Below are 251,459 nucleotides of genomic sequence, written 5' to 3'. Positions count from 1 at the left end.
GAATGGCATTTTCAGCCCCTTGTTAAATGAAAGCTCACTGCTTCATGATCTTCGACTAGTTAAGCCGGTGTTTTCATCATGTCCCGACGGAGTTCCCGGCTGTGTACTCAGGTACTGTGCCGACGCCCTGTGTGGACCCCTTAAACTATTCACCCTATCCATTAACTCTTCATGCTTCCCCCCATCTGGAAGGAATCTTTTATTATTCCGCTCCATAGGAAAGGTACCAAGTCTGATGAAAATAATTTTTGGAGGCATATCTAAGTTATCCGCTATTCCTAAAATGTTTGAAAAAATTTTAACTCCGCATTTGCGGAGCAAATCACTTATATCTCCGTCTCAGCAAGGATTTTTAAGGCGACGATCAACAACCACAAATTTATAAGAGTTTACCTCTGTCATTTACTTTGATTTCAGTAAAGCATTCGATTCTGTAAACCATTCCCTTTTAGCACAAAAACTTGACCTTTTAGGGTTTCCGCCTAATCTTTAGAGATGGATTTCTAGCTACCTTCGTTCTAGGTCTCAAATAGTCCTCTTCAAAAACTCCCTCTCTTCACCTGTTATGGTTACTTCTGGAGTACCACAGGGCAGCCATCTAGGCCCCCTACTATTCACACTCTTAATTAATGACCTGCCTTCAGTATTAACAAACTCCCGAGTACTCATGTATGCGGATGATGTAACACTCTGTACCCAGTATAAGGATATTTAATTTCACTTGGTGAATGATCTTGGTGTTAAACTAGACCCCAGTTAAAGTTTTCTGAATACATTTCTACCATGGTAAATAAGGCGATGGGCGTGCTTTGGTTTATAAAAAGGTGGTCAAAGGAGTTTGACGATCCCTACATAACGAATACTCTCTATATCTCGCTAGTTCGTCCGATGTTAGAATACGGCACTTGTGTATAGGAAAAGTTCAGAAAAACTTTTTACTCTTTACTCTGCGTGGCCTTAACTGGGATGCGAGTGTGAGACTGCCATCTTACCCTCGTAGATTGCTTTTAATAAACCTTCCAGCCTTAGTTAGTCGTAGAAAAATGCTTGGTGTGATTTTTATGCACAACCTGATGAAGGGTGACGTAGATAGCCCTGTTGAGCCGCGTAAACTTTACGATTCCTATTAGATCTACTAGAAACATTTATCCATTGTTACTTCCACTTTGTAGATCAAATTATTCCTTGCACGAACAATTAAAGGTCCTATGCTCGGGCTTCTTAAATCACTAAGTCTTACATACCTTTCCCGTAATTATTACTATTTCTTAGCTATCTTTGCATGTTTAGCTCATTCAGTTGTGTTTAGCTCTAATTTTCCTCGAATTTTAGTCTAACACCTATCTTTCCTGCATGCTCGCGATTGGTTCGGTAACACGCGTCGCGCGTCATGCGGCATTGCCCCTCGGTCGTTTGGGTGAGAAGAGGGGCTGCGTTTCTGCCTGGGTTCCGCGCGTAACAGTCTTCGTTTTGGTGTCGCATGGGCCACTTGATGGTGCAGTCATAACATATCAACGTCCAGACAACAAATATGAATTAGAAATACAAAATGAAATATTTGTTACGATTAAATTAAATTTTAAGCGAAATTTTTTCCAGTTAATTGAACACTTTGTATGTGTACTGGGAGTCATTTAATTTAATCATGTTTTTCTGTATTATATCTTTATTATATTAGAAGTCTTCGGGGATTTTTCCCGAATTCTTCTAGAACGTCTCATTGAAACTCAGAATTTTTCTCCTTGACCAGGTGTCTGTGTGCGCTGAGTATACGCAATCCTACGAAGAACAAATTGAATATTATAACAATAATTAATTTAGAATATTTGACTTACCATTCAGGCGTGATTCAGTCATCTTAACTCGTAACCAAGTCTTTCTTCTTTTTAAAGTACTGAATGACCGTTTTACAGTAACTGTGGTACAGAGCTAGCATAATATCTATGCTCGGATAGAATTCCCACTCTTTGTACACACAAACCAAATGGGTAAACGTTCGTTATTGGCATAGTGTGAACCACACATCTTTTTCATGTTCAATTCCGTGCAAATTGTAAAAATCACTGGCTTTTGCCTGGATGAAATTTAAATTTTCTATATTACTGGGACCAGTTAAAAAAATGCTGGACTATTTTTTTTGCAAATCTTTGCTTCCCCGAACATATAAGTTAGTCGATATATGGCAAATATATTGCTCTATGGTAAGAAATAGGTACCGATGTAATTTGAGGATTTGCTCTATTTGCTTTCTTGTTTATAATTCTTGGCGTAGTTATTTCAATCGCAACGTTTTTTGCAACTTAAGTGAATTCCAAATATATTGCATCAGCTGTAGATCTATGCGTCTCAACTATGTCCAACACGTTCTGCATATGCTCAGAGCACTTAATAATGTCCATACAAAAGTATTGTAATATGTTTGTAACAAGTTCAAGCAAAGAGCATAGTATTTTGAAATAATACAAAGGCATACTATATAAACACTTTTGCAGGCAGAGCTTAATAATTGAAATGATGTTTAAATTTTCAAAGGCAACAATTGTTTAAAAAAAACTTTGTAAGTCTCGACTGCTACCAATGTGTTTCACATATTGGGACATATTTCCTTCGAACATTCGAAAATTAATTTATGCCAAAGAACTTTGCCTAAATCTGCAAATAAAAAGCAATTTTCGAAGCTTCCGTGGTTGCCCCACACACCGTTTAAGACGGCGCGAAGAAATTTTTCATATAACCAAATTTATTCATATAAACCTGGCTTTTGCCTAATGGCTGCCCGGAAAATTTTATAAAACGGCATCTGGAGTAGCGGCTGGACTTTGGGAACCATGGCTGGCATGGGAAAGACCAGGATGGCCACGGAGAAGGCGACAGGCGCTAGGATACTGATCGAAACTAGGAAGAGAAAGGAGGGAGAGTCCAGACCGGTGATTGCGGCAGGCCTGAAAGCAGTGGGAAAAACGACAGCGAAACTTCAGCCGGTGACGAGCAAGAAACCGAACATGTCTACAAACACGTCTACGAACACGACTACGAAAAAAGTGAAAGAGATGACTGCTACAGCAACCACTGTAAGCAATTTACCACAGACGAGTGGGAAAGAGACGACGGACGTGGATGGCGTGGTCTTCGAGAACGCGACAAACGGTAAACTAAATCAGAACACAAACAAATATTATGAGGGTCACAAAGGCCCATACATTGTATACATTGATAAAGAGAGTGATATCAATACCAGAAAGGCTATTAACCAGTTTGAGCTATCCGATCTGTTGCTGAGATTGGGCATTGGCGATATCGAGGAGGTTGCCAGAGTAGGCTATGGCAGGTGCAAGATTGTGTGCAGGTCGGCTGATAGTGCAAATGGGGTAATGGAGAACAGTGGATTTTCCGCTCAAGGGTACTCAACCCGCATACTAAGGCACTTTGTTCAAAAAGCAGGATTAATTTTTGGGATCCCTGGGCACTACTCGGAGGAACGGCTTTCGGAGCTTATAACTTCGGACGTTCCAATTCAGGAGATTGTACGTATTACTAAAAGAGACAGTACAACAGGGGAACGGGTTCCCAAAGGGAGGGTAAAAATCTGGTTTTTAGGGGAGCAGCCAAAACAAATCAAATTTCTATACGCCAAAGTAGAGGTGAAACCGTTTGTGCAGTTCAGCCAATGTTTCAGGTGTTTTAGGTTCGGTCATATGGCGCAACACTGCAAGAGCGGGGCGAAATGCTACAAATGTGGCCAAGAACACAACAGCGGCACACTCTGCACGGGTCTAACCTGTTCAAATTGCAAGGGGGAACATGCTGCAACTCACCCGCAGTGCGAGGCCAGGAAGAAGGCGTATGCCATACAAAAGAGCATGACTTTAGAAAACTTATCAAGGGCGTAGGTCAAGACTAGGTATCCGACACGGTTTAATAGATCTTCACCCAACTTAAGGGACCAAGGGGAATTTCCTAGTCCAATTTGGAAAAATAGTAGTCCGAATGAACTCCCCAGGAAAAGCTGAACGCATTGGGAGCCAAACTAACAGCATTCCTGGTGGAGCCAAGCAATGTACAGAAAGTGGACCCGGTAGTCACGAAGTTTATTCACGAAATTAGGGAATTTGTTAATGCCTCCAATGCAGAGCTAGACCGTCTGCAAATCTCACAAGGGATGGAAGACTTAACATATAACAATGAAGATTCTTCAACTAAACATTCAAAGTCTGACGTATAATAACAATAAACAGCTCCTAAACATGTTCCTACTGAACAACGATATCGATATTGCCATCCTCTCGGAGATTTGGGTCGTTAACAACGCGGACTGCAGTATTCTAGATTATAACTTTTTCTGCAAGCCCAGAGAGGACGGTTACGGCGGAGTAGGCATCTATACTAGAAAAAGCATACGTTTTAGCATCCTTAAAATAGACAACAATTTAGAAGTCGTAGGAATTAAGACCCTGAACCTTAAAAACAACTTTAACATTCTCAGCGCATATGCTGCGCCGTCAATGACATTCCCACAATTTAAATCAGGCATAAAAAAGTGTTCGAGTTTGCGGCATCCCTTGACAACCCATCAGTCGTGGGAGGGGATTTTAACGCCAAGTCTTCTATTTGGTTAAACAGTTCCTGTGACCGCAAGGGTCGCAGCGTCGAGAACGCTACCCGAGAGGCGGGATTCATCTGTCTTAACGACGGCTCTCCAACCTTCTCTAGGAACCCATCCCAATTCTCAGTTCTTGACCTTTCCTTTTCCAATCACAGAAATGGCAATATTTCCTGGCAAGTCCTTCAATCCAAAATAACGAACAGCAACCACTTCCCAATAGTTATAACAGTCGAAGGTCTAGATGCTACCCCTCAAGAAAAGAAAGTGCTACACAATAGAATAAATCGTATTCTTGGAGCAAGCAACTTTTCAAACCTGCAGGAACTTAATGAGAAGGTTAGATCCCTGAATATCAAAAACACAGTCATCATTCCCAGCAACAAAAAGTATGTTGCCAAGAAATGGTGGAACGAGGAAACAGAGAAACTTTTTCGCGTAAGAAACGCTTGTAGACAAAAATTCAAAAAAAAATTGGAAGATGGCAGAGCTATCCTAGAAGCCGACCACAACCTTCAATTGCAGATCAAAAATCGCAGAAAAGTAAACTTCTCCAAATTCATCGAAGAGGATGATACCTCTTCGATGAATTTGGAGAATCGCCCTCCATGTGGAGCCGGGTGAAGAATCTTAAGAAGTACGGTCAAGTCAAAAATGTAGGGAATACATGGACAGAAGAGGACGACAAAAGCTTTTTGAAAATGGTTAAAGAAACCCCATCCACTGCCAACAGTAGATTCCCAGACAACAATTTCCCCCTCCTGATTGGTCCAGGTGACCCTGAACCCTTGGTCCTGGAGGAATTTCTGTCTTTTTTGAAGTCCAGGAATCCAAATTCGGCGAGAGGCCCTGATGGCATCTCGTTTAGGATGCTTCAGCAGCTTCCAGTGGGAAAAAAACAGGTTATTTTTGAAATTATAAACAGGATATGACTCAGTGGCGTCATCCCAGAAATCTGGCGTAAGATAAAGGTGGTACCCATTCCTAAAAAGACCTCTGACCTTACCTCCTTCCAGAACTACAGGCCCATTTGTCTTATTAACACTCTGTTCAAGTCCATAGAGGGGTTGGTAAAGTTAAAACTGGATCCTATGCCTTCAGGAGGAACAGGTCCACTGCGCTTTGCATCAACGACCTGATCAATAAGGTCCTAGCACTAAAGGCGAGAGGATACCAGATTGTAGCGGCCTGTCTTGACCTGCAAAAGGCTTTCGACTGTGTAAGAGTGGATACTCTTGAGCAGAGGATGAGTGTCATGCAGTTTGACCCAAATCTCACTGCTTGGATCACAAGTTTTCTCAACAGGCGTATACTCATCAAGGGCAAAAGCGAAGTAGTGGTTAATAGGGGGGTTAGCCAGGGTAGCTGTCTTAGCCCTACCCTGTTCAACCTTTACACCGCAGAGCTGCATGAGATCATCGACAATAACTGCTTACTCTTCCAGTATGCGGACGACTTCTTCATTGTTTGCTTACACAAAGAGATTTCCACTGCTAAACGCATGCTCGTAGGCAGCATAGATAATTTTGAGGCTAAATGCAACAGGCTTAACCTGGCCTTTAACCCGGCCAAATCTAAAGTGATTCACTTCAACAACCGTAGAACCGAGCTGAACATCTCTCATCAAGGCGTCGAAATCAGACAAGTAGATCAGATAAAATACCTAGGCAGAATAATATCAGCGAACAACTCAGCCGCAGTGCACATTGAGCAGGCCATATCGGAATCAAACAGAAACTGTGCATTCTTAAGACTACTCAGTGGGTGCCACTACGGTATCAGCCCAAAGAGGGGCTCATATTACACAAAGCCTTCGTCAGAAATAGACTAGAGTACGCTTGCTCGTCTTTCAGCAACCTGTCAAAATCCGCTTTGGCCAAAATCAAAACACATTGTAACCACCACCTAGGAAGTCACTAGGCTTGATCATTTGCACTCCCATTCCGATCATTTACCACATGGCGGGAGAACTTCCTCCAGAATACAGAATGAGATTCCTGGGATTTAAATACGGGCTACGCAAAGGCATTTCGGGAGTTTGGCGGCATCTAAGAGAGAATTGAGGTTTTTGAAAGCACAACAACTCACTGTACCAAAATTAGGTCGGACGTAGACTTCTTCAAGGGGGCCGCTGCTAATAAGCACACCATAGACCAAGCGGGTATATTAGCTCTACACAGGGAAAAGAGGGCACACCTGGCTAAGGGAGGCTTTGAGATGTACTACACTGATGGCTCAGTAGGTAACAGACGTTCCAGCGCCGCTTTCCTGCACGACAGCTCGGGTTTTATAGACAGCTTTTACACACATAAAACCCTATCCTCTCTGTCGGCCGAGTTGCTGGCAATCGAGAAGGCCTTGGATCATGCTACCTCGAACAGCTTCCCTCGAGTCGCGGTCCTAACGGACAGCAGAAACGGGGCCCTTATACTGGCAAGGAGCATTCAGGATAATTTTATTGCCTACAAAATCAGAGAAAAGATCAATCACAACCATTATCTAAAGTCGGTAGAAGTTCACTACATACCCGGCCACTCCAACATCCCTCAAAACACGTTAGTAGACACAGCAGCCAAAGAAGCCCATAGACTGGGAAAATACACGGTTGTAAAATGGAACCTCAAAGATGCCATCTGTGAAATACACAGGATATTAAAAGAAGAATGAAAGAGAGAATACGCCGAGTTTGCCAGCGCCAAGCACAGAGGATACTGCTCGCTTTTCCCTTCTACCTCATACAAACCATGGTTCCTAGACAAGACTAATCTGAAAGCCATTGACGCTTGCCAAAATGCATGTTGTTCCAAGTAACATTTGTGATACATGCGATACTATCGATAACGCCTCGCACATAATTTTTAATTGTACCATGTACAACCACTAACCATACAGTATATAGATGTGCCAGTTCATACATCGAAAGGGGCGCAAGCTGAGTGTTCTGTCCCGGCTCCCAGCGCTTCGGCTCTGTGAGGCTGAGACACTCGGGTCGGGAGCCAGGCCATTCGGGTCGGGAGCTGGGCCGTTCGGCATGTATGACTCATGTCGGGAAGCGAAAGCAAGCTGAGAATTGCAAATGTATGTGTGTAAACAGACACGACAAAATTTTGTATCAATTCTTATTTTCCGAAACCGTTTTGAGTTTGTTTTGAGTTTCGTTTCCAGGTTACGTAAATGTGTGTGTGCCATGTATTCACACATACTGTGCTTGTGTGTGGGCTCTACAATTGTTGGCCGCTTGAATTGGTTTTTCGTTTTGTTTTGAGGGCTGATGTGATGTAGCGACCTATTCAGGGCCGTACATAAGCTTGATAAGTACATAAGCGGGTATAAAAGTAGAGTCGCATCCCCAGAAGCGACTCACACGGTCCTTCTCCTTTTTTAATAATTTAATTTAATAATGCCTATAGTTACATTTTATTTATATTTTTGTTTTTGATGATTTTTAGGGTAAAACGAGAAGGAACGTGCGAGTCGCTTCTGGGGACGCGACTCTACTTATACCCGTACTAAGTCAGCATATACATTTTGGAGCATATGATTTTTTAAAATTTTAAATTAAAAAAAAAAAATTTTACATTTTACATTTTTTTGCTATATCTGTTATCTACATCTACATATATTATGTATATTCTACATCTAACATGTAGATTATACATGTACCATTTAGATTCTACATCTCCTCCGCTAGAGGGCGCTCGCATACAAAACGAGGCAGAGTGTGCGAGCGAGAAGGAAAATGAGTTGCGATGTCGTCGGCAGGAGGGGGCAGGGGAAGCAACTGAAAATTAATTGCTTCATTCTGGCTATAATTATGATCCGATCTGATTCAGATTCGGCAGTCTGGTAGATATGGACATTCTCTACGATAAAGCGTTTTAAGTTTTATCGTATCTTTAAAAATGTGCCTGCCACAGATTTTCGTCTTTTGTGTGGGCGGAAGGGGGCGAGGCGAAATTTTGAAATACACTTGTAGCAGTGGGATATCGCATGAGTTAATTACGCACCATAGATGCATACTTTAATTTGTAGTTAAAAATTGTTTTGAAGTATTGAAAACGAGCCACTGTGCGTCGGTGCTAGGGAGAAAATGTAAGATTGTTGGTCGACTAGAGCCCGTTTGTTTTGAAATATCGTTTTAGTTTTCCGAGATGTCCAATCCGTTGGTATATTATATTGTGCGACCTGAGGGCTTAGGAAACACCCAGCCCTGGGATGACTGGCTAACCGGCCTTTCCCCAGCACCAAATGGTTCGCACAGCAACAAAACAAAACACATATTGTTAAATTATAGAAATAAAGTCAATACCTTTATGTACAATATTCATTGTATCCAAGTTGAATTCAAACAACTTTCTTACAGTGCAGTATGGTCCAGAAGCCCGGTTTTTTGTCATAAAGTCTAAATTTTGATGTGAATGTACAGTAATTTTGCTTTTAAATTTTTTATGTATATCAATCATACATATTGAAAACTAAAAAAGTTTTTAAAGCTTCACTGAAGCTTTTTGTGAGCTTTCAAAAGTACAAATTTGTTGAGCTGATTACATAACTATCTTATATCCGGTAGAATTTGCAGTTCTGAAAAGCTGACAAATGCAGCTATGAATCCCACCCAGACACTTTGTATCTGTAGCTTAACGCCTGGAAGATATTAAGCTTTCCAATTCAAATTTTATAATTTTTTGCGGATATTTTTCCCCGAAATTTTGACTTTAGTTTTTAGATAGACGCATTAATTAGGCGTCGTTTAAGGTATTGTTCATTAAAATCTATGGATAAACGGTCAACTTGCAGCTTTTCAGAACTGCAAAGTTCTATGTAAGCAGATATAAGATACTTAAGTTATGTGAAAAATAGAAGCACTACCTCTGAAAAAAACCATAAAAAAAATTCCAGATTTAAAAATTTTTATAAATAAAATTAAACCGTAAAAAAAATAAAGTTCTACAAAAATTTTGAAATCCCTAAATCTATCAGAAAAAGTCATTTTGGTCCACAGCGCAAAGAAAATGTTCAATTTTGTTGTGTAGTGCTATCAGAAAAAAATTGGCGCCAAATTATTTGTTTACATTTTTATTTGAGACTCGGCTAAATTTGTGCAAATAAATCTACGGAAATATGGAAAATAGCTTTTTATGCGTAGTTCTAAGATTTAAGTGTCGGATAATGTCCAATTTTTGTGTAGATTTGCAGAAAACTAACTTTCGTCCTCGGTGTTTCGTGGACAATAACTAACGACCTGTGGCGTCCTTAAAAAAACTAATTACATCGGTTTGTACTTATATTTATCGTAATTGATCGTAAAGCAATGACTTGTCCCCGTTTGTCCCCCTTTTGGAGAAAATTGGTCTTTAGTCACACATAAGTTCGTCATAGAGCCTAGTAGTATCTTAGTATCTCTAGTATCCTACGTCTGGCTGTAAAGAACTTTGCCATTTTGAAAAGATAATTAAAACAGCTAGAAGATAATTCCAAACATTTTGTGAGTTCAGCTTACCGTCTGGGCAATATAAAGCATTGATATGGGAAAATTATGATTTTTGTGCCTTATTTTTTACGAAATTTTGACTTTAAAAACTCAGGAAAAGTCGAAAAAAAATTATATCCTATTTTATCTATTTTTGTGTGTGTATAAGTGCATTAATTAGGCGTCGTTTAAGGTATTGCTCATTAAAGTCTATGGAGAAACTTTGGAGCTAAAATTCGTTAACCAAACCTAACAAATTAAGAAAATGAACAAAAAATACCTTTTGGAAGGTTGCTGGCCCAACTGCCAATTGAACCCTTGTACAACCATTACATTTGGTTCGCGTTCCTTTGGTATGAAATGTTGTCAGTTACTTTTTTCGTTATACCCAATCCGAGGTAGGATACCTTTTCAGGTAAAATGTTTCCTTTATATTCTCTGATGATTATGTTAATATTATCCAAGAGCTAATTAAGAATTATAAAAAAATTTCCTGCATTCCCATTTGGACTTAAATTAAATCAACCGTCAACGACTACAGACGTATTTTTTAATCGCTCCGCGGTGAAAATTCAATAAAGTCAATTAATCGCGATTAATCATAAATTAAATTCGCGAAAAAAGCGCTCGGGGTAGGCATGGGTACTAGCGATCGTGCTGCCCATGAATACCATCCAATCGAGTAATAAAGACTAATAGAAATAATAGAAAAGAACAAGTGTCAACGTTTAAGAGCACCAGCTCGGTAAGGAACACAAGCACTGTAAGCAAAGCCAAAATGAGCCAAGCCCGGCAACAACAACAAGACGAGCGTCGGCTCTCGCAAGCAAAAAGCAACGCGTACTTCTCTATACGCGCGCCAAAGGCAGCAGTACCAACAAAAACTGCATCATTGCAAGTGAACGAGGAGAGAGCACGCTCTCTCCCCCTGCATTGCAAAGTGGGTCATGGAGTGCTCAGTGCCCATCCCCCGACTCGTACTGCCTAACCAGCGATTTGCTAATATCGACAACAACTAGTACAATGCCCTCGCTCAAAACTGTGTCTTCGACCACAACAACGACAACAACCACAACAACAACCACTGCAATTGCCCAGCGCCCGATACTGTCGACCCACTGCGACAAGCCCCAACTCTCCCAACCAATAAGTTCAAAAAATGCTAACGGAGCGTTAATTCAGACTGGGCTCGATCGCTATGTGCAAATCAAAAGAAAATTGAGCCCACAAAATGTGAAGAACAACAATGCAGCCAAAATAACTAAAATAACCGAGAACACTGTGCCACATAAGGCACTAGCAAACAATAGATTTGCGATACTAAGTGTCCCAAACGAAGATGAGATCACCCAAACACCCAAGGCCAAAAAATTAAGACCGCCACCTATTTATGTTCGACAGGCAAATTGTGCTGAACTGGTCAAAAAAATAACTGATACAATTGGCGCAAACACATTCCATGTCACGTACATAAAAAGGGGTAATATAAATGAAACAAAAATACAAGTCAATGACGAACAAAACTATCGATCAGTTGCGAAATATCTCGAAAATGAAAAAATGAATTACTACACCTACCAACTTAAAAGTAGCAAAGGATTACAAGTGGTTATCAAAGGAATCGAACCAACAGTCCCAATCAATGAGATAATAGATGGACTTAACGATAAGGGCTTCGAAGTCAAAATGGCAATGAACATAATAAATAGAAACAAAATTCCTCAGCCAATGTTCAAAGTAGAACTGACACCTGAAAGTATGCATATAAGGAAAAATGAAGTTCACCCAATATACAAGCTTCAATACCTACTGCACCGTAGGATCACCGTTGAGGAACCACACAAACGAAATGGACCGGTCCAATGCACAAATTGCCAGGAATATGGACACACGAAAACCTATTGCACTCTACGGGCAGTCTGCGTTGCCTGTGGTGATGTTCATCTCACTGAGGCCTGCCCCGTAAATAAGGAGGACCCATCTGCCAAAAAATGTAGCAACTGTGGGGGAAACCATACTGCCAACTATAGAGGTTGTCCTGTCTATAAAGAATTGAAAAATCGCCTAAACCAACAAATAACTGCAGCTCGTAACCCGGTCGTCAGACAAAACTTAACATATATACCATCAACTACGACTCCAGGAGTTTCTTTTGCTCAGGCGTTAAGTTACAACAACGGGTCGTACGCCTCAGTCTCTAAGCCGACACTTCAACCAACCACAGCTGGAATAATGCAGAATCAGGCATCAAATCAGATCCCAGAAATCTCTGCCCAACATACCCCTGCTAATCCATCCCAATTGCCTAGTGGAATTGAGTCAATGCTGGTAACTATAACAAATACAATGGTAGCAATACAACAAACGATGCAGGAGCTTATGCGCAACCAAAATCTCCTCCTGGAGCTCCTAATCAAACAGAAATCTGTTTAAATGTCCTGTCTAAATATATGTTTCTGGAATGCAAATGGCATTTCTCAGCACAAATGCGAGCTCTTACAGTTCCTCGCTCAACACGACATTGACGCCATGCTCATATCAGAGACTCACCTAACAAATAAAAACTATTTTCACCTCAATGGCTATAACTTCTATGCGACAAATCATCCCGATGGTAAGGCACATGGAGGTACTGGCGTTCTGATCAAGAATCGCATTAGGCATTATCCATTGCCTTCATTTGCTACACCTTATCTACAGGCAACAGCAATTCATATTGAAATTCAGAGCGGCTACCTAAACCTAGCCGCAGTATACTGCCCACCACGTTTCTGCATTTCCGAAACAGAATTTGTAACATTCTTCGACCTACTAGGTTACCGATTTATAGCAGCTGGTGACTACAATGCCAAGCACACCCATTGGGGATCTAGACTTACCAACCCGAAAGGAAGACAACTATATAACGCTATAATAACCCCACGAAACAAGCTAGACTTTATCTCTCCGGGCAAGCCCACATATTGGCCCACAGATCCAAACAAGCAACCCGACTTGATTGATTTTGCAGTTACACGAAGGGTGCTGCAAGCTCAGATTAATGTAGATCACTTAACAGATCTATCATCGGATCACTCGCCCATTCTACTTCACCTTTACGACCATCCACAGCATTCGGAACGCCCACACTTTCTAACTTCTAGCAAAACAGATTGGCTCAAATACAGGAAGTATATAACCTCTCATATTGATAGCTGCCCAAACATTAATTGTAAAGATGACATTGATAGGTCAGTCGAAGCATTGGTTTCCTCAATGTCACTGGCGGCAAAACACTCAACACCAATATTAGCATCTAATAAATATTTCAACAGCAGTCGTATTTCTAGGCACATTGAAGTGCTGCTACGCGATAAAAGAAGGCTTCGCCGAGAGTGGCAAGCACACAGATCACCTGCATCGAAAGAGCGGCTAAAAATAGCCAACCACCTACTACGCAGAGCCCTAGAAGATGAAAAAAACCGAGCTCAAATATCCTATATGGAGCAACTCTCCCCAACTAGCAAACGATTCCCACTGTGGAAAGCAAAATCAGGCGTATGCCCACCAATCGAGAGTGAATCACCTTTGCGTACACAAACAGGAGAGTGGGCTCGCAGCAACAAAGAGAAGGCAAATACATTTGCCGTCCATCTAGAAAACGTCTTCAAACCGCACCCAGCAACGAATAGCTTAGTGCTCCCACCAACCAACAATCCCGAAGCTACTCCGCCTATCATATTCCAAACAGGAGAAGTCACAAGGGTCATTAAAGACCAAATCTCAAAGCAAAAGAAAGCTCCGGGCCACGATTTCATCTCTCCTAAAATGATCATAGAATTGCCGAGCTGTGCAGTGTATTTTCTTACTATGATATTCAACAGCATGATGAAATGGGGCTATTATCCTCAAGAATGGAGGAAATCAGTCATCACAATGATCCATAAAGCCGGAAAAGACAAGTCCAAGCCATCATCATATAGACCTATCAGCCTACTGCCTTGCCTATCAAAGATATTTGAAAAGCTGCTCCTGAATCGTATCAAACAACACCTACACATCAACGGTGCCATCCCGACTCACCAATTTGGATTTCGCGAAAAACACGGAACCATTGAACAAGTAAACCGTATAACCTCTGAGATACGAAATGCATTTGAAAGACGGGAGTATTGCTCCGCTGTTTTTCTGGATGTCGCACAGGCTTTCGACCGCGTTTGGTTAGATGGCTTAATCCACAAAATCAAAATATTACTTCCACAGAACATCCATGGAATAATGGAGTCATACCTACAGCAAAGAAGTTTCGCAGTACGATGCAAAGATTTCCTCTCTGAATATCATCCAATTGAAGCTGGTGTACCGCAAGGCAGCGTGCTTGGACCGACACTGTATATCATATTCACAGCAGATCTACCGACAAACAGCCTAACAACAACTTCGACATTTGCTGATGATACTGCCATATTAAGTCGCTCCAAGTGCCCAAGAAGGGCCACGGATCACTTATCATCTCATCTCGTGGCCTTAGAAAAATGGCTAGCAGACTGGCGGATACATGTAAACGAGCAAAAGTGCAAGCATGTCACCTTCACGTTAAACAGACAAACTTGCCCTCCATTATGTCTGAACAATATCAACATTCCACAAACCACCGAAGTAACATACCTTGGTGTTCATCTGGATAGAAGGCTTACTTGGCGTAAGCACATCGAAGCGAAGAGAAATCTACTTAAATTTAAAGCTAGTAATCTACATTGGCTAATAAACACCCGTTCACCACTAAAACTGGAGTACAAAGTACTTTTGTACAATGCAGTTCTCAAACCTATCTGGACATACGGCTCCGAGCTATGGGGAAATGCTTGCGTTAGTAATTTAGAAATAATCCAGAGAGCTCAATCGAAGATACTAAGAACTATTACTGGGGCACCATGGTACATACGGAATGAAAATATCCATAAAGACTTAAATGTAGGATCAGTTAAAGATGAAATTGCCAAAGTGAAAGCAAAGTACCAGGCCAAGCTTCAAGCCCATCCTAATAGACTTGCGCAGTCTTTAACTTGGCACACTAGCCATACACGACTCCGGCGAAGAGACCTTCCCACCCAGCAATAATACTTAGCTAGGGACGTACTCTAAGTAATTAAGTGTAAATAATTAAATAAATATATTAGGCTAAGATTTGTATACTTGTCGTAAGTCTCTAATAGGGAAGATTCGATAAATAAAATCCCGTAATAATAAAAAAAAAAAAAAAAAAAAAAATTTGGACTTTTTTCCGACAAACCTAGGGTACTCTAGTGATGAACACGGAGAGAGATTTTACCAACAATTAAAAGCTATGGAACGACGGTATCAAGGTTTTTGGAATGAGAATATGTTGAGCGACTATGCGTGGACTCTAAATCTGATTCGAATGACAAAGGAAGACAGCCAGAAACCATAAATTATTTTAAGAACAGTAACAAGCAGTAGAAAACCAAATTTATCACATACGTTTACAAACTTGTAGCAACATAACAACAAATAAAAAATTTGTATATCCTTAAAATGTACTGAAAAGACTAAAAGTTACTGATTGTTATATGGATAAGGGAATGAAATTCTATATATGAGGTATTTCTACTTTAATTGTATTGAAATATGAATAGATAGAAGCGACAAATGTCTCAAAAGAAACATTTGACATGAACATGTATCCTACCTCAGATAAGGAAAAAAGTAACTCTCAACAACATTTCATGTCAAAGGAACGCGATCAGGTACCAAATGTACAACCCTTTTTCGTTTGCTTTGTTCCCAATTGGCAGTTGGGCCCGCAACCTTCCAAAAGGTATTTTTTCTTCATTTTTTATATATTTTTAGGTTTGGTTAACGAATTTTGGCTCCAAAGTTTCTCCATAGATTTTAATGAGAAATACCTTAAACGACGCCCAAAATAGAGGTCACAGGATTTTTCAATTTTTCCAGATTTTTTAAAGTCAAAATGTCGTAAAAAATACTGCATAAAAATCATAATTTTTGCATTTCAATGCTTTATATTTCTCAGAAGGTAAGCTGAAATCACAAAGTGTTTGAGCTTGACTTCTAGCTGCTTTAATTATCTTTTCAAAATAGTTTTTTACAACCAGACGTAAGATATTAGAGTTATGTGAAAAAAGAAGTGCTACTTCTGACAAAAGCTTTAAAAAAATACCAGAATTCAAAAACTCTTTAAAAAAAAGTTCTGCCATAGAAAAAAAAAATATCATCAAACCATTTCTAAGCCCCAAATCTTTAAGAAAAAGTTGTTCCTTGAGGAAAACTTATGTCGAGTAGTGTTATTAAAGACAAACAAATCAAAGGAACATTAGGTCACACTTCCGTTGTTATATTTAGAGATTTTTTAGTCTAAGCAAAATTAGTATGGCATTATAATTTTTGGACAATCAGCTATTCATATTCAGTTGTGGTTTGAATATTTTAAGATCCATTTTTTGATTTTTGGTCTATGGCAGCACCCACTGTGCGACCCCTTGAATTGATGTTTCGCGTGCTCCAAAATCTGTTGAGTGGGACGGCGTGCGAAAGCTCGGATTGAAATCGAACATGTCAACAACGTGGAGTAACCGCACCCTCACGAGAATCGTCATGCAACGAAGGACGTCCACGATTAACCTAAACATTCGTCTTTTAAAAATCCACATACCATGACACGGAAATTTTCGTGTGCTAATTTCTGAGGCGAATTTTTGCTATCGCTATCGTACAAGAAAATTTACAAGCAGGATTTGCAAAAAAATAACATGTTAAATTAGAGTGTCAATTTGCACTTGATCATACTAAAAATAGAACGGCTAAGAATATAAAATAATCAAATAGCAGCAGTAATGAAGATAACAGAAATTATTGAATTATATATGTATTTATTTCCTTATAGGCCTGACTACGTCTTTATGATGGCTGGTATAGAGAATAGACATGAGTGGTGTTGCCTGTACCGCCGTCGAACAGTGGGGCCTCAGCTGAGAAGAGGTGGCAAGTCTTTTTCTGAGTGAGCGCTATGTGCCAGTTCATACAAGGAAACTATCGCAGTGGAGTTTGCTTAAAAAACAAACGCTAGTTACATGCTACACTCTTCCCGAGATGTCTCCAGCCAATACCTTCTAAGCTAATGTCCAACGAGGACACTATAAGAAGACCCCACTGTAAAGTTGTTGGCTAGAGTTGCCTAAACAATTGACTAGAGTTGCCTAAACAATAGACATACATAAAGCCAAAACGGAGACACCGATGACATAAGAAGGAATGGAGAAAAGGAGAGAGAGAAGAAGAAAAAGGAAGAAGTCCAGGTGTTCAACTTCTGACATTCATTCGATTGTCGACAGCAGAACGGACCAGAGACTAATAAAAGAGTCTCCACGAAAAAAAAGTCAAAAATTTAAAAATTAAAAAAAAAAACCAAGTTACAAATTGTTGCTGTTTCTTTGAAAAAACCATCCAATTACATAACTGGCGCAGCCGAAAAGGCTCGAATCTTGCTCCTAACTCGGTACCACATATATTCTAGAATTTAGATACATATATATGTACATATGTGAAACAAAGAACCAAAAGGAATCAAAAGTTGCGTAAGTGGAACAAAAACTATATAATTTTATTAGTGGATGTGAAATATACCATAATTTAAACTAAAAACTAAAAAACTAACTAAATTGAGAAGAATGCTTAGAAAATTGTGTGCAAGCTTATATGTGTGAGTATTTCCGTCTCTTTCGGTCTCACACGCTAACCATATTGCTGGTTCGAAAAGTGCGGTACGGTCTCGAATTTAGAACTTCGTAGACTGCGTGTCGTCACTATCTGTCTCCCTCACACATGCACGCCTTCGATTTGGTACGCCGTGAACTAGGTGACGTCATTTTTTTTGTCTCACTCACAAAGAAGGAAAAATGGTAAAATTAAAGAAGAAAGGAAAAGAGAAAAAGAAGAATTCAAAGAAAAAGTACAATTGATTCGTTCAGTTCAGTGCGAACGGCGTATTAAGTACAAATTTCAACAAATATTACACAAAATAAAACAATTTATAAAAAACAAAAGATATGGATATAGTACGAAATTCGTAAAAATATACACAAAAAAACAAAAAAAAAAAAAATGCTGTGAGTGTAGTCCAATCCAACATGTTCAGGGCGAACATTGGACGACGGCAACACTCTGGCAAGAACAACCGACGGTTCAGACAGACACACTGGACGCGAGCAAACAAGTTTGCTCGAACCGGTCACTGAGGTGTGTCTGTCCAGCCACAATAAAATCGGTTAATAATTAACGTATATTAATATACAAAAAAAAAAAAAAAAAAAAAAATAAAAAATTTTGAATATAATTATTACATAAATTGAGAAACTAATGTTAAATTTATAATATTGTAATATTAGGTAAAACTACTCGAAATCCATTCCGACCAGTAGATGCGGTCAAACCAGGTTGGCTGCAAGTTGCGTGTTGAAGCTGAGTAGCTATACCGTTCCGACTGTGGCTGGCTCAATTCATTTACATGCGAGGTGGTTCCAGCACAACTAGACGCCGTCCAAACAAGTTGGCTCGAACTGCAAGTTGCGTGTTGAAACTGGGTAGCTATACGGTTCCGACTGTGGCTGGCTCAATTCATTTACATGCGAGGTGGTTCCAGCACAACTAGACTGCAAACCTGATATAACTACAAAGCTCAAATTTCACATCCACAAAAGAAAAGAGAATATCAACACATCACACATACATGCATAAGTATCACTTAATAGAATTAATTATATGTAACAATACAAAACACCAATTAAACAACACCAAATGAACATTAACACTAGAAGTAGAACTAAGCTAAATAACAGTTCGCCAACCATAAGGGAACCAAATCAACTAATTGTACGACCACAAGCAAACTATTCCACCATGGATTTCTCAAACTCTGTGCCAAATAATCCAGCAGATGTATGTTCAGCCTTACGTATTCCGGACGCAATTAGATTCCTACCCGAATATGACGGTGACGCCAAAAAACTTAATGAATTTTTGGAAAATGTCGAAGAAATCGTGTCGCTCATCACGGGTACTGAAAATAAGCCGTACGGGAAATTTTTGTTAAGATCAATTAGAAATAAGATAGTGGGAAAAGCTAATGACGCCCTTACGGCATCAGAAGCTGGACTCAATTGGAATGAGATCAAGGAAGCCTTGATCATACACTGCTCTGACAAAAGAGATGAACAAACACTTTTGATTGAACTACACGGACTAGTCCAAAAGCAATTGTCAGTACAAAAACTATTCGACCAAATTACAGAAATTAAGTCAACCTTATTTAAATACACGGACGCTAAAGAGACTGACCCTGACATTATTAAGACAAAGAAATCCATATTCGCAGGAAGCTGCTTAAAGACTTTTTTATCAGGCATGAGGGGACAGCTGGGTGGAACAATTCGAGCTATAAAGCCTACTAATCTACAAGAAGCCTATGAATGGGCTATTCAAGAAAGAAATATATTTCTGCAGGGCAATAACATTAGACAGGAGAATAACATGACGCGACGCGTAAACAATTTTCGTCCAAACGAAAGATATTCAAGATATTCCAATGGAGAATACGAACAGGATAGATATTATCGAGGAAATTCGCAAAGAAAATATGTAGACTACAACCACAAGAACTATGACAACCGTTACTCACCTCACAACTACAATAGATATAGTACAAACCTACAAGAAAATATAAATAGACCAACAATTATGCCCAATCAAGGAGTTGCACCACAGGGAAGTAACCCTAACAATAGATTTAGGTATAATATAAATAATATTCAAACTTTAGGACATGCACAGCAAGCAACTGAACACCTTCACAATATAGATGATGGCGCAAATTTTCGAGAAAAAGCCTCACATCCCAGACAGGATACATAAACAAAAATGATCATGGCCCTAATCTACCATATATTTTAATAAAACTTTGCCAATCCAAAGAACCACTTCGATTTTTAATAGATACTGGCGCATCTATTTCATTTATTGACCCATCATTAATACCGAACCATGATCATATAGAACTCAATATTCCAGTAACCATAAAAACAATTCTCAATACACATTATATACGTAAGAAAACTTACATTCCACTTTTTAACGAATTTAATGACAGACAACAATTCCAATTAATGCTATTCCACTTTCATGAATATTTTCATGGATTAATCGGAATGGATATTTTAAAACAAGTGGGAGCCATCGTTAACATTCCAAAACAAACTTTACGAACAAAAAATTTCGAAATCACTTTACATCAACAATTTAATTCAGCTACTGAACTACATATAATCGATGAAGAATCAAAGACTCTTGTTCGATTGTCAGTTAGTATTCCTAATGGTGTGTTTATCTGCGACAGCATAAAAATTAGCGAAAATTTAATCATCAACGGAGGGTTATATAGAGCAGAGAATGGACATAGTCTAATGGAAGTAGTGAACTATTCAGAACAGAAGCAAAAATTATTTCTAGATTCACAATTAAAAGTAGACGAATTCCTTGAATCTGATTACTTGGAATCAAATCCCCTACCAAATATAATAGCACCAAACAATGGTGACAAAAATGATAACTTTAAACTGTTAAGGACAGAACACCTTAATGACGAAGAAAGATCAACCTTAAAAAATCTTTGCAAACAATTCCCAAATTTGTTTTATGAAGAAAACGATCATCTCTCATTCACAAATCTAGTCAAACATAAGATTAAATTCCAATATATACAAAACCTTTTAGATATAGTCGAATTGAATCCCAAGAAATAAAAAATCATATAAATAAACTGTTAGACCAAAATATTATCAAACATAGTCACAGTCCCTGGAGCGCTCCCGTGTTTCTAGTATCAAAAAAGATGGATGCATCAAACAAAAAGAAGTGGAGATTAGTGGTAGATTACAGAAAATTAAACGAAAAAACTGTTAAAGACAAATACCCAATGCCTAACATTAATGAAGTTTTAGATAAGATCGGTAGAGCAAAATATTTTACGGCACTAGATCTAGCTAGCGGGTACCATCAAGTGGAAATGGAACCTACAGATACGATAAAAACCGCTTTCTCAGCAGAAGGCGGACATTTCGAATTCATTCGTATGCCATTCGGCTTGACTAACGCCCCAGCCACGTTCCAAAGAGTAATGGATAATGTCCTAGCAGATCTAAATGGAAAATGCTGTCTGGTTTATCTAGACGATATAATAGTTTTTTCACCTTCGTTACAGGAACATAATACACACTTAGGGCAGATATTCGAAAAATTATCCAAAGCCGGGTTTAAACTCCAACCAAATAAGTCCGAGTTCTTTAAAAAAGATATAGAATATCTGGGACACATTGTTTCGAATGAAGGTGTTAAACCCAACCCAAAAAAAATCGAAACCATAAAAGCATTTCCAATGCCAAAAACAAGAAAGGAAATAAAGTCATTTCTTGGCCTACTGGGTTATTACAGAAAATTTATTCAGGACTTTGCGAAGATAACAAAACCACTGACCCAAAAATTAAAAGGAAAAGCAGCAGTAAAAATCGATGAGGAATATGAAAGAGCTTTCAAAAAATGTAAGACCTTGCTATGCAATGACCCAATCCTGCGTTACCCAGATTTCACTAAACCATTTATATTGACTACGGATGCTAGTAACGTAGCCATTGGTGCCGTATTGTCACAGGGTGGCATAGGATCAGATAGACCGGTGTCTTTTGCTAGCAGGACCTTGTCAGATACTGAATTAAATTATTCCACGGTAGAAAAGGAAATGCTAGCTATAATATGGGCTACTAAATACTTCAGACCATATCTTTTCGGCCAAAAGTTAACTATAAGGACGGATCATAGACCATTAACATGGTTAATGAATTTTAAAGAACCAAACTCGAAATTAGTTCGTTGGAAACTAAAACTTCTAGAATACGATTATGAAATAGAATATACGAAAGGGTCACAAAACACAGTCGCCGACGCATTAAGTCGTGTATCAATAGACATTAATATGCATAGATCAGATACAGATAAAAAATTAAACGAAATAAAAGTATCTGATAGCCCATTGAACGAGTTCAACATCCAAATAATTTTTAAGACTGATCAAAATTCAAAAGTAGAATTTGTGACACCTTTTAAAAACAAAATACGAAGAATATTTACAGAACAAAATTATACCATAGAAAAATTTGTAAAGATATTAAAAGACATTTTAAAAGCTAACAGAATTTACGCAATATTAGTTTCTGATATGGAATTTGAGTTAATTAAAGAAGCATATACAAAATATTTCGCAAGTACAGATTTGTATAAATTAGTTCGATGTAAATATATGCTGAAAGATATAAGTTCAACTGAGGAACAAGAATTAGAAATAAAGAAATATCACACAAATTCTAATCACAGAGGCATTGAAGAAACATATAATCATATTAAAAGAACAATTTATTTCCCGCAAATGAAACAAAAAATCTCACAAATAATTAATAATTGTGAGCTTTGTCAAACACTCAAATACGACAGAAGACCTCAAAAAATCAAATATCAGGAAACTGAATCGCCTCCATACCCGTTAGCAATAGTTCACATTGACCTTTATTTTATTAACGGAAAAATTATTTTAACAGTAATAGATAAATTTTCAAAGTTTGCTACTGGATACACTATACCTGCCAGGGACTGTCCAAATGTAACAAGAGCACTTAGGAATTTTCTTACTACACACGGAATTCCAGAAAAACTTGTCTGTGACCAAGGTGCAGAATTTTCTGGAAAAATCTTTAGGGATTTCTGTGACCAATATAATATACAGCTTCATGTTACTTCATTTCAACAATCATCGAGTAATTCTCCAGTAGAGAGACTACATTCCTCATTAACAGAAATTTATAGGATTATTTTAGCCAACAAGAAAAACAAGAAGCTAACTATAGATCATGAAGATATACTTAATGAAACGTTTATTACCTATAATAATGCGATTCACTCAGCAACAAAAATGACACCATACGAATTATTTACCGGACGGACACATACATTCAACAGGGAAATTAAATTCAATAACGAACACGAATTCCTTAGCGAACTAAATGAATTTAGGGAAAAACTTTACAATAAGGTCCAGCAGGATAATCAGACAAAAAAAAATAATAGAACACAGAAACTAAATAATGAAAGGAATGAACCGATACCGACACAAGAAAATGACATAATTTTCAGGAAAGAAAACCGAAGAAACAAATTGACTCCCAGATTTACCAAACACTTAGTATTAGAAGACAAAGGACCGACATTAATAACGAATAAAAAACAAAAATTACACAAATCAAAAGTTAAACGATTGAACAAAAAAAAAAATAATACATAATCATATAAACATACAAAACATATACAGAATTATTACACAGAAGATCGATGTAAACATACACTTACTAACCCATATCATATTAGGTTCCCTGAACATTAATGAATTCTTACATTTAAACATTAAACTAACCAAATAAATATTATTAATTAAAAATATATATTTATCTATTTATATATTCATATTGGTCTCGACACTATCACATTGGGAGAATCGCTAATCATAATCTTCAAAAGAAACAACATCGTATTGAAACTAAAGGAAAGTTCAAGTTTTCGTTCCGACCATTCGTTCCCTCTGGCCGTCTCTTCAATCCAGGGGGGGAGGAGTTACATGCTACACTCTTCCCGAGATGTCTCCAGCCAATACCTTCTAAGCTAATGTCCAACGAGGACACTATAAGAAGACCCCACTGTAAAGTTGTTGGCTAGAGTTGCCTAAACAATTGACTAGAGTTGCCTAAACAATAGACATACATAAAGCCAAAACGGAGACACCGATGACATAAGAAGGAATGGAGAAAAGGAGAGAGAGAAGAAGAAAAAGGAAGAAGTCCAGGTGTTCAACTTCTGACATTCATTCGATTGTCGACAGCAGAACGGACCAGAGACTAATAAAAGAGTCTCCACGAAAAAAAAGTCAAAAATTTAAAAATTAAAAAAAAAAACCAAGTTACAAATTGTTGCTGTTTCTTTGAAAAAACCATCCAATTACATAACTCGCTCGCCAGCAGCGCAAATGTATCTGTTCTCGTATAACACACTTCGAATTGTTTTTAATTGTCATATTTTGTATACTCTATTAATATTGATCTAAAAAAGCTTAGGCACTATATAAAAGATTTAATTTATTTTACACTTCCTGAGCCGTATCGAATTTCACGTTCAAATTGCTCTGCCTTCAGTGTACCATCTATACTCTCAAAATTCTTGTTAAAAACACTGTATGCGCTAATCTCGTTTTGTTTTTTTGGTCCCGTTCTCGTATTAAAGTAAATACCAAACAGGGCAGAAAACATAAGATAAACCAATCCAAACTTCAGTTCAATGGCTATTACATAGAGAGTTATCCAAAAAAGAAGATATACAGTCCAAAGAGTGTACTTGAGTACGTTTCCGTCTGTATGGTCATGGGTTTCGGGAACAATGTTGCTTTCTTCCACCAATTCATCCGCACTGGAGGACAGAGAGTCATCGTGCGACTTTTCAAGGAACAATTCTTGGTTGTTGCTTGAAGGCTACAACAAAAAATGTGTGAAATTAACAGAATCTCCGATTTATATGCATATGTGGAAACATACATACGTATGCACTTATATACGTGTACGTACCTGTTGCAAGTCGATTTTAGTTTCATTACTAGACCCTGTGCCGAACATCCAAAATCTGTGAAATTTGTCTTTTAAGTTTTCAAGCGTTTTTTTCCTTCGCTTCTGAAGGCGATATTGTTTTAGCTGTTCTTGAAAATCAGCCATATATGTAAATTAAATATATATTTACAATTATATGAAATTTCTCCCTTTGATAATGAAATGCCCAATTCGATTTTTCCAAATTTCGGTCAAACGGTATGGGGTTTTTCCCAATTGCGGACAAACGGTATGGATTTTTCCCAATTGTATTGGGAATTGGAATTATAAAAATCCAATTGGAGCTCACTTTGTAACGCAAAAATGGGTAAATAAATTGTTGTTGGAATTATAATAGCACATATCGATACATCGAAACTCACATGACGCGATTAATGGAGTAACCGATAGAACACACAATATCGTAAATCGATATTTTAGTTTACGAAATATTAATGGCATTCACCGTGTCATTTATATTAGATATTTATAGTTATAGTTGGTATTATTATTTATATAAATAGTATGGTGTACCAATATTATTAAGGTGTAGCACAAGCTTCAAAAATTCGTTTGGGTATTCAGAAAGAAAACTTTTTTTTTGGGAACGGTTGGAATTTGATATAATAATGGGAAACACAGATACACTGATCCGAACAATGACATAAATCCCTTGGTATTAAGACTACTGTTCAAATCAGTAATATTTTCCCTTATGAAAAGTGCCAGTTACTTACATATATGCTCACTAAGATGTGTTTTTTTTGCTTAAAAATTGAATTATAACATTATTTTATTGGCAATGATTGGAATACCCTTGCGAATGCCGGCGACCATCATAATGGACATGGACATGGAAAGTAACTTAAAAAACAATCAATAAAAAATATACAGCCATGCTTCGGTTATCGCAAATCGCAAAAAGTTACGATATGACATTCAAATCGCAAAAAAGACGTGCACCGGTTTTCGTAAATCTCAAGATTTTTACGATTTGAATTGAGCTCGTGATTTCAAAACAAATTGCACTAAGAACCTAAATAAAAACCTGTATGATGTTTTAAGTTTATATTTATATAATAAAAATTAATTTTCGTATATCTAAATATATTTAATAAATTTATTTCTAAAGGCCTCCAATATAAAGCAAACATTTTGATCCTCTGCCAAAGCAATAACTGCCAGTCCCACGTGGTACAAATTCAAATTCCGCTCTGCTTCGGTTTTTGAACATTTTTGAAATTATATGCGCTCCGTTTTTCGTGACTTTTCCTATCGATAGTGCTTCATTCCCAAATTGTATTGCGATATTTGTCTTTAAAAAAACGTTTGTTTGGTTTGGAAATGAATATATTTTAGTTAAATATGCCATCGTTTTGGTAATCGGATTATATTATACCCAAAAGTAAAAAAATATCGGTGAGTTAAGAACAGATGACATTTTTTCCCTGGCCGATATTGATATCGATATCGGTCAAATGGGAATTAGCTTTTTTTGTTCTTTTTTTTTTTGTTTATTTGAAGTTTGATTAGAAATAAATTTATTAAATAAATAAATATACATACATATATGAAAAAAAATTTCTAATAAAATACAAATTAACTTAACTCAGAAAAAATCAGAATACAAGAAATGATGATATCTGATCGGTTCTATACTAATATCATACCACATTAAACATTATCAGTGATTGAACATAAGCTATATGTTTTATTATTCTGCTTATTAAAATTTCATAGGTCGAAGCAGTAGTTAACAAAAAAATTGTCTGATCACTACACTTGCAGTACTAGTAGACAAAAAAAAAACGAAATGTGATAAAGCGGCAGCAGCGTGGCTCTGGGGCTTCTCCCCAAATCCCACAATCGGCCCTCCTGACGTTAAGTTCGACCCGAACTCCATCATAACTTTCGCTATCGTAGAGGTCTTAACAGGGCCTTCTCCTTCACCCACTCGCTCTTCCTTATAACGGCCATGCTTGCGAAGCTTGTCCACTTTGTAGGGACCTAAAAACTTTCCCTTCAACTTCAAACCTACACCATCTTGGGTCCGACCGATCTCCTTTAAGTCACTGAGCTTGTTCTCCTTTTCATCCTTTATCTTTTTATATCTTTTCTCCCCAATCTCCATTAACCCGACGTGGCCTATGTTATAAATCCCTAAAGGTTCACCCTTGTCAATGGGAGTCAAATACCTTTCCTGCCTACCCGCTTTGGTATTAGCTAAGATACTCTTCCCGCAACTGCCCACCACGCTTGGTACTTTATCTTTCAACTCCTGTGTTTTCTTCACCTCCCTTATTTGGCCTCTCTGCAAATATGGAGAATGCAGCTCATCAACCTCTATGGCTTCACTCCGCTCTAAGCTCACCTTACCCGAACTACGAAATTCAGTTGGCAGCGCCGTGCACGAATTAACATCGACCTTTTCATCTCCATGCTGTTGTACCCACTTTGTCTCCTGATCTAAGCCTTAGTGCTATTCCTTCCCTTGTCACCATCATATCCACGCTGTCCAGAAGAGTTCTACCCAATATAGCATCAAATGCCATGTCTTTGTCCGCAATTACATGAAACTATACTGTTATGTCAATGCCATCAATCTGCACAGGTATGGTGATACTGCCCAAAGTCTTAATTTGGTTAGCACTAATTCCCCGATAGCCATGTTTCGTGTCCTGCCAGTTTTTCTCTACCAACTTTAAAAAAACCCTGTATCGACCAATCCTTTAAAGTTTAAACGCTTATTTTCCGTACGTTATCGATTTCAACTCCAGTCTTGAAGAAATTAACGTATTTGATGGATTTCCACTTTTCTCCATAACTAGATTGATTGCCTTTCCTGTTTAATTGTCATCTCGACTTCGCATTGAGCAGCTCTATGTCCTAGCTGGTTGAATCTAAAAGAATCTGGAATTCCGTTAACAAAGTATTCGATTAAGCTTTCGTCCTCCATATCGATCGGCTTTGTCAACACCGTATAGATAGTCTTGCAACGTTTCGTTCTGCCGCTTCCCTAGGCTACGATGTACCTCCGCTGATGACACCCTCACACCAAATTCGTTGATCAATGCACTCTTCAAAGCATTCCAATCACGAATATTGCGCTGAGCAATTGTTTTGCATAAATGAACACCTGCAATTAGTTCCATTCCACCGTCAGCGCACACTCTTCTAGTTCTTCTATCCACTGACGAGCTTACACCTGAAAACTGCAACCTAACACTATGTTAAATGCCTCTGTTAAACAACACGATTGCCAAATGCAATCTGTTACTCTCCCAATACAACAACAAAATTTGTATCTGTCTGCTTCTCCAAGTTGTTCGTCGATTCCTCTTTGACAGCCGAAATTCGGGAACAGACTTGTCTCGCAGAAATTATGCTCCCTGACTTTTTCCAACGCCACGCACTTGCGGTCTGCCAGCTACTTTCTCTGATCCACGCTTTCTGCTTTGTCCAGATGTCCACCGCCAACGATCCTGCCTACTGCACGTTGCTGACCATCCACAAACTCTTGCGTTTCCTGCTCTCTGTCTGTTACGGGCTCTGTTAGCTTAACAGACTCTGCTCTTTTTGTGGCTCCTCACCAAATACCACATATATAGGCTAGTATTTAACTTTATTATTTGGCCAAATATGTATTATATTTATGTTTAAGGTGTTTTAGATGTATCTAAATTAAATAAATAAATAAATGAAACAGTTCAATTTTGAAAACAAATCAAATTACCATTTTAATAGTAATTATATAGGTAGCAATTCACAAAAAAAAGACGGAAATCAAACGTAAGGGTTTGAAAAGATATGTCAAAATATAACCTCAATTAATCAGCATCAAAAGACGAGTTGATTATAGTCATATTTGTCTGTCTTTCCGTCTTTATAACCGCTCAAAAAATGTGCCATCCACACATATGTTCACATTTACGAGAAAACTATAAGCGCATTATATTAAAAAATTATATTATCCGCTGATTCTCCCACGCTCACGCTCTGTATTGCTGCGAATGAGAATCACGATCATTTTGTATAAATTACATAAACAATAAGATATTTGCATACATAAAATGCTCATATATCCCTATTTATGTTATGTTATTTTATGTAAATAAATATGTATCTAAAAAAATCTAGTACACCCCTGTACTCTTTGAGTACTTGCCATAAAAATAACTGCTGTATCGTACTAAAATAATACTTCTCGTCCGCAAAGCGAATGATCGTTGTGAACAACACAAAATTTAGTAAGCTTGATTCAACAAAATTGACAAAAACTTGAACTTGGGCATTGGAAAAGTATGTATACTTGATTTGGTTACTCTAGCTCATAACGTAAAGTTTCTGAAAGCAGACACCAATCAGCCAGCTAGCTGTACCGATTACACTAGTCAACACGACATTAACGCTGTGGCCCAAAATGAATTTTTCTTATAGATTTAGAGGTCTCAAAATTTTTAACGAATTATGGTTTTTTATTATGGTTAATTTTTTTGTTAAGAATTTTAAAAAATCTGGAAATTTTTTAATGTTTTTTTCAGAGGTAGTGCTTCTATTTTTCACATAACTTAAGTATCTTATATTATATGAAAAACTGACAAATGTAGCTATAAATCCGACCCAGACACTTTGTAGCTGCAGCTTAACGCCTGGAAGATATTAAGCTTTCAAATTCAAGATCAAGAATAAAAGATTTAAAAAATTCTTGAAAAAAAAAATTAAACCATAAAAAAACAAAGTACTACAAAACTTTTTAAATCCCGAAATCTATCAGAAAAATTATTTTGTTCCACAGCAGAAATAAAAAGTTCAATTTTGTTGAGTAGTGTTATTAGCTAACTTAGAATATATATTGTGGGATCCGCTTTCTGTATAAACATTGGTTGAATGTGTTTATATTAAAATATTTTAATTTGTATTTCCAAACGGGTTTGCCTTACTCAAGTTGCTCTTGACATTAGACTACAATGCATAAAAGAAGGTGAAGCAATTGCGCAATGCTCAGTCAACAAGTGATTGCTAGGTATGCCACGATGCAAAACTCGTTTCAGAGTAATACCCAGGCTTTACATTTGTGGGACTATGACTTGATATTAGAGAAGATCGGTAAAGTATTCAATTACGATTTGTGACGATTTAACTGGACTAAATTGTTGACTCCGTTACCAGGTTATGGCAAAACTCAATGGTTACTTTTAATCATTAGTGGTTTACTGACGATTACGTCTGTGGCTGCTCAACAATCCATGAGTATTATAGCAATCACATCGCAATGTGAATTTGGATCAAGTCAAGCTGAAAAAGGTCTGATGATGGCTGCGTGTGTTGCTGGTGAGTCAAAAGTAAATTATAATTTACACACCAAAAGAAAAATTTTTATAAATTTACAGGACTGTTTTTCTCTACATATATATGGGGATACATCAGCGACGACATTGGGCGTCGGAAAGTTTTACTTTGCGGTGTTTTCGCCAGCAATATATTACAATTCGTTCTTATGTTTGTTACAAACATTTGGATATTTAACATAATTAACTTATTTGTTGGTATCAGGTAAGTGCGAATTTCAAACAGGTAGAAACTATTGTCGATTCTCCGACAATAAAATACCTATGGCACTACCCGATACGATTTTTCCTCAAGAAACCAAATCAACATTTTCTGAAAGATTTTGGGCTTAGAAATTGTTTGATGATACTTTTTTTTCCATGCATAATTTTTTTTTAATAACAACTCAAGTATCTTACATTTGGTTGTAATGAACTTTGCCATTCTGAAAAGCTAATTTATGCAGCTATAAATAAGCTTTCAAATACAAAAATGAAGATTTTTGTGAGGTATTTTTTTACGAAATTTTAAATTAATAAACTCAATAAAAATAGAAAAAATATATCCTTTATCCCTTTTTTTCTGTATAGGTGCATTAATTCGGCGTCGTTCAAAGCATTGCTCATTAAAATCAATAGAGAGACTGCGAATCTAAAATTGGTTGACCAACTCTTTGAAAATCACATTTTACCGCTTGAAAAGTTGTTGCCCAGTTGTTGTTGTTCAAAGTTAAATTTTTTGTTTTTTTTTTTTTAAGTATGAAGAAAACCGTTCTTATAAGGCAAAGGTTAATGCATTTTTCTTAAAAAGTACTCAGGCTAGGCAAATTTTTTTTTTCATAATTTAATGAACAAATTAAAAAAAAAAATTGAAAAAAAGGCCATATTTGGCCAAGCATTGGACTGCACGAAAAAATAGTTGCGATATTCAGCAAACAAACAAAAGAAAAAACCATTACCACAATTGCACCTTTTAGGAGATATAAGATATTTTTTATCCCAACCCATGCTAACTAAACGGCCATTAGAGATCGTTGCAGAGATGTTGCTCAATATACTCTTTTTTTCAAATTCTAACTAGCTAACAATTAACAAACACATTCATAAGGTATAAATACGTAAATTTTAGATTAGCCAAGCCCCTTGCTATACACATACATATATGCATATGCATTTAACTAAATATTTTCATATTTAACGAAGCAATTTTCCCTTTTTTCAAATGGGTCAACCATTTCAGAGGAATATACTAGTTTTATGTCCGGAACGGCTTTCATCCGGGAAGCTTACAGCAAGTTGAACAAATTTCATTTTGTAGCTTTTCTTATGAACTGGTGTTAGCCATTTGCTGGGAAGGCTTTTCTTGCACAGTTTTTAAAAACGCTTCGATTGCATCTCTATTTAATGATGCAAAAACTTAAACAAATCGATAGCATGTCAGTTCAATTAGTTTACGTTTAATTGTTCATTCAATAAACAATTGTTTTTTCAATAATTTCAATACCAATTTATAAAAAATTAAGATTTGTAGTAAAAAAATCAATTTGCATATTTTTCTATTTTATTTATATTTTGTATGATGGTTTTTAGGGTAAAAAAATTAAAGTTTGAGTTTGACCGTTAATTTTTCTTTTTTAAATATGTTAGGTTCAACTTAGGTTCAACCTAGGTTCAATTCGATTTGGACTCCTTTTTTTTTGAGCGCTAAAACCACTTCTGTTTTTGTCCCTGGAAAATGCCTTGTCGAAAATCAACATTAGCACCAATTATAGTGCTAGAGTTGTAAGTTGAGTAAATAGTCAAAATAAAAACCCTTTTTATACTCGAAGAGTTAAGGGAAATATTATATTTGTGCTCGAAGTGGATGTGTGCAACGCAGAGAAGAACACGTTTCCGACCCCATAAGGTATATATATTCTTGATCATCATCAATAGCGGAGTCGATATATCCATCCATATCTGTCTTGATGAGCGCCTAGATCTCAGAGACTGTAAGAGCTAGAGCAAACAAATTTTGTTTCCAGACTCATGTGGTATCCCACTGCTACAAGTGTATTTCAAAATTTTCCCCCCGCCCTTTCCGCCATCAAAAAGAACGAAAATCTGTCATTATTAAAGCCATAACAAATAAATTAATTTTCAGTTGCTTCCCCCACCTCTTGCAGCAAGAGACCAGCTACTCATTCTCTTTCTCATTTGCACCTCTGCCTCGTTCAGTGCGCGAGGGCCGCTAGCGGAGAAGATGTAGAATATAAATGGTATATGTAAAATGTACATGTTAGATGTAGCTGTAAATAACAGATGCAGCAAAAAAATGTAAAATCTAAAATTTTTTAAAACATACAAATTTATATACTGAACTGAGTACGGGTATAAAAAAAGAGTCGCGTCCCCAGAAGCGACTCCCACGTTCCTTCTGTTTTTTTTTTTAAATACTCAGTAGATGAAAACTATAGTATATTGTAATAGATGAATTCACTCAGTTCAAATATATAATTATCTGGAGGCAACCAATAAAAAAGGCAAGAGAGGCTGTTTATGGGATTTGCATTTTGCTTGCGGCTCTTTCGTGGTTCACTTATCCAGTAATTCACAGTAAAAGCTGTTAATGTTTCTGAAGACTTACATTATCTTTAGTCTTTAAGGACTTTTTATATGAATCATTAAGAGAATTACATACTAACATCAACGCTAAGAAAATAAAAATTTTCTGATGAGCTGTCCCCGCATACTTTGGTCTATAGACTAAGCTAAGCACTACAGTTAATTAGCAAAATTTAATATAAAATTATTTTGTTTAATGTCTTTTACACACATATAGCATTGGTGGTGTCTCAGCTGCAATATATGCATATTTAAGTGAATTCAATACACCCAAACATCGAGCAGTTGCTATAAATTATTCGACAATGTTCGTCAGTGTGACTGCAATATATGTTCCAGGTAAGAACAAGGATAAAGAAAGGCTTGCTGATACTCTTGCAGACATTACGTTTATTTATCTTAAATATAAATACATATGTATGTACGTTCCGCTGAATATAGTACCGTCTACAGCAAAGAGATAAGCATAATTATCAACTTAGTGGAAAACTTCCGTCTGGTCTAAGGGTGTAAGTTATCTTTGGTGTACAAAATAATACTTTTTTCTGAAAGGATATAGAAATGTATGGCAAATGTAAATGCCAACTGTTTTAACTACGAGTATTTTCTCTAATTTTCTTGAACTTTAGTGACTGCTTGGATGGTACTGTCGTCTAACTGGTCGCTCAGCTTAGGCGATTTTGTTTTTCGGCCATGGCGTTTAATTATGCTGATAAGTCTTCTACCTGGATTAATGGGGGGCTTGCTATTATTACGCTATCCAGAAAGCCCGAAGCTTTTATTATCGCAAAATAAAACCAACGAGGCAATACAAGCTGTTTCTTGGATTTGTAAATTTAATCGAGGCACACCTATACAGGATTTGCTAAATTGTGACGTATTTCTGCTCAAATCGGAAGTTGAATCTGACGAGAATTCGATAGATAATATCCCCAGATGTATTTTATCAAAAATTGCACGTGCAACCGCTCCCCTATTTCATAAGCCCCATGGATTATACTTTATAATAAGCAACATCGCTGTATTTGGGATGTTTTTCAGGTAAAGTGAAATCAAATATTTCAGATATAAACTAACCATCCTTTCATTCGGAGTTATTATTACGTATAGTATTTTATTGCAGCTCAAATGGTATGCAGTTTTGGTTTCCAGAAATCGTAAACCGGTCATCTGAGGCCTTCAATGACTCATCTACTGTTTGCGAAATATTAAGCGAGTACAATACAAAAGCAGAAAATTTTACACTGGTACATACCAATTTTTACCCCAGAAAAATATGGATACATTCTTAAACTTGGTCTTTATTTTATCATTTTAGGCCTGCTCAGATCACATATCAAACAAAACTTACATAGACAACATAATTGTTGGAGTCGCCTTTTTAATTGGATTTTCCATTCAAGGGACTCTAATTAACCCGTTAGGCCGTAAGAACGTACTGCTAGCTGCGCTCATAATTGCAACGTTTTCTGGCATTTGTCTTCATTTTTTTGGGAACCGCACGGCAGTACTTGTACTATTTTGCCTTTACATACTTTTGCCGGGACTTTCGATTTCCATCATGCTCGGTGCAATTGTTGATCTGGTCCCAACTAATCTACGGTAACCACTTGTTTTTATACAAATAGATACATATGTATGTATGTACATGTCAGTGAAACCTAACATAATCTAGTGATAGGCTATAGAATAATATAGTATTTCAGAACTTTTAGAAATTCAAATCTACACAAGTATTGTATTGTATTGTATTTTAAAAATTATAGTGGAAAAGCTGTTAGCTTTTGCATGTCCTTGGGACGACTTGGAATCATCGCAGCTACAAACTTAATGGGATTTATGTTACAGCCATACTGTAATATAACCTTTGCAATTTGTAATTTTATTCTGTTTGGTAATTTACTTAAAAGTGAATATGATAAAAATATTAACAATGTTTTTATTTCAGTGTGTGTCGTTCTCGTTAATATCATACCAATCCAGAGGTCTACATAGTTGGGACAGTACCATTATATCACGTTATATCTACAGAACAATAAGCTACAGTGTGCGCGAGGCCTAATAGGTCAAATTTTCCCCGAGGATTATTCAAACATATGTATTCTTGTAAATACATATCTAGTAACCGGATCGGTTATACGTATACAGCGCTCATCGGTCGGTTGGGAATCGACGCGTAACAGCTTCAGTTTGAATTTTTTAGCTATCTCATAAGGACCTTTTCTTTAAAATTTTGTATACTTTTGATATTAAAAACAAGTTTTTAAAACTGTTATGTTGCAAGAAGAAGACCACGCGTGTTGGGGACATTTTTATGCTATTCAAACGTTCTTACATACATACATACCATCGCATGTATCCGGCCTTAAATCGCTAGCTGATTCCATGCCATCCCATCTTAATTCATTAAAAATAAACAAGGAAACATTTGTTGCTATTTTTTGTTTGAACTTCGCAACATTGTACCACAAATAAAACTGCGTACTCAGAATTTCGAATTGCTTTTCTAATTTTAAAAAATATGATGGTTATATAATTTATTATTATTATTTATTTTGAATTTATTTAAGCTTTAATATACAATATTTCTTTTTCTGCAGCATTTCAGAAATGTAGACTATAAAAGCTTATGAAAACAGTGGAACGTCACAATCTCTTTTCACAGGAAAAATATACGAATTCGACAATAAAACTCTGTCATCAAACGCTTACTTACTGAAAAACTAATTATTAAAAACATTTTTACATATTTAAAAAATCAGGAAAAGTCAGAACAATGAAGTTTTTTTTAATTTTTTTAATATGAATTGCTCGTTCGTCTCAAAGGGATGTCCTCCAACGCCCTGTATTGGATTCGGTTCGATCGTTGGAGCTCTCCAGTGCCAATTATCGTATGGCTCTGGACATACTTAGCAAACGTTTTAATAATAAACGACTTGTTTTCCAGGCACATATCAAGGAGATTCTTGGGCTCAAGAGGGAAGATTCGCCTTCTGCTAAAGAGTTCGGGAGTTTTCGGACGCAGTCAACTTGCATACGCGTGCCCTGCAGACATTAGGAAGTGCTGAGGAGATATCGGGATGCATAATAATCCACATGCTTCTGCAAAAACTAGATGCGAAGACCCAAACCAAATGGGAATAGACTGCGTCATCGGACAGGATACCCAAAGCTGGGGAGTTCTATGATTTGCTGGAGAAGCGATGCCAGAAGATGGAGAACGTGCTATACGCTATAGCGACACACGCTGGTAGCGCTCAGGTGGGAAAAAGCCAGTCTAAACATCTAAAGAAAACCTTTGTTGCCTCTAACTCTTCCGCCGACTCGTCTAGATGCCCTTTCTGTCATTCAGCGGGCCACGGAATATACTCGTGCAGAATCTTCCGAAGTATATCTCCGTTTCTGCGCCTCAAGGAAGTGAAGAAGCTGTCACTTTGTTTTAACTGCTTAAAATCGGGTCATCGGACTCGTGCATGTACAGGTGGCCAGTGTAGAGTTTGCGGAAGGAGGCATCATACCTTATTGCACTTCGACTCATCCATAGCGCAAAGCTTCCCAGCTGTTTCTCCTCCAGAACGAGCAGTACAACCAGGAGCTATTACGCCGGATCAGGATTCTGCTAGCAGTGTGCCGTCTCATGCGGCTACCTCTCTTGCTGCCCAAGGTCTCCACTCCGATGTTGTGCTGTAGGCTACAGCTGTTGTTTTTGTGAAAAATCGATCTGGCGCTTTGGTTTCCTGTCGCGCCATTCTAGATTCAGGATCCCAGCTTCATCTCGTTATATCCAGGGTCGCTCAGCAGCTTCAGCTTAGGAGAACTCAATCGTCTGCCCTTGTTTCTGGTCTGGGCGATACTAGCGTGTCCACTGAGGGATCCACCGTCAGCATTTGCATGCAGTCTCGCACTTCGGACTATTCGAACACACTCACTGCTCTCATCGCACCCACAATCACAGATAGCCAACCAAGTCTGGCAGTTAATGTAGCCGATTGGAATATTCCCTCCAATATTCAGCTTGCCGATCCTGCATTCTTTAATCCTCAGCGAGTAGATCTCATTGGCGCGAGCATATTCTATGACCTTCTCTGAGTATGGCAAATCAAGCTCATAGATGGATTGACTCCTCTGCAGAAGACCCGGCTTGGGTGGATCATATCTGGTGGTGGACAGAGGGTATCAAGCTTGTCGCTTTTCGGCAACGCTAAATTCTCCGGATTCGAAGGCTAGAGTGAATGCAAGGTTGGATCGAACTCTTCGTATGTTTTGGGAAGTCGAGAATTGTGTGGAGACTAATTTGAGTACAAAGTAAGAAGTAGATTGTGAGGTGCATTTCGTAAGCCACTTTTCCCGTTTGCCATCAGAGGAGTACTCCGTGATGCTGATCGCTTGGGAGAGTCTTATACTCAGGCGTGTCGACGATTTCTCAGTTTGGAGCGAAAACTGGATCGTAGTCCCACGCTCAAGAAGCGTTACTCAGCTATTATGAAAGAGTATACTGACTTAAAGCATATGTCCGAAGTCCATCCTGACTCACGTAGCCTCTGCAAGTATTTTCTGCCTCATCACTGCGTTTTAAAGGAGGATAGTACCACGAAAAAACTCCGTGTCGTTTTCGATGGCTCTGCAGCTACATCAACTGGATGCTCTTTAAATGATGTGATGATGACAGGTCCTGTTATTCAGCCTGAATTGTTTAACATATTGATCCGGCTCCGCACATATCCCGTCGCTCTCACTGTGACATTTGTAAAATGTACCGCTACGTAAAGATATCTCCACCTGACAATTTTCTACAGTGTATCCTATGGCTACATTCCATCCAGTCCGAGGTTCAGGTCTACACATTAGACACCGTCACATACGGTACGAGGGCTGCATCGTTTTTAGCTGTCCGCGCAATGCACCAGCTGGCCATCGATTCGGGTAATCCCTACCCTCTTGGCTCAGCTGCTCTGCAACAGGAGTTCTATATTGATGATCTCATCTCTGGCGGCAACTCGGTCGCAGAGGTCATGGAAAAGATGCGCCAAACTTCAAGTCTACTGTCTTCCGGTAACTTCAAGCTTAGAAAATGGTGCTCGAGTACTGCTTGATGGAATTCCAGAAGACGACGTGGAGAAATTTAGCTTGGGACCCTGCGTCGGATCAGCTGCTGTTTGCCCTGTCCGCGCTGGACACGAATTCAAGGCCCTCCAAGCGGTCTGTTTTATCAACTATTGCGCGTTTCTACGACCCTCTTAGATTTTTAAATCCTGTTATTGTTAGGTGCAAGATCTTTCTTCAGCAGCTTTGGAGAGAACATTTGGACTGGGATGAAAGCCTACCAACAGCGCTGCACTCAACTTGGATTTCATTTTCTCGCGTTGTCCATCATTCCAGCACAACTGTAGAGGTTCATGGATTTTGTGATGCCAGCATGGGAGCATATGGTGCTCACATATATGTCGTGTCCAGGCAAGGGGAGTGGTCTAGCAATGTTTAGTGCTCAAAGTCTCGAGTGGCGCCACTAAAATCATTTTCGATTCCAAAGCTGGAATTGAGTGGAGCCCATTTGGTTGCGAAGGTTATGCGCAACTTAAAGGAGACGGGAATCTTCCCAGGTCAGTTTTACTGCTGGTCGGATTCGTCTACGGGGTTATCTTGGATTCGGGATGAGCCAGCCAAATTTCAGGTTTTCGTGGCAAATCGAGTGGCAACAATTCAGGAGTTGACGCAAGGCATGGAATGGCGCTATGTTCCCACATCGTTGAATCCCGCTGATATCCTCTCCAGAATCTGGCTTCCCAGCCACCTCATCCAATCAGAGCTGGTTTCACGGCCCCTCGTTTTTGTTAGGTTCTAAGGATGAGTCGCCTGTATCTCCCGTTTCTGAAACTCCGACCATTGAACTTCTCAAACGTGTATTGCTGATCGCGTCTCCACATGCCGATCTCACGTCTGGATGCAAATTTGCAAACTCTTTCTTTGGCATGCAGCGCACATTCGCCTACATGCATAAATTCGTTCATCGTCTTAGGCATCCTGGACTCACGGTTTCTGACATTCAGCAAGGAACGCTTCTTCTTGTTCGTCACGTTCAGCTGGCAAGTTTGTGGTCGGACATAAAGGACGCAATGGGCAAGTCACGAAGTCTAGCTCCATCAGTTCGCTATCTCCGTTCATCGATCCGTCTGGTTTACTTCGAGTTGAAGGTCGTCTCGGCAACTCATCGCTCACATTTATTTCTCAGCACCCGCTTATTTTCCCCAAGGGACATCCCGTAACGTCTGCAATAAGCTATTATCATCAACGAACCTCCATGCCGGACCTCGCGCCTTGCTTGCTAAAATTCGATTAGAATATTGGCCTATTGGAGGAAGCAAAGCCGTCTCGAAAGTGGTTAGCAAGTGTGTGAAATGCTTCAGGACGAGGCCGCGCATGGTTGAGCACATTATGGGAGACTTGCCTAAGGAGCGTCTAGAAGGATCGCGGGCCTTCGAAGTAACTGGAGTGAACTATTGTGGACCCTTTTTCTACCGATCAGAAATCCGCACGAGGCCTCCGATCAAGTGCTAAGCGTGTTTATTTGCTTCACATCTATGGCCATACACATGGAGCTTGTTAGGGATCTGACTACCGCGTCGCTCCTAGGCGCATTGAAACGTTTCACGTCCACTCGAGGAAGGCCAAGTCAAATTTGGTCGGACAATGCGACAAATTTCGTTGGCGCTAAGAATGAGCTTCTGGAGCTGAAGAAGCTTTACCTGAGCGACTCGCACATGAAGGAAGTCCATGAATCCTGTTTGGCTGACACGCTCAGGTGTGTTGACGCCTGCTCATCTGCATCTGGGAGGCCCGCATGAGACAATTCTCGAGCCTGACCTAACGAAGCTCAATTACAATCGTCTGCGGCTCTTTCCAAAATGTTTTTCGGGGGGCGCCAACAAGTCGGCTCAGACGATCGTCGCTCGAGTTCAGCGATCCGTGAATTTTTACAAAAACGATGCCACAGAAATTTGGCGTAAAAGAGACCGCAAAAATACTTCGAAGGCGCGATCTCGAGATTGCAACAACACATCATGTGTCTTGGGCTACGCACATGAAAATCAGAGCAACAACAAAGTGTATTCACTTTGCTCGCCCATTCTGTCTAGCTCATAACTGCGAAGCGTCGCGACGGGGGTTGTTTTTTTTTTGTTTTTTACGTCTGGCTCTTTCCGTTAGATTTCGTGCCCATCACTGGTCTGGATGGTTGGCAGCGGGTCACTCAACTGCAGCAGACATTCTGGAGGCGTTGGCGCGAAGAGTATCTGACTCTTTTGCAAGAGCGCTCGAAGTGGCGTACGCCTGCGCAAAACCTCTGGGTCAACGATGTCGCCCTGGTGAAGGTCGAGAATCTTCCTCCAATGCGTTGGCGACTAGCTAGAGTGGTCGATGTCGTCAAAGGCAAGTATGGAGTATGCCGCGTGGCTGATTTGAAGACGGCTTCAGGAACCATCAGGACCATGGCTAGAAAAAACTGGAGGCTGGTCGCCCCGATGATAGAGTGAGTGGTGTCGACCCTTACACTTAGAGCAAAGCAATTCAAACAGAGCCTCTGCTTGTGTTGTTTAACCGCTCATTCACGGTCATATTGAGGAACAAGAGGCAGACCCGCACAGGATGATGTCCGTTGCTTGCCAGGTAGGATTTGTTTCTGTATCGTCTTTGGCAACTTAGAAGAAATCAAATAGACCAGCACGCCGTCAGCAAAGCAGCTGTCTGTGGAGACCTCGGAGTATTTGAGGGTCGTGAGGCATTTGTGTACGGACCTCTGGAGCTCTTTTAAAGCAGCTTCAGTTCGGATTGGGACTTATGTTTTGAAAAGGCTCAGATGTAATCGAAACCATAATTTGTAAGCGTAGCCTGTGCCACGATGTCGCTGGCTTCACCGCTAGTTTTTTGGTTGAGGTGGAACACTCTTTCCCCAGGGGCCAACATTTCGCCATTAATGTAAATGGCTGTGAACAGGTCCCCGAAAGTGAGTCACTGCTAGTAGTCTCCACTGAAAACTTCCTTGTCACACAGAGGAAGGTGACAACCGCTCGACATAGACGCCTGGACGGCCGGTTATGCCGTTGGAGTTACAGTCGGGGGCTGTAGCTGGACATTTAGTTCAGGCACACATTACGCGTAAACCAAGTAGCAGGCGTCGAACATCTCTTGCAGTTCAGCTTGGCCATCCGCTTCCGCCATCACGGCGGAACAGCCCAGATACTCCACCCACCCACATGCCTCGGATTTGTTCTCGTTGGAATTGAGGAAGCTAGAAGCGAATCTGGAGCGTTGAGTTTCTCGTTAAAGTGAGTCAGCCGGCCTTCAGCCAAGGCAAACTTAGACCATGTGGAACTGGCGGCAGATTGGGCCGTTCTCCCTGGTACCGTGTGGAAGGCTGGCTAGAGAAGCCACAAGGCATTGAATATAGACTGGTTAGCCTTGGACGTGTTCGGACCTCGCGAATCTTGGTCGGAAAGGAAGAGGTGGGCGTAGGGACTGCTGCAGAAGAGCTGGGGGGCTATGTTCCACTCTGGGAGCTCACAAGCTTAAGTTTTTTGCTGGCTTTCCTTTCACAAGTAGGCATACTCTGCTGGTAGATAGTTACGGATAGTTTCTTGAACTAGAGGAGAGCGAAATGCGCAGGCGGAAACATAACTCGAAGTAGTACTTGTCGGGTGTTTCTACTATTAAGAAATAATTTATGAATCTTTCACCCCCAAAACTTTGCTGGTCTCTTTGAATTAATCGAAATACAACACAACGCAAGCAATTCAGAACGCATTACATTTTTTGTATCTATTTTATATATTCGGGATCAACACGGATTTTAGAATTTGTTGGTGTTCCGGAATAGTCACCGCCTTACGTTTGTATGTTAAACGATCTCCACGTATTGGAGTACGTGGTTAGATTTAATGTTATGTATATGTGTATCTGATGACACATTGAGCTTTGAGGTGGCTCAAAGGGGGTCCAGCTGAGGCCAGCGGACGAGTCGCAGTTTGTAAATAGAAAACGGCTAACCTCGGCTAGTAGGTCAGCTGCGAATAAGAGGGCATCTCAAAGAAATTCCACGAAGTTGTTTCTGAGGGTGAGTACCGAAAATAAGCAGTCCCGGACAGTCATTACATTTTTTTGCTACATATGTTATCTACATTTACATATACAATGTATATTCTACATCTAACATGTAGATTCTACATATACCATTTAGATTCTACATCTTCTCCGCTAGCGGGCACTCGCGCACTGAGAGAGTAGCTGGTCTCTTGCTGGAGGAGGTGGGGGAAGCAACTGAAAATTAATTTCTTCGTTCTCGCTATAATTATGATCCGATCTGATTCATTCTCTACGATACTGCGTTTTTAGTCGTATCTTTAAAATTGTGCCTTCCACATTTTCTTCCTTTGTGGAGGCGGAAGGGGACGGGGCGAAATTTTGAAATACACTTATAGCGCTTGATATAACATAAGTCTGGAAACCAAATTTGTTTGCTCTAGGTCTTACAGTCTCTGAGATCTAGGCGCTCATCAAGACGGACGGACGGTCAGACAGACATGAATATATCGACTCGGCTATTGATGGTGATCAAGAATATATAAATGAAAGGGGTCGGAAACGTTTCCTGCTCTGTCGCACACATCCACTTTTACCATAAATACAATATACCCCTCTAACTCTTTTTGAGTACGGGTATAAAAAAACAAATAAAAATGTCAGTGGCAGGGAGCATTCCCAACCAGTGGAAGGCAGCGGCCCGATCAACTGCAGGTAGTCGTAGTCAAAACTGATATGGGGTGCCAGCTAATCAACACTGCGGCTGCCCGCGGCCAAACAGACCCAGAGAGACTACATCCCACCCGCCCAAGCGTAATAGGCCAGACGCTATTATAATTGCCACTACAGGAGACCTGTCTTACAGCGACATTCTCAGGATGGTGACCAGGAGGGATGACGGCAAGCTGAAGGAAGTCTGCAACAATGTCGACAGAGTCCGACGGACAGCACAGGGAGAGCTCTTGCCAGAGCTGAATGGTGCGCTAAAGGAGAACACAGCCCAGCTAACGGAGGATATAAGCCAGGTGCTTGGCACTCAGGCAGGCATCCGGGCGGTGGTAAGCGAAGCGTTTGTCGAGATCCGCGACATCGACGACCTAGCCACGAAGGAAGAGATCGCCGAGGCAATGTCTGCCCAATTGGAGCATCCGGTGGGTGTAGGAAGCATCAGGGCCCTGCGCCCGGGATACGGAAGTTCGCAGGTGGCTGTCGTTGGACTCGCGTACCCATTGGCGAAGCGTCTCACTGAGGTGGGCAAAATAAAGATTGGCTGGACGAGATGCAGGATCGTAGAACGATCAGGCCAGAGGCGCTGCTTTAAATGCCTAGAGTTCGGGCACATTGCAGCTAGGTGTACGAGCAACATCGACCGCAGCAACTGCTGCTACAAGTGTGGAAAGAGTGGCCACAAAGTAGCCGGATGCACGGACGAGCCAAGGTGCTTTCTCTGTGCAGAAAAGCATCCTGCAGCGACTGACCACATGGCTGGCAGCAAGAGATGCCCGGGTAGACGAGCAGAGACTAAGAAACGGATAGCAAAGTGAGGTTTCTGCAGCTAAACCTGAACCACTGCGAAGCTGCGCAGAATCTACTCTGCCAGCTAGTCAGAGAAACTACAGTGGATGTGGCAGTTCTCTCCGAACCATACCGCAGAACCAGCAACACCAACTTCATTCTTGATAGCACGAAAACGGCAGCGATATGGGTATGCGGGCACTCCACCCCCCAAGCTGAGTCTGTTCGCAGGGGAAACGGCTACGTAAGAGCCAAGGTTGGCCAGTTTTGGCTGTACAGCTGCTACCTGGCACCACGCCTATCTATCCAGGAGTTCGGAGCCATTCTCGATGAGATAGCAGACGACGCTAGGGGACGGCCAAACATCATCATGGCCGGCGACTTTAACTCTTGGTCAGAGGAATGGGGATCGAGGTCCACCAACGCTAGAGGTCGCACTCTCATGGAAGCCTTTGCCACTCTAGAGCTACAACTTCTCAACACCGGATCAGAGCACACCTTCTCCCGAGCTGGGTTGGGATCTATCATCGACCTTACCTTCTGCAGCACCGCTCTCTTTGGGAGAACAGCGTGGGGACTCAGCAGCGCATACACGGCTAGTGACCACAACGCTATCATCTGCAGCATCGAGGCCCACCCACAAGGGACAGCTCTCCAACCAAGGACGACCTTCAATGCCAGAACCCTCAGGCCGGATATCTTCTTGTCAGAGCGGAGCATTCCCGAGGCCCCGGGAACCGCAGAGGACTGCGCAACGAACCTCATCGGCGCATTGACAACGGCATGTAGGGCAAGCACAAGTCAGCAAAGAAGCCACTCTCGTCTTTTGGTGGAGCATGGAGATTTCCGAGGCTCGCACCGAATGCATTCGTGCTAGAAGACGCCAAACTCGCGCGAGGGGATCCCAAGTCTTCCCATTGATGTCCCAGTAGTACGCAGCGAAACGCCGTGCTCTTAAAAGGCTTATCAGAGGAAGCAAGAGGAATTGCTTCCTTGAGCTGTGTGACTCAGCGGAGAACGACCCCTGGGGCCTCGCCTACAAGGTGATAGTCAAGAAGCTTAACGCGGTGAAGACCCTTACCACGGCTGACCCCGTTAAAATGAAAACCATCGTCGAAAGCCTCTTCCCTACCGTCGACCCAGCTGTCAGCCCGTCGCGAACTCCTTATCGCCACATCGGATGGAGCGACATAACGGCGAGCGAAATCCTGGAAATCGCTGGAGCAACCCCAACCGGCAAGGCGCCAGGCCCGGATGGCATCCCTGACACCGCAGTCAAGCTGGCAATGACCGCGCACCCGTCGGATTTCGCGCAGGCTTTCAACATGTGCCTCCGTGAAGAAGTCTTCCCAACGCCTTGGAAGCTCCAGAAGCTAGTCCTGCTGCCGAAACCTCAAAAGCCTCCCGAGGACCCCTCGTCGTACAGGCCCATCTGCCTAATCGACAACGTGGGCAAAGCACTGGAGCGCTGCATTTGCAGGAAGCTCCAAGCCGAAATTGCGCAGGCAGGTGACCTGTCCCCCATGCAGTTCGGTTTCAGGAAGGCAAGATCGACAACTGACGCGATCCGCATAGTGACGGACATCGCGGCAAAAGCCATAGAGGGCACCAGGTGGCTTGGAGGGCGGAAGCAGTACTGCCTCGTTGTCACATTGGATGTCAAAAACGCATTCAATTCGGCGAGGTGGGACGTCATCCTCAGGTCCCTCAAGCGGCTGGTAATCCCAGACTACCTGGTGGCCATTATCGAGGACTACTTTCGAAGCCGGAGGCTGCTGTACGACACCGACTGCGGCACCGTGGAGTACCAGGTCACATGCAGCGTTCCCCAAGGCTCTGTCCTCGGCTCGACCCTCTGGAACGTAATGTACGATGCTATCTTCAAGCTACACCTCCCTGCCGATACTCGGACAATAGGCTTTGCAGACGACGTCGCGTTGGTAGTGGTTGCCAAGCACCTCGGAGAAGTGGAGGCCAGGTGCAACCAAGCGGTGGCCGTGATCCAAGAGTGGCTGACATCAGTAGGCCTAAGGCTGGCTGATCACAAGACGGAAGCGGTGTTGATTTCCAGCCGCAAGAAAGTGGAGGTTGCGACGGTGCGAGTCGGCTCCGTCGACTCGCATCCTCGCGAGCAATCCGCTACCTTGGGGTACTGCTGGACACTCGCCTCTCCTTCCGCGAGCACCTCGAAGCAGCCAGCAAGAAGGCAGCAGTCCTAGGCAGGGCCCTGTCACGCATGATGCTGAACACGAGGGGACCCAAACAAGGCCGCAGACTCCTGCTTCAGTCAGTCCGAAAGGCGGTCATGATGTACGCAGCCCCAATCTGGGCTAAGGCGGCGAGGATCAAGTCCTACAGGAAGGGGCTAGATGCGACGCACCGGTTGGGAGCCCTGCGAGTTTGCTGCGGCTTTCGAACCATCTCGGAAGATGCGGCCCTAGTCATCGCCGGAATGCTCCCAGTGGTGGACCTAGCCGAGGAAGCTAGGGAAATCTCGTTGGAGCTCGACGTTCCCGCTCAACATCGTTCCCCGGCAGATAGGAGACGTATAAAGACGGCAGCGAGGGAAAGAAGCCTAGCTAGGTGGCAGAACCGCTGGGCCACATCACAAAAGGGAAGATGGACTCATACCCTAATTCCGGACATCAGGAGGTGGGTCAACAGGAGGCATGGAGAAGTCAACTTTTGGCTAACACAACTCCTAAGCGGGCACGGCTGCTTTAGAAGCTACCTCCATAGATTCGGGCACGACGACGACGCAAACTGCCCAAGGTTCGCAGAGCAGCGGTTGAACATAGGTGGAGACTCGCTTAGCGCGGGTGCCCTCACGAGCGAGATGCTTCGCAGCGAAGACTACTGGTCCCGAGTATCTGAGTAAGCATCAGAGGTCATGCGGAAGCTGAGAGAGCTGGAGCGGCTGCGCAACGGCAACGAAGGAGGGGTCTAAATCGACCCGCCAGTCCCCTGCGAAGCTAAGCTTCGCGGCAGTCCCGCAGGTTTCTGGCACCACCCCCCTTTTTCCACCCTTAGTTATAATCTACTGTTACCCTACTGTTACCCAATAATAAATTATATAAAAAAAAAAAAAAAAAAGTCTGCAAGGATATGGGATGTTTCCAGGGCAATGTAAGATTGATCGCATGCAAAGACGAGCGCGGTATCGCAGATCGCTGCAGTGGACAGGGCAAGGTGCCCAGCAGACCTAGGGCTCTGCTATGGGTGCCAGCTCTATCAAGGAGCCGAAGCGCATTCTCAAAAGGTTGCAAAGATGAAACCCTCAATTACCAACCAATGACTAGAAGGCAGTCAAAGTTAAGGCGACAACGGGACCGATCCTCCAGTGATCTCGCTCGCAAGATAGCCAGCAACAGCGAGAGGTTGAACAAAGGCCTAATAATAGGATGCAAGGCCAACGTTCACCACACCCAATGGTCGAACACGGACACAAATGCAAGGGGTGAATCACTTTTTGGCTTCATCCTTAACTCAATATACTCGAACTCGGGATATTCATGCGGACGACGGACGGAGTCGCGGAATGGAAAAGATTTTGAGCTGAATGGAGTTCAAGAAAGATCCCGCGTTGCAAGCTAGGTCCAGCAAATCGTAGGGTAGTAGCTTGATAATGATCTGGTTCGAAGGAACAAAAGTTTTGGTGGACAGGCCTTTTCTTCTCCGTGGAAGCGTGCTTAAAAACCAAGGTGTCTGCCGGTCGCCCGAAATAAAACATCAACAACTTATTTAGATAGAGATCTTCCATAACGACTGGAGGATATTAAATTTAAAACAAATTAATATGTTTTTCATGTTTATTAAAATAGTTTTCGAAATTAAAATGACAGAAATGTAATTATTCAAAAACTATTCTTCTTCTTCATATTCGTCATCATAGCTGTCGCCGCCTGTCGGACCGACAGTCTCATCAACAGTAGCGTTCAATTCTATGGTTGGTTCCTGATCTTCTATTGGTGTGGTTGGTTCTTCAATAAGTGGTTCATTGATTTCTCCTTCAACTTTTTGAATTGCCTGAAGCTCCAGAGCTGCAATTTCAGCTTCTTGGCGACCTATCTCAGCCAGTTCTGCGGCCTGCCGTGCGAGATCACCCTCGCTTTCCTCTTCAGCTTGCCTTTCAATTTCTGCTAACCGGTTGAGTTCATGCTCTCGTGAACGCTGCTCTTCTTCCAAAAGCGCTTCTTTAGCTAACCGCTCATCCTCTGCCTTACGTGCAGCTTCTTCAATCAAACGAGATTCTTCAGCAGCCTTTTGTGCAGCTTCTTCTGCAGCCTTCTCTTCTGCCAAAAGCGCTTCTTTGGCTAGCCGTTCATCCTCTGCCTTACGTGCAGCTTCTTCAATCAAACGAGATTCTTCAGCAGCCTTTTGTGCAGCTTCTTCTGCAGCCTTCTCTTCTGCCAAAAGCGCTTCTTTGGCTAGCCGTTCATCCTCTGCCTTACGTGCAGCTTCTTCAATCAAACGAGATTCTTCAGCAGCCTTTTGGGCAGCTTCTTCTGCAGCCTTCTCTTCTGCCAAAAGCGCTTCTTTGGCTAACCGCTCATCCTCTGCCTTACGTGCAGCTTCTTCAATCAAACGAGATTCTTCTGCGGCCTGCTGCGCGGCAGCTAAACGTTTCTTTTCCTCCTTAACAGCTCTAAGGTGCGAAATATAATATATTTATTGATGAAAATTATTCAAATTACCACTTCTCACTTCTCTTCACGACGTTTCTCTTCGCTTGCATTTTGAGCCCGCTTTTTCTCAACTTCCACTTCATCCAAGGCTTCTTCGTTTACTGTTAGCAATCGCTCTTGACGCAGACGCTGCTTCTCTTTCGACTCCAGATCGACCGGATCCTCTAAGGGCCTAGGAGCAGAAAATTTTCTAGTTGGACGATTGGGATCCAAATCGGCATCTGCAAGTAAACTTGTCATCAATATTTTGCACAAAATAATTGGATAATTTATATTAAAATGAATATATTGATTAAATATATGTTTGAGCAGCCTTGTGGATTACTCAATAATTTACATATTAGTTTACACTAATACTTACTATTCCGAATTATTTGTATTGTTGCCCATAGACGGGGCACGGTAAAATTGCAGATAAAGTAGACGCCAATTATTTTAGGGTAATCGTATGGCATTAATGAGAATCAAAAAAATCAGGATGTGTACAATTTAACCAAAATGGGATTAATGTGTTAAGCAAAAATTTATATGGGCATATGCATGTATATACATCTCAAAATACAAAATATTATAGACTTCAAGGCGGGCTCTGTAATTCCCATTTATTCAGGACTTACATATGTATGTATGTATGAAATCAAACATAATATAAGGTAAAGGTTAAGAAAAACAGCGTTAGGAAACGCAAGTTTAACCAAATGCATTTTTCCATGAAAAATCATACATTTTACATAATTTCTCAATTATTTGTTTTACTGAGGTAATTTGAATCCTTGGTTGAAAATATTCTGCGAAGACTAAATCTTGATTGTGGAACACAAATTGTATATTAATGTTCTTACTACTCGTATGTAAAGCAACACAGCACGAATTGTAAAATTAAAATTTTTGACAATAGCATTGGTAAATTCAATGTACATATTCCACATTAATTCCTACCTCATTTATTAGTTCCTCACAGCTAAACTTGTATTATGTATTTTTTTCATTTTTGTGTGCTCGTATTTTTTTGGAAAAATTAATCCTTTAAATAATTTAGTTTTCTTTTGATTTTATTGTATATAGATTTAAACTATTTATTTTGTATGTTTTATTTGTTGTTTAATGTATATAAATATTTTTTATTGTATGTATATGTTTTAGAAATTTGTTTAAATAGGTATGTAAGTTTTTACCTTTATTTGTATGCATTTTTGTTTTAACAATTTAAATGAAAAATAAAAATAGGTAACATTCAAATAGATCGAATGAAATGTTAGTATCACAAATGATGCGATGACGTTGTTTATTATGTTTGAATATTATTTTAATCTTCTCTAATCTGGCTTGTATAAATTAGTATGAGTAGTGAAAGCGCCAGGGTTTGCCAAGATCATTTGCTCATCTTGTACGACATTGGCTGATTTTCTACCACGCAAAAGAAAGTCTTTTACATTTTTTTTATTTAAATAATAGAAGTGTATGTCCATACAAAAAATCAGGCATGTTATCATTTAGGCCTCAACTTCAACAGCTTCAACTGGAAAGAGTCAATCAATCATAAAACATATAAAGTTAGTGAAGTACAATGAACGTAACAAATCAAAATGCAGCAATCAAATGTATTTGTTAGTTACAAGTGAGCAATATAGATCTCCTATTTGATTTGTTTACCATTATAAGGTATATTTCGCTTTTAAACAGTACTTGCAATGTACTGAAAAAGTATCTAGAACCCTATAAAATATATTCTATATTATTATACGAAATGTACAGCTAAGTCAATAGAGTCATGTCATGTCTGCCTGCCTTTTTAATATCCAATTTGGACATTTCGAAAATATCACTTCATAACACTCTTTTCATTACACTACCCGACACCATTTTTCCGCTTCGAACCAAACCAACGTTTTTTTATAGTTTTTGTAACCTTGCTTAGTAATATTTATTTTTTGTGTCGGAACTTTTTTTTTTAAATAAAAAAAAATGGTATTTTTATTATGCTTCTATGTATAAGAGGTAGCACTTCTCGACTAACTCGACTTGTAGACCTATGTTGTGATGGTTCAAAATTAAGGTAACATAAAACTGAATATATGTACTTCATTTGAAACTAAGATAAGCTTAAAGAGACAGCATATGCATATTTTTAAATAGATTTAGACGCAACTTGGGTAGATAATGATGAATTATTTAAAAAAATATTTGTGACTTCGCATAAATTAATGAAACCATTCATCATTAATTTATGCGAAGTAATAAAATGGTATTTTTATTATGCTTCTATGTATAAGAGGTAGCACTTCTTTTTTCACATAACTTACATCTGGTTGTTATGCATTTTTCCATTCTAAATGCAAAATTTATGTGCAGTATTTTTTTTTTAATGTTTACTTTAAAAACTCAGGAAAAGTAAAAAAAAAAAAGATATCTAAATTAGACGTCGTTTAAACTATTGTTCATCAAAATCTATGGAGAAACGGCTGAGCTGAAAATTGGTTGAGCAACCCTCAAAAAATCACCTTTTAACGCTTGGAGCGTTAGGAATTCTGCTTTTGACATTTTGGAATTTTACATGTAGCAAACTTGGAATTAATTACCAAGTAAAGTAGCATATCTTTGTGTTATTTAAAATTGGGTACACATACTAAAAAAATCGTACTGTTTGCATTCTTTAAAAATTTTTATCTTATTTTGTTAAGAATAGATGCCGCTAAAAAGTTCATGTCTAAAAACAAAACCATACCCTCGAAAATTTTTTTTACATGGCCAAAGTTTCGGAAACTGTAAAAATTATAGAAAATCTTTACGTTGATTCACTATATCTTAAGGTATTCTATCACCACGAATCAAAAATCCTGTGAAAGGTGGTACAATTTACTTGTCAAAATTATATTTTCTGATGACCTATGAACTTTAGATTTTGAGTAAAAATTATGAAAGGGCCCATAGCGTTGGGTCAGCATCGTTTTGAAGGGTTGTCAAACGATTTTAGATCCTTAAAAAACGCCTAATGAATGCACCTATACATAAAAAATATCAGGACACAGGATATAATTTATGTTTGACTATTTCTGAGTTTTTAAAGAAAATTTTGAAAAAAATAACGCACAAAAATCATAAATTTTGCATTTGAAACCTTAATATTCCCAGACGGAAAAGTGTTCAGGTCTACTTTATAGATTCATCTATTAGCTTTTTAGAATGGCAAAGTCCATTACAACCAGATGTAAGATACGTAAGTTATGTGGAAAAAAGAAGCGATACCTCTTAAAAGCTTCCAATCTATCAGAAAAAGTCGGTTTGTCAGTTAAATTTTGTCGAGTAGTGTTATCTAATATATATAAGAACCATATTATAACCTACAGACATAACTTTTGGGTTTAATAACAGCAAGAAAATGAAACGTCATTTAAGTAAAAAATAGTTTCCAACTAATATTTATTAAATTAATTTTTAATTAATAACTAATTTAATGGCAATAATTGTGTTTTTGGAATTTTGTGAAGACAAGATTTATTTTTACACAGAGAAAAGGTGTACAGCTCCTATAAAACGACAGAAAAACTAAACACATGCGGATTTTAATTGTTAATTTGATCAAAATGGGAATATGATTAGTGTACTGCTTTTCTACCACATAAATTATTCACGTCTCTTCTGGTAAAGTAACTCTGTTCAATGCCCTGACTATGGACTGCTAATCTTCGAATAAATTCACCCTATTAATAGAAAATTCTGACAGCTGAGAAAAAATGACTTTGGTCTAGTGCTGTATGTACTAAATAATGATTTCCTAAATTGATTTTTGCGGCGCTAAATATCTTTTTACGAGAATGTATTTAATTTGTAGAACAATGATCTTTTGCAGCAACATCGAATACATATGTATGTATATGTATAAGCAAGGTTGCTTTATGTACAGTTGTTATATACAAGCGGCATGTATTAGGATTTATCAGTACTTACCTTCCTTCTGAGAAGCAAGAGATTGCTTATCATTCTTCCAGGTCGGATGTCTAAGGTACCAGGACAAGAGGTTAATATCATTTCGAACTTTGTCTGAATCGTACATTGGCCTTCTAACATTATAGGCCTTGTCACCACAAATCCTTACTGATGCAAGATGACTTTGACCTTTTTTTTTTAATTTTTTAAATAATAAATAATAATACAATATCTAACCAACATTTTGCAATGTACATATACAGTATAAAGTACATAAGTATCATAGGCAACAAAAACTTACCAACGTATTTTACCGCAGGCCTCGGATAGTGCGATATATTGTGCACTTCTTTTGCAATATGGCGAACAGGGTTTGTTACACGGGCTACATACGCATCTAGGGCCAATTGGGATGTCGGTTCATACGTGTAGCTACATACAAAATAAAATGAAATATTAATAAAAACTGTCTTATTTATACGACACCGAAAAAGTTGTTGTGGGGTAAAAATTGTTTTTTATAAAGATGATCTAACCAAACATTCTCATGGGCTATACGTAACTCGCCTCGAATATAGTAATATATTTATGTACTCTAAAAGTGACGGGGAAATAACCGTGGGTTGTACGTTTTGCTTACCCAGTTACTGGAAATGGTGTACAACTACGTGCCCGACGCACCACAGGAGTATGCAAGTCACGCATCAGAGATTGTGCGCGATTGCGAATCCGGCTTGTTTCCTCAGAAAAAGTCTAGAATTTGGATGGATTATTTTCAATTATTAAAACTAAAATAAGGCCAGCAAAGCACTGAACTAAAATCAATCACTTTAATTGGGGATGCGATGTGTAAAAACTTACGGTAAAGGGTTCAGTATTGAGGTAGTTAGTTAGGGCCCGTGCACCATATCCAGGAGGTAGCCTCTTCAAATACGAAGGTACTGGTCGAACGGAAGATGAAGTTATCCTCACCGGTGAAACCGAGCGGGCGTACACACGAGTAATTGTTGTAGGATTGTAGTGATACGATGGTGTGTACGTTGTGTACGTTGTTGGGATATATCTCGAAGTGTAAGATGATAGAAGGGATGGGCTGTGGTAGGTCGTTGGCGTGGTATATGAATACGTGGTTCTCTCCGGAGATGAAATAACACGAGTTGTTGTGCGGACAACACGAACAGGCGATGGAGATTGTATAATGCGGGACACCACCCTTGTGGGGGAGGTGACAACTCGGATTGGCGATGTAACCAGACGGGATCCAGTAACGATACGCCTAGGTATTGAGTAACTCGAGTAGATGGGGTAACTCGACTTGTAGACCTATGTTGTGATGGTTCAAAATTAAGGTAACATAAAACTGAATATACGTACTTCATTTGAAACTAAGATAAGCTTAATGAGACAGCATATGCATATTTTTAAATAGATTTAGACGCAACTTGGGTAGATAATGATGAATTATTTAAAAAAATATTTGTGACTTCGCATAAATTAATGAAACCATTCATCATTAATTTATGCGAAGTAATAAATAGTATATTTGATCGAGCTCCACAGAGTAAATTTAAAATGAGTCTGTTTTAATATGGATGAGTTTTAACATGGATTCTATGAGGGGCTACACCCGTAGAGGGACTATTTTCATTTGATCTTCAAGGGAATTTGAATTCGTTAGCAGTGCCAGCATCACTTTCCCTAACGTTCTTTTACGGATTTGATTCTTTCCATAATCCAAAGGTGTATCCTCATGCTATTTACTTATCCAGTCACGGTATCATTTAGTTTCACTCCATAAAGAGGGAACTAACATCATTTCTGAAACTTTATTATTGATTTGGATACTACAGTACTAAATATCGGGTTTGACTTGCATCAATTCAATATTCAATTTTATACAATATAACGACCGTTTTAAATCGCTTCTTAAATTCGATATTCTGCTTTCTTCTTGCATCGTGTATATAGTATTCTAAGAAAAAAAAAGACGACTTCCGTTGGAGGTATGAAAAACAAGTTAAAAGTAGAGAAGTAACATACAATACATGATTATGTACATATGTATATCTTAGTAACTGAAATCTTACTTAAACGAGACGGCGTCCAGTGACGATGACGTGATAGAGGTGATTAAGCAGTGTGATAAAAGTCAAATTAAATGAAAAGTAAAACTATAGAAACATGAATAAGACGCGGTTTATGCAAACATTTTTTAAAGCACATACTTACACGAGTTACTTTCTGAATGGACGGATACTGCAAAAAATATATAACACCATTTTGTTTATTGCAGTTATTTTAAATAAAAGTCTTCTAGTTAACTTTTGAACTTAACGGTACAGTCTTGCTAGTAAAAACCTTCTATGTAATACAATCAATAATAGCCTAACACAATGGCGGTTAGCGTTTACGCAGTACTAACTCACAAGATCCTTGTCAGTTTTGTTCTAACCTTACACGTTGAGATAAACCTCTTTTTCACCATTGTCCATGTCTACAACAGTATGAATATCGTATCAAACATTTTAAAAGTAAAATAATGCTGTTTTTTTAACGAAGGGCATGTTTTTTTATTGTATCACAAATATGTTTTAGTTATAAGTGTTTAAGATGGGAAAATACATAAACAATTGTTGATCATTAGTAATAGTTAGTCCGAGTCAATAATTACATAAATGTACATCAAATCGAAAACAAGCACCAAAAAATATCATTAACAGAGAAAGGTACATACATACATAGTTAGACGGTTATTCTGATTATTTAGAGATTTGAATTTTAGATGTGTTAGTGTGTTTGCAGCTGTGAAGAACTTGTCCATTATTGTAACATCAGCAGCTTAGACATGATAAGAGAAGTGGCGGTACTTGGTGCCACCTGGTAAGTTTCCAGAAGTGGTGGAGGAATAGCTGTAACCGCCGGGCCCAGCACCAGTCGTACTAGTCCGCTCTGTGCTATAGTTGTATGAGCCACCAGGTCCGCTACGCGATGTATTCTCCACTGTAGACGAATAGGTTGAGCGCTCCGGCCTGGAGTATGGGTTGCTCGAGTCGTAACTGCTATTTTGAACAGTTGATTTCGCATTGTACGAGTAGTCCGATGAGGCGCGGCTGCGGTGCGAACCAGGTCTGTCCGTGCACAGGTCTAAGCGAGGAGTCTATAAATTCCGATTTGTATATTTAAAAATAAAAAAATATTGGCAACACAAGCAATCATTATAAAAATGTTAATATTCATTTCGTTTCAGAAACTTCTAATGTTTATTGTTTCCATATGCATGATATCAGAGATTATTTATGCTATAATTTTATAACTGCATATTAACATGGGCAGAAGGCCTAAGTGGATGTTGACTCACTACGCTTAGTTAGATAAGTTGTGTTGTACCCTTTAAGATACACTTTTAAGATATGTCCACTTAAACGAAATTGAAACATGTTCGAGCTGAATAGACTTAATTGAATTCTCTAGTTACATACAAGTAGAAATAACCATCATTGCATAAGTGCTTGTGATGTACAATAGTAAAACTATAAAAGTTTGGATACATGTCAATGTACATTTCGAAACAAAATAATCTTTTAAAAATGTTTAGTTGGTTAATATAAGGACAAGTTCACATTAGACTATTCTACAAGTCCTATTGGTATTTTATGAAAATGATCTATGTATGTATTTTTTTAGTAGTCTTTGATGTGGTTCAGGACATTTTTTTTTGTTCATTAGAAATAGTACTTTGTGCACATTGCGCCCGACTTTTCATTTCGATACGTTTCCCTTCGCACCGGAATACTTTCCGAGGCAGCTCTGTGCAATCGTGGCAGCTGACTGTCCAGACTATCGCGGGAGGTGCGTGCAGCCGTATTTCCACCGGCTTCAACGGTGTCGATATGTTGTCGCACCAAGCTTAAAATCCGAGTACGATTCTTATCGCGGGCAGACACATACGGCTCAATGGGCTCATATGCAATTTTATAATTCGGCTTTATTGCCGCTTTATTAATTGGGTCAAGTATGAATCTCTTTCGCTGCTCATGTTCTGCCCTTCGAACTCCGAAAGCTGTCACCGGATCGGAGATGAGTGAAGGCCGAGGCACAAATGGAACTTTCTCCCAGTCAATTGGTGTTCTGTTTGTTCTCTGTAATGCCCAAAATTCCACAAATCGTTTATATTTTTCTAAGACAGCCAAGCCAAGGTTAGAGCATTGTGCATTGAATATTTGACGGTATTCAGCAGGTAATGACAAAAACATCTTATCAGTAAGGCTCATACATATGTGCGAGTTACATGCCTGTTGTGGGTGATATTAATATATGTACAAGTGGGCGTATGCATTTTCAGTAAAGTAGAGTATCCACAATTGAAACACTACGTACATACATAGCATAATAGATTGTGTCTTGATACGATATAAAATGGTAGTAAATAATAGGATCCAATAGGATGTATTCGTTAAGTTTTCGGCGCAGTGTTTAAATGGGTAAGATAACAAACATACATTTACGAGTATATATTTAAATAGGACATACCTACAAAAAATTCATTTTCGTCTGCCCCTATCTATGTGCATACAAAAATATGCAAGTGTGTATATCAATATGTACATGATATTGCTTAAATATGTCTTTAAAAATCAAGGATGTCATATCCTAATGAGTAATGCAATTTATAAACTCGTACATATGTACATACATACATAAATATGTACATAACCGTATGACTAATGTGTGGCTATATGCAGACATGTAAATTATGAAAAGTTTATTGCTACTGTTTGATTTCTAGCTCCTCCAATGGTTTTGGCTTATATGTATGTATATTGTGGAAATCAGAAAGATATTTTTAGGTCTAACGAAAATCGAAATGCGCGCGCATCTAGTATTACACATACAAATAGCAAAAAAATAAGGCGGCAGCGTACCAAAACAATCGAGAGAATTTTGTTTGTACATATATGTAGATTCATCAAATATTTGAGTGTGTTTGGAATTCCACTCGCCTATTTTCTGCACATTAACAGGCACAATAATAAAATCTTGGCCTCCAAATTCTTAAAATGTGTTTGATCGTTAAATTTAAAACATGAGTAAGGGACGGATCACGAAAAAAGGCATACATAGATACATATGTACATCTGTAGATACATATTTTCATACACATTTCTTCTTGATTAATGATTAATATATACAGAGTATTCTTAATTCATTATAGAAATGTTGTAGAATGTACCTAGGAAAATATTTTATAAACTCTAGAAATCGAATTTTAGGCGAAATACTAGATTTTTTTTTTAAAGTAAATATAAGTTTGCATATAGTAAATATTTACAAGCCACCTTGTCGTTAAATAGTGGTAGTATGTACATTTTTCAGAAATTAAGACAAGGTAAAAAATTAGTAAAACTGGAATAGGATTGTTCCATAAGTAAATTTGTAGATACGATATTCATATTTTTGCGACACTTTAAAGTGGCGACTGAATTTATATTCAAACGTGTTTCAATTTCTTAAGTAAAAAAGCTTCTCAATATGAAAACATAGACTACAATAAGTGGGACACAAGCGTTTAAAAAATTATTTTTTCAGATACATATTCGGTTGTGTAGCTGAATGTATTAAAACTAGCCAAATTTATCCGCAGCGTTTTCTAAATATTTTTTGGAAAATCTAACAAATATGGTCATACAAATTGAGTTTAAAATCTTACGCACAGAATATTTTACAGCTTTTATTGAATAGAACTACACAACCGAATGTTAAGTAATCTTTTTCTTTGTTTAAATCGAATGGCTTACCGTAACGGCGTAAGAAGTTGTCACCGGTCTCGAGGAGTAAGTTCTGCGCGTTGTAAATCCACTTTCGTAAACCATTTTGTTTTTTTTAATGAAATTTTATTGTAAAAATTGTTCGTTGATTTTAGTTCGAATTTATCGTAGTTTCGTCTTGTTCACTTGACGCCCGCTCGAGTTGCTCTGACCGAAAATTTCATGAATCAGTTGCTTATAATTTTTCGTTTTCGTAAATCTTTATAGCCTTCAATATTTTTCTCAGTCTATATCTCTTTTTCTATTTATCTCACGAAAAATTATTTTTGGCATTTAAAAAAATCTCTGGCCGCAAAGAGCGCGCAGTCTAAACAATTAACCATGTGTTAGTGTACTCGAACACATACATGTACATGCTTGTACATGTCTATGTTTTTTCAGGGATTACACTCCACTCGAAATAGGCTTAACAACATTTAGTTAAATTAATCAATAATAAATTTAACTAAATGTCCTGACTAATTCCTCTTTTATCAATTATCTGCTTACCTACTTGTTAAAATATTCAATACACAAAATGTAATGACATTGGTTTCTTATGTTAGTGGCTTTCTACGAATCGAAAATAGCATACATATGGATGTGTAGTACACATTTACAAGAGCTTACCGCATATGCATATACTCATATGTCTATTATATTCAATGCTTTTCTTTAATTATTCAGTATTACGATCATGGCTGTTAAATAAACTCAGATAACATTTTCAATATATGTACATAAATTTCAAGGAAAATTCGCTTGTTATAGCGCTAGTTTTTTTTTACTAGCTTACATTTTTGCTATATTTTGTTCCTAGCGTTGATAAATATTACAACTCTGTGAAACCACCCACCCATACCATAGTCACTAAGAACTAGATAAATCATATTATCATGAATTGATTACACTACCCGACACCATTTTTCCGCTTCAAACCAAACCATTGTTTTTATAGATTTGGGGTTTTAAATATACTTAATGATAATCTATTTTTTCTATGACAGAACTTTTTTTTAAGAATTTTAATACATTGGAATTTTTTGTTTATGCTTTTTTCAGAGGAGAAAAAGGAGCTTTTTTAACATAGATTATACCTATCTTACATCTGGTTTTAATACATTTTGCCATTCTTAAAAGCTGATAAATGCAGCTAAAAACTGGACCTGAACACTTTTTACGGTCTCAGAAATATTAAGCTTTCAAATGCAAAAATGATTCAATAACTCAAAAGAAGTATGAGTTTTCAAACTCAGAAGTCGAAACAAATTAATTCCCTTATAATTATATTTTTTGTGTATAGGTGCAATAATTAGGCGTCGTTTAAAGCATTGTTTATTAAAATCGATGGAGAAACGGCTGAGCTAAAATTGGTTAACCAACACTCCGATAATCACATTTTATCGTTTGGAACGTTTCACAGCCTTCGGTCACTTCAGCCTGCTAAATTAATAACTTCTGAGAGAATCAAGATATCTTCCTATAAAAACTGCATTTAAAAGAAAAATCATCAAAAATGTGTGCTGCAAGATAAAATGGTGCTACAATATTAATAAAAAATTAATACACCTAGTAAAAGATACCAAAAACAGAATCATACCTCACAGAAATTACTTTTTATTCTACCTGAAAATTGCAGTTGTCAATAAAAGTTATATACATTTTTCACACGGAAATAATTTTCAATTTTTGTATGCTCATATCTTCTATACAAAAAATAGTATTTTCTTAAAATTTTTGATTTTTAAAACCTCTGGAAATTTTTCTGTCGAATTCGTGTATTCATTTTATCCAAAGCGTTCAACAAATTCATTGACTTTTGCCACTTTGCAGCTGATGTTATTTGAAAAAAGAAACGCTACCTGTTAAAAAAAGCATAAGCAAAAAAAAAAGAATTTTAATAATATTTATTAAAAAAAAGTTTTGCCACAAAAAACTATCATTAAGCATGCTTAAAGCTCCAAATGTATAAAAAAAAAAGTTGGTTTGGTTCGAAGGGGAAAAAAGAGACTTTACCTTTCTGTATCTTTAAGTTACAAACAGATACAAAATATGACCTTTATTTTAGAGTTAATAGCCCTGGATATACAATAGCAACAGTATCAACAAAATATTCTGGTTCGAAATTCCCTGGCTGCCATTACTATAGAAGTATATTCTTGATTAGCCTTAATCGAGTCTGTTTGGCCCATTTAATTTGGTGTCTGTCTAAGAGTCACCTGGATCTTTATACTCGTAAGTGCTAGAGCAATCAAATTGTGTGAGTAAGCATTTGTGAATCCGACACAGAATACACACAGATGCTTTTGAATCTCTCTCAAACTATTATTTTTCTCATGGAAAGCTGCCATATCTTTTATAAAATACACAGGCAAATGCATGTACAAATATGTACGTACGAATATGTGCATATGTATATATGTATGCATACGAAATTTGTACAAAAATAAATGCCTTCAAAATTTCTGTTTTGCTTTGTACATATGTACATGAACTTAAACTTTTTTTACAAAAATATATGTACATGAACTTAGTACAGATCCTCGAAAAAGCTAGACTTTTTTGTGGCTATTTACTTCCTAAATGATAGTGATATTTATATCTTTTATCGTAAATAAAATGGTAAACGACCGTGTAAGTAACAAGTATTTTTTAGTTTTTAATTTTAATTGGATGGTGCCCTAAATGTTACTGAATATAATTTTAAACAGTTTTCTAATGTTTTATTTTTGGGCAGTATTTAAAAAACTTAGTTAATAATTACTAGAAGCACTTGCTTCTCAACTTTTCGAACTTTACGACAGATTGCTTGGTCTTGGTTCCATAGAAGAATTCTAATGGATTACGGTCAATATTATTTCGATTCTGCTGATCAGCTGATAAAGACTATAAATAATTTGTTGTGTGTATTCCAAAAATCAGGTTAAAATCATAGGGCACCTCAGGGCATAAACTGCAAATTTGCTACCAATATGTACATATGTATGTATACCTGCTAACTAATTATTTAAAAAATACACATATGTATGTTTGTATTTGCATATGTACATGCCTGAAAATGGGATAAAAATACATTTTGTTTTCCAACAAAATTGAGCAAATTTTTACTCATACACACTAATAATAAAATGACATGTATTTGTGAATAAACAATATGTATACTCACAAAATTCAATGGCATGTGTGGGTGTTTCAGGCATTTCAATACAAAAATCCACGGGAAAACTAAAAAGCAGAAAATTCTTTATGACATTAACCTTAAAAAGAGCCAATGAATGACTCGTAATGCAAGGTTACAAAAATAATGCTAATTTAGCCACTGAAAGCAGAATAGATGCTTTTCAGACCTTATCAGATCATGTGCTTATGTGTAGTGTAGGGTCTCAAAACATTCTATTTTGCTTTCAATGTTTTTTTTTGTATCTTTTCTTAAGCCCTTTTCACGAAATTTTATTTTGAAACGATAATTTTTATGGGTTAAATAGTTTTATTTTCTAACCTACATATGTTAATTATATGTGCACTGATTGCACCGCAATTAAAGGTTGTGGGCAAAAATTTATTGACTAGGTTTCATTATAGAGTTTTAATGCAAGCGTCCGTCGAAAAATAGGTACATAGTAGAAAGGAATTTAGAAACTTCACATAAGTAGACTGGTAAATGAGTAATGCGCCTAGTATATGCATATGCATTTTAAAACAAATGTTTTGGTAACTCAATAATTTTAAATATTTATTCTCATTTTAGCATTAAAGTATACATGTATATATTATGTTCCAAAATTTCCGCAACAAGGTGTGCCAGTCACAGCATTGAGACAACATGGAGAGCACATCCTACAGTTGTTTCGTGGACAGCAATGAAAGCTATAAAGAAAAGCACATATAATACAAAATTTTCTTTAAATTGACCTGCATATATACAATCTGGAAAGATCTCGTTGCTCCAGTTGGGTACGAAGGATATCACACGGCCGAACTTCATCGCAGCGACTAGGCCTGAGAAAACTCTGCATGTATAACTCAGATCTACTTGAGGGCCCGTCCATCTGAATGTTTTTCGACCCCTTGATACCAAACCGTACCCCGGACTTGCTTTCAACCTTTGTACTAAAGGCACTTTGTCTGGAAGAGCGCCTTTTCTTCTTTTTATGAAAATTGCTGATATTAGGAGTGGATCCTCCATGTTTCTTTCTGTCACTACCTACACCCTTTCTTTTTAAAACTGACTCTCTCCCTGCACTTGATTCATTTAGTCCATCTGATTTACTCTTATTTAATTTTTTTGCATCATCTCCGCTATAAGAGCCGTCTTTTTTCTTAGAGCCACCTTTGTCAACTATGCTATTAATTACATTTTTGTCGATAGATTTTTCTTCGATATCCTCAGAGGTGTCCTTTTTAGATTTCGAATCTTCAGCCCCTTTTCCAAGGGGTTTCCCTTTAGATTTTTCATTTTTCATTTTCTTGCCGCCAGTCTCATTATTATCAACTTCGTCATCGAGCTTGTACTCCCCCTTCTTTGACTTCGATTTTACGTCCTTGCTGTAACTGCTCCGATCTTTCTCACCTTGGTCTTTCTTTGAGTTACTAGCAGACTGATTATTATCGTCGTCGTTAATATGAGCTTTTCCCTTTTTAGAATCTTTATCTTTTCTGGACTTTCTCGATTCAGTGCTATCGTCATTATCTTTATTACCTATCCTGTTGTCTTTATCGGATTTCCTGGATTCATTTTTACCTGTTTGTTTCCGGGATATTTTGGCCTCATCTCCATCTATATTACCACTTTCCTTATCGTCATCTTTACCCCGCTTATCTTTCCGGGATTTTCCAGATTCAGTTATATCTGTATCTTTATTGTCAGTGTCGCCTTTATCTTTTGCACCTCGGCTCTTATTGTTCTGAGATTTCGTTTTTCCATTTGTACGCTTATCTTTGTTGCCTTTAATGTGTTCGCCCTCATTTTCTTCTTTCACAGATTTTTTGGAGTCATCTTTATCGGTATTGCCATTTTCCTTATCTTTTCGGCCTTTCTCTTTTCGTGATTTTTTGGATATAATACTTGCATCTGTATCTTGACTGGGCTTGTCACTATTTTCGGTTCGATCTTCACTTTTCCCTTTGGCAGATAGCTGTTTTTTTTTATTCGATCCTTTCTTTGAAATCTTTAGGGCCCTAAATTCCTCTTCATTAATACCCTTATCTCTTAATGATTTATTTAAGGGGCCTAAATCAATGGTGGGTTTTAATTTCCTCTCATCAGTTCCTTCTCGCCGACAATCCTTCCTAATTTTTCCTTCGCTACGTCTCTTCTGCCAACCCAAATCCTTCAACGAACCTAAATTGCAAAAATTGAACAGGAAATAATATTAAAAAAAAATGTTTGAAGCTAACCTCGCTGATCGATGCGTGCTCGTAGATTTGTACTATTACCTCCATCAAAGACTGAATAATTTTCCCGACACTGTTGACGGCTATGGCTTTTTATTATCTTATGGCAGATCCTTTTCAACAAAGAATAGGTATGATCATTCAAAAATGAAGACGTGCAACAGCGATAACAGCGGCAAGGGCTACATCGATTTTTTATGTTGCAGAATATATTGGTTGAACTTGATGAACTATGACCAAAATAAAATTGAGTAGCTTTAACACAAACAATATTCCTTCTTACTTACCTAGATGCTGCATCACGGCAGATGTGCTCTAGGTCCATAACCATTTTCTTATGTACATCTTTAATAAATCTTAAATTTTGAATCTAAAATTATTGGCAAATTTTTTTTAAATTAGACATTAAACTCATACGCTTTTGAATATCAGATTTTCGGTTTTCTTTAGTAGTAGTTTTTTTTGACACATATTATTTTTACGACATCATCTTAATTCGCATTAATAGGAGAGTCGATCTATTGATTTTCGTCTGTCCTTTTTGACAAACTATTCTCTCATGTTCTCTCTTGCCATAAGCAAGTCCTTGTTGGGTGATTCTATAAAATTTAGTAAAAACTAGCAACGGTTAAGGGAATAACAGGTAAAGACTGTATGAATATTTGGGAAAAGACGTGCAATCACGTCAGTGACTTAATACCAGAAATCATTTGGTCGGGTGCCTCTAATAATGGCTGACAAGCTTTTCAGGTGCACACACTTCCATATGTCTCTGACCCCAAACTCCGATTGCGACACAAAGCAAAATTTTATTTTAAATGCATGGGTGCTCAACTTATCCGCCCACATAGCATGGCTGTTAGTAAGTGTTTTTGTCGCTTCTGTGGCTGTGATAATTTTGTTAAATAATTGAGTATGCAATATACAGTCGCATTTAACTTACAGATACTTAATACATACAAACAAACTTCGTACTGTGATGTGCCGGCCCAGAGATATATGTCCATATGTAGGTACCACCATAAATATTTGAACACTATGTTCATATGAAAGTAACTGTATGGGGCCTATATAAGTACATTCATATGTATGTACTGTGTTCATTCGTTGTGGTAGAATGATTTTCTTTCCTCACTTTTCATAAGTACGTAAATAATATGCACATCATAGCGCTTGCTTGACAAATTGTAAAATGAACAAATTGCATGATTTCTTTAGCAGAGTATATAAATAGTAGAGATCGTCTCTCTGGAAACATTAGTTTGAAGCAGAGCTTACAACAGATTGTAACCACCGACGAAACGAGAAATCACTAAAGGATACCCTTCAAGAGCATTATGAATGTAAACTGCGTTATAATTCTTCAGATCCTGTGCATGATGGTTATACTTAGTAATACGAACGCCATACCCAAGTATGATGAAGGTCAAAAGTAAGTTAAATTCTTTGTGTAAATTGATTTATCATAATAGTGTGTCCTTCGAGCCCAAAGATAAACATTTTCATACTCTTCTAGATTCCATTCTGAAAAGGTTCTGCGAAATCGATCATACTACAACGATAACAAGACACAGCTAAATGAGCCGCAGACAGCCTCAACCAAAGATAGGCTTGAACGGTTGGGATACACGACAGGCTACGGCTCTTTAAATGTATGTAGACAATTATCACACCATCATAAAATATAGTATCGAAGCTTAGAAGCTTAGTAAGTTTTCAAAAATAATAGTCTCATACCAAACCACAGCTGGTATAGTTTTATTTTCGGCTACCTGGCTATTCATGGTAATTATTGGATAGAAGTCAGATCTATATAACTAAATCAAGTTTCTGTTTTTAGAATAGAAAGTAATCGGAAAAGCTTGTGTACATATATAATACCTATTTATACACGTTTATGTACCTTCTGAACCGGTATAAAACTTTAAATTCTGCATATATAACAGTCATCTTAATTTTATAAAGGGATACCCTGGTGGTACAGGACTGTCTGCGTATAATCCCATCAAACTGGATCTGGGCGGCGTAGTTCTGGGCACGCTTGTCGGAATCGGTGCTATTATACTAATTCCAAAAATTCTGTCGGCTTTTCATGGTGGTTACGGAGGATATGGGCGAAGTAAGTGGAAAATTTGTTGTCTCCAAAGCAAGATTAAGTTTGAAGTTCATTCTCGTTTTTTTTACAGGTGAGGATAATGATCTTAATTCTATCAGCACAATGATAAACAAAATTGACGATGTACTGAGTCAGAACAATATTGACTCTACCAGCTGCATGCAGCGCACAGTTTGCGGATATGTTCGGTCAACTGAATATAACATGAAGGGTGGATCCTCGGACCAGATGGACGAATTTATTCATATGCTCTCAGAGTAAGTAATAGCTTAGGTGCTAAGCTAAGGTCAGAAAAGTATTACATTTAATTCGACTCGGAGTAGTTAATAATAACACAACAAAATCAGCATATTGGAAATATTCTAATTTTTAGAAATGTATTGGTGGACTACCTTTTGGATGGGACGGCTATAAAAGAGGCATTGGAAATTGGAAAGCGCGAAAACGATAAGCCATGCGAAGAAGTGTACTCCAATTGCCCTTTGGACAGTAAATCCGCATCAAATATTCTTTTGAAACTTCTTCCAAAAAAAAACACACAAGGAAAGAGGGCATCGACTGCGATTTTCGGAGAAAAGAAAGCTTAGCCAATTTCATTGGATGTCAATAAGTTTTTTATTTGTAGCGTGTTACAGGATTCATTACAATATATTATTCCATAAATAAAATAAACATATTATTTTGGTTTTTATTTAATTTTTGTCATGAAGAATTCGAAATATTTTATATTCTTACCGGTCTCTTTCAGAACAATTTAGGCAAGAGGTAAAACTAAAGGAAAGGTGGTTTTCGGATGGTTGGTCAACCAATTTTAGTTCATCCGTTTCTCCTTAGATTTGAATGAACAATACTTTAAGCGACGTGTAATTATTGCATCTATACACAAAAAATATAAAATTTTTTGTCGAACTTTCCTCTATTTTCTTTAAAAAAAAGTTTTGCAGTAGAAAAAAAAATTTATTACACTACTCGACAAAATTGAACTTTTTATTTAGACTGTGAACCAAAATGACTTTTTCTGATAGATTTCGGGATTTAAAAATTGTTGTAGTACTTTATTTTTTTTTATGGTATCATTTTTTTTTAAGAATTTTTTAAAATCTGGTCCTTTTTTTTTTCATAGGTAGTGCTTCTTTTTTTCACATAACTTAAGTATTTTATATATGGTTGCATAGAACTTTGCAGTTCTGAAAAGCTGACAAACGCAGCTATCCGACCTAGACTTTTTGTATCTGCAGCTTAACGCCTGGAAGATATTAAGCTTTCAAATTCAAATTTCATCATTTTTTGGGGTTTTTTTTCTCGCAATTTTGATTTTAAAAACTCGGGAAAAGTAAAAAAAAATAATTCTAGGCCAACATTTTTGTTTTAGATAGACGCATTAATTGGGCGTCGTTTACGCTATTGCTCATCAGAATCTATGGATAAACGGTCGATTTGGAGCCGTTTGACCAAAACAACTCAAAAATAATTTTACCTGAAATGAATGCTTTTTTTTCACATAACTTAAGTATCTTACATCTGGTTGCATAGAACTTTACAGTTCTGTAAAGCTGCCCAATGCAACTCATACCCAGACACTTTCAAATTCAAATTTCATCATTTTTTTGCGGTATTTTTCCCAAATTGTTGACTGAAAACTCGGGAAAAGTCGAAAAAAAGTGAAAAAATAGATAAAAAATACTTTTTGGAATGTTGGTGGCCCAACTGCCAATTGGAAACAAAGCAAACGAAAAGGGGTTGAATTTTTGGTAAAAAGTATTTTTTGTCTATTTTTTCACTTTTGAGGTTTGGCTAACGAATTTTAGCTCCACCGTTTATCCATAGATTTTAATGAGCAATACCTTAAACGACGCTTAGCTAATGCGTCTATCTAAAACTAAAAATGCATGCCAAGAATTATTTTTCTCTCAACTTTTCTCGAGTTTTCAAAGTCAAAATTTCAAAAAATAATACCGCAATAATAGGATGAAAATTGAATTTGAAAGCTGAATATCTTCCAGGCGTTAAGCTGCAGATACAAAGTGTCTGGGTATGATTTATAGTTGCATTGGGCAGCTTTTTAGAACTGCAAAGTTCTATGCAACCAGATGTAAGATACTTAAGTTATGTGAAAAAAAAGCATTCATTTCAGGTAAAATTATTTTTGAGTTGTTTTGGTCAAACGGCTCCAAATCGACCGTTTATCCATAGATTCTGATGAGCAATAGCGTAAACGACGCCCAATTAATGCGTCTATCTAAAACAAAAATGTTGGCCTAGAATTATTTTTTTTTTTTACTTTTTCCGAGTTTTTAAAATCCAAATTGCGAGAAAAAAACCCCAAAAAATGATGAAATTTTAATTTGAAAGCTTCCATGCGTTAAGCTGCAGATACAAAAAGTCCAGGTCGGATAGCTGCGTTTGTCAGCTTTTCAGAACTGCAAAGTTCTATGCAACCAGATATAAAATACTTAAGTTATGTGAAAAATAGAAGCACTACCTCTGAAAAAAAAAACAAACAAAAAATACCACATTTAAAAAAATTCTTTTAAAAAAAACTACACCATAAAAAAAGCCATAATTCGTTAAAAAAAATTTTACCCCGAAATATACATATAAGAATCTAAATTTTGGGCCACAGCCGAATTCTAGTGTTGACTAGTGTTATCAAACAATTTTAAAGCCCCACATCTATCAGAAAAGGTGGGTTGGTTCTATGAGGAAAAATGGTGTTGGGAAGTGTTACATAGAAATTAAACAAAACAATAATTACCTTTAAAAGAAATTGTTTTTACTGAGATTTTTTTTTCAACATTTTTAATTAAAAATCTGTTTAAAATGTTTTGTGTAACGGCCCTTAGCTTTTATCACACTATATACTTTCGGGCATACTTTCGACTAAATCTGATATGTGTTTAGCAGATATCATGCGCCACTTAGTCTGCACGGACCCAAAGCATATCCAATGCAGACTCTTTTCCAATCGTTTTTTAAGCAGAGTCCATTGATTTTCAATATGATTTGCATCTGGGCTTTGGGCAGACCCTGCATTAAGGGAAAAGTCCCATTATTGAGCCAGTTTATTACGATTTTAGACATGTCTTGCTGAAAAGTGATCTTCGATAAGGCGCAAGCACATTTACATTTTTTTTTTTAATTTAAAAATTGGCAAATTGGTCTTCAAAATATGAAACTAATATTGTTTATTCATCATTCTATCGATTGAATAGGATCCGCCTGTTGCGTCGCGTCTTTAATTTTTCAATCGGCACAAGAAATATAGCATGGAAGATTGGAAGATGGTAATTTGGTCAGCTTAGACCAAAATAATTCGTTTTCAGGCTGATGACAAGGAATATTACTGCGAACCCCCCAAAAAAGGCTGAAAAAGCAATAGGTCAAGTAAAAAACGATTAATGGTGGAGAGATTCTGATGGCTTGGGGTTACTTCCCTTGGTAGAAATAGAACAATCAAAGAATATATGAAAAACGAGAAGGAACGTGCGAGTCGCTTCTGGGGAAAATTACAAAATTACATTACATGTTACATTTTACATTTTTTTGCTACATCTGTTATCTACATATATTATGTATATTCTACATCTAACATGTAGATTATACATGTACCATTTAGATTCTACATCTCCTCCGCTAGGGGTTGCTCGCGCACTGAACGCGTCAGAGTGTGCGAGCGAGAAGGAAAATGAGTTGCCTTGTCGTTGGCAGGAGGGGGCAGGGGAAGCGACTGAAAATTAATTTCTTCATTCTGGCTATAATTATGATCCGATCTGATTCAGATTCGGCAGTCTGGTAGATATGGGCATTCTCTACGATAATGCGTTTTTAGTTTTATCGTATCTTGAAAAATGTGCCTGCCACAGATTTTCGTTCTTTGTGGGGTCGGAAATGGGCGGGGCGAAATTTTGAAATACACTTGTAGCAGTGGAGCCCTAGCTCTTATAGTCTCTGAGATATAGGCGCTCATCGGGACGGACAGACAGACGGACAGACAGACAGACGGACAGACAGACATGGCTATATCGACTCGGCTATTGATGCTGATCAAGAATATATATACTTTATGGGGTCGGAAACGTTGCCTTCTCTGCGTTATACACATCCACTTTTACCACAAATCTAATATACCCCTTAACTCTTTTTTGAGTACGGGTATAAAAAAAACTCCAAGCATTGACTAATTTTGTAAGACTTTACATGGCGTCGCCACTGGCTATTTTAAAAAAAGAAGAATGTATATCGATAGAAGAGCCATAGATAGAGGAAAAGATATGAGGAAGTCGATACCGGAGGCACCAAGAAACGTCGGCGTTGAAGGTCATCTATGGTTCTAATAAATCTACGAATTGTAAGATCGTCAACATATATCAATAACTCAGAATATTTAATACTGAAATACACAGAAAGAAAAGTACTAAGAGCATTCCCCTGCATTCCATCCCTTTCCCTCTGGTAAGCAAAGGTTAAAGGTATATTCTTGACCAACATCAATATTCGAATGGATATGACGATGTATTTCGGTCCGTCCATATCATCACACCTTGGTTTGGCTGGGCACGTATCGACAGAAAACAGTCGAACTGCGATTACTGTGCATCCAGGGATCAATTAATCAGGGAATCAAATGTGTGTGTGTGAGTTAGAGAAAGAAGAAGAAAGAGGCACAGAAAATAAAATATCGGGTGGCAACTGAAACAAACCAAAAAACTTTTTATTTAATAGAGAATTACGTCCCTGCTTTACTAATAACGACTTCTAATAACATTACAAGGATGACAGTATCAATGGGAATGGTATCAACTTGTTTGTTGCCTGAGCAATTCGTATTCGTAGCATCCATTTCAGTATCAATGCAAAGGGGCGCTGTGCCCAGGGGGCTTATATCTCTCTATTATATAAAATAATAGGTGTTTTTTGGATCACCGCCCGATATTTTATTTTTTGTGGTAGAATGGGTGTGTTAGAGAATGAGGAAGAAGAAAAGGCACATAAAATAAAATATCGAGCGGAATGTCACTGCTGTACTAAGGCGCAGTGATTAGAATAATGGTTTTGTTTGCGAGCGAAGAGAGCGAGCCGGAGGTTGGCGTTCGAGCGAAGCGGGTGCGCAGGGGGCTTGCCCCCTAGTATAAATATATGTTCTTAATGGTTGGCTAACTAGTAAAAATCGACCAAAAATATTCCTCATTCAGGAGTAACATAACTAGATTCAGGCGTGCTCAAAATGAGTTTTAATTGCTTCTCTTGTTGGTCAATGATTGGCAACCAATGCTCAGAGGGGGGCTTGAAATTGCTAGACTTGAATTTTGTAATTTGACAAAAATTAGTCAAACGCGTAGCTTGATGCAAACTATTGCCCAGCATTATCTGTTCAAGTTTATCTACTAATTGGTTTGACTCATTTATTAAGTCATCAATGGACTGCAGCAATGCATACCAATCAATTTTCATGCTTCCAATAACTGAATTGCCCCTCAAGTGAAAAGGAACAGGTGCGAAACTGCGCCACGGATGGTAAGACTCTATAGTATAAGGTATAAAATGTCGGTCAGATTCCATTTCAGCTGGATCATCATCGAAATTCCACGAGTCTAGCGTAGGTGTTAGGTTTAGACCGATGCGGCCTGTGCCTACCGCATGTCTTTGTAATTGTGACTCGTCGTCAAAATACAACTTTCGTATTCTCGAAATTGTATCATCGAGACCCGTCTCCAAATTTGAAATAATGCCATTTTCATTTTCATCACATTTTGGTAAGTATCTGTTTATGACGTCCTTATTATATGCTTTGGGGAGAAGCGTTTGTGTATAACGAGAAACTGTAGCAACGCTTTCGGTCATTTGTGACATGGAATAGGTCAAAACATCTGAAAAGGTTTCGATAAAATGATTCAAGTGCAGTTCTACAAAGTAAATTTTCTTACACTGCTGATAGCCATCCTTCTTCCTACAATATTGTCCATCGGTAAGTATCCCAATATCTTTGTGCAAAATTAAATCCTTTTGTACATCCACGCTCGCTTCTTTCATAAGCTTAGTCGGCACGAAGTCCGTTTGTAGACCTACATTTGCTTTTCCAGCTCTTAATCGTCTAAAGGGGCAAGAACCATTGCGTAATTTTTTAATTTATAGAGTAATATGATTCATATTAATTACCTTGATGCATCAAGTAATTTAGCCCGAAGCAATGCACTCTTGTCAGGCTTTGTAAGGGTTGAAACGCTAACTGCGCGCCATGGTGGTCGTTTAGATTCATTTTCCTTTTCTGCAGCCAGTTCCTTCATACGTTTCCAACTATTCTTGGCTCTACTTAATGAGAAGCTTAATGTAAACTTATACACATATTGAAAATCATTTTAAAAACAATGACCGCGCACCTTACCTACTCAATGATAAACTACGATTGTTAGATAGTAAAACTGTTTGATGGTCTTCTACACTTTGAGTCTCGCTAGTCTCCGAAGATGTGCCACTGTTATTGGCGCTATTATTTGACTTCAGCTTGTTCATGATACCGAATTTTGACTTTTTTCAATTTTAAATGTGTATAGGTGTAAGAACTTGGCCAAGTGCTTTTATTAGCAGTCAATACATCGATGCATAAACAAATTAGTGCATCACTGTTGCTATGGTATCACCATCGAATAAAGAAGTTAGAACTACGTACATACAGATGTATGTATGTATGTATGGACATTAGGCTGGACCCAAATTTAATGAAAAAGCGGACACCCCCTTATTCTGTTTTTTGTTAGTAAATAAAATTATACAATTTTTTTCCAAATTATTAGTTTGGGGGGAAAATACACTTTTTTGGTTAAATATACATTAAAGCAAAATTGAATTCGTCGGTTTTTTAAATAATATTGATAATAAGGTATTTTTAATTGTTTTTTAGGTACAGTTAAAAAATTAACGTTTGGTGAAAATCAGGAAGTTCAGCTGAGGTTGATTTATTTAGTTAACTTGTTCGCAAAAACTTGTGCACGATTTTTACTGCCAATAACTGACTAATGACGATATTAATAGTATCAATATACATACATACATATATGCAATAGATCTCACCGCATTATCCAATTCACTCAATAAAAAAAAATGCTTTTAATTTGCTTGCTAACAACTTTTTGTAAAATTCGGTAGCAAACTCAATACAAACTAATAAAACTAAATACTATAATATATACAAGCCCAACATAACAAAATTAGGGGTGTCCCGTTTAAATCAAAAAATTTTTTGGCACAACCTAATGTACATGCATATGTGTGTACATATATATTTACACTGAAATTATAAACTCTGCGACTACTGTCATTGCAATATAACTTGCGCGTAGTTCGCTTCAAAAGGTTACTTTTGGTTTTTCCGAATTTTAATTTTTTTTTTTTTTGGCTTTGTATTAACACGAACACAGCAACAACAAAATAACTAGTACTGACAAAGAACCGGAAACTAAAATGTCATAACATATGTACTAGAATAATCGAATCAGGCATCGCTCAGAGTTTCATCCAAATAAATTCTTAAACACTTGTTAAACTAATTATCTCTCATTTCAATACGTCAGTAAGAACATAACAGTTCGGAAGACATTCATGCACTGAAGTTAAGGGTTAAAGGTTAAAAAGAAATTTACAAAATCAAGTTGAATGGATCAAGCAAGAAGTAATTGATCAGAAATAATTATGTCTTCCAACAACAGAAAGTGTACAATGGGTTTTATCTGTCATGACCGATTTTTTTATTAGCTTAATGCCGCCTGTATGAATAATACCGACAACAATTAAGCATATAGTCATTATGGAAGGGAAAAATGGGTTTGTGTTTAAAACTTTATTTTAATTAGTTTAGGAGCTACAATAAAATGCATTAAGTATGCGGAAGATTTCTCCATTGTAATTTTCTAAGTGCGGCCTCCCTGCTTCGTAACCGCATTTGGAAAAAAGTTCGTAACTATCCCTATGGAACCAAAAGTTTTTTAAAGTGTTCTTTGAACTAATATCAAGAGTATTCAGCTGGAGCACACCAAAGTGAAATGTCCTGCCGTCGGTCTGAACACTTTGTACAACGATGGGTTTCGAAAGATCTCCTCCGGAGGCGCCATGCAAATGCTTGGCCCGTGCTGCAGCGACTACAAACGCTTTCAACATTGTTCGCGCATGAAATTGAGAAATTGTGACCTCGGATCCGTGAGTGTTTACCAAATTTGTATCAAAGAAAGAAAAAACAGTGTGGGGATGAGAGCAGCTAGCCTCTGTCCGAAACGCTGAAAATATGATTTCTTTAAATTTGAATTCTTTATAATTCTAATTACTTACGATAGAAGTTGCCATTATTAAGAACATGCTTTTTTGGTATTGAAATTGTACATTTCATTGGGTAAAGATCAGGCAAATCTCCGTTAAACTTTAATTTAACACCATCAATCGCACGATGAGAGCAAACTAATTTATTTGCATTGATCGCAAATCCGATCTGATCACTGTCTTTACACAACGTGGCTCTGAATAAAGCATTATCAAACAGCTTTCGGCGTACTGTGAGCGAACGACCAGCCAATTTTTCAATTTCATGCAATATTCTGTTGACTAGCAGTCGACTAAAAATAAATTCATATTATTATTCTGTGTACCATCAATTGAGCTGTTTGTGACTGTTACTTGATTCTTTCGTGGGAAATTCCATAATTGCGAGGCAAGTTAAAGGCAGGTCGCTCAATTAACTTAACCTTAGGCAATTTAACTTGTTCAGCATCAAGCACGTGTGCAGATAATATAGCGTTTCGAATATTTCTATCAATACCGTTTGGCAACTTCTGGTTAGCAATAGCTTCTTCGATTTTGGGAGGAAACGTTTTAACCTCTATTGTATTTGTCAATACTTGGGCTTGGGGTAATCCACCGATTAGCAGACTGTTATCATCATACGAATGGCAAGCAGTAGAAGCCGACTTTAGATGCCCATTGTCCTCGGAAATCGGTATTTGACCTGTTCCAATGAAGTCTAACCTATTTTTTAATGAATCATAAAAATATATGCATATGTATTTATAAACGTTCGTACTCACATACGTCTCTCTCCTTTCGGATTTAATAAGTCATTAGGAGTCCTGACCTGAACTGCCAGCCTTAACAACTCAGCGGCAGCGCCAGTTTCACGCGGCACACGCTTGCCCTGAATTAACCAATGCTTCTTAAAATGCCACCCAATATGCTGAGCGCATAACTGATTAGTAAGCCGCATTTAAAATAAGTTATAACAGTCTCTTTTCGTAAAGAAAATTTAACAAACAGGCAGTGTTATGAAATATTGCCGACAGCGTGACCGTGACGATAAATTCGGCCAACAAGTAAATACCATTAAATACCATTTCAGTTTCGAGAAATACCTTTTAAATGCCATAAATTTAAAACATTAATTTCAAGTGTTTTGTATATTCTATAATTTTGATATTCAGTTTAATATTACTAGCTATTTGTCCCTCTCAGCCCTAAACAAATAATTTTATCCAATTCCAATTATAATCTATGGATTTATCGATCGAATATTCCGTCTGACCCCCATAAATATACCGAAATATACCTTCTCGTTTCTTTAAATATACCGAAAATATACCGAGGAAATAAAACAAAATTTTTGGTCGACCGAATCACGCATTAAAAATGTAAGGACGCACGCTGGCTAGAAAAGTGCAACAATGAAGACAAATTTAATCAAATTAAGGCAGTCGAATGAATACCGATTAATGGATATTATAAGGAGATAAAAAGGTTGTTGATTGCATTTCTGTCCATCAAGATCGGAAATATCCAATATTGCGGTGTGCATTGTCGTCTTCCAGCTCCACAGCGCCCATATATAATTCATTTAAACTTGCTTTTATACAACATTTAAAATTTTAACAGATTTCTGTTTGTAAAGCCTAGTACTCAGATCCAAAAACTGTTTGCTAGCAAACAAATGTCATATATTCTTCTTGTTTAAAGTTAATAAAATGCACTTCTTCGGCTGGGGTCGCTCTTCCCCAGGCATATCCTGGGCTCCCCAATATTTTATTGGAAAGGTAATGTGTCTGACTATCAGCAGGAGCAGATGGCGACGCCTCCCGTGCCTACCACCATGAAGACAAACTGTTTTGAAAGCAATATTTGTTTTATATTTAAATATCCATATAATTATCATTCATATAATACTGCATTAATTAGATTCTATTTGTCTTCATTATTAAAATATTTCATTTGGTTTTTTGTTCTCATATTGCAATTTTTCCTTCGTGTTTGCTGGCAAAATATATGAAATTGATATAAATTTCGAGGGGGTTGAAAGATACCAGCAATATCAGCAAATACATTCAGATACTTTTCTAGTATATAATTACCTTTTTTTTTTGTTGATCTGAGTACTGCCTTCCGTACAGAGCCTAGAAAACAGTTTTTGTCGAAAAAAATATCGTATTGGTTTCATTCGAATATCAACGCTGATTCTATTTGCGAGGTGTTTTTTCGGATCTGAGTACTAGGCTTTAAAGAAACACATAACAGTGTAACCGTAGAGCATACAGCTTGACCAATTTGGTCACACTGGGCGCCGAGCGAAATATATAGCACTTTCAGTCGACGGAAAATTTAGCGCGTCTGAGAACTTAAAGCCGAACGTTCGATTGTCATAATTTTTTGGTGAATATAGAGAAAACCGAGAAGGAACGTGTTGGTTTTGTGAACGCGACTCTACTTTTATACTCGTACTAAGTCAGTATATACATTTTTTAGCTTATGATTTATGAAGAATTTTAAAAACTGTTACACTTTACATTTTTTTTGCTACATCTGTTACCAACATCTACTATGTCGATTAAATATCTAAAATGTAGTGCACAGGTTAGAGTGTGTGCGAGCGAAAAAGAGAACGTCTCGCACTGGAGGAGGTGGGGGAAGCGAGGGAAAATTAATTTCTTTATTCTGGTTATAAAGTACGCAAGGAAGCGAAGGATGTAGGGCCTCCAATGTTCAACAAGAGCAAGCAATGATATAAGCATTCGTCTTGGCGTGGATGCACTGTGTATATTCATCCGAGGGCATTAGTCGAAAGGACATCAGCGAAGCCAGCAACAGCGTCACCTCTCTTCCGGCGTTAAAACTTCTTTGATGCAGCGTTTATGTGTAATAGCGTGACATTTCCTAATAGAGTAAACTCCTTGCAAACAGATCGCGCTCACATGTCGAAAATAAATTTTTTAATGTAGTCGATGGTGATCGTTCTGCTCTTTGCGCTGCATTTGCGTCCGTAAACTACACACGCTCTCCGTTCTCCAAGTGAACTGCCAAATGCACGACAGTCGGGTGACGTTCATAGTTTGGGAATGAAAACAGCAGCCAGATTGCTTCGTTACAACTCACATAACGTCCAAGATGAAATTTCGTCACCTCGTCGTTTGCATTTGGACCGGCAATGCCAAACACCGCCATGTCCTCCCTTTGTCGACATATTTGCAAACGTATTTGATGGATTTGATGGAGTTGCAGTACTCAACATTGCAGTGGTTTGAGAACGTTTTCAACAAAAGCGGACAGTATAGACATCCTTTCCTTTCGGACCATTTCGGATTGCAAGTTAACGTGATGAATAAATCCGGACGTCCGTAATTCCGCATCTGGAGCGTACTAATGCATGTGGCGCGGGCTTCCAACATACGTAGATGGGAGAATGATCAAACAGCCTCTGTTGGCGCCGTTTCCGTCAGTAGCGATGGCGTCACGCAAGTGGATGTACTCTTCTGATCGTAACTTCGACAAATTAAAACGACTTAAATTGAACCGCTTCGTTTCGACCTTTACGTACAATTCGACGCAGTACTGTTGAAACAACCGGCGATATCTCAACAGATAATTGTCAACCGCTTGGCAAATCATCAATCGATACGCCTACAAATACTTTGCACTGACCTTCATATTCGTATCTTCTCCTGAAATATGAATTTATCCAACTTAGTTGCAGAATGAAAAAAAGAAGTATTTACTTTTAAACAAACCTGTCGTTGCATTGACCATCTTTATTTTCAAGTGATATCCATCCTCTCCAGAACATCAATGGGTATTGAATCATATGAGTGAACCAATGAGTCTCGTATACGGTGCAATTGGATTGGATGTTTTGATTGGATAGAGAGAGAAACGAATACAATGGCTCTGGCGGATGAGTCAAAACGGGCAATTTTACCTTTCCACCAGCGCAGCATATGCCGGGGGTTTCCGATTGAAACTTGAATGCATTGCAATGCTGGTATACGACAGACAATGAACCGATATAAACGCAGCGACGATATTGGTAGGCTATTGCGCTATTGCAAAAGTAGCGCGATTCAAGTCTACTGGTCGAATTTGAGGTGGTAATTGTGCAGCGCGAACCTCCATTCATTTACTTTTGCACGTTCCTCTTGCGTTAGATTAATAGAGACATTCCGATTACTTATTTAACGACGTGTACGTCGTAAAAGGTTTGATCGTCTAAAAGCAGGCTTATTATAACTCAATTGATGAATAATATCTCGAGGTTAGAATCTTCGACAATTGGCTCTTCGCCTACTTATCAGACATTAGCCAAGCAAATACCTCAATTGATGAATAATGAACTAAACTTCAACTGTGACAAGTTCCATAGAAGAAATAAATACAAAATCACCTTTTTCGCGATCGAGGGTTAGTTTCTCCAAAATTTTCTTTCGTAGCAACATTATCTTGGTAAAAAAGAACAACTAAACAAAATTTGAGCCAAATCTGCCCAGCCGTTCTAAAGATTAATTTTTTTTGCGATAGATGATTTTTCTTACCTAGAAACATTTTTCTTGCAAATACGATCGACTGAATACAAATTCAAACCAAATCTGCTCAGCCGTTCTCACATGATGATGCACTATACATTTTAATCTCTCCATTTTTATATATCAAGATTTTGTTTCGAAATTTGAATATTTCATTAATTTTCTTAACACATATTCGTACGAATGTAACTTAACGCCAGAATGAGGTTCCCATATATATACTATATACATACTATATACTGACTGAGTACCAGGTGTAAAAGTAAAAGTGCAGGCTCGTTACCTTTTGGAGTTATAATTCGGTTTGTTGTATAAAACGCCGTTTCATTTCTATGAGAAAAATGGTTCCGCTTCGAAAACGGGAGCACACACTTTTTTTCTTTTTCAGAGGTAAATCGGAAAATTTTTTCGAAAGTGAAAACCGTTGCCTTCCCTTATACTTGCCTTTGCTAGTACTCAGAAAAGATACGAATTTCACTAGGAGTAGAGTGTTAGCTGTGTTGTGCTTACTATTTTATTCTTTTGAACAGTAAAATTAAAAGGAATATAAGTGTAACTATGTGAAAATAAGAATGGTCGAGGACTGTCCTAATTATGGGATTGCTTATATTATGGCGCTGAAAAATCTGGATAAACCAATCTGCGCGAAAACGACAAATAAACATTCCCTCTGTGAGGTTTATACTGTACATACGTTTATACGAATTGTACATACGTTTTAAAAAGGTCGATTTTTTTCTTCCTTAAAAACAACCGGAATTTTTTCAAACGTAGTTTCCATTCCACTACTATTTTTTAGCAGGCACCTGCCCAAAAATAAAGTATCGAATGTAGGCTTAAAAAATGTTTTTACCGTTGCTCTATCCTAGGACTAACAACAACAAAATTCTAGCCATAGATAGGATATTGAGTAATGTTGATGGTAAGGCGCAAGGCACACTTTTATTTTTTAAGTCCGTAGAATCAGTTTCGAGTTTTTGACAACCAAAATTAAAAGATGCATTTAATAAGCTATACGATAAAAAATAAAATATAAAATATAAAAAATAAAAAATACTAAGCATTTTAATAGTTTTGACAAGTAAGACCTGGTAGCACTTTAAACAATTAAATTTGGCATCGCAATAAGATATTAAGTATTTTCCTAATGTTGGAATTTACAATTGCAAGGTTAACTGGGAGTGAAGACATGTAAATGTGGGACTTACTTTTTCAATTCGTTGTACTATTACAATAATCGACAAAATTGAAAATTTTCTTCCCGCTGTCGACCAAAATTACTTTTTCTGATAGATTTCGGGATTTTAAAATTTGTATAGTATTATGTTTTTTTTTATGATTTAGTTTTTTTTTTAATTTTTGAAATTTGGTAATTTTTCCATGTTTTTCAGAGGTAGTGCTTCCATTTTTCACATAACTTAAATATCTTATATCTGGTTGCAAAGAACTTTGCAGTTTTGAAAAGCTGACAAATGCAGCTATAAATCCGACCCAGATTTGAAGCTGCAGCTTAACGTCTGGAAGATATTAAGCTTTCAAATTCAAATTTGATAATTTTGTTGCGTTATTTTTTACCGAAATTTTGACTTTACAAACTCAGGAAAAGTCGACAAAAAATATTTCTTGGCATGAATTTTTGGTTTTAGATAGACGCATTAATGAGGCGTCGTTTGTAAGAATCGGTGGAGAAATGGCCAAGTTGCAGCCGTTTGACCAAAACGACTCAAAACTCATTTCACCTAAAAAAAACCGTCCGGTACGTTGCTGGTCCAACTTCCCATAAGTAGCTGAGATATAGGATTTCATGCTTTAACCCATACAACCATCAGTAATTTTCAGTCTTTTCAGTAAGTTTTATTATAATAAAGAATTTTTTATTTAAGTGTTTTGTTACTACAATATTTTTAAGATTAGTGATGAATTGGGTTTGTTACTGCTTTTTACTAGTTCTAAAATGGTAACTTGGCTGTCTTCCTTTGTCATTAGAATCAGATTCCCTTATGAGAGTCCTCACATAGTCGTCCAACATATTCTCACTCCAAACACCTAGATACCGTCGTTCCATAGCTTTTAATTGTTGAAATCTCTCTCCATGTTCATTACTAACTTCCCCTAGGTTTTTTTGAAAAATGTCTAAGTGGGAGTGCAGGAAATGGATTCAATTTTTTTCATAATTCTCAATTCGGTTGAACGATATTAATGTAATCATCAACCAGTCGGAATGAGTTCCAGGCTTCTTTTTTATTCGTAGATAAACTATTTACAAATCCATCATCTTTTAGTAGTTTTCGTATTTGGGGTACATTAAATACGCCTTCTTTAACTTTTGCCAGCGACAGACGTGGAAAATCAGTTTTTAGGTAACTCGTTGATTCACCTTCCTGATCCAGTGCTTTAACAAAATTTTTCATTAGTCCCAGACTAATGTGTAATGGTGGTAATTTTGTATGTTGTGTCTTTCCAATGTATTTTCCTCCCGTTTTGGCCAGAGTTTTCTTGATTAATGCTCAGTTCTAGCTCTACTATCCAATAGACACAGGAAGTAGCAGCATTTTGTGTAACCACCTTGCAATCCCGTTAAAATGGCTACGACTTTTAAGTCACACGCGGTGTTCTTTATATTTTGTGATTTCAAACAATTTAGCCATTGTTTGATATGTTTTCTTCATATTAACAGCATGGGCGATGGGAACAGACGGCTTTTGTAGCATTATGTGGCAAAACAGCCTTTAAACTTTCCTTGCTGTTGTCAACAAATAACCTCCAATTTGTTGGGGCGTAAGCTTCACCCAGTTCCTTGAATAAACCATAATGTCGTGGCAAACGCACGTCATATAAATTTGTGCGTGAACCAAATGACGCGTCCGAAAATTAGTTACTTTGACCTCTTCCTTCAATAAAAGGGCATCCTTTAAAAAAGATCCAAGAAGCTCGGTTCTACTTTTAGGAAGATCCAGGATCCTCGCCAAATCGTTCAATTGTTCCTGTGAAAGAGGCTTGCAATATTTATATTCTCCTGATTGGTCAATACTTGAAACCGTAAAAATAAAATTGTAAGAAAAAAGTAATGTTCAGTATTTTTTGTACACTTAATAGCTTGTGATTTATGGTAACTTACTTTTCGTCTTTATTAAATGCTGTTAAGTTCAATTTACACAATTAGCATATACAGCTTGGAGCCCACTCTTCGCCAATACTTTTGGCCCTGATTTTAAAGTTTTCTTCACACTGTTCTTGCAACTTTTCGGTAAAAACGAATTTTTCTTCCTTGCTGGTCATATAATTTCCACCTATGTAGCAAAATGAGTCTGCTTTCCATCCATTTCAATTGCTTTCACTTAGAAACAAGTAGTATTTCTTAACACACGATCGTATTCTGATGGAAGTCAGAACTACACTGAGGCAGGGATACTATAGGTACGGAGTTATATATCATTTTCTATGAATAGCTAGAAGGGAAAAAGGTATAATTTGTGCGGGACCAGCATCTGTGAAGGAAAAAAGGTCAACATTTGACCATAACACAGGTTGTTTGAGATGCCAAGCTTTTTTGGCACCTATATCTATCCAAAATCAGCTAAAAGACTTTCGATTTACAGCGTTATAATGTTTATTTATACAGGCTGCTAGCTGAAGCCAATTGCTTGCTCTTTTGCCCAGCCAGATAAATGTGCACAAGCGGGGGTTCGATATGCAACCTATGCGGCGAGAGATTAGCATAGAACTACTTGGGCCACGACGGCCGATCAATGCAAGAGCCGAAGCGGCAGGTGCAGAGCGCCCTTTAACAGGGAGAGCACAGCAGCACTGCCGAACATACATAAGTTTAGGTTTCGATACTCTTATACAAGTAGTAGACAGCTACATTTAATATTATGATAGACGCTTAAATAGCCGCTGGCCCGAACACAGGCATTTATGTATATCTATCCACATCAAGGCTTAGGTATAAGGAATAAAAGTAACTGTCCACAACATTTACATGCCGAATGGACATAAACAGGTAAGGTATATATCCAAGATATATCCATATCTAGGACTCGGTAAAACCAAAATTACAGGTAAAATGAGTTTTGAGTCGTTTTGGTCAAACGGCTGCAACTTGGCCGTTTATTCACCAATTCTTACAAACGACGCCAAATTAATGCGTCTATATAAAATCAAAGATTCATGCCAAGAAATATTTGTTTGTCGACTTTTCCTGAGTTTTTTGAGTCAACATTTCTGGAATAATACCGAAAAAAAAGATCAAATTTGAAAGCTTAATATCTTCCGGACGTTGAGCTGCAGCTACAAAGTGTCTGGGCTGCATTTGTCAGCTTTTCAGAACTGCAAAGTTCTATGCAACCAGATATAAAATACTTAAGTTATGTGAAAAATAGTACCAAATTTTTAAGAACTTCTTAAAAAAAAACTAAGCCATAAAAAACCATAATTCGTTAAAAAATTGTAAATTCTGAAACCTATCAGAAAAAGTCATTTTGGGGCACAGCGGAAATGTCGTGTCGACTAGTCTTATCGGACAAAAAAATATACCTTTAAAGTGAAAACACGTTTTTATTTTTTCCAGCCAAGGGTGTGCTCGATGCACAATTTATTATGTGAGGATTGAGGTGCTACTGTACAACTTTTCTTAGAAGGATTTTTGAATAATAATTTAACAGGCGCACAAGTGTAAAAATATGTAAACTAACAAAAGATACTCTCTAAACTTAGAAGACGACGCAACACAAATTCGTTGCACACTTCGCACTGGAATACATCTTACGTCTAGTCATTGTTTCATAATTGTAAGAAGTTTAGCATATGGACTACGTGTTCGTTATGATGGAAGTTAACGCATGCGATACGTGTTAGACTCTTGAATTTCGGATAGCTCTCCCTTGAAATGTATGTCAATAACAAAGTCCAAATCCCGATTGTTTCGATCGTTGGGTTTCATTTGGAACGTGCCTGTTATTTCTTCATTTTTTTTAGCTGTCATATGATCATCTAGATAAAACACAGTTTGCTTCCAATGAGTGTAGGTGGAATCTGGCGATGTGCTAAAACCTAGACGCTTATGGCACTTGGTAAATTCGATGTTAAAATATGTGACTAACGCTTGCACAAAGTCATTTCGTTTGATTGTTAGATTGAACTTGGACGAAAAGTTCAGATCTGCCTTCTGCACCGTATACAGATCCACTTCTTTAACCAAACAGGCTGTGGATACCACTTGTTTAGGGTCAACCACATCCACAAGTGGCTCAGTGACAGCAACTTTGCGTATACAACTCATATCAAAGCCGTAAACATCGTCCCACCAGTTTATCTTTTCGTCCTTGTACTGACGATCTTCGATAGCTGTAATGTAAAGGGTGCCTCTGTCTGGGAACATCATCCCATTGGGCTTCAGCCACTTATCTCGCGCATACAATACTGTGTCAAGCATAGACTCATAAAAAAGGCAGTATCTGAAACGAACGTAATTTTTACATTATAATAAGCCGATGAAAAGAGAAGTGTGGAGCATACCCCATCCATTCAGAGATTATAATGTCTACGCCTTGAATACCATTTGGCAACTCGATCTCTTCGATTTTTCCTTTAACGACCTTTATAATGTCCTGCAAATTATTGTCTATGACAACTTGTCTTGCGAACTCTATGATATTCGAACAGTCTACGGCTATAACCTGGGCCGCCCCGGCTTTTGCAGCAAACATTGAAAGTATACCGGTGCCACATCCAACATCTAGTACAATCTGTAAAGAATTCAATTTTAAATGATAATTGAACAAAAATGCATTTGATTGAGTCTTTAACAAATCGTACTTTGCCTTGGAACAGATGCTTATTGTGATACATAGCGTTCCGGTATGTCACGGTGCGCACTTCGTCCTTAAGCATTTCTTCGTGAATACCAAAGTGGGCGTACGAGTCAAAGTAATAGTCCCTCGACGTCATTTCATCAGCATGGGCATTCGATTCATCGGGGGATGCTGCGGCCCCAGCTCCGCTTTGGGATAACTTTTTAAGCACATTGTTTGATTTAGGTGTGAGGCCGGTCGCACTTTCGATGGCGGATTCCATGGGTATATCTGTAGTGGACTGCGGAATGTCGTTGATTACCTTTCTTTTTTATGGCAAGGTACAAATCTAAACATATACAACGTACCATTTTAGTTTTATTTATTATTTCACTTTCTACGCCGAAAAAAATGAAGTTCTAGCGTTTGTAAGTACAAAGTGAACGTCGAAAACTACTCAATACGCACGCTGCTTTATAAAACGAATTTTACAGCACTGTTTCTAGAGATGGGCTTTTAATAAAGCAATATATATGTGCAAAATTTGAGGTAACATTAGTGGTACTCCTGAAAGTGATTAATAGTTATGTTCGCAAAGTTATAGTTGCCAATATATGTTTTTTTTTTACCGTATTAAATTGTATCCCAATATTGAGCTGTTTGTATATAAGTATATTATAGCCATTCAAATGTTGAACGCATGTTGAGGTGAAATCCAAAGATAGATAATTATTATTCGAGTACAATCAAATCGCCAATTTTTTATTGCCATCAGCTGTTTTTAGATGTATGGGCATTGGTGCTGGTGGGAAGCGGAGAAAATTCCCTATGTGCTCCGTGAGTAAAGGCTATGTTTAAAATTTTGACCACTGAAGCTTGCACCTTTGACCGACAATATCGATCCACGGGAGAAGCTGAGCGCAACAAGGTGAGATCTAGCGTTATGTGTTACAATCTGTTTTACTAAACTACTATTTAATATATTTGTATGTATATAAAGTTGTGACGATCTATCAGCTGCTGGCCCAGACAGACATCGTGCTCTAGCTGTCAGGGGAATGGTGCATAGCAGCCTTGTATGGCATAATGGCCGTTATTCTTTTAACGCTAGAGAGCTTCTTCGATTTTTATTTTCTGAGAAAATGAAATATGAAGAATAATTGGTTTAAAAAATATTAAAAATACTAGAAATATTTAAAGTATCACATATCGCTTTTTAAAATACTAAAAACAAAATAAATATCGCTTTCCCGATACTATCTTGTTTAGTACAATTTGGCGGCAAAAATTATCCATCGCGGCATCCAAGTTAAGATTTTGTCAATAGAAAACCGCATTATTTAGCAAGCAAATATAATGGAGGGATTTGATGATGCTGGTGTATTTTTCTCTGATAATTTCGGGAACGATCAGCAGCCTGACGGTGCCCAAATAAATTTGCAAGCAGTCAAGAAAAGGTACAAGGAGTTTATTCGAACATTCAACGAGGACAACTTTTTTTATAAATACCGGTAAGCTATAAAGAAATCCTACATACACATAGATGGAAGGTTTAAGTAGTAAAGTCTTTTGTAGTGACACATTGAAACGTAACTACCTTAATGGACGCTATTTTCTGGAAATCGAAATGGAAGATTTGGTGGGATTTGATGAGGCCCTTGCCGATAAAATGAACAAACAGCCAACTGAGCATTTGCAAATTTTTGAAGAGGCTGTTCTGGAAGTGGCTGACGAAATTACAGCTCCACGTCCCGAACATGAGGAACACATGCATGACATCCAAATACTTTTGAGCTCCAATGCCAACCCCACCAATATACGTGGACTAAAATCAGAGTGCGTGTCGCGTTTGGTTAAAATTGCAGGAATAATTGTATCTGCATCTGGCATAAGTGCAAAGGCAACGAAAATGTCCATTATGTGCTTGTCGTGCAGCACTGTTATACCAAATCTCAGAGTGAATCCCGGACTAGAAGGCTACGCCCTGCCACGAAAATGCACAACCGAACAGGCGGGAAGACCAAAGTGCCCCCTAGATCCATTCTTCGTAATGCCAGACAAGTGCAAGTGCGTGGATTTTCAAACTCTAAAATTGCAAGAGCTACCAGACTTTGTACCTCAAGGAGAGATTCCTCGGCATTTGCAGCTATTTTGTGACCGCTCACTGTGCGAACGTGTTGTGCCAGGAAATCGTGTGCTCATACAAGGTATTTATTCAATTCGAAAAGTGGGTAAACCCTCTCGTCAAGATGGTCGAGAGAAGGCCGTTGTGGGCGTTCGCGCGCCCTATATGCGGGTGGTGGGCATAACAGTGGACACAGAGGGATCCGGTGCCATTTCTCGCTATAGCAACATAACCACCGATGAGGAGGACAACTTCCGACGCATGGCTGCCTCTGGAGATATATATGAACGCCTTTCTCAATCATTGGCGCCTAGTATATTCGGCTCTCGGGACATTAAAAAGGCGATCACTTGTATGCTTTTTGGTGGGTCCCGCAAGCGGCTGCCAGATGGGTTGTGTCGGCGTGGCGACATTAACGTACTGCTTCTGGGGGATCCTGGTACGGCAAAGTCGCAACTACTCAAATTTGTTGAGAAAGTAGCCCCGATTGCCGTGTACACGTCAGGAAAGGGATCTAGCGCGGCTGGTCTCACAGCGTCGGTTATGAAAGATCCTCAAACGGTAAGTACGTTTGCATATTAGATGAAAAATCATTTTATTTTAGCTGATAATCTTATCCGCATAGCGCAATTTCGTCATGGAAGGAGGTGCCATGGTATTGGCCGACGGTGGTGTCGTTTGCATTGACGAATTTGACAAAATGCGTGAAGATGACCGGGTGGCCATACACGAGGCAATGGAACAGCAAACCATCTCTATTGCAAAAGCCGGCATTACTACCACATTGAACTCTCGTTGTTCGGTTTTAGCAGCTGCTAATTCTATTTTTGGTCGGTGGGATGATACAAAGGGCGAGGAAAATATTGATTTCATGCCCACAATATTATCTCGTTTTGACATGATTTTTATTGTTAAGGACGTACATGATGAGACACGTGATATTACACTCGCAAAGCACATCATAAACGTGCATCTTAGTTCAAATAAATCCGGACCCACTGAGCCAGCCGAAGGTGAAATATCATTGTCCACGTTTAAAAAGTACATACACTACTGTCGCACCCATTGTGGGCCACGATTAAGTGAAGCTGCTGGCGAGAAGCTTAAGAGCCGCTATGTACTGATGCGAAGTGGTGCCGGGCAGCAGGAAAAAAACGCAGACAAACGACTAAGTATTCCGATTACAGTGCGCCAGCTAGAGGCTGTGATTCGAATATCAGAGTCATTAGCAAAAATACGCTTGCTTCCCTTTGTCATCGATGAACATGTCAACGAAGCCCTTCGACTTTTCCAAGTATCTACTCTTGACGCAGCTATGACTGGAAGCCTGGCCGGGGCTGAGGGATTCACCACAGAGGAAGACCAGGAAACTCTTAACCGTATTGAAAAACAATTAAAACGTCGTTTTGCTATCGGATCTCAAGTCTCTGAGCAGAATATCTTGCAGGTAATAATTCGTTTGTACAGATAAATGAATTTGATTTAAACTTTTTCTTACGTTTTTCAGGACTTTTTACGTCAAAAGTACGAAGAGCGCACTGTAGTAAAAGTCATTCACACGATGATTCGACGTGGTGAACTTCAGCATAGAATGCAACGCAAGATGCTATACCGCATATGCTAGCTACTTTTTACCTTCACTAATAGTTACTAATATGGTCAATATTTTATCATCCTAAATCATAAGCAAACTTTTGCACCCTATTCTTACAATATAAAAATATTTCAATAAAGTCAAAAGCTTCGCATATACAAATGGAGCAAATAAAAGGGCTGCTATGCATTATATTAATTTACATACTGGGAGGGTTACGTGTTTTAAAATTTCCATACTAATGACAATGTCCAATTATAAATAAAAATTGTTGTGTGCTGCGTGAGGAGGGGCATGCTTGCTATTGGCAGATTTATGTTTGTACGTACGTCATACAAAATATTATTCGTTATGTGCATCATATATTCTAAAATTAGAAAAGTACAAAGAATGTTATTGAAATTTTGGGTATGCAGTTTTATTTGTGGAGCAAATAAATAAAAAATTATTAAATAAGTTAACTAAGTGTACAAATAAACTTAAATTTTAAGTAGTCATAGTAAATATTTATTCGAACAATGTCAAAATAGTTCAAAATATATTATAACTGAATAAGACGGAATGGCATGACCCAGCGATTTAAGGTTTGTTATTCTCCCATTCCTATTTCCTAGCTGTCTCAAACTGTCTTCTGCTTATGAAATCTTTTGAGAGGTTACAACAAAGATTCTCAATGGGATTCTGGACAGTTCAATACAGTTTGCTTTTCTGCCTGCACAGAAGTTTTTTGTTACCGATACATGACGTACTATGTATCTTTCATACAAATTATTTATCTCTAAATACTATAAATGAAATTATTTTAAAAAGTAGCTTGAGTATATTTTGCCCAGTAACTTCAAAAAAATTGTACCGAGTAATAAAACTTGATTGCCTTTTCGAGTCTTCCTCGTACCAACATACATATGTACATATGTATGTATGAATTCTGATCTTATTGGTGACAATATCATATCCTATACTAAAGCATCTATTCTATTAAATTTTGCCTGTATTGAACTGGTATTTTTTGGTCGATCATTCCAAAAAGTACATTATTGTATGATTGAATTTGCTTTTTCAAAAGTAAAATGCATGATTTAAAACCTATATACATACATATAAGTATTAGTTCGAATAAACCACAAAATCGACATTGTTGGTTTACATACATAGTATTCCTACGTCATTCGAGAAATCCACAAAACCAATATTTTCTATTGGCTGCGAGCCAATTTAAAAAAATATTTTTTCTTCTGTGCGAGAACGTTTATTACTTCCTCTTATACAAAACTCAATTAGTACATTTGCGTATGAATAGCTTCATATGGATGTACATATATGTATATGCATGAACTATATAGACACATGAACATGTGTACAAACATATGTATATATGCTCGCATATATATTTTCAAATATAGTGTATGTATGGGCGTGTATTTTCACGTTAAGGCATTCGAGTAGACATTTTTCGTAGCATAATGTACACTCTATTCAGCGGAATGTGCTAAATGCATGGAATTCACTTTGCCGCGTTGATGCTCTACGGTCACTTGAAGACTATTTTACTGGTACATATTGTATATACATATATGTATGATATAATGGTCCGATCGTGGTTCCGACTTACAATACATATACATATATACACATGTATATACTTACATAGAAATATAGCGGAAGACGAGCGGACAGGAAAGTTTGTTTATGTTTACTAGCCGTTTTTGCCGGCCTGTTGACTAAGCCGGCCAAACAAAAACCCATCTAAAATTTATTTGAGGGTACGGAAAATTTAAAGAAAATGTTTTTTATACATTTTTTGTTCCATTTTACACACATTTTTAAGAAGTAGGAATTAGAATCTTTCAATTAAATTATATTTGTATGTGTTTGAGAGCTAAATGGGGCTCGGCAGGAATAGTACAAAATGTTGTTGTTTGTTAGCTCAAGCTCATTTTGTCTTTGAGAAGATCTACATATTTTTTATTCGATATTGATATTATCTAGTCATCAATGTTTGTATGCATTTGTATGCTTGTATTTTAATGGTTTATTAATAAATTGATACGTTGCCCTTTGCACCGAATCCAGGGTCTCTAGCTAATTTAATTTGAATTCATATTTCTACGTATGTACATACATATGTATATGCATTTTCATATACAAATACTGTGCATATGAATGTAACAACAAGCATACATTTGTGTGTACGTATGTTTGTACGTATTTTTCAATTACCGCTGACTGTTGATTGATGATAGGGAATAATAATGCGCATGATGTCCACTTCTATTTTTACATACATATGACAAACAGAAATAGGCGGACTTGCAGTGAGGTATATGTATACATATGTAAGTATTTAGCAGTGTTTTCAATTGAACAATCCCCCATCCACGAATTTTTCAAATATGAATATGGTAGCAATAACGTTAAAATCGAGTGCCTCGACAATGATATACCCGGTGCTCAGTGGAGGCCTTTCCCATCCTACATGAGCATTTGAATTTATTATTTGGACTAAATGCAAATGCCTAGAAATCTGAACCACAGGAAATTATTGACTTTTTTCTTTAATGTTATGTTGTGTTTTTGGTGAATAATAAAATATTTATTGGTGCTTCAGTTGGAGTTGTAAATCTTTTGAACATTGACTATGTAGAAAGGGGGATGAAAACAAATATGATTCGTTCAGCTCGTATTGTTTATTGTATATTTTTTAAATACTGCTCTGACAGATCGACAAATTGGCACGAATAGAACCTTTCCTTGTATGCTACTACTGGGTATCAAGAACCTAAAAAAGGCTGTACATGCAGCTGCAAGGTTGTCATCTGCATATCTGCTTTTTATTGACCAGTAAAACTGCTGACGTAAACAAAAAATTACTCTTACCCTAACAATAATATTGTTTAGGTCACGAATTAAGTACAAAGAGCGATAACCATGCCCAAATAATATGCACGGTTCTAAATCATACTCACTTAATCCAATAAAGGGCCGAAAAGGACAACCAAATAACTTTAAGACTAAGAATAACTTCGATGGCAATAACCAGAAAAATGGACATGTTGATCAAGAATACATATATTGATAACCTTTGCAAAGACAGAGAGTCTTTACCGTTCGTGTTTCACACTTGTTCTCTAAATTTGAATACTCTCTGCAAGGGTATAAAGTCGATCTATGAGTTCTAGATATGTAAATACGACTACATGTGTATGTACATACATTTTTACAAATAAACAAAAAGGGGTATATATATATGTATGTACATATGTGCATAAAGATACATTTGTATATAAATGCAGGAAAAGTTTACGTACATACGTAAATGAATACATACATATATGAATATGGACCATACGGGAGAACGCAAGTAGGTGTGTGCGATGGCAGAAACGCTGAGTGGGGCCTTTGTTTTGTGAATGAAAATGAAAAATCTCATTGTACATTCGGCGAACCCGCGCCTTTTGCATGTCAGTACAATTTTAGATTTCGACCGAGCACGTTCGGGCCTCGAACCAATTTGTATATTGGTGGCATTAAACCGCGTCTAAATTTACCCAATTTACTGGCGCAGTGCTGTTGAAGATCATGTACATTTATCCAAGCTCCCCGGAATCATCATCGTCCTTGCAGTCTGAAGAAAGTGCAGCCATAAAGATACAAGCAGGATTCCGTGGCTACCGTGTTCGCAAGCAGGTTCACCAGTCAACTAAGGCCGTTAATAGCAACAGATTCGGAAACCGCTTTTCAAATTCACATAGCAAACGGAACCCAAACCAGCGCCAGCGCTCCAATAACAACGCCCATAAAGAAAACCAAATGAGTTCCACCCGTTATGAAGACGTCGCTCATCATGTTGAGATTTCAGCAAACGAGGAAAACGCTGCGAAATCAGTTGAAGATCGCTGTGCTACCAAAATTCAAGCCGGATTTCGAGGATTTCTCGTAAGAAAGAAACAAAAAATGGCCACAGAAGCAGCTGTGAAAATTCAGGCTGGCTTTCGAGGCTTTAGAGCTCGCAAGGAATTGAAGCAGATATAAGGCCACTACGAGTATTTAGTTGACTTGTGTTATTTAATAGATTTCATGTATAGTAGTATGTACGTACTACTACAAACTATGTAGTTCGAGTTTTATGATGTAAATTAGTTTAAGTTATATGCATAAATTACATAAGCTATGCATAAATTATATACATTGTAAATAGTTATAAATTAACTTATACTTAGCATCCAGAAAAAATAAATCACTATTAGTCAACTAGTCTTGAAAGCTATAAATTTACTTGGTTATTTGTTGTACACATTTCGGTTTCCAAACCACAATAATGCTTGTAAATATATACACATATGTACATATATAATATGTACGAGATGTAAAAAAAATTACCCGTACAATCTCCAAATTGGTTGACAATAGATGAAATTATTAAGAAAAAAGAATTGCTAGAGGTGCGGGGTTCCGAAAATTTTTTAGTTACATGCATATATTAAAATAAAGGAAATTTCAGTTTGGTGGAATAGATTCCGGATAAAACTGTTAACGTATATTTATTAAGAATATTTGAAACCAATGATATGTTTTTCGATTGATCGTTTCTGATAATTTTGGCAGCTTTATGAAATAATAATCATAATGATGCGATCTTGACGAGTTCGAAATGTATTTTCATTTGTACATGCATACGAAATGCCTATAGCGACTCGGAACTCGGAGTTTGGTGAGACTAAATATAGCAACTGGAAATACATACACATATGTATGTATTCTCTAACTTGGCTTTGCAGTCAATCTGGTAACAGCGGAATAACAGAGAAGCAGCAGAGCCGTCAGCCATTGCTCCTGGTTCCTGGATACGGAGGACTACGAGCGAACCGTCACCCGCAGTAACTAAACACACCGGTGGAAGTGCGACTATACTCTCCTCCGGTCAAGTCTCTCCACGGATGCTGGCTAATTGTAGTCGGGTGCCAAGAAGAAAACCCTCAGTGAAATTACCTCCATTCTAGGTGAAACAGTATATGCTGATGCCTGGTCGAGGGGGTTTTCGGTCGAGAGTGTGCGAAATCTGGATACCTTCTGAGCTCCAGTCTTCGCGGGCAGGCGGTTACCCCTTCCCGCCTACTCGTGGGACCAAACATGTCAAATATTTTAAATATAAAATCAAAAACCGCAAAGGAGCTCGGTACTCCTTCTAAAGTACCGAAGGGACAAGCCAATTCTTCTACATCAACGCCTGAGAAGCCAGGTCTTTAGAAAAAGGGGACGGAGACTAATTCGGTCTACCAACCGCTGCGAGGAGGGCTCCGATAAGCCAAACCACGTCGGGGGGCACCGGGAGCATACCGGTTATTGGGAAGGCTGCCAAGCAGAGCGTTATCGCGGCTGGTAAGCGCCTTGTTACCGGGGAACTTCCTTCAACCTCGGCGGTAGTACTCCTCACATCAGGGAGCCGTCGTATTAGGACAAGAGGCATGTGGCCTTCATTCTGTCAAACGACGACCCGGATTTCAAGTCGTCGCCAAAAAGGAACGAGCAGATGCTCTGGGCCAGCTCAATTATCCCGGACTTCCAGCCAAAGCTGGAAAGTTCGCAGTCAAGGCCCCCAACAAGCGGCAACGCTGAGCTGAGAATCCCGCTACACAGCCGATCCAAGTCTGTCCTTAACAAGGGCGCCAAGGACGGTTATGTCCCTTGGAATAAATTGCATGTGGTTGAAGCCGAGCTCCAGGACAGGTTCCTCGAGAAACTAGCAGATAATGGTGGGCCACCACCAAAATGTAAGGACGCCGGGTGGCCATCAAGGCACGGTAAAAGCCATCGCCTGTCAAGATGCAGCACTCATGGAGGTTTACCTAGGAGCCAAGCTGGAGGCCGTAAAATGGGAGGATATACCCAGCGGACCGAGCGTGGGTCTCGGTAAAACCTGCTGAGCCGGAGAAGATTTTAAAGGTTCTGCAAGTCTGCAATCCCCCTTCCTACAGCCGATTGGAAGGTGGCCAAGGTGGGCGATTCTGGAAAATTGGGAGAAGTCGGCCGAAGCAGTGGCTTCGAACTTGGCGTCTGTGGTGTCAGATTACTTCCAGGACGGCTACGTGTCCGATGAGAGCGACCTTGCTAGGGGTCTCAGGCTGAGTGAGGTCGGGGAGGAGCTGGAGTCCCCCGACAGTGACGCCGACACGACCATGGTGGAGGCGAGTCTCAGGAATGTCCCTGATAATCCTGGAGATAAATCTCCACCATTTTAAAGCAGCATGAGCTTTACTGCTTCACCTAGCCCCGTCCTCATTAAGAAGCCCTGAATACTTAGAAAAAATACGCTCTGAGGACTCAAGACTATAATCTACACATAGCTGATACCACGGTTAAGCCCGTACCTGCATCCTTGAAAAAAGGGAGTTGCACTTACTTTTGCTCCCAAATTTCAGCGATGAGAATCACAGGTGAGCCTCGGTGGAGCCACAGGTGAGCCTCGAAGGCCAAGAGAGCTTACTGAGGATATGCTCCACATACATGGGTCACATGGGTCGCCCCTATGGGCGCTCATCGCAGACTGCGAGGCCAAGGACTTCGCATAATTGTTGGATGCGACACCAACGCACACCACAGTCAGTGCGAAAGCACTGACACCAATGAACGGGGTGAGTTCCTTTTCAGCTATTTACTGACCACCCAGCTGGTCATATTAAACAGGTGGGATTATCCCACCTTTACTGGTTTCAGAAGATAACACGCAGTACCAACGTATCGTCTGGCGAAAGGAGGAGACTGCTACACTCGATCATTACCGACTGCTGACCGTGATGTATGGTAAAGCTTCTTCACCGTTCTTGGCTGTTCGAGTTCACAATTAATCGCTCAAGATCATGCCGTTATGTATCCGAATGCTGCTGCGGTGCTTCTAAGGGACGCGTACGTGAATGATATTCCTACTGGCTGCGATAATATCGACGATTTCATTGCACTCAAGGATGAAATGCTTTCGCTATTGAGCCGTGCTCAATTTAAACTTCATAAATGGAGTTCTAAAGGCTCTCTTTTAAGATAAATTTAAAGCTCGGTCGAATGGAACGAACCACTATCCCCACAGTGTTGTTCACGTGGGCAATCTTATCCTATATTCACCACCTCAAGCAACGGAGTTGCATTGATTTGCCGATGTGTTGTCTTATGCATATGTTTGTCTGGACGTTGATATGCAATGACTACACCATCAAGTGGCCCATGCGACACCAAGCCGAAGCCTGTTACGCGCGGAACCCAGGCAGAAACGCAGCCCCTCCTCCCGCCCAACCTTACCGATGGGCGCAGCCGCATGACGCGCGACGCGTGTTACCGAACCGATCGCGAGCATGCAGGAAAGATAGGTGTTAGACTGAAATTCGAGGAAAATTAGAGCTAAACACAGCTCAAAGAGCTAAACATGCAAAGATAGCTAAGAAATATAACTAATTACCGGAAAAGGTATGTTAGTATTAGTTATTAAAGAAGAGGACGGGAATTAGTAGTAGATATTATATGGTAGAGGGAATCGAAGTCCGAGCATAGGACCCTAAATGGTTCGTGCAAGGAAAAATTTGATCTACAAGCGGAAGGAACAAACGAATAAAGTTTCTAGTAGGTCTAACAGGAATCGTAAAGTTTATGTGGCTCAACAAGTCAGGGCTATCTACGTCACCCTTGATCAGGTTGTGCATAAAAATCATACCAAGCATTTTTCTACGACTAACTAAGGTTGGATAGTTTATTAAAAGCAATCTACGAGGGTAAGATGGCAGTCTCACACCTGCATCCCAGTTAAGGCAGGGCAAAAATAAAAAGTTTTTCTGGACTGATTCTATACGGTCCTGGTGTACTTTGTACTGGGGGCACCATACACAAGAGCCGTAGAGAGTCTTCGTCAAATTCCTTTGACCACCTCTTTATAAACCCAAGAACGCCCATGTCCTTATTTACCATGGTAGAAATGTGTTCAGAAAACTTTAACTTTGGGTCTAATTTAACACCAAGATCATCAACCAAGGTAATTCTCTCAAGAGAACCACCGCAGAGGCTATAAGGAGCCAAAATGGGGCTGGAGCGATGAAATGTCATTACTTTGCATTTCGAGGCACTTTAGGTGTAACATATTTGCACAACACCATGACTGAAAGATATTGAGATCGGATTGCAAGCGAGAGTGAAATTAAATGTCCTTATACTGGACACAGAGTTTATCATCATCCGCATACATGAGTACTCGAGAGTTTGTTAATACTAAAGGCAGGTCATTAATAAAGAGTGTGAATAGTAGGGGGCCTAGATGGCTGCCCTGTGGTACTCCAGAAGTAACCTTAACAGGTGAAGAGAAGGGAGTTTTTGAAGAGGACTCTTTGAGACCTAGAACGAAGGTAGCTAGAAATCCATCTCTAAAGATTAGGCGGAAACCCTGAAAGGTCAAGTTTTTGTGCTAAAAGGGAATGGTTTACAGAATCGAATGCTTTACTGAAATCAAAGTAAATGAAAGAGGTAAACTCTTATAAATTTGTGGTTGTTGATCGTCGCCTTAAAAATCCTGGCTGTTAAAATTGTTTCAAACATTTTAGGAATAGCGGATAACTTAGATATGCCTCCAAAAATTATTTTCATCAGACTTGGTACCTTTCTTATGGAGCGGAATAATAAAAGATTTCTTCCAGATGGGGGGAAGCATGAAGAGTTAATGGATAGGGTGAATAGTTTAAGGGGTGCACACAAAGCGTCGGCACAGTACCTGAGTACACAGCCGGGAACTCCGTCGGGACCTGGTGAAAACACCGGCTTAACTAGTCGAAGATCATAAAGCAGTGAGCTTTCATTTAACAAGGGGCTGAAAATGCCATTCGACCTTGGTAAACTGTATAGATACGGCTGACCAGAGTAGCTTTCATGAGAATATGTTGTTTGGAAAAATTTGGCAAAAAGATCGGCAATTGCCTGATCATTGTTTGCTGACATATTGACAAATGAAAGCGAGGATGGATGTTCGGACGTTCTACGTTTAATATTTACGAAGCTGTAAAACTGTTTAGGGTCCTGTGAAAATAGTATCCTTCATCGAGATAGGTAGTTTTTATAGCATTGAGCGTTAAGAACGGAGAAATTTGACCGAGCTATTACATAGCGAGAAAGAGAAGAGGGAGAACCAACTTCTCAAAATTTTTTATAAAGTCTTGATTTTAAGTTTTTTAGACTGGATAACTCTTTGGTAAGCCAAGGAGGCTTTCCAGATCTAACCGGACAAGCATGTGGGACACGAGAATTAAAAAATGTGTCAGTGCATTGTAAAAAATGTTTGTGCCTTTCATAACGTCAGTGCACAAGTACAGAGCGGACCAATCAAAATCCCTAATTAGGTTTTTAAGCTTCGTAAACTCGGCTTAATGAAAGCAGCGGACACGTTCAGATAGACTACCCGTTCGATCCAAAACAGTAGGCCCAATATCGACCAACACTTCGAATGTAGGATGGTAGGAGTCTTTAGGTATAGTGAGCGGATGGGCTCGGGTTAGCAACGCTATGGTCGGATCCGAGACACCTGACACCGGGACACAGATCAAGCAATCGACCCAAGGAATTTTTCACATGGTTGAGAGAGGGATAGGTCTAGCAAGCCATCGATAAAGTCATGTCGTGACATGGGCACAAGATTACCGTTTACCGAAAACCAAACAGTACCTGGCAAATTGAAATCACCAAGAACTATCATATTGTCTTTATCTGATAGCGAGGAAGAAACAGTTTTTAAAGCGGACAGGTGATGCTCGACTATTAAGATATCCGACGAAGGTGGAATATACGAACAAATAATGAAAATGGAAAAGCCTCGGAAAATCAGTTTTACGCACAGGAATTCCAGGTCTTGTTGAACCTGGACCATGAAATGTTCCGACGTGAAGTTTGAGTCCACTGCAATGAGGACCCCACCTCCACGTCGAGACGAACGCTGTTATTTACAGTCGCGTGAAATTCAATAATGACTATGTTGTCAGGCAAAAACCCGTGTTGCGCACATCATCACACCATTCCGCGGCTCGAATTGAATGCAGCCCATCTTCGTGTTGGTCTGACTCAGAAATTGTACTGCATTGGCTCTCATCGCCACCTCGGTCTTGGAACCCTTATGATTGCAATCGGACTGCTGAGATTCTGGATGCTTGTCTACGTAGCTGCTGGCATCACATTCGCACCGCGGACAATCCCGCGGACTTTTACCGAGGGATCTTGTGGTGGAATGGACCACCGAGGCTTTCCCAATCACGTCTCACTTGGGCACCTGCTAAGCCAAAATTCGCCTGTCATCGCTTTTTAATCGTCATGGGAGCTTCAATATGCACGCTCTAGGATAATCAAACACGTTAAGATGGAGTTCTTCCAAGTGGAAGAGCACTGAACGACCACTTTCTCAAAAATCCAAGCAGTTTCGCTACGCTCTATTTACTGACGACCAAGCAATAATGCGCGTAGGAGGACAAACCAAGGGCAACTTACGATGCAAAAAATCCCATACTTCTTTCAAAGGAATCACCAGTCGCTGTTTTACTAGCTAGACACCTGCACGTCACATCGCTACACGCTGGAGTTGAATTTATGTTCCACACTTTGGAATTATATTCTCGGTCCCCACAACATAGTACGGAAAATTGTATCGTATTGGTCTCGATGTGGTCCTATATCCGATTTATACTCCGACAATAGCACAACATTCCATTAAGCCAGAAAGGAACTAACGGAAATTCAACGGATGGCTGTATCTCAAAGTCAAGACGAGGAAATTGCAAGTTTTCTGAGTAAGGAAATCAACTGGCACTTCATTCCGCCGTCAGCCCCGCATTTTGGAGGTATTTGGGAGACTGGCGTTCGATTAATTAAGCAGTGCATTCATTTTCGAAGAATATTCAACCATTTTAACCCAGATTGAAGGTCTTCTTAACTCTCGCCAACTGTGCGCTCCCAGCGATCACAGCCAAGATTCAAGGCTTCTGGAAACGTTGGAATCTGGAATACCTTGCTTCCTTGCAACATAACAGTGCATACTCTTGTGGTACTGAAGGAGCAGAATGAACCGCCGAGCTAGCGGCTGCTTGGCCGAATCAAAGAAGTTCATCCTGGTCAAGACGAGAGAGTTCGAGTGGTCACCGTGACAACTGCCAGAGAAGTGTACAAGAGACATATCACCGAAATTTGTGTGCCTCCCTTTAACTAAGCAGTCGTTCAGAAGGGCCGGTTTGTTGAGAAATTAGTCGCTTAGATTTAGTTCGATATTCATTCATATTACAGTTGCCCTATTCATATGCTCATTATTATATTGCCCCGCTGTATAATAAGAATGTTGCTTGTGTCCAAAACCAAACTGTAACGTTCTCACACGTAAAGCCAAAACCAGCCGCTGCACACGTATACATATGTATATGTGCACCTTTTTTTTGTATTGGAGCGTCGTAGCGCGTGATCTTCCAATTCCCTTTTGGGCTCGACTTCTTTTGTGGAGTTCAGTCAGTACAAAATTATATTTGAGACGAACCGCACGCGTATGTATTATTATTAAGTATAAATAAAATCAAAATACATAAAATTAATATTTATTTAATAAAATTAAGATTAATAGATTTTTCAGCAACAAGGCCCATATTCCCGATGATTTCTGGAAGATTCTGTTGCAGAATGCTTAAATATTATTCCTTGCGCATTATTCCGTCGATTAACACCAAAGGACCAACTTAATTTTTATAAATACATCCCCAAACCATAATCGAACCGGTGCCCCTATTCTCCACCCTCTTCTTCTTCTACCTCTAGCTCCTTTTGGCCACTTATAGTTTGGCCACGCTACCCCCTTTCCAACACTGCAGGGCTACTCATTCCCTCTCCCGCTCACACACTCTGCGAAGGAGAACGAGTTAGAACGGCGTGTTGGTGTGGTCTTGGGCTTTGATTTTAAATTATCTCATCTGAGTACGTTGAACTTGGAAGGACGTGAAGTGTTTGTCTGAAATTACCTGAAAGGAATTGGAATTGTTGACCATTTACCGCAGCATTGTGAGCTATTTCATTTGCTCCGGACGATGTCATTTAGATGAATGAATTGAATGCGCGAATGCCCTTCAGGAGCACGTTTGAATGTGGATCCTTGCCGATAAGCAACCGGTTGCTTCAGGTTGTTGCACTTTTTCTGATGCGCAACACAAACTATCTGACATGAAAATTTTGTTGGTCTTCGTCACCCATCAGCACTTTCGGATGAGCGGCTGGCTCATACTCGAATGGGAGACAAAGATGTAAATACATACTCGATGAATGTATGCGTTGTCTGACATTCTCTGAGAGCTATGAATGTACCAGCGCGCTTTTATCCGTTCCCAGCCGAATTCAAATTCGGTTGGTAAGTTTTCGTTGTATGAACTAAAAAATCAATACAGAACTGACCTGCTACATTCCTGAGAAAAATAAGAACACGGCGATTTTAACGATTTTATGGACGGGTATAATAAAAGATTTCTACCAAATAGTAGGAAATATTCCTGATATAGTTCAAATAAATTTTAAAAAAATGTAAGAGCGTAAAATTCTAAATTGCACCAGAAAAAAATGAAAACAGATAAAATATTTTAAAATTCGACATAATCATAAAGATCGTCCATAAGTATGTACTGACTGAGTCCCGGGTATAAAAGTAGAGTTGCGGAAACTGCATCTACGCGATTGGCGAATGTGCATTAGTGGTCAACACGAGTAATGTCATCACCGCTCATGAAATATACTTGTATAAACGTATGTGCTTCTTTTCGCAATGACAGCAATGAGCCCATGCTGTGGTACTCTTGCCCTTTGATTTTAAATTATCTCATCTGAGTACGCATCTCTACATTTCTTATCCATACAACCACAATGAGCCGAGGCGCAAAGTGGCCATGTCGCTACTAAAATTTATATACATATATGTATGTCTGTTTTCAACATAATTACCAATATTGTAGTGGTTCCCATACCACTCTGTTTTATGTTCTTCTCTCTTTCTTTCTCTTTTCACCAAAAATATACCATCCGTCCTTACTACGCTAAAAGACGTCACACTTGTCAAGGAAGAGAGCGTTCTCGAGGAATTCAAAAGATTTCTGAATAATACAATAATAATGAAAAAATAATTATATTGAAGATTGATGATTTATTTTAACATAGTTAAGCATAAATATGGGTAACGCTATTTAAATGTTATTTTCTTATACTCTGCGCTCTTTATACGTTTTTTTTGGTGCTTTGGAATAACTCTTAAAATATTGCAATCAATTTGTACTGGCATTGAGTTCTGCCTTAATGTCAACCATTTCAGTTCCATGTCAGTTTTAAATTTGACTCCATCACCTGTTAAAAATATGAAACACAATTTAAAGAGAATTAAAGACAAGGTTTTTTCTATTAAGAGGCAAGACGTAAACTACATAGTATGTAAAGTAATGAAAAAAATATAATTTTTTGTTGGGCTTCAGATAAACAAATGAAGCAACACAAATATTTTATGTGACAAATTTTATTTGATTAGTTTTTAAAATTTTCGTTAGGATTTATCAAAAAATGTGTCTCTAGATGGGTTTATTTCTGGCTCTTGACTAGTGTAGTAAAAAATATGAACATCCTCCCTCTCAAAAAATTGTTTCTCACAAAATCATGCTTTGACCTTGATTATTCTTTTGATAGCTATGTTTATGATTATGCGGTGCGATTTACGACTTGAAGTGCGAGGGGTCAGGGCACAGTTTCAGCTTGAAGGCTTCAAAACTGATGGACTATCTTGTATAGAAACTAACAGACATCCTGAAAGGGTAATAAAATCGTAAATAAACTCTCTTAGATACAAATTTAATTATAACTTAATGCAAACCTTAGGAGTACATATATGTATGTTCTAAACATAAACCTTACCCTTTTCTTTGTTTCGTTGTGACTTTGAATGTTTTTGTGTATGTCCACCATTGGTAAGAGAAATGTTATCATCTTCAGGCGTTGAGTCATTTCGAAGCGCGTCTCCGCGCTGCAATTTTTGACGCCTGGCGGCTAAATTGCTTTCTAAACTAATACCTTCCATTTTTCGATTGTGTCCTTTACGTTTTCTTGTGTGTATACGATATGCGGATTGTATTTTTTTCGCAGCTTCTTCCTCAATGAGTCGTTCAAACGATTCGCTTATTGCAGCGTTTCCAAAGGATGCCTTTGTCTCTTGCGTTGAGGACTTAGTACCAGCACTAGCGCGTCGCATTCGTCGCCTGGTAAGAAACCCACGAGCTCCCGCTTGTATTTTCGTGGCCGCCGATACAATTGTAGATTCAGTTTCAGTAGATGTGCCCAAAGTATCCATAGCCATAGCCGTGTCTATATCAAAGTTCTCTTTGTTAATATTTCTTGGGTCAATGCAGTCTGAATCCGTTTCAGATAGCGAAAAGGCCATAATTTTCTTGCGAATGTTTTCCGAAATCTCGTCGTCTAAAAATAAACTGTTAGTGCTGATGATGCTAGAAGCCGTCATAAGATCTTTGGTACCAATTTCTATATCATTAATCGTATCTTCACGGGTGACAGACCTAAAAATGCTTCGGGCATTGTCTCCAGCGATTGTGTAATGGCGTATAAGCGGTGCCCTTGCAGATTCTTCTTCGCTGTTACAATCTTTAATTTGGAATATTTCTGACTTAACATCACCGAAAACCACAGAGTCACTTTGGGCAGAACTTTCTCTCGTTTCATTTCGTTGCAACTGATTGTACACAATAATCTCACCTTCTTCAAGGTCATCGCTGACTTGTTCTTGCAAAGAACCTATAGTCCGTATTACTGGCTCATCATGAGAGCTCAAAACTAATTGATTTGAAATTTGTTCAACAGCGTCGTTCGCTCTGGATGACTTAGGTGTTACCTTGTCTAGTTTTATCCCTGACATTGTCTCTAAGCCAATAGTTTCATATGTTTCTCTTTCCGTCTTATCGAGCTCATCTGATGAAAATTGATTTTTCGTTTCGCATTCATTCGTATTTATATACGAATTTTTTTTAATACAAGGCTCTTCTATTGTTTCGTTTTGCTTGTTGCCAAACAGTTCTATCTCAGTATTAGATTGAATCTCTTTTAGTGGAGTGTTGTTTACTTGCTCTTGGGTTGATACGACTTCTGCAGCTTTGTTACAATTAAATAATACATTTTTTGTCATATATTTTACAGTAAGAATCAAATCAACTTACCATGATATGAAGCGTCTGATAATAACAATATTCCTGGATCCCCAACTGAACCAACCACATCATTAGATTCATTTAGTATTAAACCTGATAAACCATTAGATACTTCAATATCATTACTTGAATCTCATCAATCTAAGAATTTCTGATACGAAAAGTTAAATAGTATGTACGAGAGCCATGCGTTTTATCAACTGCAATTTGATCTACTTTGCGTGCTTTTATTGAGCTCAATTTTATGTGCAATTTTAGTTTGATCATAATCGGTTATGAAGACCAACTGACTCGGTATTATGCGTGGTCATCATACAAACCACTTGGATTTAATTTGCCTTTTTTCCAAGATGCCCGAGATCCCTCCGTTTTCGGAACTTTACATTCTACACCCGTTAATTTGGTTGAATATGTAATGCTAGTATATCAAGAAAATTCTGGAAAATATCATAAGTTCTGTTAATCTCCTTTTTTTAATTACTTTACTGTGTTCTGTCCCACCCAATTCCTTTCCCTTTACTTTCCATATTCATTGAGGATTTTCTTCTGAGAGCCCCATGGGTTTTTCATTCTGCTCGGCTTGGTTACATTTCTTCTGTTCTGTTTCTTCCAAAAACTTGGCTTTTAAAATACTTTTAAAATGTTCAAAATTGATTCGATGATAATAACGCCAAAAGGCCTAAAGTATACGAGTATTTACATTTTTTAGACTTAAATACACTGATTTACTTTCCGTAGGTTTCTGGACAAGTCTATGCCTTTTGAATTTACTCATCTGCCTTGCTTTCGTTCAAATTTAGTAGCTTGGGAAGTTTTTTTAAACTTTACATATAAAGTTCTTAATTAATAACAATAGCTTTTTATTGGCCACATTGCTCTTACTATAGTCGAGCACATTTTTTTCTGAGAACAATTTAAAAGTTTAGAAATTTCATTATTATGTATGGATAATATTTCATATGAGTTTTTTTAGTTCCTAATGGCGCTTCCCTGACGACTTTGGTTCTACTAAGACCTGGCAAGAGGTCCCCCGTAAATATTATCATCATTCATTAAGTCATATTCTTTTGTACCAACTATATCTGTCTTACCTAATTTAAGTTTTGTAACTCTGTTATCAGTTATGAGATCATTTTCATTAAGTTCAAGTATAGTTTGCAGCTTGGATACTCCTGGTTGTTGTTGGTAATCCGGATCTGCCGTTGGAATTTCTGTGTCTTTATCTTCATTAATTATCAAATGTGGGCCCAACGAATTAGAGCGTGAACTATCGTCCAAAGGAATTTGTTTGTTGATTTGAACGTGTGCATTTGTTTTGAATAAAAGCTTCTTTGGTACTTTGTACTTGCGATTTTCATTATCCGATTTATCGAATGAAATAAAATATGAAATTGCTCTCTTAACTTTAGTTACATCAGTTTCTGTGGTTTCTGTGCTCATAAAGTAAGATGACTCTTTTCCAAGGTCCTTAATGGTAACTTCTTTTGTGTTGTTTAATACGCCTGTTTGTGCATCTGCGTAAGCCGATGATGGATTCACCTCGAAATCATTATTAATTTCGTACCAGGTGCCTTTGTCGGTGAGATTTTTGAATGACTTAAGCTGCAGCTCAGCAACAGGTCTAGGCATAAAACGACTTTTCTGAATGGCACTTACAATTTCATTGTGTTTGATCTTAGGGATAGGCAACTTATTTGTTTTTTTATTTGTAATCACAGTAGTGACGTTGTGAAAATTGTGGGTGCCAAATAATTGATTAGATACAAGCAATGTAGAACCTTTCTGCTAATTTAAAAAAAAAATTAAAACATATATGCGTTATTAACTCTTACCAGTATTTACATCCGGTCTATATTGAACAGACTTGCTGCTTTTGTCCAATATAACAGCACCTTTGCGTAAGAAGATTACAAAAGAAAGGAAACGATTGTGTAGAAATAACATTTATAAAAGCTAACGTCGGCATTCCGACATTTTCTTTTAAAGCAATACACTATTAAAGAGAGAGCCATAATAACAAAAAAAAAGCCAAAAAGATAAAAAAATCAGTTTCCCATCGAGCATCGGTAAATGCTTCTAAGATCACAAAAAAATACCAGCGATTTATCAAGAATTTTTTAATGGAGTTTTAAAGTTTAATTTTTGCGACTACTATTTTGGAAAAATTTTTACGAATTAAAATTGTGTGCGCTCCGGTTTTCGTATCTTTTTGCTATGTGTTTCATAGTGTTTCATTCCCAAATTGTTTTACATTTTTTTTTGAAAAAATCTTTTTTTTCTTTGAAAATGGAAGTATTTTAGTTAAATATGCCATTTATTATGGCAATCGCATTATATTATACCAAACAAAAACAAACGAGAAGGAACCTGTGAGTCGCTTCTGGGGACTCTACTTTTATACCCGTACTCAGTCAGTATATAAATTTGTTTGCTACATCTGTTATCTATATCTACAATGTATATTCTACATCTAACATTTAGATTCTTAATGTACCATTTAGATTCTACATCTTCACCGCCAGCGGGCGCTCGAGTACATAACGAGGCAGAGTGTGCGAGCGAGAAAGAGAATGAGTAACGGGTCTCTTGCTGTAGGAGGCGGGGGAAGCCACTGAAAATTAATGTCTTCATTCTGGCTATAAAAACGATCTATGACCCCTCTTCATGTCAAAAGACTGATTCGTCAGAGCAAGAAGGATCCCTTCAAGCCTGCTACTGTGCTCAAAAAAGAGCTTAAAATAAATGCGACGGACCAAACAGTTCGCACATATCTTAGGCAACATAACCTTAAAGCCTGCAGCCCAAGAAAGGTACCACTTTTAAACGCGACACATATAACTAAGCGCATGAAGTTTGCCAGGGATCATGCAAATTGGACATCCCAAAAATGGAGAAATATTTTATGGTCAGATGAGTCCAAAGTGGTTATGTTTGGTGGAAAGTCTCGATCATACGTTAGACGTGCAAAGAATACTGCATGCAAACCCAGAACACCACAAAAATTATTAAGCATGGAGGGTGTAGTGTAATTCTCCTACTATGGAGTAGGTCCAATACATTGGATAAAAACCATCATGGATCAGCACGTGTACGTGAATATCATGGAGACAGTAATGCTACCCTTTGCAGAATATGAAATGCCGCTCGTATGGGTCTTTCAACAGGAGAATGACCCCAAACACACCAGCAAGAAAGCAAAGGAATGGTTCAGGGCAAACTCTGTGAACGTTTTTGAGTGGCCTGCTTAGTCGCCTGACCTGAATCCCATCGAAAATCCGTGGTCAGACGTCAAGGAGGCAGTTGCTGCTTCCAAGCCAACCACTATCGAATCACTTTGGGAAGAAATTAAAGAGTCCTGGTCCAAAATTCCCCTAAAACGATGCCAGGACTTAGTTGATTCCATGCCAAAACGCTGCGCAGCTTTTATTGCCGATAAAGAACACTGTACCAAATATTAAATTATGCATATAGATTTAGTATTAAAAGTTCAAAATGGTTAACGAATAAATTCGTTACATATTGCTTATTTTTTTAAGTTTAAATCCATTTTTGAAAAGTGGTGCTATTTTTTTTCGCCTAATTTTATGAATTTCAATAACTTATAAACGTTGCAAAAAAAATATGATTTTTTGTGTATTCCCAGGTTTGTTAGTCTCCCATTGCCAAAAATGTGCTTAAAGTTTCATTAAAGCTAAAAATGTGAGTTTGGTAATTATTTAAAAACTGCTTGTGGTGGTGGGGCTATTTTTCACAGCTGTAGTTATACTTGTTTTTGGTAGCTCTTGCTGAGGCAAAGAACGTACAATCAACATGTGTGTTTATAAAAATATTCATAAAAATAAAAGATTATAATATCCATATAATTGCCTTTATATAGCTGACTTAATTAGATTCTATTTGTCTTCATTATTTAAATATTTTATTTGGTTTTTTGTTCTCCATTTTGAAATGTTCGCGGAAAGCCTAGTACTCAGTTCCTAAAAAATTGCACTCTAGCAAAATCAAGGTTGATATTCGTATGTTATGTTATGTTATGTTTAACGGAGACATCGATTTTTTCCGATTTTGAGGTTGGTTTAAATAAAAATTATTTATAAGAAGGGCACAAGCTCAATTGCACTGGTAACAGTGTCAGTGCATTAATCAGTCATCTTTTTTTATACCCGTACTCAAAACGAGTTAAGGGGTAAATTAAATTTGTGGTAAAAGTGTAACGCAGAGAAGGAATCGTATCCGACCCCATAAGGATCTATATTCTTGATCAGCATCAATAGCCGAGCTCTGTCTGTCTGCAAGACCAAATTTTGTTTCCAAACTCATGTGATATCACACTGCTACAAGTGTATTTCAAAATTTCAACCCGCCCCCTACCGCCACCACAAAGAACGAAAATCTGTGGCGGCCACAATTTTGAAGATATCAGAAAACTAAAAACGCAGTATTGTAGAGAATAACTACCAGATTGCCGAATCCGAATCAGTTCGGATCATTGTTATAGCCAGAATAAAGAAATTAATTGTCAGTTGCTTTCATTTCGGGGAGGAATTTGTTGCCGTTTTGAAAACGCACAAATTTTTCGATTGACGAATCCGGGAGCGCCTAACTTTCCGTTTTAAAGAGTAAAGCGGAAATTTGTTGCAGATGTAAAAACAGGAACCTGCCTGATAGTTTACTTTTAATTTTACCTGAAGATGCAATATGTGCATAATTTTAGATATATATTTTATTTTTTATATTTATTTTCTTAAAGTTGCAGTTTTGGAAAGCCTTATTGAAAACGCTTACTCAGAAAATGACTTGTGCCAACTCTTTTCGGTTGATGTCCCACATTGTGCTATTTGATTTTGACGGCATGTGAAGTTTTACATACTAAAAAAAATGTAGGCACAATCATGTGAAAACTGACATACTGACCGTAATGACCGTATTTAAGCCCATTGTCGACCGAATCAGGAATGAGCATACCAATTCTCAGTTCAGAAAACAAAAAAAACGATTGAATACTGGAGATTAACCGATTGTATTTCCTCGGCTCAAGTATATAACACTACTCGACAAAATTGAACTTTCGATTTAGGCTGTGAACCAAAATGACTTTTTCTGATAGATTTCGGGATTTAAAAATTTTTGTAGTACTTTATTATTTTTTTATAGTGTCATTTTTTTTAAAGAATTTTTAAAATCTGGTATTTTTTTTCTTGGTTTTTTTCAGAGGTAGTGCTTCTATTTTTCACATAACTTTAGTATCTTATATCTTGTTGCATAGAACTTTGCAGTTCTGAAAAGCTGACAAACGCAGCTATAGAACCGACCCAGACCTGCAGAATCTGCAGCTTAACGCCTGGAAGATATTAAGCTCGAGAACTCGAGAGAAGTCGAGAAAAGTCGAAAAAAGTTGAAAAAAAAATATTTCTTGGCATGCATTTTTAGTTTTAGATAGACGCATTAACTAAGCGTCGTTTAAGGTATTGCTCATTAAAATCTATGGATAAACGGTGGAGCTAAAATTCGTTCACTAAACCTCAAAAGTGAAAAAATAGACAAAAAATACTTTTTACCAAAAATTCAACCACTTTTCGTTTGCTTTGTTTCCAATTGGCAGTTGGGCCCCCAACATTCCAAAAAGTATTTTTTATCTTTTTTTTCACTTTTTTTTCGACTTTTCCCGAGTTTTTAAAGTCAACATTTTGGGAAAAATACCGCAAAAAAATGATGAAATTTGATTTTGAAAGTGTCTGGGTATGATTTATAGTTGCATTGGGCAGCTTTTCAGAACTGCAAAGTTCTATGCAACCAGATGTAAGATACTTAAGTTATGTGAAAAAAAAGCATTTATTTCAGGTAAAATTATTTTTGAGTTGTTTTGGTCAAACGGCTCCAAATTGACCGTTTATCCATAGATTCTGATGAGCAATAACTTAAACGACGCCCAATTCATGCGTCTATCTAAAACCAAAAATGTTGGCCAAGAATTATTTTTTTTTTTTACTTTTCCCGAGTTTTTAAAATCAAAATTGCGAGAAAAAAAACCCCCAAAAAATGATGAAATTTGAAATTGAAAGCTTAATATCTTCCAGGCGTTAAGCTGCAGATACAAAAAGTCTAGGTCGGATAGCTGCGTTTGTCAGCTTTTCAGAACTGCAAAGTTCTATGCAACCATATATAAAATACTTAAGTTATGCGAAAATAGAAGCACTACCTCTGAAAAAAAAAACAAAAAAAAAAATACCAGACCATAATTCGTTAAAAATTTGTAAACCCCGAAATCTATAAGAATCTAAATTTTGGGCCACAGCCTAATTCTAGTGTTGACTAGTGAAATTATTCTTTCTTTCGTCCAAAAAAAGACACATGCATTACACACACATGCTTTAAAAATGAAAGGAAACAAGCAAAACAAGCGCAAGCCAACTACAAAAGTGCAATAATGAAGACAATTAATCTAATAAAGCAGTCGAATGAATACCCATATGGGAATTTCCGCCAAAAGGTCATGTAAATCATGTAAAGTCAATAAAAACAGATTTCCCTATCAGTTTTGCCGGATATTATTTTCAAAATTTATTAAAAGGTAACTGAAATTATTAAAATAAGCAAAAGTTAAGGTTTTTGGTATTTTTATAAAGATGTTTGCTTTTACTGTTATCTCCTAGGAAAAATCTGATTCTTGATAAAAGCTTCCCATCAAAGTCTTTCGAACATATTGAACTACCTAAAAAAATTACCGGAACATTTGTCCAATCTCGGCCAACTATATATTTTTAGGCTTTTATTATCGCGGAATTTGGTAACGTCACGCCAGTAACGTTCGTCAGATGCCTCCGCGGACTTATAGCAAAAGAATCGGAAACGTTTTTAAATTAAATAACTTTGAAAATTAACATTACATATTTCATATATACATACAAAATTCGCAGAGTTTTGCCATTTTGTACCCCAACCTCGAAAACCACTTCTGTTTTATGTAATGCAAGTTTGGGTCATAATTTGGTGAATAGAGGGCTAACCAAATCATATTCAACATTCGAAATTTTAATTATTAATTTTATACTCGGTACTCATTATATATATGTAATAATGTATGTGTATACATATATATATATATATATATCTCCTTATATATATATATTTTATATTTATATATATTTTATCTCCTTATATATATATATATATATATATATATATATATAAGGAGATAAAAACCATGTTGATTGCATTTCTGTCCCGCAGGATCGGATTTATCCAAAACTGCGGTGTATATTGTCGTCCTCCAGTTGCACAGCAATAAGACATTTCTGCTTGCTTCAATATCTATGCTTAAATTCTGTTTGGAAACAAACACAAAACAGTGTAACTGTATAGCATGCACTCTGCCCACTTTGCTTTATAAAAGATATATACGAATGTAAATTATATATATGCATATAAAGTTATTGCTCTAAAAATATCTGAAATTATAGTACTATCTGGATTGAATATGGTAAAATTAGAATTAAATAATCGGGGGGAGCCGATTTCGAAATTTCAAATGAAATTTGTTTAACAAATATTTATATTCCCACAAGAAATGTTTGATTGTAAAAACTTACTGCCATTATCGTCATCTTGCAAATTATCAACTATATCAGTTATACTTCCATCTGTGTTTACATAGATATTATATATAGTGTTTCATACAATCGTAAAAATTACTTACCCGTCAAGTTCGAGACTTCCATGACGCTTTGAATTTCATTGCTCTTCATATTATCTGTATAAATAACCATTAAAAAATACATTTATTTTATATAATTAATTTTAACGTAATATTTTTATGAGCGTGCGAAAATGTATTCCCCTCAAAGTGGGGTGAAAAATTACCATCTAAGTCCTTGGGAGGAGTAGAACTACCAAGAACTTTGCCGTCTTTTTCTTTCCAATAACTTGATCCGGGTTCAGAGAATTCGGAACCAAGTACAATGGATTGTACATCTTTGTTGGGTAAAGCATCGGGTTCTGTCTTATCACCATTATAATTAATTGACTTTTCGACTGAAATTAATAATATAAGGATTCCTACTTCGAAGTTCTTAATAGCAAACACTTACTGGCTTTGTTTTCATCTTCTACATTTAGTTGTATTCCATTGGGTTGCTCCAAAGTATCAGTTATACTTTTTTCTGTATAAAGATATGTATATGTTAGCTATATTTCAGAATATTGTTAAAATTACTTACCCGTCAAATTCGAGACTTCTGAAACGCATTGAATTTCATTCATCTGCAGATCATCTGTAAATTAAAACCATTAAAAATAACATTGATTTACTATAATTAATTTTAAAGAAATATTTCAGAAAGTGTTTTAATGCAGTGATTTTTTATGAGCGTGTGTTCATTCCCCACAACGGGGGACGGTCACCCAAAAATAACAGTCGAAATTAAAACCATTTGTAGCAGAGAATGGAAAATTACCATCTAAGTCCTTGGGAGGATCAGAACTACCAGAAGCTTTGCCGTCTTTTTCGTGCGAAAAACTTTTTCCAGGTTCAGAAATTTCGGACCCAAGTACAATGGATTGTTCATCTTTGTTGGGTAAAACATCGGGTTCTGTCTTATCACCATTATCATTACTTGACTTTTCGGCTGAAATTAATAATATAAGGAATTCCTACTTCGAAATTCTTAATAGCAAACACTTACTGGCTTTGTTTTCATCTTCTAAATTCAGTTGTATTCCATTGGGTTGCTCCGAAGTATCAGTTATACTTGTTTCTGTACAAAGATATGTATATTTTAGCTATATTTCAGAATATTGTTAAAATTACTTACCCGTCAAATTCGAGACTTCTAAAACGCTTTGAATTTCATTCATCTTCAGATCATCTGTAAATTAAAACCATTAAAAATAACATTGATTTACTATAATTAATTTTAAAGAAATATTTCAGAAAGTGTTTTAATGCAGTGATTTTTTATGAGCGTGTGGAAATTCATTCCCCACAAAGTGGGCACCCAAAAATAACAGTCGAAACTAAAACCATTTGTAGTAGAGAATGGAAAATTACCATCTAAGTCCTTGGGAGGATCAGAACTACCAGAAGCTTTGCCGTCTTTTTCGTGCGAAAAACTTTTTCCAGGTGCAGAAATTTCGGACCCAAGTGCAATGGATTGTTCATCTTTGTTGGGTAAAACATCGGGTTCTGTCTTATCACCATTATCATTACTTGACTTTTCAGCTAAAATTAATAATATGAGGAATTCCTACATCGAATTACTTAAAAGCAATCACTTACTGGCTTTGTTTTCATCTTCTACATTTAGTTGTATTCCATTGGGTTGCTCCGAAGTATCAGTTATACTTGTTTCTGTACAAAGATATGTATATTTTAGCTATATTTCAGAATATTGTTAAAATTACTTACCCGTCAAATTCGAGACTTCTAAAACGCTTTGAATTTCATTCATCTTCAGATCATCTGTAAATTAAAACCATTAAAAATAACATTGATTTACTATAATTAATTTTAAAGAAATATTTCAGAAAGTGTTTTAATGCAGTGATTTTTTATGAGCGTGTGGAAATTCATTCCCCACAACGTGGGGACGGTCACCCAAAAATAACAGTCGAAATTAAAACCATTTGTAGCAGAGAATGAAAAATTACCATCTAAGTCCTTGGGAGGATCAGAACTACCAGAAGCTTTGCCGTCTTTTTCGTGCGAAAAACTTTTTCCAGGTGCAGAAATTTCGGACCCAAGTGCAATGGATTGTTCATCTTTGTTGGGTAAAACATCGGGTTCTGTCTTATCACCATTATCATTACTTGACTTTTCAGCTAAAATTAATAATATGAGGAATTCCTACATCGAATTACTTAAAAGCAAACACTTACTGGCTTTGTTTTCATCTTCTACATTTAGTTGTATTCCATTGGGTTGCTCCGAAGTATCAGTTATACTTTTTTCTGTATTAAGATATGTATATGTTAGCTATATTTCAGAATATTGTTAAAATTACTTACCCGTCAAATTCGAGACTTCTAAAACGCTTTGAATTTCATTCATCTTCAGATCATCTGTAAATTAAAACCATTAAAAATAACATTGATTTACTATAATTAATTTTAAAGAAATATTTCAGAAAGTGTTTTAATGCAGTGATTTTTTATGAGCGTGTGGAAATTCATTCCCCACAACGTGGGGACGGTCACCCAAAAATAACAGTCGAAATTAAAACCATTTGTAGCATAGAATGAAAAATTACCATGTAAGTCCTTGGGAGGAGCAGATCCACCAGGAGCTTTGCCGTCTTTTTCTTGCAAAAAACTTTTCCCAGGTTCAGAAATTTCGGACCCAATGGATTGTTCATCTTTGCTGGGTAAAACATCGGGTTCTGTCTTATCACCATTATCATTACTTGACTTTTCAGCTATAATTAATAATATGAGGAATTCCTACATCGAAATACTTAATAGCAAACACTTACTGGCTTTGTTTTCATCTTCTACATTTAGTAGTATTCCATTGGGTTGCTCCGAAGTATCAGTTATACTTGTTTCTGTATAAAGATATGTATATTTTAGCTATATTTCAGAACATTGTTAAAATTATTTACCCGTCAAATTCGAGACTTCTAAAACGCTTCGAATTTTGTTCATCTTCAGATCATCTGTAAAACAAAAACATAAAAAATCACATTTTTTTTTATGTAATAAATTGTAATTTAATATTTCAGAAGGTGTTCTGACGCACCGATTTTTTATAAGCGTGTGGATTTTCATTCCCAACAAAGGTCACCCAAAAATAACAGTCGAAATAAAAACAATTTGTAGCATAGAATGAAAAATTACCATCTAAGTCCTCGGGAGAATCAGAACTACCAGGAGCTTTGCCGTCTTTTTCTTGCAAAAAACTTTTCCCAGGTTCAGAAATTTCGGACCCAATGGATTGTTCATCTTTGCTGGGTAAAACATCGGGTTCTGTCTTATCACCATTATCATTACTTGACTTTTCAGCTATAATTAATAAAATGAGGAATTCCTACATCGAAATACCTAATAGCAAACACTTACTGGCTTTGTTTTCATATTTTACATTTAGTTGTATTCCATTGGGTTGCTCCGAAGTATCAGTTATACTTTTTTCTGTTATAGATATGTATATGTTAGCTATATTTCAGAATGTTGTTAAAATTACTTACTCGTCAAATTCGAGACTTCTAAAACGCTTTGAATTTTATTCATCTTTAGATCATCTGTAAAATAAAAATATAAAAAATTATTATTAGATTTTTTAAAGGCGTGTGAAAATGTATTCCCCACAAAGTGGGGACGATCACCCCAAAATAACAGTCGAAATTTAAATCATTTGTAGCAGAGAATGCTAAAATTACCATCAAAGTCCTTGGGTGGGGCAGAACTACCGGGAGCTTTGCCGTCTTTTTCTTGCGAAAAACTTTTCACAGGTTCAGAAATTTCGGACCCAAGTACAATGGATTGTTCATCTTTGTTGGGTAAAACATCGGGTTCTGTCTTATAACCATTATCATTACTTGACTTTTCAGCTATAATTAATAAAATGAGGAATTCCTACATCGAAATACTTAATAGCAAACACTTACTGGCATTGTTTTCATCTTCTAAATTCAGTTGTATTCCATTGGGTTGCTCCGAAGTATCAGTTATACTTGTTTCTGTATAAAGATATGTATATTTGAGCTATATTTCAGAACATTGTTAAAATTATTTACCCGTCAAATTCGAGACTTCTAAAACGCTTCGAATTTTGTTCATCTTCAGATCATCTGTAAAACAAAAACATAAAAAATCACATTCTTTTAATGTAATAAATTGTAATTTAATATTTCAGAAGGTGTTCTGACGCACTGATTTTTTATAAGCGTGTGGATTTTCATTCCCAAAAAAAAAACAATTTGTAGCATAGAATGAAAAATTACCTTGTAAGTCCTTGGGAGGAGCAGAACTACCAGGAGCTTTTCCGTCTTTTTCTTGCAAAAAACTTTTCCCAGGTTCAGAAATTTCGGACCCAAGTACAATGGATTGTTCATTTTTGTTGGGTAAAACATCGGGTTCTGTCTTATAACCATCATCATTACTTGACTTTTCGGCTGAAACTAATAATATAAGGAATTCCTACATCGAAATACTTAATAGCAAACACTTACTGGCATTGTTTTCATCTTCTAAATTCAGTTGTATTCCATTGGGTTGCTCCGAAGTATCAGTTATACTTGTTTCTGTACAAAGATATGTATATTTTAGCTATATTTCAGAATATTGTTAAAATTACTTACCCGTCAAATTCGAGACTTCTAAAACGCTTTGAATTTCATTCATCTTCAGATCATCTGTACATTAAAACCATTAAAAATAACATTGATTTACTATAATTAATTTTAAAGAAATATTTTAGAAAGTGTTTTAATGCAGTGATTTTTTATGAGCGTGTGGAAATTCATTCCCCACAACGTGGGGACGGTCACCCAAAAATAACAGTCGAAATTAAAACCATTTGTAGCAGAGAATGAAAAATTACCATCTAAGTCCTTGGGAGGATCAGAACTACCAGAAGCTTTGCCGTTATTTTCGTGCGAAAAACTTTCTCCAGGTTCAGAAATTTCGGACCCAAGTACACTGGTTTGTTCATCTTTGTTGGGTAAAGCATCGGGTTCTGTCTTATCACCATTATCATTACTTGACTTTTCGGCTGAAATTAATAATATGAGGAATTCCTACATCGAATTACTTAAAAGCAAACACTTACTGGCTTTGTTTTCATCTTCTACATTTAGTTGTATTCCATTGGGTTGCTCCGAAGTATCAGTTATACTTGTTTCTGTATTAAGATATGTATATGTTAGCTATATTTCAGAATATTGTTAAAATTACTTACCCGTCAAATTCGAGACTTCTAAAACGCTTAGAATTTTATTCATCTTCAGATCATCTGTAAAATAAAAATATAAAAAATTATTATTAGATTTTTTAAAGGCATGTGAAAATTTATTCCCCACAAAGTGGGGACGGTCACCCCAAAATAACAGTCGAAATTTAAATCATTTGTAGCAGAGAATGCAAAAATTACCATCTAAGTCCTTGGGTGGGGCAGAACTACCGGGAGCTTTGCCGTCTTTTTCTTGCAAAAAACTTTTCCCAGGTTCAGAAATTTCGGACCCAAGTACAATGGATTGTTCATTTTTGTTGGGTAAAACATCGGGTTCTGTCTTATAACCATCATCATTACTTGACTTTTCGGCTGAAACTAATAATATAAGGAATTCCTACTTCGAAATTCTTAATAGCAAACACTTACTGGCTTTGTTTTCATCTTCTAAATTCAGTTGTATTCCATTGGGTTGCTCCGAAGTATCAGTTATACTTGTTTCTGTACAAAGATATGTATATTTTAGCTATATTTCAGAATATTGTTAAAATTACTTACCCGTCAAATTCGAGACTTCTAAAACGCTTTGAATTTCATTCATCTTCAGATCATCTGTAAATTAAAACCATTAAAAATAACATTGATTTACTATAATTAATTTTAAAGAAATATTTCAGAAAGTGTTTTAATGCAGTGATTTTTTATGAGCGTGTGGAAATTCATTCCCCACAAAGTGGGCACCCAAAAATAACAGTCGAAACTAAAACCATTTGTAGTAGAGAATGGAAAATTACCATCTAAGTCCTTGGGAGGATCAGAACTACCAGAAGCTTTGCCGTCTTTTTCGTGCGAAAAACTTTTTCCAGGTGCAGAAATTTCGGACCCAAGTGCAATGGATTGTTCATCTTTGTTGGGTAAAACATCGGGTTCTGTCTTATCACCATTATCATTACTTGACTTTTCAGCTAAAATTAATAATATGAGGAATTCCTACATCGAATTACTTAAAAGCAAACACTTACTGGCTTTGTTTTCATCTTCTACATTTAGTTGTATTCCATTGGGTTGCTCCGAAGTATCAGTTATACTTTTTTCTGTATTAAGATATGTATATGTTAGCTATATTTCAGAATATTGTTAAAATTACTTACCCGTCAAATTCGAGACTTCTAAAACGCTTTGAATTTCATTCATCTTCAGATCATCTGTAAATTAAAATCATTAAAAATAACATTGATTTACTATAATTAATTTTAAAGAAATATTTCAGAAAGTGTTTTAATGCAGTGATTTTTTATGAGCGTGTGGAAATTCATTCCCCACAACGTGGGGACGGTCACCCAAAAATAACAGTCGAAATTAAAACCATTTGTAGCAGAGAATGAAAAATTACCATCTAAGTCCTTGGGAGGATCAGAACTACCAGAAGCTTTGCCGTTATTTTCGTGCGAAAAACTTTCTCCAGGTTCAGAAATTTCGGACCCAAGTACACTGGTTTGTTCATCTTTGTTGGGTAAAGCATCGGGTTCTGTCTTATCACCATTATCATTACTTGACTTTTCGGCTGAAATTAATAATATAAGGAATTCCTACTTCGAAATTCTTAATAGCAAACACTTACTGGCTTTATTTTCATTTTCTATATTTATTTCTTTTGCAGTAGGTTGATCAGAAATATCAGTTATACTTCCTTCTATATTTAACTATATATTAGCCATTTTTCATACAATCGTAAATATTAATTACTTACTTGTCGAATTCGAGACTTCTATGACGCTTCGAATTTCTTTGCTATTAAGATCATCTGTAACATAAAACCGTTTAAAATTATATTATTTTTATATAATTAATCTTAACGTAGGTTGTTCTAGTCCAGTGATTTTTTATGAACGTGTGGGAAATTAATTTCCCACAAAGCAGGGATGGCCCTCCCAAAATAACAGTCGAGGGTAAAACTATTTGTAGCTGAGAATGAAAAATTAATATCCAAGTCCTTGGGAGAAACATAGAGAGTTTCGACGTCTATTCTCGTGGAAAACTTTGACCGAAATCAGAAATTTCGGACTTAATTACTATGCATTCTATTATATTATCGTCATGTCCAATTGATAGTTTGGCAGTAATTTCTAATAAGTGTATTTACTACTTTGAAAATCATGTTTGAAAAAACTTACGTAATTAATTTTCTGAATTTTCCATTTGTAGTCCATTGCAAGGTTCAAAAAGCGTTACAATATCGAAATCTCCATCTTCGGAGAATTATTTATCCACTATTTCGGCTATACTCGTACCTGTATGCAAACATACAAGTATGTTGATGTATGCATGTACATAATTTCACATAATTTTAAAACTGCACTTACTGGTCAAATCGAATGATTCTAGAAAACTTAAAATTTCTTTGATTGTATAATCATCTGTAAATCTTACATTTTATTGATTTACTTTGGAAGCTGTCTGATAAATATTTTTAAATTAAGATTTTAATAAACTATACTATCAGACAGGCTCCGGCTTTCACTTAATTTTGCGTTTTACGTTTTGAGCCAAAAATCATACTATTCATTTCAAGACGCTCTGACATTCCAAAAAGTAAGGTTTATTTCCTCCTGTACGGTTAAGCGCAAAATTAACTGCGCTTTGCTGCCACGCAATAGTGCCAGCTCATACAAAAAGGCCTCTGTTATGTTTAACAGAGGTTTATCGATAACCAAATCCGGAAGAAAGATCCGAAAGATGTTCGGATGAATCCATTGCATTTACGCATATAAAATACTGACTGCCAGGCAGGATCCGGTTTTCACTTTCGCAAAAAATTTACGATCTACTTTTCAAAACGGAAAGTTAGGCTCTCCCGCATTCGTAAAACGAAAAATGTTTATATCCGTAATCAAAAAAGAGGTAAGGGGTATATTAGATTTGTGCTAAAAGTGGATGTGTGTAACGCAGAGAAGGAAACGTTTCCGACCCCATAAAGTATATATATTCTTGATCAGCATCAATAGCCGAGTCGATAGAGCCATGTCTGTCTGTCCGTCTGACCGTCTGTCCGTCTTGTTTGACGCCTGGATCTCAGAGACTATAAGAGCTAGAGCAACTAAATTTGGTTTCCAGACTCATGTGATATTACATTGCTACAAGTGTATTTCAAAATTTCGCCCCACCCCCTTCCACCCCCACAAAGAACGAAAATCTGTGGCAGGCACAATTTTAAAGAAACGATAAAACTAAAAACGTAGTATCGTAGAGAATGCCCAAACCTACCAGATTGCCGAATCTGAATCAGATCGGATCATAATTATAGCCAGAATGAAGAAATTTTCAGTGGCTTCCCCCGCCCCCTTCCGGAAAGAGAACCGCTACTCATTCTCTTTCTCGCTCGCACACTCTGCCGCGTTCAGTCCGCGAGCAACCCCTAGCGGATGAGATGTAGAATATAAATGGTACATCTATAATCTACATGTTAGATGTAAAATATACTTTGTAGATGTAGATGTAGATAACAGATGTAGCAAAGATGTAGCGTCCCCAAAAGCGACTCACACGTTCCTTCTCGTTTCGTTTTCCAAACGGCAATAAAAACTCGACGAAATGAAAAGTAAACGACTTTTTATCAATTGGTTATCAACAAATCTCTATTAAACATAACAGCTGGCATATGAGCTGGCACTAACGCTTGGGTAAAACAGCAGTATATTTTGTGCTTAACAGTACAGGGAGTAAACAAATCGACTTTTCTGGATTCCAGAGCGCCTTGATATGAAAAGTATGACTTCTTGCTGAAAAGTAAAACTTAAAGTGAATGTGAAAGCCGGAGCCTGCCGGATTGTGGACATTTCTGTTTGTCATTTATGAAAGGTGTACCTTAATGTGTAGCCTTCTACTTATCAGAGCTTTGCTGAAGCTCATATGCAGTATTATTTTCTAGTAATTTGGCGAGAACTTGGAGTTTAGCGGAATGTCGTGTTTCTTATAACACTACCCAACACGATATTTCCTCAAGGAAGCAAACCAACCTTTTCTGAAAGATTTGGAGATTAGAAATTGTTCGATGATATTTTCTTTTTTTTTCTATAGCAGAACTGTTTTTTAAAATATTTTTAAAAATTGTTATTTTTGTTTATGCTGTCTGGGAAATATTAAAGCCGAAAAACAGCACGCGAAGAGAATCAGGGTTGATATTCGTATGAAACCGATATGAACTTTTTACGGGCACAAACTGTTTTCTAGTCTCTGTTCTCAGATCAACAAAAATAAACATCGGTAGATACTAGAAAAGTATCCGATGGTATTCGTTGGTAGGTTGCTAGCCCCAAGAAACAGATATACATTTTATATATTCTGCTAGCAAACACGAAGCAAACATTTTTTATTAATTTTTATGATTATAAAACAAATATTGTTTCAAATCACATCACAGACACATTCCCTTGGCAATAAAATATTGGGGAGCCCAGGATACGCCTGGGGAAGAGCGACCTCAGCCGAAAAAGAGCATTTCATTAACTTTGTTTACTTTAAACCAAACCAAAAAGCTGTCTGAGCAGTGTAACCGTACGGAATGCAGTGCACAACTCTGGTCACACTTATTGCCGCTAGAAGAATATATGACATATTTTTGTTAGCAAACAATTTTTGGATCTGATTACTAGGCTTAAACTTTCAAATGCAAAAAAATCATAACTCTTAAAAAAAAATTAAAGTGTCATATCTATCAGAAAAAGTCGGTTTGGATCTTTGAGGAAAAAAAAGTTCGATTTTGTCGAGTAGTGTAATCAGCGTGCTAATGCATTTTCTCTGCAATTCGGCGAAAACTGTACAAATGTTCACCAACTAACCCAAAGAGGGTTAAAAGAAAATTCATGGGTCTCAATTAACTGTAATGGTACGACTGTTTTCTTCGAAAAATTAATTCAACAAAAATTACCAAATAAAGAGTGTCCGAGGGTGTCGGCTATGCAAAAGGCTTCCAGGCTTCTGGTTTAGTGGAAGGAAGGGCAGTGAATGTTAAAGAACAGTCAGGCCATTTCCCAGAAAGCAGGGTGGCTACTAAAGGCGACTCTTACCGGCAGAGAGACTAACGCAGCGCAGGAATCCGGTCCCACAGTCGAATATTGGATATTCTCGGAAATAGATATAAGAGATACTTCTTCCTCCCTCGCTTGCGAAAAATTTCTGTGAATCAGCGCTCTCTCTTGTTAATTTTTTCAGACTCCTCTCTTAGATATTGAATATCAGCCCCTTGTTGGCTTCTTACTCGCTTTGCGGTCGATCTCTAAAGAAACAATACTCGACAGCCATACCGACCTTTTCTGATAGATTTTGAGCTTACCATTTTTTTTAAGAATTATGATTTTTTTTTCTACCGCAGACCTTTTTTAAAAGAATTAAATAAATGGACATAAGGATCTCAAAGTCAAAATTTTATAAAACATCGCAAAATCCCAGACCGTAAGCTGAAACCACAAAGTTATTTCGTCCAATTTATAGCTGCTTTGATTAGTTTTTAAGAAGGACAAAATTCATTACAACTAAATGTAAGTTTCTTAAGTTATGGGAAAAAAGAAGCGATACCTCTGAAAAAAGCATTACAAAAATCTCATTACTAGGAGAACTTGATCAACGATCAGTGATGAATTTCAAGGCTCCAAACATATCAGAAATAGTGGGTTTGGTTCCTTGAGGAAAAATCGTATCGGGTATTGTAATTAGTTGATTTTGGTGTTATTTTTTACCACAAAACTGAAGTTTGCTTATCACTTTCGAAACAGTTGGTCAAGGGATTTGAAGAGAAGGCTTTGGTACTTTGGTACAACTCCATAACCGTATAAAATATGTATATAATGAGCGCAAACGTTTCGAGACGCAACAACTAACCGGGACTCAGTCAGTATACATATATGTGATATTATAAATTATTTCGAACTAAAATAAAATCGATCTGTATCCATTTTTTCGCTACATCTGCCTCTCTCTCTCCTCACACTATAACACTGTTTTAACTAGATCTTCTGCGCCATAGGTCACACACTGCACGAGGCAGAGTGTGTGAGAAAGAGATATAATGAGTAAGTGCTTGGAAGGGGTATGTTAGCCACATCAAAGTAATTTGTTCATTCTGGCAAAATTAATGATCCGATCTATATCAGATTTTTCTATGATTATGCGTTTTTAGTTTTCTTGTATCTTTAAAAATGTGGTTGCCAAAGACTTTCGGTTTTTTGGTTGCGGAGAGCGGCGGGGCGAAATTCGGAATTGCGCTTTTAACAGTCTGATATCACAGGAATCCGTTAACACAATTTGTTTGCTCTATCTCGGCTCAGCTGATGCTGATAAAGAATGATCGAAAACGTTTCCTTCTGTGAGATACACACATCCATTTTGACCATAAAACGAATCTATCCCTAAAATCTTCGAGTAGCCGAGTAAGAGTAAGAATTTACGTGCAAAAACTATTTATCGGTCGAATATGGTTTTTTTTTTCAGAAAATATCAAAGACTCGGTTTTTTCATACAAAATGTTAAAAGAGCAAAAAGGTAAACAAAATTAGGACTTTTGGACCACTCTAATGTACATGCATAAATACATTCTATTTAAATTTAATTTCGTATTTCTTTTAGCCGAAATTACCGAAAAGGCGTTATCATAATGAAATGAAATTACATTATTAAGGTACATACATACATGTATAAGGTGGTGTATTCCCTCTCTTTCGGGTCATCACTCACTCTCATGCAATTGCAGCGACGTCTGCTCTTGTACAAGCTAAATAACAGTCGAAAAGTGAGTGTGTTGCGGTAATACACAGCCGAGTCGGTATAGTCTGTCCAAAGATTCTATAACACTAATAGAACATATATATAACATATGTTATAGAATCTTTGGTCTGTCTCCTGAGTGAGAGTACTTATCTTCAATATTATGGATACATTTAAACCAGGGGTCGGCACAGCCCTATCTATTGTGCTTAGGAAGAGACACTGATATTGTGTGCGGGCCGACCACCGCACATTGGGCCAGACAGCCGATATTTTGGCATAAATTCGAAAACTTCTTAGAAACAAAATCGTTTTTTAATGGTACATTTTCCTAGTGCATACCTTGGCTAGAACAAATGGATACATATTTTCGATTTTAACGCTACACTGATATTTTTGCAGCCCATGAAAGTCAGATATTCGGTTAATTACTAGTTGGTATACGAAAAGCGGGAATCTCTTTCTTGACTTTGTGAGCTTGTAAGTTTTGTAAATTTTAAGAAAAGGTGAATATAAAATATGGAACAAAAAGGCCGAGGTATGTAAAAATTGTATATAAAAACAGATGTTTTTCATATGTGTTAGTTTGTTTTTTGTGCGTATTAATTTTAGCTTTCCAAAATTACACACAAATTAACCGCGGCAGCTAGCGGCAAAATCGAACTGTATCAAATAAAAAGTACTAATGTCAATTAAATTATTGGCGACCGTTTGCGACCGTAATACTTTTACGAGTATTTTCATCTTGTAGGTTAGGTTGAAATTTTGTATGAAAAGCTGTTTATTTGGCTTGATAACAATAAAAATGCTTGCATTAATTCAAGATTGATATTTTACAAACTGAAGACGTATTTTTACCTCAAGAACCAATTTAAACGATGAAAGAAGTAAAAATAACTGTCTTTGACAATTAAATCAATCTGGTATATATGGGCATTCTCTAGGATACTGTGTTTTTAGTTTTATCGTATCTTTAAAATTGTGCCTGCCACAGATTTTCGTTCTTTGTGGTGTCGGAAGGGAGCGGGCCGAAATTTTGAAATACACTTGTAGCAGTGTGATATCATATAAGTCTGGAAACCAAATTTGGTTGTCCTAGCTCTTATAGTCTCTGAGATCCAGGCGTCAAACAAGACGGACAGACGGACAGAAGGTCAGACGGACAGACAGACATGGCTCTATAGACTCGGCTATTGATGCTGATCCTGAATATATATACTTTATGGGGTCGGAAACGTTTCCTTCTCTGCGTTACACACATCCACTTTTACCACAAATCTAATATACCCCTTAACTCTTTTTTGAGTACGGGTATAAAAAACTAATTAAAAGTGCACCTTATATGGGCGGTGGGAGTGGGCGTGGTCGGATCGGTATCTCAGTTTTTATATATGTATATCACTAGAATCAACTGTACCTAGTTTCAAGCCTCTAACTTCATTTTTTGAATTTACGCCAACATTTTGGCTTTCTGGCCCAATGTGCACTGATTTAAACGCTTCAACTAAACAGTTCTTACAGAAATATACCTATGTACATTTAAGTGATAGCTTAAATCCCTTCGATTCACTACCCTTTCAATGCCTAACTAGTTAAAATATATTATTTACCGTTTTTTTGTGTTTTTATCTGGTTTTCTTCTTTTTTAGTGGCAGCATATTCGTTTTCAAGAATTAGGCAAGTGTTATTTTTGTCTACTGCTTCCTCCATATGTATTGTGTTTTGAATAAACTCCTCAGAATTTGTATTACCAAACTCCTTGTGCGCACAGGTCGATTCGGTAGATAGGAGTGCCGTCGACATAGAATTGTATGAACATGTCTCAGAACTAATGTCGTTTAGCTCCTCACGATTATCTACAAGGGCAGGCACATTTCCCTTGAACCTCCGGTCATATACCATCCTTCGAAATGCTCTTTGAATAATTATAGCTGCCGTCACTAAGCCGAAAGAACCTTCTTTAAATTGATTTTTCTGACGCATTTTTTTCAAATATCGACGAAATTGTCGTTGGATAACAATAACTGCTTTTATATATTCTCCAGTTTTATGGGTATCATTGTGTCGGTTTTTCTTATCTGAATCCTTTCGGTTTTCAAATCTCTTTTTGGCCAAGTAGCTGCGAAATAGCCTTTGAATCATAAAAACTGCACGAAGTATTTCTTTGTCGTATTTTTCTTTGTCAGCAATTATTTTCTTTTGCTTTTTATACCCACGAAAATTCCTTTGAATAATGATGACTGCATTCAAATAGTTGCGACCGATTTGATTTTCCGGGTCTGCACCAACTATTGAAGTAGAATTATTAAACGGTATAACGTTACTTGAAATGCTGTAGGTATTCTGTACTTCTTCTGGTGTTTCAGCAGTTATTTTACGACCACATTGGCAGGTTACCTTTGATACAGATGGGAATGGCTCTTTGTCCCTCAATGACTCTTCGTATTCAATATATTTAGTATATTCAGTGTGTATGGATGTGGCCTCCGAAAGCTTTTGAAAGTATTCTTGGGCGAATATGTAAATATTGTCTGGGCTTTCTTTTAGGACTGCCTTAATAAATTGTTTTATTAGTTCCGTGAGATTTCCCGGAATTATATTAAATACGAGTGATAGTGGCACCTGCTGTCGAATACGATTTTTTATGATTGTTTCATACGTTTGCATTGGTTCGTATTTACGCATCCCTCGGTTCGATTTTTCCGTAACAATAAAATTAAAAAAATCGGCAGAGAATTTGTATAGGTTTTCAGGCTTTTCACGTAAAACTTCTTTAGCATACATCTTCATTAAGTCCCGTAGTCCCTCAGGTACTCTTGGTAAACTTTTTTCCGTCATATTAAGATGATAGTGTCTAACAACGAACTATCCACATAAAACATTGAAGGAAAACTAGCTGATGAAATATCCTTGTTGTGGCTTTGCTTAGTAACCTGAACAGTCATGTGTTTCCATACCAACAGCCATTTCCCACACCATACACACATACTCGTATGTATATGGAAAAGTATCTTAAGTGGCACAGTGCACAATGGTCCCAAAGTCGTTTTTTTTGGCATAAAGTCTAAAAATGTAGATACAGACTTGAAACTTTGCACATTTGGTAATATTGTAATTAATATTATATAAAAACATCTTCGGACGAATCGGACCACGCCTACTTCCTCCGAACCAGTTTTCCCCGAATTGTTTTCACGACCTTGCCTGATATTCGGCTACCTGGAGACTGTATTTTTTATCCGAAAATAAAGAAAATTGTATTTTCTTAAAGATAATTGAATTGTAACTTTGTGATAGAGATTTTTGAGGAGTAAAAAATTATTTACCCACAAGACAGAGTTTTAAACAAAGGTTTTCGTTTTTATATATTCTTAACTTTTCAGATCGGTAAATCAACTAGAACGCTATGTGGAAAAAATCTATTCAATTTAATTTCATTTTAAAGTAACCAGTTTCAATTTTATAAACTAAAGGTTACATTCTAATAAAAAATTTTTTTTATTTAAATAATAGTTTTTTGCTTGCTTTTCAATTGCATTCCTGACATTTCTTTTTTCATGACTAATACAATATTTAACTTGTTTTTTATAACTGGAATATGTTTTCAAACATAAAATCAATTACTTCATCAGCGCTGCGATCGTTATTGCAGGGCTTCACGACGAAATTTATATGTGACTGAAAACAAATTTTTTTCCAAATGGGGCAAAAACGGGCAAGGGAGACAAAGTAATTATTAATCTGAACACTTTAGTGAATAACTAAACGTTTTAGTCTTGCCTTTACCTCTGACGTTCTACTCTAGACAACTCAACTACATTTGTTAGACTTTTTAGCTAAATAAACATATACGCAACGCTAGAAGACAAACCCATGTACAAAGAGAAGACACTTACTCTTTGTTATGTATGTTGTACATACCTTGACGTTTATTATCAATTTTAAACGTTTATTTTCTATTAAACCGTTTCTGAATAGGAATAATATAAAGTCTGGCAAGAAATTGCTGCCATTGCTCACATCCCAGGGTTGCCATAGACTTTGTGACGCCGCCAAAAGTACAGGGTTGTCACAAGGCTCAAGAATAAAAAGGTTCCTAATTTTAGGGGTATCAACTTTCCGAAAATTTCGTTAAATTTTTTAAATCTTTTCATACATTTTTGGACTTTATGCCAAAAAAATCGAGTTTGGGACCCTTGTGCAGTGGGACAATGCCCGAATAACTTGAAAAAAATAAAACGAAGACAGCTAAAGCTTTCATAAACCGTGTGTCTGATGTCAATTATTGTATTTTTTTGTATAACACTACCCTACACAAATTTTCCTCAAGGAACCAAAACGATTTTCTGATAGTTTTGATGCTTTGAAATTGTTCGATAAGATTTTTTTTTTGTATAAGAATTACAAAAAAAATATTAATGCGTAATCATCTTTACCATTCTGGAAAGCTGTCTGGGAAATATTAAGCTTTCGAATGCAAAATTTATGATTTTTGTGCGCTATTTTTTTTTTTTTTTTTTACTTTTATAATTTGGTTTAAGTCGAAAAACGACTTGTTATTTACACATCAATACAAAAAAATATAAGTTGTTAAACTGAAAATTTTTGATATATTTTTTCCTAACTTGAACTTCTACAAAAATGGAAATAAAAATTGTATTTGATATGTCGAATGTCGGTATATAATTTTTATTCTGTATTTTTCTTGTGCCTGCGGCAGCGCTCTTTGTTTGCTATATATTGTGCGATGTTGTAATAAATATCGCTCTTAACGGCCCTGTTGCGCAAATCTGCGCAGATGGGGACAACTATAAAAACGTACTATATATAGAAATATTAATAGATAGTTTTAAGAAAAGCAAATAAGCGGGAGCAATACGGAAGTTGAACTACTAACAAATCAATATGTATTTAAGTTTTTCTTTTGAAAACTGAACCAAAAAGATAATCAAACGATAAATAGTTTACTTCTTATTCGATCTGCAGTAGGTGAATAGAAATTAAACAAGCTTGCTGAAAAAATGGTCCACTTTGTATACATAACTCCTAAGCGAAAAATCTGATTTTCCCAAATATTTCATGCGTATATTCAAATTATCAATAGCCCTCACCCAAACACTATTTCTTCACATCATCTTTCTCATCCCTCCAACGCTGCAAGCCTATTAGAAAACCGTTTTCTTGGTGCCAATAGAAATGTCAAAATAATGCCATCAGAAGTAATCATGTACATTAGAGTGGACTGAAAATGCAAAATTGTTTAATGTTAAGTCGGCTCGGGATATAAAAGTTGTATTAAGGGATTCTAAGGCGAGGGAAACAAAATTTTTGAAATCGGATTACGGACCCTTGCGCATCGAAGTAAAAATTCGCTTTCCACCAAGTTAATCAAAATTTAGGTATATGTGTAATTCAGGAGGCTGTACTCCTTAAAAAAAGCCGTTGATAGACCGTGAATTATAACAAAAGTTGGCGCAAAAACTAACTAGCCGAACTAGCAAAACATTTTTTTTTTCAGAAAATTTCAAAGTTTTGTGTTTTTTTATACCAAATGTTGAAAAGAGCAAAGAGTTCAAAAAATTATAGCTGTCGAAGCGATGATCAAAAAAAAAAAACCGATATATCGCGAAGATTTTGTCATCTGCTTTACATCGATGCATATACTTATTTATGTACGACAATCAAAGCTGCCTGTTTGGAATAGCCTAGGAGATCCAAGGAGATATCACCGCCAGCGACTTAAATGGTAGGCCTCACCAGCCAACTTATCCTATCTTAAAACGAGCTTCAAAAGCTAAAAGCTGGACCAACACATCACCCAGAAAGTCGGATTATAAACTCTCTCCGAAAAGAAGGTCGATTGCCGAGCCTTAAAGAATGTATGATCGGCTGAATTAGTTGGAATATTCCAATCTTCTATATCGGCTGTTAAACTTATCAGACTATCTGCAATTGTGGAGAAAAGAATAGCAGTGCTATTGGGTGCATTGTTCGATGTTTTAAAATGTAAGCGAATGTTCATGCTGGATCCTAAGCAGAGAAGATCTGAGGAAAGAGTTTTTCTTTAGTTGAGACAAGCGAAGAGAATGAACACAGAATTGATGGTTGCGAAAGATCCTGCTGGGGAATTTTACTCATTAGTCAGTGCTACTAGCCGCAACGCAACTCCGCGATACAAGCTTGAGTCTGATTCAGTTTTCTGGTGGTGCAGTGAGGGTGATCGCTTTTCAAAACATACAAGCAAATAAAATTCCATTGCCGGTACCCTGCCTGGTTTAGTCAGCAACAAAACACTTTTCTGCTATAATTCCGTGTTGTATGTGCTTTTCTGGCAAAGCGCTCCATTCCAAGATTTTCTATGATCGAATAACTAATAACTACAGCAACACTCCCTTAGGTCATCGATGACGAAAGAGTACCGAACGAACTACGAGCCTCGAGTACACGGCTTAGACAGTGGTGGCTACGCCACCATTTTGCTGGGTACTGTGTCATACTCCGCTCGATTCGAGATTCGGTCTGCCCCACCATTAATACTGTCGCAAGAACTATATACCAGCATCTCCTTTTTCGCTGTTGTACACGTTTGGGAAGGTGCATGCTACACGCAGAGGAAATAGCTTAGTATAATGAAAGACACCCAAATTTAAATTAAATATTCTGTTATTAAATCCGTCTGTATTTCGAGAAATTAAATAGAATTAACTTTGATTTAAACAAAATAATACAGCTCATATTTAATCTAAGGAAATAATCAATTGGTATATTATTTGATCTAAATGTAGCGTCGGAATGGTCTCGAAAACCTTTTTAATCTGACCACAATGATCAGATTTGCCTCCAATTGACCTTAACCTCGTTCGAGAAGCCCAATTGATCGTTCCTAACCTAACACAATATCATGTTGGTGGTCACCAAATGTTAAATTGTCAAGGTTTTTCTTTACCCGAGATAATGTTTGATCTCACGAGTTCTTAGCTACTATATGTTATGAAGTACGAGGCGTTTCGACCCTATAAAGTATATTTTAATGGTCGATTGGGGCATTATTTAGCTATTGGAATACTTGGAATTACAATACCCGATACCATTTTGCCGCTTCGAACCAAACCTATTTTTTTTTTATAGATTTGGGGCTTTAATTTAATTTTGTTTTTTAGTGCAAAACAGGAATTACATACCAAGTAATCAAACATTGCTTTGTGATATATAAGTTTGGGTAAATTTACTAAAAAATCGTACTGTTGGCATTCTTTGAACAATTTTATTAACTAGTAGCTTATTTTGTTAAGAATAGATGCCGTTAAAAAGTTCATGTCTTAAAATAAAAACATAAACACAAAAATAATTTTTTTAGCTTTATTCTAAAGGCGCAGAAACTGTAAAAAGGTTAGAAAATTTCAACTTAGGTCTTCATGTATGTATTCTATCACACGAATCAAAATTCCTGTGAAAGCTGGTACCATTTTCTTGTTTAGATAATGTTTTTTTTTGCTGTTATTTGAACTTCAGATTTAAAGTAAAAATTATGAAAGGGGTAGCAACTTTTCAATCGGTAAAATGTGATTTTTGGAGGTTTGGTCAACCATTTTAGCTCAGCCGTTTCTCCGAAGATTAAAAAATCATAATTTTTGCATTTGAAAGCTTTATATTTCCCAAACAAAGTGTTTGAGTCTAGTTTATAGCTGCTATTATTAGCTTTTCAGAATGGAAAAACTCATTAAAACCAAATGTAAGATACTTATGTTACGGAAAAAAGAAGCGCTACTTCTAAAAAAACGAGAAGGAACGTGTGAGTCGCTTCTAAAGACGCGACTCTATACCCGACTCAGTCAGTATTACATTTTGAGCATAGTTTTTTATTTTAGATTAATTACATTTTACATTTGTTTGCTAATCGTTATCTACATCTACAATGTATATTTTACATCTACATGTAGATTCTAGATGTCCATCAGTTCTACATCTCCCGCTAGGGGTTGCGCGCACTGAACGCGGCGGGGCGAGCGGGGTGAGTGTGTTGTCGTTGGCGGGGGGGGGGGGCATGAATTCATTTCTTCATTCTGGCTATTTATGTCCGACTGTCAGATTCAGCAGTCTGGTGATAGGGTCTCTCGATCTGGTTACGTATCTTTAGTGCTTGCCGTTTGGTTCTTGTTGGGCGGGGGGGCGGGGCGACACACCGACAGTGGGTATCACATGGTCTGCCATTTGGTTGCCCTAGCTTTATAGTCTCTGAGTCTGGGCCATCGAGACAGACAGACAGACAGACGACGACGGACAGCAGACATGGCTATATCGCTCGGCTATGATGCTGTCGAAATATACTTTATGGGGCGGACCTTTCCTCTCTGCGTTACACACATCCACTTTACCAAATATACCCCTTAACTCTTTTTTGAGTACGGGTATAAAAAGCTTTAAGAGAATAACAGTTTTCAAAAATTTATAAAAAAAGTTCTGCCATAGAAAAAAAAACATAAGAATTGAAAGCTCCCAAAATATCAGAAAATGTCGGTAAAAAACGGAAAAAAAGTTCAGTTTTGTCGAGTAGTGTTATATTCATTAGCTTCCACAATTCGACATATAATTGGTATATCATCATATCGAGATATAAAATTTACAGACGAACTTAAACCTTTTTGAATAATATCGTATTTAAATTTTTTCCAATTACGACATTTAAGGAAGTGGGAAAACAGAGATTCCCTTGAAGGTATAGTAAAATCTAGATAAAACAATCGGCGCTGCCAAATGTTTCCTGGGTTTTGCTTTTTTTCTAATAAGAAAAATCTGGGAAGCAATAAACACTGAACTCTGGTTCGTGCCATTATTACGCGATGCTGCATGTTCTCTCCCAATCCAAATATTGCTCCAAATGTAAGTTTTCCAACATCAATCAAATGACTTTCATTTTGTTTAGCCTGCAAAAATATAATACCATCAAATGATTATGATTATTTTAAGATATAAGATATACATCCACCATTAGTGAAAATTCATATTCTCGTAATTCGATTTACATGTATTTAAATATACGTAATGAATGAAAAAATATTTGTATTAAAATTTATAAAGCAGCTTTCTTAAAATAAAAGCAGTCGGATACTTTTTGACGAGGCAGAAGGGCCTTAAGATACAAGGTACTTCGAATGTTTATAAACATACATACATATTTAAATGTACAATGTACATATGGTATATACATGTATGGAAATACATACATTTATGTATATACCGAAAAAAGAGTCAAAGCTCGGACTTACAAGGTAGTATGGTAGTATGGAGCGATTCAAGACTTCACGAGACTCACTGTAAATGAGAGATTGGTGAACGGAGGATTGAGATGAGAATATTAGTGGAAGAGAGAGAGAGGCCATCGGCCACGCTTGGGACTTCTTTTTCTTATTTCCGAATTTATGGATGATGAAAATATGGACGACATTCCTGTATTAATGGGATGTCTCACAGGACCCTGTCACCTCAAATGTCACCTCAAGAAATTTGGGGAAAGGATCAGTTAGTTCTACATCGAAACACATTCTATTTGTTTATAGAAGGGAGATCTTAGCAGTTTGGGGGCCGCCCCTTATAGGATATAGAAACAAGACCCATCGAACTTCGTTAAAAACGTAAACATACATAATCATAATCCTTTCACATAATCCTTCTGGCTGGTAAAAAAGGTCAGTACATATAGTACGTATGTCAAAGTGCAATAAGGCCCTTGTCATTATTTAATGACGTGCCCCAAATTGCATGCTGTTTTTTTTAAATGATAGCCAGAGAATGTGGCATGCTTTGCACTTTCTATAAATAGGTTCCTCAAGATTTAAAAATTAATCTAAAAAATCTAAAATTTGGTCAAAAAGTGTGTGTTTGAACGCCTATTTCAATTTAATTTTTTGTCATTCTGTGGAACAGAACAAACATTTTATGATCCAATTTTTTTTTTTAACTTTTTGATTGAAAAATTTTTTTCTGAAAAATTTCAATTTATGTAAGTATATTTGTTGCTTTTGATTATCATTGTTTAATTTCGATGAATTCCTAAACAATAAATGCATTTAGTAAGCAGCGAAGCGCGCGGGTCTGCTAGTATAGTACACTTGATAAGTATACATATATGATTGATCGACTTACCACAGACTTGAGAGAATTGTTAGTTTTTTTTTCCTCTATGCCAGAGCTCAAACTATTTTTATTTAAAGCACATTGTCCTGTCAGCTGATTGGGGGTTGAGTTTGATGAGACTTTCATAGTGTTCATGAAAGAAATACCTCCTTCTGATGCATCAGTCAGATGAAAAATCTTTTTTCCATTTTTTAAGGTGAACTAAAAAATGCACAAATAAGGAATAGTAAAGTTTTTAAGAAAATTTTGTTTTAATATGATACCGTCATGTTAAGGCATTGAAGTAAAAGACATTCTCCACTAAGCACAAAGTGTACATTTGTTAAAGTGCCTTTATCCTCATGATAGATTGTCTCCAACGGATCATATTGCTTAATGGTTCCGACTTTGCAAGCATCAACGATCTACACGAAACATACATACATACATATATAAGTACGTATATAAAACGTTTTTATAATATAATAACATTTTTTCACTTGCTTGATCATTGTCCAGAAATTTGAAGTAGTCCAGGGCCCTTAGGGCTCTTTTCTTCTCATCCCAAAGATCCATTAATGTGGTAATCACCATTAGGTCATCGTAGAATATTTCAGAGTGCTCGCAATGCGAAACAAAGTTAAACGTTCAATACTCGTAGTTATTAGCGACTGGAGGCATGCACCCATCCAAAGATTGGCAAGCGGCATACCAGCTAAAAAAAATAAAAACACAGTCAGCCAAAACGCTTTACACGTGCATCCGACTATCAGATACCTGTCTTTTTTACTTTTTATTGAAATATTTAAGAATGAGTATAAATGCACAACAATGTTTTCAAAATTCATGTAGTCTGCAAAAGTTGAAATATCACTATACTACTGATGAATTTGTTTCGTCGAAAGTGTTTTCGATTAAGATGAAGCTAAGAGATTCACAGGATTTCTCCAGCTAAATTGTGTGGAAAATATTTGTAGATAAATTTACTTTTCGTAGACATGCCAACAGACATGCAATTTTTCACACGGCTATGGAATTCTGATAATTCTTTGTGTATTTATGGGCCCACTATCGTCTACTTGTGTACGTCTGTTACAAAAATTTGAGCAAAAACATTAAACTACTAGTACCTGGTATAAAGATACAATAGAAAAAAACGAAAGCAATGTTGTTTGGGGCAACCTATATTTGACGGAATAGGTTTGTAGTCACGCTGGCACGTGATGCTTCCACTTGTAGGCGACGGGGTATTATTGAATCGAATTAGGACCTAACGTTGTTTATTGCTGATTAAATTGACGGGTACATGCATTTGTAAATGAAGCAACAGAAAAACAACAGAATTCTAAGTAGTATATTTGTATATGTATATCGCGTGCTTAGGTTAGACATTTCCCATTCATTATGGCATGCTCCACAAATATCGTATTTACGTATTCATATTCTTATAGTCTTTAATTCCCCTTTATTGGTCCAGTTATAATTGTATTAATTAGTATTGCGGGAGACACGTATTCATACTTGAAAGTGAATAGTTTTAAAACTTCCTTAACAAGCGATCGTGCTGATTTATAGTAAACCAAAAGATTGTTTTCCAAACAGCAGCTACTTTCTGACTAACTAACTTTTATCGAAACAGAAGCAGAGTGGCTAAATCGGGTAAGCTGTTGATGCCAATCATAAATTTACATAAATATATACTCGTTAAATTATCTCTAACAGTTTTGGTTGTTACGTTGCTTAACCAAAGACTGACCAAAATTGAAGTACTCGGCAGAAGAAAAAAGGCATGTCAAATTTGTGCAATACAAAATATATTTATTTTTTTACCCCCTTGAGAAGTTAGCTAAAAAAAACTAAAACTATCTACGTGGAGCAGAGGGTCCCGTCAGCTATTGGGGCTTTTGGCTGCAATTCAATAAATTCATAAACACGCGATATATAGGAATGTGAATACAATTTTTGTTTTGTTTTGCCTTATTTGTAAATGGCTATGCCCGTCGTTTTAACTAGTTACAAACATCGTTAAATCGTTATTCTATTCAATCAAAATGAGTACATAAATACACAGTAGGCTATCAGTACACTAGGTTGCCTTGGCGCATTACGTTCCACCGCATACTTTTAAGTAGATTCCACTAAACATGTCTTGAACTAACTGATGGGGGTAGATCTTGGACCATTAATATGACCAGATTACCGTTTCGTATGCTTAGATACAGACATACTGCTGCCAGGACTGGACGATCATACTGTGTTGAATGTTCAGTTTCCATCCACCCGGGGTTAAATACTAATTTTGTAAACTAGCCAATGTTCTCGCCACACGCAATGCGTGCACCAAATTGCATGAGGTTTTTTTTAAATGATAGCCAGAGTATTTGGCATTGTTCCTCGAAAATTAAAAATTAAACATGGTCTAAAAATGTGTGTTTGAACGCCTATTTCATTTCATTTTGTGTCATACTGTAGAAAGGAACATTTTATGATATATAATTTTTTGTATGAAAAATTGTTTTCTGAGAAAATTGAAATTTATGTAAATATATTTGTGGCTTTTGATTATCATTTTTTAATTTCTATGAATTCCAAAACCTTAAATGCATCTAATAAGCAGCGAAGCGCACGGGTCGGCTAGTTTTTAAATGAAATAATTACACTAGTCAACACGATTTTTCCTCAAGGAACAAAACGAACTTTTTCTTAAAGATTTGGGGCTTAGAAATGGTTTGATGATTTTTTTTTTTTTTTCTATGGCAGAACTTTTTTTTAAAGAATTTTTGAAAACTGGTATTTATTTTTTAAGCTTTTTTCAGAGGTAACGCTTGTTTTTTTCACATAACTCTAGTATCTTACGTCTGGTTGTAAAGAACTTAGCTATTTTGAAAAGATAATTGAAACAGCTAGAAGCTGATGCCAAACACTTTGTGATTTCAGCTTACCGTCTGGGAAATATAAAGCATTGAAATGCAAAAATGATGATTTTTGTGGGGTATTTTTTGCGAAATTTTGACTTTAAAAACTCAGGAAAAGTCGAAAAAAAATTATATCCTGTGTCCTCTATTTTTTTGTGTATAGGTGCATTAATTTGGCGTCGTTCAAGGTATCGCTCATTAAAATCTATGGAGAGACTTTGGAGCTAAAATTCGTTAACCAAACCTAAAATATGGAAAAAATGAACAAAAAATACCTTTTTGATGGTTGCGGGCCCAACTGCCAATTGGGAACAAAGCAAACGAACAAGGGTTGTACATTTGGTACCTGATCGCGTTAAACATGGTCTAAAAATGTGTGTTTGAACGCCTATTTCATTTCATTTTGTGTCATACTGTAGAAAGGAACATTTTATGATATATAATTTTTTGTATGAAAAATTGTTTTCTGAGAAAATTGAAATTTATGTAAATATATTCGTGGCTTTTGATTATCATTTTTTAATTTCTATGAATTCCAAAACCTTAAATGCATCTAATAAGCAGCGAAGGCGCATCGGCTAGTTTTTAAATGAAATAATTACACTAGTCAACACGATTTTTCCCTCAAGGAACAAAACGAACTTTTTCCTTAAAGATTTGGGGCTTAGAAATGGTTTGATGATTTTTTTTTTTTCTATGGCAGAACTTTTTTTTGAAGAATTTTTGAAGTCTGGTATTTTTTTTTAAGCTTTTTTCAGAGGTAGCGCTTTTTTTTTTCACATAACTCTAGTATCTTTCGTCTGGTTAAAGAACTTTGCTATGTTGAAAAGATAATTGAAACAGCTAGAAGTTAAGCCCAAACACTTTGTGATTACAGCTTACCGTCTGGGAAATATACTGATTGGGAAATGCAAAAATGATGATTTTTGTGCGGTACTTTTTACGAAATTTTGACATTAAAAACTCAGAAAAAACATAAAACTGTGTCCTGATGTTCTTTGTGTATAGGTGCATTAATTTTGTATCGTTCAAGGTATTGCTCATTAAAATTGCATGAGGTTTTAAATGTGCCAGAATTCATTGACCAAACCTAAAATATTAAAAATGGACAAAAAATACCTTTTTGAACGGCCAATTGCAATTCGGAACAAAGGAACCGATCAGGTACCAAATGTACACCCTTTTATGTTCGTTTTGTTTTTATACCTCTTTGTCCCCCATGAAAAAGGTATTTTTTGTTCTTTTCCAAATTTGAGGTTTGTGTAAATAATTTTGTGCTCTTAATTATCTTTTTTAATTTCTATTCTTTAAAAAAATTTAAAGTCCCATATCTATCAGAAAAAGTCGGTTTGGATCCTTGAGGAAAAAAAAAGTTCGATTTTGTCGAGTAGTGTTATCGATACATTTCAGAAATTGAGTATGGGCATCTCCAAGAAACTGCAAGGAGTAAGACCTTGAAAGGGAAGGAAATCTCCTCTAAGCTTTGTACTGGCAGGACTTTCCGGCGCTGAGGTACACCATTCAGTTGGCTCAACATGGCATTCGTGCCCACCAGGGACGGTTCTCGGGGCGATTGACTGAACACAGATATCTCGTAATGGAGCACCCGGTTGGTGCATGTGAACTGGAGGCAGGCGAACCATTTCCGCGCAAGTGCGGGCTGTTGTTTCGCGAGTGGTGGAAGTCCTCCAGTGGTATCTCCTCAGAACTGAAAGGAAAACAAGACCCACTAGGCGTCATTTTTCGGTTGAATCATTGGGGATTGGGCATCCTTGGTCTGCTCTCACGGGATCGATTGCCGGAGCTGCGTGGCTGAGAGTTTCGCGACGAACTGTGGCTGCCAGGACTCACACTGGGCGATCGCTCCCGATCTGAGTGGTCCGCCCGCAGAGTCGTCCCAGAGCTGGCGTTGGGACTTTGACGGCGTGAGCGTCCAGCGCTTTTATTTCGAATGCTGCAGGAGATATGTACAACAAATGAGTTCCACTCCTGATTCTGTATGTGGTAGTCTTACGCCCCGATGGAGTGATTCTGGGTCATTTGTGTGCAACTAACACCAGCTGTGTTGTCAGTCCTCAAGACAGCAGCGAATCCGGTCACACGATTGGCCGTGGAGAAGATGGGGCGATGATGACAGCTACGGGAGCTGCTCCCACTGCTGCTGCTACCGCTGGGCGCTGCCGTTGTGCCGCCCACAGCATGAAATTGATACCAGTAAGTGGCGTGCCCGTGGGCGGCAGTAGAATGTCGGAATCCATGCACAGGCACTCTACGTTAAGCTAAGCCTTCCTCATCTCGTTTTACTCGTACTTGAATATGTCCAGGAATATATCCTAGCATCGACTGGTTGCGAGCACTAAACAGCAGATCCTGCTGTCCCATGGGTATGCAACGCGCCTCATCCGAACTGGGCTTGGTGAAGGTGACAGGCACCTCCAGGGCAATCACCACGGTGATCAAGCGTACGCGACAGACTGAAAAAAGGATTCGGGCATCAATTAAGATGGTGGAATGATGGAGTAAGATAGATCAGATACTTACACGGTTGACTGGACTGTGTGATTATACCCAACAAGCGCATGGTACCACAATGTGAAATTTCTAGACACAGAATAAAATAAATGAAATGGAGCATGGATTGGATGATTAGAGCAATGAAAAGTTAGCCCACAGATAACATTGAGAGAGAGAGAGCTAGAGCTGAAGGAGACCTTACCTCAATTGTGCGAGATGGCATAGATCAGGCAGAGGGACAGCAGACCCAGATAATCGTTCTCGGTGCAGCCCTAGGCATGCAGATCTGTGTCCAGAAACGGCTTCGCCAGCTGCCCAAAGTCCGCTTTACCTAAGCCCGAGGACTTTTGCAGCAATTCTTTTTCCCCGCTTGTGTCACCACTTCTGTAGTGGCTGGCGACGACGACGCTACGCCACTGTCCTCGCTCAAGGCATAGCTGGAGGCGCTGGAGCAGCCTCCTCCTTGAACACACTGTGATCACCATTGCGGATGACCCAGGCCAGGGCATGCACCAGTGGGGCATGCGAGACGACCTGGAAGACCAGCGACAGCAGAAAGAGAGCCACAATGGAACTAATGCGCGGACTGTGTATCTCCTGGATATTAATGTCGACATTGCGATTCAGCACAACCGCCAGATTCTAGGTGACCAGCGCCAGGGAGGGCGGTGGTGCCGCCGGCGTCAGGGAGAATATATACAAAGGCACAAAGAGTTTGTGTAGCAGATGCTAAGTGAGCACAGCATTCAGATCTTTGATATCCAGCAGCAGAATGTCGCTCAGATAGTGTAAATGATCCAGATGCTCGGCCACCAGGTTCGAAAGCTTCTGGTTGGATTGGTGGCTAAAACAAGAATAGAGAGAAATTAGTACGGATCTGAGAGCAGAGATCCTTAATCCTTAATTCGAGGATGTGCGTGCCAATAAACCACATCAAATTACTGAAATAAGGAACTGCCGTTAGACTCGGGATGCTTGAAGAATTTAATAGCCTCCGTATAGAAGGGAACATCATCAAGCGCTGGCCAAACCTCATTGTAAAAGAAGTGAATGGTGTGGGTGAGAGACTTCAGCAATAGAATATAGTAGCCCATAACATCCTCATCGAAGAAGTCAAACTTTTACACCATTATGGAATTTACATGATTATTGCTCAACAGATAATCTAAGGGCTAAGGGACAAGGCTTAGTCCTGGAGTCCTGGCAGAGACATTTACGAGGGAGGCACAACTTACACAGAGACGTCTCGTTGCGTATATTCTCGAAGAGAATGTTGAGCGTTTGCAGCAGTTGCACACAGACAAAGCTCGAGCCATTGGTCATCTGCCGCATTATGTGCAGGAAATACGAGAGCATATACTTCTCCAGAAAGAAACTGCAAGAGTACAAGCATTATCCAAGGTTACAGTCGACGGCTAGGCGACATAATCAAACACCAGAAAGTTAAGCTGATCCAGCGATTCCACCAAAAGGCAGCGGTTGTTTCCGACACGGTTGTTTTTTTCTAAAAAAATGCTATATATGCAGGCCGCCAGCTTCGACTGCAGAACATTCCATTGGCTAGCTAATGGGCGTTGGCGGGCGTATTGTTCAATAGCACTCAGCTAATAACAGTGGACGTCGCTGCTTTCATATCAAATTATCAGCATCGAAGTGTCCGTGTCGCGTTTCTACTGTTTTATGCAACAGGTCGTAACAGTCGGGCAATGGGTTCAGTGCTTAAAAATATCCCACTTTATCGGCAAGAAACAATGTCATGTACACGGCATGTATTTTGTTTTTGCATTCTAGTAGAAATAGTACAAACAAAGAGAAACTTGAATTTTTTGTGAATTTTTGTATTTTGTAAACAAAAAATCAGCTGAATTTTTTTATATATCAAGGGTACCTGTGGTCAGACCCTCAGAAATATACCGGAATATACCGTATCGTTTTCAAAATATACCGATAAAATAAAAGCATTTTTATCACAAATTAAAAAAATGATTACAAATCACATTGTACGTTGCAAGCAAATCCTTGAGTAATCGCGTAATCAGGAAAAGCGGATTTAGCGTTTCAGAACACACACAACATACCGTGCACTGCGGCTGCAAAATGCGACTCATTAAAATAATATTGCACGCCTTGCAATGGAATCGACTGCATTTTTGGTTCTGCAAAGCCATGTCTTAGTATCGGGTTGAGACTTTCACTCTTGTCTATACTTTTAGTTAAATTCCTTACTTATTTTGATTCACTAATACCGAAAAATTGATTAAATTTACCATTACATACTGATAGATTAAATTTCGACGTCAAAATATTCCAAAAAGTAAAAAATATACCGTAAACGGTCACACATTATGGGCTATCAAATGGATTTTTCAAACAAATTAGAGGTGGAGACACATCGATAGAAACATCGATATTCTGTGGCGACTATCGAAGAAGGTTGGGTAAAATCATATTTTTATTTTGAATATTGCCCATTGAGTACCACCCACTAGAATTTCGGAAAGTAAACCAGGATGGAGTCATGCCTGAAAGGAAATTCCCATACTTCAGAATCTATAGTAAGTATTGTATTCATAGAAGGGGTATTAGTCGCAAACAAATAACTTTCTCTTTTTTAGATGGCCAAATATGCTGATGAAAGACCTCCAGAAAAACCTAGGTACACAGGCAGTACTACTGCCTTGCGACCAGTTATGCTATTCTTAGCAGCTACAGCAGTAGCTACTTCCGTATTAGTCGCCCTTCCGCCACAAGTCAAAAACTTTATCTTAAGTCGACAGAATACTTCAGAGAGTATCTCGAAAGATTTGCAATCCTACCCGCCTACATATGCAATTTTCGGCAAGAGTCGTACAGAAGAGCACTTGGTACATGTAGTGAATGTTCTTCATAAGTTTGGATACGAAAGAGTTCAAGTGAACGAAAGCTGGAATCTCTTGTGGGCCCACGATTATCCATTCCTTTCCCTTCCTAACTTAAAGAACCTTGGCCAGCATCAAATAGTCAATCATATTCCGGGCTGCGGGTACTTAACAAACAAGGTAGATTTGTGTACATCTTCTCTGCCATTTCTTCCCCGTGCATTTAGACTTCCAGCACAGAGAGACGACTTTTTGGCATACGCGCATGCACACCCAGATGTACTTTTTGTGGAGAAACACAATGAGCATAGACATATCAAAGTTCGCAAACCAAGTGATATCGATCTCTGGTCAAATGATTCGTTCGTTCAGGAGTTCATACAAAAACCATTCTTGGTGGACGGCCATAAGTTTGACATAGGCGTTTACGTGGCGATAACTGAAATGAACCCCCTTCGTGCGTACATCTACACAGGCGACGTTCTTTTTCGCTACTGTCCTGTCAAGTATTATCCGTTCGACAGCGAAAACGTAGACAAGTACATAGTTGGCGACGATTATTTACCCACTTGGGAAGTTCCTTCATTACGGAAGTATTCCAATCATTTTGGGGGTAGCATGCGGACTGTTTTTGAGGCATATGTACGAGATCAGGCCATGGACCCTACAAAAATATGGCCTCAAGTAGAACATATCATCCGCACAACAATTTTGGCAAAGGAAAAAGATATTGTCAATATTCTTCACTCTTACAGACAGCATAATTTCTTCGACTTAATGAGATTCGATCTTTTTATCGACGAGAATCTGAAAGTTTATCTAATGGAGGCAAATATGTCACCAAATCTTTCATCAGCTCATTTCAAGCCGAATTCGCTTTTGTATGAGCAAGTGCTATATAGTGTATTTAACTTAGTAGGAATTCGCCAACTACATGGAACAGGTGCCCCCATGTGTGTACAAACTGTTCAAAAAAATTTTCAATTTAAATATAATATATTGCATTTTTATAGGTTTTCTGAAATCAGTGAGGTTCTAGCATCTGATAAAAATTTGGCAACTGCTTTAAACTCATGCTCTTCAAATTGTGATAAAAACTGCAACAAGGAAGAGTGTAGTCTTTGTATTCCTTGCCTCAGTGGATCGCAATACAAGATGCTTCACCAAGCGTACCAGGAGCATTTGCATCGGATTGATATGAAGCGGATTTTCCCAAAGCCCATTGTAAGGCAAATAAATGTTTCATGAAAGCTATCATCTTAATTAACATCAATATATTTGCAGCTAAATTTGCAGAGTTTCAATATAATTGAAGAAACATCTAATATGTCGAAGAAAAATGCGTGGATGACCCGTTGGTTCTATAACAAATGTCAATATGAACGAGCATGGTGTGTCTAAATTTAAAATGATTACTGATTAATTTTCACATTTACATACAATTAGACCAATCAGATTTACCGCTAGTAAAAATTAATTTAGATTTTATATTTTTACAATTTAAATTTGTGTATATTTAAAATGATTACTGATTTATTTTCACATTTACACAGACCAACCAGATTAAACGCTAAGAAAAAATTAGTTTAGATTTCATATTTGTACACCCCTTGCAAAAAGTATTATGATTTGACCAGATGCTTAAAACGAACCGAGTGAGGCAACTCCGACACCATATCATATAAAATTTATATTCCTGTATGTACATATATAAGATTTTAAGATTTCTTGTATTAAAACAAAATTTAAGCTTACTTTGGGAATTTTCTGAAACAAACAATTTCTTTGTACCACGAATTGTTTGATTATTTTTTAAAAACTGCTATAACCTAAAATAAAATAAACATATGTATGTATGAGTCATTTTGTATATGTTGCAGCCAAAAATATAGATTTTTTAGCTGTACAGGGTAATACTCTGTGTAATTTTGGGTTGACCTGTCATTATTTTCAAATGAATATTAAGAACAGAGATATTAAATTTTTATGTGTAAGAACTGTTTAATTAAAAACTCTTAAAAACATATTTTCCGGTCCTTTTTTAAGGACAAGGCTCACACAACCCCTCACACATTGCGCCGTTTTGACACATCAAGTTTTTCATTGAAATGGCAATGAAGGGCATATACATACAGTGGGGAGCAAACTTCCTAAGGGCGGCGGGGGGGGGGGGCGGGGGGGGCCCCGGGGTCGCCAACCGCCCGGGGCCGCTTTCCCGGCGGGGGGGGGGGGGCGGGGGGGGGGGGGGGGCTTTCCGGGGGGGGGGCGGGGAAAAAAAAGGAAAAAAAGGAAAAGTTCAAAACTGAGTACAGGGGGCCGGCCGGGGGGGGGGGGGGGGGGGTCGCCCCCTGTATGTAGTTTTGTAAGCTTTAGTGAAGGAAAATTCATACATGCGTCGGAATCGGATGCGCTGTAGTTAACATATTTTTTGTTGGTGAAAACACTACTCAACAAAATCGAACTTTTTTTTCCTCAAGGAACCAAACCGAATTTTTCTGATAGATTTGGGGATTAAAATTTTTTTTAAGAATTATTTTTTTTTTTCTTTGAATGAACTTATTTTTCAAGAATTTTTGAAAACATGTATATTTTGTTTATGCTTTTTTCAGAGGTAGCAGTTTTTTTGTACATAATATAGTATCTTACATATGGTTGTAAAGAACTTTACCATTCTGAAAAGCTAATTGATGCAGCTTGAAACTGAACCCAAGCACTTTGTGGTTTTAGCGTACCATCTGGAAAATTCAAAATTATGATTTTGGCGCGGTATTTTTAACCAAATTGTAACTTTAAAAACTCAGGAAAAATCGAAAAAAAATGATATCTTGGGTATTTTATTTTTTGTGAATAGGTGAATTAATTCGGCGTACTTTATGGAGAGACGGCGGATCTAAAATTGGTTGACCAACCCTCCGAAAATCACATTTTACCGTTGCTGGCCCACCAAGCAATGCTTGTTTTTTCCCAGACGGTAGGTTAAAACCACAAAATTCTTTGGTCCACTTACAAGCTGCAACAATTTTACAACCATATGTAAGATACTTAATGTTATGTACTTATGTGAAAAAAACCGCTACCTCTGAAAAAAGTATAAACAAAATATAACAGTTTTCAAAAATTCTTTAAAAAAGTTCTGACATATAAAAATAAAGATAATAATTTAAAAAAATTTTAAATTAAATTTTAATTTTTAAAAAAAGCGATAGCTCTCTATGTCTATATATAAATATATTCAAGTTTAAACTTATTCTAAATATCTTTAACGAGATATTTGAATGTCAGAATAACGAAGGAAATACATAGATCAGCATGGGAAGTATTTAGTGACAGTGGAAAGAAACGAAGAGCATGACACAAGCGTGACATCGCTAGCTAAAGCCATAGCCGGAGCTACTCGAGAAATTCAGGTTTGATAATATATTGGCCTGCATACATTCTTACTCAGATGTACCCGCTGATGGCTACAGCTAATGGAATGGATGGATATGGACAGATGGAACTAGTGATGAACGGATGGGGAGTCCCATCAATGTATTTTTTTTGTACCGATGAAGAGGCAGACAAGGACGCTTTGTCGGCAATTACTTGTGTCGGTGTGAAGCGATGGATTTATCGCTTCAACAGCTAATAAACAAGCTGAATTTATTGTTATCTCGATCTCTATTCAGAGTCTCTATATACAGTGTGCAAAAGCTGTGATTGTGACTATTGGCCATGAACGTCAACTGAGGTTTGTCGGTCACCATCATGGGACTAAAGTTCTGGCGAGCCAAAGCATGAACTTCGTTAATGAAATAGTACAGGGTACTAATATTGAGACTAGATGCGAGATGATTTAGACAGATCGAGCGACTAGTCCTATAGTTTTGACCTAATCCAGCTAATCAGGCAATTTTTCACCAAGAAGCATTTAAGACGTCAAGATTTGACACACTAAATCATCGTGAACAGTAGAACGATAGATCAAAAATGTTCTTTGTCGATGTTGGTTCCATGGCAGATACCTTTTTGAAAAACTGTAAAAGAATCGATCAGTTTGGAGAAATAATAGTTTTTGTTTCTGAAATAAATCAAGCAAACGTTGGAAAGGATAGCTTCATTTACAGAAATTTAAAAATAAGACTATAACAAATAAATGATACTATTTATTTTAATACCCAGTAATCAAAGATAATATGGGTACATTAAATTCATTTAGATATACATATGTAAGAGCCAGCAAGAAGCTAATCGCCATGTCCGACAAATTTTGTTTGCATATTCCAGTGTTATTACATTAAACCATCTCAAATCACGAAAATCTTTGGCATCCACAATTTTAAAGCTACTGAGGATCATCATGTATTTTATTATCTTCAAGATTGGTAGACAGAATGGAGAAAACGATTTCCTGTGGCTGATTTCTCTGCTTTGCTCTCCCTCTTTTCGTCGTCCAGTGTAGCATCCAGTGGCGGAGGGATGTGGATATAACAGCCAGATGGAACTTCGTTGCTAGGAAATTAGATATACATAGATGTAACGAAAGGTGCGCTAAGGAAACATCTAGATAATTTTTGATTAGGTGAAAACTGGCAAAAATTAGTGCAGGATTGAATAAGGTTATCAGTAAGCAAGTAATCATAAGATGCATCATGCATATGAACATAAATATTAGAAGAAAGTCTAGAATTCCCGCTACCGGCTGTTTTAATTCAAATAAATTAAAATTTTTACCTGCTATTTTACTTTGAAAAAACCAAGATTGGGTTCGGCCACACTGCATATGTTGCTTTATTCAGAAAAACTGTTTCCAAATCGGGAAACTATCTATGCAAATGTTCCCATAGGTATGATCAATATTTATAATATCCGCGGAGTAGAATTCGTTTCACGAGATCGATTAAATATTAAAAGAAAGGGAAAACGCTGTAGCAGTAGGTACACCAATGCTGCTAGTTTGGCAATTTGTCCTTTCAAACAACCCACTTTGGCTTGAAAAGCTTGTGCCTATTGACAGAATATTGACAGAAGCTATTTCACTTTTCGGGGCGTGACAGACATGTCGGCGCTACCGTTGCCGACGGAGACTACACTACACCGACGCCACGAGCACCAACACCAATACCAATCCCAATACCAACCCCAACCCAACCAACTTGTGGCGAGCTGTGAAAAGGGGCTGGGTTTCCGTCTGTGCCAAAAGTTTTGACTGCGATTCAATAAACAAACGGTATTATTAAATAATGCTCTCTCAGAGTCATGAAGGCTAGGGGTCGGTTCGCCGATTTGTCTAATGCTGAAATAGGAATGCATGTGGATTAAGAAGAGGCCACCGGCGGCTAAGCACCTCACCTCCGAATTCGGCACAACTCTTAAAACTCTGCGACGCTGACGCTCCAAGTTGAGCGAAGCTCGTAGGTGTTTTAATGAATGTTGCCAGGATACAGGTGCCAGGCGAAGCCATTTTGTTATTTTTATTTGCTTTGACAGTCAGTACTTGAACACACAAAGGTGAACGCTGCGGAATCGCATAGAGTCCAGCGTGATTTTACCGTAATTATAGCAAGGGTCTCGAATGCGAAGTGACTGCGATGAAAAGACAATATAACTGATCGGAAATTATTCAAAGCCCGATACGCAATGAGGAAGCCTTTTGTGAACTTCAACTTCAACTTTTCCCCAGGCTGTGAGTGCCCAGGGACCCTCACTTATGTGTATGTTTATCGGTATGGCGCCGCTTGCCACACGCTCGTAGCCATCATTATTTATTGTGTAAAACAAAACATACTGTCGGTGGTCCTCCAAAGTTTAGGTGAGATTCCTAAATAGTTTGTGCGACAATACAAATTCACTCACAAAAATGATTATACACACATGAACATATATTCAATACCCTATAGCAGCGATCCCATGCACTGATCTTAAATTGGCAATGATCAGTAGAACAGTAGAACTGCCTGAATCCGATAAATCGGATTGTATTGCATCAAAAGTGTACAGAAATAAACACAATTCGTACTAATCGTAATTAATTTTTGATTGGCAATTTGACCTATTTTATAAGCATGCTTGAAAAACTGATTTTTTTACAGACCAATCAAATCCAGCCGAAAGTAAATTCCACTAAATTGTAATTTGATTTGCTGGTCACTTGCGTGGATTGCGTGAATATGTTAATAAAGGTATGAACGAAGGTTGGGAATAATTAAGTATTTCAATATTCCTACAAATGGTGGTGTAGTTGAGGTTGGGCCGGACCTTGCATGCAAATAAAACCTCAACAAGTCAAACCGGAAACCCAAACATTTCGTTCAGTTTGCTTTGTTTTACAAATATACGAGTATAACAAATATACACAAGCTCGCATGAATGCACAAGTAGGCTTAGAAAAACTCTCAGTTCTGTCCCTTACGAGCTGGCCACCACCTTATACCATGAGTATAACACACTGAAGATTCATACCACATTTCTACCTGTGGTATAAATTAATGGAAAGTCCAGTCGCGTGTTTTGACCGGGGTTCGTTACCATGGTAGTATACTTAAAGGTGAAAAATAGAGAGAGGTCATTTTATGAATATATATGCAAATAATATTAGGGTGTCCAAAGGATTTCTCCGAAAATACATTTTACCAGCAAACGCAATGGATTCACCGATATAATTTGTAAGCATACATATGTACATACAGGTATGTACATATTTGTGTAAACTTATGACTAGGACTCTTGGGCTAAATCACTCTGACATTGTCGAGCAATGATTTTATACGGCTACCGACAACTTTCCAGAAATAGCCTCCCTTCCGTAAGAGCTACCCGCATGCAAATCAAATTGAAAGGCCTTAGACGTGGTCAAGCGTTCAAGCCCAACGGTAGCGCGCGCATTTCGGAATTTTCCGTGGAACTAAATAGGGCGCGTCACATCTTTAACTTGTAAACCTAATACCTACCAAGCTATTTTGTTATTCTTACCATTGTAATTGTTAAAGAATTAAATAAATTCTGATATAAAGCGTGAAAAAGTGAAAGTGTGACATCAAGTGAACAAACTTGTCTATCTTCTTGTCTCTTAAGAAATGCTCTATACTATAATATAGGGCGAAACAAATTTCAGGCTGTCTGGGCCATATTTTCGCCAGATTAATTATGTTAGAGCATCACGGCTGAAGTCACTTAACGAACCATTTTTCCAGCATTATGTACATACAACATACATACAACCTCCAACTTTTATATACAAATGAGAATATGTAGATATACTTACTTATGTACATTATATTCTAATAAGAAACTATTTTTCAGTTCGTCTATGTTTATCTTTCCAAGTCTATCGAGTGATTTCAATATGCTCACTATGCTCAATTTACTTGACGTGGACAAATATGATTCTGGAATTCGTATTTATGACCACTTTATTAACATATAAAATTGATTCAAACGATTATATTTCAATGCTTAAGGACATCCCAACATTATCGAGGTAATTTAAATTGACTTGCTTTTTTATTTTTAGTTGTCTGCTTTTATTTTGTAAAAATGAAAAAAAGTCATAACGAAATCTCAAAGAAAGCTTTAATATAATCGTACTTTAATGGTGGCGTTTCCCCTCTAATGTGTCGGCATTAATGGATGTTTGACGTGTTCGATTCAATGGTAAATGAGCTCCTTTTCCTTGTCTGTATTTGGTTTGGCCGACATAGACGCAAGGTCAGAAATAATCAATCATCATCATCTGAAATACCTGTAGGTCAAAAAGGTTATATAAAGTACATTTTTGTAATTTAAGGCTTCATCAAATATTTGTAGATAATTTGGAGAATCCATTTATTTTGGCCTTATGCAGAGGAATGGACGTAAGTACATGTAAGTACATATGTATGTACAGACGGATGTGCATATTTATGAAATGCTACCAAAAAACATGGAAAGTGTGTCACCCACGTGAGCCCTCTACCTAAATCGCCATTTTCTGAGCAGATACTCTTTCACTGCAAACTTAAAAGCTTCTATGCACGTGGATTTTTATACAAGTATGAGGAATGAGTTCAACATCTGCTTGGTACGAGTATATGTACTTGTCTGGGTTTTGGCTTGGGATTTTGAAACTCGTTTAGGTTGCCGCCCGCATTGTGCTTATTTTTCCTATGTGTAACTATGTATGTATATTTGTATGTATGTAAAAATATCCTGCAAACAGCGGACAACGGCACTGTAAGTATTTTCACTTACCTTACCCACAAAAGCCGCAACTGCTACCAAATTCATTAGATGCAGGTCACAAGATAAATTGCACAGAATACAATTACATATACTGAACAAGCTGAAAACATGATTCAATTACTCCCATTTCATGTGAACAATTTAACCAGTCGACTTTATAAATTAAACTGTCCTGGGGAAGTAAAGTTCCGCGGCAACTTCAAATAGGGTGACGGGAAGAATAAGCAAAGGACATAAATATGTAAATATGTAAAGAACATACATATATAATAGTAAGGTTGCTTCGGGAAAGCTCAGCGATCATTGGTAAAATAAAGAAGTTTTTTTTGGAATTCATAGTGCTCGATGATTGTTAAACTTAAAAAAAAAACATGAAACCCAAATCTTTACTCAGCTAGGTTTAAGTGAACTATTTAAATATTGTTATATTTGGTTTACTTTACTGACAAACTTAATGAAACGGGATATAAATTTACAGAAGTTAGATTTTTAATATTTTAATACCTAAATAGGAGTGAATATTTCTATTGTACACACAACAATCGGAAAACACGGATAACATACATATTTACAAATCTATACTATAAATTTGTAGAAAAAAATCTGTGTATAAGCGGCTATCTCCGCATCGCATGCACCAAATTGCATTTTTATTGATAGCCAGAGAACGTGGCATGGTTTGCACAATCATATTTGTACTTTTCTATGAATAGGTTCTTCAAGACTCAAAAATTAATCAAAAAAATCTTTAATTTGGTCCAAATGTGTGTATTTGAACGCCTATTTCATTTCATTTCATTTCTCCGCAACGCGTGCACCAAATTGCATAATAGCCAGAGTATGTGGCATTGTTTCTATGAATAAGTTTTTTAATTCCTAAACATTAAATGCATTTAGAAAGCAGTGAAGCGAATTTTGCTATTGTGTTTATATATTTACTTAACATAGGTTATAACAATTTACTTATATATGTATATAAATAACAACAAAGACAGAAGCTCATAAGATATTATGCGTTTATCAATTCACGTTGTCGTCATAGAGCCTTCTACGGATAAAACCATTAATATAAATAAAAATCAGGAAGGAGAAGAGGTGGGAGAAAACAAAAATCGAAATACTTAATAAAGTGGACATATACATAGAAGCTGTTATTATGTATACCCCTCTACAAGGATATCAAATTCTTTAAAATCATTAAAAAATTGCACACGGATAAAATCGCGTCGGGACTCGACCATTTCAACCTTTCGACGCATTGGCGTTAGACACAAAATTCAGTTACGTATATTAAAGTTATTGGATTGTATAGACTCTTATAAGTTGGTGTCGTACACCAATATACTACTTAAATATATTACAAGTTGCAAATTTGTTTTCCAATGGACCAAAGAATCACGAACAGTTAGATTAATTACGGACTTGCTTGTCTACACCAAAAGTTCTCAGGCTTGTTCTTTTTAGGTTCAACACACATACATATGTATGCACATACTTCAATATATGGATGTTCCTTGCAGTTTTTGTTTTTGTAATCGGCGGAAAATCAAGTTTCCTACAAAATAAAAGTGTGGAGAGAAAGATATGTGTACATAAGTCGCAGCTCTCTCAAAAGTCTGCAAAACCGGCTTTCCGCTCTCTCGCGTATGTTCTCACGACAGCCTCTCCAGCGATCCGCTGCGTCTTTACGGACGATTGGCGGCCAGGGCCAGAAACTTTTCAACGGTGGCGCGCAATACAACTAATTCGGAAAAATTATGGCACGCGGAACAGTGTTAGCTGAAGTTTAACTTAGACAGAAAACTGTTTGCTGTTTCTATTTTCAATTGGAGGAAATTCTATTGATTTATATGTGTTTCCTTTAAAACCGGTGTAGTGAACCAGTAAAACTCATGCCTACATAACGTTTAAAAATGTGAGAGCTTCAACGGAGACACAAGTATACTATGCTGAAAAAAAATTTGGCTAATATGTATGTGTAGCTAGTTTTTAAAAGGCTTGCACAACTGTTACTAAAAACAATTGTTTAAGAAATGAACAGTGAGTGTGACAGGATGAAAACGAATGCTTTGAAACTGCTCTGCGATAAATAAATACGGAAGAGTTGGCTTTCAGTTTAATCGGGTGAGCTTGTCTTTGAAAAAAAAAGACAATCGCTTAATTATAAACGATTAAAAAATCAGTGAAGTGTAATAATTATTGTTTGGTAACAATTCAAAACTTAAAATGTTATCTAAATGTTGCGATGGATAACACACGTTGCAGCTGTTCTTAAACATTCAACAGGTATATATAACATACATATGTATATTATGTACAAATGTACAGCATAATATTCTTCTATAACAACAAAGAGCATTTTCTTATCGTTCTCAAATTCTCTGTTGTTTTTTGTTTGTTATTTTTGTGGGTGCCAGAACTGGTGATTTCTCTATTTCTATCGCACTTTAAAGTTTAAACACCCCGTATTCGGTATTTAGCGTAAATAACAAACAGCTAAAGATCGAACGCTTCTTAATTATTGGCTAAGATTGCTGCTAGACATGTGACATAACTATATGTAGTATTAATCATTACTTACGCAATTTCATGCGTTCTTCCTAACTGTTAAAAATTGGTAAGGACACTGTTCCACATTAAATTTGTACCCAAGTTTGTCGAGCTCGAATTAAAAAAATGTAGTCGAATTCTCATCCCTTATTTTACTCAGAATATTTTATTGCAAATATTCCTTCTATCTATTTATTGTCCTTTTTTTTAATTAACCAAACAACATTAAGTGGGAAAGATTTGAGCCCCGAAGCTAGCCTTTTTTATTTGTTTGATCTCATCCGGAAACTTCTCCTGCTGTTTTGTAGTAAGTGAGGTCTCTTATGCATACATCCTTTAAAAAAAGGATGGAAAAGTTGTTATTTATTAGTGCAGATAGATCTCAATTGGTTAATCGATTAAATAAAATCTCGAAAAAGCATGATAATCAGAGTCGTCAGTGTGTGTTTATACCTACACATGTACAATGTACGAAGCTACCGGCAAGCGTGATGCCAAAACAAGATTTACTTGCGCGTTTAAATGGATACTCGTACGAATGTACATGTATACATACATACAAATGTAAGTACTACAGCCGCGCTTATGAGTTTGAAAATAAAGTATGTAAAAACACCACGAAATCGACCTTGTCTGACCCACTTAACTTTGAGCTGCGGCAAAAATGACAGCTTTGCGGCACTATTTATTTTCAGTATTTATTCTGGCGCCTCGTGCGTGTTGTATGTTTCGAAAATATGTATATTTGCTTTACTGTCTTCATTTGTAGCTTAATAGGCTACGGTGCTACTACATAAATGGAAGGTGAAACGCGAAAAAAGGGATATAAATTACCGAGAGTAGTTCAACAACCGATCACACAGTTGCCCGTTTCTAGCGGATCAAAAATCTATGAAACTAAAGTATAGTGAACGTATTTTAATAGACTTGGAGAGATGCGAAATTCCTAGAGAGCTTAAAGCCATTTTGCACATAGAAACGCACTCAGAAGAGTGCTGTCGTAGTCTTTTTATTTTAATGAAGCAGCAAAGTCCACTGCGTCGGAACACACATAATGAAAACTCGTTTTAAACTGACTGTTGCTATTGCTCAACAATCTCTAGCCATTAATGTGTCACTCAACTGTATCTTAAAATACAACTTAGAGACTTCGCCGATTTCAGCGACAGCAACTACCCCGTGCATAATGAAGAACAAATCCTGTGCGAAGGCCCATGCTCGTAAAGACATTTATTTATGCTTGACGCCCACAATATCCCTGCTCTTAGATTCAAGGCTCAGCATACCATTTTCTTACCATGAGATGCAAAGAGTGAAATTTAACGATATTAAACCGATATTTTAGACCCAGTTAAGTCACAGTCTGGTACTCTGGCCCTAGACCATGCATATGTATTGCATACCCAAGTCGATATAGCCATACCCACCAAACAACAAACCAAGCCAATTTTTATAATTTATATCCCACTGTTTTTTAATTAAACATGTAAATGACTATATCCTGCTACTCGCAAAGAAACGATAGGTCTGCAAGAGTATTTAAAATACAGTAGCAGCAATGATTATACCGGAGTCAGCAGGGTAATTCATCGAATGAAGTCCAGTCTTCGTGGCCTCAACCTGGAGACCAAACTTAGCAAGATAGTGTTCTTCATAGACGTTCTATTGTGAGCTTACACTGTTCTTTGATTTACTTTACTGTCTTTTGCCCTGTAGGTGCGTTGTAAATTACTGCAAAAAAGACAACAAAGAAAACGCTGATAGCCGCTTGGAATTCTTTTAAAGAAAGACATTTTTTTTCCTCAGCTTTGATTATAATGAGAAAACCTGTGAGAAAATTCTTACATCTTACTTATTTATGTACATGCATTTGAATTTTTTGCAGTCGCAAAATTATATTTACCATATTATTCTCGAGTCTATTCATATTGGTTTGTTTCTACTGTCCTTTTAAATACACACCCATACACAAATGCCCTTTGCTGCGTTTATAGGGTTGTATGTTCGTAGTCGTCTCTAGACACGTCTTTGGCTTTCAGTTGAATAACTGAGGCACTAATTGAGTCAAAAAGATGTTTTCCAGCTGGCCACCAAGCCATCGACTTTTTCTGCTGCCATAACGCTGTCTCTATTTTTCCAGCTAGTCAGTTAGCAAAGTTAGCAAAGCTAATGTCATATGGCTATAAGGAAATTAATCGGTATCCCGAAGTGACCCTTTAAGTTCGAGGATCAGTAAATCCATCTGTTTAATACAGACTTTTTGTTAGACTGCGAGCAAGCCCCTCCTAATCATTTATCTAAAAGAACGTTTGGTTGGAATACATAATATATCCAACAACAACTTCAACAGCTTTGTCAACCACTTCATATTTGCACACATACATATGTACATACATACATATGTATGTATGCATTTGTCTGTATGTACTTCTCTGCGTTACAAATTCTTACTAATTTTATAATAACCTCTCAATAACCTACATAGTATCAAGATTTTGTTGACACGTTATCAAAATGCATCCGGATCAGATCTAATCGAAAGAATAGGTAGCTTTCTTATCCCATACCCTAGAGATAGATATTATTATAAGTAGCTGCCATATTTAATATCGGTCTGCTTGCGTCCATCAAATATTTATATAATTATTTTTATGCTGCACCAAATAAGATCAAAATCACATTAGCTTAGCATTTACTTTTTAGCCCTAAAAAACTATCCTAGGTATGGATCTTTCCAGCATGTGTATATATTTATGTATACCTACTAATAACATTAAAAATAGTACAATAGTACAATTGTAAAATTTTCAGTTAATTTCCCTGCAGGTTTCAAGTTAATTCACTTAGATATGCGGTTTGTATGCAATAATATTGCATGTTTATTTAACCTACCTAGCTAGGCGCACCCAAAAACACGCCCGCAGCTGCGACAGTAAAGGCTACATATATATGCAGATGCACATATGTACATATATATCCAAGCATACATATATGTATATGCACACGTATACATTTATGCTTGTAGGTACTCTGAAAAAATTGACTACAGACTACAGACACACAGATAGACTGAACTACAAACTAAGTTAAGAGACGGTCGGCGAAGGGGGTGAACGGGCAACCAAGCCAAGTACCAGACCCAGACCCAGCCCAGTCCCAGCCCCAGCCCCATTAAGACAAAACAGGAAAGGATAGACGGGCTTCAAGCATGGTGAAGGACGGTCGAAAACGAACGAATCACCAGCAAAAAAAAAGTGATTACGAGTCTGCGATGCTGGCTGGCTAGGCTTTTTGCTGTCTGGCAGCGAGGTCTATTGTCGTAAGCAGATTAGTTTGCCATCAGGTTCAACTTTATTTGCAACACAAATTTTCATTCTACTAGTATGTACTTTTGTGCAGCCGGAACGCAGTCACAGCCTGTTGCAGGCAGCCAAACCCGTATTCAAAAAAAGACAAAACATCCACAGCTCACGAATCTGCGTGCTAGGAGCAGCCATATCCCAACAAAAGCAAGCCAAAAAAAAAAAATGAACAACGCCCAAAATCTTGTTTTGGTCTCGAGTGGACTCACGAACTGCAGCGCGCCTGAAACGGAGTTGCAACGGAGTGCAGACTAGACTATGACTAAGATCAAAATTGGTTTAGGGTCGAAGTTTATTTACCCTTTAGCAAGGGCAATTTATCTCAAAATTCAATAAATATCATATCCGCTTTTGTGTGATTCAAAAATATGCTTCTACAATTTGTACTGCAACTGTTTGCTTAATAAATCTATTAATTGTTGTCCAATCCTTGAGGTTCAAAACAGTTTGTGAAAGATGGATCAATTCTAAATTTACTACGAGTATATAGACTGCAAAGAAACAGTGGAAGGCGGTGGGGTTGCTTATTTGCCGAGTGGTTGACTGGCTAGATTGTCCCAGAAGTTGGGACAAAAAAACTGTCAGACTTCCGCGCAAGCCGACCCATGCACACACTCCTATGTATATGTGTTAAGAGAAATTCGGTCCAATGGCACAAATATTGTGTGTTGTGTTTTACAATTGTTGCGCAATATGAGAGCTGAACCAGTGAATGCGAATCGCGGCGCTCCACGGAGACGGGCCAGACGGGATTGGGGACTGGGGACTGGCTTTTGACTTGACTTGAAAATGAATGCATTACCGGGTATATATGTATGTATGTACTCATATAGTTGTATACTTGTACCCCCACTGTACACATACAGATTCGATATATATCCGAAGCCTTTCTAAGCTAAATGCGGGCAAAGGCAAACCGAACATATTGCAACACACTGCGACCAAAAGCGAGGGTGTCGGGTAGCCAGAGCGCGCTTGCCTCGCCTCAGCTCTGTTAATCCGGTCTGTATGAGATTCGACTGACATAACTGGTCATTGGCTTGTAACTGCAGCTAAGGACTCGGCGATGCCACTTAGATGCAGCTGCATAAACTGGAAATTGGCAAATACAGCTAGCACGAACAACAGACGATCGCTTGGACGGGACGATGCATAAAAACCGGATTGGCAATAGCTCACCAGAGTGGCTTACAAAAAGTCTCGGCTTGCAATTTAAGCAGCATCAGGCCAAGACAAAAAGGAGTTGCACTCTCTGTCTCTTGGCTCTAATTACATCGAGAACTTTCGTGAGCGCTAAGGGCCTACAACTTAAGTTGATTTCTCATTAATAGTTGATTTCAAGATTTAGTCAATGATTCCTGCCTGTAAATCTGCTTTCCCAACACTCTTCAGAGTTTAAGATTTGATTATTAAGATTATGCCGACTATGACAATTCGAAAATCAAGTTATCCTTAGGGTTCCAAAAATGTTCAGACAAGGCCAATTTAATACATACAATTTGTGGGAAAAGGGCAGCATCTCTGAATAGGCAATGTATGTTATTTCTTAAGCAAACTAGCAATGCAATTCATTCTAGATAAAATACGTCCAGAACGTTCAGAAATACCACAAAAGAAAACGGCATGATAACAAGAACGACGTGATGATATACTCTTACGAGTATATTCGTACTCGGCAATTCCAGTACTCCAGAGCTCTGACCCTTTTAAACTTGTTAGTCTCAATTTATATACCCTTGCAGAGGGTATTAATACTAGTATTTTACGAGCAGGTAAGAGTCTCGATGGAAGAAATCCAGCGGTGTAGATATAGTAAGTTCTTGAAGTTTAAAACAAAACCTGCACACAAAATACGATTCGGTTACTCTATAACCACTCTATATCAGTGGTCGCCACGCATGCATTCATATGCTTTGTATTGCATTTTGTGCGTTGTGTGCGTAGACAGCAGACAAAATGGAAAGGACGACGGTATTATATTGGTACCGACTATTCTTATTCTCTGAGCATGTAGCGGCAGCACAGCAGCCGAACATTTTCCTATGCCGTGCAGGGCCGTGCGAACCAATAGATCCTAAAGTCTCCGGCTTTTACATACACCTTTCCCTATACCTACGGAAGACGTTTTTCTTGATTTAAAAAAAGTTTGAATCGATTTGTAAATCTACGCAAAAAATAATAAAGATAATTATGCGATGCAAATCGGATAGTAGAAAATAGCACTCCGAGGTATTTATTATTTTTGTGACTAGAGATTGGTAAAATTTTAAGCTAACTTGATTTTCGTATCCATCAGATAAGTGTGTTAGTGTTTACCTGGTTATAATAATTTTAAAGATCAGCTGGTGGGAGCTTTGTTGAGTTTATTTATGAGTCCGCAAATTGGCACGGACGTACATATATTTAAAATCGTAGATCGACTAGAAAAGAGCGTGGGAAAAGTTTGAAGAAAATTTAGTCTAATAGATTTAACAAAAGTAGGCAACAAAATTTGGTTGCTCTACATCTTGTAATCTACACCTATTTCACAATAATCATATATATAGGGATATATTTCAACAATTTTCACCTTATCTTAAAATATAGTTTTCTTATAGTCTTCTGGTCCGAGTCGGACCAGCTCGGACCTCTTTACCATAGCATACCATACTCTAAAATTGGAACGTGAGATAGCTATTTTTGCGTAGCTACTTTTTGATTTCAGAATCAACCTTACAAATAATATAAATACTGATTTTTACATTACAGAAATGGCTTCCAACAGTAGCAGTCAATCAGAAGAGAACAAAGCCCGCGTCCCGCTACGCCACATGGTAAAGGAACAGATCAGTAGAACTTCGAATGCGGGACCGATACTCCAAAAGGAATGCTACTACTACACCCCAACTACCTCCCAGCAACATCAACAGATTCAACAAGGCTGGCAATCGCTTTTGGCTTTTTTTGGGCCCTGGCTGAGTGCAATGACCGCATATCGATTGCTGACAATCAGCCTTCTAATTGGTATTCTATGTCCACATCACATTCACGGCGTGGATCCCAAATTCGATCCTTCGACGCGCATGCGACTGGTACTGGTACCGGCAGACGCACAAGTAAATTCAGTTATCTACCGATTGCGTGCAACTGACGAGGAGTTCGACTATCCATTGACCTTTGAATTTGTGGGTGATGCATTTTCGTCCACCGTCAAAGTGGACTCGCTTCCATGCACCAAGTACAATTCGGTTTGCCAAGCAAACATCGTGCTTCAGCGTCGCTTGGAGCCTGGGCGCTATTACGACTTCCAGGTTTCAGTGAAGGACTCAAAAGGTGGCATGGCCACTCAATTGTGCTCAATTACAGCAACCAATTTTACCACACCTCATGACCTCATATTTCCACACAAGCCCGGAATTATAATGATACCTGAGGTGAGAATATTGCTAATATGTTATTTCATAGCTTTAATCAAAACGGGTCAAATGTCAAGTAGAAGTAATATCCCTCAAGATGTTTTTTAATCGTGATACCAGATTAATTTAAATCGAAATTTTAATCATTTCTTATCAATTTTCAAAAGAGAGACCTACTAAACATGTCCGTCCAAACTTTCAGTTCCGTTTCCAGCTAAACGTCTAGCTCGAGCTAGACTCATAAATCAGAATAAGCCAGAGTGCAGATAGCGCATACGAATTCAGTATATAAAGTTTGTATGTACAGTCATGTGATTAATAACACTACTCGACAAAATCGAACTTTTTTTTTCCTCAAGGATCCAAACCGACTTTTTCTGATAGATATGGGGCTTTAAAATTTTTTAAAGAATTATGGTTTTTTTCTATGGCAGAACTTTTTTTTGAAGAATTTTTGAAGTCTGGTATTTTTTTGTAAAGCTTTTTTCAGAGGTAGCGCTTGTTTTTTTCACATAACTCTAGTATCTTACGTCTGGTTGTAAAGAACTTTGCTATTTTGAAAAGATAATTAAAACAGCTAGAAGTTAAGCCCAAACACTTTGTGATTACAGCTTACCGTCTGGGAAATATAAAGCATTGAAATGCAAAAATGATGATTTTTGGGCGGTATTTTTTACGAAATTTTGACTTTAAAAACTCAGGAAAATTCGAAAAAAAATTATATCCTGTGTCCTCTATTTTTTTGTGTATAGGTGCATTAATTTATTAATATATCGCTCATTAAAATCTATGGAGAGACTTTGGAGCTAAAATTCGTTAACCAAACCTAAAATATGGAAAAAATGAACAAAAAATACCTTTTCGTGGCCCAATCCCAGGGAATTGGGATCGCGATCAGGTACCAAATGTACAACCCTTTTCCGTTTGCTTTGTTCCCAATTGGCAGTTGGGCCCGCCAACCATCGAAAAGGTATTTTTTGTTCATTTTTTTCATTTTTTAAAAAAATATATCATCAAACCATTTCTAAGCCCCAAATCTTTAATAAAAAGTTGGTTTTGTTCCTTGAGGAAAAATCGTGTTGACCAGTGTTATTTAAATGGGTCTTGCCTCACGAATCTCATCACATTTTTCTCCAGAATTCGGAATATTTTTGATTTTTTTTCCCGTGTTTCCTCTTAAATAGTATGTTTTATTGCATTATCATTACTTTCCTTGGAAAACGTCAATGTTTCGGCAAATATTCCGGTACGAAAATCCATTTTTGTGGACTTTTTCATGTCCATGGGTATCTGGGTACTTTTAAGCACGTCCCTTCCCATCCCTAATATCTAAACTTTGTTTTATGGATGTTTTTATATCTAAAATTACAAAAACTAATTACAATCAATAGTTTAAGACCAAACACCACTTGGAAACATGCTGTTTTTACGAAATATAACATGTTTTGTTTCGGTGTCCCTATTATTTCGCACAGCCAAAAGTCGATGACGTATACAATTTTTTTCAAATTTTTAATTTAATGTTTGGGGGTGCTACCACGAAAAGAAAATACACTTTTTTGGTGAAAATCAAGAAGTTCAGCAGAGGGTGATATGTACATATATTTACTTAAGTAGTTCGAAAAAACTTATGCAGGTTTTTTACTGCTAATAATAAAAATGAAAACATGTAAATTACTATTAAATCCAAGGTAACAAAACTATGGGGTGTCCCGTTTGAATTTCGAAAAAACAAATTTTTGGCCTAGCCTTATGTATATATAATATGTATGCATATGTACATATGTATGTATGTATGAACACATAAACTTTATTGTCTGTCCGTTTGTCACAAAAATAGAAACTTCCAAATATATAATTATGCGATCCCATAATTACGAGTGGTTGTTACGGCCAGAAGAAAGAAGAAATGGATCATTGAGTTATGTTTTCTTAAGTTTTAGTTTTATACCTACTGACTTCTTAAACATTTTAATTGATACATAAAGTAGTTAGTTTCATACTCGTTTCAAATGACAGACATTTTTGCTATTTTTTAAGGATTCAAAACGCGGCACGGAATTAAATTACGTAATTGCGCGAAAGAATCCGCTATTTCAAAAACCAGTCTACCTCGAGTTATGGGTAAGTTTATGGTTAATGCCGCACTTAACAGGCATTCTGAGCTTTTTTTCCTCCCAACAGGGTTCTCCGCTTTTTGCGATAAGACAAAAAATTGTATCATCCGAGACGACAGAAGGTACAGTTTTTCTTTTGGGTCCATTGGACTTCGAAAAGCAAGCCATGTACCATCTAACGATACTTGCCAATGTGAGTATAAGCCAAATTGATTCGCGCCTGTCTGTTTATCACTACCTTCGTATAGGATGCGTACGCTGAGCCTGGCCAGGATAGTCGCAATATAGCTGGCATGGAAATTGTAGTTATCGTCCAGGATGTTCAAGATCAGCCTCCTGTTTTCACTTCGGCGCCGCCAGTTACCAAATTGCCCACTGGCATTCTCCCAGGCGATAAGGTACATTTTTGAGTTCCACTATTCAGCTATATAGTTACGATTATTTGATTTCATTAAACTGAAGATATTGCAAGTACATGCGGAGGATGGCGACAAAGGAAACCCAAGAGAGATTCGATTTGGATTGGTCTCAGAAAACAACCCATTTACATCGTTTTTTGACATCAACGATACAAGCGGTATATATCCCCAGTACATATTTTCTTATAAATATTTATTATTATTATGTTTTAACTTTAAAAAATTTGATTTTGGTTGGGCTAAAATAAAATGATAAAACACAAAAGAAAAATTCGAAAGTTTCGAGTAAAGAAAACGGGTAGTTATCGCTGGTAAAAATATACAGATTGTAGCTTTGCATAGATAGACTAGCTCTGTAAATTATCCTCCGGATATCGTTTTCTATAAAAATAGTCTGAGGAACTAAAAAACATTTTCTGTGCGACAGACGAAGAACATAGGGCACAAGTAACGCAAGCAAAATAAATTGGACAAAAATCCAAAACCACAACAATGATTCTGTTCAAGCAAAAAAATAGCAGCAGCGCAACATCAGGCAACCGATATTAACATAACTACTGGCGAACGGCAACCCGCTTTGTAGTTAGACTCGTTAGATTGCAAAAACCATCTTCACCTCTTCTCTCTTTGGCTCACCAATACCAACTTGTCCCGACCACAGCAGTAATACCCGTTCGTTCGTGGCGGCCAAGTTCTTTGCCGCAATTCTACCCGCCTCTTCATTTCCCGCAACCATAACCCATCAATGGATCCACTGCAGTGAGACTTCCTTGTTTCGTGCAAGTCCCGTCCCTTACTGTCCCGTCCCGTCCCGTCTTGACTCAAATCGTCTCTACTTCCCAGTAGCAGTTTGATGGCTTTTGCTCTGACGCCGCATTCGGAATGCCACAGCAGGCTCTTGAATATAATGGCCAGCCGTCTACCTCATCACCTTCTCGTCATCGATGTGCATGTGTGCCCATACCATCTCCATTGCAATGGGAAGCATATTTTCAAACTGTCGTTTGTGGCTGACCCTTCCATGAAGATCTTCAGTATACTTATTTATTTCAAAGTAAATATATTTCCAATAACACATCTACATATATCTGGTAATAAACTATAGGATATAGGTAGTTATATGATTATAACTTAGCGCAGACCCAGACCCTTTTGTCAGTCTTTATCAGAACAACTTTATTTCTCGAAACAGAAAGTGTTCAGTAATACGAGTATAGTATTACAACATTCAGACCTTAAACTATCAATTCCTTCTTCTTCTTCTTTTGAAAATATGGTATATAGGCTGATATTTTTTATAGCTTTAACTTTTTTCTTTTTAAGGTGAAATATTTTTAATGCGACCACTTGAAGATATTGCCTTTATAACGCATGTGGGTGATCCTGTACTGCTTACGGTAATTGCGGAAGAAGTTAAGGTTGGTCGGGACGAGCCGCCAGCATTGGCATCTACTGTTCAATTGGCGTTCTTTCTGCCAGATCGTACCAATTCACCTCCATACTTCGAAAACGATCAGTAAGTATTATCCTCCGGACTTTCCACCCTTTTATCTCCTTGACTCTTACTCCATCTATACCTCTATCGCTATTTCTTTGCTGCAGCTACGTAGCGAGGGTAGACGAAAATGCACCGCAAGGCACAGCATTAATATTCGTTGACCCATATGTACCGCGCATCTATGACGACGATACTGGAAAGAATGGAGTTTTCTCGCTGACATTGCTAAACAATAATGGAACATTTGAGATTACACCAAATGTAGCAGAGCGCAGTGCATCATTTCTAGTGCGCGTGCGAGACAATACGCTGTTGGACTACGAGATGCGACACTCGGTGCAGTTTCAGGTGCTGGCCCAGGAAGTGGGTCCAGCTACGAATCTCACGGCCATTGTGAACGTCACCGTCTACATCAATGACGTTAACGATAATGCACCAGTATTCGACCAGCCCTCCTATACAGTGGAGCTTCCCGAGAATATGACAGTGGGAACTAAGGTGGTGCAAGTGCATGCCACTGACTTAGACTCGGGATTGGGTGGCAAAGTGCGATATACTGCCATTCTGGGTTACCTTAATACATCTGTTAACCTCGATGCAGAAAGTGGATTAATCACTGTATCGACGAATAATCATGGCTATGATCGCGAGGTAATGCCGGAATATCACCTGTACGTAGAGGCTCGGGACATGGACGGTGAAGGTAATCGAGCACAAGTGCCTTTAATCATCAAGCTAATAGATGTAAACGATGAGACGCCGATATTTGACAAGGATCTATATGAGTTCATTTTGACACCGAATCTCTTGAGCTTCACTACCACGGCCGTAGTACATGCGGAAGACAAAGACGCTACGGCGCCCAACAACGAAGTACGGTACGAACTGATCAGTGGCAACTATGAAAACAAATTTAAATTGGACAAGGTCACCGGGGAATTGACAGTTCAGGAAAAGATTCAATTGCGGTCCATGACGGATGCCAGTGAACGAAGACATCGGGATCCAAGTACATCTCCATCCAGCTCTGCCGATGACAACGAAATGTTTATTCTAACTGCTCGTGCTTACGACCTGGGAGTGCCTGTGCGGTTCTCGACAACAACGATTCGCATTTACCCACCGGAGAGTCGGAAGCGCGTGGTGACTTTTGTGGTACCAGGTCACAACCCAGATAAGTCTAAAACTGAAGAGACGCTGTCTGCCATAACCGGCGGAAAGGTGTTAATTCACTCAATACGACCGCTGCGACCTGATGAGCCGGGTGCCAAAGACATACCCTTAAATAATCCAAGTATCAAGGAGCGTAGTGTCGTTACCGCAACAGTGCTGTATGGCAGCACGTCGGTAGTTGACATATCGGATATACAGCAGCGTCTATCCCAGCACAACAATTCCTATGCAATTATGCCGCAAGACACATTGCAGACAAACGTAAGTTTTTTAAATTGGTTGACTCAATGATTAGCCTACACTGCCTTAACAGAATCTAACACCACTGCAGACTCAATATAAGGCTGAAAACAAGGTGCTCTTCTGGCTGCTCATACTTCTGGCCACACTGGTTGCCTTTACCGTCCTCATCCTACTTCTTTGCTGCATATGCTCGTGGTGCCCTCTGTACGGTGCAGCAACGTAAGTAGCAAACTTGGAGACTTTACAACTCTATCTTATTGAATTATGCCATTTTGCATTAATATGTTGAAGTGTCAAGCAGTTAGTCTCGTGAGTAGACTAAACTTTAGTATATGTAAATGTATCTTTTCCTGCCGACTGACTCGTTAGTTCCACAATGGCCATCTAAGGCCACAGCTATTAAAGCTCTCATGCCTCAGTTTTATTTTAAGCAAATAAAATATAGCTATAAAATGTAAAGTCCCGTCCGACAATTATCTCCCCACGCAGGAAAAGACTATATGGAAAATTTTTAAGTGAGTAAGGCATCGATATAGATTGGATTTTAAGACGCTTGCACAGTCGGTCGGAATTGACCATCTATTATACCCGATGCTCACCTAATATGGGGATACATTTATTTTTTAATAGAAGACTAGAAAAATTTATAGAGCTCTTGGTGAATTGTTTGTTATCTTTAATGCCTAGGTGCAACGAATTCAAAGGGCTGTGAGATTTCCGTCTATTTACCTGCATTAGCAACTTTAACTGTTGTAGAAAGAATGAATCTTACGTTTTTTTGCGCCAAGTTAATTTTTATAAATAGACTAGGGGGCAAGCACCCTGCGCACTCGCTTCGCTCGTTTGCCAACCCCCAGCTCACTGACCAGGAAAACCATTTTTCGCAGTCAATCTTTCCATAAATGTTCAATGAGAGCATTTTGTGAATCAATCAACATTTTCTCCATCGCATATATCTTATAATTGATTTGCAAATGTTTCAGTAAATAACACTACTCGACAAAACTTTTTTTCCGAACCCAACCGACATCTTCTGATAGATTGGAAGATTTTAATTTTAATCTGTTTTTTTCTAAGACAGAACTTTTTTTTAAAGAAATTTTGAAAATGTTTCAAGCGGTAATATGTTCGGAGGATTGGTCAACCAATTTTAGCTCATCCGTTTCTCCATAGATATTAATGAACAATATTTTAAACGACGCCTAATTAGTGCACCTATTCAAAAAATATATAAGGTCATGGGACTTTTCCTGAATTTTTAAAGTAAAAAATTTGAAAAAATACCGCTTACAAAAATAATAATTTTTGCATTTGAAAGCTTAATATTTCCCAGACGGTAAGCTAAAACCACAAAATCTATTAGCTTTTGAGAATGGAAAAGCTAATTACGGCAAAGCTTATTTAAGTTATATGAAAAAAAGAAGCGCTACCTCCGAAAAAAGCATACAAAAATACATTTTTTTTAATTCTTTAAAAAAACGTTCTGCCATAGTTGTTTGGCTCGAAGCGGAAAAATGATGCCGGGAAGTGCTATCGGTGTGTGTCGGCGATGAACTCATGATTATTATTTCTTCTTAGAATCACAATTTCTTGCACGGTCGCCAACGCTTAACCCAGGACATGACAATAGCGTCATTGTCACTTTCAAATTTTTGCATGTATGATTGTAAGAATTTCATAGTTCATTGTTCTCAATGAGAGTATGGTAGCCGCAACGTACTTCTCACTATTGGCGAGTGCGTGTTCGTGGTCTGTACGATTTATGTCCTCATGAAGAATATTTGTAAAAATGTACTTATGTGCTTCGTTTGGCATTGGCAGCAATGAGCCCACTTGTGGTACACTGTCCTTTAATCTTAAATGTTGAATTGAATTGTTGACCATTTTCCGCAGTATTTTTTTCTATTTCTGTTGTTCCGAACGATGTCACTTTAAAGCATGAATTGAATGTACGAATGGCCTTCAAGATCAGGTTTGATTGTAGATCCATGCCGATGAGCAGACCGTTAAATAGTTCTGGCGGTGTCTCAATTTCAGGTAGTTGCACTTTTCCTAGAGCCCATGGCAATGTGGACCTTTTTTTTACATAGCACCAATCAGCACTTTCGATGGTTTGTACTCCAATGCGAGACGAAGAAACGAAGCGTCTCGCTTGTCTCAGTTCCAATTGTCTTTGTTGACTTTGTAATTTCGTACCTCTTATGATTGAGATTAACGCAATTGCGACATGCTAATTAAAAAAGTAACAAACGCACAGACAAATATTAGTATATGTCAATCAAAGCATTACTTGATCCAAAAACTCTAAAATCGCGATTAAAAGTTAATGGGCTGTGATATGAAGATGAAAATTACCTTACGACCTATTTGCAGAACTACTTTATATACAACAAAAGATTCGCTTTGCAAACGACCGGTCAAAATATTTTTTTTTATTCGATCAAACTTTGCAAAAATTAATGTTTAATAACTGACAATCTCCCAGGACTTTACTTAAAAGCTTCGGTTTCCGAAGCCTTCGTTTTTTGTTATAAATTATTTTAAGCGAAAAAAATAAGAAGCATTTATAATCATTATTTTTAAGTTCAATTTTTTTTTTTTAAAAATAATGATTATGTGTAATGTTTATTAAATTACTCAAAAATAATTATTTTCATTGAAGAAAACCGTAATAAATTCACATATAATTCACATGTAATTTTAAAAATATAACTCATAATGATTAATGATTATAATGATTATAAAAACAAATGTATTTACGTGGTACTCAAAGAGGGTAAGGTTATATTGCGGTAGTCAAAATGCATGTAACGGCCAGAAGGAAACGTTTCTGATATAATAAACTGTACTTATATATAGATTATGCAATAAATTTCCGATTCAATATAGCCATGTTCTTCTGTCCGTCCTAATGAGCCCAGCCCCGACCTCAGAGAAAATAAGAATAATGGGAAAACAGATAGAAAGCTACCGATAAAACTCCTTCAGATAGATGGATAGTCCAAGTGGTGGTAACAATTAAATGATCCGATTGTAATACAGTTTGACTTTCATATTTGGCTTTAAAGAAACTTGTAAAGGTACAGATTTTGAAGATTGGTTGGACAATTTATAAAAACCATACGATTTTGTCCACAATAATTTCGAACGAACGTTTCCTCGGCAGTTATGGTGATACATTAATTAATATATTTATTTATATTAGAAAATAATATATTACTCAACCAGAGACTATGTACTAAGTTCAACATGATTGTCTTAGATCAATTTTAAGAGAAAGTTTTTAATAATCAACATCAAAACAATTCTATGTATTATCTTTTATTTTTCTCTTGTAGCAAAAGAATAGTTAATATCAGTAGAGCTGAAGACGATGTGCATCTAGTGCATAGGGAAATGGCAAATGGAAAGCATACAAAATCTGTTCAGGTAGATTTTGATCTTTTTCGAATTCAATGGTAGTAGTTAACGTAAAGAAAACGCACTTACCCACGACAAAATGCAAACGCTCTCAATTTCAATTTCAATTTTTATATTTTTTTTATTTCAACTACGAGTACAAACAAAAGCTCGCTCCACAAAATCTGCATCTAATACATACGAGTGTAAATCATTCGAATTTATAGAAAGCATCAGTATTCAAATATGCACATGTATTATAGCACACCTACTCAAAATGACTATTGTGTGATTTGCAGGTCGCAGAGTGGATGGGAAGACGCGAGGCCTGGTCAGCGGAGAAGCCCCCGAATACCAGAACGAAACCTACCCGATGGGAGTTCCGCGACGGACGTGAACATCCTAGCGAAAATGTAGGGACATTTCAGGATGCCCGAGAGAAGCGTCATATACAATCAGCTGAGGAGCAACAGGGACGCATTAAGTATGCACATCGATCTTTAGCGAAATGTCATCACACATTAACGTGGTTTATTTTCATTTTATTTTTTTTAGAAAACAACGTACAGCCAAAGACGATCTTCATCTTAGTTTTCATAACTCTAGAACTAATCTTATTAATGACCGCGACATATACATGGAAGACTTAGTGGAAAATCGAGATATAGTGGATGACATTAGCCGTAACCGAGTAATTAAACAATTGGACTATGCGCAGAGACAGCGCTGTGAAACCGAAACCCACCAAATTGACGACGACTCTATGCGGAGACACGAAATAGATCGGGGTAGCGACATGGACTTTACCGCCGCCCAAAACAGTATGAAGGGCAAACGCGAACTGTTTATAAAAGAAGGAAACGTGGAAATTCTACAACTCATGACCAGAGATAAAATTCACGATGCTGCAGCGCTAGACGATGACAACATTTACGTAAACGTCCCACTAAAGCCCTTGGGAAACCTGTCACATCCACAACTGCTAATGGTGGACAATACGGGTAAAGAGATTCTTATGCGGAGATTTATTGAAGAGCAGCCAGATGGTAAGCAGATTATTCGCGAGCACTATCAAATAGTACCAGGGGCAACCTACATCCAATCCATGCCGAACGAAGTACAACAGGCCTCCACTTTAAAGGTTGATACCTATCCATTGGTAAAATCAGGGCCCAACAGTATTGTCTATTCTCAGATGGAACCTGAAGTAAAGGTCATACATACGCAGCCAGAGCAAGCTGTTGAAGCCACTTCAAAGTTGCGGCCTGCTATCTCGAATCACTCTCTTACCCAAGAGCTGGAACACTCTCTTAAGCAACAGAATTCGCTGCTGCGACAGATACTGCTCGAGAAGGACAAATTGGAGTCCGGCTATACGCAGGAAGTGGCACTAGAAACACAGAGTCTACCAGGTCAGTCGATGGCTATTGGCACGCAGACCGACTGTGATGCCGGAACGCAAACTGATACAGTTGAAAACCTTATCGGGCACACATCCGTCAGTTCACAAGCACATATGATATCGAAGTCGTCGCATCGTCGTGCTCGAAGTGAGAATGACGAATCCATGTCTGAAGATGGCTACGAATATGTGCGGTTTATTCCGCCAAACAGCCCTGAAGGTACGTTCTGGATCAAGCGTCGACGAACGAAGAAGCGTCGGAAACAGCCACGTAAAAGGATCGTAATGGTGGAAGAGGTGAAACGTAAAATCCGCACGCCCATTAAAGAGGAAGAAGAGCTACACGAGCGGAAGAGTCGAGTCCCACCAAAGAAACCGTTGCGGGAGACGAAGACAAGTATACTGCGGAAACAGCTAAGCGACGAAAGCCGCAAAGCTGAGGCCAATTCCAATGGAGAATCGAGGGCAGGCGGACATCTCAAGTCAGATGTACGAATAGAAGTAACCGACTCATTCGACGATAATACAAGTCCCAGAAACCACAGCACAAGAAAAATTCTAGTTGATAAATATTACAAACATTCCGATGGCGAAGGGGAATTCGACGATGGCGACGATACAGAGTATTCTTTTGACTCAGATGGAGATGAAATCGTAATCAGAACAAACGATAAGTATGTCATGGAACCAAAAGAGAAGCGAAACTTTGCATTTTCTCCAGAAAATATGGGACACATAAAGCAGAAAAAGTATTCCCAAACACAGTCACTAGTGGAGACAGTCCAAGAGGCGCAACCAAACTCAATTCCGAGATTATCAAGACGAGACAGCCGGACGCGGGACGACAATCCCAGAAGGCAAGCCTCATCGGAGCCACCCCACCACCGACTATCCATTTCCAAGTTCGATTCGATAGCTATTGAAGACGAAAATACAAACCCCGAAACAACATCATTGAATGATCGAAACTATCAAAGTGAAACTGAGTTAGGAAATCTTGAGGGTTCACGAGAACGGAATGTGCCCAAGTATATGGAATGGTACTACAATAAGAAAAAATCGTCTGTAAGCGGCCGTACCTCGACGGAGTCTTCGAAATCTCAACCAGCAAGCAAAAGAAAAGTTGGTGCATCGGAAAAACGTGTTTCAAAGACACGTGTCGCCATCCAGCCCCACGATTATGATTTCCATGATGATGGTGGAAAATATAAACCTGAACCGGCCCCACGCAGGTCCCCGCCGAAAAGCACTCGTTTGCTTAAGGAGGACAGAGCTTTGAATAAGCAGCGTAGACCAAAAAAAGAGACTGACACAAATCATCCACTACTGCAGCACTCTGAGCATCGGTTTGAGCGCGAAAGTGCTATGGAAGTTCCAGCACAGCCTACCAAACTGCCTCACTATATGTACCCAGAAACTCCTCCGTATGCAGCAACAGCTGCTTCAGACAAGGACCTCCCAACACAAAGGCAGCAGCCAAAGCCGTCCCCCATTAAAGAAAATGAAGTTAAAGTGACACACTCGAAAATAAGTCCTCTTAAGCAAGGTCGTAGCCTCGCACATCAGACATCATCGCATGCACAAAAACAGTTAAATGCTTCGACGCTCGAGGATGACCATGATTCAGGCATAGCTATGAACTCCCTTTTAAACAGCCTGGGCCGTCGCAATCCGATAGCCGAGAAAAAAAGCGTATTCTCCATTGCCTACGACGATGTCAGTCGGGTCAAAAAGATTCCCTCAGGTGGCGAGTCCCCACAATACTCGTAATGCGAGTTCTGCGAATCATTTAATGTAGCAATCAAATGTGATAGCCTCAAAGGCTCCTTACCTACAAATCATCGAACTAATACTAAATGCAATACTTGTTGTCCATAGAATTTTGAAAATGTTCAACTCGTTTCAGTTCAACGGAAATACATCCAGATCACTATTAATTAGTCGCTTTCATTACAATAATAAGCAGATAATTTTAGTATAATGTTTTATATGTAACTTAGTACTTTAGTAGAAGCTCGGAACGACATACCGTCCAATTTAATTCCATGTACATATGTTATTATAGGCATATCTTTTAAGGCATACTAATTAACTTTGAACATTAACTCATTGTAATCAGAAAATTGCATTCGTCGGTTATACCCTTGCAGAGGGTATTAAACATACATATTATAGAAGACCACTATAGCTGCCATATAAAAAAAAAACATGTATTTGTGAGAAAAGCTTTTTTTATTCTAAAGATATTTAAACCAACCAAACGGTACAAACAGTTTCATTTTTGGTTGATAACCTTGATTGTAACCGGATCAGTATTACTGATTCAGTACGTTTCATAGCTGTCACAGGAACGATCGGTCAATAAACAAGTCTTTGTGAGAACACCATTTTAGTTACATATGTATATTAGTTACATACATTTGTAAAAATATATATAAAAATATTATATATGTACCTTAAAACCTTAACCTTAAACCTTGAACCTTAAAAATTACAAAACATCTATTTTGCAAAAATTCCTAGCTTTTATCACACTGGACACAACAAACGTATAAACACACAAAACAGTGAAACAACCAAATCAAGGCTACTTCATACTAAATTGTGGGTACATACATACATCTCTGGGCTACACACTTCAGATTTTGTTACCACTCCCCGCGGACCGCGCCACGCCACCCACCCCACGCGGGGGCGAATCGTTTTTTAAATACGTATCACACATAGCATATGTGTGGTAATAAGGGTGGGCATTCGCGGGGGGCGGGGAGCGCAGCCATAGTTATAAAGTCGTTTTAATTCGACACTATGGGCCGGGCCCGCCGGGGCCGGGGTTGGGCGGCGGCTCGGGGGGCCCGGCGGGCGGCGGGCCGGGCCCGGGCACGAAAGAGAAGAAAGAAGAGAAACGCCTGAATTGTGAATCGTAATCCTTAGTCTGTATAATACTACTAAATGAATGAATAAGGAGGAACGGGAATCCGTACGAGCGAGATAGCATCCATATGCGTAGCGGAAGACGGAATGGGAGACGATCAACTGAAGATGAATGGGATATTTATCCCCTCCAATTACACTACACTACCCGACACCATTTCGCTGAGAGTGATACCCGAATACGAAGATCTCTTAAAGGTTCTGACGCCAGGGTTTTTACGTTTGTTGTGATGGCAGAGGCTTCCTTCGTCTCCCAAATTCCGCTGCAGGGTGGTGGTGCGGTGCGGTCTCGCCTTTGTTTTATGTATGTCCTATTTATGCATGAAAAACTATTCAGTCTCTGTTCTAAAGATATTAACAAAGTTTTGCAGCTCACGGGTTCCAATAATAGGTATCAGAACCGGGATAAATGTATATATATAACACAAACATGTGCATTTATAGGTAAAAAACATGATAATCTAGGATAAAATCATAAATAATGTTTCAATGGAGCTTGGAACAACAAAATTAACATCAATTAAAAGAAATAAGGTATACAAAAGTACATACGCATAAAAGAAACTTGGTTGACCAGCAACACTGACGTCACATTTAGTCAACATTTACGTTATATGCTTTGGCCGTTTTTGTTTGAACCTTATTACGTAAACAATCCAATCAAAAAGAGTTCTAAAAACTAGCCAATCCTGAACAAAATTTATGTATCTATCGGATAGAATTATTTGTTTACGGGTGAGAGGGCCAACAATCTAGTAATATTAAACTGAATATCAAAATTGACGAATTTCATATCACAAAATATCATGGTATGGCAGCCCGCAGCAACTACGAATTGCACGAGTCTGGCAGCGCCACAAAGCGACGTCATATTCGTTTTATGTTGTTTTTGTTTGAACCTTAATATGTAAATAATCCAATAAAAGGACTTCTGAAAACTTTCCAATCCTGTAGAAAATTAATGTATGTATCGGATGAAATTATTTGTTTAGTGCTGAGAGGGCCAACTAGCTTGTAATATTAAACGGAAAATCAAATTCGAGGAACATCAACGTTGAATGTTTTGAAAAAACAATCGATACTATCGTGATAGCTCTAATAATTATTAAAAAACCATTGAAACCTTTTAGGAACTTGTCCATTGTAAAAATTAGATGCCACCTGTTGATTTGTTTACAAATGTGTCTTCGTATTTTATAGTAGCCAATCCAAAAATATCAAATGCGCAACGACTGTAGCTCGATACTATCATGACAGTCGCAAAACCGTCGATAGTAGAGGCTAGCAGTAAAATATCGATACTATCGATAGTGCCCTCGATGGTTTGAAACTACTATCTAGTACAATCTTTTATCTTGTATATTTGTCCCTGCAGCTTAGTAGCAACTATCTAGTACAGACGCCTGTTTTAAACTCATCCAAAAATGTGCAAGTGCCTCGCCGGTAACGTAGCGTGCTGGTAAGTAATATACTACATATATATTGTAATTACATTTTATAAAATAAAGTGATAATATGTATGTGTATACAAATGTATTTCTTTACTGTAGATGCATATGCATGTATTAAAAAAGATACACAAAGGAAAATGTGTTGAAAGTGCGTTCAAATTAAAAAAGATCAATCCCAATGTTGTGTTGTCAAATAACTTAGCTTTGCAAGTAAATTCTGTTAAACATATATATGTACGTAGATGCATACAGTATAAAGGTATAACTATGGGGATATATGTAGATAACCAGTATCCAAAAATCAGACTGTATTTTGTGGGTAATGCGTGCAAATGTATGTATATACTGGGACAGAAAGCCAGAAAAAATTGCAATAGTTAGGGAGAGAACTACGGACATTACTATGTAGACTTGGTGGTTGTTACTGATCATGAATAGTATATGTACATATGAATGCACTTATGTACATACAAGCAAATATGTATGTATGCTGTATGGTCTCGGGGTGTTTTCTTTTGCGTTTTTCCGGTTTAGTGCGTGCGGTAAGCGGGCTCTTCAATATTATCGGTTAATGTAATTTTGTACATTATGACTCTTAAGATACCTGAAGAATTTTTATTACTTATAGTGAAGGTACAAAAAAATAAAAGTTAGTAGAATAAACCTCAGAATGGAGCTATGTATATGGGAGCTGCCCTTTAGAGTCTTTAACTTAAAAGTTAGTACAAAAAGCCACAAGAATTTCAAAAGTTGCATCTACCCAGGTTTTAATACACAAGTTTGTTTTATTATTCAAATTTGGTTTTAATTAATGAAAATGTTTTATTGTGGTGGCTCTTCTGGTTTATCAAACAAATTTGTAATATTGTATTGTTTAGTAGCTTTTAAAGCTTGATTTTAACGCTCTTTATAAGGTAAAGGTATTTTTTCCACATTTCTCTTAAACTTAAGTCATCTTAAACCATTCAGTAAAATCAAAATTACAAGTCTGTTTCGTTTGCTTTGATCCCATTATGGCTGTTGGGCCAGAAACGTTTCAAACGATCCCAAACAGTAAGCCAAAGCTAAAGGTTCCGGTAAAATAAAAATTAACCATGAAAAAAGCCGTAATTCCTTAACAATACCCCCAAAATTAGTTTTCGTTCAAAGCGAAAAAAAATTATATTTTGTTGCCTAGTGTTATTACATCCCACAGCTCCAATTTGAGATACAAAAACACACTACCTCATAATTGACAAAAAAATATATTTGTTAAAAGGTTCGTGCTGAAAGAATTCGTGTAGAGCGAGCGAGGGCCAGGTATAAATTATTATGTTTTTATGTATCATATTATTATTTGGATATTCACATATTTATGTATGTACGAGTGTTTTGATCATTGAGCGAAAAAGGAGAAAACTTTTATTAACGTTGTTTCATATGGCTCCAGACTGTCTTGGCTCCAGACGGTCTTGGCTCCGCTCAGGCGTGATGAAATCATTGTTTAGTTGTCTAGCCATATGATGCTCCCCAGCACTCGACACTGGGTCCGCAGTGGCCAGTTTCACATTTCTCAGTGCTGCCATCACTCGGGGGTGGAAATTTTACTAGATACAACATTTTCTACGCAAATAAAAAAATGTATTACGTCATATGTACATACATATGTATGTACATATTTATACTCTCTACCATAATAAAAAAAACGAAGCATAATTTAATATGGCAGACTTTAGGCTTTCAGGCTGACAAACAATGAAGAATAGTAAATAAAAACATAATTCTACCTATTGAAATTTATGTGAGCTATACTAGAATGTTTTCAAAGACTTAGTTCACATATTCACAGAAAAATTTAGAATCGCGATCTTGATCCTATTTTAAAATGGCTTAACGAAAGAGTATGAAGAAATCGCTATCTTATTTCCACATTCTTTATCTTAGGAAGTGCAAATAACTGGTGGCAGTAAGAGCACGATTCAGATGATTTATTAATTCAGTGATCAAATGGTTCAGTAAATGGTCTTTCATTATTATTTAGCGTCCTTGCTAAAGTGAATTAATGAATCCAAATTTCAAAGACTTCGGCTCATGCATAGTTTTCTGTTGACCTCGGGTTTTCTTGCTCGCTCTCAATTTTTTTTTTGGTAGATAGAACAACAGAGGGAAATTGAAAAGAAGTCGTACACAAAAACACAGATGTACATTTTTATATACAAACATACGTACATATTTAATTAATTTATGAAATGAGTCCAAGCACGCTAATCCACATTGGGACGGCAGGAATGAAAGTGAAGTATTTTTACGAGTACTTGTCACAATTGGTGACAGCTAGCGGTGGGAAGAGAGAAGGAAACTAACACCACCCTTAGACTAAGTATATGCCGAACATATACACATACCCCTTACTGCCTATCCACACTGGCAACATGGAAATGGTTCTCTTCATTCTGGCTATACAATTTATCCGTATATTGATGCTGATCAATAATATCAATGTATGTATGTATGTATGTATATGGGGTCGAAAAGAAAGCCTTTTATCTTTTACATCAATTTACAAGAATTGAATATACCCCTGCATTATATGAGCACCAGGTATAAATAGCTGGTATTTTGTCTACTGCCTGAAATAGCGATATATTTCTGTGTTTTCCTGTGTGTCTGCGCTGGGGGTGCCCACTCCCTATACTTGGGCAGGCTTTGCCTTCTACGCACGCAGCTAGAGCCCCCCACACCAACCAATGCAAAATTCATGCAACAATGCTATGCTACTATGCTCCCGCGAGTGATTTCGCTGCTGGTATGCGAGTGTGTGTGATTTCGAAAACTTTATATACAGGTACATATATATATGGATGTATATATGTATGTGTATGTATTTGCATAATAATAATATAAATAAAATAATAATGTCAACACATATGTATGTCATATGAAATTTAGATACATATTGCTAACCTAGACCCGAGACCCGATGCAAAAGGATCCATTACAAAAAATTATTATCAACAATTCACATATTTTTATCTCGACTATTATAGAGTTAACCAAACTGATTGCTTAACTAACATTAATATATATAATTTTGCCGTTTCAGCTGCTTTAATTGCGCACTTAGTGTGCTAATATCAATCATCAGTACATTTTTAATCGTTTTTATTGTGGTTGGCATAGTTGTGTACTTTGCTTACTACCACGAAAAGGAGGATGATGTCTCCAAACTCAAGAACGCGGTCACCGATAACTTCCAGTCAGGCCTTGACAAAATAAAAGATGCCCTAAGCAAGAAATAAGCTTCCGTATTAAATTTTAATGGAGTAATGTAACTATTTGTATTTTAAGCTCACCACCGGCTCATAGAATTAATAAATCTTCAACTTTTTTTTAGACTATGGCAACAACCACCTACTAACGAAGCGAAAAGCCTTAAACCAAAATGATGATAATTTTCAAGCATTTTCAATACCAGTACAAAAACACAGTGCACCATTTGCATAATGTCTAAATCCAATAGATATACATACATTTATATATGTAAAACTCAAATAATTTAATTTAAAAAAAAAAAATATTTAATCAAAAGGTGTAAAATAAAACAAAGTCTTTGTGTGAACACTTGAAGTAAATTTTCTTAGTTAACAAACTATGAATGAGTCTCAAACAAATTATGAAATAGATATTTTAATTTTTAGTATACATGATACATAGTATCATGTTGTGGAAAAACCAGGAACGCAGGGAAGAAACTCGATCTGAATAAAATTTTGATGTATACATAAACCTGTTCCCATTCCACTCTCAGTAAAATCACCGCTTCTTCATTTCATGGAAGAACAGCCTCTTACACTAGTCAACACTAGAATTAGGCTGTGGCCCAAAATATAGATTCTTATAGATTTCGGGGCTTACAATTTTTTACGAATTATGGTTTTTTTTTTGATGGTGTAATTTGTTTTTAAAGAATTTTTAAAATCTGGTATTTTTTTCAGAAGTAGTGCTTCTATTTTTCACATAACTTAAGTATCTTATATCTGGTTGCATAGAACTTTTGCATTTGAATTTGATGAACTTGATGAAATTTGAATTTGAAAGCTTAATATCTTCCAGGCGTTAAGCTGCAGATACAAAGTTTCTGGATACGATTTATAGCTGCATTTGTTAGCTTTTCAGAACTGCAAAGGTCTATGCAACCAGGTATAAGATACTTAAGTAATGTGAAAAATAGAAGCACAACCTCTAAAAAAAACCATGAAAAAAATAACAGATTTTACAAATTCTTTAAAAAGTTGGCCAGCAACTAAAAATTTATTTCTTCATTCTGGCTATAATAATGATCTGACCTGTACCAGATTCGGCAGTTAATAAATATGGTCAGTCTCTGACCATACATTCTATACATTCATGTATACTTTATGAGGTCGGAATCGTATCCACAAATCCAATATACCCCATAACTCTTCGTGTACGGATATAAAGAGCTACGGATAATCGGTATGCATGACTCAGTCATTTGCTCTTCCGTTGGTACGTATAAACACGACTTTAACCATAGTCCATTTACTTTGTATTTGGAACCTGAATAAGCGGACTAGGACTGGATATGCACCCCTGGATCCTTTACAGCAGAGCTCGCTGTTGTTGGCTTGGGAGACACTGGATTGCAGTTCGCCTTCGGTCGATTCGTCGAACTTGGCAATGGAGCATGTTACTTTCTCCCTTGCTCAATGGTCCCAAAGTCGATGTTTTGGCATAAAGTACAAAATTGTATGAAAAGATTTTTGCTTGATAACGAAATATTCGATAAATAGATACCGCAAATATTTAAAATTTTTTTTTTTACCTTGTGGCAGCGTTGCGTTATTACTATTCAGAACGGTTTGATGGAAAATAAATATTTAAAATGGATAATAAACGTTAAAGTATGTGCAGCATTTGATCTATAGCGTTGCGTACATGTCTATTTAGCTGAAAAATCTAACAAATGTAGCTGTTGTCTAGAGTAGAACTTTCGTGAAGTGCGAGGTAGGATCGAGATAACAACGTTTAGTTATTCACTAAAGTATTCAGATTAATACTTAATATGCCGCCCTTGCCCGATTTGTGCAAAATTGATTTTCAGTTTAATAAGAGTTTCGTTGTGCAGCCCTGCATAAACGTTCGCAGTACAGATGAAGTAATTGATTATATGTTGGGAATAATTAACAAAAACAGCGTTAAGCATATTCCAATTCCTGCTCTATAGCTGTTTTTCGAGCAGTCTTCTTTTTCTCCTGAAAATTAAGTTTACCTTACTATTCGCTCTTTTTCAGCTCAGCCAGTCAGCTACTCAGAGGGCTTTGCTCTGTCATTGGAGAAGTCAAATAATCCTATTGGTCTTTAGGTTCGTAGCATTAGCTTAGTCCCTGTTACTCTCAGCTAATCTACCAGAATGGAGCTCTGGATCGTGAAGAGCTGATCCGTCGTCATCATAGGCTGATATCCATTGCCAACTTATGGGATATGACGGCATCGCTGTACGATGCTCCCTTTCGCCGAGTGCCTTCCGAGGTCGTTTCTATCAACCTCATCCACTTTTCAGCGAGTGTGGTTTTTGGAAACTGTTTCATCGGCTCTAAAGACGTCGATGAGAGCCTTTTGGCCTCCATGTAGGGAATTCCCTTGGCCAGCAGAAACCAAGGTAATTTCCTAGCACCCGCAGACCACCGCAAACAGCGCTCCAAAGTTTACATACCCTTGAAGGTAGAGGAATAATAAATCTTAATAAAAACAGTCTTTGTTTTATGTTGGACAAGCATGTATTTCGCAGGGAAAAAACGAAACCAAATGGAAACCATCGTAAAGGCAATATTTAATAAAATCAATATATTAAAAACGATTTTGAAGCCATCGACTCGATGAAATTATACCAGGCTCCCATAACATGATACTATGCTTCCCGTAGCAAGCCATGTCATGTGCATGTGCCGCTGATTGCTGGAAATCGTTCGACGACTTCGATTTGCTCCCTATTGTGTGTATGTACATTCATACATACGTATATCCTTCTATGCTTCTATGAGCAAAGTTTACTAGAACCTGCGCACTGACCATAATACGTATTTTGTAACCCGGACTCTCTCTGGAATGAACTGTAATAGAATAACAGGGCGCAGGAAAAAAAGCTAAGAAGTGAGAGCAAGAGAGCATTTTTTCTTCTTTCACCTGCCATGGCATTTAAAATAAACCTATCCCAATACAGTACGCACTGTAACTTTTGAGTTCTAAGCGCCTGGTAAGAGGTCCACTAAGTTTTCTTGATGCAAAAGAGACAAGCCTTACCATGCAGACCAACAGGAAAAAATGTTTTAGTGAGGAATTCATTACAGAACTTATACTTTGAGTCGACAGCCAACAAATATTTATCTTAAAAATAAAAAAACAAAAATTTACTCAAAAATTTAGCTGCAAGAAAACATGAACACAAATTTATCTTGAACACTGGAAAAATATCCTGAAATAATGCAACAAAAATTCAAAATAGTCGAACAGAAAGAACAGGCAAACGAATCCATCGAGCATTTACATCCATTGGAGTACGAGCCATCCGCTCACCCGAAATTGCTGAAATTGCGCTCGCCGACACCGTTTATACGACTCTCTCCAATATCGGATAATTTACTGAAACATTTTCAAAACAATAATTAGATAAGGCGATGAAGAATTTGGTGTCAATAATAATACTGGCTGTATAAAATTACCAATAGATTTCTGCACAATTGTTGATTCGCAAAATGCTCTCAATGAAGCGTGTTCAACGTTTCAAGCAGTTAAATGTGATTTTCGGAGGTTTGGTCACAGTACTTTAAACGACGCCTAATTAATGCACGTATACACAACAAATATAAGGACACAGGATATATTTCCTTTTAAATTTTAAATTTTGAACAAAATTATAATTTTTGCATTAGTAAGCTAAATATTTCCCAAACGGTAAGCTGAAATCACAAAAAGCTTGGGTTTAATTTATAGCTGCATCAATTAGCTTTTCAGAATGGCAAATTTTATTACATCCAAATGTAAGATACTTAAGTTATGTGAAAAAAGCGTTTAATCTATAAAAGCTTAAAAAATAACAGTTTTCAAAAATTCTTAAAAAGGTTCTGCCATAGAAAAAAAATTATAATTATTATAAAATTAATATATATAGAAAGCCCAAAATCAGAAAATCTGGTTCTTGTCTTTGTTCATTTCGTAATTCTATTGATTAAGATTCTTGCAATTGCGACACGCACATTTTCGTTATTTTCTTCAATTCGTTCGAGTGTTCTCTCTTATCTACTATGTTCTTTTTGTTCGACAGTGCAACTTTGCCCCCTTGCGTCTAGCTGGCATTGTTCTCTGTATAAAACACAAAATTTACCAAATTAAAAAAAAACATTAAAAACACACAGAAAAAAATTAGATCGAGATGCTCCGGTTTTCGTAAATTTTTGCGATTACGATTTTTACGCTCCGGTTTTCGTAACTTTTTTCCTACGATACTATTTTATTATACCAAAACAAATAATTAGAAATAAATTTATTAAATATATTAGGATATACAACATTTAATTTTTGTTACGAACCTTTTTGGTGGTGGGGCAAGGCCGGCTAGCCAGTCATCCCAGGGCTGGGTGTTTCCCAAGCCCACAGGTCGCACAATAGAACCAACAAATCGGAAATCTCAAACAAAACGACAATTCAAAACGGACTCGACTCGACAAACTAACAAACACACTCCGACAGAGCCGTGGACCAGCTGAGATCTGGATCTGGACATTCCAGATCTCCCTGCTATGTGCAGCAGCCTTTCTACCAAGTTGCCGTTGTGGTTCCCCTTTCCATCATACGAAACAACTAGCAATTCATTTCTTCGTTATAGTTCTTATTCATATCCTAATCATATCGCCGCCACCGCCAATTCTCGCTAAGGAGCTTAATACAATGGGGCAGATAAATAAATAGGATTAAATAAATAAGGTATAAATATTATTAACTACATATGGCTAAGTACGGATAAATAAGTATGGACTGGCTGACGAAAACAGGCAGAGAATAAGTGCACAGGTATAGGGACAGCTAACAAATATTTATAAAGACAATTTTTCTACAACTGCAAACACGAGACACGAGATTTTTATATATATAGAAGATATATGTGTAGATATATATATCTAGTGCATCCTTTGTATGTATGAGTGAGCGGAAAATAAAGTAGAAAAATAACGTGAAAAATAACGTGAAAAATCCAATCCTTTTTATGTGGATTTTTGTATTTTTGTATCACAAAGAATCAGCTGATTTTATAATAATCGATATATACTTGAAGCATCGATATGTCAAAAAACACATGTAAGTTGATGTTTTCCAACACCTTTCAGCCTGTTTACACTTTGCATTGAATATTTTAATGGAAATTCTGAGGGCAGGTGAAATATAATTCATAAACATTGTGAGTGGAATTAAATATTAACAAATAATGTAGCAAACTTGTTTTAAAAGGTGCATTCAATACGTAGCCATTGCAAAAGAGCTGCAACGTTTTTGAGAAATTCGCAAAAACAGAAAGCTGTGTGCCATAAATATGTATTCATTCTCATATGTATGTATGTATGTATGTACATACCAATCTATTCAAAAGTTTACTTTCAAGAACTTATATTAAACCGACAGCTGTTGAGCACACGGCAAAGCAATTGTAAATACATATGTACATTCGTTTATATAAAACCAAAGTTCAACGGTACCCTTACAAACACGCGCTGATTACGATATTTGTATATCACCTACACCAATGCATACATGTGTATATTTATGTAGATGTATGGATGAGTTTGAACGAAGTTTTGCCTCCTCACAATGATTCGGCAGTAATTTACACTGTTTCCCTTTATCATTGCTTAATATATGTACATATGTACATGCATACATATGTACATATCTATGTACATCCATAGGTACATGCGGACATTGTAGTACTACAATTGAATATAAAAGTAAGATTATAGTAGAAGCTGTTACGATTAAAACATAAATAACTGAATTAAAAACCTCCTTCTCATCAAGTATTTTATGGTACTTCCCGTACTTCGAGGTTACAGTAAGCATTGGTAGCAATGGTAACATATCTGTAGGATTAATTAACTAAATTGTATATAATAGGACAGATTTTAAAAGTAATTTTTCCCCATCAATAATTTTGCTATCGCCCTCTCGAACAGCGATGGCAAAGTTGTTTATGCAAGTAAATACTAGGTCTTAAATAATAGTAATCTGTAATTCCTAACAATAGGTTTAAGGATCGTTATTACGGTGCTTTGTTATACCATTTCATGCACTTATGTATGTACTTAATACATATGTATATGTACATAAAAATAAGTTATTAAAAACAAACGACTTCCGGTAAAGTTAATCCTTACAAAAATCACGTCCGTAGTAAATATTATAATTGATATCGTTCCTTCTGGAATATACATAGCTGTTCATTCATGGAAAGAACACTTATCGCATTGTAGTGAAAATGAGTTTTTTGGCGCACACACACACACACACACACACACACACACACTATTATGCATTTATTGTTAAAGAGCAATACACCTGAAAATCACACTCATATGAGTAAGCATGATAATGCTGTTAGTAAATCTGGTAGATAAGTTAGGTGTTTTTCATAAAGGGGGCTCTCACTTGGTTGAACGGACTTCAAGAAATCAGTTGACTTACTCTCCCTCTGCGTACCGTACGCATGATCGTCGGAGCGGACTACCGAATCAAATATTTTCCCCTGTGTAGGGGTTCTCGTTTTCAAGAAACTGAAGTGAACGATAAGAGCCTCCGCATCGTTTCTCACATTTTCTGAGTTAGAGACTTAATCAGTGTACAATATGCATATTCGATTTGATGCATAAGTCCATTATATACATACATATATATGTATATATATATATACATATATGAAAATATATCTGTGATCCCTCGTATTAGAGGAACTACTGATTAGTCAATATATCGTGCAAGTTCCTTAATCAGTTCCAAATGCAAATGCAGTATGAAAATTGTACACCCGAACGTTCCCCCGCCCAGATGACCACCCCGCTGCATAATATGTGCACCCGCCAACCCGAAGGTTCGTTTTTTAGGACTTGTATAATAGTGCTGAGTAATTTTTCTCGCGCTGTTTTTGCTAAAAAAAAAAAAAAAAAAACAACGGAGCATGACTCTTCAAATCACGAATCAAGCTCTCTTACCTTACACTCTAAAACAGCCACAATGATTGGCAAAAATGTTCCAACAAATTCTTGATTGTGCACAGTGGAGACCCAACATGTATAACTGCACCTGCATTTATCATGAAATTTAGCTTTTGCAATTTTAATTTGTATTCCTATGAACTCGGATAAGTACGTGTGTCTTTGGATATGATATTCAATGGCACTGATCTTCTTAAAGTAGACAGTCGGATGTTGCTGAACAGACAACTGCAAAACTAGTTTGCGTTGAATATAAATCCGGTTAGCAATATTGTGTGTTTTTTATTTGGTCACGTAAGAAGAAACAAAGAATGCGTTTTGCGGTATGGTATGTGATGGTTATCCGTTTTCAAAGAAACCGTAGTATCAGGATAATCTATCAATAACCCTGACCATTCTAGTTTAATAGTATTCATTTTTACTCTTACATACATATGTATGCATCTTTAGCTTATTCGGGATATGTACAACACACAGTAAACCAACTCATAGGGTACGCGGTAGAGCTCCGTCAGCCAGTAAACCAGTATTATTTTCAACGTTTCAAAACTTAGCGGCAAAATTAGGGATTAATGATAAACGCAGGGATCTTAATGTATATTTATATGTAATTTATAATTCAAACTTGTTTTATCGGTCTAATATTGTTCCTGCGCATTTCAGAGATTGAGATGAACAACCATTCCGAAAGTTGTTCCATCTCAACCGCTTGCGGACGGTTCGAGTCGGTGCACTCCCCCATAGATGACCACGATGCTACTGACGATGACATGACATTTTGCATGTCAAACTACGCCAAGGAAGCTCTGAAGATGATGTTCATGATGCGCTCACACGGCATGCTAACAGATGTCGTGCTGGAGGTTAAAAAGGAACTATTTCCCGCCCACAAAGTAGTGTTGTCCGCAGCATCACCTTATTTCAAAGCTATGTTTACTGGGGGTTTAAAGGAGTCTGAAATGTCGCGCGTGCAGCTACAGGGGGTAAGCTAATATCAACGGTGAACCTCAATTTGTTGGTTTAATAGATGAACAGTTTTCGTCTTTGGTTTTTGTAGGTTTGTCCCACAGCAATGTCGCGAATTTTGTATTTTATGTACACCGGTCAAATTCGAGTAACCGAAGTAACTGTTTGCCAACTACTGCCTGCAGCGACCATGTTCCAAGTGCCAAATGTAATTGATGCCTGCTGTGCCTTCTTAGAGCGACAATTAGACCCAACCAACGCTATCGGCATTGCAAACTTTGCGGAGCAGCACGGGTGTGTAGAGCTTCAAAAGAAAGCAAACGTATTTATTGAAAGGAACTTCACTCAGGTGAGTAGTCCACTGCCAATAACGCCAGGAATCATCTTCGTAACCGATAACATCGCTTGCTTAACCCAGGTCTGTCAAGAAGAAGAGTTCCTGCAGCTTTCGGCATATCAACTCATTGCCCTCATTCGAAGAGATGAGTTAAACGTACAGGAGGAGCGGGAGGTTTACAATGCTGTGCTTAAGTGGGTAAAGTACGACGAGGACAATCGGCACTGCAAGATGGAACATATTTTGGGAGCCGTCCGATGCCAGTTCCTAACGCCCAACTTCCTCAAGGAGCAAATGAAGAATTGCGATGTTCTACGCAAGGTTCCGGCGTGTCGCGAGTATCTTGCGAAGATATTTAAAGACCTAACGCTGCACAAGTGCCCTGGAGTAAAGGAGCGTACTCCAAACACGACACGTATGATATTTGTCGCGGGCGGTTTCTTTCGACACTCTCTAGACATACTGGAGGCCTACAATGTGGACGACAAGACTTGGACTACTCTGCCGAACTTGCGGATCCCACGATCCGGCCTCGGCGCTGCATTTCTTAAGGGAAAGTTCTATGCAGTTGGTGGTCGAAATAACAACATGTGCTCATCGTACGACTCTGACTGGGTGGATCGTTATAGTGCCATAAGCGAGACTTGGCGGCCGTGTTCGCCAATGTCCGTGCCGCGTCATCGCGTAGGAGTAGCCGTTATGGACGAGCTGATGTATGCTGTGGGAGGTTCCGCGGGCATGGAGTATCACAACACAGTGGAATAGTGCGTATAAAGTGATGATTGTCAATACCAGATTTTGCTCAGCCAACGTCTTTATTATTTGCAGCTATGACCCCGACCTCGATCGTTGGACGCTTGTTCAGCCAATGCATTCCAAACGCTTGGGTGTGGGCATAGTAGTAGTCAATCGCCTGCTCTATGCGATCGGCGGATTTGATGGTAACGAGCGATTGGCCAGCGTTGAATGTTACCATCCAGAAAACAACGAGTGGAGTTTCTTGCCGCCACTGCAAACTGGTCGCAGTGGAGCGGGTAAGTGGAACGAATACATTTCCAAACTTTACTTCTGTTATGATGACTTCTGTATTTTTAGGTGTGGCCGCTATTAATCAATTCATTTACGTAGTTGGTGGCTTTGATGGTACTCGGCAATTGGCCACAGTGGAGCGCTATGATACCGAAAATGAGACCTGGGATATGGTTGCACCCATACAAATCGCACGCAGTGCACTCTCCCTAACACCTCTCGACGGAAAACTGTACGCCATCGGTGGTTTTGATGGCAACAACTTTTTATCCATCGTGGAGGTATACGATCCCCGCACAAACACATGGGTAAAGGGTACGCCGCTGAAATCGGGTCGATCTGGTCACGCGTCGGCTGTTATTTACCAACCTGCATGTGCCAATTCATTTATGGACTACGAGGAAAGCGAGATGCCGAAGCGGGATGGCAGTAACGACGACGCCGAAACGGACTCATCACGAGATCCTTGCGGAAGCCGAAGTCCGCATTTTTCAGAGAACACACCCATGCAATTCCATACGTCATTTGGGATGAGTGGTTGTCACAATTGTGAGTCGGAAATAGATGTAAAAAATGTCGTTGCTGCAGAAACGCAAAACTATCAAAATTCCGGTATTGGCCAACAGGAGCTGCGGAAACCATTATTCTGGGGGCCAATAAAACAGTGTAAATCTAGAGGAAAGACACCGGCGCCTTGGCCAGACCCTGGAGGTTCACCAAGAATATCCAGCAATAGCTCCTCCATTAGGGAGGATAAAGCGCGAACGAGATGCATACTCAGTCCAGTACGCACAGCAGCAAAAGCTATACACTACACAATTGAATGCCGTCTTCGTAAGCTCGCAGCATCCACATGACAGTTATAATCTGAGCCGCATAGCCCAAACCAAAATCAATATTCATTGTACAAAGACTATTTCGTATCACTCAGAATTCCAGTTTTAAAAGCATTCCATTGAATCAATATTATGTGAGGATTCACGTATGTAGTTTGCACAAAGACTACACACATATGTATATGTATGTTCCCTAAGTGATATTTATGTTTTATGGCATCCATAACATTAACGGCGTATGGCAGCCCATTGTTCTAAGATTTATTAGGGTTAGTAACTAAGCTATAATACCGTATTAAATACATTTTAATGCATAACGGCCTAGTTTAATTTTACATATGTACCCCACTACAATGAAATGGGGTTTTGACCATACGATTGTTTTCGTAATATAATAAAATTGTTTCGCATGCTACTATGCATTTACAACATTTATCAATTGATTTGTAGTAGTTTTTAAGCTACTGTTTTATTTTATTTCGTGTGCATACATATACTTTTAATGGCTGTAACTTATAGACTCCTCTGCTTTCGAGGTCGCGGTGGATTCCATGAAACTGGTGTGTTATCGGTAATAGAGACTATATTTAATCCACCCATTTGCAGTCCCTTAATAGCCGACTGAAAGCAAAAATATGTAATTAGTTTTTTTATGCATGATAGGTGGAGTGTGAAAACCCACCATTCGTCCAGGCCCGAGGCCACGAACCTTCACTCGAATCGTTTTCCAACCCAATTCAATGGCTTTCTGCAATCAAAGATGTTGTATGTTTTTTGGTACATGAGTATAATATGTGTTAAATATATAATAGTAGTATTATAGCTATATAACTTGCACATTTACATGCAGCTATATAGATAAGAATATGCGAAACAACTCACTGCGCTTATGCTTACGGCCGTGGCTTGTGCGGCAATGTTCGTCCCTTTCCTGGTATTTTTAAATCCTTCTATACCGCAAGAACGTATCAGCCTAGGTACGCCTAAAATGCGAATTATAACATATATAATTATACATTACTTCATATTTGAATATATGAATATTAAATCATGCCTTTGTAGTCCGTCACTGAAATTATTGTGTTGTTGGGAGATACGCGAATGTTGCAAACAGGCAGCTCGTTGAAGGGCATTCCATTAAATAGTTGAGTGCCTATGGTTGCATCGGGAAAGAACTTTGCCTTTCTGTAAGAACGACTATTATTTATTTTTGTTATTTATTTCAAGACGCTTGGCGGCTCGTACCGGTTAATCAGTGTATCAATATCCACAGATTTTTCGCCAATAGTTCCCTCGTCCTTAGCGGGCAGCGACGCCAACATTTCCTTGCGGTCTTCTGCCTTTCTGGAGCACACGCTTGTGTGAATGTTTGAAGTACTCAATGGCCCTAAGGGCAAAGAAGCCCGCTTGGCACAGCGAACAGCACTTAAAATCACCGTTTTAATATACATTTTTAGTCTCAGCAAACATATGTTCCCGGTGGCCTACTAGTTACATCATTTAATTGCCTTGCCCCAGTCTGGCAGCACTAGACATTAAATTGTTAAAGACCCTGTCTAGGGTCACACTTTGCATATTTTTCTAATTTTTGTAGTATTTTTGACTTTTTTCAAGTATTTTCCAATATTTTGAAGAATCATTTCTTGTCCAAAGCACCACCTTACTTTATAAATATTGTAACTAAAAAGACTCCTTAAAATTTGCAAATTTTTATCCATCGGATAAAATTATATGTTAAGTGCTGAGGTAGCTAGCTAGTAACAATAAATCTAGTATAAAAATCGGGGAATATGATTTATTTCATCAGTGTCTCTGTCGAAATTTACATAAATATGTAGTTAATATGAAGCAAATGTTTAGTTAGAGTGTAGTTAACATGTAAAACATCAACTTTGCCATCAAAAGAGCATTAATTAAACCTTATTTTATGAACAATTTATATTTAAACAAGTACCTAACATAAGCGAATTTTTTAGGAAATCAATCAATTTATCGTGAAAATTATGATAATTATGATCATTTAATTAGTATTTTACTAATCCGAAAATGAAATTCGGGGAAATGGCTCCATGTATATTTTCTTCGGTATATTTTGAGAATGACAAGGTATATTCTAGTAAATTTTGTTATATTTTATCCATAAATCCGCGGTCACACTGCTTCTGCTGTTTTTGCACGTGTTCTTGAAGATCCAAATAGTTATAGTTGTAATTGTTGAAAATGGCTCTAAAACGTTTGAAGAGTAAGTAATTTGCTGTTCTTGTAGATTACAGATCATCTCATGATCGTTTATATTTCAGCTAAAAAATCAAAGCGATTGACGGGTCGTCTAAAGCACAAAATTGACAAAAAGGTACGCGAGCACAACAGGAAGGAGCGTCGCGATGCAAAGAAAAACCCAAAGAAAGGCAGCAAAAAACAAAAACTCATTCAGATACCGAACATCTGCCCATTCAAGGATGACATACTAAAGGAAGTTGAGGAAGCCAAAGAACGGCAGGAAGCCGAGCGGCAGGCTCGTCGCGATGCTTTCAAATTAGAACGAGAACAGAATAAATTCAAGTCCCTTGAATCCATGGTAGAAGACGCGGACATGCGGAGCACAGTCCATGGAGCGATGCACGAAAACGATTTGGTCGACGACAATCAGAAGAAGTACAAGAATGCAGTCACAAAGGAGCAGTCTCTGAAGCAATACTTTAAAGAATTCCGTAAGGTCATTGAAAACGCCGACGTTGTCCTGGAAGTAGTCGATGCCCGTGATCCCCTCGGAACGCGCTGCAACGAAGTAGAACGAGCCGTTCGAGGAGCACCTGGCAACAAACGCCTTGTACTTATACTAAACAAGGCTGACCTAGTACCTAGGGAAAATCTAGACAACTGGATTAAGTACTTCCGGCGTATAGGTCCAGTGACTGCATTCAAAGCATCCACACAAGATCAGGCGTCGCGCTTAGGTCGCCGCAAACTCCACGACATGAAGTCGGCTAAAGCCATGCAGGGATCGGTTTGCATTGGAGCTGAGCTACTAATGTCCATGCTGGCCAACTACTGCCGAAACAAAGGCATTAAGACATCGATTCGCGTGGGAGTTGTTGGCATCCCAAATGTGGGCAAGAGTTCAATAATCAATTCGCTCACCCGAGGAAGATCGTGCATGGTGGGCAGTACCCCAGGTGTAACGAAGTAAGTCTTCTGTCTAACTATGATTTTAATTAAATTTATTTAATGTTGGTCTTCAAATACTAAAGGGCCATGCAGGAAGTAGAACTTGATTCGAAGATCAAATTAATTGATTGTCCGGGAATTGTATTTACGAGTGGAGCTGAAAACTCGCATGCCGTGCTAAAGAACGCTCAGCGCGTGGGTGATGTAAAAGATCCGTTCACAATTGCGGAAAGCGTTTTAAAACGAGCCAGCAAAGAGTATTTCTGCTCTATGTACGATATTACAAGCTACGACACCTTTGAAGAATTCTTTGCAAAGAAGGCTGCCAGAATGGGTAAGTGCCTTGATGTTATAGCCTATTACGAACTAACATTCCGATCTATAGGAAAATTCTTAAAGAAAGGAGTACCTGATGTTGTGGCTGCTGCGCGAAGCGTGCTCAATGACTGGAACACTGGAAAAATAAAATATTGCACACAACCTCCCGAAGTAGTCGACGCGCAAAGTGTCCACATTAGTGCTTCGATAGTACACGCCGAGGCCCGCGAGTTTGATGTGGATAACTTTGAGTCCATGGAGACAGACATACTAGAACAATGCACTGTAAAAACAGATGACGTTATGGAGATTGCATGTACCGGTTCTCTGGAGATTAGGAAACCTCGCGATGAAGATGATACGTCGACTAATATTTCAACAAATCTAGTTATCAACGAGAAGGACAAGTTGTTGAAATCTCGTAAAAGAAAATTGGGTGATGAAAAAGAAAAACCAGATCCCGAACTGCTTTTAGAAGGTACTTATTTTGTAACAATTTATCGTAACAGTAAATTAGTAATGTTTTTTACACAAACTCTTGTCTTCAGAAAATCAATCGATCAACAAATCTATTAAAGAAGTGCAGAAACGAAAGAAGAAGCAAAATGTGCGCAATGAGAAGAAAATTTCAAAAATTACAGATGTTCTGGATAACTTTAGCCTGAGTTCGGGTCCATCTACTTCAAAGGCAGATAAATATGATTTCGATAAGGATTATGTAATTGAATAAATTATCTGCATTATCCAATATAATAAATAAGACTACGATCTGGGTGACATTTTATTCCTCTACTATCACTGAAAATGATTTCTTCAATTCCATCGTTTTCCAAACATGATTCGCAAAATCTTTCATTGAAAAAAACGTCGAGTTTTGTAAATATATTGAAATTGCATTACAATATGTTGAAACTTAACAGTGTAACTGCTGTGATTATATATTTGATCATATTTAAGCTATGGTACATCTGTCTAATTAAAATTTAAAAGACAGTGGAAAAATCAGCTCAGGTTTTTTACTTAATCTATTATACAATTCGTTAGACTCGTGTCTTAAATTATTTAGATTTAAATGAAGCCCATTTTTTTTTGTTACCTGTTCTTTAACACACTGAGTCTGAGTCTAGTTTCTAAATGACTGCGGTACATGCACATGGATAAAATACTAATTCTAGCGCACGGATTTTAAATGTCACACCCAATGCTCATATTTACATTTCTGGGATCTAGAAATGCAACTGAAACTAACGACATTTAAACACGAATAGACTTTAGATAAAATCCAAATCTGCCAGCTAGACAATTTTCTATCATAGGCTATTATGAAATTGGTCGGATGAATGGGACGCACAGTAGTACAGTGGTTGGCTCGGTCCACTGTATATAGCTTCCATAGGAACAATTTATAAAGAAACCAACCAAAAGTTCACGTGTTAGATTTTTAAGGGAAGGTCTACTGCTATCGGTAAATGCTATGAAAATAAAAATCGTCAAAATATCAACATAAAATAAAAAAATGTTTGAATATGACGTTCGCTAGCTCCAAAGCAATTCTATCCGTATGCGCTAGAATTTGGGATGGAAGCTAATGTGTACCTATGTACATATGTATGGTTGTATATGCAGTTATACTAAACTCTTGTATATTTAAATACTATTTTATCTCATTTGACTGGGGTAGAGGATTCAAAAAGTGTGTATAAGTATATGTATGTATGTACAATGTACATTTGCTGCTCAAGATCGGATCTTGATTTGTTTCTAGTTAAATTGAATGGGCGCAATATGTCTATATGTACATATGTATGTCTAGATAATTTAAATATTTATATATGTTTGTCATATCTACTCGCATAGACCTCTGGACCTATGCTTCAGTACATACATATGCACTATGTGTGTATATTTAGAGTGAATCACAGTATTTAAATTTTAGCTAAATATGTTTAACAATCATTACTATATATTTACTTAAGTTCAAGCTCACCCACTCCTAGACTCCTCCCTTAATGCGAATCTAATGATTTATAGCTTAATTTCGATGTGCCTACTTGCAGTTAATTGAAACATTTTAAGTAGCTATTAAGTAAACATTTTTAATGATTTATTTGCAGTCCTTTGTGGTTCCAAATTATTGGTTGTTTAATGGCTTATCGGTAGCTCGGTACACACAGCTCCAAGCTCTTCGTTCCCGTGGTTCGATCTGTAACCAGCCAAATTTTGCCACAGCTTGGTTAATAACATTAACACTTTGCGCAGCAGTTGGCGCGAGCGTTGCAAGTCTCTCTCTCTCCGCCAGGAACTCTGTTGGTCAGAGCAAAGAGGCTCGGCCAAAAAGGGCGCTGCTAGTGAAATTACTGCCGTAAGGGCCAGCAGCAAGTATTGTCACCGTAGGTGGCTGAAGTGCACTTCCAGCCAGCAGGGACAGCCCATGATGTCCTGCCGTTTGTATGTATGACCCCAGCCCTTGACGAAGCTTATTTTCATGCTAAATCGGTCGATAGGTCCCAATGGATGATTTTGAGACCGTTTTGTGATTAACAGTTGAGCCCTATAACAAGAAAAATTTAGGACATTGTTTTTATATATGACGGAATCAAATTCTTTTCTAACCTGGTAGTTTCGAAGGCCTTCAGACAGTACCCAGGCATTACTTTACAAACACGGTCCAAATGTTCGGCTAGTGTCGGAGAGTCTACAAAGATTGGCACGTTACCTCGATTGTAAATCCAAACATCGCCACTTTCAAGGCTTAACGTAACTCCTGAAATGTACATAAATATCATTTAAAAAGCCGTCGCATAGAATTTCACATTTTTTTACCTAGCCCAACTTTTTGTCGTGTATTTTGGACAGCTTCAGAGTGAGGTCCCTTGCCCACGGAGGTTAGCTCGCGGAGGCACATGCTATCTCCACCACTGTCCACAATCCCATCTGTGTAGATATTGACTGTTGTCTTTCTAGCGTGAAAGAACTCTCCAACGCGATGAGAATGCTCCCAATAAGCAATTTGGCACCAGCCCTTGGTGTTGACTGTGTCACCTGCAATATAAGGGAGGAGCCAATTAAATAAAGATGTGCATTTTATCTAATGATCGTAATGATAGACTAAAAAAAACATGACAAAACAAGATAGACTAAATGCAAATTGATACCTTTCTAACGTTTGAACCCTTATTTTCTATTATACTACATCTTGGTTTTTCATTAGATAAGCCATTAGCCTGTAGGACATTTTTTACACTACTAGCTCTCTTTCACTTTTTTAATTACCTATCTTATATTTTATATGTATGTGTAGTAACAGTCTCAAGTATGTACATATTAATACATACACACGTAGAATTAACCCAGCCTGGAAACTCAAAGAGTATATGGGTATATTTATTAGTTTTGTGTGGATGTGTGTAACAGCCAGAAGGAAGTAAAGTAAAGTCCTCACAGTATATATGTTCATAAATATAATATATTCTGTCTGTCTGCCTGTCCGCCTTAATGGTCGCTTAGATCTTAGGGACCATAAGAGTTGGAGCAACCTAATTTTGTGCTAAGACTCGTGTGATTTGTACTATTAAAAGTGGACCAGAAGAGATTATTATAGCAAGTGGATAAGTGGCTAAAGTATTTGTTTTCAATACAATAAACTTTATTATATTATAGGATAATGGTATAGAACAAAATGGATCCATTTTTACTTCAAAGTCAATATCTGGCTGATCAAAATAAGTGTAATAGCATGTTATTCCATAACATATTTCTAACATATTAAACTATCTAACAAAAAAACGAAAAAAAGCTTCAATCTCGGCTAACGGTTTATTTTTAACTTTTATTAACCTAGAAATTTTTTCCCGTGCGAATGTGATTTTATTTAAATTTAATAAAAAACGAGAAGGAACGTGTGAGTCGTTTCTGGGGACACGACTCTACTTATACCCGTACTCAGTCAGTATATACATTATTGAGCTTATGATTTTTTAGAATTTTAGAAAAAAAAAAAAAATTTTCCATATTACATTTTTTTGCTACATCTGCTATCTACATCTACATATACAATGTCTATTCTACATCTCCTCCGCTAGGGGTTGCTCGCGCACTGAACGCGGCAGAGTGTGCGAGCGAGAAGGAAAATGAGCTGCGTTGTCTGGAACGGGAGGGGGAGGGGAAGCAACTGAAAATGAATTTCTTCATTCTGGCTATAATTATGATCCGATCTGATTCAGATTCGTCAATCTGGTAGATATGGGCATTCCCTAACGATACTGCGTTTTAGTTTTATCGTATCTTTAAAACTGTGCCTGCCACAGATTTTCGTCCCTTTGTGTGGGCGGAAGGGGGCGGGGGTTTTGAATACACTTGTCAGCGTGATATCACATGAGTCTGGAAACCAAATTTGGTTGCCCTAGCTCTTATAGTCTCTGAGATCTAGGCGCTCAACAAGACAGACAGACGGACAGACGGACAGACAGACATGGCTATATCGACTCGGCTATTGATGCTGATCAAGAATATATATACTTTATGGGGTCGGAAACGTTTCCTTCTCTGCGTTACACACATCCACTTTTACCACAAATCTAATATACCCCTTAACTCTTTTTTGAGTACGGGTATAACTACGGAATATATATTTTTTTTTTTAATAATATAGGTTTATTGTAAGCAATTATCACAGACAATAAAGTAAAAATTACTTAACGTACTGTTACTGTTGGTTAGCAACTTTTTTTAAGGGTCAAGGACAATTTCTATTTACTATTTACTATTTTAAGTTGAATGCGGGACCAACGGACGAAAACGGAGATTGTGCAACAGGAATTTATATGTTCCTGGTGGCCAAGTCGGACGGATGGATGCGGTTTAACCTTCGCCTAGTTCTGCTCCTTACCAATCTTCTAGCGAGGACGTTCGGGTGGCTAATTAGTTTGGTCAAGTATCTTGTGGCCTGCTCGTTAATAATGTCACCGACTGAGGGGACTCCAAGGTCTTTGGCGATGTCTCTATTACGGACATACCATTCAGTACCACAGATCTTTCGGAGGGTCTTGTTCTGAAACACCCTGATCCTGTCAAGGATCGTTTTCGCTGCGATACCATAGACCTGGATGCCATACTTCCCTGCAGGCGCCAGGATTACCTTGTATACGCGGATCTTGTTTGCCAGGTTTAGCTTGTTGTTAGGCTTAAGAAGCCAGTAGAGTTTTCTAGTCTTGCTTTCCAAGGCGCTTCTGACCATCCTTGTGTGGCTGGCAAAGGTCAGGCGGGTGTCCAGCGTCATTCCCAGGTACTTATGTTCCTTCCGCTGCTCCAATAGCTCGCCATGCAGAAATAACCCGGGGCACGTTCCTTTCCTAAGCGTGTGTGTCACAACCACACACTTCTCAGGGTTCACACTGACATTCCACCTACATGCCCAGTTCTCAAACCTTTTAAGCTACCGGTTAAGGTTGTCCGTGGCGTCGTAAACGCAATTGGCCCTTGACAGGACTGCCGTGTCGTCGGCAAATGTGGCATGTTTCACATCGATTGGCTTGGAAGTATGTGAAAAGGCTGTACAGCGTTGGCCCTAGCAAGCTGCCTTCCAATAATCAGAAACAGCTGGGGGTTTTATCTTCGCAAGTAATCCGTCGTGCCAAACTCGATTTACTCGATTTAGCTCGATTTACGGATGGGCTGTCCAATAATCTGCGAAGAATGCTTCGCTCCAGGAGCATCCCCAAAAGTGGGGAGCAGGCTGATTGGCCAGGTCGTCCGGGGATTTGCCGGGCTTAGGCAGCATAACAACCTGCGCGGCTTTCCATGCTTTGGGGAAGTTTCCCAACCTCAGCGTTGCATTCAGTATTTGTAACCCCCCCAAAACCCCTACCATATATGTCCGTGCAAATGGTTTGGTTTTTTAAAAAAATCTCGAAAACGAATAGTTTACCAAAATCGACCTTAGCACCAGGTATATAGGGTTAGGCACAAAGTGTGTCTTAAAGGTAAAATAATTTGAAAATCCATTTTATTTTTACCTTTCTACCACTTGTAATGCGTACGACTGCCCCGTTCGACTTCAAAGAAATGTCCATAATCACAATCAGAGTGGCTAGCTGAGTCGCTATACTCGTACTCGTCTTTAGGCCTTTTTAAAACTAGATAAAACAGATATTTTGTATTATTTGTAATCTGGAACTACAAATAATTGGATCTCTATATCATGCAGCTTGCTGTTTTATTGGTAAATATGTACATGTGTCTGTACATAACTCAGCCAAACACTAGTCATCACAACTACGTACATTTGTATGTACATAACAGGCTGCCTTTAGGGACTGCAGGCGCGCGCTCAATGCCGCCATAAAGGAGAGCAATCGCAATTGATTTCTAGGAATTTGCGACTCTGCCGAACACGACCCGTGGGGAAGAGCATACAGGTTGGTGGCGAACAAAATGGGCGGCAAAAAGTGGGCAATCCCATCGGAACCCGTCTTGGTCAGATCCATTGTGGAGGAGTTCTTTCCGCGCATGGCGGGCTAATCAAGCAGACCCCTAGCCCGCAGGAAACTCCAAATTAGGCTTCCATTGAAGAGGTGACGATCGAGGAGGTGAGAGCAGCAGCCAGGAGCATTAGCCGGAACAAGGCGCCAGGCCCAAAAACAAACCCAAATAGAGCGCTCATCATTGCCTGAACTGCAATTGCCGCCATTCGGTGAAAGGGTGGCAGTAAAGAGTACGCTTGGTGGTCACATTAGACATCAGGAATGCATTCAACACAGCTCGGTGGAACTACATCCTGATGGCCCTGAAGTCTTCAATATACCAAGGTACCTACAACGAATGGTACGAAGCTATTTTGAGAGGAGGCTGCATCTGTACGAACCGCAGGCCGGCACGGAGCAACACGAGGTGTCTGGTGGCATGGGGTACGACAGGGGTCAGTGCTGGGCTCCTTACTCTGTAACGCGATGTTCGACGGCATCTTGTGTCTTAGGCTCCCCCAACGAGTGCATGTGGGGGGCTTCGCAGACGACGTGGACCTTCTGGTGGTTGCGAAAGAGTCGACGGTGGTGGAGCCGACCTGCAACCTTTCAACCAACCCAGCAATGGCTGGAAGCAAGTGGGACTTGAGCTCGCACCTCACAAGACGGAGTCAGTGTTGGTGTCCAGCATCACAGTCGGAAACTATTCCGAACCTGGTGCCGTTCATGCTCCAGTCTCCGGACCACTGGGAAGCGAATCCATTATGACAGAACTGCGCGCTGTTGAGCGCGAGAGAAGGGAGCAGATAGTCTAGGCGACGCATTCGCATGTGTGAAGCAATGCTTTACGGCCGTACCACACATGAAGGGCTTGCCCAGTCATATCCATAAATATATTTGTATAATAAATGAATTAAAACAAAAAAATGTATATCTAACATAACGTTTGGATATTACCAATCTATATACCAATAACGGAAGATATAGGATCGCCAGCCCTGCAAGGGTATCTATAGCATCGGCATGCCTTACTGCTGTTTTTCTCCGAGAAAGAATACCCTCGGCAACGGCATAATAATGGTTTACATTTTTGTTTATTTCTATTTTCAACTGGCTTGTCACCAAATCGTCGTGAAGCCGCAACTTAACGGTCCATTTAAATGTAATAGTTCTCCGTCATTTTGTCGCCAGTATATGCCATGAAAAATCAAATACACATTTAACATACACATACATATGTATATGTATATGTATATGTGGGCACACAGACACTGCATATTCTGGCCAGTTTCACTGTACCGTCGTCCGACGACGCCGTCGGGTGGGCAATGAATGCCATGAAATGAATGATATCATAGCCCCCATTGACGTGGATGTACAGGGGCGCCAAGTCCTCCCCGGCACCCCGCACTCAGACCGTTCTACAACACTCTTGTAAGCAGGCGCAAAGATTGTTGTTGGCTGGCTCGACGCCGCCAGCTCACCTCGCTCCGCCGATCAGTCGTATTTGTTGGTGTTTGTTTTTCGCTCATTATTTATTTTCATTTCGCTTTTGCTGTTTTCGCTTAAAAGTTAATATCAATATAGAAAGTGACGACCTGACGCGGCAGCCTGGCGCCACGAACAACTTGTCCTCTGTCGCGGCCGGCGTCACAAACACACGCACGCGAGCGCAGATGTTTCGGGTAATCTCTGTAGGCATATACACACATATGTATGTACAATCGTAAATATACGAGCAAACTCTCAAATTGAAATAATCAGCCGACCCAAGCCCTCCGATAAGAGAGAACCGTGCTCTAGTGTCGTAGTGTCGTAATGGCCAAAAAAATCTCACCTTTTCCTTCAGTGGTAAAAGACTCTAGACTGGGGACCAGAAACTGCGATTCCGCTCGCTTGAAGGTGCTGCTCGAAAAGCTGTTGCTGTGTACGCTCCACGTGGCCGCTGCTGACTTTCCGTCGTTTTGCGAGTCTTCTTCCTCGGAATCTGAAAGGGCGAAACTCTCAATTGTTGTCGGGATTGGGATTCTCGACTAAGCCGCTGCTACTCACACTCACCTGCATCTTTCAGTCGCAGCATTTTTGATCGTTGGTATGGCGGAAGGGAAGACTCTGAAATTGCATTAAGACAATGGATGTTACTAATGCTGCCATAGGACCGATCAATTAGCAAGCCAAGGAGGTGGAATGATGCGGCTCACGAAACTAGTTTTGGTTTCTTGTTTAACTTTATTTTCAATTGATTTCAACCAAGTATCCGTGTAACTGTAGAAGGGCAAAACTAAAATCGAATATCCTTGCCTATTGATTTTTACACAATTTTTAGCTACTCAAAACTTCGGGTTATACTACGTACATACATATGTACATACACATTTATATGCCAGTCTTTGGGACGGGTCGTGTGATGAGATCATGGTTCACAAACCTAATACATACTAGTATTCTAATATTCGTTCAGCAAACCCAATCCAATGCGAAGCTAAGCAGAAAACACCAACAGCAACATCTACAAAAACAATACGCAACAGAAACAAAAGTTAAGCGCAGGCAAGCCAAACATCAGCGTCGCGAAATAAAAATAAATAATCTTTTCCTATCGGACAGCAGCACAGGGGAGGGGACATTTTATTGGCCCAGAAATCGTTTGATGTGCTGCGGTCATCGTCATCGCCGACGTTGTATTCAATCTTGCTTACATTCTACCATGTTTTTATTCTTTCACCTTTTAATACGAATGGAACAGGTCGTGGAATGTTTGATGTGAAAGGATGCATGTGTACATATGTATTCATATTAATAATAATAATAATAATTCAATTATAATTGAACTGATTGATAATGATCTTATCAGTAAATATGATACAAGATGAGTCTACAGAAACTATATAGAGTGGAAATACTTTTTCAGTTTTTAAAGATTAATAAAAGTCTCTGGAATGAATGGAAGACTAGCCATTTCCTTTCTATTGCTCTGCGAGAAATAATCAGAAAGCGCATGGATGAGCTTCGGGAACGAACCTTTCCTAAGCCGATTTTGAAGACTGTCTATTTAATATGAATCGTTCAAGTTTCTGTTTCCCTGCTGCAGTAAATAAATCAGCGCTCACCTTATCGGAAACTCATGTTTTTTGGCTTTTTAATATTTACACCATGGAACATCATTTTTCAGAAGATCAATTAATTTAGATCCCGAAAGGATAGAGCCCTTATTTCCTTGAACCGAGATACAGTGCACATTACACACACAATCCTAAGATTAGCTCCAGCAATTAAAAATTACTATATTTTTTTCCGTCCAAATCATGGTTGTTTTGCTTCTACAGCTCAACAGCTTTTGATTTGATATTGGTCAAAATATAGGTCACAATAACGAGAAAGAACGTTGTGAGTGGCTTCTGTGGACGCGACTCGGTAAATATATAAATATGTGAGCTTATGATCAATGCAGAATTTTAAAATATTTTATATTTAAAATTTTGTTGCTACATTTAAAATCTAGACTCTACATCTCTGCGAAAGGTCGCGCACTGCACAGGGCAGAGTGTGTGCGAGCGAGAAAGAGTAAAAGTAGGCTCTGCTGCGCAGAGAGGGGCGGGGTAAGCAACCGAAAATGAATATTAATTGATCAAATATATATACTTTATGAGGTCGGAAACGTCTCCTTCTGTGCGTTACACACATCCACTTTGACTACAAAATGTATAATGGCTGCAAGTCTGGGAGCATGTTTGATTTTGAGTAGTATCGCTTTAAAGTTTAAATAAATAAAATAAAATTTAAAATTCAAATGCGTCTATATTAGGTTGAGCCAAAAAAATGTTTTTTTTGCTGAATAAGTTGGATAATTTAGTGAAATATATTGCATACTCGTATATGTTGATACCATTAATATTGGCAGTAAAAAACCTGCACAAGTTTTTGCGAACTTGTTAACTAAATATATCAACGTCAGCTGAACTTACTAATTTACACCAATCGTTTATTTTTTCAAAGTAACTAAAAAAAAAAATAAAAACACAGTATTATCAATAAGAACTAGTTTCTAAGTTTCAATATTATTTGAAAAAAACCGACGAATTCAATTTTTGTTTTTATACCCGTACTCAAAAAAGAGTTAAGGGGTATATTAGATTTGTGGTAAAAGTGGATGTGTGCAACGCAGAGAAGGAAACGTTTCCGACCCCATAAAGTATATATATTCTTGATCAGCACCAATAGCCGAGTCGATATAGCCATGTCCGTCTGTCCGTCCGTCCGTCTGTCCGTCTTGATGAGCGCCTAGATCTGAGAGACTATGCTAGGAAACCAAATTGGTTTCCAGACTCATGTGATATCACACGCTACAAGTGTTTTCAATTCGCCCCGCCCCCTCCGCCCACACAAAGGACGAAAATTGGGGGCACATTTTAGATACGTACCGCAGATCGTAGAGATGCCCACACCGATTGCCGAACTGAACTAGACGGATTATATTAAGCCAGAATGAGAAAATTAATTTTCTGTTGGTTCTCTCCCCCCAGCGCTGCTGACGCTACAATCCTCCGCCGCACACGCCGCGTTCAGTGCGCGGCAACCCAACGGGGGAGTAGAATATAATGGTACATGTACACTACAGTTAGATGTGGATATACATTGTAGGTAGATGTAGATACAGATGTGAGTAAAATGTAAATTTTTTTTTTATTTTTAAATTCTAAAAAATCATAAGCTCAAAAATGTATAACTGCGGGGGCGCCCGGCACGCCCCGTTTAATGTTACAAAAAAAGGAGGACGGGAGGCGGACGCCCTGAGCGAAAGGTATTTTATTTTTTTTATACGCTACTACTACATATACAGTCTACTACACTAACATGTAGATTGTACTGTACCATTTATATTCTACACCCCGCTGGGGCCGCGCACGAACGGGGGGGGCGGGGAGGGCGTTGCGTTGGCGGGAGGGGGGGGGGCCTGATCTCATCGGCTATTAGATCCGAGAGATGGGCGGGTGGCCCGAGCGTAGTTTGGGGATTGGTCCCGGCAGTTACGTACTGGCCGCCTCGTCTGGGGGGGGGGGGGGCCGGGGCCATGTGGACCTTGGTGCCCTAGCCTAAGCTCTGAGATCTAGGCGCTCAACAAGACAGACAGACGGACAGACAGACATGGCTATATCGACTCGGCTATTGATGCTGATCAAGAATATATATACTTTATGGGGTCGGAAACGTTTCCTTCTCTGCGTTACACACATCCACTTTTACCACAAATCTAATATACCCCTTAACTCTTTTTTGAGTACGGGTATAAAAACGTGTATTTTCGTTTGGGCGTAGCAACATTAAACTAAAGATTTGAATTGTATAATTTTATTTACTAACAAAGAAAAAAATAAGGGGGTGTCTGCTTGAAAAAACAAAAAAAAAATGTTCATCAATTTTTGGCCCAGCCTAATCTACATAAATATATATATATATATACCCAAACATAAATCTTGTGTCACGGTGTTTGTGGTTGAACTCCGTTTGTGGCTTGACCGATTCTTATGAAATTTTTGTTCTATACATAGTTCTGCGAATAGGTCGTACGGTATTTTAGATTTGTGGTAAAAGTGGATGTGTGTAACGCAGAGAAGGAAACGTTTCCGACCCCATAAAGTATATATATTCTTGATCAGCATCAATAGCCGAGTCGATATAGCCATGTCTGTCTGTCCGTCTGTCTGTCTGTCTGTCCGTCTTGTTGAGCGCCTAGATCTCAGAGACTATAAGAGCTAGGTTAACCAAATTTAGTTTCCAGACTCATGTGATATCACACTGCTACAAGTGTGTTTCAAAATTTCGTCCCGCCCCCTTCCGCCTCCATAAAGAACGAAAATCTGTGGCAGGCACATTTTTAAAGATACGATAAAACTAAAAATGCAGTATCGTAGAGAATGCCCAAATCTACCAGATTACCGAATCTGAATCAGATCGGATAATAATTATAGCCAGAATGAAGAAATTAATTTTCTGTTGGTTCTTCCGCCCCCTCCTGCCAAAACCAAGCTCATTCAACTCATTCTCTTTCTCGCTCGCACACTCTGCCGCGTTCAGTGCGCGAGCAACCCCTAGCGAAGGAGATGTAGAACATAAATGGTACATGTACAATCTACATGTTAGATGTAGAATATACATTGTATATGTATATGTAGATAACAGATGTAGCAAAAAAATTTAAAATGTAAAATTTTTTTTTTTTTCCAAAATTCTAAAAAAATCATATGCTCAAAAATGTATATACTGACTGAGTACGGGTATAAGTAGAGTCGCGTCCCCAGAAGTGACTCACACGTTCCTTCTCGTTCATCTTCATATCACCCATTTTAATCGCGATATTAGTTTTTGGATCAAGTACATTTTTGTGTTATTTGTCAGTGTGTTTTGTTCTCTTTTCACTGTGTCATAACCTAATATTTACTGTATTTATTACGTTTTTGAGAATTTAGTTTATTTTGTGTTACACAGTGAAAAATGACAGCAAGACGCAAGGTGGCCCGGTTAGACCGTCTTACATTTTGCAACATTGAGCAGAGAGAACAGGCGAAAGAATCAAACAAGATAACGAAAATGTGCGTGAGGGCATGTCCCAATTGCGTGAAACTCAATCCCAAGAGGTACGAAATAAACAAAAACAATTGGAACGGAGACCGGTTGCACCGGTACATAATTGATAATATCATGAAAATTACCAAAGCCAACAAGTTCATAGAGCATTTGCATCTGCTTCGTTTCATTGTCTCGCATTCGAATACAAGCCAGATATGGAATATTCCGCTCATCAGAAAGTGTTGATTGGTGCTAAGGACAAAGAATGTCCCCATTGTCACGAGCTCAAATATAAACATGAGTCAAATTGTATGTGTTGCGCATCAGGAAAAGGGCAACTACCTGAAACTGAGTTACCACTGATTTTTTTAAATTGTTCCTTTTCGGCCAATGATTTCCGCTAACGAACCGTTATTTGATCCTTCCGCCAGAAGTATAGAAAATTAAAGTTTGTTAAGCCACAAAAGGCAAGACCCAAAAGGCAAGGCTGGGAAAGGAAAAGGCTTTATGCCTACAGTAATCAAATCGAAATGTGGTCTGTTGGGATAAGTCAAGTCTTCCAAACCGGGGTCCCTCGGTTCTAAACCTGGGCTTTAACAAATCTTTTTTTTTTTTAAGAAATTCTTTTTTGTTTTGTTTTTCTTAGGCAAATTTTGTTTTTACGCACACGAACGATTGCTTTGCTAACCACCCATCAGAAGCCCGCAACCAGCCAAACTGATGTTTAGCCTGTAGGGTGCATTGCCGGCTCCAACAAGTTTATTTATTTTGTCACACACCTCCTTTCAAAAATATCATCTAGCGAAGCCGCCGCGGGCTTGCTAGTTTGCAAATACAATTAATTCATGCTTCCAAAAGCGTCGTAGCAACAGAAATAGACAACAATACTGCGGCAAATGGTCAACAATACAATTCCACATTTAACATCAAAGGACAAGTGTACTACAAAGTAGGCTTAGCCAGACGCATGGTTGGAGAGCTGGACAATCTACTGAATCAGCACAATGAATTATTGAAATTATTAAAATCACACATGCATAGATTGGAAAGTGACAATAACGGTATTGTCATCAATCCTGATTAAATAACCCAGATGATCAGCACGTGCGTTGTTGACAACGTTGCTGGGTTCATGGTTGGCGACCGCACGAAACATTCTCAAAACAATTATTAGATATAGGTGATGAAGAAGTTGCTACTAATGAAAATACTGTCTGTATAAAATGGCCAATAGAAATCTTCACAGTTTTTGGTTCGCAAAATGCTCTTTAAAATGCGATTTATAGTTCAAGATGGAGCTGTTGTTGCTAGGCCAATTGGTATCATATAAAGCGATCGAAGCGATGAAAACGAAATTGTAAATCATTAAGCACAGATTTTGAACTCAATAGATTTGCTAGGCATGCCACAACACGTTCTGGTATGACTGAAATTATTTAGAGCAATCTGCTTTAAAAAATATTACAGTGGACGATGAAAAATCCAGGGTACCAAAATGTACATATACAGCTCCTAAATTTTTCGAATCTTCTAGGTTATTCCAGAAAGCGCAGCAATTTCCTTACAATTACACACACTGAAATATGATGGGCCCGATTAGATTAACATTCGAATTCATGTGGCCGTACTTCTTTAGGGCCGGTTGAGAAATATATACTCATGCTTGCATGTACATACATACATATGTACATTGCATAATTTGAATCATAAGCTTATGCAGTTTAAGCTGCATAGCGATCCTAAAATGATCCGCTCCCTTTTGATCCTTCAAGGAGCTTGATATATAAAGTCTATATATTCATCATTCATATATATGCATCAATAGCCGAGTCGATATAGCCATGTTCGTCTGTCTGTCAGTCCGTCTTTCGGTTTTTAGTGATTCGGGGTGATTCGAATCTGACTGAAGGCAGGACTCGTAATGATCAAACGCATTGAAGTGCTATGAGTGCCATTATGTGATTTTAGTATAGTATATACATATAAACATTCAAATATGTACGTAAGTACATACATATGTATGTATGTATGTTTTGTATAAAAGCGTTAGTTGTGCATGCGCGTGCTAAAAATAAAAACAAACAAATCAGAAAATACATTTGTATGAATGCTTGTACACGTACATAAATATACATACACATGCATAGTGCGAGTGGGATGTACATAGTTCGAGTACAAGTACGCGTAAGTAGCGCATCGGGCACCGTTTGCGTTAGCGACGCCTGATTATTTCCTGGCGCCAGTTTCTAATTTTACACAAATTATTTTCAAAAGAATTTTGTCGCCGTCATGTTGGCCGACCGTTTGCGTGGCGCTTTCACGCATATTCTCTTCCATTTCGCCTTCGCGTACTCTCGCACAAACTCACACACGTACATTATTCCACAGAGAGCACATGATAAAGCGCAAATAAACCCACACAAACGTAAGAGAGAGGTTGGTTGGATGGGGATCGCGAGAGTTTGTAGGTCTGCACTATGGGAAGTTTGACCACTTTTTCTGGCCAAAACCCATTTTTCAAAAGTAGTTAAAATAATATATTTGTAGACCTCATATATCCGAATAACATTGATCTTTAATCTTTAAAGTCAGCTGTTTGTTATCGCTAGGTGTTGGTGCAAAAAGTTATTTTTTCATCTTGTAAAAAGGGCTAAAAAGTTAAAAATTCATAAATTTAAGTGCTTTCTTTACAATGTGTTCGATTCAGACAGGTATATAATATATGTTTATGAGTTTGAACTGTACAAATTTCACTCATAATTTTGGTTAATGACTCATTTTTTAACAAGTATAAATTAGTGACAAAAATGTGTCTTTGAAGAGGCGTACAAAAAAAGTGACCACTCCTGGAACCATATGACTTAATGCATCTTGTAGAAAATTTAATTCTTGTTCAAAAGTATATCATGGTTATATGCGCTTGGGTGCGTCTTCTATGCAATCTTGATTCTTAGACAAAAACATTAGGACTGCAGGAACGCAGGAACGGTAAAATGTGATTTTTGGAGGGTTGTTCAACCATTTTTAGCTGAGTCATTTCTACATCGATTTTTATGAACAATACTTCGAACGACGCCTAATTGATGCATCTACACAGAAAAAATATAAGAACAAAGGATACGATTTGTTTTCGACTTTTCTTGAGTTTTTAAAGTCAAAATTAAAAAAAAAATACTGAGCAAAACCGATCAATTTTGCATTTGAAAGCTTAATATTTCCCAGACGGTAAGCTGAAGCTACATGGTGCTCAGGTCTGCTTTATAGATGCACTTATCAGCTTTTCAGAATGTCAAAGTTTATTGCAACCAAATGAAATATACTTAAGTAATGTGCTAAATAAAAGAGCTACCTCTGAAAAAAGCAATAAAAAAAATACCAAAAAAAGTTCGATTTGGTCGAGTAGTGATATTGACCGATATCCTTGATTTTCAATGACTGCGACAGTTCACAAAATCCTAGTGCATTCAAGCGATATAAAGTAAAACAAGATTCTTTCTGTGGGATAAGTGTGTATAAAATTTTATATTTAAAATGAGGCCGAAAAGAAAATTTCACGGACGTTTTCCATACTTCAGATACTAGAATCTCATCTGTTAACTTTGAAAGCAGCACACAAATGCAAAAAATATCCCCTTCCAACTAAGGTGTTCGGTTTATTATCAAGCGAGTTCAATCGTTCAGGCAGAGATCCACCGGAGCAGATTAGTTTCGATGAGCTGGCTGAAGATCAACTCGAATTCTCGTGGATGATGGAGCTCGAAAACGAACTCCATGAGGATTAACTATAGGTGTGATAGAAAACCTATTATTTACAATAAAATTGTATATCTTTTATATTTCAGGTCTCCTGATTAAAATTTTTGTAATAAAGCTACCCAAAATAATAATTTTTGATTTTTTTAAATTGTTTTTAAGGCCACGCCACGCCCTCTTGAATAAAATAAAATGTTCTCAACATGTTCCCAAAATGTTTGTTTTTTTACTTTTTGAGCAAAAAAATGAAAATGTGATTTCTTTATAAAAAAAAAAGTAGTTGCCACGCCCTTTTTTTTCAAAATACCTTCATTTTGCTATTATAAACTCATATCAAAAAACTAAACCAAAAAATGTTGTTTCGTTTGGAAGTTATTCCACAAAACGTGGTCAAATTTCCCATAGTGGTCTGGGCAAAAAGTCAAGGCGCGCAGTGAGCGCAGGAACTTGAAATTCAATTTTCTTTGAGAGCAATTCAATACCTAATACAGAGACGGACCGGTTACACTACATATTTATGTACACATGTACATATGTATGCATGCATGTGTTTGGCGCCACCAAATACACAGAACAGAACACAGTCGTGGTCGACAGTATTGGGGCGCCGGCACCTGGTAGACGTATTTGTATGGTTTGTCGTTCTCTCGTATGAAAATTGTAAATCGCTGGGCCAAAACAGTGTTTGGAATTTTCCAAATGGATTTTATTTATGTAGCATGTTCCTTGTGGAACAGGTGTATAAGCCGGATAGGTATTTTCCCAAACATAATGTACTTTAACCCGCAAAATTTATCTCACACTAACTATGTATGTTTGTGTTTATTTGTCTGGAAATGTATACATACATACATAAATGTGTATGTATGTATATACATAGATATGTAGTTCAGACAAGCCTAATGAAAGAGCCTGTTTAGGTGGATGGTGGGTAACAACTACACAACCGAAATCTCAGACTCTTGAGTCCTCCAATAGCCTTGGCTTGGTCAATCCTACCTGTATCGTTGAAGTGGATCATGCGATACCAGTGCAGTGGATTGCAACATGTGTACACGCAGTCTCGTGCGCTGGGACAGGCGGGCAGGCGTTTTAGCTCCACGCCGTTCCTGAGGCTGGGCCAAAAGAAGAGGCGACACGCGGTCAAGTGCTGCTCCTTGTCGGCTGGCGAAGTTGTACACTTGATCAGAATGCACTGCAAGAAGGTTGGCGGGGTGGCAATGACGGCATTGATGTTTGACTTTTTTGAGGGGTGATCCACTCGGCTTTTGACGGCACGCAAAAGCTCGGACTGTTGCTTCGGCTTGAGCAGCTTCATCAGGGCATCGAAATCTTTTCGATTGCGCATCTCCGGCGTTGTTAGCGTGGCTCCCGTCGTCCAGGAAATGGTCGTCCGCTGGGGGTGCGATGGTTTCGTGAATGGAATTGTGTGGTCTCGGCTCCAGCAAGTCGAGCCACTGCTGGCCTCCGCTGCATGGCCACCGGCGCCACAGCAGTTGCGAAACATGTTCGCCGCAGTCGTGCGAAAGGTCATCGCACTCGTCACAGAACGGGGCGACGTTGAGGTCTGATGGTGCATTTGATCGTTTTCGTCGATCAACATATCGTCGCCAGAGCTTACGCAGCTGCATCCAGGTTTCGTATAGCTGAAGTCCGAGTCTTCTGTGGCAGCGGGCGTGGGTGATGGTGATCCCAACGTATCCGCACGTGGTACTAACTGTTGTGTGTAGTTTAGTAGTGGGCGGGGGAGGCGGCAGTTGTTGGCGTTGGTGTTGGTATTGGGGTAGGGGCTGCCGTTGGTGTTCTTCTGGCAGTAGGAGCCGCAACAGTCTGTGGCGTAGGGAATCGAATTGTATGGTGGCGGGGGTGTTTGTCGCATCGGTAGGGAGGTTTCCTCGCAAAAGAAGCTGCTGCTGCCAAACGAGGGACCCCGCAGCATCTGAAGGCGGTGTCGATGTGGAGGGGGCGGCGGCTGTGGTGGCTGTGTGGGTCCTGGCACCCCATCGCACGCACCCGGATTGTTTTTTGACGCATAACGCCATAGTTCTTTCTTCTTTTCGTTTGGGAATATCATGGAGGGACATACAGTTTTTTGGTAGCATCGATCTTATCGTATGCGCATTATTTGAATTGACTAACTTGTTTCGCGGACTCGACAAAGCCGGCTAGTCACGGTAGTTTGCAAAGTGCAATGCGAAATGGGTGGGGCTCCGGTGGGTGAGGTGTGCGGTAGGATTCGATGTGTGTGTCCCGTCCCTCACTTCGTGATTCGCGCACTTAGTGTGACAGCTCAGATGGACTTTGACTGGAACGTTTACATTTCTCGATTTCCTGAATATACATACATACTATGTACTGATCTAGCACTATTTGTCACTCGATGGTCACTATGATGATATGTCCACAGTGGTTTTGATATGTAGTAAAGTGTGCACTCTGCAAGAGAAATAGAGGTATTCTGATTAGTTTAGTCACTTTTATGCACTTGCACACCTGTAAAATTAGTCTAAGAATCGTATTTATGTACTCATACATACATATATACATATCTATAAATGTACATACATCTACAGATATGATCGATCGTATGAGTAATGCACTGACAATAGGGGATCAGGCGCCTCGCTGATGCATGTGCAGAAGAGCAGATCTGTGCGGGGAGCTATAAACTGACATCCGAAATGTTCGAGCTGTGTGTGTGGCCCCCGTACGACCAATTCCATTTTGTTGCTGGCATTTCTTGCGCTCCTTATCGACGACAGAAGTGGCGCCGCCGGCATGACGGCACTCGCAAGCAACAGCAACAAAATTACGAGTCAGCCCCACACAAGGCAGAAACACACCACCATACAGAGACACTCTATACATACATACATACATCCATGCATACGCGTACATACCCACTCACACAGTCGCTTACAGAATGAATTTACTTGCTTGCGTGCAGCAGTCGAATGTAGAGGCACGGCAAGCGAGACGAGAAAAGAGCAGCAGGCAGGGCAGAGGCAGAGGCAGAGCTGGCGCCAGGGCGCCACTGACGTAATAAAAGAAATAATAGTAACGATGTCGGCGGCGGCGGCGGCATCGTCGGAATGGCGCCACCAATATAAGCTTATATCAGACAGACACAGACGCAGACACAGATACGAAGCAACGACGGTCGGTTTGTCAGCCGGTTTGACAAGTTGAAGAATCAACAATATTTAAGGTTGCGGACGACGAGGCGAGAGTATGTATATGTAGAATACATACATATGTATGTATGTACATCCATGTGTATGAATGTATGTATTTTTTCTTTGATTGTGTTTGCGTGCGGAACCAATACATACTCGAATTCTTCAGAAAATTCATCGGGTAAAAGAATTTAGGGTTTTTAAAGTGAACAGAGCTTCCCGGCGACGGGGTGTGCATTAGTCAGTAGGAGGGGGATCTTTTCTGCAGAAAATATCTACATATGTATGTATGTGCATCTGCTAATACGTCTATGCCTGTATGTACATGTATACATTCGAGAATGTTTCTTCTTTTGCCAAAGATCACGATTAAAGTACATTTGCACACATCCATAAGAGTATTTTCACTGTAAATTCTCTTCAATCTACTCGTTTCAGAGATCGGATCGGGCTAAAAACTCATACATATTATGTACATATGCTCAGTATGCACATGCGGTGGCCAAAAGATATAAGTACCGAAAACAAATAAATTTACATAACAAAAAGAGGTACCATAATCAATACTTGTCGAAATATTGCTTAGAAGTAGAGTTGTCCAGCACAGCACATTGGATAATAAACAATATACATATTTCCTTTATATTGACACTTTGCACAGACCGATCTTCGTTTTTTCCCCGCACATAGCGAAAATTGTAGCTGACATAGGAAGAATTGGTCGAAAGCAAGACTTTATTCAAGAAACGCAGAACATCGATGGTGCTGAAATCTATGTATATACATACATACTCCTACATTTAAGCGTATGTACATACATACATACACTTATCGTTTGACGACCGGCACGTTTTGATACCCTTGTTCCTGTGGCAGCTGTATGGTAACTTATAGTGATTCGATTTTGTGTTATTGCTATTTCATACATACATATGTATATTAGATATATTAGCTTTGTGAAATCATTTTAAGAAAACCCGATTACATTCATAAATCTATTGAAAAAGAGAAGAGAACCGAATTTACTTACTTTTGATATAGTGTTTATCCACTGTATCGTATCCTTAGCTTTTTGTTGTATTTGTAGAAGATATGTGTGTTGTATGCATAGATAGGTTTAATAATATACACATGTATTCTTGATATGTCTGATATGTATAAGTTTAATTTATTTCGGAATTTACATGACTAAAAAGAAATCATTTATTTAGTTAAATCGATATTGCACTATTCCTTTTGCCGAAGCTCTTTTATATCTTTCACTTTTTATCACTTAAGTTTATGTTTAAATAATAATTACACTTTGGTAACTACAGCACCATTTCAACGTTCATGACGAACGTCATTCATATTTTACCGTGTCGATTTTATAATGATAATAGTTCTTTTTGGTTTTTGATTTCGACAAATGATATCCATACAATCTCTAAGAATGTGAACAGCACCCCTTTTTTTTTTGGGAACGAAGGTTGTTTGCTGTTATGTGTTATATAATTAGTGTCCGCGATGTCAGGGTTTAAACGAGAAGCTACACAAATACAATATACCCGTATAGTTCACGGGTACTGGGTGTACATATGCACATACATATGTATGTACATAATGCAAAAGCACTGACTCTGGAAAGGAAAATAAGAAATGGTCCACTTCACTATTAAAAAGGCTCTAGACATAAGTACGAGTACACATGGAGGATTGTCACTTTCCTTTTGGATAATTGCAGGGTTTGAATTCGAATTAGCACAATTTTTTTTAAACAAAGTCGTGTGGCAACAGTGCTTGGTTATAGTTTTGTTATTGATTTATTGATTTTTAATTGGCGAAATCAATGAACGTCTGTATGTATGCATATGTGTAAATTAATCTTCTAAGCAGGCACCGGAAACTAGAGGAAATTTATTTTTTAAGCATATATCGGATTTTATAGGGTCCATCCGATTCGGATCCGTTCTACCTCTAGAATGGAATATTTTCTACATTTCACAGGTTACCACAAACCAAATGTGTATTTGGTAGTTGGCTCTGAATCATTTTCACTTTAATCAGTTTCACAAAGCGAGTCAGCTTACATTCACAATGGGGCCAACTCGAAGCGGCCTTTTGCTTGGCTGCTCAACCTTTCACTTCTTTTCCATTTTTCAGTTGAGGCAGCTGATGCACCGTTCTCGGAAAACCAAATTCCAAAATTAAATTAAATTATTGCTTATTATTTGCGCGTTTATGTTGGGTTATTGCTGTTGCTGGTACCGCTCGAGTTGAAAAAAAAACCGAACAAAAGTATTTTCTTTCTGAATTCAGAAAAAAAAGCCAAAATTTTTTCCGTTCAGTAGTTCACAAGTCTGTAACGTTTTTAGGCGATTTTCTTTTTGTCGAACTTATCAACATTTTCAACGGACTTTTTCAGAGAACGGTACTTCGTGTCGCGCTGCGCTGAAAAAAACGGTATGTCTACATATGTTCGAGTTGAATCCAGTGTGACCGCGGATTTATCAACAAAATATCCTGTCTGACCCTCAAAAATATACCGAAATATACCTTCTCATTTTCAAATTAATCGTAAATATACCGAGGAAATTCATTTTCCTCAATTTTTAGATTCGATTTAATATTACATGCTAGTTAGGACTCTGGGCACTGAACATATGATTTTATACGATTGATTAATTCAACTTCTTGAAGGATGGTTACTTTTAAAGTCTCCATTATTGGATTGTTCATAAAATATGATTTAAACAGAGAAGGTCAAGAAAAATGTCATAATATATATATACATATATAATATATATATATATATTTTTTTTATTGTTAGAAAAATGTTGCGAAAGAGAGCCATTTAAGCTCTTCCGACTCGTTTTTGCGTGTAAAGTATGAGCCGAAAAATATCCCAGAAATATATCGAGGAAAATCGAACTGTACCTCAAACCCTTTATTTTCATTTATAATGATTTATAATTATTCTTGTAGATCTTCTCTTCACATGAACTGTGCTAAAATTCTTAGAGTTGTATATATTTTTAGGTTGTATAATTTTGTTTTTTTTGGTTATGTAAAATTTAATAATGACCATTTAGATTTTTACAAGGTTTTTGTAAAATTAAATGACCATGGTCTTATGTAAAATTTACTGAGCAAGGTTTTCTTTAAAATTGAATGACCAGGAAATATCCCTCGGGTCGACCATGATCGGAAACCTTATTCCTTGATTGTTTAATATTACAAGCTAGTTAGTACTCTCAGCACTCCGACCACTAATCCCATTGATGATTTTCTACAGTTATTTTAAGGACTTCCTATATTGAATTACAGATAAAACAAGGTTTCAACAAAGAAGGTACAAAAAATATTTTTACATAGCAAGGTAGGGCCCTTACTTTATCCTATTTCCTTTAATTAATGCTAACATTTTGTTTTGTTTGTTTAATTTACCCTAGAAATAATAACTTTTCTCAGATTGACATGTTTCTTACCAATGTATGCATTTAATTTTCCTATATTTTTCTTGTATGTATTTCATTGTTGTTGTTTTGTTAATTGTCCTTTGCTCACTTTTTGTAACGTTACACGTAGCGTGTTGGCTACTTCTCACTTGTACATAAATACATGAATGTATTTATACATATGTCTGATTTAAGAAAAGAGTTTAAATGAAAGTACATATGTAATTTCTCAAAAGGAAATAACTATTTTTTTTCGAAATGGTAACGGTTTTTTAAAAAAGAAAAGTCAGTGATCAATTTTTGCTGTAAAATATATTTCAGTTATAGCAGTACCTAATTTTATGGTAATTTTGGTAAAATTGAAGTAATTGTATTTTTTGTTGTTTTTTCGGAAAATTCTTGGCCAGAATTTGTAATGTATCAGTTGTTTTTGGTACAGCCGAATTACTTTTGAAAACGGAAAGTTTTGTGCTCCCGTATTCGCAAAACGCAAAATTTGTCCGTTTTCAAAACGGAAACATTTCGTAATTGAAAACCGTAGTCTGCTATATGTATTTTTGGAAATTATATGTAAGTGCCATTTTCCGTTGCCACTGTTACATGCGTACCTTGTAATGTGCTAAATTGTCAAGACATGATGTGCAAAAGGGTGATAAAGGGGACATTTTTCTTCTTAATTATAGCTACAATAATGATCCGATCGCGATAAATCGCACCGTTTTTTGATAGGGTAAATAAAATATTATATATGTATATCATGTATGATGGACGGACGGATGGACACGTCTAGATATATGAATGTAGATGTCGGAGATGGTATGAACGTACTTAATCCGTACATCTAAACGAATGTTATATGTACATATATGTATGTATGTATGTACCTCGGTACTCTGAGTATCAGTGCATTCAGAAATATAGTTTAAAGAAATACCCATACTAATATACATATGTACATATGGATGTACATACATACTTTGATTTTTAGTTCAAATTTTGTATTGAACTATCTTTTGCTGGGTGTGTTAAAAAGGCTGATACTTTATGACTGCATAAAAATTTTGATTCTCTGGCATCTTGTAAGGGGAAAGGGATTTTAAGCTAATGAATATGATTTTTGTTCGAAACCCGGCAAAAATTTAAAAAAGATTTTGATAACACTGTAATCTATACCCATTTACATTTTAAATTTGTTTGCTACATCTGTTATCTACATATACAATGTATATTCTACATCTAACATTTAGATTATATATCTCCTCCTCTAGAGGGCGCTCGCGTACATAACGAGGCAGAGTGTGCGAGCGAGAAAGAGAATGAGTAGCGGGTCTCTTGCAGGAGGAGGTGGGGGAAGCAACTGCGAATTCATTTCTTTATTCTGGCTATAAAAATGATCCGATCTGAACCAGACTCGGCATTCTGGTAGATATGATCATTCTCTACGATGCTACTTTTGCTTTTCTGGTATCTTTAAAATTGTGGCTGCCACAGATTTTCGTCCTTTGTGGGGGCGGAAGGGGGCGGGGCGAAATTTTGAAATACATACACTTGTAGCAGTGTGATATCACATGAGTCTGGAAACAAAATTTGGTTCCTCTAGCTTTTATAGTCTCCGAGATCTAGGCGAAAAACGAGACGGACAGACGGACAGATAAACTCGGCTTTTGATGCTGATCAAGAATATATAAACTTTGTGGGGTCGGAAACGTTTCCGGTTCTGCGTTACACACATCCACTTTTACCACAAATCTATTATACCCCTTAATATATACAATATACAAATATGAAAAATATGAATTAATGCCAAAATATCGGGATTTAGTACTGTAATAAGGGGCGATATACGCGATCGAGACTCTATTTTGAAGATGCTTGGTTGGAGTACAAGAAGAATACCATAGTACTATTAGTGATACCGATTAGTTACACTTCCAATTCACTCGTAGGATAATGAATTTTAATAAATACATATGTTTATGCATGTACATATGTATGTTTCAATGGTCTGAATATGATATGTAGATCTTGCCATTGTGGCAAAATTGAGGTTTGACTTACCACCTTGATTTTTAGACATTTTTTTTTTATTATTTGCATACATATATTATTTTACAACAGATTGTTATAAATGTAAAGGCGAGTTGCCTGTTTTGAAACAAGCTTGATTGGCGCGCGTGTATTTTGCTGCGACGCGTGCTGTATTAACCGAACGTGTTGCCCTGTGGCATATTTGTAAGTGAACTAGCCGCCAGCCGTATACGGAGACATCCTTTTATACTAACGGGTACGGTACGGGTATTGTAGAGGACGACTGCGCAGCGCACGGACTACAGACGGCGCGCCGTGGCTGTGACGACAAGAACCATACCATGGCGCCGCCGCCGTCTAAAGCGAGCTTACGTCTTGGACGCCGACGCCAATCGTCGCGACTTCTGACTCATTGTCAGTGTTATGTTTCTATCTTATATTCATATACATACTAATATGCATGTACATATGTACGTGCATTCCATGCATGTTTTGTCTATACTAGTACATACATATGCATATGTAGCATTAGTTTTTTGTTAGTTTTTGGCACTAGGGCATCATATGAATGAGGAGTTAAATTTAACAGAATAGGGTTTATTTGGCAATTATGTACAGTTGTGTTTAAACGTGGAATTAGGCAAAGGCTATACAGATACAAGATATGTACAATGGAAAAACTAGAAAAAAAAACACGACCGTACGTACACACATACAAATGTATGTACAAATAAGTTGTTGGTTGGCTACACTAGGCGTCTAGCCGCAATGGTGTCTAAGCTGAAATCTGCGAGCCATTTTGTCTGGCACAGAGGTGGCGACAGCGACCGGGAACCCTGCAGACGGGCGACTGGCGTCTAAAGTTGGCTTACCACAAACGACTCGACTCCCGGGGGAAAGTTTCCGATGAAACGGAATCCCTTTGGATTTATAATCAGTCTGCTATTTCTAGTTCGTGCAACTCGCAACATAAATTTTTGTTCTTTAGGTATGATCGCATATGTAGTTATGGCTATCATACCGACCAATTCATTACATTTTTTAAAACTTAAAAACTGTGTGGAATTTAACGACCACATTTGAATAAGGTTGCATACGTGTCGAGCCAATAATCAAATGCATGCTATAAGTTTTATCTAGCTATGGAATCCTCCACCGAGCTCCTGGAGTCCTCCCCAGTTGACTGGTGGTGTCATCAATAAAAAACAACGATAGTCGAACCATAACTCGTCATCATAGACGCGACGACTATTTTCGCATCTAATTGTAAAAGCAGCGGCATTTGTCGCGACAACGGTGGCAATAAGGGGCGCGGCGCCCAATGGCGCAGCACACTTGGCCTGTTGGCAAATCAAAGTTCTGCGTATCCGCATCCGTTGTCCTGCACAAACTGCGGCACTTTCTGCTCTCGTCCTGTCGCATGCTGACGAAGACCAGGCGGCGGACGACGACGGTCGCCACAATCGTCGGCTAAGTCTAGCCTACTCTGGATACTGGAAGCTGACTGTCTGCGTCCTACCCTCCGCCAGCCTCTACCCACTACTGAGATATAAAATTTTGCCGACAAGTTGTCGTCTTGGTGACCGTCGTGTTGGCGTCGCCGACTCGGAAATTTGCAACAATTTCGAGCGCGCTGCCGCCACTTGTTACGCACTTTGGCGCCTTACTCCACTCCTCAAAGCAAAAAGTGCCGGGAACGGGAACTGCCGTCATGTTGACGCTTGATTTGATTCTGCGCCAAAATCCGAACCGAGCCACAAACAGACTCAAAACACATGTATACCGATATACATTCATACATATGTACATATGTACATAGAAGTATAAACCACTATTTTCCCAACAGTACGATTCTAATGTTTTATTCCAGGTTAAGTTATATACCATTAGTGTTATATTATATACCTAGTAGGTGGCATACTTCGGTGTTTAGCTCTAGATCAGGGCTCGCCACGGCCCTATATATTGGGTATAGGAAAAGACGCTGCTGCTGCTGCTCACATACACGTGTATTACAGTGGTTGGAACCAATACAATGTTCCGTTTTGCCTTCACAAACGCACTGCAAAACATGTGAATGTGTGCTAGATACAGTAAATATGTAAATATAAATATTTAAAGTATAAGAGTAGGTAAAAAATAAGATAAATATTGTAACGACAGTGCTAATCGAGTAGACCGAATATATACAAATATTTTATATATTGGGTTGTCCTTTCACCAAAATTGTCTGTGGGAGCTCACAGTTTGTTCGGAACAGAACCCAAATTCTCTCGGAGATAAAGCCTTCCTAAGAGTAGAAAATCGTAACAATATGTATTTGTCATACATATTTTGTAAGTTTTGTATGATTTAATCTTAACATATCCTAAACATCAAAAATAAATGGCGCCTGTGAAAAGCAGACAGCCTTGCGATTATAACTTTATAGTCTTGGGTAGTGCTCTCTATTTATCATTCGACCTTTTCCAAGTATATAATAAAGACATTCCACGTCCATCCGAAGAAACCATTCCCGCCATCTTGTTCGTCTTCGTCATCTCAGACGAATCGATCTCTTACTAGATGGATCTTATCTACATTGCAGTGTAGTGGAGAATCTATTCGCGGTCTGTTCAATGGAACAAATAAAATTTTAAAGCTACAAATATCCTGCAGAAATGTAAAATTCCAGTAAGCGGTACATACATTTATACATATGCATGTACAGTGGGAACCGCCAAGCCCGGACAACTTCTATTATATAGTTGCTAAAAGCTGAAAATGTATGTTATATTGGGTAAATTGTATTATGAGCGCAGCATCCGCCACGACGGGGAAAGCCTAGTTTTTCATTTTATCAACAAGATGCGGCAGCCTGGTAAATAAAGATCACTATTAATGATTCCTCCATACATATATACATACGTTTATATGTGCATTTATGTATGTACATACAGCGGCTCACAGCTTAAATGAACCAGACGACCAGCAAAACTTAAAAGTGGTATAGCTTCTGAACCATCAACCTTACCACTAAAAATCAAATGTATACTGATAGACAAGTATTTAAATTTCAACAGAACCAGCTTCATTTATTTATCAACATTTTTTTAAAGAGGTTTTAGCAATTAATTACAAAATACTGCCTTATTTTATCCCACAGCTTATTTGAACCAAAATACTTAAGAACTTTTTTTTGGTTCTGCTTTACTTTTAAACTAAAAGTTTATATATTTTTAGTTTCTCTTATTTTTGTTAGCCCTTTTGAGCCATTTTTGCATCGTTTCGAACAATTGTACTGATCTATGGCCTAATTTTCTCCAACACCTCTGTAAAAGCGTAATTAAGGCTTTTATACAGCTCTTACAATGCTCTGATCCATTATTAGCCGAAAATTTTCAAATCCATTTAAAGCAGAGGCCGGCAGCGTCGTATGCACTGTGCATAGGAACAAATTTCGGGCAGCGCAGTCGGCACACGTACAGCGTAAAGACTTCGTGTGGTTTCGTTATTCTGCCCTGCTGACGTAGCGGCAGAGAAAAATGCTTCGGGCTATGCACAAACAGCTTCATATTCTGCTCGCTTGCCTCAGCGGCAGAGAAGCATTCGTGTGACCTATGCACAATTGCTTGGCTTTCACAGCGGCAGAGAAATAAGTAACGTATTTGACTTCGTGTCTGTTGTCTTCGCACACAAACGCACCAAAAAAAATGTGTGAGTCTGTTTGCCGACCCCTGATTTAAAGTCAGGCTATTGAGTCAAAGGAATCATTTAGTGAGGGCACTTTTAAAATTGGCCAGTTCCGAGCAACTCCCGTTTTAAGGTTAGGTTCGTTCACCTGGTAAAATCAAATAACATCTTTCATACCGAGTTTTTTGAACATGTGAAGAATATTTAAAGAAGGTTTCTTTACGTATCGATAGATAACATGTCCTGGTTCATTTTCTCATCAAAGAATCGGGCCCAAATATGTCCCATGATCTCTTCCATGCATAGCGGCAGCGTTCAGGGTCTTCGTAATAAGCTAGTTACACTACTCGACAAAATCGAACTTTTTTTTTCCTCAAGGATCCAAACCGACTTTTTCTGATAGATATGGGGATTTAAAATTTTTTTAAAGAATTATGGTTTTTTTTCTATGGCAGAACTTTTTTTTGAAGAATTTTTGAAGTCTGGTATTTTTTTTTTAAGCTTTTTTTAGAGGTAGCGCTTATTGTTTTCACATAGCTCTAGTAACTTACGTCTGGTTGTAAAGAACTTTGCTATTTTGAAAAGGTAATTAAAACAGCTAGAAGTTAAGCCCAAATACTTTGTGATTTCAGCTTACCGTCTGGGAAATATAAAGCATTGAAATGCAAAAATGATGATTTTTGTGCGGTATTTTTTACGAAATTTTGACTTTAAAAACCCAGGAAAAGTCGAAAAAAAATTATATCTTGTGTCCTCTATTTTTTTGTGTATAGGTGCGTTAATTTGGCGTCGTTTAAGGTATCGCTCATTAAAATCTATGGAGAGACTTTGGAGCTAAAATTCGTTAACCAAACCTAAAATATGGAAAAAATGAACAAAAAATACCTTTTGGAAGGTTGCGGGCCCAACTGCCAATTGGGAACAAAGCAAACGAACAAGGGTTGTACATTTGGTACCTGATCGCGTTCCTTTGTTCCCAATGGGCAGTTGAGCTCGCAACCTTCCAAAAGGTATTTTTTGAAATCACAAAGTATTTGGGCTTAACTTCTAGCTGTTTTAATTACCTTTTCAAAATAGCAAAGTTCTTTACAACCAGACGTAAGTTTCTAGAGCTATGTGAAAACAACAAGCGCTACCTCTAAAAAAAGCAAAAAAAAAATACCAGACTTCAAAAATTTTCAAAAAAAAGTTCTGCCATAGAAAAAAAAAAAATATCATCAAACCATTTCTAAGCCCCAAATCTTTAAGAAAAAGTTCGTTTTTTTGCTTGAGGAAAAATCGTGTTGACTAGTGTTATCAGTCGAAATGGGTTAAAATGGGTTGAATATGTTAATGTTTAGTTAATGGTTTTGCAGTCCGAATTAAAAAATAAGTCTGGAGAAATCCAAATACACAGCTTAAAAAACGAAGACCCTGAGAGGAGGAGGAGAGGAGGAGATCATGGGGCATATTTGGGCCCAAATGTCAGCCGCTGGTGTTGGGAATTCGGATTTCTTTGATAAAAAAATAAACAAGGACATGTTATCTATCGATACATAAAGAAACCTTCTTAACATATTCGAAAAACTCGGTATAAAAGATGGTATTTGATTTTACCAGGTGAACGACCCTAAACTTAAATCGGGAATTGCTCGTAACTGGCCAATTTAAAATTGCCCTTACTTAATGATTCCTTTGACTCATAATAATAATGGCTAATAATGGATCAGAGTATTATAAAACGTAAAAAGGCTTAAAAACAGCACTTACAGAGGTGTGGGAGAAAATTAGGCCATAGATCAGTACAATTTTTCGAATCGATGCAAAAATGGCTCAAAGGGGCTACAGTAAAATAGAAACCAAAAAAAATTGCTTAATTATTTTGCTGTGGGATAAAATAAGGCAGTATTTTTGTAATTAATTGTAACCGATTTAAAAAACTTTTGAAAAATAAATGAAGCTGGTTTTGTTGAAATATAAATATTTGTCTATCAGTATACATTTGATTTTCTGTGGTAAGGTTGATGGTTCAGAAGCTATACCACTTTTAAGTTTCGCTGGTCGTCTGGTTCATTTAAGCTGTGAGCTACTGTACATATGTATGAAATTTTAAAATGTGAAAGTCCATTGTGATTTTTGAAATGGTATGCTTTGTTAAATATATTATCTTCTGAATGATATACATACATAAATAGTTTGTGGTGTTTCCATCAGTGAACATATTTAATTTAGAAAATTGTCTGCTTGAATTTAATAAATACAATTTATTCTACAAGGTTTATTGTACATGCCTTTTTCTTACATATTGTATGTAGCTATCGTAGTACTTTGACTCTGATTTATTTTCTTAAACACACACATTTATGGTCTGGCATGGCCGTTAAAAAAAAGAAGATAAAAACTAGAATTTAATTTAAAGACAAAATTAATTAAAGTATACAAACATGATTTAAAAGGCGCATTTTTCTTATATTTAAACCAAATAAAATAGTCCCAATAACTACGCTACGGATTCTTACAACAAATATTTATCCGTCGCTTTTAGATTTACATCCAGAAGGAGAATTGAAGTGATTGTGACTTAAATTTGTTCGAGTGTTTGCTAATTTAATTTCTTCTGCATATTTTGTTTATTCGTTTACATGTAAAAGTCAAAATGTATCACAATTTTGATCAATCTGCGCAGTAGCCACATTTATCGGACGCACAATTCACAATGCTATGTTGTATTAATGATGTACATATGTAATACACATTTATTCTGATGCTGAATGTTTTCTTTAAACTGGATGGGTTCACACAAATTTGATTCAATGAAACCCTAAATATTATTTGAAGAAACTTTATAAAACCGATATTTACAAATACCAGAAACTAAGTAATTATTTATGATTACATGTTTACATATGTATGTATGTATTACGAGTATATGAGTATGCATGGTGATCGCTGGTGCTTAAAAATGTATAAACGTAGTTAGTTATATTTTATTTTCACTTCCTGTCAGGGGTTAAGTAAGAACTATTGTTGTCAACTACAACTACTCCTTCAGCTCATACATGAATGTACATAAATGAAAAAGGTAAACGTCTAGAATGTTCGGGATGCCCCTTCTCAATGTATGTTGGATTGGATTAATTATCATAAATATCTGCAGAAAATAATGAAGGGAAGTGAACAGTTTTCCTTAACAAATACAAATGATATACAAGTATGTAAGTTAACACTCCCCACCAGCTGCAGGGTATCAGCGGAATTCCAGAAGTGGAAGACCTCTGATGCTGACTAGTTCCTCAAGTTACATTGTTGCATAAACATCCGCTGGAGAGCGGACCGCCCGTCGGCTCGAGGCGCTGAGGTTGCAAAACGTCGGCCCGCTGCATGGGCAGCGCTGCCGTCTGGGGGGCAACTTTAAGAATATCATTTTATATTTCATTTCTTGTACTTCAGATTTAATCTCATACTTGACCGAGCCAGTCGTGCCGGTAATAAACTTTAAAACGTAATCCCGTCTTTCCTTGCCGGTGGCCGAGCCCCGTACATATAAACGGGATAAATAATATTTAATTGGCGCCCAACGGGTCAAAAGAACCCAAGTTAACGCGAGTATAAAAAGTGCTGAAGAATTCAACAATCAAAAGAAAATTCGAAATAAATAATAAAAGTGGAAAACATACCAACGAGTGCATCTCATGTTTTTACTTGTGTCAGTGAAATAAGAAAGATACCCCTAGTGGCCCAAAAGAAAATCTCCCGGTGGGAACAAACAAATCAACAGAAAAAGAATGAAAAATTAAAAAAGAAAATAAGTGAGAAGTTTTTTTTGTTGTCAAACCCTAGTGGCCCTTAAAAGAAAAAAGCTCCCTGTGGGCACAAACAAATCAACAGAAAAGGAATGAAAAATTAAAGAAAAAATAAGTGAGAAGTTTTGGTTGTCAAACCCCCCCGCCCAAAAAAATACATCAGTGTGTGCAAATTTTTTTTTGTTCTTCGCCAAAACCAAAAGGGCTACTGAAAAATACTTCTGTTTCATGTGCGCTACAACCAAGCATTAAGAATCAAAAAAAAAAAAATTACAAAAAAACACCCAACTACGCGGGAGCTGACACCAGAGGAACAAACACAAGGAGCTGTAGGGAAATCCCTCGCTTCCACCCAATATCTACGAAGGAAAAAATAGGCTGAAGGGCCCTCCCTCGCCTCACCTTACCAAAAATCAACAAAAGTCTACGCGGGCTGCAGGGAATTCCCTCGCCCAGCCCAACCATCTCAGCGTGAAAGGCTCCCGACACTCAACCGAAGACCAATAGGCAGGGGCTAGATCAGACTCCCTTCACCCTACAATCAGAGAACATGTAAGTGAATTTTTCATGTGTTAACATTTCCTATGTCAGTGATAACGCAATAAGTATCGATAACAGCGAAAGATCCGCTATTTTTGGCAAATTTTGGTCAAAATTTAAAGTAAACCGCGAATGAGCAAACACCCTTCGACCCGCGTTTTTAAGAATTAGGAACGTAAGATAAACCTTTATAGGGTAGTTCTGCCGAAACAAATCGCACCACATGAGCCATAGGGAGGGCGACAGCGACAGTGACGATAGCCTTAGTTCCCTCATAGAGGGGCTCGATTTAACAGCACTGGACAGTCGACCAGCAAAAGAAAAACCAAAAGACATGGACGTGACGTCATTCAACAATGCCTTACAGGCCGCATTAGATAATCAAGCCAAAGGTTTTCAGGCTCACTTAGAGCGACTACAAGACGAGGTGGCCCAAGCAAACCAGGCTGCAGCCCAAGCAAACCAGGCTGCAGCCCAAGCACAAGAGGCTGCAGCCCTAGCGGGCCAAGCTACTGCACTTCGTGCGGAAATGCTCGCACTGCGGGAACAAGTTAACCAATCGAGCGCAGGACCATCTGTGCCGATAGTAGAGGTTTTTAAGAGTGCGGAAATTCTTCCCGGGGTCCAATGCGATCAGTGCTTGGACATGGTCAAGTCTTTACCAGACTTTGACGGCAGACAGCTGGAATACGTCGGTTGGCGCCAGGCAGCTATGGCCGCGTATTCGGTGTTCGAGCCTTACCAAGGCAGCTCCAAACACTTCATGGCCACGGGCATCATTAGGAATAAGGTTAAAGGAGCAGCGAACAATGTGTTGTCGTCCTTCAACACAGTGCTCAATTTTAAGGCCATAATAAACAGGCTAGACAGCTCTTATTCAGATAAGACGCCTGTAGGGGTGATCCAGCAGAGGCTGGCAACCATGAGACAAGGGAACCTGTCTCTAACTGACTACTATGACGCAATAGAGAAACAGGTCTCCCTCATCACCAACAAAAACGTGATGATGCGCACCGCAGAAGCAGCGGATGTGCTCAACCAAAAAGCTAGGGAAGACGCCTTAGAGGTGTTCATATCAGGTTTGAGAAGGCCCCTGAAGGCAGCAGTCTTTCCGGCGAGGCCAAAGGATTTGCCAACCGCACTGGCCTTAGCCCAGTCGGCGGAATCCAGCGAAGATCGCAGCATTCTGGCTGCGAACTACGCAAAGGCCATAGAAGAAAAATCCTTCCGAACAGGCGAGCGCAATTACCAAGCGCCACAACAGGGTAACGGGAGGCAAAACAGACCGCAAGACCCAAATTCGTTTAAGAGCCCTCATTATGTTAGGAGCCAGGGCAACTCGAATCAACAACAAAGAGCTACGGGCCAGGCCCCCGAGCCAATGGACGTAGACCCTTCATCCTCCAAATTTAGACAGGCCACGGCTTACCAAAAGCCAGGGGGGACGGGTAAGCGCGACAGCGGTTTCGGAAGAAAACCAAATTCGTCAGAGCGCACGTCAGGAAACTGGCGGCAGAGGGTGGAACACATTGCCACCTCAAGTGACCGGTCCCGGCGGCCTACACTGAGGCCGCCGCTGAGGCGGTCGCAGAAATAGAGGCCGACGCCGAACTCGGATACGAGAGCGACTCGGTTAATTTTTTAGGGATGCTCCCTGCTGCCATTCGTTTGGCGGAAAGTAGCAGGGGTCAACATAAAACTTCTGATCGACACGGGTGCGTCCAAAAATTACATCAAGCCATTCATGTGGCTTCCTGGCGTTACCCCGGTTGAATCACCGTTCCCCGTTCACTCTATTAACGGGTCCAACAACATTACACAGAAATGTCCCCTGTCAATATTCGGCAAAATCACGCCGTTTTTTCTACTAAAAACATTAACAACCTTTGATGGCATCATTGGCCTGGACCTGCTCACGCAGGTAGGGGCCACGCTATCTCTGAGAAATGGAACGCTCACTTTCGGCAACACAACCGAGACAATCAAGTTCCATGAGTGCACAGATGTCAACCATACTAACGTTGTTGACATCGACGCACCTGCTGCCATAAAGGCAAGCTTCATGCAAATGCTGAAGAAAAGAAACAAGGCCTTCGCCGACCCTAACGGGTCGCTGCCCTATAACACTTCGGTCGTGGCCACTATTCGCACAGTGGACGACGAACCAATTTATTCCAAGCTTTACCCCTACCCGATGGGTGTAGCTGATTTTGTCGATGCCGAGGTTAAAAGCCTCTTGAAGGACAAAATCATACAGAAATCAAGGTCGCCATATAACAACCCGATATGGGTGGTCGACAAAAAAGGCACTGATGAGAAGGGCAATAAGAAGAAACGTCTCGTAATGGACTTTCGGAAGCTCAATCAGAAAACGATAGCCGACAAATACCCCATGCCATGCATCTCAATGATATTGGCAAATTTAGGTACTGCAAAGTACTTCACTACTCTTGACCTGAAATCCGGGTACCACCAAATAACTTTGGCGGAACGCGACAGGGAAAAAACTTCCTTTTCCGTAAATGGAGGGAAGTATGAGTTTTGCCGACTGCCCTTCGATCTCAAGAAATGCTGGCAGCATTTTCCAGAGGGCAATCGATGACGTTTTGCGCGAACAAATCGGCAAAACATGTTATGTTTACGTCGATGACGTAATCATATTCTCCAAGTCTCAGGACGAGCACGTTAAACACGTCAACTGGGTACTGAAAAGCCTCTATGATGCCAACATGAGAGTGGCTCAAGAGAAGTCGCAGTTCTTTAAGACAAGCGTAGAATACCTTGGCTTTATTGTAACTAGCGAAGGCACAAGAACGGACCCGGAAAAGGTGAAAGCCATCCAGGAGTACGTCGAGCCAACAACGCTATTCGGGCTAAGATCATTCTTAGGCCTAGCAAGCTACTACAGATGTTTTGTGAAAGATTTCGCGGCGATCGCCCGCCCTCTCTCAAACATCCTAAAAGGGGAAAACGGTTCAGTTAGCAAATATAAGTCTAAAAAAACCCCCATTATCTTCAACGAAGATCAAAGACGGGCGTTCCAGAAACTTAGGAACATTCTGGCATCGGAAAACGTAATGCTGATGTACCCAGATTACAAAAAGCCCTTCGATCTGACCACCGACGCTTCTGCTTACGGCATCGGAGCGGTACTGTCTCAGGGGGGTCGACCGATCACAATGATCTCAAGGACCCTCAAGGACTGTGAGCTGAACTACGCCACTAACGAGCGAGAGCTGTTAGCGATTGTATGGGCCTTGGGAAAGTTGCGCCATTACATTTATGGCGTCAAAGAAATAAACGTATTTACTGATCACCAGCCGCTCACGTTCGCGGTGTCAGAGGGGAACCCCAACGCAAAAATCAAGCGTTGGAAGGCGCGAATCGATGAAATCGGCGCCAGGCTATTCTACAAGCCGGGGAAAGAAAACTTCGTCGCGGACGCACTGTCCCGGCAGAATATTTACGCGCTGGGAAGCAGCGCACCGCGCTCAGACGCAGCAACGATCCACAGTGAAGTTTCAATGACTTACACGATAGAATCGTCTGAAAAACCTGTAAACTGCTTCAGGAACCAGATCATTCTGGAAGAGGCGCGCTTTCCCCTGAAGCAAATGTTTGTGCTCTTTGGGGAAAAAACGCGCCACATAATACATTTCCCAAACAGGGACGCTCTAATTGAGACCGTCAAGTCTCTGGTGAACCCACAAGTTGTGAACGCAATCCATTGCGAACTCCCAGTTCTAGCTTTCATACAGCATGAACTAGTAAAATCTTTTCCGGCGACGAAATTCTGGCATTGCAGGAATCTTGTCGCCGACATTGTCGACGATAATGAAAAAAGAGAAATTATCAACGTCGAGCACAACCGGGCCCATAGAGCCGCTCAAGAAAACGTCAAACAAATCATGTCCGACTACTATTTCCCAAAAATGACGAAACTCGCAAGCGAAGTGGTCATGAATTGCAAAATTTGCTCCAAAGCAAAATACGACAGGCACCCTAAGAAACAGGAGCTAGGGCCGACACCGGTCCCCTCGTTCACGGGAGAAATGCTTCATGTCGACATATTTTCGACGGACAGAAAATATTTTCTGACATGTGTGGACAAATTCTCCAAATTTGCCATAGTACAGCCTATAGCTTCCCGCACCATAGCGGATATTAAGACTCCCCTCTTACAACTCATGAACATTTTTCCCAACACCAAACAGATTTACTGTGACAACGAACCATCACTAAGTTCAGAGACCATCAGATCGCTGTTGCACAACAATTTCGGGGTCCGCATCGCTAACGCGCCACCCCTCCACAGTACATCGAACGGACAAGTGGAAAGATTCCATAGTACACTCGTGGAAATCGCCAGGTGCCTTAAAATGGCCAAGGGAATCACCGACACGGTAGACCTATTCCTTCAAGCAACGGCGGAATACAATAGATCGGTGCACTCGGTCACCGACAAAAGACCCATCGACATCCTGCATGCAGTGGCTGCAGAAAGTAACAAAGAAGTTCAGAACAAAGTGCAAAAGGCCCAGATTGTACAAAACAATCGAGTCAACCAAGCACGGCAAAACAGAAACTTCAGTGTAGGCGAGAAGGTGTTGGTTAAAACCAACAGACGCCTGGGGAATAAGCTCTCCCCCTTGTATGTCGAAGAAACAATTGAAGCGGACTTGGGGACAACAGTCCTAATTAGAGGGAGGGTGGTCCACAAGGACAACCTCAGATAGACATCCCGACTAAATATAAGTTAATTTGGTGAAGGAATTATAGCTGTTATTGGTAGACACTACGACTAGGCTTAAGGAAAACGATTGGTGGCGGTGTTGTGTCCCCATATTTCATACGTATTTTTATCTACAGGGTTATCTGGGTACTTCACATCCTCACCATAGTCGCGGCTCGCGTCACCGACTACTCAAACTCAAATTACATTCCCATCACGGACGGAACGGTACTGTTATGGGAAGGGCTTGATTACGTCAAGCACACGGCAAATCTGACCGAATATGGTCGCATTGTCGAGGAAACCGCCAAAATGGCGGACCTATTCCAAAATCGCACATGAGACAGTTGCTAGACGCGGACTGCAATCACATTAGAGATATGTTGTCCGATATCAGTATCCACCACAGGCTGGCGAGAAGTCTAGACTTCCTGGGAACCGCCCTTAAAGTAGTGGCCGGCACGCCAGACGCGTCCGATTTAGAAAACACCAGGTTTACAGAAGCACAACTGGTGCAAGCAAACAATAGGCAAATTCAGATAAACACCAAGGTTCAGAACCAATTAAATTCACTCACTAGCTTGGTAAACAAGATCATCAGCATAGAAAAAAAGGCACAAATCGACACAGCCCACTTATACGAGACTTTGCTCGCTAGAAACAGAATTCTTATTACAGAAATAGGCAACCTGATGCTCACTATAACCCTGGCAAAGGCCAACGTAGTGAACCCGGCCATTTTAGATCACACTGACATAGAATCTGTTCTCACTGACCAATTCACAGGGGTCACAGTAGCAAACCTACTAGAAGTATCTAAGATTAAAATCCTACAATCTAATAACATAATCCACTTTATAATAGAATACCCTAGAGTTAGCATAGCTTGTAGAAAGGTGACGATATTCCCGGTTGAGCACGACGGAAAGGTACTGCAGCTGACAGAGAACATTGTAGCTGAGTGCGGAAACCAGGTGTGGGCCGTCACGAGCTGCGCCCCCACAACCACCACCACGTTCTGCAAAAAGGAAGTAAGAGGTTCCTGTGCCCAGGGATTACACTCCGGGGGCACCGCTCATTGCCTTTCGCAACCGAGCCATCTGGAGCCCATCACCCTCGTCGACGACGGCATGATCATCGTCAATAACCGGCCGGCAAAGATCAGCTGTGACTCGGACACGGTGGTTACGACCGCCGGAACGCAGCTCATCACCTTCAATGACTGCGCAACCGTAAATGGCACCCGATTCCGAAATCGCAATAACATCCAACAGCGATTTCCAGGCATCGCATCAGTACCCGCTCTGAACATCTCCGGGCACGAGACTATCCTGAGCCTCCCGTTCTTACACCAGCTCAGCGAGGACAACCTCAACTACATCAAGGAGGTCGAGCAGGCCACCATGGCCAAGCTCAGCCCGCTCCACGCGTTTGGACTGGGCATGGCTCTATGCGGAGCATTGGGGGGAATCATCTACCTCAGATTCCACCTCAATAGGAAGAGAGATGCGAGGCAAATCAAGGAGATGATAGACGGATTGAGAGCAGCGAGGACGCCCGCTCTTTAAGAGGGGGAGTAGTTAACACTCCCCACCAGCTGCAGGGTATCAGCGGAATTCCAGAAGTGGAAGACCTCTGATGCTGACTCAAGTGGACGGGGGTCCTCAAGTTACATTGTTGCATAAACATCCGCTGGAGAGCGGACCGTCGGCTCGAGGCGCTGAGGTTGCAGAACGTCGGCCCGCTGCATGGGCAGCGCTGCCGTCTGGGGGGCAACTTTAAGAATATCATTTTATATTTCATTTCTTGTACTTCAGATTTAATCTCATACTTGACCGAGCCAGTCGTGCCGGTAATAAACTTTAAAACGTAATCCCGTCTTTCCTTGCCGGTGGCCGAGCCCCGGTACATATAAACGGGATAAATAATATTTAATTGGCGCCCAACGGGTCAAAAGAACCCAAGTTAACGCGAGTATAAAAAGTGCTGAAGAATTCAACAATCAAAAGAAAATTCGAAATAAATAATAAAAGTGGAAAACATACCAACGAGTGCATCTCATGTTTTTACTTGTGTCAGTGAAATAAGAAAGATACCCCTAGTGGCCCAAAAAAAAAAGCTCCCTGTGGGCACAAACAAATCAACAGAAAAGGAATGAAAAATTAAAGAAAAAATAAGTGAGAAGTTTTGGTTGTCAAACCCCCCCGCCCAAAAAAATACATCAGTGTGTGCAAATTTTTTTTTGTTCTTCGCCAAAACCAAAAGGGCTACTGAAAAATACTTCTGTTTCATGTGCGCTACAACCAAGCATTAAGAATCAAAAAAAAAAAATTACAAAAAAACACCCAACTACGCGGGAGCTGACACCAGAGGAACAAACACAAGGAGCTGTAGGGAAATCCCTCGCTTCCACCCAATATCTACGAAGGAAAAAATAGGCTGAAGGGCCCTCCCTCGCCTCACCTTACCAAAAATCAACAAAAGTCTACGCGGGCTGCAGGGAATTCCCTCGCCCAGCCCAACCATCTCAGCGTGAAAGGCTCCCGACGCTCAACCGAAGACCAATAGGCAGGGGCTAGATCAGACTCCCTTCACCCTACAATCAGAGAACATGTAAGTGAATTTTTCATGTGTTAACATTTCCTATGTCAGTGATAACGCAATAAGTATCGATAACAGCGAAAGATCCGCTATTTTTGGCAAATTTTGGTCAAAATTTAAAGTAAACCGCGAATGAGCAAACACCCTTCGACCCGCGTTTTTAAGAATTAGGAACGTAAGATAAACCTTTATAGGGTAGTTCTGCCGAAACAAATCGCACCACATGAGCCATAGGAGGGCGACAGCGACAGTGACGATAGCCTTAGTTCCCTCATAGAGGGGCTCGATTTAACAGCACTGGACAGTCGACCAGCAAAAGAAAAACCAAAAGACATGGACGTGACGTCATTCAACAATGCCTTACAGGCCGCATTAGATAATCAAGCCAAAGGTTTTCAGGCTCACTTAGAGCGACTACAAGACGAGGTGGCCCAAGCAAACCAGGCTGCAGCCCAAGCAAACCAGGCTGCAGCCCAAGCACAAGAGGCTGCAGCCCTAGCGGGCCAAGCTACTGCACTTCGTGCGGAAATGCTCGCACTGCGGGAACAAGTTAACCAATCGAGCGCAGGACCATCTGTGCCGGTAGTAGAGGTTTTTAAGAGCGCGGAAATTCTTCCCGGGGTCCAATGCGATCAGTGCTTGGACATGGTCAAGTCTTTACCAGACTTTGACGGCAAACAGCTGGAATACGTCGGTTGGCGCCAGGCAGCTATGGCCGCGTATTCGGTGTTCGAGCCTTACCAAGGCAGCTCCAAACACTTCATGGCCACGGGCATCATTAGGAATAAGGTTAAAGGAGCAGCGAACAATGTGTTGTCGTCCTTCAACACAGTGCTCAATTTTAAGGCCATAATAAACAGGCTAGACAGCTCTTATTCAGATAAGACGCCTGTAGGGGTGATCCAGCAGAGGCTGGCAACCATGAGACAAGGGAACCTGTCTCTAACTGACTACTATGACGCAATAGAGAAACAGGTCTCCCTCATCACCAACAAAAACGTGATGATGCGCACCGCAGAAGCAGCGGATGTGCTCAACCAAAAAGCTAGGGAAGACGCCTTAGAGGTGTTCATATCAGGTTTGAGAAGGCCCCTGAAGGCAGCAGTCTTTCCGGCGAGGCCAAAGGATTTGCCAACCGCACTGGCCTTAGCCCAGTCGGCGGAATCCAGCGAAGATCGCAGCATTCTGGCTGCGAACTACGCAAAGGCCATAGAAGAAAAATCCTTCCGAACAGGCGAGCGCAATTACCAAGCGCCACAACAGGGTAACGGGAGGCAAAACAGACCGCAAGACCCAAATTCGTTTAAGAGCCCTCATTATGTTAGGAGCCAGGGCAACTCGAATCAACAACAAAGAGCTACGGGCCAGGCCCCCGAGCCAATGGACGTAGACCCTTCATCCTCCAAATTTAGACAGGCCACGGCTTACCAAAAGCCAGGGGGGACGGGTAAGCGCGACAGCGGTTTCGGAAGAAAACCAAATTCGTCAGAGCGCACGTCAGGAAACTGGCGGCAGAGGGTGGAACACATTGCCACCTCAAGTGACCGGTCCCCGGCGGCCTACACTGAGGCCGCCGCTGAGGCGGTCGCAGAAGATAGAGGCCGACGCCGAACTCGGATACGAGAGCGACTCGGTTAATTTTTTAGGGATGCTCCCTGCTGCCATTCGTTTGGCGGAAAGTAGCAGGGGTCAACATAAAACTTCTGATCGACACGGGTGCGTCCAAAAATTACATCAAGCCATTCATGTGGCTTCCTGGCGTTACCCCGGTTGAATCACCGTTCCCCGTTCACTCTATTAACGGGTCCAACAACATTACACAGAAATGTCCCCTGTCAATATTCGGCAAAATCACGCCGTTTTTTCTACTAAAAACATTAACAACCTTTGATGGCATCATTGGCCTGGACCTGCTCACGCAGGTAGGGGCCACGCTATCTCTGAGAAATGGAACGCTCACTTTCGGCAACACAACCGAGACAATCAAGTTCCATGAGTGCACAGATGTCAACCATACTAACGTTGTTGACATCGACGCACCTGCTGCCATAAAGGCAAGCTTCATGCAAATGCTGAAGAAAAGAAACAAGGCCTTCGCCGACCCTAACGGGTCGCTGCCCATAACACTTCGGTCGTGGCCACTATTCGCACAGTGGACGACGAACCAATTTATTCCAAGCTTTACCCCTACCCGATGGGTGTAGCTGATTTTGTCGATGCCGAGGTTAAAAGCCTCTTGAAGGACAAAATCATACAGAAATCAAGGTCGCCATATAACAACCCGATATGGGTGGTCGACAAAAAAGGCACTGATGAGAAGGGCAATAAGAAGAAACGTCTCGTAATGGACTTTCGGAAGCTCAATCAGAAAACGATAGCCGACAAATACCCCATGCCATGCATCTCAATGATATTGGCAAATTTAGGTACTGCAAAGTACTTCACTACTCTTGACCTGAAATCCGGGTACCACCAAATAACTTTGGCGGAACGCGACAGGGAAAAAACTTCCTTTTCCGTAAATGGAGGGAAGTATGAGTTTTGCCGACTGCCCTTCGATCTAAGAAATGCTGGCAGCATTTTCCAGAGGGCAATCGATGACGTTTTGCGCGAACAAATCGGCAAAACATGTTATGTTTACGTCGATGACGTAATCATATTCTCCAAGTCTCAGGACGAGCACGTTAAACACGTCAACTGGGTACTGAAAAGCCTCTATGATGCCAACATGAGAGTGGCTCAAGAGCTTACCGTCAGCTTACCGTCTGGGAAATATAAAGCATTGAAATGCAAAAATGATGATTTTTGTGCGGTATTTTTTACGAAATTTTGACTTTAAAAACCCAGGAAAAGTCGAAAAAAAATTATATCTTGTGTCCTCTATTTTTTTGTGTATAGGTGCGTTAATTTGGCGTCGTTTAAGGTATCGCTCATTAAAATCTATGGAGAGACTTTGGAGCTAAAATCGTTAACCAAACCTAAAATATGGAAAAAATGAACAAAAAATACCTTTTGGAAGGTTGCCGCCCAACTGCCAATTGGGAACAAAGCAAACGAACAAGGGTTGTACATTTGGTACCTGATCGCGTTCCTTTGTTCCCAATGGGCAGTTGAGCTCGCAACCTTCCAAAAGGTATTTTTTGAAATCACAAAGTATTTGGGCTTAACTTCTAGCTGTTTTAATTACCTTTTCAAAATAGCAAAGTTCTTTACAACCAGACGTAAGTTACTAGAGCTATGTGAAAACAACAAGCGCTACCTCTAAAAAAAGCAAAAAAAAAAAATACCAGACTTCAAAAATTCTTCAAAAAAAAGTTCTGCCATAGAAAAAAAAAAATATCATCAAACCATTTCTAAGCCCCAAATCTTTAAGAAAAAGTTCGTTTTGTTCCTTGAGGAAAAATCGTGTTGACTAGTGTTATCAGTCGAAATGGGTTAAAATGGGTTGAATATGTTAATGTTTAGTTAATGGTTTTGCAGTCCGAATTAAAAAATAAGTCTGGAGAAATCCAAATACACAGCTTAAAAAACGAAGACCCTGAGAGGAGGAGGAGAGGAGGAGATCATGGGGCATATTTGGGCCCAAATGTCAGCCGCTGGTGTTGGGAATTCGGATTTCTTTGATAAAAAAATAAACAAGGACATGTTATCTATCGATACATAAAGAAACCTTTTAACATGTTCAAAAAACTCGGTATAAAAGATGGTATTTGATTTTACCAGGTGAACGACCCTAACCTTAAATCGGGAATTGCTCGTAACTGGCCAATTTAAAATTGCCCTTACTTAATGATTCCTTTGACTCATAATAATAATGGCTAATAATGGATCAGAGTATTATAAAACGTAAAAAAGGCTTAAAAACAGCACTTACAGAGGTGTGGGAGAAAATTAGGCCATAGATCAGTACAATTTTTCGAATCGATGCAAAAATGGCGCAAAGGGGCTACAGTAAAATAGAAACCAAAAAAAATTGCTTAATTATTTTGCTGTGGGATAAAATAAGGCAGTATTTTTGTAATTAATTGTAACCGATTTAAAAAACTTTTGAAAAATAAATGAAGCTGGTTTTGTTGAAATATAAATATTTGTCTATCAGTATACATTTGATTTTCTGTGGTAAGGTTGATGGTTCAGAAGCTATACCACTTTTAAGTTTCGCTGGTCGTCTGGTTCATTTAAGCTGTGAGCTACTGTACATATGTATGAAATTTTAAAATGTGAAAGTCCATTGTGATTTTTGAAATGGTATGCTTTGTTAAATATATTATCTTCTGAATGATATACATACATAAATAGTTTGTGGTGTTTCCATCAGTGAACATATTTAATTTAGAAAATTGTCTGCTTGAATTTAATAAATACAATTTATTCTACAAGGTTTATTGTACATGCCTTTTTCTTACATATTGTATGTAGCTATCGTAGTACTTTGACTCTGATTTATTTTCTTAAACACACACATTTATGGTCTGGCATGGCCGTTAAAAAAAAGAAGATAAAAACTAGAATTTAATTTAAAGACAAAATTAATTAAAGTATACAAACATGATTTAAAAGGCGCATTTTTCTTATATTTAAACCAAATAAAATAGTCCCAATAACTACGCTACGGATTCTTACAACAAATATTTATCCGTCGCTTTTAGATTTACATCCAGAAGGAGAATTGAAGTGATTGTGACTTAAATTTGTTCGAGTGTTTGCTAATTTAATTTCTTCTGCATATTTTGTTTATTCGTTTACATGTAAAAGTCAAAATGTATCACAATTTTGATCAATCTGCGCAGTAGCCACATTTATCGGACGCACAATTCACAATGCTATGTTGTATTAATGATGTACATATGTAATACACATTTATTCTGATGCTGAATGTTTTCTTTAAACTGGATGGGTTCACACAAATTTGATTCAATGAAACCCTAAATATTATTTGAAGAAACTTTATAAAACCGATATTTACAAATACCAGAAACTAAGTAATTATTTATGATTACATGTTTACATATGTATGTATGTATTACGAGTATATGAGTATGCATGGTGATCGCTGGTGCTTAAAAATGTATAAACGTAGTTAGTTATATTTTATTTTCACTTCCTGTCAGGGGTTAAGTAAGAACTATTGTTGTCAACTACAACTACTCCTTCAGCTCATACATGAATGTACATAAATGAAAAAGGTAAACGTCTAGAATGTTCAATTGCACATCTCAATGTATGTTGGATTGGATTAATTATCATAAATATCTGCAGAAAATAATGAAGGGAAGTGAACAGTTTTCCTTAACAAATACAAATGATATACAAGTATGTACAATGAGCAAGACCAGACCTTCATACTGTAATATTAGAATTATTATGAAAAAAAAAACAATAACATTTTTCTCTCTTATACAGTGCACACACATTTTAATTAAAGAACTTTTGGAATCCAAGAAAAAATTATATAATCAAAGTTTATTGACGGTTGAGTACGTGTCCATTTTTGATGCGAGATTTGACATACCCTGTAGCAATATTCTTGTTTTTTTTTCGCTTTGTATAGTACCATTAAAGTAAACACGATTGTACATACATATGTAAGTATTGAATACATAATTTTTGCAAACATATGCATAATTGAGTAAAGCATAAACTTCTGAAAAAATAAAGACAAGACATGAGCGCAAATTAATCGATTTGATGCCTGGCCTCTGTTATCAATGCCAACAGGGCATCGAGTTTTAGGTCTTTGAAATGTTCAAAATGATCCATTAGCGGTTGAATCGCATCTGACTCAATGGCTGCGGAGATAGTCTGATTCTGTATGGTTCGGTTGAGGCAGGACGCTACCTGTGCAAGAAACTCCCGCCATTTCTGCCTATTCGCGTCGCTAAGCGTTGGGTCCATTCTGGAAACGTATATTTCTTCGGCACGAAGTATCAAGGCAACAAGCGATAGGATCCCAAACTGGAAATTCAATTATTTTTGTTTAATAATGTTTCGCGGAACTGTGAATATTCTTAACTTACGCGACTGCAGAAAATTCCCGTTAGCTTATTGTCATTCAGCGTGATTGCTGCTGAAATGGTGACGACTGTTTCAAAGCTGGCTTTGCTGATGTGCTTTTTGAATTCTGGGTACAAAGCGTAGAGGACACCCTCTATATCGTCTTTGTCCTTCTTTACAACAGTCTGTAGCGAGCAGAAGACTCCACTCCACACTGTCCAGCATACACTATGCTCAGCAATAAACGGCATAACGCGGCGTAAAAGTATCTAAATCAGATAGATAGGATTGCATGGATTGGATGCATAGTAGTACGCATTGAGATATAACTTACCTTGCCCTTGCGCACATTCATCATAGCTACGACCTTGTCGAAAGCCAAACCTGCCTTAAGTTTGTGCACCAGCGCATCAGTCGTCTCAATTTCGTAGTTGAATTTATTCTTCAGCTGTGGATTGATACTTTGTGGATTAGATGCTTCGGCGGCCCGCTCCTCAGGTGTTTTGTTAGCCATTTCAAGCTGCTCCAGAGCTGCAATTCTTTCGGCCTCTTTCTTTTTCTTCAAAACGATCGTGGCCATAACGTCCGTGTTTTCAAGGTCCTCTAGTTTCAGTAGATAGCGGTACAGAGTTTCTATCAGCAACAAAATGTGTCGCGATTTGCGCATACTACTGGGTGTGACATCACAGCTAGAACTTGGTAGAAGTGGTGTCCCGGCATTAGCTTTTGCATTTACCCCGCTCATTGTGCTCATTGAGGAAGATGCCGAATTTCCTGCCATATCTCCAGGGCTAGCCTCGCCGCCCATTATGTCCGCGTCAATAATTTTACGTGGAGCTGTCACGCTGCCATATTGCAGTTTACCAAGCGAGTTCTCAAACTTCAGAGGCGAGAAAATGTATCCCGGTAAAGTGTTGTTGTTCCCTCCACTTCCACTTGCTGCATTATTTGTGCTGCCACCAGTGCTGTTGGTGTTTTCCGAGTTTCGCCGCTCGCGGTGCTGTCCATGTCCGTTGCGTGTGCCGTTTTTGTTGCCCAACTGAACGAGTATAAGTTGGGCATGGCCCCTGGGTTGCGTTAAGGGATGGTTTAACTGGTTGTCCTTGTGGGCCTGACTCTGCCGCACCTGACCATTTTGCAGAGCCTTGCGCTCTCTGTAGACCGTGTAGTAGTAGTCGTCAATGTAGGGGGTGTCCGTATTTAGCTGTGACAACTGTATACCGATCAACCAGTGCTTGTCCCGTGTGCTCATAAGATTGGCATATTCGTCGTATTCATCCTGAGGAAGGTTTCCTGATGCGTCTGGACGTCGATTGAGCTGTTGCTGCTGCATCTGTTGCTTTTGACGCTGATCGCTGGGGACAGATCCTCCCCTTTGCTGGAGCTGGCGGGCCACGACCGCATTTTGCTGAAGAAGCGGATGATTTTGCTGGATCTCCTGCACGAGGCGCATGTTGAACATATTGAACATAGAGTTTTGTTGCTGGCTGAGCAGATTGTTGGCTGCCTGCAGAGGGTGTGGGGGCATTCGTGACTGTGGGTGTTGGAGTGGATGCGCGGGCTGCATAAAGGCTGCCGGATGCAAGCCAGCAGCTCGCATTGCATTGAAACTCGGATGCATTGCAAAGTTGTTTAGGGCTGTGGGTAGATGTGGGGTTGGCAGTGGACGCTGATTGCCGCCTAGAGGAAAATTTGGGGGCAAGGCACAGGCACCGTGTTGTTGCAGCAGCGGATACTGTTGCAGTTGGGGCATACTTCCTGGCAAACCAGGTGGGTAAATGAACCCAGGCGGCACACGATTCCCTGCCAATCCATTCAGCTGTTGTTGGGATTGAGGATTTGGCATCAACTCGGGCAACGGGTGGGGGCCATGGAAACCTATATTAGTCCTTGGTGGCGAGGTTTGTGGCGTTGTCAAGAATCCAGGGGGCACTGCAATTAATTTTGGAATAGCATCAAACGCTTTTCGATCTATCGTATGCTGTTGCAGCTTCGGTATTGCTTGCTGAATGATAAGATTGCGTTCAATATCCTCGAGGGTCGAGATTTTAGGACCAGCTTGAGGGTGCATATGATGTAATGATAAATTTGCGTTGGACTCTTGCTGGAGTTTCATCTGCGTTTGCGGCCTAAACGCACTGCGAAAGGTTTCACGAAATAACGGTTGGTTATTCGGAACCGGTGGCGACGCCCACACTGCAGAGTCCAAGTTAATGCGATTGCTAAGATTGCCCACCTCGCTATCGAGAAAAGAGGACAAGTCCACATCATCTAGCTTCATGGAAGACAGATTCAGCTCCAAGTCTGCGTCTTCCATATTTCGTGGGCCAGGAAAAGGTGCATTAAATGGCGCAGGTGTTGAGCCACTCGACGAGGGAGCCGATGAAAGCATATTCGTGTGCCTGGGCACGCCGTTGCCGCCGGCTGAAAATCCCCCGTATGCACCTCTATCTGCGAAACCGCCTCTCTTTCGAACCTTGTCGCCATTTCCGCCAAGGCGCACCAGCGTTTCATGAGCTTCTTCCCAATCTCCATTTATTGCAGACCCGAAGGTTTCATCGTTGAGCGCATCATATTCTTCCTCTCCAATTCGCCCATCGCCACCTTCGTCCTCCTGTGTATACAATTAAATAAATACATGCATATATTGTGGATAGGCATAAACACAACCATCAACCATTCTGACTGCATGGCATGGTAAAAATGGTGTTGTTGTAAAATATAAGTCCATTTTATACATTTGGTCGATAGAAAACTCTCTACGTTAAAATATGTGCAGGATGTTCAATAACTAACACGACGATGCCGATGCTCTTTAAGACATTTGAGCAAAATAATAATGTTCGCCTTCATTTTTTATCGAAACATAACTAATATTAACAGTTAAGGGCTAATGCTTACCGGTATAGTTGTGTCGAATCCGAAAAACGAGTCATCCATTGCGAAAAACTATTTTTTTACAAAAAATTATCATGACTTGTCAGTGAACCAGTGTGACCTAAGGATGGTTAAGTTGTCAATATTTTAAAATTATCGATACTCAATCGATGCAATAACTATCGCCAAGCGCACCAAAAGTATGCGCAGCTATCAGTCTAGTCTAGCAGACTAGCGAAAAAACTTAATTAATTTCGTCAAGAACTCAGATCGACTAAGTAAAAATACCAACTAAATACCAATACCAACTCCTCTGCTAGAACACAAAATCACTTTAACAATAATTAACGTTTTTGCTGCTCGATAAGTCAACATATAAATTAAATTTTTTAACCAAAAGGTTCAAGTATCTTCTAAATAAAGCTATTAACTTGTTTGTTTCTGGCAGAGTGTGACTGACATGTTTTGCAGTGCGCTTGTGTGTATAGCAAAAACCTGAAGATGCAGCCGAAACCGGATTATTGGTTTACACAGCAAAAAACGATTTTTAGTATCAGTTGCAATTATTTCGTGCTGAAACTTTGTGAAACTATCTACACCCAATAGATAGCCCTGTAATAAAATAATGGTCGGTCCAGGATATTTTAGATGTAGAATATACATTGTAGCTGTAGATGTAGATAACAGAAATAGAAAAAAAAATGTAAAATTAAAAATTTTTTAAGGTTGTACATATGTATATCATGAGCTCACAAATTTATATACTGACTGAGTACGGGTATAAAAATGAAGTCTGTCCAAAGACGCGACTCACAAGTTCCTTCTCGTTAATGTGTATGTTTTTTTTTTGTGTGTCGTTTTGTCGACAAAAGATTGAATAATTATATATTTACTTATTATACTTCCATCGGTTGTCTGATTTGTATTTTTCTTATCGGATCTGACTATACGTCTGCTAAAAAGCCAGCTGCGAAATTTGTTGTCTAAAAAATAACTAGGATCATTCTTTATCGTTCTTATTTCTTCGATACGAATACATGCTGATTTGGTCGACAAAATTTAGCTGATCTGAGTAATGTTCAATATAGAAATTTTATTTTGGTATATAAAGCATTTCTAAAGTGTTTTGTGGAATACCATTGAGAAAACAAGAAAAAAATTTTGTGATTTTGTTCCGACTTAGTGAACCAGCTGCTGGAACAAATGCCCCATAAACTGGTTCGGTTCATATTTTTGCTTCAGAAAGACGGAACGCAAAACATTTTTTGATAAATTTTTACTTTAATTAGTAACAATGAAACGTAAAACAAGCGAGATTTGGTGTTTTTTCCGAGCGGTCGACGACACATTTGCGCTATGTAACATTTGCAAAGCCAAGCTCTCTTATAAAACAACAACTACCAATTTAAGCAAACATATGAATAGAATGCATCCCACTTCATCTCTGTCCCAGAGTCACAAATATAAATATAAATATCAATCACAGTCGAGTGTTATTGATCGGAATAAGGGAAAGCCACGCAACCCCGCTCAGGAATTAGTCTTGCTAGACTTTGTGAAGAAGCATCCTCGATTGCTACAAGTCCCTTCTTGGGAAACACGTAATTCCGCAGAATCGTTATGGGAACAACTGACAGTAGAGTTGAACAGGAATGGCCCGCCACGAAAAGATGTGGCTACATGGAAGAAGGTGAGCATTGCATTTCAATTAATTGTCTGCATGACAAGCTATGAATGCCTTTTTTATATTCTAGGCGTTGAAAGACTGGAAAAGGTTCATACTTAAAAAAGTGGAGAAAAATGAAATGCTTAATATGCCATTTGAGACGAGCCTCAGTTCTTCTGAGGAAACAATAGCAACCCTATGTCGTATACACGATGATGTTAGTCAATTGATTTTGAAAGTACCCGACGATGATGACTTGCACGACAACTCCAATACCGAATATGATGTGGAAGATGTGGTGCCAGAGGAGGAGGATCCTAGCGCCTTGCAAGGTACTACCGAATATATCTACGAGCCAGAGGATTGCAAGGTCGATATAGACCCGCTTTACCTGCAGGCAGGCAAAAAGGCAGCATTAACAGCAAGAACAGCCGAAGAGGATAATTTGCTGGAAAAATTAAGCAACAACATTGGTTTGGTCAACGACTCCACCAACAGTGTCAACCTGGCGCTCAACGAATTTTGCGTTATCTTAAAGCAAAAATTTAATGAAGACAAGCGTCACCACTTAGCCATGGAACAGTTGGTGGCGGAAAAAATTGAGTTGAAAAAAAAGCTTCTAGAAATTGAGCAGAAGAAACTTTTACTAAAATGACTGGACTTTTAATCAATTGGTAGAATACTAAAATATAATTGTATAAAAACGTTAAGTGATTTTGAATTAAGACCCCATTTAAATTACAGTTTAATGTGTTTCTCATTTATTATTAATCTTATGGAGACAAAACAGCCCTTGCCTGAAGCATTTTTTAGAAGTTGAACATGGTTATCCAGCCAAATACTGAGATAATGTGTATGCTTTTTATAATAGTTTGATCAATATAATTAATTGATGATATAATGAGACCAAGTGACTCTAAGTGAGTAAAAGATCGATTCCGAAACATATCATTTATTGAAGGTCGTTTTAAGTTATTCATATTATAGTTCCTTAAATTCTTGTGGGTAAAATTCGTCGCTTATAACACCGTCATAGTCATAATTAAAATCCTATTGGAGAACAAAATTAATACCAAATATGTAAATGAAACGATTTTCCCTTACGTCCTGCATTTCTGAGGCAATCGACTCGTCCTCAGAGCGGTCATTAAAGTCTGTATGGCCATCCAAGTCACCACAAGCGATAAACGGCACCAGGTGGCGGTTTACATCGGAACCTGTTCTTTGTGCAAGGACGCGTATATCATCTCGTGCCGTGTTAATGACTTGTGGAATATAGCCGGGGGGCAAACAGAAATCGGAGCACACCACAAACGCTTCAATGCTCGATGAACGCGAACTTGGAGGCTTGTAGATATCAAACTTATTAAAAAATATTTTCATCTGTGTGCTAAGCAGACCGGTGGCGTTGCCTTTAAATATTTTAGCAACGAACGCTCCCCCGGTTTCAAGTACGACGGTGGCTATACTTAGTGCAGATACCAGAAGCTGGTGTTGCATGTACTCGTCCATTTCATGCACACCTGTTACGTCCGGGGCGCCGTCACAAACGACGAGCTGGGCCTTCTCTTCTCCGTCAGCACCGAAATGACTTATTATAGCTTCGGCTGTGCTTTCCTTGGTGATGTCCCCCTGCAATTGGACAACTCCTCGGATCGGTGCCATGGCCTGTAAGTCCACCGCAATGATTTTGGTTGCGGACTTTTCAGCATCGTTTTGGCACGGATCGTACAGCTTGCGAGACAGTACCTGGGACCAGCTTCCAGGAGCTGCACACAAGTCGACAGCTCGACGCACACCTGCATAAAAATGGGGAAGACCGACAGGTGAATTCGCTTTTATGAAGTTCGCTTAAACAGTAATGAAGTACCGTTTAGTATTCCATAGGCTTCATGAATTTGCAACAGTTTAAAAGCACTTCGTGCTCGCCAGCCTTCTTCCTTCGCTTGACGGTAATAAATATCCCGCTTGTCTTTTGATGTTTTACCCATGATTATATTTTCTTAGAGATGGATAGTATACGATAACTGCGTTTCATTATTTCATTGATAGTTTCATTATTACATTGATACCGATAGCTTCGATAGGAAATTGCTCATTTTTGCGTTAAATACCGAGCAAAACAATTCAAATATTTGAGCCACTGGACCGTACTTTTTTACCTGAAATTTAATATAACAAATGTCCATGCTCATAGCTAAAACCGTTTTATGCGTTGGCCGTGTTTGTTTAAACCCATTTTTATAAGTAACTCAATTTGTCCTTGTAAAAATTTGAGTGGAAAAACAAATATTCAAGATTTCGGATGAGGTAGAAGGAAAAAGCGAGCAGTATCCTCTGTGCTTGGCGCTGGCAAACTCGGCGTATTCTCTCTTTCATTCTTCTTTTAATATCCTGTGTATTTCACAGATTGCATCTTTGAGGTTCCATTTTACAACCGTGTATTTGCCCAGTCTATGGGCTTCTTTGGCTGCTGTGTCTACTAACGTGTTTTGAGGGATGTTGGCGTGGCCGGGTATGTAGTGAACTTCTACCGACTTTAGATAACGGTTGTGATAGATCTTTTCTTTGATTTTGTAGGCAATAAAATTATCCTGAATGCTCCTTGCCAGTATAAGAGCCCCGTTTCTGCTGTCCGTTAGGACCGCGACTCTAGGGAAGCTGTTCGAGGTAGCATGATCCAAGGCCTTTTCGATTGCCAGAAACTCGGCCGACAGAGAGGATAGGATTTTATGTGTGTAAAAGCTGTCTATAGCGGCGCTGGAACGTCTGTTACCTACTGAGCCATCAGTGTAGTACATCTCAAAGCCTCCCTTAGCCAGGTGTGCCCTCTTTTCCCTGTGTAGAGCTAATATACCCGCTTTGTCTATGGTGTGCTTATTAGCAGCGGCTCCCTTGAAGAAGTCTAAGTCTGACCTACCTCCCTCCCTCCCTTGAAGAAGTCTAAGTCTGACCTAATTTTGGTACAGTGTGTTGTTGTACTGTCAAAAACCTCAATTCTCTCTAAGATGCCGCCAAACTCCCGAAATGCATTTGCGTAGCCCGTATTTAAATCCTGTTTAGGGACACCGTCTCACTCGCTGGGAGATTATATGCAAAAACCTTGGATAACTCCTTAGCCGCCAGGAATCTTATTCTGTATTCTGGAGGAAGTTCTCCCGCCATGTGGTAAATGATCGGAATGGGAGTGCAAATGATCAAGCCTAGTGACTTCCTGAGGTGGTGGTTACAATGTGATTTGATTTTGGCCAAAGCGGATTTCAACAGGTTGCTGAAAGACGAGCAAGCGTACTCTAGACTACTTCTGAAGAAGACCTTATGTAGTAGGGAGTGAAACTGACAAAAAAAAATTTTATTTTTCTTTTCTTCTTTTCTTCTTATTGTTAATCAATGACCTCATAAAAATAGAAAATGTGTAAAAAAAAATCAAAGTTCTATCACTTCATCTTAAGGTTCGTATGAAGATGGTTCGAAATGTCATATGCCAAAATATTTTTTTTCAAACATAATTTTTCTCTGATTCCGCTAAAAACTAAGAGCAATTAAAAAAATTAGTACTCTGGGTAGGAATGACAGATGACAAACATTAACATGAATAATAATCACATATACAGTTGTGTTCAATGAAATAGTAGTGCCGCACCTCACTACTTTCAAAACTCTTTTTGAGATATTTCTAGTCCTTCAAATTGAACAAGTGATACCTTTACGGAAAGCCTGGAATGTAAGCAGAAACCCCGTTACATTTGCATTCCATCTTCTTGTTTTAAATGACTTTAGACAACTACCCATGATATCTGCTGTTCAATGAAATAGTAGTGCTGGGTTAAATTAATTTTAAAAAATGAAAAAACAAATCAAATTAATTTAAATAAGTCACCATCCGCAAGCGCAATTCAGATATCGAATAATTTGATGAAAGAAAGTTTTGTACATAGCGGTACTTTTGATTTTGAAGCGTTGAAGAAATCATTGCTCGGTCCAGAAGAGGTGACCTAAGAATTAAAACCTAAAACTTAAGACAGGAGGTATAATGGGATTGAAAACTAAGTTGTATGCACTCTCACTATTGTATTTAACGCAATTAACTATAAGAAGTAGACTGAAAATCGATTTTGTATTCTAAAAACATATTTTTTAGAGGATGGTCGGCGACGGTCGAAGGCAAGACCAGGCCTTCAATATCCTCAAAAATTATGAAAAAAATTTGTAATCCTTTTAATTGGAAAAACCCATGTGGAATGGCCTGTGTCACAGTGACAAAAATACTTCTGACTGATGATAGTAAAGTTGTATTATTTGGTAAGATAGACTCAAACGAATATGTTTGGCATTCACAGAAATCCGATTACCACCTAAAATCATAAAAAATATAGCATTGGGCATGCTAGGCTGAGCCCTATGGGGCCCAGCTCTTATAAGCTAGTACTTTCTAGCCTGGCGTTTGAGTATAGAATGGTTTTGAGCGAAGCTGTGTATGTAGGCATACTTTAGAATACATTACATTCATATTACAGTTGAAAAATTCCTGCTAAAAGGATATTTGAATCGGATAATGACTTGAAACAGTCAGAAAAGCTCGCTCGGAATTAATTGTTATCGGAAAAAATCGACGTTTTGCCAAGGCCAACTGTCCAACTGGATATTAATATCATCGAAATCTTATGGGAGAATATCAAATACATTGTTGCAACTGCAAATTCGTCAACCAGAGCCAAGTTTTAGCAAGTGGTTTATGGATTATTGGTTCAAATCCTATTGAAGCGTTGGCAAGAGATTAATGAACCATGTTCGGCCGGTGAAAGTTCGCAATGAAAACCAAATTGATTAAAAACTAAATATTAAAATTCAGGAAACATAAAGAACATGAAATATATTTTTTTTATTTGAGATTCGTTGTTTTTTTCAATGCTCTTAAAAAACACTACTTACTATTTCATTGAACAACAAATTTCATGGGTATTCGGCTTATGTCATGTAAAAAGGTACAATTAGTTCAATTTGGATAACTGGAAGGTGCGGCACTACTATTTCATTGAACACAGCTGTAAAAATAAAATGTAATAGACCTAAGTAAGATGAAGCGCGAAAAAGTTCGCAGATATTTGTAGTGTGTTCAACGAGATAAACTCTATGATGGCTATTTATTTTGACGGTCGTAAAGACAAAACTTTATTTAAAACCATCACTGAAGAACATATATGTATCATTAATACCTCAGCAGAGCTCAGAATACATCGGTCATCTTTCTATTGATTCGGGAACAGCAGCCACAATTGGGAAAAAAATAGTCGAATTTTTAGAAAATTCATTCATTTATTCGTTCTTCTCTTTTGGCAATTGGATGTGATGGAACTGCTGTGAACACTGGACATAAAAATGAAGTCATTTCCTTATTGGAAAAATATCTCAATCGACCCTTGCAGTGGATTGTGTGCTTGTTGCATGCGAATGAATTACCACTTCGCCCTTTATTTATTCCTGTGGAAGGTATAACCACAGGCCCTAATAGCTTTAATGGCAGCCTTGGCAAAATGCTCGAAAAATGTCCTAATTTAAAAAAAGAGCTTTTGGTTATAGTGGTTGATTAAGCAGCGATCCAAAATATCTGTATGACATTTGCTCCGCAGTTTCAGCAGGAACTGTCTCACAAAACTTGGCTAGCAGAGACCTAGGGACACTGGCACTTTCACGTTGGCTTGCTTGCGCAAACAGGATTCTTCGTGTATATATCAGAACAGCAAAGCCAACACAGTCTCTAAAAGATCTGGCCACTTTCGTTATGAAAGTATACGCACCAACCTGGTTTGACATCAAAACAAAGCCAACTTTGAAGTATGGCCCCGTGCACATTTTTAACACGGTTAAAAGGTGTTTATATTTGAGAGATGGTCTAAAAAGCATTGTTTAGAAAACAATACAAAGAAATTCCGATTTCGCTCATCCAGAAAATATTTTAACGGCCATGGCTATCCGAAAGATACTGAAGGCAAGGAGGCAAAAACAATTCAAATTCGTGATTTTCATCTTCCAGAACTTCAAGTTCATGCGTCAATTTATTATAATTTAATAGATTGGGCGAAAGAAAAAATAACAGAGCCCCCGATGACAATGATGTATAGAGACAGCGAAGTTGAAAGCTGGATATCATCAGGTACTGTTTTCCTACAATTTGATAAGTTTCCTTGCCATACTCAAGTTTTGGAAAGATGTGTGAAGCTTGTGAGGCTTCATTGTCTGTATGTGGACCAGAAGCTAGGGATGGGTTCATTTGTACCCGAATAAGCGCAAGGAAAGCACTACCACTGTTTGAGACAAAATCTCAATTTTTCAACCAAAATAATATATAGAATATAAAGTACTTTAAGCTAATTGATTTTACATTTCGTTATTTTGCCTTTAATACTATTAATTTTAGATAACTGTACTCAAAAAAAGTATTAACGGGGAACGTGAGTCGCTTCTGGGGAAGCGGACTTGTACACGTACTCAGTCAGTATATACATTTTTGAGCATAAGATTTTTGATTTAGAATAAAAAAAATTTACATCTTACATTTTTTTGCTATATCTGCTATCTACATCTCAATGTATATTTCACATCTAACATGAGTCTAGATTCTACATCTCATCCGTCTGTTGCTGTCCGTCTGAACGCGGCGTGTCGGGGTGGTTGTGTTGTCGTTGGCAGGATGGGGCAGGGGAAGCAACTAAAAACTAGGTTCTCATTCTGCCTATAATTATGGTTTCCGACTGATTCAGATTCGGCAGTCTGGTAGATATGGTCATCTCTACAATAATGCGTTTTTAGTTTTATCGTATCTTTAAAATGTCGCCCCGCCACAATTTTCGTCCCCTCAAAGGGCGGGGCGAAAATTTGAAATACACTGTAGCAGTGGGATATCACATGAGTCTGGAAACTAAATTTGGTTGCCCTATCTTTTATAATCAGATCAGGACTCATCAATTATAGCCAGACGGACGAAATTAGACGGTCAGACGGACAGACCATGGCCCTCGACTCGGCTATGAAACTGATCAAGAAACTATATTCCTTATGGGGTCGGAAACGTTTCCTTCTCTGCGTTACACACATCCACTTTTACCAAAAATACATGAAACACATTTTTTTTAGTATGTCTCATACTGGGTTGTTTTGCAAAATTAAAGTCGAATGCGGAATCTTAAGATTTTTTTTTTTAAGTTGAAATGAATATAGATACTTTTAAGAGTAGGGATTATCAATTGATAATACAGGAAAAACGAATTAAAAAAAAAAACAATTCACTCCGGCCTATTGTGTAGTATGAGCCCCCTCTTTGGGCTGATACCGTAGTGGCACTCACTGAGTATTCTTAAGAACGCACACATACCGATATGGCCAGCTCAATGTGCACTGCGGCTAAGTCGTTCGCTGATATTATTCTTCCTAGGTATTTTATCTGATCTACTTGCCTAATTTCGACGCATTGATGATAGATGTTCAGCTCGGTTCTTCGGTTGTTGAACTGAATCACTTTAGATTTGGCCGGGTTAAAGGACAGGTTAAGCCTGTTGCATTTTGCCTCAAAATGATCTATGCTACCTACGAGCATACGTTTAGCAGTGGAAATCTCTTTGTGGAAGCAAACAATGAAGAAGTCATCCGCATAGTGGAAGAGTAAGCAGTTATTGTCGATGATCTCATGCAGCTCTGCGGTGTAAGGGTTGAACAGGGTTGGGCTGAGACAGCTACACTGGCTAACCCCCCTTGATGAGTAGACGCCTGTTGAGAATACTGATTATCCAGGCCATGAGATTTGGGTCAAACTGCATGACACCTCTGCTCAAGAGTATCCACTCTTACACAGTCGAAAGCCTTTTGCAGGTCAAGACAGGCCGCTACAACCTGGTATTCCCTCGCCTTTAGTGCCAGGACCTTATTGATCAGGTCGTTGATGCAAAGCGCAGTGGACGTGTTCCTCCTGAAGGGATAGGACCTGACCGGCAGAAGCTCATGGTTGGAAATGTGGTCGTCCAGTTTTAACTTTATCAACCCCTGTATGGAATTAAACAGAGTGTTTATAAGACAAATGGGCCTGGAGTTCTGGAAGGAGGTGAGGTCCAAGTTCTTCTTGGGAATGGGTACCACCTTTATCCTACGCCAGATGTCTGTTGTCTGGGGGTCTACTGTTGAAAGTGGATGGGGTTTCTTTAGCCATTTTCAAAAAGCTTTTGTCGTCATCGTATGTCCATGTGTTCCCTACATTTTTGACTTGACCGTACTTCTTGAGATTCCTCACCCTGCTCCACATGGAGGGCGATGCGGATAGCGCTTCGATAAATTTGGAAAATTTTAATTTTCTGCGATTTTTTATCTGCATTTGAAGGTTATGGTAGGCTTCTAGGATAGCTTTTTTTGTCCGATAGAAGCATTTCTCATGCGAAAAAGTTTCTCCACCATTTCGTGGCAACATAATTGTTGTTGCTGGGAATGATGACTTTGTTTTTAATGTTCAGGGATCTAACCTTCTCATTAAGTTCCTGCAGGTTTCAAAAGTTACTTGCTCCGAGAATACGATTTATTCTATTGTGCAGCACTTTCTTTTCTTGAGGGGTGGCATCTAGACCTTCGACTGTTATAACTATTGGGAAGTGGTTACTGTTCGTTATTTTGGAAGAACTTGCCAGAAAATATTGCCGTTTCTATGATTGGAAAAGGAAAGGTCAAGAACTGAGAATTGGGATGGGTTCTAGAGAAGGTTGGAGAGCCGTCGTTAAGACAGATAAATCCCGCCTCTCGGGTAGAATTCTCGATGCTGCGACCATTACGTTCACAGGAAGTGTTTCCCCACAATAAAAGACTTGGCGTTAAAATACCCTCCCACGACTGATGGGTTGTCAAGGGATGCCGCAAGCTCAAACACCTTTTTTATGCCTGATTTAAATTGTGAGAATTTCATTGACGGCGCAGCATATGCGCTAAGAATGTTACAATTGTTTTTAAGGTTCAGGGTCTTAATTCCTACGACTTCTAAATTGTTGTATATTTTTAGGATGCTAAATCGTATGCTTTTCTAATATAGATGCCTACTCCGCCGTATCCGTCCTCTCTGGGCTTGCAGAAAAAATTATAGTCTAGAATACTGCAGTCCACTGTTATTGTTATTACACTACTCGACATGAGTTTTCCTCAAGGAACAAAACCAACTTTTTCTTAAAGATTTAGGGCTTAGAAATGGTTTGATGATAATTTTTTTTTCTTTGGCGAACTTTTTTTGAAGAATTTTTTAAATCTGTTATTTTTGTTTAAAGCTTTTTTCAGAGGTAGCGCTTCTTTTTTCACGTTACTCTTGTATCTTACGTCTGGTTGTAAAGGGTCTTGCTATTTTAAAAAGATAATTAAAACAGCTAGAAGTTAACCCCAAACACTTTTTGATTTCAGCTTACCTTCTGGGAAATATAAAGTATTTAAATGCAAAAACTAAGATTTTTTTTGCGGTATTTTTAACGAAATTTTGACTTTTAAAACTCGGGAAAAGTCGAAAAAAAAATTATATCCTGTGATCCCGTCGTTTAAGGTATTGTTCATTAATTGGGAACAAAGCAAACGAAAAAGGGTTGTACATTTGATACCTGATCGCGATCCGAATTCCCAATTGGCAGGTGGGCCCACAACCCACAGGTGGGCCTTCCAAAAGGTATTTTTTGTTCATTTATTTTAGTTTTTAGGTTTGGTTAACGAATTTTAGCTCCATAGTTTCCCCATAGATTTTACCTCTGAAAAAAGCTTTACAAATAAATACCAGAATTAACAAAAATTCTGCCATAGAAAAAAAACCATGATTCTTTAAAACAATTTAAAGTCCCATATCTATCAGAAAAAGTCGGTTTGGATCCATCCCTTGGGCGATTTGCAGACGGTCTAGTTCTGCATTGGAGGCATTAACAAATTCCACTGTTCTCTATTACCCCATTTGCACTATCAGCCGACCCGCACACAATCTTGCACCTGGCATAGCCTATTCTGGCAACCTCCTCGATATCGCCAATGCCCAATTTCAGCAACAGATCGGAAAGCTCAAACTGGTTAAAAGCCTTTCTGGTATAATTTTCACTTGTTTTACCTATGTATACAATGTATGGGCCTTTGTGACCCTCATAATATTTGTTAGTATTCTGCTTTGGTTTACCGTTTGTCGCGTTTCTCGAATACCACGCCATCCTCGTCTGTAGCACATTGGATGCTGTAGCAGTCATATCTTTTCCTCTTTAGTAGTC

The 251,459-nt window shown here is 38.3% G+C and overlaps 24 protein-coding genes, 1 long non-coding RNA gene and 1 pseudogene across 55 annotated transcripts; 11 read left to right on the top strand and 15 right to left on the bottom strand.

Annotated features, from left to right (window-relative positions):
- Positions 1-24,238: 24,238 nt before the first annotated feature.
- On the bottom strand, positions 24,239-25,157 carry LOC111072078 (SAYSvFN domain-containing protein 1). Of its 2 annotated transcripts, XM_022363707.2 has the most exons (3): positions 24,966-25,156; positions 24,797-24,851; positions 24,239-24,703 (listed from the first exon to the last, which is right to left on the bottom strand). In XM_022363707.2, exons 2-3 carry the CDS (start codon positions 24,842-24,844, stop codon positions 24,314-24,316), a joined length of 438 nt encoding a protein of 145 aa, XP_022219399.1. In that variant the 5' UTR covers positions 24,845-24,851; positions 24,966-25,156; the 3' UTR covers positions 24,239-24,313. The 2 variants fall into 2 exon arrangements, with proteins under 2 accessions (XP_022219399.1, XP_022219398.1); XM_022363706.2 differs by having other exon boundaries at positions 24,797-25,157.
- A 4,649-nt stretch (positions 25,158-29,806) lies between these two features.
- On the top strand, positions 29,807-35,025 carry LOC111072077 (synaptic vesicle glycoprotein 2A-like). Of its 2 annotated transcripts, XM_022363703.2 has the most exons (9): positions 29,807-29,920; positions 29,984-30,145; positions 30,205-30,367; positions 32,963-33,084; positions 33,375-33,786; positions 33,869-33,992; positions 34,064-34,347; positions 34,512-34,639; positions 34,694-35,021. In XM_022363703.2, exons 1-9 carry the CDS (start codon positions 29,812-29,814, stop codon positions 34,738-34,740), a joined length of 1,551 nt encoding a protein of 516 aa, XP_022219395.2. In that variant the 5' UTR covers positions 29,807-29,811; the 3' UTR covers positions 34,741-35,021. The 2 variants fall into 2 exon arrangements, with proteins under 2 accessions (XP_022219395.2, XP_022219396.2); XM_022363704.2 differs by lacking the exon at positions 34,512-34,639 and having other exon boundaries at positions 34,694-35,025.
- A 12,102-nt stretch (positions 35,026-47,127) lies between these two features.
- On the bottom strand, positions 47,128-57,938 carry LOC111072064 (protein anoxia up-regulated). 6 transcript variants are annotated; one of them, XM_041593545.1, is made up of 8 exons: positions 57,740-57,936; positions 54,174-54,200; positions 52,806-53,267; positions 52,585-52,697; positions 52,246-52,376; positions 51,966-52,133; positions 48,037-48,238; positions 47,128-47,977 (listed from the first exon to the last, which is right to left on the bottom strand). In XM_041593545.1, the coding sequence occupies exons 1-8, from the start codon at positions 57,812-57,814 to the stop codon at positions 47,194-47,196; spliced, it is 1,962 nt and encodes a 653-aa protein (XP_041449479.1). In that variant the 5' UTR covers positions 57,815-57,936; the 3' UTR covers positions 47,128-47,193. The 6 variants fall into 6 exon arrangements, with proteins under 6 accessions (XP_041449479.1, XP_041449480.1, XP_022219377.2 ...); XM_041593546.1 differs by lacking the exon at positions 51,966-52,133; XM_041593548.1 differs by lacking the exons at positions 47,128-47,977; positions 48,037-48,238 and adding an exon at positions 49,203-49,536 and having other exon boundaries at positions 57,740-57,935.
- LOC111072066 lies at positions 56,343-65,910 on the top strand. 4 transcript variants are annotated; one of them, XM_022363689.1, is made up of 7 exons: positions 63,963-64,004; positions 64,088-64,151; positions 64,361-64,574; positions 64,659-64,794; positions 65,108-65,261; positions 65,329-65,515; positions 65,632-65,910. In XM_022363689.1, the coding sequence occupies exons 3-7, from the start codon at positions 64,480-64,482 to the stop codon at positions 65,843-65,845; spliced, it is 786 nt and encodes a 261-aa protein (XP_022219381.1). In that variant the 5' UTR covers positions 63,963-64,004; positions 64,088-64,151; positions 64,361-64,479; the 3' UTR covers positions 65,846-65,910. The 4 variants fall into 4 exon arrangements, with proteins under 4 accessions (XP_022219380.1, XP_022219382.1, XP_022219381.1 ...); XM_022363688.2 differs by lacking the exons at positions 63,963-64,004; positions 64,088-64,151 and adding an exon at positions 56,343-56,425; XM_022363690.2 differs by lacking the exons at positions 63,963-64,004; positions 64,088-64,151 and adding an exon at positions 63,712-63,785.
- On the bottom strand, positions 61,455-63,566 carry LOC111072063 (protein starmaker-like). Of its 2 annotated transcripts, none has more exons than XM_022363679.2 (4): positions 63,430-63,566; positions 63,146-63,372; positions 61,673-63,089; positions 61,455-61,615 (listed from the first exon to the last, which is right to left on the bottom strand). In XM_022363679.2, exons 1-4 carry the CDS (start codon positions 63,471-63,473, stop codon positions 61,519-61,521), a joined length of 1,785 nt encoding a protein of 594 aa, XP_022219371.1. In that variant the 5' UTR covers positions 63,474-63,566; the 3' UTR covers positions 61,455-61,518. The 2 variants fall into 2 exon arrangements, with proteins under 2 accessions (XP_022219371.1, XP_022219373.1); XM_022363681.2 differs by having other exon boundaries at positions 63,185-63,372.
- A 4,086-nt stretch (positions 65,911-69,996) lies between the features above and the next one.
- Positions 69,997-71,917, bottom strand: LOC111072085. Of its 2 annotated transcripts, none has more exons than XM_022363721.2 (4): positions 71,641-71,917; positions 71,415-71,564; positions 71,183-71,349; positions 69,997-71,125 (listed from the first exon to the last, which is right to left on the bottom strand). In XM_022363721.2, the coding sequence occupies exons 1-4, from the start codon at positions 71,766-71,768 to the stop codon at positions 70,443-70,445; spliced, it is 1,128 nt and encodes a 375-aa protein (XP_022219413.2). In that variant the 5' UTR covers positions 71,769-71,917; the 3' UTR covers positions 69,997-70,442. The 2 variants fall into 2 exon arrangements, with proteins under 2 accessions (XP_022219413.2, XP_022219414.2); XM_022363722.2 differs by having other exon boundaries at positions 71,636-71,725.
- Positions 71,918-73,077: 1,160 nt separating this feature from the next.
- LOC111072068 (39S ribosomal protein L37, mitochondrial) lies at positions 73,078-74,656 on the bottom strand. Its single transcript, XM_022363692.2, has 4 exons — positions 74,327-74,656; positions 73,920-74,267; positions 73,578-73,858; positions 73,078-73,525 (listed from the first exon to the last, which is right to left on the bottom strand). Exons 1-4 carry the CDS (start codon positions 74,500-74,502, stop codon positions 73,107-73,109), a joined length of 1,224 nt encoding a protein of 407 aa, XP_022219384.2. The 5' UTR covers positions 74,503-74,656; the 3' UTR covers positions 73,078-73,106.
- Positions 74,657-76,102: 1,446 nt separating this feature from the next.
- On the bottom strand, positions 76,103-77,811 carry LOC111072096. Its single transcript, XM_022363734.2, has 3 exons — positions 77,476-77,811; positions 77,288-77,379; positions 76,103-77,221 (listed from the first exon to the last, which is right to left on the bottom strand). Exons 1-3 carry the CDS (start codon positions 77,671-77,673, stop codon positions 77,149-77,151), a joined length of 363 nt encoding a protein of 120 aa, XP_022219426.2. The 5' UTR covers positions 77,674-77,811; the 3' UTR covers positions 76,103-77,148.
- A 4,825-nt stretch (positions 77,812-82,636) lies between these two features.
- LOC111072095 (protein arginine N-methyltransferase 1-B) lies at positions 82,637-84,347 on the bottom strand. The gene is made up of 4 exons (XM_022363733.2): positions 84,237-84,347; positions 83,894-84,169; positions 83,594-83,823; positions 82,637-83,532 (listed from the first exon to the last, which is right to left on the bottom strand). Exons 1-4 carry the CDS (start codon positions 84,237-84,239, stop codon positions 82,911-82,913), a joined length of 1,131 nt encoding a protein of 376 aa, XP_022219425.1. The 5' UTR covers positions 84,240-84,347; the 3' UTR covers positions 82,637-82,910.
- Positions 84,348-85,140: 793 nt separating this feature from the next.
- On the top strand, positions 85,141-87,775 carry LOC111072092 (DNA replication licensing factor Mcm5). The gene is made up of 4 exons (XM_022363730.2): positions 85,141-85,379; positions 85,444-86,554; positions 86,619-87,440; positions 87,501-87,775. Exons 1-4 carry the CDS (start codon positions 85,225-85,227, stop codon positions 87,615-87,617), a joined length of 2,205 nt encoding a protein of 734 aa, XP_022219422.1. The 5' UTR covers positions 85,141-85,224; the 3' UTR covers positions 87,618-87,775.
- A 3,262-nt stretch (positions 87,776-91,037) lies between these two features.
- Positions 91,038-92,233, top strand: LOC111072093 (abnormal spindle-like microcephaly-associated protein homolog). The gene has a single exon (XM_022363731.2). It carries the CDS (start codon positions 91,167-91,169, stop codon positions 91,617-91,619), a length of 453 nt encoding a protein of 150 aa, XP_022219423.2. The 5' UTR covers positions 91,038-91,166; the 3' UTR covers positions 91,620-92,233.
- Positions 92,234-100,765: 8,532 nt separating this feature from the next.
- LOC121404270 lies at positions 100,766-112,868 on the bottom strand. Of its 8 annotated transcripts, none has more exons than XM_041593613.1 (19): positions 112,820-112,868; positions 112,691-112,762; positions 112,463-112,633; positions 112,221-112,274; positions 112,092-112,163; positions 111,864-112,034; positions 111,628-111,681; positions 111,499-111,570; positions 111,271-111,441; positions 111,034-111,087; positions 110,905-110,976; positions 110,678-110,848; positions 110,514-110,567; positions 110,407-110,457; positions 104,650-104,709; positions 102,827-102,910; positions 102,132-102,761; positions 101,517-102,074; positions 100,766-100,958 (listed from the first exon to the last, which is right to left on the bottom strand). In XM_041593613.1, exons 1-19 carry the CDS (start codon positions 112,860-112,862, stop codon positions 100,798-100,800), a joined length of 2,775 nt encoding a protein of 924 aa, XP_041449547.1. In that variant the 5' UTR covers positions 112,863-112,868; the 3' UTR covers positions 100,766-100,797. The 8 variants fall into 8 exon arrangements, with proteins under 8 accessions (XP_041449547.1, XP_041449546.1, XP_041449549.1 ...); XM_041593618.1 differs by lacking the exon at positions 100,766-100,958 and having other exon boundaries at positions 101,983-102,074; positions 102,132-102,307; positions 102,369-102,761; XM_041593612.1 differs by having other exon boundaries at positions 101,517-102,761.
- Positions 112,869-112,889: 21 nt separating this feature from the next.
- Positions 112,890-122,456, bottom strand: LOC111072062. Its single transcript, XM_041593605.1, has 22 exons — positions 122,386-122,456; positions 117,451-117,504; positions 117,322-117,393; positions 117,094-117,264; positions 116,852-116,905; positions 116,723-116,794; positions 116,495-116,665; positions 116,259-116,312; positions 116,130-116,201; positions 115,902-116,078; positions 115,710-115,763; positions 115,581-115,652; positions 115,111-115,164; positions 114,418-114,489; positions 114,190-114,360; positions 113,998-114,051; positions 113,870-113,941; positions 113,648-113,812; positions 113,413-113,466; positions 113,284-113,355; positions 113,062-113,226; positions 112,890-112,909 (listed from the first exon to the last, which is right to left on the bottom strand). Exons 1-22 carry the CDS (start codon positions 122,420-122,422, stop codon positions 112,890-112,892), a joined length of 1,959 nt encoding a protein of 652 aa, XP_041449539.1. The 5' UTR covers positions 122,423-122,456.
- Positions 122,457-130,961: 8,505 nt separating this feature from the next.
- LOC111072083 lies at positions 130,962-133,261 on the bottom strand. The gene is made up of 4 exons (XM_022363719.2): positions 133,077-133,261; positions 132,857-132,997; positions 132,603-132,794; positions 130,962-131,383 (listed from the first exon to the last, which is right to left on the bottom strand). The coding sequence occupies exons 1-4, from the start codon at positions 133,164-133,166 to the stop codon at positions 130,997-130,999; spliced, it is 810 nt and encodes a 269-aa protein (XP_022219411.2). The 5' UTR covers positions 133,167-133,261; the 3' UTR covers positions 130,962-130,996.
- Positions 133,262-136,886: 3,625 nt separating this feature from the next.
- LOC111072084 lies at positions 136,887-140,324 on the bottom strand (annotated as a pseudogene).
- Positions 139,911-142,885, top strand: LOC111072082 (probable tubulin polyglutamylase ttll-15). 3 transcript variants are annotated; one of them, XM_022363716.2, is made up of 6 exons: positions 139,911-140,434; positions 140,491-140,556; positions 140,617-141,023; positions 141,087-141,812; positions 141,873-142,083; positions 142,144-142,885. In XM_022363716.2, the coding sequence occupies exons 2-6, from the start codon at positions 140,512-140,514 to the stop codon at positions 142,258-142,260; spliced, it is 1,506 nt and encodes a 501-aa protein (XP_022219408.1). In that variant the 5' UTR covers positions 139,911-140,434; positions 140,491-140,511; the 3' UTR covers positions 142,261-142,885. The 3 variants fall into 3 exon arrangements, with proteins under 3 accessions (XP_022219408.1, XP_022219409.1, XP_022219407.1); XM_022363717.2 differs by lacking the exon at positions 141,087-141,812 and having other exon boundaries at positions 140,617-140,657; XM_022363715.2 differs by having other exon boundaries at positions 140,617-141,812.
- A 5,418-nt stretch (positions 142,886-148,303) lies between these two features.
- LOC111072080 (cadherin-86C) lies at positions 148,304-171,179 on the top strand. Of its 5 annotated transcripts, none has more exons than XM_022363712.2 (12): positions 148,304-148,318; positions 157,719-158,383; positions 160,406-160,489; positions 160,550-160,675; positions 160,731-160,880; positions 160,945-161,059; positions 162,225-162,417; positions 162,504-163,833; positions 163,886-164,034; positions 167,154-167,244; positions 167,514-167,698; positions 167,770-171,179. In XM_022363712.2, the coding sequence occupies exons 2-12, from the start codon at positions 157,721-157,723 to the stop codon at positions 170,384-170,386; spliced, it is 5,703 nt and encodes a 1,900-aa protein (XP_022219404.2). In that variant the 5' UTR covers positions 148,304-148,318; positions 157,719-157,720; the 3' UTR covers positions 170,387-171,179. The 5 variants fall into 5 exon arrangements, with proteins under 5 accessions (XP_022219404.2, XP_022219406.1, XP_022219405.1 ...); XM_022363710.2 differs by lacking the exon at positions 148,304-148,318 and adding an exon at positions 150,803-151,344; XM_022363711.2 differs by lacking the exon at positions 148,304-148,318 and adding an exon at positions 150,804-151,344 and having other exon boundaries at positions 163,904-164,034.
- A 1,707-nt stretch (positions 171,180-172,886) lies between these two features.
- LOC111072079 (protein midgut expression 1) lies at positions 172,887-176,559 on the top strand. Of its 2 annotated transcripts, none has more exons than XM_022363709.2 (3): positions 172,887-173,009; positions 176,084-176,303; positions 176,375-176,559. In XM_022363709.2, the coding sequence occupies exons 1-2, from the start codon at positions 172,975-172,977 to the stop codon at positions 176,277-176,279; spliced, it is 231 nt and encodes a 76-aa protein (XP_022219401.1). In that variant the 5' UTR covers positions 172,887-172,974; the 3' UTR covers positions 176,280-176,303; positions 176,375-176,559. The 2 variants fall into 2 exon arrangements, with proteins under 2 accessions (XP_022219401.1, XP_022219400.1); XM_022363708.2 differs by having other exon boundaries at positions 172,891-173,009; positions 176,084-176,308; positions 176,375-176,552.
- Positions 176,560-179,934: 3,375 nt separating this feature from the next.
- LOC111072106 (kelch-like ECH-associated protein 1B) lies at positions 179,935-186,863 on the top strand. 3 transcript variants are annotated; one of them, XM_022363749.2, is made up of 6 exons: positions 179,935-179,955; positions 183,924-184,243; positions 184,318-184,575; positions 184,645-185,327; positions 185,392-185,597; positions 185,659-186,863. In XM_022363749.2, exons 2-6 carry the CDS (start codon positions 183,932-183,934, stop codon positions 186,447-186,449), a joined length of 2,250 nt encoding a protein of 749 aa, XP_022219441.1. In that variant the 5' UTR covers positions 179,935-179,955; positions 183,924-183,931; the 3' UTR covers positions 186,450-186,863. The 3 variants fall into 3 exon arrangements, with proteins under 3 accessions (XP_022219441.1, XP_022219440.1, XP_022219439.1); XM_022363748.2 differs by lacking the exon at positions 179,935-179,955 and adding an exon at positions 181,372-181,456; XM_022363747.2 differs by lacking the exon at positions 179,935-179,955 and adding an exon at positions 183,034-183,136.
- Positions 186,864-186,867: 4 nt separating this feature from the next.
- On the bottom strand, positions 186,868-187,944 carry LOC111072110 (28S ribosomal protein S11, mitochondrial). The gene is made up of 5 exons (XM_022363757.2): positions 187,674-187,944; positions 187,483-187,613; positions 187,311-187,411; positions 187,111-187,176; positions 186,868-187,049 (listed from the first exon to the last, which is right to left on the bottom strand). Exons 1-5 carry the CDS (start codon positions 187,877-187,879, stop codon positions 186,942-186,944), a joined length of 612 nt encoding a protein of 203 aa, XP_022219449.1. The 5' UTR covers positions 187,880-187,944; the 3' UTR covers positions 186,868-186,941.
- A 622-nt stretch (positions 187,945-188,566) lies between these two features.
- On the top strand, positions 188,567-190,711 carry LOC111072109 (guanine nucleotide-binding protein-like 3 homolog). The gene is made up of 5 exons (XM_022363755.2): positions 188,567-188,670; positions 188,729-189,614; positions 189,680-189,930; positions 189,982-190,392; positions 190,463-190,711. Exons 1-5 carry the CDS (start codon positions 188,649-188,651, stop codon positions 190,642-190,644), a joined length of 1,752 nt encoding a protein of 583 aa, XP_022219447.2. The 5' UTR covers positions 188,567-188,648; the 3' UTR covers positions 190,645-190,711.
- LOC111072107 (mothers against decapentaplegic homolog 6) lies at positions 190,665-212,307 on the bottom strand. Of its 3 annotated transcripts, XM_022363753.2 has the most exons (8): positions 211,941-212,307; positions 210,902-211,059; positions 207,695-209,131; positions 198,428-198,487; positions 198,213-198,362; positions 192,738-192,956; positions 192,528-192,678; positions 190,665-192,465 (listed from the first exon to the last, which is right to left on the bottom strand). In XM_022363753.2, the coding sequence occupies exons 3-8, from the start codon at positions 208,767-208,769 to the stop codon at positions 192,300-192,302; spliced, it is 1,821 nt and encodes a 606-aa protein (XP_022219445.1). In that variant the 5' UTR covers positions 208,770-209,131; positions 210,902-211,059; positions 211,941-212,307; the 3' UTR covers positions 190,665-192,299. The 3 variants fall into 3 exon arrangements, with proteins under 3 accessions (XP_022219445.1, XP_022219444.1, XP_022219446.1); XM_022363752.2 differs by having other exon boundaries at positions 210,902-212,307; XM_022363754.2 differs by having other exon boundaries at positions 198,434-198,487; positions 210,902-212,306.
- On the top strand, positions 209,654-211,014 carry LOC111072111. Its single transcript, XR_002607549.2, has 3 exons — positions 209,654-209,924; positions 210,310-210,422; positions 210,533-211,014. It is a non-coding gene; the product is annotated as an uncharacterized LOC111072111 (long non-coding RNA).
- Positions 212,308-235,011: 22,704 nt separating the features above from the next.
- LOC111072087 (protein PAT1 homolog 1) lies at positions 235,012-239,665 on the bottom strand. Its single transcript, XM_022363724.2, has 4 exons — positions 239,559-239,665; positions 236,992-239,271; positions 236,681-236,926; positions 235,012-236,618 (listed from the first exon to the last, which is right to left on the bottom strand). The coding sequence occupies exons 1-4, from the start codon at positions 239,595-239,597 to the stop codon at positions 236,340-236,342; spliced, it is 2,844 nt and encodes a 947-aa protein (XP_022219416.2). The 5' UTR covers positions 239,598-239,665; the 3' UTR covers positions 235,012-236,339.
- Positions 239,666-240,753: 1,088 nt separating this feature from the next.
- On the top strand, positions 240,754-242,099 carry LOC111072090. The gene is made up of 2 exons (XM_022363726.2): positions 240,754-241,224; positions 241,289-242,099. Exons 1-2 carry the CDS (start codon positions 240,829-240,831, stop codon positions 241,853-241,855), a joined length of 963 nt encoding a protein of 320 aa, XP_022219418.1. The 5' UTR covers positions 240,754-240,828; the 3' UTR covers positions 241,856-242,099.
- A 37-nt stretch (positions 242,100-242,136) lies between these two features.
- Positions 242,137-243,450, bottom strand: LOC111077049 (putative tRNA (cytidine(32)/guanosine(34)-2'-O)-methyltransferase 1). Its single transcript, XM_022371180.2, has 3 exons — positions 243,071-243,450; positions 242,305-242,999; positions 242,137-242,250 (listed from the first exon to the last, which is right to left on the bottom strand). The coding sequence occupies exons 1-3, from the start codon at positions 243,189-243,191 to the stop codon at positions 242,182-242,184; spliced, it is 885 nt and encodes a 294-aa protein (XP_022226872.1). The 5' UTR covers positions 243,192-243,450; the 3' UTR covers positions 242,137-242,181.
- Between the last annotated feature and the right edge of the window lie 8,009 nt (positions 243,451-251,459).

The sequence above is a fragment of the Drosophila obscura genome, unplaced genomic scaffold (genome assembly GCF_018151105.1).
Source record: "Drosophila obscura isolate BZ-5 IFL unplaced genomic scaffold, ASM1815110v1 contig_192, whole genome shotgun sequence".
NCBI classification, from domain to species: domain Eukaryota; kingdom Metazoa; phylum Arthropoda; class Insecta; order Diptera; family Drosophilidae; genus Drosophila; species Drosophila obscura.
This window is presented reverse-complemented; position numbering and strand designations above follow the sequence as displayed.

What these genes read in the sequence shown, in the direction of transcription:
- LOC111072092 (XM_022363730.2), top strand. Translation starts at nt 85,225, where the DNA reads ATGGAGGGATTTGATGATGCTGGTGTATTTTTCTCTGATAATTTCGGG. An exon ending in AACTTTTTTTATAAATACCG is followed by an intron (nt 85,380 to 85,443) that starts GTAAGCTATAAA and finishes AGTCTTTTGTAG; the next exon opens with TGACACATTGAAACGTAACT. An exon ending in TTATGAAAGATCCTCAAACG is followed by an intron (nt 86,555 to 86,618) that starts GTAAGTACGTTT and finishes TTATCCGCATAG; the next exon opens with CGCAATTTCGTCATGGAAGG.
- LOC111072093 (XM_022363731.2), top strand. Translation starts at nt 91,167, where the DNA reads ATGTACATTTATCCAAGCTCCCCGGAATCATCATCGTCCTTGCAGTCT.
- LOC111072095 (XM_022363733.2), bottom strand. An exon ending in AGCATCTGTTCCAAGGCAAA is followed by an intron (nt 83,824 to 83,893) that starts GTACGATTTGTT and finishes AATTCTTTACAG; the next exon opens with ATTGTACTAGATGTTGGATG. An exon ending in ATAATCTCTGAATGGATGGG is followed by an intron (nt 83,533 to 83,593) that starts GTATGCTCCACA and finishes CGTTCGTTTCAG; the next exon opens with ATACTGCCTTTTTTATGAGT.
- LOC111072064 (XM_041593545.1), bottom strand. Translation starts at nt 57,814, where the DNA reads ATGGTTTACGAAAGTGGATTTACAACGCGCAGAACTTACTCCTCGAGA. An exon ending in CAACTTCTTACGCCGTTACG is followed by an intron (nt 54,201 to 57,739) that starts GTAAGCCATTCG and finishes TATTTTTTGCAG; the next exon opens with TATCCGTCCATTCAGAAAGT. An exon ending in ACACCATTTCCAGTAACTGG is followed by an intron (nt 52,377 to 52,584) that starts GTAAGCAAAACG and finishes TTTTGTATGTAG; the next exon opens with CTACACGTATGAACCGACAT.
- LOC111072096 (XM_022363734.2), bottom strand. Translation starts at nt 77,673, where the DNA reads ATGAATGGAGGTTCGCGCTGCACAATTACCACCTCAAATTCGACCAGT. An exon ending in TATGCTGCGCTGGTGGAAAG is followed by an intron (nt 77,380 to 77,475) that starts GTAAAATTGCCC and finishes ACCGTATACGAG; the next exon opens with ACTCATTGGTTCACTCATAT. An exon ending in GATGGTCAATGCAACGACAG is followed by an intron (nt 77,222 to 77,287) that starts GTTTGTTTAAAA and finishes TTCATATTTCAG; the next exon opens with GAGAAGATACGAATATGAAG.
- LOC111072087 (XM_022363724.2), bottom strand. Translation starts at nt 239,597, where the DNA reads ATGGATGACTCGTTTTTCGGATTCGACACAACTATACCG. An exon ending in GATTCGACACAACTATACCG is followed by an intron (nt 239,272 to 239,558) that starts GTAAGCATTAGC and finishes TTGTATACACAG; the next exon opens with GAGGACGAAGGTGGCGATGG. An exon ending in CGGGAATTTTCTGCAGTCGC is followed by an intron (nt 236,619 to 236,680) that starts GTAAGTTAAGAA and finishes TTGAATTTCCAG; the next exon opens with TTTGGGATCCTATCGCTTGT.
- LOC111072083 (XM_022363719.2), bottom strand. Translation starts at nt 133,166, where the DNA reads ATGGTGATTACCACATTAATGGATCTTTGGGATGAGAAGAAAAGAGCC. An exon ending in AATTTCTGGACAATGATCAA is followed by an intron (nt 132,998 to 133,076) that starts GCAAGTGAAAAA and finishes TGTTTCGTGTAG; the next exon opens with ATCGTTGATGCTTGCAAAGT. An exon ending in ACAATTCTCTCAAGTCTGTG is followed by an intron (nt 131,384 to 132,602) that starts GTAAGTCGATCA and finishes ATATTTTTGCAG; the next exon opens with GCTAAACAAAATGAAAGTCA.
- LOC111072066 (XM_022363688.2), top strand. Translation starts at nt 64,480, where the DNA reads ATGAATGTAAACTGCGTTATAATTCTTCAGATCCTGTGCATGATGGTT. An exon ending in CAGGCTACGGCTCTTTAAAT is followed by an intron (nt 64,795 to 65,107) that starts GTATGTAGACAA and finishes AATTTTATAAAG; the next exon opens with GGATACCCTGGTGGTACAGG. An exon ending in TTACGGAGGATATGGGCGAA is followed by an intron (nt 65,262 to 65,328) that starts GTAAGTGGAAAA and finishes TTTTTTTTACAG; the next exon opens with GTGAGGATAATGATCTTAAT.
- LOC111072110 (XM_022363757.2), bottom strand. Translation starts at nt 187,879, where the DNA reads ATGTATATTAAAACGGTGATTTTAAGTGCTGTTCGCTGTGCCAAGCGG. An exon ending in TTCAGTGACGGACTACAAAG is followed by an intron (nt 187,412 to 187,482) that starts GCATGATTTAAT and finishes TTCGCATTTTAG; the next exon opens with GCGTACCTAGGCTGATACGT. An exon ending in GCCTCGGGCCTGGACGAATG is followed by an intron (nt 187,050 to 187,110) that starts GTGGGTTTTCAC and finishes TTTTGCTTTCAG; the next exon opens with TCGGCTATTAAGGGACTGCA.
- LOC111072062 (XM_041593605.1), bottom strand. Translation starts at nt 122,422, where the DNA reads ATGACCCGAAAGAGAGGGAATACACCACCTTATACAT. An exon ending in AGAAGTCTCGAATTTGACGG is followed by an intron (nt 116,202 to 116,258) that starts GTAAGTAATTTT and finishes ATCTTTGTACAG; the next exon opens with AAACAAGTATAACTGATACT. An exon ending in AGAAGTCTCGAATTTGACGG is followed by an intron (nt 115,653 to 115,709) that starts GTAAGTAATTTT and finishes ATCTTAATACAG; the next exon opens with AAACAAGTATAACTGATACT.
- LOC111072090 (XM_022363726.2), top strand. Translation starts at nt 240,829, where the DNA reads ATGAAACGTAAAACAAGCGAGATTTGGTGTTTTTTCCGAGCGGTCGAC. An exon ending in ATGTGGCTACATGGAAGAAG is followed by an intron (nt 241,225 to 241,288) that starts GTGAGCATTGCA and finishes TTTATATTCTAG; the next exon opens with GCGTTGAAAGACTGGAAAAG.
- LOC111072077 (XM_022363703.2), top strand. Translation starts at nt 29,812, where the DNA reads ATGCTCAGTCAACAAGTGATTGCTAGGTATGCCACGATGCAAAACTCG. An exon ending in AACTTATTTGTTGGTATCAG is followed by an intron (nt 30,368 to 32,962) that starts GTAAGTGCGAAT and finishes ACACACATATAG; the next exon opens with CATTGGTGGTGTCTCAGCTG. An exon ending in GACTGCAATATATGTTCCAG is followed by an intron (nt 33,085 to 33,374) that starts GTAAGAACAAGG and finishes CTTGAACTTTAG; the next exon opens with TGACTGCTTGGATGGTACTG.
- LOC111072078 (XM_022363706.2), bottom strand. Translation starts at nt 24,940, where the DNA reads ATGGCTGATTTTCAAGAACAGCTAAAACAATATCGCCTTCAGAAGCGA. An exon ending in CTAAAATCGACTTGCAACAG is followed by an intron (nt 24,704 to 24,796) that starts GTACGTACACGT and finishes TTTTTGTTGTAG; the next exon opens with CCTTCAAGCAACAACCAAGA.
- LOC111072080 (XM_022363710.2), top strand. Translation starts at nt 151,296, where the DNA reads ATGTTGCGATGGATAACACACGTTGCAGCTGTTCTTAAACATTCAACA. An exon ending in ATCTAACGATACTTGCCAAT is followed by an intron (nt 160,676 to 160,730) that starts GTGAGTATAAGC and finishes ACCTTCGTATAG; the next exon opens with GATGCGTACGCTGAGCCTGG. An exon ending in GAGCAACAGGGACGCATTAA is followed by an intron (nt 167,699 to 167,769) that starts GTATGCACATCG and finishes TATTTTTTTTAG; the next exon opens with AAAACAACGTACAGCCAAAG.
- LOC111072109 (XM_022363755.2), top strand. Translation starts at nt 188,649, where the DNA reads ATGGCTCTAAAACGTTTGAAGA. An exon ending in GGCTCTAAAACGTTTGAAGA is followed by an intron (nt 188,671 to 188,728) that starts GTAAGTAATTTG and finishes TTTATATTTCAG; the next exon opens with CTAAAAAATCAAAGCGATTG. An exon ending in AAAGAAGGCTGCCAGAATGG is followed by an intron (nt 189,931 to 189,981) that starts GTAAGTGCCTTG and finishes TCCGATCTATAG; the next exon opens with GAAAATTCTTAAAGAAAGGA.
- LOC111072106 (XM_022363747.2), top strand. Translation starts at nt 183,046, where the DNA reads ATGCAAATGCAGTATGAAAATTGTACACCCGAACGTTCCCCCGCCCAG. An exon ending in CGCGCGTGCAGCTACAGGGG is followed by an intron (nt 184,244 to 184,317) that starts GTAAGCTAATAT and finishes TGGTTTTTGTAG; the next exon opens with GTTTGTCCCACAGCAATGTC. An exon ending in TATCACAACACAGTGGAATA is followed by an intron (nt 185,328 to 185,391) that starts GTGCGTATAAAG and finishes TATTATTTGCAG; the next exon opens with CTATGACCCCGACCTCGATC.
- LOC111072068 (XM_022363692.2), bottom strand. Translation starts at nt 74,502, where the DNA reads ATGCGGCTTACTAATCAGTTATGCGCTCAGCATATTGGGTGGCATTTT. An exon ending in ATTTCCCACGAAAGAATCAA is followed by an intron (nt 73,859 to 73,919) that starts GTAACAGTCACA and finishes ATTTATTTTTAG; the next exon opens with TCGACTGCTAGTCAACAGAA. An exon ending in TAATAATGGCAACTTCTATC is followed by an intron (nt 73,526 to 73,577) that starts GTAAGTAATTAG and finishes TCATATTTTCAG; the next exon opens with CGTTTCGGACAGAGGCTAGC.
- LOC121404270 (XM_041593612.1), bottom strand. Translation starts at nt 112,862, where the DNA reads ATGAATGAAATTCAAAGCGTTTTAGAAGTCTCGAATTTGACGG. An exon ending in AGAAGTCTCGAATTTGACGG is followed by an intron (nt 112,164 to 112,220) that starts GTAAGTAATTTT and finishes ATCTTTGTACAG; the next exon opens with AAACAAGTATAACTGATACT. An exon ending in TCCTCCCAAGGACTTAGATG is followed by an intron (nt 110,568 to 110,677) that starts GTAATTTTTCAC and finishes TTATTTATACAG; the next exon opens with ATAATATGAAGAGCAATGAA.
- LOC111072079 (XM_022363709.2), top strand. Translation starts at nt 172,975, where the DNA reads ATGTGCAAGTGCCTCGCCGGTAACGTAGCGTGCTG. An exon ending in GCCGGTAACGTAGCGTGCTG is followed by an intron (nt 173,010 to 176,083) that starts GTAAGTAATATA and finishes TTGCCGTTTCAG; the next exon opens with CTGCTTTAATTGCGCACTTA.
- LOC111077049 (XM_022371180.2), bottom strand. Translation starts at nt 243,191, where the DNA reads ATGGGTAAAACATCAAAAGACAAGCGGGATATTTATTACCGTCAAGCG. An exon ending in AGCCTATGGAATACTAAACG is followed by an intron (nt 243,000 to 243,070) that starts GTACTTCATTAC and finishes ATTTTTATGCAG; the next exon opens with GTGTGCGTCGAGCTGTCGAC. An exon ending in TTGCCTCAGAAATGCAGGAC is followed by an intron (nt 242,251 to 242,304) that starts GTAAGGGAAAAT and finishes GTTCTCCAATAG; the next exon opens with GATTTTAATTATGACTATGA.
- LOC111072063 (XM_022363679.2), bottom strand. Translation starts at nt 63,473, where the DNA reads ATGGTTATGGACCTAGAGCACATCTGCCGTGATGCAGCATCTAG. An exon ending in AGCACGCATCGATCAGCGAG is followed by an intron (nt 63,090 to 63,145) that starts GTTAGCTTCAAA and finishes TTTGCAATTTAG; the next exon opens with GTTCGTTGAAGGATTTGGGT. An exon ending in CAACGAGATCTTTCCAGATT is followed by an intron (nt 61,616 to 61,672) that starts GTATATATGCAG and finishes TTTTCTTTATAG; the next exon opens with CTTTCATTGCTGTCCACGAA.
- LOC111072107 (XM_022363752.2), bottom strand. Translation starts at nt 208,769, where the DNA reads ATGATATTCCCAAACGAAAAGAAGAAAGAACTATGGCGTTATGCGTCA. An exon ending in ACTGAAAGATGCAGGTGAGT is followed by an intron (nt 198,363 to 198,427) that starts GTGAGTAGCAGC and finishes TCGCCCTTTCAG; the next exon opens with ATTCCGAGGAAGAAGACTCG. An exon ending in ACGACAAAAAGTTGGGCTAG is followed by an intron (nt 192,679 to 192,737) that starts GTAAAAAAATGT and finishes TGTACATTTCAG; the next exon opens with GAGTTACGTTAAGCCTTGAA.
- LOC111072085 (XM_022363721.2), bottom strand. Translation starts at nt 71,768, where the DNA reads ATGAACAAGCTGAAGTCAAATAATAGCGCCAATAACAGTGGCACATCT. An exon ending in AAATTACTTGATGCATCAAG is followed by an intron (nt 71,350 to 71,414) that starts GTAATTAATATG and finishes TTGCCCCTTTAG; the next exon opens with ACGATTAAGAGCTGGAAAAG. An exon ending in GAAGGATGGCTATCAGCAGT is followed by an intron (nt 71,126 to 71,182) that starts GTAAGAAAATTT and finishes AAACCTTTTCAG; the next exon opens with ATGTTTTGACCTATTCCATG.
- LOC111072082 (XM_022363715.2), top strand. Translation starts at nt 140,512, where the DNA reads ATGGAGTCATGCCTGAAAGGAAATTCCCATACTTCAGAATCTATA. An exon ending in CCCATACTTCAGAATCTATA is followed by an intron (nt 140,557 to 140,616) that starts GTAAGTATTGTA and finishes TCTCTTTTTTAG; the next exon opens with ATGGCCAAATATGCTGATGA. An exon ending in CATGGAACAGGTGCCCCCAT is followed by an intron (nt 141,813 to 141,872) that starts GTGTGTACAAAC and finishes GCATTTTTATAG; the next exon opens with GTTTTCTGAAATCAGTGAGG.